The sequence below is a fragment of the Neopelma chrysocephalum genome, unplaced genomic scaffold (assembly GCF_003984885.1).
Source record: "Neopelma chrysocephalum unplaced genomic scaffold, ASM398488v2 Primary Assembly neopelma1_59, whole genome shotgun sequence".
NCBI lineage: Eukaryota > Metazoa > Chordata > Aves > Passeriformes > Pipridae > Neopelma > Neopelma chrysocephalum.
In genome coordinates, this window is record NW_020897714.1 from 12849409 (window position 1) to 13116753 (window position 267345).

The 267345-nt window shown below is 39.4% G+C and overlaps 7 protein-coding genes, 1 long non-coding RNA gene and 1 other non-coding gene across 11 annotated transcripts in view; 6 read left to right on the forward strand and 3 right to left on the reverse strand.

Moving 5' to 3' along the window:
• The first annotated feature begins 14040 nt into the window (after positions 1 to 14040).
• On the forward strand, positions 14041 to 15549 carry SNRPF (small nuclear ribonucleoprotein polypeptide F). Its single transcript, XM_027680839.1, has 4 exons — positions 14041 to 14176; positions 14257 to 14382; positions 14783 to 14847; positions 15433 to 15549. Exons 1-4 carry the CDS (start codon positions 14174 to 14176, stop codon positions 15497 to 15499), a joined length of 261 nt encoding a protein of 86 aa, XP_027536640.1. The 5' UTR covers positions 14041 to 14173; the 3' UTR covers positions 15500 to 15549.
• Positions 15550 to 21888: 6339 nt separating this feature from the next.
• AMDHD1 (amidohydrolase domain containing 1) lies at positions 21889 to 31752 on the forward strand. Its single transcript, XM_027679920.1, has 9 exons — positions 21889 to 22065; positions 22712 to 22818; positions 24373 to 24437; positions 25016 to 25293; positions 28045 to 28270; positions 29263 to 29387; positions 30219 to 30312; positions 30711 to 30871; positions 31307 to 31752. Exons 1-9 carry the CDS (start codon positions 21923 to 21925, stop codon positions 31419 to 31421), a joined length of 1314 nt encoding a protein of 437 aa, XP_027535721.1. The 5' UTR covers positions 21889 to 21922; the 3' UTR covers positions 31422 to 31752.
• Positions 31753 to 33510: 1758 nt separating this feature from the next.
• On the reverse strand, positions 33511 to 47002 carry HAL (histidine ammonia-lyase). Its single transcript, XM_027679921.1, has 20 exons — positions 46626 to 47002; positions 46142 to 46202; positions 45945 to 45972; positions 45574 to 45648; positions 45404 to 45476; positions 45255 to 45321; positions 45033 to 45070; positions 44827 to 44952; positions 43303 to 43442; positions 41768 to 41815; positions 41050 to 41197; positions 40870 to 40965; positions 40696 to 40754; positions 39839 to 39919; positions 38934 to 38999; positions 38669 to 38834; positions 36547 to 36681; positions 35440 to 35548; positions 35270 to 35339; positions 33511 to 34235 (listed from the first exon to the last, which is right to left on the reverse strand). Exons 1-20 carry the CDS (start codon positions 46870 to 46872, stop codon positions 34086 to 34088), a joined length of 1983 nt encoding a protein of 660 aa, XP_027535722.1. The 5' UTR covers positions 46873 to 47002; the 3' UTR covers positions 33511 to 34085.
• Positions 47003 to 49844: 2842 nt separating this feature from the next.
• On the reverse strand, positions 49845 to 65511 carry LTA4H (leukotriene A4 hydrolase). 2 transcript variants are annotated; one of them, XM_027679922.1, is made up of 19 exons: positions 65340 to 65511; positions 64260 to 64390; positions 62066 to 62186; positions 61521 to 61589; positions 60702 to 60806; positions 58390 to 58442; positions 57692 to 57764; positions 57260 to 57400; positions 57024 to 57047; positions 56100 to 56170; positions 55876 to 55987; positions 54803 to 54947; positions 54618 to 54721; positions 54138 to 54208; positions 53537 to 53591; positions 52602 to 52697; positions 52009 to 52091; positions 50660 to 50764; positions 49845 to 50349 (listed from the first exon to the last, which is right to left on the reverse strand). In XM_027679922.1, exons 1-19 carry the CDS (start codon positions 65484 to 65486, stop codon positions 50229 to 50231), a joined length of 1827 nt encoding a protein of 608 aa, XP_027535723.1. In that variant the 5' UTR covers positions 65487 to 65511; the 3' UTR covers positions 49845 to 50228. The 2 variants fall into 2 exon arrangements, with proteins under 2 accessions (XP_027535723.1, XP_027535724.1); XM_027679923.1 differs by lacking the exon at positions 65340 to 65511 and adding an exon at positions 64820 to 65043.
• Positions 65512 to 65553: 42 nt separating this feature from the next.
• LOC113965908 lies at positions 65554 to 83236 on the forward strand. Its single transcript, XR_003533677.1, has 3 exons — positions 65554 to 65802; positions 70765 to 70852; positions 83017 to 83236. It is a non-coding gene; the product is annotated as an uncharacterized LOC113965908 (long non-coding RNA).
• TRNAD-GUC lies at positions 65786 to 65857 on the forward strand. Its single transcript has one exon. It is a non-coding gene; the product is annotated as a tRNA-Asp (tRNA).
• A 24722-nt stretch (positions 83237 to 107958) lies between the features above and the next one.
• ELK3 (ELK3, ETS transcription factor) lies at positions 107959 to 146492 on the forward strand. The gene is made up of 5 exons (XM_027679927.1): positions 107959 to 108408; positions 126183 to 126391; positions 136536 to 137330; positions 142104 to 142226; positions 144885 to 146492. Exons 2-5 carry the CDS (start codon positions 126185 to 126187, stop codon positions 144981 to 144983), a joined length of 1224 nt encoding a protein of 407 aa, XP_027535728.1. The 5' UTR covers positions 107959 to 108408; positions 126183 to 126184; the 3' UTR covers positions 144984 to 146492.
• A 4021-nt stretch (positions 146493 to 150513) lies between these two features.
• On the reverse strand, positions 150514 to 241110 carry CDK17 (cyclin dependent kinase 17). Of its 2 annotated transcripts, XM_027679925.1 has the most exons (18): positions 240657 to 241110; positions 203935 to 204083; positions 199415 to 199453; positions 191649 to 191813; positions 185466 to 185599; positions 168435 to 168560; positions 164447 to 164503; positions 162835 to 162949; positions 162215 to 162309; positions 161521 to 161583; positions 158657 to 158780; positions 157535 to 157655; positions 156906 to 157003; positions 156537 to 156642; positions 155716 to 155758; positions 154612 to 154702; positions 154309 to 154386; positions 150514 to 153889 (listed from the first exon to the last, which is right to left on the reverse strand). In XM_027679925.1, exons 2-18 carry the CDS (start codon positions 204050 to 204052, stop codon positions 153852 to 153854), a joined length of 1611 nt encoding a protein of 536 aa, XP_027535726.1. In that variant the 5' UTR covers positions 204053 to 204083; positions 240657 to 241110; the 3' UTR covers positions 150514 to 153851. The 2 variants fall into 2 exon arrangements, with proteins under 2 accessions (XP_027535726.1, XP_027535727.1); XM_027679926.1 differs by lacking the exon at positions 199415 to 199453 and having other exon boundaries at positions 240657 to 241106.
• Positions 241111 to 263417: 22307 nt separating this feature from the next.
• CFAP54 (cilia and flagella associated protein 54) overlaps positions 263418 to 267345 on the forward strand; it is a 112147-nt gene continuing 108219 nt past the window's right edge. The window contains exon 1 of the mRNA XM_027679928.1: positions 263418 to 263620. Within this exon, the coding sequence (XP_027535729.1) occupies positions 263418 to 263620 (203 nt within the window). The remainder of the gene's footprint in view (positions 263621 to 267345) is intronic.

Here is a 267345-nt window from a genome sequence, read left to right on the forward strand (position 1 = left end):
TTATGTATGTCTGCTGGGCCTCTATTTTCACAAGAGGTCAGTTCCTCTGGATATCTGAAGAGATTGCATGTTTTAGACTGCATCTGAGACCTAAATCAATATATTTGACTTTCTTTTCAACAGTTATAGTTCCTGAAACTGAATGATTTGGCATCAATTTTGCCAGATCATTTTAATTTCCACATTTGTGTTTGAGCAATTTTTCTGCCTGCCACAGATGTCATTGACATGCTCCTGCCTTTCCAGTTCATTACCAAAGCTGTTAAAAACCTTTTGTTGGCCATCAATATGATTTACCACGTGTTGCTGCTTCCCATGACTAAGGTGGGTCTGGAAGATCACCAGCATTCCTGGAATCTCTCTGTGTCTCCACAGTTTAAGTCCTGCCTATCAGATAACCTACTTAGAAGACAGAAACAATAAAACAACACAGTTTTAGACCACTGCTTGTGGATTAATTTTTTCCATTTCCATCCCTTCTGAAACAGAAGTTGCTTCTTTGTGATTTTACATACCCCCAATACTTTAGCAAAAGCAGTAAGCCTTTTCCGACCACAACACTCAAGCACTTTGAGGGCTGTGGTTCAGAAAGTCTTCATTCTTATTTCTAAAGCAGTTGAGCTATGAGAACAGCATACAGTGATAATTCTTTTTATTTATTTACTTATTTATCGCGTGAGTTGTTTTTTGTTTTCTTTTCTGTCACATTAGGTCTTGCTGGCATTTTCTGACTGTCTCCAACCTTGATAAATGGCATTTCTCCGCAGTACAGCTGAAAACTACTCCTAATGAAGCCTAATTTCATGTTTCTGCACTAGAATTTTCAAAACACTCATTAAAATTTCATTGTCTACCAGTATGCAGACACACAAGACCTTATAAATAAATGCTTTTGCTCTTTTTGAGTCCAATGATCAAACCTGAAAACATCAGTTAGAGGACATCTAATTCAGTGTTTCAGTTCGCATAGACAATTCCCTCAGATATCACACAAGATGTAGGTAGTAAAGGTGAAATAAGATTCCACATCTTGCTCCTGTCCCATTATAAGCAAGGGCATCTCTTGCCTGTAGTGATCAATCAACTCCACATTGCTTTTGCTGGGTGCTTTGAGTGAAGATCTTTTCTTTGCGAGCATCACTCTCCAAGCTGGAGGTGAGGTGATTGCATTCCACGATTGCCAGAAAAAAAAAAGGCTCATCATGGACAGCTCTTCATACCCCTCCTACTGAACCAGGATGAGGAACTTCTAGCTGGTGATTTTCATACACAGACAAGTTATATCCAGAGCATTTCTGCCAGACTCAGAAGTTCCTTGTCTATCACCCCAGTGACACAGGGGAGTGGACAGGATCTCACATGTAGTTCTTGACAGGACTAAAAGTCACAGGGCAGTTTAGTGCACCTGGATTTTAAAAGACAAACTGCAGAGAACAGTATAGAGCAATATTTAATGGACTTCCTAGTTCTTTTCTTGGTTTCTTTTCCCATACTGGTACCTCAATTATGAAGTCCTGGTGAAGCCAAAGGAGGAAGAGAAACAGAGCTTCAGAATCAGATCCAGGACCTCAGAGCTGAACTGCTGCCTCGAAGGCGGCCAATGTGTGCACGCCTGAGCCCAGGGCCGCCTCCCATCCCTCTGAGCAGCTGTGGTTTCATTGTAGTATCATACGACCCCCTGCTGGCCTCCTTTTTCACCTCAGCACTTCTGGCATTCCAATTTTTCTGTTTTTTCCCTCCTCGGGAATCTTGAAGGAGCCACCCTCTACAGGTGCTCCTTTACAGGTGCAAGTAACTTTTCTGGAAAAGGATGGCCCTGAAAGGGCCTGACCGGTGTTGCTCAGCATTGTCCTGCTCCCTCTACAGCAGTGGTGACAATCCTGGCAGGAACCAACCATATCTCAGGCTAATGAGTTGTCAGAAACCCGTTCCCGTCCCTCGCCTCCTGGGCAGGTTATTATTATGAGGGCTGTCAGTGGCGGGTGAGGATGGGGCAAGCAATCCATTTCTGCAGCCAGCGGGGAGCTGTGAATCTGTTCACAGGGGATCAGCGGGGTGCTGTGGGAACCGGCCTGCCCTGCAAGCGTCCACCAAGGGCTACCATTCAAGAGAGCTCTGTGGGTTCATGGCGAGCGCAGCGAGTTTGCCTCTAATGTATGCCCTAATGAGTCAGCGGAGGGTGTTCTGCCTGCCTGAATGTCTTTAGTGTGGCAAAGTGGAGTGGACATTCCCATACAATAGTGGGCTTAAATTCAGCTTCTCACCGATGTCTAATTCATGGGCGGAACGGCTTTTGTAATACCTATAGAAGAGAAGTACAGTAGGTCATTTCTCCAACTAATTGGAGTTGACAATCCCATATCTATCCATATCTCAGAGCCATTTGCACGCATTTGGAAAGGGAGGCATTTCGTCTTCACTCACATGGTCAGCCACCGAGAAGAGAAAATAATGTATGTATGCGTTTCTGCTTTAGGCAGTCACAGATTTGCTACAAAAACTAATATATCCTGGCAATGGCTTTTTCACTTCCTTAATGGCAGGTAGAGCATTAAGGGTTATCTTTCTTACCTCCATTCTCCACCTTTTAAAGGATGCTTCCTTTCCCCCACCTACAGTTTGATATCTCTGCAGGGCACTCTTTTCATGACTGTCGGTTGCCCCACAGCACAGAGACTCAATCATGCATGTCTTCTAGGTGCCATCATAACATCAATGGTCAAAATAATACAAAATGTCCCTGCTCTGCAAACGGGAGTTTCACAACTTGCTGAAGGCCACTTGCTGGACCAGTAGTAGGAGTAAGACTGGTTCCCAACCCCACATCTATAACGACAAAGTGCATTAAGGTGTCACATGGTTTAGTTTTTTTCAGCATGACATGAACTTCTGCTATTATCAACACTTTATCCACTGGCTGGTTCAGATACAGCAGTTGTATACCCAGAGAGTATCGATTTTTCCAATTTCATCAAGCATGTAACACCTGAAGAAGAAAACTTCCCAAATTCCTTGTGGAAGCCAAATGAGCACTTTGGAGTGCTGTGCCAGTTAAAATTGGACCTTTATCTTTCTTTGGTAGACCATTTTCTCCTCAAAGACATCAGCCACAGAACTAAGTCCTGTCCCCACCTATATCAGCCTTTGGGAAGAATTAACAGTAGTTTGAGCTAACTTGAGGGATTTAAACTATATATTTTTTTAAATAAAAGTTTGGCTTAGTGCATTTGTCATGCTAGAGCCTTCAGACTTTCTCAGTGCAATCCTCAACTCTGTTAACAGTCTATGATGAAATCATATAACTAAATTAATAGCCTTTTCCATTCACTAAGTGCCACATGGGATCCAAACTGTAGAACATGGTAAAATTGCCTGGTTGGTACTTCATGCTGAGACTGAAGGAGACTGTAACACCACTGGGATGGAGACAAATAAACTTTACACATTAATCCTATTGACTCAGAGGTGATTTGGCTGTTCTTGATTTGACATGGAAGTTTTGTAAGATGCTACAGAGCTAGGAAGCTGTATAAAGCCACACAATAAATTGAAAAAAGATGAGATAAACTGACACTTTATTTTTCTAAATATGTTCATTAAGGATATTAATTTACTTAGGATGAAAAACTTTACTATGCTTTTGCTTTAAAAAAAAATCTGCTGGAACTGTGGGAAATATGCTTTAAAAAAAAACAGTAAATGGAGCACACGTCAGTAAAGACAGCTCAATTTCGTTACGGTGGTGTGATCACAAAAACATTTTCTACCATGCAACTTTTAATTAGTCTCGCAAAAAATTATTCTGCTTCACTTATACAGAGTACAGTAAATGGCTACGTAAATGCATAAGGAATGAAATAAATACGCTTTGTTCAAATGTGGTGACCTTTGGGAGGCAAAGATGATAAGAGAATGAAGTTTCTCTCTGTTTCCCCTTGTATTTATCCTGTGGCAAGTCAATGTTCCTTCATGAAATACAGTAATTATGATAAAAAATAAACCAAAGTGAACTTCTTCACTTCACACTTCAACAATCTTCCAGCCATACAGATGCATTCATGCATGTATGGCTGTCATTTCCAATCCAGACAATTTCTGATAAGCTTTAGCTATTCTGAGGTGCTGCCAGTTTGAGTGACAACCTTGATACCTGCAACTAAACGGTTAATCTGTTCACCATTGTGAATGTAATCAGTGCTCTCACATTTTTCTGATGTCTGAAATAAAAAAATATAGAGTATATGTACATATAATGTCCAACACATAAATAAATATTAATATGCATGGTACTATCTGCACTGTTCTGTGATATCACATATGTGTGCATATATATTTTTGTATATATATATATACATATTAATATTAAATCAGGGAAAATATGGAAAGGAAAACATATTGTTTAGTTTATATAAAATAGGTTTGCCTTTGCTACAAATAAAAAAAAAATTAAGTGATGCTTTTCATTACAACATTTCAGATGCACAGCTCAGGTCTGAGTCATGTGTGCTCTATGACTTTTTAGTATAATTTAGCATCAAGTTCCCATGGAACTCAGGGGCATTCTGCCCTTGAAAGCACAGTCATTACTTCCATCCTGCTGCTATTTAAACACACTTGGGGATGATGTGTACTTCCAAATGTGAAAAAAGCAAAACCAGTGAAGGCAAAGGTTATGTAGGCAAAGGGTATTCAATTTCCCTCATTTGCTAAAGACATTACAGCTCCAATCAGTCTGCTGAGCTTGCACATTTTAGCCCATTATTTGAGACTGGGTCAACTTGGCAACATCAAAAATGTTGTATTTTTCATTTGTATAAGCTATTATATACTCATATATTTGCTCACCATCAGAAACAGTGGTCTGCAGTTGACTACTCAGGGGAAAAAAGTCCAATTTCATGCAAATTTTCAGAATAAACTCCCCGAAATTTTTACAAGACCCAGAAAGAAAACATATTGTATGAATAGTGTATTAGAGGAATGGGATTCCATTATGTATGACCTCAAAGATACCTCACAAAACACAGATTCTTAAGTCTGGTAAATGTCACTCCCCAAACACCACAAAAAGTATAGCTTTATTATAAAGGTAATTGCCAGCATGGGCTGTGGGAAGGTCCCTCCACAGACCTAAATTCAGCTAATTATTAAATGGTGCACAAGTATCATGGCAGTCAGGTTTCTGGCCACTCTTATCTTCTGGATGGGTAAAGTGTTTGCCAGGGTCTTCCAGTAGGAGCTGGTGTCCTGATGCTGAGAGAGAAGCACTGTCACCCTCTGCCACGATCACATTTCTCCTCAGACAGCCCAGCTTAGAGGGGCACAGGAATTGCCATCCACTTCACTCTATTTTAAATTATCTTATCATATACCTAATATAAAGTCATACCTTCATTAAAATTCTTGGGGTCTCAACATGGTAGTATTGTGAATTAAACAAGACTGTTCAGCTGTGAAATTTTTGTCTGTTGCTAAATAAATCTTTAATTGTATCATTTAATCCTCTAGATCTCCTTTCCCTGAAATAGAAAATTATAAGAGCTTCTTCTTGAGCACTTAAGGCAAAACCCCACAAAACCACAGATGAGCAGAAGTGTTTTATGTCCAATTCACAGAAGCATGTAAATCCATAAAGTGTCACAGGAACGAACTAGCCCTTTTCCCCTTAATAATTACATATCTTTTACAGTCTGTCAAAACAAGTAGTCACTTGCCTTACATGAAGCATTATAAGAAAGGAACAACAATATCAGTCCATTGCAACCTACAACTGATCAAACAACCTTAAAGGTCATTTAAGGAATACCACATTTGCCAGAAAATACTCAACCTTGTGTATGGCTATGCTAAATTTTTGCTTGCTGTGTAGCAAAACAAAATGGTACAAAAGTTTCATATCTAAGCTAGCATTTATTATACAAAATCCATATTAAATGCATCTGCTTATTAAGTGAAGTTGGCAATGCTATTATTAAGCTTTCATTGTTTTCCATCCTAAGCTCCTCTTTCTTAGCAGCTTATAACTCTGGCAGACTTTAATTGTTTGTATAAACATTTACAGGAGGTAGAACTCTAGAAAAGCTTTCCTGGAAGCAGGAAATATCTGCTCCAAGCTGATATTCTTCAAGAAAATTTTATCCAAGAAGGTAATTTCCAAGAATGGTGCTTGGTTAAAAAATAGGTTCCTTTCCCCTTATTTTAAAAAAAAGTTTCTTCTTGAAAAACAAAAAAGAGTTTTGGAGCAAAGATTTCAGTGCTGCAGCAAATGGTCTTTGTTGAGGGTACACCTTCTGCTAAGCTTGTGAAACGCGCCCACGGTCTAACCCTTGAACACACCCTAATCCTCAAAATGATCGCAGTTTGCATGTGCTGGTTGGAGCGAGCCAGCTCAGGCACCAGAATATGTTTATTGGCAGAGAAGCAGGCTTTTTTCAATTGTTTTTATTACCCAAACTAGCTAAGTATCTCTATCCTGCATTGCAGTAAACAATACAATCAGGGCACGATCTTCGCTTTCCTTGCCTGGTCAGTACCTACTCTTACAAGTGAGCTTGTCACTGCATTTCTGGGCAGAAGAGTGGATCCTCTATTGACCATCACTGGGTCCTATTTCAAGAACACACACCACTTATCCCCTAGGTCCTTCCCATGACTTGTGGTGTAAATTGCCACAGAGAAGACGCCCTGGAGAAGGAAGGCACCAAATGGATGCAAATGCCTCTGAGACCATGCTATGCTGCCAAGGCCAGCGATGCCAAGCGCAGACAGCAACAGTGGCCATTATAAAAGATGCAAAGAACAGAAAAGGATCCAAAGAGAGCAGTGTGGCAGCGGGGCCAGGTCATCTTGGGCATGCAAGGAGCATCAGGAATTGACAGTGCACCACCAGAAGCACTGAAATTGCTCATAATATCTCTCCCGGGTCTTGGCACCCAAGCAGGGAAGTCCAGGGCACATCAGCTGTCTCCTCAGAAACACCTGCTGGGCAAAGAGAAGCCAGCTCTCATCCTCTGTGTACTTTGGAAAAAACCTAACTGTTGTATAATTGATTTAACAGTTTGCTCAGCAAAATGAAGGCCAAACGAAACGACAATGAACAGCTTTACAGGAGGCAGTTTTAACAAGGGAACAGCACATCAGTCACCTCCTGGCTAGAAATGAACCAGGTAGAGCTGGTCTCTGTGAGCACTGTTGTCATTGACATAATGTAGTGGAAACTTCACTAGCCAAAACTCTAACTTACTTAACTCTTAGAGAATTCTGAAGAAAGGCATTTCTGTGGTGACACACTGCACCCAGCACATACAGCTGGGCACTGGCTCAAGAAGTATGACAGTCAGGGCACTGGTAATTTGGGGATGGTTGGCATAAAACCAGTGTAAACAGCTATAGCCATGGTATCTCCCCTGGATTTGTACCAGATGACGTGTATCGAACCATGGGATTTTCAGTTACTTTCATCCCGAGTATGCTGCAATCTTGTGCTGTCTGCCTTGGGCATTTGGTCCTAATTAACTGACCATCCCCACAGTTATCTCCTGGTCCCTATAATCCTTCTTATCTCGGGCAGGATAAGCCTATGGGGTTCCCAAAGTTTGAGAAAAGCTTGCCCACCTACATGAGCTTGGACTCCTGCTTGTTTCAGGCAGGCAGTGAGATGCTCTGAGGTTCTGGTAGCTGACTAGAAACTATCTGCATGACAGCTTCTCCTCCACTCCGCTCCATGGGGAAGGTGTACACATACATTTGCCTTTATAGCAGACCCTCGGCATTCCTTACCCTGGAGAGGCCCTCACAAAGGGCCACCAGTTTAGCAGAGAGGCAGAAGCCACTGGAAGTTACTGGTCTCAGATGTAGCTGCCTCCAAGATGAGATATGTGCCCTGGGCTCAGGTTCAAGTCAAACAAGAAATGCAGCTGTCACCTCTGGAACATTTTCAGAGCTCGGGGGGTTGGGGATTTTTTCTGTCTGCAGACCCTTCCTGGAAATGAGACTTTCTGGCCCAGCTGCCTCAGGACCAGCACTGGCTCCCCTGGGAGAGGTGCAAATAACCCAGCAGTCTTTGCAGAGGCTCCAACCTCAAATCGCTCTTTCCTTTAGCTATCAGAAAAAAAAGATGTATCTGGCCAAATTAATAAAACCACAGCACATTAAAGCCTCACAGTGTAATAGATGGAGTTCAGGACATATTTGTCCCTACAGCCGCCAATCAGCCTTGATGACTCACAGGTTACTTTGGGACTTGGGCTTCTATTTCTCTGCCTCACCTCTCCAGAATATTGCTTGGGCTCAGACAGAGTTTTCTAAGAAATTCAAGAATCCTGGATCTAGCTCCTTCTTTTAACCCAGTATAATTTCTCTCACTTACTTTCTCCTCTCCAGCTAGTTTCTTACTGCTCTTTCTCTGAAACGGTGAGGGAATCTGTATAATATCTAGTCTCTCCTGATCAGCAACACCCCGGTGACCCATGTACCTGTTGCCTAATAACTCCTTTCTCTTATCTTCCCCCACAAGATTCACTGTTAAAAATTGCATGAGCTGCTCTGTTACAATAGAGTTGCTACCTAATTCAGAAAGCTTCCAACACCAGCCAGACTTACTGAGCTCTGCTCAGACAGATTTCCCAAAACACCAGCTCTTAAAGCACTTCTGTGATTTGGAGCCAGTTATTAGTTTCTATTAAGATGGTTGTGTGAAAGCACAGTTTCCAAATTCCTTCTGCATAATACTTATCTCCCCCTTTTTGACACACACAAGAACACCATTTTATTATTTATACAGATCACTTTGTTTTCCTCAGCAGATAATTTCAATTCCAATTCATTAATGTCAAAGCATAAAAGAAGCAACCGCACATAAAGCAACAAAAGTTTGCCAAACCCAGAAGATAACTGCTGATAATTAAGGAAGTCCCATTATTTCCTGGCAAAGGAGCCTGTGTTTTCAGAGACACATTCTTAAAGGGCCTCTCTTTAGTGTAGCTGCATAATTTGCATGAACACTATTTGCACAAATAAATAAAGGTTTTCAATATGAATAAAAGGAGGCTTTAATGTTCCCATAATTTTTGTACAATACCAATCCCATGCCCCTTCTTGTTCACACAGCCCAGCCTTGTGATGGGTTCATAAATGTATATGCTAACAAAGTCCAGATCTTTTGCCCACTCTAGCAAACCTCTGGGGGAGTGGGCAAAAGATCTGGGCTTTGTTAGCATATACCTGCCCCCACTCACACACCCTCAATCTCATTTCATACTGATATCACTGCAGAAAAAAGACATAGTACTGATGAAACTACACATAAATCTTCTACCCAAGAATAAACCCTCCATTTCTGTCTTCCCAGGCTCACCTCTGCCTCCTGCCCCATGAGTCTTTCACAGCATGGTCTGCTCACTGGGCAAGTCCAGCCCAAACAGACTTTCGCATGTTGTGTTTTGTCACATTACTATTTGCCAGCCATTGCCAGGTACGCAGGGCCAATGGCAAGTCTCTTGGTTTTTATATTTCCCCCATGCTCTTCCCTTCAGCTGTTTCCAAATGTTGTTCAGCAAGACTGGGCATCTATTCTACGCTACAGTCTTATACTGAGATGAAAATTTGGCAGCATGTGGAAAGACACATGTTACTTGGATCAAACCTAAAATAGGCTATCCAGCTTTGTGCTTCCTAGCACTTGGATTGTGTATATCCACCCCTGCAGCACAGCTTGGCTTTGGTTTGGTTGATGAGGGACTCAGAGACAAATTAGACCCCTGTTCTTCTGAAGCCTGATGACATTACCTACCGGTTCCCAGTCACGATCCATGGTGAAGGCCTGTGGTGGATGGTTGTTGCCTCATTCATGGAGATTTGATCAAAGATGATATTATTAAAATGACAAATCATCAGCAGAGAGGAAAGGTGTTTCACTGGTAGAGATCTCTGAGAAAGCACTGCTTGAAGCGAAACTGTTTTGTTCTGGCAAAGCCCCAAAAAGTCAGGATTATACGTCACGTGAGGGCTGTTGACAATCCACATAATACTGCCACAGCACTTCCCCAGTCACCAAGAGGTGATAAATGATATTGGTTTTTTGTGCATACCAAAAAAAAAAGCGTTTCTTATTGAAAAAGATTGTCGCAGGGTATCTTGTCTTGAGGCCTGGTCCGGTGGGGGAAGAAAGACGCACAAGACACACAAGACACACAAGGATAGTGAGACGAGATGTCTGCCTGCTCAGTGCAGCAGGCAGCCTTTATTGAGTTTGCCAACACACAACACAAACATATTCCCACAACAACACCCAGGAATCCAAGCACCTGCACATTATCAAACCGTCTTAACCTTGTACTCCCTGCAACCCAAGGCCATGTCCATGGAAACCATCTAACCAGCTCCACTGCTCCCATGGAACACGGCCTAACTTTTGCACTACCTCAAACTTTAATTGTGGGGCTTCACCCCACAAAAGATTTTTAAATAAGATACTTTCTACAGAAAAATTGTGAGCAAGAGCAAGTTTTCCATTCCAGTATCATTTTTAAAGGCAAGTCTTCCATTATGCCTATTGCTAAAGGAAAAATAAATTTATTTCATGGCAAGATTTGGCCTGAGTTCTAGATCCTCTTCACATTTAAACATCATTGTTACAGCAGCAAAACTCCCCAAGGAGTTTGCACAGATCTTCAAAACCCTTCTAGGTCCGTGAGACTCATAGTCACTGCATCCTCAGGTAGTTACAATAGAGAGCTTGTCAGAAATCAACTCCTAGTCTGCACAAGGCTACTTAACAACTGCTTGTCTTAGATCGAGGTACCATATCACCTAATATTTTCAAGAACCAGACTTGGTCTGGGAATCTGGCAAGGTGAAGGAAGGAGGGTGGTACATCTTCACCCAGCACAGGTTTGTATTGCGAGAGCAGCAAGTTCTTACGAGGCTTTGTCAATTGTGAACCCAACAGAACCGGAAGCTGAGGTTCATCTGCTGCAGAGCAGGACTAACTCCGTGCTGCTACACTGGAGGTCTTTTGATGTAAACCTGTCCTTTGAAGGTACCGTCTCCTAGTGAAGCTTCCTTTTTGTTAACTCGGCTCTGCCCACTCTTAATTCAGGGCTGTGGCTTCATGGCTGCTTTAAGTTCTCTAATTGCAACTGGTGCCCATGACATGGTGTCTTTGGTGTGATGGTGGCAAAGCTGATGCTGTTACTACTCTGGTGGAAATGACTGTGTGGTACCACAAGTAGCTCACTTGATGTGGAATAAGAGTGCAGTGGAGGAAAACCCCATTTACACTGGCATATTGCTAGGAAAAGGCATGGGATGGTCACTAAATGTGCAGCCCAGAAGCTGGAAAATGGGGCAGCTCTGACAGTTTCCTTAATAAATGTGTTTATGGCAGGCAGAAGGCGGTCACTGCAGGGAGTTCCCGTCTCAGCAAACTTGGCTCAATCAGAAAAGACTTCTGGGCAGCTCAGCTTTCTCTCAGCGATGTGAGGGGCTCCCCTCTCTGCCTGGCACTATGGCGACACGGTGTGTTCATGATGTCAGTGAGCAATTGCACTTACACAGATAACACAATCTAACAAATCCCTCCACCAGCAATGCTGCTGCCCTCGGATATTCAGCTGCTTAATGTGTTCCCTTAGGAACAGAGAGTAGGCAGTTGTGCTAAATTCCCACTCCTGAGCTGTAAGAGAAAATCCTCTCCACCCACCCAAAAGCTAAGGTTTGGATTAATCTGTGACAACAACTCTTTCCTGTTCATTTCCTGTTGAGCAGCAGCCTAAATACCCTGACCCAAAGGCAGAAAAGAATGCAAATGATTACTTCCCCTATTACATGGGGAAATACAAAGAGGACAAAAGGTGAATTTCAGCCCTGTGCTGAAGGTCAGGAGACAGGCAGCATAAGAAAATTGTCTCTGAGTCAGGATGATTCAGTCAATAAGGTAAACAGCAAATTCCTCACAAGGGAGAAAGAAAAACACCAGCTATTTTGTTTCCTGATTAACCGAGTTATTCAGTTAACTACATCAGATGTAGTCATGCATTCTATGCTTTCGGTACTCCTTCCTACCCTACCACTACACAAAATTGCTGCAGACCCTGTCTGCAGCTGATGAGATTACTGACACATGACTTCATGTACCAATTATGAAACTAGAAGTCAAGCACTCTTGCTCTCTGACTTCTACACTGATATCTATGATCCTGGGAAATTTGTTTTTATAATTACAGGGCTGGAATATTTACTCACCTATCAGAGGAACAGAGTGTATTAAAAGCTGAATATAATTGCTCCTGTATTTTTTGGTACACAAAAAGTTCTCCCAACATGAGTAGGAGACATTGTGATGAAAATTCGTTCCATATGTAAAAATAAGAAGTGCTGTTTACAGATAACATACCAACCTTGTTATATTGACATTCATAGACACGTTTATCCTTGGCAATTGTCAGAACAGTGCAAAAGTTGCTCCCACTGTATGATTTTACTCAAGACACTCCCTTTAAGCTCATTGCGTTCTGCCACATTATACACGTTACATGAAATCAGCTATTCTCTACTCCAAATGGAATGACGAATTTTGCTATATATACATCATTTTCCATTGTGTTCGTACTTTTCCTACCTAGTCTCAACAGACTTTAGTTACTCTTTCAGCTGGCCCACAGTAAGTCCTGCTACTAGAAAGACAATTAGCCTAATTTTGATGTTGTTTCTATTGCCCATCCACCACACATTAGAAGAAAATCACACTCATTTCTAATGATCATGGAAACAAGTACCTGAGTATTTTCACAAGAAGTTTCACCTCAACATGAGGAGGCACTTCTTTACACTGAGAGTGGCAGAGCACTGGAGCAGGCTGCCCAGGGAGGTTTTGGAGTTTCCCCTCTCTGGAGACCTTCAAAACCCACCTGGACATGTTCCTGTGTCACCTGCTCCAGGTGACCCTGCCTCGGCAGGGGGGTTGGACTGGAGGATCTCCAGAAGTCCCTTCCAACCCTAACAATTTTGTGATTCTGTGAGTGCACTTTTGATATATGCTAGTTAACAGGAATTACAATTCCAGCTGTTTCACTTCTACTCATCCACAACACATGCATGGTGCCACTATGCATGACCTTCTGGAGCTGGGAAAGATAGGCTGTTGAGTCAGCTTTAAACGTGCAGATTTAATTAGGCGATGATGGCTTTGGTTTCAACAGTAGGGCTGTTGAAACAGCTTGACTGACCTTTGGAAGGTAAAGTGCACAAAAAACATAGTAGTTTTGTTACAGAAAGATTAGTTTCTCATTCAGCAAAAAACGACATTAAAGACTAAAGGAATATGCTGTACGCATTGTGGCATTTGATGAATATAGATTAGCAGATGATACAGAGTAGCAGAAAGTATTCGCGTGGATGTGACAAATTAGTAAGTGATATAGACGTTGGTTCAACATGTTTGCCTGTCAAAGGTTAAGAGTTACAAATTTTGCTAGTACAGGGCTGGCGTTTCACGAGTGTGAATAGGCTGATGACCTCCACAGCCAAGAAAAGCTCCGGCAACTTCTTCGCCTGGGAGTGAAATGACACTGATAGACAACTCGCACCTACGTGTCTTATAAACTCTGAGGGTTTCTATCCGTGCGTGTGGAGTCACGAACACGTGCTAGTCCGCAGGTTCATTCTCATACACGGGCTGACGCCACGAAGCTTCCACGGGCTGGCGAGTGCCACGGGAGAGTGTGTCAGAGCTCCCCCGTCCTGCGCCACGGCCACGGCACAGGCCGGGCGCTGCCACCTCGTGGGGATCGGCCTGCGCAGAGGAGCAAAAGGGCTGGCTAAGCCCGCTGTGCCGAGGTGCCCCTAACGGGCAGGACAGGGACGCGGACGAGCACACGGACGAGCACACGGACCCCAGGCGGGTGCTCCCCCCACACGAGGCGCCCGGCGTCTTGCGCCAACCGCGATTGGTTGGGGCCCAGGGTGGCCCGGCATTCTGGCCAATGAGAGAGGCCCGCGGCAGCGCCGAGCCAATGGGCAGCGCCGCCTTTGCCGTGGCGTGTGAGAGGTCGGGGGTGGGAGAGCGGCGCCCCCGGAACGGGAAGCGGGAGGGGAGCTGCTTCCCATTCTATCCCCTGCCGTTCTCCCGCGGAGCGCACGAGGGGTTCCCGCGTGGGCCTGCGCTTCTCCCACCATGGTAAAGGCAGCGGGGGGTGCGCGGCAGGGCGGCGGGAGGGGTGGGAGCCGGGAGGCGCTGACCATGTGCTTCCCCTGCAGAGCCTGCCCCTGAACCCCAAGCCGTTCCTGAACGGGCTGACGGGGAAGCCGGTGATGGTGAAGCTGAAGTGGGGAATGGAGTACAAGGGCTACCTCGTCTCCGTGGACGGCTATATGAACATGCAGGTGAGTGCCGGGGTGTCCCCTGTGAGGTGCCTCGGGCGGGAGTGGCACCAGGGCTCGGCCCTGGGGCGGCGAAATGAGGCCAGTCAGAACAGGTTGCCCGGAGAAGTTGTGGATGCCTCATCCCTGGAAGTGCTCAAGTCCAAGTCGGACGGGGCTTTGAGCAACCTGGTCTAATGAGAGGTGCCCCTGCCCGCAGCAGGGCGGTGGAACGCCGTGATCTTCGGTGTCCCTTCCCGCCCAAACCCTTCTGTGGTGCGGGGACCGGCGGTGCCTCGGCGGGATTGCGGGGCCGCTCGGCTGCCCCGGCCGCTGTAGTGAGCACTGGGCTGGGGCGGGGCCGATGTGTGCTTTGTGAAGCTGCTTTTATTACAGTCTCATTTTTACTCGTTTCCCTCTCAAGCTCGCAAACACAGAGGAATACATAGACGGCGCGTTGTCTGGACACCTGGGTGAAGTTTTGATAAGGTAATTGGGGTATTTGTTTATGGTGGAGGCAGGCTCTTTCTAAATCTTCTTACCACTTGTATTAAAACTTGTACGGGTGGGTGTTGTATTTCTTGTCTAAGAGGCTAAGTGTAGGTCTTACAGTAGGGCTATGAATGTGTGTCTTTTATGTTGAGGTCCCTTCTGAGGGGAGGAAAAATGGAACTTTTGAATATATTTCAAAAAGTATTTACTATCCCTTTTTTGGTGGGTAAAGCTTTAGTTTTCTATGTTGTTGTGTATCTGATGCTCCTTTGGCGTTGTACACTAGTGCGTTGCACCTGGAAACATTTCACATGCTTGGAAGTTAAACTTGATCATAACTGGTAAACCAGAAGTAAAAATTTTTTTGAACAGCATTGTCAACCAGTTACTACTTTTATGAAGGTTCACAATTGTAATGAACTTTGTGGAAAAGCTGTACAAGGCCAACAGCAGCAATTTGTTATGCAGAATTTGGCTGCTGCCAGGCTACACACAAGCAGGAAAATACTTAAAGCATCTTATGTGGGGAAAATGATAACATTTACAGCTAAGAACTAATAGAACTCTTGGTTCTATTTACAGGTGCAATAATGTTTTGTACATCAGAGGTGTGGAAGAAGAGGAAGAAGATGGAGAAATGAGAGAATAGATGTTTTGTACTTCTGGAAATAAACTTTTTTTTTCTTTCTGTTTTTCATACTTTTGTAATAAGGTGTTTACATTTTTCCCATTGTGTTTTAATATGGGGGAAGTTAACCCTTTAAAAGGTCTTTAGTCTTATACTGGTGTCTGAAAAGCTCATGCTGGAGGAGCAACAGGTAATTATTTCATTTTAAAGCTGAAAATATTAAAATGAAAAGCGAGTATTTAAAAAATACCAGTTATCTTCCCATCTGAAACACAGAAAAACGTGGAAGTTCCTATATTTTACAGTATGTATGCAGTGACTATTTAAATACACTTCATCTTTAAACCTGTTTATAAACCATTTGGAAATAGCTGGGAAGACTTCACTGCAGGTGAGATGTAGAGATCTGTTGTACCCCAGTGTCTCTCGGAAATATTCTGCTGCCTTGAGTCACAAAGCTGGAAGTGTGGCTGTATAGTCATTAAGGAAGGACAAATTTGTATCAACTTAGTAGCCAACAGCCACACAAACAAAACTCTTGGCAGCTATAAAGGTCAATAGACTTCAAATTAATAGAGTTAAGACAACAGACTGCAAAATGGGAGTGTGCTTTGTGACTCTCTGCTGAAAAATGGAGATGATACTGTTGTCCTCCTGGGGGGTTCAGAAGTAAGAGAAGACATTCTGTTTAAAAGCTGCCCAGATTGTAGCTGTAGAAAAGAAGCTGCATGTGGAGTGCCGATCTCCAGGCCTACCTGCTGGGCTTGCACGTCCTTTCAGAGACAGCTGGAGTGAACAGTGCTGGATGCTTTGGACTGCATTAGGATATAATACTGGTTGTGTGAATTGGGGGAAAAAAACCAGCCTGTCAGGATAGATCCTGCAGAGAAATACTTCCCTGTTTGTTTCTCATGTTGGAAGTTATCCCTGTAGCTGTGCACGTGTTCCTTTAATATTTGCATCTGTAAATTGCCATAAAGAGTGACAAATCATTTTGGATGTACCTGTGAAGGTCTTTCATTACATAAACCAGGCCCTTCTTTTTGGCAGCTTGAGGGCTTACTTCCCAGCTCTGCTGAAGTACCCTACAATCCCACTGGGAAAGGGAAAAGGGCCATTTAGATTAACATCAGTAGTATCACAAGGCTAGATAAGTACTTTTAAACTGGCAGTGAGCAACAACTAAATGTGTTCTTGGAACAGTTTTGGTGGCAGGAATGAGAAGCAAAAAAGTGTCATATCTGATTTGTGATACAGCACAGCCTGTTAATGACTGTGTGATGCAGAACAGTGTCCTTCCTCTGCTGCCACTGATAGTTACAGTGGTATCAGTATTGGAGGAGAAAAAGCTGTGACTGTCGTCTTAGTATGTTATCATTTCCTTGTCTGGAATGGGCCAGCACTGACCTGAAAGCTGTTCCTCCACATGAGGTGGAAGTGGGGCTGGAGGTGAGTTTGACATGTATGATCTTTGCACTGGATCAGCAGGCAGCACCATTACTGTGACAACTTACCAAGTGTTTTAGTCTTTCAGCTTTTCAGAATAACTGGAAAGGCTTAGCTTATGCTGAACCACTTCTATGTGTATAGATGAATGTGACTGGTTCCTCAACTGAACAGAGGCATACCCGTAGAAATATGTCTGGAGTTGTGCTGTACAGCCAGAATGCTTAATTCCTGTCATGAGGGTAAAGAAAATGGTTTTGCCTTGCAGAGAGCTGAAGTCCTCCTGTGATTCATAGCACTTCCTCTGATTCCCTTCCTATGGGGTGAGAATTCTTCAATGTAGAACACTGCTACTTGTTGGACAAATGCTTGTTTTTGTGCTAGGAAAAATCTTCACACAAGGAAGATCCAGTAGCAGTTTAAAATGAGTAGAAACCTTTTTTAAAAACTGGCAGCACAAAAGAAGCAAGGGAGCATTTTGTCCATGTCCTTAACATGGCAGATACTTCCTAACTTAAAAACAGGCTGCTGATATTCCAGGACAGACCTGTACCCATCATCTGGAAAGCAGCCACATCTTTTCTGTTTGTTTTTGTGAGGGGCTGTTGAGAAATGAATTGAAGTACTGAGACATTTATTATGACCTTTCAAAAGACATACCTAATGTATACTATATCTAGATTAAACGATTATCTAGAAGAAAAAGTGAAAATCTACATTAAGATGAATAATAGGAAAGAAAAGACAAGTCGACTTACCTTTTGCAAAAGCAAGAACCCACTCAGAACTAAGAAAACAAAGATATTTTCTCCTGTAGTCTCTCTCCCTCTTTTAAAGACTGAGATAAGCTGCTTTATAGTCTTGAGTTTTCACTCTTAGCAAAACCATGCTCCTTTCACATAGTTTCAGATTCTTTGGGGATTTTTTGTTATGCATGTTTTTCTGATAGGTACATTCCTTAGACTTCAGACTCAGAAAGACCATTTTATTTTTAGTCCTAAATGGTGTGGAATGAATTGCAGTGCAGGTATAGGTAAGGTACTCTGAATAAATCTAAGTAATTAGAGCTGGTCCTTAGTTCGTATGAAGTAAGCCCCACGAATACAAACAGATTTTTCATCGTTTCTGGAGCAAGTCCGAAAGGGAAAAGAACTGCAAACATTCACTTATCTATATATTAAAGATACAAATAAAAGAGCTCATAATTTTACTTTTTAAATATAAGGTACCTAGAGTAACTAAAAAAAATGCTTTCATGTGATAAAGTTGTTCAAATTGTTTATAGGATAAAAGAAGTTGAAGACAAAGTAGCAGGACACTCCATCAGCAAAAAATTATACCCTGCCAAACCACTTACTTAATACAGTAAAAAGTTACTTAGTCAAAAAGAGCCTGGAAAGTCTTACAGTAAGATATGACACCACATGTAGTTTTGAGCTTATTTTTTGTGTTACTCATTTGAGTATAGGTTGGTTGCTATTTATTTTTTTACTTGGAAACTTTCCCATTCCTAGGAGTACCCAAAAGGAGTACAAAATGTAGCTGAGAAGACCCTAAATCCTTATCATTGCTAAGAGACAAAATGCTGTGAACTCCAATTCTGTATTGTGCAGGTCACTGACTGCAAAGAATGACAAGCTTTGGCCGTAAGGCCAGATGCTGGAATTGTACCGGTTCCTATGTCTGTGACAGGACACAAGTGCACACAAGCTCTCCTTCCCTTAGCTGCAGTTTTTGTGAAAAGGAGACCTAGGCACCTAAGTTGGCAAGGTTCCACTGCTCAGGAAAAAACAAATTGACTCCTCTGAGGCGGATTGCGTTTTTCCCCAAAAAGGTTGACCCCATGTCACCAGGGGGTTATGGAATTTACCAAAGGCAGAATCTGGGAACAGAGGGAGGATTCAGGAAGCTCATCTGAGCAAATGCAATGTTTCTATGGTTTGAGAGATGCAAGGTTTTTCTGCATAGAAAAAAAAATGCAAAGTTCACTTTTACTTTTGCAAAACTATGCAAAAAATATTTGTAAATGTGATGTCAATCTGATATGAGGGAAGCCAAGCGTTCATTACAAATTTGCAATTTAGTTTGGATCTATTCCACATTTGCAAGTCAGTTTCATTCGGGTGATGCAATTTCTATGTTTGATCCTGAGAGTTTAGTGACCTCTGCTGCTTTTGTAAACAGGGAAATAGCACTCAGTAAATTCCACTAGCAATTAACTTTTGTTAAGGCATGCACAGTGTCTCCGTTCAGGACATTTCATCATGCTATGTGTATTATTGTAAAGGACTATTTAGCAGAAGAAAAAACTAACACAAATTTAAGGAAAATTTAGTTAATATTTGGTCTAAGACTCATATTTAACTTTGACCCTTTTTAAAAAATTACATGTTGTTTACAAGAATAAACATTCTAATGTAACTGACAATGTATTTGAAAAGGTATTCTTGAGGAATAAGTGTATCATACTGTCACATAAAGCACCAGTGAGAAGAGATGAAATCTCCTAATAACCTGATACTGAACTTTTTTATTTATCTCTTCTTTCACTGTTTTTTTTTCTACTTCTCATTATTATCATGTACTATTGAAAATGCCACATTTTAAAATTATTTTCAAAAAGCACTTTCACTGGAACATTAAGGTGATTTAAAAGCTCTAAGTTTAGAAATTTAAACTGGGTTCCTCCAGCACCCTACACTCCTCTGTTTACATCCAATGAATTCTGCCAACATTAAAAAAATACAGCCCAGTACTTAGAATCTTTACTTCTTGAATAAAACTAGAATTTCCTGAGGATGCAACCTAGAAACTGCTCCTGTACTAACTTCTCTGAGCAATATTCTTAAAAATAGATCAGGCACAGCATGTCAGAAACCACTGATTGCAGTGGATTAACCTTTTTCTTCATAGGCTGACCTATTGCAGAGAAAAATCTTCACCAGAAAAGAACCAGGGCATACACAAGCACGGCTGTAAGTTTTCTGCAAGCAGAATGTAAGTCTGAAAATGAAATACACTCCTATATTACTAAGCATAAAATCTTCACCTATTCTAAGGATTTAAATTAGGATCTGCCCTTGGCTCTTGGAAAAGCCTAGTGCTCAAAACTGAATTTTATCTTTAAAAGTGTAACAACCCAGGCAGATGTAAAGCTTTACACAGAATTGATCTTTACTTTTTTTCTCCTTTCACCAAAACTAATGTTTTGAGTGACTGGAGTCTGAGATTGGATCACCAGAAATAGAGCTGTGAATGTCACCTTTGCTCTTTGAAATTCTCTCCGGAATTGCTGAAAGAGACAAAAGGCAAAAAATGTATAGATGTGAGAAACTTAAATTTAAGGAGCATTCGGGCCAGCTTCTGTTTGACTTGCAGCCCTTGCTCACAGAAGCGCTGGATGGCCAGGCATGCAATTAAACATGGGGATGCGCAAATACAGGTGGGAATTTAATGTTCACTGCCAGTCCTCAGGGGCAGGAAGAGCAGCTCGTTGTGTATCTACCCTACCATATTTGTAAACACAGGGAAGATGATTTTGCAGTACTTAGATTGCCATAAGGCAGTGCTACATTGTGAAGTCCTTCATTCTAGATGTTTTTATTAGCCTGTCATCCCACTGCGCACAGAGAAGTGACTGCATGCAGGTGGGGAGTACTTTCTTCTGCTCCAGCTGGATCATCTTCTCCCCACTGCTTTTATTGTCAGAACTGATTCAGCAAGTACCAGGCTCCACTGCAGCATGTTGTGTTTCATTCCTGACACAACAGATCTCATTGCACCACTCCTGCTTAAGCACCCCCCACAATGGATTGTCCTTCTGCCCTTGCTGTCATGCTGTTGCAAGGTTCCTCTTTAATTTCTGCTTTCAAACATATTGCAGAACTGCTGGGGAAAATCAGCAGCAACTCCTGAAAGCAGTAAAGCACCCTCTACCAGCTTTCCTGTCAATCTTCTGCATGCCCAGTGAGAGTTTAGGAGGAAGACAAGGGTTATGTTGTGGTGCAGTATTGAGCTGGTGGAGAAGCATCACAAGGTAACACCCAACACATAGTTTTACTCACTTTTCAGTTTTGATATTAAATACAAATTACTGTGCTTTAGCTGCATTTTTCGCCTCATTTGCAAACAAGATTTCACCAGAAAGGTTCATTCAAAGAGCTAACATATACATCTTTTTCTGCTGGACAGGAATATGTATATGCACATGGATGTGTTACAAGCATTTTAAATTGATCCTCTTTCTAAAAGAAAAGGTTTCTAAACAAGATTGTCACTGCCAGAAAGGTGTTTGAGGGACCACTTGTTTAGAAAGACACTCCACTTACCAGCTGGGAATTACTGGAACCCTATAGACTCTATGAATATTTGAAGAGAGAAGAAAACAAAAAAATCCATGTTGATAGTAAATATTTCCATCCCTCATTCTGTAGGGGGCAGCAGAATTTCGATCTTGGAATCGGATAAATTAATAGCTGCCCGGATAAATTAATGTCTGCCTGAACATCTGGCGCGGGAGAGGTGTTATGGTCCCTCAGAAGCTGTTGCTGGAATGCAGGCAAGGTAGTGGGCGCTGGAAAGGTGATGGATGCTGGTGAGATGAGGGAGTCCAGGTAAGGACCATGTGGGCAAACAAACGCTCCCAAATCAGAACCTCCTATTTTTTTTGGCAAAGGGAGATCTCCGGGTGGTACTGTGAGAACTGAGAGCTCTGGGAGGTCCCAGCTGGAAAACCCGGTGCTTCGGAGCTGATCGTGAACCAGAGCGATGCACGGATGTTGTCCCGTTATCCTGAACTGAATCAAGCAAGCATCTCTCCCCTGGAGCAGGCTGCTGCAAAGTTAGGACAGACCAAGCCGGGCGGAGCCAAGGCCGGGTCCGGGGTCGGGCTGAGCGCGACCCGAGGCGGGACAGGGCGGGGGGCAGGAGGGGCTCTGTCCCACCCGCCCCGGGGGACTTTGAGCCGAGCGGCGGCCTCGCCACTCGGTGCCCGCGGCCATGGCGGGCCGGGAGCGGCAGCGGCTCCTGCTGGAGAACGCCCAGCAGCTGGTGCTGGTCTGCGGCCGGGGAGAGCGGTACCTGCGGCGGGACGGCGCCGCCGGCCTGGCCGTGCTGCGGAGCGCCAGCCTGGTGGTGGGGCTGTGAGTGCGGGGCCGGGACGGGGGCGGCAGGGGTGGCTGCGGGAAGGGGTCACTGGGAGCTGCCCTCGCCCCCAGCTCCAGCTTCTGCCCGGCTGTTGGCTCAGCCCACCGGTGGGGTGAGGAGAAGCCCCGTGCAAGGGTGGAAGAGATCCCCCAAGTGCGGTTCAGAGTTCCCGGTACCACCCCCAAGCTCCACTGGCAGAACGTTGCTATTCAACCGAAGATCAGCCTCAAAGAGGCTGATCCCTATGGTTTCTCAGGGAACGTGGCAAGATCCAGCTCCAGGTGATGACAGTTTGATATCCGTGAGGGGAAGAGAACCCTGCAGATAGATACATGCTGGAGGAATGCTGTATATTTACTGACCCACAGGAGAAAAACAGTGTTATCTGTCTGGAATTAGAGGAGTCACAAGGTGTTATCCAGAGGAATCTAAGCAGAGGACATGACAAGCATTACAGCAAACAGCTTGGAACATTTGGCGTTACCTCATTGTTTTCTGTGCATCTGTAAAATGAGCAAACCGCCTCCCCGTGTGCATCTTCAGTCTTGCTCGAGGTCCTGCCTCTGTTATTCCAGGAGCTCTGTCACTGAGCACTTGACTTTTCAACAGGTTTGTACGTTCTTTGTTGTCTCTGGTTTGCAGGGATGGTTGTATCAAAGCTGTGGGCCAGGCAGATGTAATTCGCAATCAGTTTTCAGAAGCAACATTTGAAAGGATAATTGACTGCTCCGGGAAGTGCGTGTTACCAGGTAGGTGTATTTGTTCATAATTATGCTAAGGAAGAGCACTGCCAGCAGGTCAAGGGAGGTAATCCTCCCCCTCCACTCAACCCTGGTGAGGCCACATCTAGAGTGCTGTGTCCAGTTCTGGGCTCCTCAGCACAAGAGAGACATGGAGCTCCTGGAGTGGGTCCAGTGGAGGGCAACAAAGATGATTAGGGGACTGGAGCATCTCTCTTATGAGGAAAGGCTGAGGGAGTTGGGCCTGTTCAGCATTGAGAAGAGATGACTGAGAGGGGACCTCATCAATGTATATGAGTGAGGGTGTCAAAAATATGGAGCCAGGCTCTCCTCGGTGACTCCAAGCAATAGGACAAGAGGCAACAGACAGAAACTGAAGCACAGGAAATTCCACCTGAATATGAGGAAAAACTTCTTTACTGTGCAGGTGACTGTACACTAGAATAGGTTGCCCAGAGAGGTTGTGGAGTCTTCTGTGGAGATGTTCAAGAACCATCTGGATGCAATCCTGTGCCATGTGCTCTAGGATGACCCTGATCAAGCAGGCGGGTTGGACCAGATGACCTACTGTGGCCCCTTACAACTTTACCCATTCTGTGATTCTATGAATGCTATGTGGTGACAAGTACATGCATGTTAAATGTCACTCCATCCTTTTTCTTCTATGTTCACAATGATAGAATCTTGTGCTGGGGACAGAATATCACAGTGTTCCCATCAGGTGTGCTGTAAGGAGAAAATTATGGCACTAGAGGTGATTCTTTTGGGCTTTGTGGTGGAGCTCTGACTTCTTTTTCATCTTTACATGTGTTCCTCTGTATCATAGATCACAACAGTAATGTAGCTGATAGAAGTAAAAGTCACCAAGTGATTTTCAGATTCATCTCTCTTTTCTGCCCATCAGCAATTCAGTCACAAAACTCAGTTTCTCCATCCTGCCCACAGCCAGTTGGAGGCAAAAGGGATTTTAAGTCACATACTCTGCAACTTTACCTGATAAAAACCCCCCAAACCCTGGGCAAGGCTATTGCATGTTAAACTATGCAAGTAGTGTTAGCACGTGAGCTGTTAGACCTCTGGGCACTCAGTAGCGTCAGCTTCACAGTACGTAGAAAAAGCTCCCTCTGTAGTAAGTGGACTGTTGCTAGAGGAAGTGCTAGTGTGCTAAGCCTGGCCTAAGTAGTTTGTCTTCTTTAAAGAGCACAGGCTTAAAATCTAATTAACTCTTTCAATGCTTGAAGTCTACTGAACTCTTTCAAAGTTTGTGATTTATCATTTCTTCCACAGTTTGAAAATGTCATCAAAATAATATGAAAAACTTAGCAACTGATGCATTTAGCTGGAGACATTTTGCATAAGGTGCTGGACCTAAAAAAAAATTGAAAGAAAATTAATAGCCTCTTAAGGAAATCCTAGATATTTGGCTGGATGGATTTTTTTTCTCTAACCAACAGAGACATTATAGGGGAGCTTCCGCTGTCTATTCACTTTCCTTTCATGTTCATAATCCTTTTTCTTACACATTGAAGTAACTCAAGTGTACATTTACTTTGTTTTCTTTAGGCCTGGTAGATGCACATACACATCCAGTGTGGGCTGGTGATAGGGTTCATGAGTTTGCAATGAAGGTAATGGCATAAAATTACACAGCTGGATTTTTCTTTCTCCTTTTTTTTTAAATGTACAACTATTTCTGCTTTCTAATGACTCCCATCTTTCCATTGTAGAAAAATATATGATTTCTGTCAGATAATCTGAGGGAGAAGGGTTGGTTTTGAATAGTGGTAGGCTGATAGAGGAGTGTAACTGCATCCTTTGCAGCCAGCCTTGGTATATTTTTGCATTAATTGAAGCAATATAAAAGTGCTGCCTTCTATTACCATCTAAATATTGATTTTTTTTCACCTTTTTTTCCACATAAATGAATTTTGAGCTAGGATCTGGTTTTCCCCTTGGACTCAGAGGGAAGCAAATCTTCAGAGTAATTCTCTTTGTGTCACTTCTTACTTCATTTCTTCACTTAAATGGAAGGGAGAGAGGAGGGAAAGAGAGGAGAAATTAATGGGGTTTTTTTTCTCCCCTCATTGTCTCTCTCACCGCAAAGAGACCTCAAGGCACTTTACAGAATCCCTTAGATAGAAAATGCACAATTCATAGCTAATTGTATGGGGGGGTTGTTTTTTGTTTTGTTTTTTTTTTCCCTAAGCTGGCAGGTGCATCCTATATGGAGATCCACCAGGCTGGGGGAGGAATCCATTTTACTGTGGAACACACACGGAAAGCCACGGAAGAAGAGCTGTTCAGTACTTTCAAACACCGACTGGAACGTATGCTCCGAGCAGGATCCACATTGGTTGAGTGCAAGAGTGGCTATGGCTTAAACTTGGAAACAGAGCTCAAAATGCTCAGAGTGATTGAACGTGCTAAGAGGTCCATGGATATTGGCATTTCTTCAACGTACTGTGGAGCTCATTCTGTGCCAAAGTAATGGGATTGATTTTGCTTGCTCTTGTTAAGTATTACTGCTTTGCATTGAAAATTGGCTGTTATTTTCAGAAAGGTTTCTTCTGCCCCACTCCTAAAATGCAACATACTTGAAACAAGTCAGTATTTACAGAAGGCTGTCCTAAGTTCTAATTTGAAGGAAGATGGGGGGATATTATTTAATGACTCCTAAATACCAACGAAAGCTTAGCACAGAGCCCCTGCATCCAGCTGCATCCAGCTGATTCTCACATTGGATGTAACACAGATTACTGGGTTTCCTGTGCAGAAAGTTCTTCTTCTTGCATTTGCTGCTATCCTTCAAGCTTAGTCTCTGCCGTGAGACTTTATTTTCGTCAGCTAACAACAAAAAATACTGTATTTAATCCTTATGTACCTCAGTAGACAAAGTTTAATTACACTTCCGTACAATGAAGACTTGCATACATCTTATAGCTATGAGATGAGTAGAAAACTAAACTAAATGTGTTTAATCACAATGATTTTGATAGCTCAAGTAGGCATATCATAAAAAGCCTTTCTAGCTTTGACTTTTTTTTTTCCTTATGAAAATAATATCTTCAGGTTACCAGATTTCAGTGTATGAAAGAATTAATGAGGAGTTTTAGACAGGTAGGTGTATGTGAAACATATATATTTTGACATACTAAGCAGTAGGCTGCTGCAAGACAAGGCATGTGAGATTGAGGCAGGCCTATTATGTGGCAATATTTAAGAGATGTTCATTAAAAGAAAAAAGAATACTCCAAAAAAAGCCCTACCTCTCCCCATTCAAGAAAACATGACCTAGACTTTTTAAAACAATCTAATTATTTTGTATTTGGGGCAGAATGAGAAATTATCTTTTGTTAATTTAACTATTGAAAACGAATCCTGTATCATCTTCAGTAACTGGAAGATTGTTAAGAATAAAGTAACTAAAATCAGCTGAGAGCATCATCTACTTCTTTCAAGAAGTTCCACTAAAATTTGGAGGACTTAATGGGAAAAAAAATTGATATTTTACCCAAAACTATATATATTTCTTAGCCCTTCCTTTCTTCCTCCTCTAAAAAGCCTTGGGAGGATCTCAGTCAAAATCCTGAGAAATAGTCTTTCCCACCAATACTTTAAGCATTTCTACAAACTAGTGGAATAAATAAATTCCAGTGTTTTTACAAACTTACCAACATGTGAGAAAGACAGGTGAACCTTCTCACTCTCTGCATGCTTCTGTCCCCACTGATGAACATCAAGAATAACAAAATATAGACAGTAAGGATACTGTATTTTAAATAAGAAGAAAAGGCAGTTGGGGATTTGAGGAAATTTCCTGAAGGAAATACTGAATTATCTGTATTTTCCAGTTTAGGTCTTCTTAAATCCTCTTCTCTTTTCAATCAAATGTTTGTGTTTGAAATATTTTGCTTGAATTTTATGCTATCCCTCAAAATTTTTCTCTGGCTTGGGTTTTTATTTTGAACAGGAGGAATTATACAATTCTTTCCTGGTCCCTCTAATCATCACTTTGAATCAAATTCATGATTTTGGGGAAGTCTGATTTTTTTATTGTTTTCTTCAGTCGGCAAGGGTTCATTGGGCCCTTTTCATCTTTAGCAAGACATTTCAAAGTGGGTGCCTGAGCAGAAGTCTCTTGCATTAAAACACCAGCAGTTTTGTTTTGCGTTTTTGGGCATTATGTCTTCTAAGGAGTGAAACCTAGACTTAATGTTTCCCTCTGGTTTGTCTTGGCTCTGGCCCTAATCTTTCAGACAAAATTCCTGCAAAGGCTTCTGAGTAAAGGAAGAAAAAGGAGAAGGCTTGGCATGGTCAAAGCCTGAGCAACCTCAATGACTGTGTCAGTGAGGGGTGAATGAAAAAAAGACCAGAAGCACAATTCTGCTCCGATTTATGACTGTACATCCTTGTTTATAAATTCAAGCAGAATTTGGCTTCTTGAATTTATTGTCATTGCATAACTCCCAGTTCAGTCCTGTGTGGCACTCTACAGGGCCAATCTCTGCACATCTTACAGTGCCTGAAAGGAGAATTGAGATGTCTCAGACCTTTAACTGATGTACATCTATCTTAGGATATTAAAATTGCAAAATACTAACTCAACTTCCTGTTCTGGGATTATTTGCTCTTTCAAAAGCATTCACTGATTTCTCCTGGGTTATCTTTGTGTAATAGAGGATTCAAAAGTGGTTCTAACTTTGGCAATTTAAGACTTGGGAGGTCCCTCTGATTTAGAAATAGTTATCTATCCATCACTCTGAATGATATAAAAGGAGAAGAAGTAAATTAAAAATAATTACTAATACTGCACATCCCCTTTGAGCTTTGATACTTGCATAAAAATATTGCATGTATACCATTTAACATATTCAAATACTCATTTACATATTTCAAATAGTTATGTTTTAGAATACAGTATAAGGAGGTCAGAATATATGAATAGGAAAGCAGAAGAATTTGTTTTAAAATATCCCATATCTTGGTTAGCATCCAAGATGCTAACCTTATAAAAAATATACAGTAGTACAGTTTAATATTCTTTGAATGGAAAGCAACTCATGTTTCAGAGCACAGGAATTACAGTGGGTTTACATTTTTTAATCTGAAGTTTTTTTGAGTGATTCATATTTACATTATTTCCTAAGTAATCTAGTAAGTGCATGTATGGCTTGAACATGTGCCAGACTTCAAAGGTGTTACTCATATAGCTCTGTAACATTTTCTTTTCATTAGAGGGAAAACTGCTACTGAAGCCACAGATGACATTATCAGTAACCATCTCCCTAAACTGAAAGAACTCAACCTAAGTGGTGAAATACACGTTAACAATATAGATGTGTTCTGTGAGAAGGGAGTCTTTGATCTGGAGTCTACAAGGAGAATCCTTCAAGCTGGAAAAGATATAGGGTTACAGATTAACTTCCATGGTGATGAACTCCATCCGATGAAATCTGCTGAGGTACTCCTTTCTTACCATTCAGTTAAGCCATTTTTGCTCTTATGAGAGCTGATCTGCGAAAGAATTGCAGCTTTCAAAATTGAGGTTTTCTTTTCTAAGACTTTATAAAATAGACCATTCATAGATATATATTTGTATCAGATGATAGGAAGTGCAGTCCTTGTGCAGCTTTGGAGTTAAGGACATGGGAGGAAATCTCGACCTCTGGGACTAATGTGCATTGGCTAATCAAACATTGACTTTGCTTATCTTCTACATGGGATACGGATGGGGAAGGTGGATATCCATGAACCCAAGAATGACAAAAACATGGTTTCTATGCAACTTGAAAAATACTTTTTCATTAAATGTCCCATTAGCAGCGACAAGTCAAGTGTGCACTGAGCACACTCAGTGGTCTTATTATTCAGACCAGTATGTCTGAGCACACTCAGAGGGATAGTTTAGTCAAGACTACATTCCCAAATATATTGAAAAAGAAAGTCACTTTGAGACCATGTTTTACAATTGTTTAAACATTGCTTCCTTCTTGTGGGGTCTGGTCAAGTTATTCTATGCTGTATTTAAAACAAAACAAAACAAAACAAAACTTGATTGATCATAAAAGCCTTTCTGGCTTCCCCATTGGAGGCAGCAGTTGGACTTTTAGTTCTGCAACTAGTATCAGTTTTGTGAACCATTTTCTAATGTATCCTTTATGAACAGGAGTTGATAATGTTTTTATGCCTGGCTCTCCCATAGTTTGCATGGGTGGCTGTTAAAAACACCACTGAAAGTATGCTTTTGCTCTGTGGATGGCTAAAGCTTCTCCTGCAGTAAATTAACAGATATTTTGCCTCTGTACTCTGTTTGTTCTTTCAAGCATTCTTTATTATTTCTCTTCTAGTAAATTTTACGTTAATAGTGAATTGTCTCCTCTAGTTGTTTGGAAACAACTTTATTTTACTGAATTAATTGAGAATAGTGAGTAATTCTGTTGAAAATTTGCTTAGCTTGGAGCTGAACTAGGAGCCCGGGCTATCAGCCACCTGGAAGAAGTCAGTGATGAAGGTATCACAGCCATGGCAAGAGCTAAGTGTGCTGCTGTCCTTTTACCAACAACTGCCTACATGCTAAGGTAAGGCCACTAGAGAGAAGGAAATCTTTCGTAACAGCAAACCCATATTTGTGGGTTTAGTGTCTTTTAATGCAAAAGCGTAAGCATGTATCCATGCCTTCAGGATCAGTCTGGATCAGTGAAGACAATTACAAGCACATAGATCTGAATGAGCCTCCTTATGTCTTATTTCTGGTGGAAATCCTCAAAAATCTGTGAGACTTCTGAGAAGTCACAGTAGATTTGGAATGGCTTTACAGTGACTATGGCTAAAACTTCCTAGTGAGTGTATTTCATAGTGTCCACCCTTGAAAACACTTACCCAGACTAATTGAGTAGCCAAACAATTTTGAAATGTTTATTCCAGATATTGAAGATATTGAAAAGATCTTTTGCATTATAATTGCTGAGTAAGAAGATCCTCTAATGTATGCAGATTAAATTCACAGACTTAATAATCAGGAAGGGACTATTGCATTGCATGTGCCACTGCTCATATTTGGGAGCCTGTCTTTGAAGCTGTAAGGACTGGAAAATTAGGGTTTTTTGAGAAATGAAGATTTTCACCTTGTAAACTCTGGCTGAGGTCTGGATAAATACCAGAATTTCAGTGTCCTGGAGCCTGATGGTTGATACTGACTGCTGCCACATGCTGTTACCGCAAAAGCAGTGGATCACACTTCCCATTTATGTTGTACATGGGGGATAGGTAGGGATGCAAGAGGATAATTTGGGCTTTCATCTCCAAAACCAATGCATGAAGGTAGCCAAACTGAGTGATGACTTTTGGTTTTGTAAATTGTTGTATAATAACTAACCAAATCGTACTGACAAGTGTCTTTTTCCTGCTAGACTGAAGCAACCTCAAGCTCGAAAAATGTTGGAAGAAGGAGTTATAGTTGCTCTTGGCAGTGATTTTAATCCTAATGCATACTGTTTTTCAATGGTAAGCCACTCCTAATACTTATGACACCGCAAAATTATGAAATTCTTACTAGTAGAACCTGTGTATAGACCTTGGACACTATTAACGGTCTTCATATTCATGAAGAGAGCTGTACGCCCCACATAGGCAGCTGCTCATGCTTGTTTGTGTGTGTTGGCAGTTTTAGCCAGAAATTCTTGCAAATGGAAGGGGTTCCATTCTTTATATGCACTGAGAGGCTTATAAAACAAGCTCTCGAATTCCTGATTTTAGAGTTCTCATTTTGGATTTGGCAAGACTTACCTTATGTGGAACAACTCCCTCTGCTGTGCAAGGAAGAAGGAGAGTGCTTAGGGATTTGAAGCATAAACAGCTTTGTGTTGCTGGTAACTCCCATTTTCCCCTTACTTGTCTACTAGCCTATGGTGATGCATCTGGCCTGTGTAAACATGAAGATGTCAATGAATGAAGCACTGGCAGCTGCCACCATTAATGCGGCTTATGCTCTGGGGAAATCGGACACACATGGCTCCTTAGAGATCGGCAAGCAGGGGGATCTTGTTATCATAAATTCATCAAGGTTTGTTCTTCCATTGCCATTTCAAATGTGCTTTAACATTTGGGACTTTGTTTTTCACCACGTTTGGATAGCAGAGAAATTACCTATGCCTTAAAAAGGGGACACTGCTAGCATTTCAGACCCATTTTCATTCTCCTTAATAATTCCAGTGGAAAATAAAGCCTAAGATTTTGGGGCTGTTATTACAAATAATCCATGCCTAATAACAAATTATCTATTAATGCCTGTTTATTTTGTGGAAGAAATTCTCCCCTGATCTGTATATCAACTCACTGCATTCATGCAGCAAGAGTCAACATGAACGCATGGAATAGTATTTTCCCATTTTGAAGCAAATCTTTTAAAATTTCCAGGTATAATGGGTATGTGACCTGTTTGGGTATGTGACCTGTTTTTATGCAAGTTTGTATATTCTTAAATATTGTGTCTTTTTAGGTGGGAGCACTTGATTTACCAGTTTGGGGGACATGAAACATTGATCAACTACGTCATAGTTAAAGGAAAAGTTGTCTATCAAAATGAGACCTGTGAGACAATGAGCAGTTACTGAGAGAAGACAGTTATTTACTAAGCTACTAAAATCAAATTAGCATGGAGTATTTCAAAGTAAGAGACAAATCAGATTTGTAACTACTAGTAGATTGTTTGCCAGCTCACGTTACTCTTATTCAAATAAACTTTACCAAGCATTACCCCATTGGTACTTCCTCATGTCCATTGTCCTTCTCTCTACTGCAATAAAATAATTTCTAATTGTATCCATCTGAAATAAGACCATTTCCTAAAATGGTTTCCTACACAATTAATCCATAAAAGTATTGTATTTTAAAATAACCCAAACAAACCAGCAATCAATAAATGAAGTTTGGATCCAGGTAAAAGTTATTGGGAAGTGTGATGTTAAGTAACCTGTGACAGAGGGGCCAGGGGCTCAGGCATGCACATTTGGAGTGGCCTTTGGCTATGCTGGAAGGTCACAGCATGCCAAAGCTTTTTCAGTATTTAAGCAGAGGGTCTGGCGTAGGGAGGGTCTATGAATACACATGGACTGAGTCTTTTCTTCAAATTTTCAAATGGATGGTGGCTGCAGAAATAAAAGGGATTTGCTTTCTGAAGGTGAAGTAGTAAAACTACACCTGACCAGCATGAAGAACTTCACATAAAAAATAATTATTGATATAAGCAGGTGACATAACCTGTGATACAGAGCAGAGTGTTTTAGTGAACCAGACCCTAAGGGAAGGACAACAGTGTCAATCTGATTAACAGATATCTGAAAGTCATCACGAACATATATGAGCTTTATTATAATCTTCTGATCTCCCTAAGCCTTGGGCACATCTGTTAACACCTGAAATATATAAGCCATCCCATATAATATCTTTGTTCATGCTTTATTTGAGCCAAGCTAGCCAACTAAATCAGTTTTTAGAACAATGCAATGGAATTCCTGCCACCTGATGTGTTTTCCTGCAAGCAGATGTTGCACCAGATGTGGGTGTGGACCTTTGTTTTTATAAAGCTTGAAAGAACATCTCAAGTATGCAGTCACACAGTCTATTCTGCTCAAGACAGCCTTCATAAATAACATTTATCCAGGGATTTGGTAAGGCTGTCAGGGAAGGAGCACAGGCATTTCTGAAATGCAGTGTGGTGCCGGAGCGGTGCCTCTCAGCTCTGCACAGGCACGGTGATGACATCCACAGTGGCTGGGAGTGAGACATAGGTAACATGGACGTAGGAACTTCTGCCAGCTTTGCTGCTGAAGGAACTGTTAGCCTTAACACAAAGCTGAGAGCAAGTGGTTGATCCTACAAGATATAATAAGCTTGGCTGTTCATTTTCACTCATTTTTAATTAATACCTTATTCTATACAAAATGGAACAGCTTCAGGAGGAGATTGAGATACGCCTGCTACAGAGAGCCTCAAGCTGAAAGGGTAGGGACTTTCTTGGCACATGAGGGAGAGACAGGATGGAGATGCTGCACATCACGTGCAGATAGAAGGACCTGAACTGGGAGCTCATGTGCCATGGGTGCCCTAGTTCCCAGGTCTTCTGGCCGGGTTAGGTGTCTCCCTGGTAGCTTACCAACAGGCATGAGCCCCCTCCTCAGAGCACATTTAACATGGCAGGTCTCAGATGCTCAAAGGTAGCCCCACACTAGTGCTTTGGCCACCCCTTGCAGCATAGCCAATAGCCTGGGAAGATTTCCAGCTCATGCTGAATGGCCCACAGCCAGCTCAGTAGTGCCATGTCATCACTGCACCATGATGTGAAATCTATGTCCTGACTCTTCCCTTGCAAAATAAAGCCTGTGCCAGAGGTCAGTGTTGTGACACAGAGAACAAGTCATAAGCCCTTGGCAGCCAGGCAGATACCTGCTGAGATATGGGAGTGCAGTTCTTGGTGCTATTGCCTCATCAGTGGTTCACATCCACCATTCCTACACCTCCTCCTCCCCCTTTTCTGGCCCCTGTTTCACCTGTCCTCCCTATTTCCAAATTAAGCTTTTGCTTTACATTTTCATCATCACACATGACAGGAAAATAGATTGTTACAGCCTTATGTGAAGCCTCAGTTTATTGACTGCAGATGTGAGCATATGGGTCTTGGAAAACTGCATTCAGTGTAGTCCATCACCAGAATATTTGTTCTGGAGAGATAATCTCCATAGCATATTCTTATGCACTCAGCTTTTCTGATTTGTGAAGCACCTGCTCTAAAAATGCTCCTGTTATACAAGAACCTGTACTTCACATATGATCTGCAAAAGAAAGAAGAATTAAATGTAAAGACAATTTTTCTTGTGGCAAAATGAAGGGGACCACAGCAGTTACACGAAGTGGAAAAAAAAGTGAAAATACTAAATAGGCTGTTTGATATCATTGGCACAGATGAAGAGAAAACAGGCAAAGAGCTGACAAAACAAATACAGGAGGCCCTGCATAAAACATCCACTGGCTTCAGAAGGAGTCTGAATGATTTGTGTTCAGAAGTTCAGGAAATTCAGTCAAAACCGCACTATCAGGACAAAGTTGTCTTTCACATGTCAGGAAAGCAGTGAGCCATTTCTTTAGTATCTGTTTGTACTCCTGAGCTAGACAGTCAAGTCCCCTGTGTCACCTGGAGAAATCACATTGAGTTTGAGCAGAACAGCCACCCTCAGGCAAGGTCTGGAAAGGATCTGCTCTCTACCAGAGGATTACAGCTCTTAAAGTTCATCCTGATGCCCATGGTCATGACTAACATCAGCATTCATTCTCAGCGATCCCAGGGAGAAAGCTGTAGGTGAAATGGGTCTTGATTCAGGGATGTGTTCCCTCCTGTACTTTTCAATGTAAGGTTGAGCCACTTCCCACACCTGTGAAACAAGAAAGTGAAACAGCAGAGTCAGAGGCAAAACAAAAGGTCAGCTAAGACATCAACTCACAAGTTCAGGAAGCCCTGTAGAAAAATTATTGGGGTTGAGGTAGGCAGACCTATGTAGATATACTGTATGTGATCAGCAGAACCAGAGAGGCAGAGCGAGCAAGGTTTAGGGAAGAGTATGTGGATGGAGTTGAGAGAGGATGGGAAAGTATACAGCTTCAAGGGGACAAGGTGAAAGGATTCAAGGCAAAACCACTTTGCCTTGTCTTGTCAGCTGGTTAATGCTCTGTGTGCAATAGTTGGGAGAGAATCACTGTAACTTACAACAAAACCACTTGATCATGAAGGGGTTGGGGATGCAAAACAGAAGCTGGCATGGACAAAGAAAAAGGGGAAGGATGGTTGTTGGGGTTCAAGGCAAAAAAGGAAATGCTCTACAGTTCCCTTTGTCTCTCCTCCCGTAATGCAAGAAAAAAAGGGGGGAGATTTTCTTCTCCCATTGGCTTACTCTTCTCAATTCTTTTGTTATTTTTATTTTACAAACCAATAAAATAGATAGATCCTACAGGTGTACACTTAGCCCAGGTTAACACATATCACCACTGCTATTCCCTCCGCCATGTCCCCTTATTGCTTTGAGACTATGCACAAAGGCCTTCAGGCTAGGGAACAATCACTGCCCCAGGAATGAGGATCACTATCTGGAGAGACTGTTGATACCTCCGGACATCTGTGGGGTTATAGGACCCTGCCCTCAAACAATTCAAAGTTGGACCTATGTCCGGACCCTGACAGATTTAGAAGTGTAAGCTACTTATTACACAGGGCAGGTTTAGGAACTGGTTTCTAAACCTATCCTCCAAAACTAAGAAAAAACAAATCTCAAAACATCTGGTGGGATTGCCCCAGGCAGAGGAGTGCTTTTAGTAAGGCCATGCAGGGCACATAGGGAGGGGTGTTTCCAGAGTAGAGCTGCAGTCTGCTCTTTGGGACAAACTACTGCACATGCCAAAAGCCAGCACTCACCTTCTGCTCCACAAGCAGCCTGTGAGCTGCTTCGATGTCTGGGGCCATGAAGCGATCCTTCATCCAAGGCCTGTAATGAGACACATTGCAAACATTGGCCAAACATTAACCACCACCACCAGCAGCTGCTCCCCAGGCAACCTCTGGGGGAGGCGTTTATCTGATCTTACCTCACCACAGAGCGCACAAGGTCATAGACCTTCTCCAATGGGGTTGTTGTCCTCAGAGGGCGTAGGAATTCAATGCCCTGGCAGGCGGCAAGAAGCTCAATAGCCAGAACTAGGGAATCAGAACAGCAAAAGGGATGTTCGACAGGCACAGCTCAAGGGGAGGTTTCCTGTATAAAGCTACTGCTGGCCTTTGTTCTGGCTAATATGATATGGTTTCAGGCAATGTGAAAAAACAGTGGATCCACACACCCCAGAGAGCCACCCCAGTGACAGGAGTGTTTCATGGATGGTACTGGGAGCAGTATCCAGCATCTCAGCAAGCAGATTTTGGGTCTCTGCTGTACAGGCCTTTCAAGTGTACCAGGAACTTCTGGTCACCAGTCTTAAAACCCTGGGAATCTCTTCCAGGGTGTCTTGAATACTCAAATTAACATCCATCATAAATCAGAAAACCTTTTTAGCACTGAGAAGAGAGAGGCCTGAGCTATACAAGGAAGTTCTCTCTATAAAGCTTGCAAGAGCCCACGTGAAAACACCAGCAAAAATATAGCACTTTGGAAAAGAGTATTCTGTCTGGAGAAGCTGGCACTGTATCTGCGTACCTCACACCCCATTATTATCAGCAATAGCTCCTAATTTTTGTGAGTCAATTCACCCAGCAAATGAGTGAACCAACTGGATCTAGGACACTCAGTTTCTTAGCATGCTGTTGAAACACATGGCTTCCCAAACTCATTTCTTTGCACCCAAAAAATTTATTTCTGTAGAAGTAAGTCTTCAGAGCTTTCAAATGTATAAACTGGGCAAGTGAGTTCAGCATTTGTGTACTGCGTATTACTCTGTTCTCCTACTAACAGCTGACATCTTATCTCTGCACATCATCTGGCAAATAAATAAATAAATCAAAAGCAAGAGAGCTTTTACCTCATTTCCATTAGAAAGATCTAAATGCTTGTACTTAATATGTACTTAACACAGTATTTTTAGACAGTTCTTTTAGATGCATTAACTCCCTTTTTCTTAAAATACATCTAGAATGAATGGCAGTAATATCTTCATCTGGTTACATCCCAGAGGTCTATCTGGAAATCAGCATTTTAATTTTACCTTGTTCCACGTGTTCAATAACTCTCAAAGCTTTTCTTGCAGCCCATCCTCCCATGGACACGTGATCCTCTGTAGCAGCACTAGTTGAGAGGGAATCCACAGAAGAGGGGTGGCACAAGGCTTTGTTCTCAGAAACTGCAAAAAAATCCAGCACAATGAGTGTAGGAGAGAATGGGCAAGAGACAGAAGAAGCAATGGCCAACCTGGAGCACAAAGCCTGTCTACCACTTTGAGTCCAACTATTGCTCCTCTTTCAAGGATGCATCCATATTTTACCTGGACTGAATAATTTGTAATAACCACCTTGATAACCTTTGCCTCTATATTGCAAACAATATCAATCTTCAGATGCAAATATTAGCCAAATATAGAAACACTGCTCACTCTTCCCTCTCCCATCTTCAGGCTTGAGTTGCTCTGGCTCAAAGGCCTGATGGCACTAAAGAAAAAGAGCAGATGGCATAACCAAATACAAGCCTGATCTTGCCTGTTTCTCCAAAGCCTGTAAAGATCACTGGTTCCCTCTTTTTTTTTAGGGTCACAGATATCACCCTTCCCCTGCTTTCAAGAAGACAGCTAGAGATCAGCATCTGGTCTCCTCATTGGAGCTGAGGCACTCAAAGAACTTCCTCTAGAAAGATGCAGGAGTTTGATATGAATCCTCTCCCACCCTCATCTCACAAGACTGCTCACGTCCCTGAGAGTGACAGCATTCCTGCTTTGAAAGCCAGGTGTGAGCCCTGGAGTAAGTCTCTCAAGCTGCACCCCAAAGCAAGGGGAATTTGGCTGCAGGAAGGGCTTTGGGCACTGTTCGATGACAATTTGAGGTTGAGAGTTGCTCTTTAGAAGAGAAAAAATGAAGTCTGCATTCACAGAGCTCTGGCTGCACTCAGGCCTTTTCCTTTTGAAGCCCAGCGGGATGCTGTGTAATGCCCTTGCCAAATTAGTGGCTTCAGAAAAGCAACAAGAGCAATAGAGAGGTGGTGACACAATTGCAAATAGGCTGGAGTGACACAGTCCAGGACCAGAGCCCAGCTGGCACATTCAAGCAGGTGATGGCAGGTCATAGAGAGGCTGCATGTGGCCACTGCAAACGGCTCAGTCCAGCAGCATAGAGCTCTCGGAGAGGGGGCAGAGACACATCCAGTGGCATTGCAAAACATCTGCAAATTTTTTGCAGCTTTATTTATTAATCCTGGCAGTGAAGAAGATTAGCTGGTACACAAACACCCTAGAAACTGGCAGAGTGATTTAAAAAATATTAGTAGTACATCGTTAAAAAAAAGAAAAGGAATTCAAACTTCAGTTTAGATAAAATCCTGTCTATTTTGACCTGGAAAAGAATGTTTTGACCCCTGGACTCCTGGTGTCAGCAGAGACCACAAACACCCCAGAATCTGTCACTCCAGGTTGCAGAAGTGTGCTGTGAAACCTGAAGCCAAGCAACAGCTGAGGCCTGGAGCCACCCTAAACTCTACCCAACCAAAAGGTAAGTTTCCAGCCCTCAAACAAGGGGACCAGATACACTTCCCAAAATAACCTCCAGGCTATTTAGTACATCAATTTAGTTAATTCACTTTTTTCAGCAGGATATTTATCTACTCATTTATCTGACATCCTCTGTTCCTTTGTCTGTTTGCATCTTTTAAAATTTACTGTCTTCTGAGAGCATGTTTACCTTTATATCGGCTCATGCTTTCCTGAACTGTAATATCTCAGCAGCCAGCAGGCTTTTTGTTGCCTTAGTCATGAGTGCTTAATTTCAGTGTGCTCCTCTGATAACTAGCCCTGGGAACTCCAGTCTTCTGAGGACTATGGGGTCTGATACTGATGTACTGACCCGGCCATCAAATGGAGACACTGAGTACTGAGGGCCTTCCACTTTTGGGACAGCTCAGAGCACTTAACCTGCCCAAGGGTCAGTGCAGAACAAGGAAGAAGCCTGAGCTGAAATAATTGCAGCTGCACTCAATGCTCAGACTTTGCACCCAAACAGCACAAAATAGGTGGAGAAGAGACTGAAAACAGGAGCAAGATACCTTTGTATCTACTATTAGATTACATCTGCCCTGATAGAAATTGGTCTGTCTTGCTCTCTCAATGATACTGCTCAAGCACTCACCCAGGGCGGCTGCTGTGCAGTGTGCAATCATGAAGCCTGAGTTCAGACCTCCTTCGGTGACTAAAAATGCAGGCAGTTCACTGAGTGAGGGATTGCAGAGCCTCTCAATTCTTCTTTCACTAATTGCAGCGAGTTCATGCACACCAATTGCCAAATAGTCCAGAGCCTACAAAAGAAGACCTCATTAGACCGGATGACAGAAACAAACAAACAAACCAAAACAGAAATTAAATATTTTTTTTCCTTTCTCCAAATGCTTAATTACCTTTGCAGGGTATTCACCATGAAAATTTCCTCCAGAAATGGTCTCTGCTCTTTCAGCAAACACCATCTTTAAGGAGAAGTTAAGGCACATGCATGAGTGAAATACAGTTTACATGAAAGATATCTGCCAGTAATTGGAATATCTTAACTGAAGAAATGTTTGTGCCAATAGGCTTTTATTTGCAAGCACATTATATTACTTCCGCAATTTCACTTTTCAGGAAATGAAGACTCAATCTCAGTTCTCCAAACTTCTAGTTTCAATTTTGACATGTTTTTTTTTTTCAAATAAGCTACATAAAATGAGGTCTTTGATCGAGGGTGGGGAGGGGTGCAAAGAAACATATCTGTTTGGATGCTAGATTAGTTTTTCAGTTCCTTGACAGATTCTTCATAGATAATATTATGCACAGCATCATTATACTGCTGATAGAAATCCAGCCTTGCTCAGTGCCAGTGCAAGAACTGTGCACAGAGTTTACCAGGCTGAGCCACCGTGGTGCTTACCAATCACGCATCTGTCTATCTTCCCTGACCAAGTGCAAATCTTGCTCTGTAGTTCAGGTTTCACTCATGCTGCACCAACAGATGCTTCATACACCAAGTCACCATCCATTTGGTTGCCAAGTCCCATCTATCCGACATATTCAAAGTGTATGGACTCTCAGACAGGAAACATTTAACACGCACCAAAGCATATGCACACATGGTTTCCTTGCCCCAACACACGCTAGCATACCTCCAATGCAGTCATGGGGAAAGAGAGACAAGCTGCTTTTGGAGCCAATGGCAGTAATTGATCAAAGCCAGCTATGACTTGCCTCCTGTGCAAGTATTTATACAGAAGAAAAGGATAAAAAAGGCCAAGCAGAATTTTACACAGTAATAAAGTTATCAAAAAGATACAGGGTTGTCCGTGGCGCTATTGATTTCAGTTGTCATTATGTCCTTCACGAAAGCAATTGTATCATTTACAACTCCATGGACCTAGAACAAAAGACATTACACCTGAGCTTAGTATCTACAATTAGTTTATCTTCAGGATGCTAACTGAACTGCAGGGACCCTCTTTCCCATCATCCCACTCCACATCCACACATGAAGATAGTCTTGGATTTGCATCACTGTGGGACACTGCCCATCCTGGACACTTGAAAGACTATATTTACTATTATTACGGTAGTTTTGCCAAAAGAATAATCTGAATGTGACATTCTTTACTTGTTTGGGTTGGTTTGCCCTAAATGGAAGATAAGATATTTATTCAGAGGCAGAAGTGTTATTAGGGGAGAAGTAGCCTTACAAGGACCCCACAGAAAACAAAATCTCTCATTAATTAATTAAATTCCATTAATTCCACTGATTTAATAGCTTTGCTCCTGTTAAAACTCACAGGATTGAGTTCTTCCAACATGTTTGATACTACACTCTGTCTGCTTTTGGAAACACCCAGTTCATGGTCTTAACACCAATGCAGAAGAAACTTCCTACAAAACCTGCAAGCATGGAAACCAGCACCTTCCCTCTGCTTCCAACACCTGGCCTCCTCCAGATCTGAACACAGCTTAGTTAGATGCTGCCTGATGCGTGTGTGCATGGGATCAACAAATTACATGTCTCCATTAACACGAACTTGGAAGTGAAGAAGAAACAAAATAAAACCACTTCCTCTAGCAGAGTCAGACAGTACATAACCGACAGTATTTCTGAAGTGGAAACTTCACTGTCTATTGTTGGGAAAGGAGATAAAAGCTAGTTTTTACCTGAGGGCAGCAGCGCATTGTGTATGCATCCTGAACTCGGTCACAGAATCGATGGCTCTCTAGAAGGAACAAGGGAAGCAAAAGACAAATATTTCTTACACAGAAGCATTCTGTCCTGTTGAAGGACCCAGCCTGTTCTGGTAATCTGAGACGGTGAAGGTTAAGGTTGTTCACCTGCTATTTCTGATGGATGATGGTCAGAATCTAGAAGGGATCTGAATCGAAATGCCACCTCAGCCTGCCCTCGATGTGGGCGCACTGCATGGATGTCTAGTAATACAAGTTAGACTGTTAGGTTTTGCCTCTCTTGTCAAGAGCTGTTAAGCAAACAGACAGGGACATGCCAGTACCCACCAGTGTCAAAGGCCCTTGTTGTGCCTTTCAAGACTTCAAGTGTAAGGGCAGCGATGATGTCAGCCTGCCTCGCTATAGCCGCGGCTCTTTCAACCGCCTCACATCCCAGTGAGGTGATCATTTGTGTCCCATTGATGAGGGCCAGGCCCTTCAAAAAAAAGAGCAGATGTTAAGCAAATTCACTGAAGTTATTTCACACGCTGTGACAATTCCCCATCTCTGTGATAATTCTCTTTCTCATTTGAATGAGTGAAAGACCTTTGCTCAGCTTTCTAGACCATCCTGAAATCATAAATGCACAGCTTGATGGTGCATCTTTGCTACATAAACTGTCATTGCTCATGATGCTACTAAGTCACAGTAAACACCTTTGGAACTCCAGCAGTTCCAAACAAGTCAGATACGTGGTTCAATCAGTCATCTGGGCTCTGCTATGGCCAAAGGGCAGATAGGTACCTTGAAGGTGCTTTTTAGTCAGCTGTTTTAGGGTGATATAAAGTGCTTTCTGAAGAGGCCTGTCTGTCTCCACTGACCACAGAGCCAATCTAAATACCAATCTTGGGTCTGACATTTCAAGTGAAGTAGGGTGACACTAGCAGAGGTGAATCCCACTCCCAATAACACTTCATTAATATCCTTCTGAAGTTATTAATGCATAAAGCAACTATTGATTGACTATGCTTGTTTTCCATCAGCTGGCATCATTATACTTTATTACCTCTTTTGGTTTCAAGGTAATTGGTTTCAGTCCATGGGCTTCCAGGACCTGTGAAGGAGTTTAATGACAAGGTAATTAATGAAAAATACTTTTCAGTAATTTGATCACTAAAACTTTTAAATCTTAAATGTTTCCATGAACAGAAATATTAACAAATTCCTTAAGTGATGGGGGGAAAAGAGCTTTACATCATGAACATTTAACGTATTTTTTTCTGATGGGCTAAATAAAGGATAGCATTTTTGGGCTTCCAAACTAGCACTTCATTTCCTAATGCTAGTAAAAAAAGGTAGTAGGAGCACTGAAGTGAGATACTGTCACAGCCCATTAACATCTTCTGTATTTTAGATGACGGAAGAGGGTAATAGGAAAGAAGACTGGAAACATCTTGGGAAGGCAGTTTTGCCTATACCCTGCCTCATAGCAGTTTTGGCTTGGCATAAATTATTCCTTTATAAATGATTCCCTAATCTTTTCTGTGGAAAATCTCTAGTGACAGGAGTCATCCTACTCAGTTTATTCCATACATGACTATTCTATAGGGCAATTGCTCTTGTGGGAAATTCAGAAACTGCATAATCTTGTTTCTGAATAGAATCTCTCAACCTTTCCAACTGAAGAGGTAATGCATCTCAGGGGTGTACAACTGTAACTTCTGGTCCTGAAGGTCCAGGACACACTGGTCTGCTCCGTACCTACTCCTCTGCCTCAGTAGTCCTCAATACTTCTCCAGTCTATAGTGATGTACAGCTATCAATCCATGAATAAGTCTGGTAACAAATATTCATGGATAGGAGTGATAGGTGTAAGTGGCACAAACTACCGTGAAAGACTTCGGAGGGGCCCGTCTTTGACATACTCAACACAAGATCGATTTATTGATGTATTAGTGAGAGAAAAACAGTTGATTAAAAACTAATTCCATTATAACACTTTCATCTTGTGGAGGAGGATAATATAAAGGTTCCTTGTAACCCTAGTTAATTCATCAAAAATGAAATATCCAAACCTGTGTATTTACTTAAAGCCATTATAAAATCAGTAGAAATTTTACTGCTAAATTCCTGCCTCCAATAAATCTCCAGGTACTCTTAGCATCTGATGTTTTGAATTTGAGAAGTGGCCTTGGATTTGTTAGAAAAGCGTTAATGTTCATGGAGCTGAAGATGCAGTAATAGTTCTTTCATAACTGGTATAATTTCCTGTCTCTCTCTCTAGTTCATAAATGACGTCACTGTGGTATTTTGTATTGCAATACTATGGCATTATATTTCTTGAGACTTATTAAGATGCTGCTTATTATATCTGCTCCAGTGACATGTGAGTCAGTTATTGTATTCTCATGGATCCACCTTCCTCAAGGCAGAGGATGAGTTGCTAAAGGCAACCTGGTCCCAATTCAAACTGGTACAGAAACTCTGAAGACTTTTACATGTTATTAATCTGAGCAAAAGCTCTCTTTCTCTCAAAGCTACATGCAATTCAGAAAGTGAGTCACCAAGCAGAAAAAAACCAATCAGGTGCACGAATCTTACGTATTTAGCATCAGCCCAGCCACTCTTTGGGGACCACATCTTTCCCTCTCCAATTAATCCCAGAGCAAGATGAGAGAGGGGGGCCAAGTCTCCACTGGCTCCAACTGTCCCTTTCTCTGGGATATAAGGAAGGCAGGATGCTAGAAAGAAAATAAAAATTACTCCTATTAGAGCTTCCCCTTGATACACTCTTTGGAAAACAGAGAAGCCAGCTCATAAGTGTGGTCACAGTAACATCCTGCAATCATGGACAATGGCACCAACAGGGCTACTCTTGTTGCAGTCTGGGGGACCAGAGCCCAGGGTGATTGCATACAGCCACATAGCCAGGCAGCTACAACATCACTCCTCCCAGCTCTCCATCACAGGGTGACCACCTGGTGCGGACAAAGCTCTCTTTCAATTTCTGACTCCACTAAACACTGGGTTACTCTTAGAAACCATCTTTGAGCTCTCTTCCCCCCATCCTAATCCTTGGGGAACTGAAATGTGTGAAAATGAAAAAACGGAGCCTGGAAAACTCCAGAAAAAGCTGGGAAGGGACCAGTCTGTTCCTCTTCCTTTGCAGAGCTAAACACAGAATTGCAGCTCCTTCACCTGCTGCAGGAGGAGGAGGGTAAAACAGAGGGCAGCACAAAGACTGTATTCTTAGGGGCTCACATAAATGAACATGGCTCTTCTCTCACACATATGGTCTATAGTCTCAGAACAATCTTCCAATCTACAGTTTAGGAAAAGGAGAGAAGGAGAGTTGAACCTAACACTGACTATAGGGAAGGTGCTCTTTGCTCGTCACTGCCATACTGTCATGCCTCACCAGAGGGACCATCAATGGTCATCAGATAACGAAGAGCACAGCCACCCTTCTGGTTTCCCTGCCACAGCACCGGGCAAGGGAGGGAAGGCCACCCAGCTGGAACTGCTGTGACAGTTGTGGCTATGTGAGCTGCTGACTAGCCATGTGCTTCTGTGTGGCTGCCTTGTAGCCCTTGCTTACAAACACCTCTGTAGGTCTCAGGGGGTCTACTCACAAAAACAGGTGCTGCTTAAGCTGCTCTGCTTGACAAACACTAACACATGCAGTTTTCTATATGGTAATAGCCCACTTTCCCCCAAAACCCAGTATCCCTAAAGATGGTGTCACACACATTAGCACCTGACAGGACAGAAGTTAAAGTACTTGAGGTTTTGCAAAAGTGCTTGCCCAGAGTTATGTTCTAAGTCAAGCTTAATCTTGAACTAATTATTATCTGACCTCTCAGAGGCTCATTTTTCAAACTTCTGTCTGTTGCATGCCTTTCTTTCAGCCTTTCCTGTCAATTCATCTCATGCTTCACGTCCTTCAACAGGGAATGGTCTCCAGTTGTGAGCTTGTACAGCCAAGCTCTGGTCCTGATCTCTCAGAACCACCAAGTACAAAGACCAACATCTGTAGCTTGACCCATTGAGTTACACCATTTAACAAAATAGTTAAAAGGAAAAAAAAAAAAGGGAAATCAGGATTTTCTTTAAACATCTTTTTACCATTAAACGCTTCAATAACTTGCTCGAGGGTTTCTAGGGATATTCCACTGTATCCTTTGGCCAGGACATTGATTCTCAATGCCAACAGCATGCGAGATCTCTCGGGGGTCAAAGGTTTCCCCACACCTGAAACAGTAACCCTCTCAGTTACTAACCCGCTACCAACAGAGGCAGAAAAGGGAAGCATCAAGCCAGTCTCTCATTACCTGCAGAATGAGAACGAACCAAGTTCACTTGAAGCTCCCTACAGAAAAAAAACATGTTAAATTCCCCAAAAGTCTCATCAGGTTTTATTTTGCACAAAACAGAAGGAAATACTGAAGCAGTTCTCTCATTAAACCCCACAGTATAAAAGTATAGGGTTGAACTGCTCCCTCTTCTTCCTTTCCTGAGAAGAAAGGACAGAGAAAGCTGCACAGACAACTTACCTCAGCTTACTGTTTGGGATGACAGTCCTGGCAAACTTCCCAAACCCTGTGGTGATTCCATAAACAACTGCAAGAAATGTACTGCTGGTTAAGAAGGGAACCTGATGAAGTTTTCTAAACAATTAATAGTTAGAGGTAAAAATATTTACCTGTCTGTTCCTTTACGATCCTTTCAATCACTTCTCGTGATTGTTTGACTTTAGCTTCAGCTTCAGGTGTGAGCTAAAACATAAGTAGTTTAAATATCAGTTTATTTATCATTATTAATTGTAGAAAAATAAACATGTAATTTTTAGCTGTGTTTGTTCAGAATCTTTACCTTTATCTTGTAGAGTCCCTTTCCTAAGTTGACCAAGTCCTCCGTTGTTAAGCTGTTGCCATCTAAAGAAATATACTACACCAAAAAATCACTTTTTATTTTGGGATATAGATACGTATAAGGTTGTTTAATAATCAGAATAAATAAAAAATACAGCCAAAACTCAGCAACGACAGGAAGCTTCTGCATGCTCATTCATAAGACAGGAACTCGGTAACAAAAACATAATAAACATATTACAATTTAGTTGCCTAGACCCAGCCAATCTAACAGCCCCTGCTCTTCTGAATGCTGCAATGGCTCAACTCTCAGCATGTTCTGGTAAGTAGCAGGATTTATTACTGAGTTATAAAATCATTGGTGATTCCTACCTGTTCTGGTTCTCGGTATTTGCTGTATCTGAAAGTTCCGTAAAGGAAAAAGGGCAGACAAGATTTCATAGGTAGCAACCACTTGATTACAGCTGGAAATATGTTTTAAGAACAAAGGAACTCTAAAAAAATGAGGAATCTAGAGAATTACAAATCTGGAATTGTAAAAAGTTCACAAAGCGCTCAAAAAAGGATACAAATGAACTCCTTCTGGCTGAGATGGTATGAAATCTGGAGACATTATATCTCCTTCTATAACTAGAAGAAATATGCACAATAAACACAAAGAGGATTAAATTGCATTCTTTATATAAGTTGTTATTCATTGCAATATACAGTAGTAAGAATTCTAATTTGCACTTATCGGCCCCAAACATATTTGTATGCTTCTGGGAAAATAACGAGTACGTATTATTTAAGGTATTCCAAAGGCAAAAGCAGAACAGCTTATACTATATGTAACAGCATATACAGATGATGTATATAGAATCCTGTACCTTCTAAACCTTATATAGGTCTGTTTCCAAAAACTAAATATTCTTAAATGATTGGGCATTTTTCCATAAAAACTGTAGACAATATCTCAGGCATAATTTTAGATGAATCTAGATAAAGCCACAGTTTGCTGACTCAGACGCCAACACAGTCACCCTGCAATACATTGCCTAAGGTTTTGCTTACCAACTTCAACAAATTCATTGTCCTCTAGAGCATCTCCCACTGTATCATCAAGATCCAACAAGCCAAGTCCCTTGCACCTTCGAATGTAAAACTTCACTTCTTCCACTGAGGCAAATCCCCCATTGTCAGGTTTGTTTTTCATGTATCGCCTCACAGCTTCTTTTCCCAGCCACGCAATGGTGTTCGTGGAGCTTAGGCACGGCACTGCCAGCCATTCTCCTCGGACATGCACTGTGTATCTCGGCATGCTTTCTCTCCAAAAATTATTCCTTGACTAAGAAGGGCTGCAGTGTGGAGCAGCCTCACATTGAGCATGTGATGGCCTGAAGTGCCTATCTGGAGTCCAGTGTTGCAATCTGATAGAGGCAAAAATCCACCCTCAAAATCCCCACCTTTGTAAATAAGCGAGATCGATGTAATTGGCTGACCTCATCCAATCAAACCAAACCCAGGGAACACACCTTCTCACGGCAAGGCACAACCCCCATTTTTTTCCAAAGATCACATCAGGAATATAGAAATGAAAATCCAGGAGTTGGAGCTATGTACCAAGGTTAGATAAATTCAACTTAGATGCAGTGCAACTGTTCTAAAAACGTAAGGGTTTAAAAAGAGTTAAAGTTAACACCTGGCAGTAAATCTCACTAACAAGAACCTCCATGAGGGACAGGGCTGCAAGAGAGTCACCTAAGATTATGGGTTGCTCATGACTGCTAGGATTGAAAGAAGATTGGATTATACTTTTACATCTCTATCCAGAGCAGGATAAAAGCAGGCAGCAGAGGAAGCAAACCTGCTTTGCTCGGTTCCATGATCAAGTTTGAAAACACAATTTTTTATAGTAAGTGAGGAAAAGATCAATTAATTTCCATTGCTCTTTCCCTTATGCTCTGGAAGAAGTTACTAGAACAGGTAGCAACAAATACTAGGCCATAGCTGCTCACTATCAAGCCCAGTGTTGCTATGTCATGCTTCCTTTGCAAGCAGATGCAAAGAGGAAAAGATGTGGAGGTGCCTGTTACGATGGTGCCAAAATAAAGTTTAGCAATAACCATGTTTGCACAGAAGCTGAAAATACCTTTGTCTTTAAAGGCAAAACAAGTAACACCACTCATAGTCCATGCTACATATACTAGTGTTCCCAGACAAAGGGACTACTTGGGGCTTAATGATTGTAGGGAATGTTAGCTTGGGACCCATGGGTGGGAGCCTATGTGGGAGACACTGCCCCAGCAGCGCAGGGTAATGAGAATAGTGAAAGCCATGCCTGACACAATTTTCTTTTTTCTGGCTCTGACAGCAAGAAACCAGGATTGTCTGGCAGCAGGAACTCCAGGTGCCAAAGCACTATATATGATACACAGGCTTTTATAACAAAATGTAAGTTACCCCAAAACTAGTGACATAAAACTTTTATAAAACACAGGACAGTTTCCATTGCAATCTGATAACTCAAACCTGAGCCTGCTGACACCCAGATACCCCCTCCTCTGACCAGAGCTTTGCCCAAAAGAATCTCCATTCATTCACTAAGGTGATGCTGTAGCAGAAGCCTAATCAGATTTTGGGAGCAAATGAAAGGAACTACACAAATTTCTAAGCTGAAATATAGAAAAATTGTTTTCAGTGAGGTTCTCCTGCAGAAGTTACCACTCATTTAGGGGAGCAGCAAGAGTGAATGGCTCATTACATCCTTAACACAAGAAAGTCTGTAAGTTCTACACACATGAGGAAATTACATTATTTTTGTTCCCCAAGGCCAGTATTTTATTGTGTTTAATAAAAGTTGCATGTCACAACATTCATAGAAAGATTTTAAGCTGATCTTTCAGCCTCAATAACCTACGAGTTAAATTTTCTATAATTTTTATTTAAACTACTTAAAAATATGTGGGATAAATTTGAAGTGAAGCACTCAGCGTGCCTTAAATGAATAAAAGTCAGCAAGGTATGTTCATGCCTTAATTTATCTTAGAGCTGCCTCCACAAAACAACTAATCTCCTGATGAAGTACACTTCATCTATTTGCGTGCTGGTTTTGGCTCCGGAAGAGTTAATTTTCTTTGGAGTAGCTGGTATGGAGCTATGTTTTGGATTTGTGCTGGAAACAGTGTTGATAACACAAGGATGATGTTATTGTTGAGAAGTGCTCACACAGAGCCAAGGCCTTTTCTGCTTCTCACCCCACCCCACCAGTGAGGAGGCTGGAGGTGCACATGGAGCTGGGAGGGGACACAGATGGGACAGCTGACCCCACTGACCAAACGGACATTCCATACCCTGTGGCATCATGTTCAGCATATAAAGCTGAGGAGGGGAGAAATGTTCAGAACGATGGTGTTTGTCTTCCCAAGTCACTGTTATGTGTGATGGAGCCCTGCTTTTCTGGAGATGGCTGAACATCTGCATGGCCATGGGAAACAGTGAATGAATTCCTTGTTTGGCTTTGCTTGTGTGTGCAGCTTTTACTTTACCTATTAAACTGTATTTATCTCAAACCATGAGTTTTCTCATTTTCACTTTTCCAGTCCTCTCCCCCACCCCACTGGGGGGAGTGAGTCAGCGGCTGCATGGTGATTAGTTGCTGGGTGGGGTTAAACTATGACAACTTGAAAGCTTGTAAGGATCAAAACTCAGAACATAAATTAATCAATTGTCAGGTTCTCCCCTCCTAAGTGCTATTATTAAATCCAAGCCTTTTGCCACGACCTATATTTGATATCCTCCTCCCCTAAACCACCACTTTTTGGTTTTGTTTGTTGCTTCTTTGCATGGGGTTATCCCTACGTCAACAGATTTAATTTATACAAACATATCATCTCCAGGGAAAGCAGTCCTTACCAAACTTGTCGCAAAACCCAGCCTTGCCGCAAAACCCAGCCTAGAGATGGCAGCATTTCCCACAGCATCACCTACATCACCACCTTGAACTGCAGCGCTGTAACAAATACAGGAAACACGGCTCTCCCATTGTTTTCGAACTTACTTCTAAGTTGTTATATTAGCATAAGGGGTAGAGCCCAGAACCGGTTAAAAAATGCAAATATTAAAAATATCTAGCTCCCCTGCAATAATAATTTTTGAAAATATACAGTGAGTGGGTTGAAAACCATCTTCATAGTCCTTTTGGACTCAAAAATTTCTCCCACAACAAAACAGTAAATAAAACAAAAGTATTAAATCAAATTTTTGCACAAGAGAGATCAACAGAGAGGCAAGTAGGGAAAGAAAAGATTTATTTTGCAGTCTTTAGATACTTGAAGTTTCAACCATCGTGCTATGGAAAAGAATGCTGTGCACAAAGAGTCATACCATCCACCAATTAATTTTTCATGTTTTTCAACTCTATCACTGACAAATGACTGACAGAACAGTTTCTGTGTGTTCTAAAAATTGCTTGTAACAAAAACATTCTTCCAATTCCAGAGATGTAGCAATTTTGCTGCTTTACTTGGAAATGCAAAATAGAAAGTACTGAATTTGATCTAAAAAATTAATTTTAAGCTACATCAGTACCAAAGCAGCAGAGCATTTAATGGCATAATCAAGTGCGCATATCAACAATTCGGGCAATAAGTCTCTTCCTTCAGCAACAAGAAAATTTCACTGGTCCTGCTTCAAGTCTTTGCCCACAAGCATTGAAGTGACTGGGTGCATAGAGGGTCTATGCTCCAGAAATGTCTTGACAGCCAGATCTTGACTCTTGTCAAAACTGTACAGGTCCCTGTAAAAGAAGGAGGAGGGAGGGGAAGCACCATTACAAAAATCTAGAAAAATAGTACAGCAGGGATTTCCTCAAGGTTTTACTTTTCCCTTGAAAGCCTCTCCTTAAGGTGCATACTGGAATTAAGCTTTCTTCTATGAAAAAAAGTCAGCGAGTGGAAAGCGACTCAGAAGATAAGCTTGGTCACAGTATTCTGAGAATTCTCTATTCTATCACTTAAATGTGTACCATAAATGCATTTCTATCATACATTCCATTATACTAGAAATGCCAACAGCATGAGCTCCTACAATTTGGAGATTACTTTTACCTGAACAAGGGTCGAGTAAACTTCATCCTGCCCTGATCTGTTGCCATTTTTAGAGCCAGAGGAATAGCTTCTTCCCACTTGGACCTGATACAGAGACGCAGCCATCTGGAGATGGGGGGGAAAAGAAAAAATTTGCACTTTTATTTTCATTTGTGGTGGTTGGTTATACTACGATTCTGTTCCCATAAACACTCTGGGGACTGCTCTGTCATCACAGGAGTGAGATTCTAGCTAAGTTCAACATAAAATATTTAGTGTTTGACGAGCATGTTACAAAGGCGAACCTTTCCATAAAACAGGAAAAAAATGCAGCCAAGTTCCTCCAAAATGGTCTGATTATTTTCTGAAGGTATGTGATTTTTTATATTACAATAGTGTCTAGTTGCATCACTCAGAATTAGAGCTGAACTATACAGCCCTTGTCATATTTGACCAAGTGATTAAAAAAACCCCAAAAAACAAACCAGCAAAAAATCCAAACAAAATATCACAAGCTACTGGCATGTGCCTGTTTTGTTTAAAAAAAGAGAAGAAATTCATCTTGTTACAGGAAGTTGGAACTATACTCTATGTTTAAAATACTTAGTTTTTTAAATAAGAAACAAAGAACTCCCCCCAGTTAAGGCAGAACAGTGGTTACTATTTTAAATGTATCCAAGTAGGTAACAGTAGCAAAATATGCAATACTTCAAGATACCTTTTGAGATTACTTATATCCCCATGGGGTACCTTTTTCCAACAAGTGACATGGGTAAACACAATTTGTAAATATAAAATAGAAGAAATTAGGATGCCATGAGAATCAATTTAGCCAGAAGTACTTACTGCTTGTTTAGAAATTTCCCCTTTGACATTTACCTTTTTAATGAGACAAATTTTATATAACAGTAAGCAATAAAATGTGACCAAAAAAATTACAAGTTGTGTTGCAAAAAACATTGGCACATCAGCAGAAAAACTGACTAGGTTAAGTCCTGAAGACCAGGTGCTGACTAAATATTGGAAAGATTGTTCACAGAGAGGCTCACTATTGTTTTATTCAAGACCACCCCCAAAATAAGTTGTCAGGTTCCTTTGCTAGCATGACAGATTAAAATAAAGCACAGCTAATCCACTGTCCACTTTGAGTTCTTCTACCAGACTGTATTTGCCCAATTCACAGTAACAGAACACCACTCTGGTAAGCATGTTCGCACATGTACTTTTAAAAAAAAGCCACAACAACAAAAAACCCAAATCCAAACCCTGCACCAGTTCTGTACAAAGGATGTCTCAGACCATTTATGAAGCAGGACAATTCGTTTTATGAAAGCATTTAATATTAGAAAAGTGCCCACACTAGAACCAACCTGAATCTTATTTCAGAATTGTTTATAGCATTGAAGTCATATACTTCCTGCATGCGTTTGACATGTGACAATGGAAGAGGTGCCTGAAAAAGAAATTGCACAGTCAGAATAAGCCAGAGGAACACTTCAAGCCAGATACTTCAAAAATAAACAGGGTAATCAAGAAGACTGATGCTACAAAGAAACTGAAATCTTACAAATATTTTATTTGTTCCTTTCACCTTTCCACAGTATTAGGGAACAGGCAAAGAATAAATGTCAGCTAACTCCCACATCCAGTACTATCAAAACAATCAAAGTATTTGCATTCCATTTGATTTATAGCTTATTTGCTATAACATCAAATACAGACAAATTCAAGCAACTCATAGTTTTCTTTTTACCTTTCAATCCAAAATACTCCACATGTTGCTTGTTAACTGAAGAGCCAGACATAAATCAGGGAGGCAAGACTGAAGGTTTTAATAACCATGTATGGTGAGAGCAGATTAAGTTAGCAAAACTTAAAAGAACAACTTAATTCCAAAGCACAGTAGGGCTTCTGTGTCTGTTTTTGTGATACCAGAATCAAGTCACCCCAGGTGCACATTTACCTCCAGAAGCAACAGTGCCAGGAACTCAATTAACTGATGAGATGACATTTCCTTCAGGTCTGCTGAGCTGAATGAGCCCAAATCACTTTCTTTTGCCTAAAAGAGAATGGTTACTTAATTTTTAATATGTATTTAAAAAGTACAATAGGGTGTAATTTTCTGTTTTGGCATCCGCACTTACTGTTGAGCCATTTCATATAAAGAAGATATTGATTTGTATCTATGCAGGATGTTACAATAAGGGGAAGGGAGGGATTTAAGCTGCTGTCTGATGTTTGTATTCTTCACTTATTTTCTTTCCACTGATCTTTTTATCTCCACTGTCTTTCTGTTAGTTAAGTGAAAAATCAAATACTTTTTTTTATAAAAAGTAACATTAGGAAGAAAGTTAAAAGATAACATACAAGTACAGTGAAAAGCCACAGAGCTAACAAAAGGAAGGTATGCTGAATTCTCTATTAGTTGTATGTTGTTTATGGTTAAAATTAGGAGAAAATTATGTGGTATTAGTTACTTATTATAACTTATGTATTTCAGCTTTTGATGGGAAATGCATAACTCCACTATAACGTAGTAGAACTATTGCTGATACAATATAATCAGTGATGCAGAGATACCTTGGCATTTGTTTTTAAATCAAGTCATAATGTCAGGGTTTCAAAAAGAATATTCTCAGTTCAGTTACTACATATGTTTAACAAGAAGCTGGCTGTGTGCCTTGTTAAAATATGTACCACACTTCACCAATATAAGTCATAGCTAATCCACAAACTTTGATGAAAGGCTAGTCTAGGAAATGCAGAATCCCTGGTAGCCAAACTATCACCATAAATACACACTCTCTCAGCAAACAATAGATTTCAGAAAAGAAGGGCTCACTTTGTACAACAAAGTTTTACAAGATACAGACACCTCAGCATTCTTTAACTACTCACTTCAATCCATCTTTGGCTCAAGGCAACGCAAGCATTTGCTAGTGTCATATCATACCTGTCAAATATTAAAAACAAAGGATCACACTTTGGAAACAGAAAAAGCACCTGTAATATTTTTTACAAGAATAATTAGAAATTATTCTCAAGTGGTTCCACATTTGTTCATTGTATGCTCCAACTCAATACTGCAACACAATTTACAAAAGATATCACAAAATATATTTCAGTTTTAGTTAGAAGCACTGTGCATACGTGACACTATCCCTTGATCCCACAGACTCCTAAAATGGGTAATACTTCTCAGCATATATGCTCATACATATATTATAGCTTAAAGCTGAAAAGAGAAGACTGTTGTAACAATGTGCCAGAAAAAACAATCTTTCCTGGTAACTTTCAAACCAAAATGAATTTCCACTGGAATAAAAGATTGAAAATGTTAACAGTGACCTTTTTTTCTCCTACATAGTAGTAGGGCATTCTCTAATAAAATGTTTGTAAGAAGACTTTAACCCGGTTTACAAACTGTTTCATGACTGTTTGGAAAGATCACATGCAATCTGAAGAAGGAAAAGATGAACTTCAGAAGAATGCAGCTTACGTAGGCTTCACTGGTGGCATTCCTGGAGCATGAAACCATGAGTTCCAATCAACTTTATCAAGAACATCTACCTACAAAGCAACACAAAATCTTATTAAATTTTAAATGTGAATTACTGGTTTCGTTGTTGTTCTTTTCTGTTTGGTTGGTTTTTTGTTTGGTTGCATTTGTTTTTTGAGAAAAGCACACCCTATGAAATCTAGTTTTAACCTTTTTTTTTTTTTAATTAACATTGCTCCATTTACCCTGGAGAATCCTATACAGATTACTTCAAAACAGAATATTCTCTTCTATGGAAAGAAAAAAAAAAGGCATCATAATGCAGATCTATCTTTACAAGATGCCAGATTACATCATACTAAGATCTTGAAATAAAGAAAAGAAAAATAAAGAACTGGTCTTTAAAGATGATAAATCATGAGCTATACTGTAATTTCACATTAAAAGGTTTCAAGTGATTAGTTTTAAATACTACTCAACCTTATCCTTGAAGTAGGAGTACAAGAACTTCTTCCAGTCCTCTGTTACTATGCTCTTATAAGCAAACTGCTGAACGTAAGCCTTCAAGAAGCCCATGAAGACATCTAACAGTTAAAAAACAAATTGTTTCAATGTTTGAAATTAAAATGGAAAACAATAATATATAAGGTCTGACTAACACTTACCTGGTCCTCCAAGAAGTTGTTCAAGGTAAAAAAGCAAAGCAAAGCCTTTCTCATACGGAACAGATGAATAGGCAACATCAGGATCTACTTCGTCCAGATTAAGGACAAGGTTAGTTACAGGATTTTTATCTCCCAGAGTATTTATCTGTGTCAAAAATACAAGAAGAGATATTCATCTAGGAAAACTAGCACTCTTTCAAATCACTACTAATTCTCTCTATAAACCATCCAAAACTAAGACAGCCTCATTTCAAAGCATTCTTTCTCATTCTTTTTCCTGAAGTTCTGAATCTGCACAAAACATAGTTTACTAAAATTTTTCTTGTTTATCAGTGCCTGATCGTGTAATAAACAGAAAGATGTTACAATCAATCACCGTGTGCTCCAGCTGTCATAACCATAAGCACCTATTAAACTATCTATATTTATTCCTTTATTAATAAACTATTTAACCACCTGATTTAAATGGTTGATATGAAGAAAAAAATATGAGGAGGAAATATTCATAGTAAACCAGGTACACTGCATCACCAAACAGAATGAGAGGGCTGGAAATATCACAGACTGAAAATCTGAAAACTAAGGTTTGACCATGCTACTTAAACACAAAACTAAACAACCCTTTTAGACAGTAACAGATTTGGAATATGCTCAATTTTAACGCAGTACACAGAAAAAAAAAATCAGTTACTTGCATGAGGCATTGGAAATTTGGATGGTCAAGCATGCATATAATTTTGACAAGCTTTCAGCTGCCTACCAGTATGGCAACAGGTAACACTGCAATTTAGCCTCACCCAAAATAATAGAGACTCACCAGGGGAGTCTCTAAAGATGTTAATCCTTACAGGACAGCTTAAAATAGTTTAAAAAGCTTTATCTAATCTGTGTATATTAAGCTATTACCTTGGGAAGCAATCATACACCTTGGAATCAAAGCTGTTCATCATCTAATAAGAAAGTATTAGGAAAGCTGACTCAATTAATTTTATTTGTGGGAAACACAGGAAAACAGCTTTTTAATTTAGATACAGGCTTAAGCATAAAGTTGTGATAACTTTAAAAATATTTACCGTATTCTGCAGTTCTCTCCAACCTCCCAGGGCTTGAAAGTGCCTGAACTGCTCACCAAACAACCGACCACCAATCCTGCGTTCCAAATATACAGTATGACCCTCATTCAGCCTGGAAATACATTGATAAAGTCAGTACTGTAGGATGGCAAAATGAATTTGGTTGGTCTCTTTACAGATTAAATATAAAATATGATATGCATTGCACTGAACATCATACCTACCAAAAATGCTCCCATGTTTTGTTGGTTACCAAGTTTCCTGTCCAGCTATGAGAGATTTCATGAGCAATAACCTAAAACACAGAAAACAGATCTACCATTTAGACTCCTCTGGAAAAGGAACATCAAATCCCAACAGAAAGAATAAAATTCTGATGGGATCTTATTTACTACATTACATTCCAAAAGTCAGCCACCATTCATAGTTCTGTAGACCTATCCATATAAATTTCAAGTAGAGGACTAACTCCCCTAACAAACCTTCTACAGAAATAACTTTGAATGCCCAGCCTGCAAGCCATAGAGCCACACTGATCAACAAAAATCCTCTGGTAGCTTGGTGTAGGTAACTCATTTATGAAATCATATTTCAGAATACAGAATACCAAGTGATGGGCTAGTACTACTTCCCCACTTAAGCAACTTCTGCAGTGCTGTGATTTTCCAAAATATCAAACAGGAAGCCACCCCTGGAAGGCTAATGATGCACAACACATTAAAAAGTATCCATATTTTAGTATTCTTGGTATAAGAAAATCTTTTTTTTGTCTTTAGCAGTACATCAGTCTAGTAGAAAGACATCTGAAATAAAAAAATAGAGCTCTCAACTTTCAAAGAAAAAAACAATTACTCAAATTGTACTCATTACTTTCACTTTATAGTAAATTGTGCATAATATGAGTTCTTGTTCATAGATACACATATAGAGGAAGAAGTTCCCTAGAAACAATTTCAATTGGGCCAATTCAGTTGTTGTTTTTAAACAGGTGTTGTGGTTTAACAGGACGGGAAAAGAGCTACAGAGTAGCTAACCTCAGTCAGCCTCCTATACATACAGGCACCATCTGTCCATTATACAAAATACATACATCTCCAGCTTTCTAGAATTTACTTAGAATGAAAAACAAGAACCTATTTTGGACTTACATTTGACAGAGATCGATCACCTGCCTAGAAAAGAAAAGAAAAAGATACGTTAGTTGTCAGTTCAAGTAAACCTCAAAATAGACCACTTAATGCAGTTTCTAGTATGATCCCTAACTCCAAAGGAGGTAGGAACAGGTCTGTCTAAGAAGATTAATCCAATTTGTACGTTACTATCCACCACTTGATGGGTAAAAGTCAACTTATCCTTAGGCCTTGCTTATCATTGTTATACTTACCAATAGTGTTGGAGTTACAAAAGTGAGACAAGGATTCTCCATACCACCATAAGGAAAAGAAGGTGGTAAGACTAACAAATCATACTGTCCCCATACATAAGGTCCTGCTAAATCTTCTGCTGTTTTCAGCATAGCTTCAGCCTGAAACAAGAATTCATATTAGTTTCTAACATGAATTCTGACTACAAACACTGAACAAATAATAAGCATATTTCATCCTCTGTCACCTTGGTGAGTCCCACATGCAAAGTGAGTACAAGACTGTATCAATATGTATTTGCAGTAATAATTTTGTGCTGCAAACATTTTTGGGAGTGGGAGGTAGAGAAAGAAGAGCTACAGATGAACAAAACAGTTAAACTCAGTTTGTTCCTTTTCCAATACTATGTGAAATAGTTTACAAAACTTCAGTTGTTGTTGTCGATTACCCACCTCAGAAAACTCATAGGCTGATTTATCCACTAGCTCCTTTTCAGCCCACACCAGTGTCCTTGGGCCAATCTTTCTGTTGAAAGTAAAAATAAATGCCAATAAGACACTATGAACCAGAAATAATTCTATGGGAAACCAATACAGAAAACATATGTTTAACTTTGCTCGAGTAACTCATGTTGCAGAAGAAACTTATTAGTCTTTATCTGTTTTTCCTCTCCACTGCTAAAGTAAATCCTTAGAAGACAAAACAAACAACACACATCCACTGTTCAGCACAAAAGAATAGGAAAACCACTTACAGATTTTTAAATGCTGTAAAGCCCTAATATAAATGTATGATTATGGCCTAGATTAACACAACCTTGTGCAGATGAGAAATGAAGCTGAAGCTATACTTATCTGCCTTTTGTACATGACAAGGTTTACCCCGAGAAAGATCTATTTCCTGTGCTAAATTGTAAACCCTTAAGAGCTTTTTCAGTTCCAAACACTTCAGGTGATTTCTCTAACTTACAGCAAAAGTAAAAGGATTATGCAAGAGCAAACCAATATACATGCAGTTTGATACAAACAGGCTAACTGAACCTTTAAGACCTTTTAAAACTAGAAAAAAGACCAAGAAACAAATTTTTTAAAAAGTTAACTCTGAAGATTTATTATAGTTGTTAATATTTATACTGTGCAGATTCACTCACCTGCTTTCTAAAGCTCCAACCACTAAAGCAAACAAGTAGCAAGGTATGGGAACCTAGTGAAGAACATGAAAAAAAGAAGATCTTATTTGTAATGTGAGTTATCAAGACCACTGATTCAGAGAAAAACAAAGATATGTAAATAAAGAAGTTTTCCTCTACAGTTTCCTGCCTTAAAGGGAGGCATTTTTTTTAAAGGCATTCCCCAAATGATATTCCATAGGATGTACTTGCTTCAAAGATGCTTCATGCAAAAGCCACAAAACTGTAAGTATCATCTCTGTTTGAAAAAATATGAATATAAAAATGCTGCTGGTTTGCTTTCTGTTCAAAAGAAAGTCAGTTTTCCGTATTAATTTCAGTTCAATTAAATTTTATAGAAGGAGAAGTTAAGAGACAGACACTGTTCGGATAAAGGGCAGTTTTATCACACAGAAAGATGCAGGAAGAGCATTAATGAAGTAAACAAGAATATTTATGGATATAAAAGATTCAGGAAAAATCAAAATGTATGTATTTGATTTCCATGTTTGTCATTACAACAAACTCTGAGTATTTGTTATTTTTATGAAAAAACTTCAAGCTGGAGTATCTTTACAGAGAAATGTTTTCTCTGAGTGCTCTGGAAAGAAAAGGGGATAATACAGCCATCCCTGTAAGAGTTCCACTTTATCTGATTAACACTGTTAAATAAGTAAGTAATACTTTACATAATAATTAGTTGGAGACAACATTTCAGAAAATTTTATTCCACCATTATCCCCAAACTATTTAAATATAATTTATTAAAATACCCATATCATCACGTGTTTTCATATTCTTGAAAAGAACAAAGTCCACTGACTTATGTAATAGACAAGTTATTAAAAGACTGTCAATATATCCCTATATTTTGATGTCCAATTTGCTATTTTGACATTTTGAAATTCAAATGTCAATGGCTCTTGGGTTGTAAACTCATTTTTACAGAGGCTGGTCTCCACTACACTTCTTACCAGCCTGTCCACACAAGAGCAAAAAAAAGTAGTTCTGCATAAGCTCAGCACACTTACATATCCAAAAGCTCGATGCATTTGCCTCTTTTATCTCAGGAAACACATTTGTCTTTTTTCATTTATATATTTTGTGCTTAATGCAATTTTTTGTTAGAAGGAAAACATGTCTTTTCTAAAAAAATAATGGTTTTCTATACTAGAAAGTGTCACACAATTTCAATTTGACTAAATGTTATTCCTTGTACAGGTTCACCAAACTTATCAACAATGTATTTCTAGATAACATACAGCTCTGGATAACACACAACATCGAAACTTTAAGTACTAGACTGTGAGTGGCAAATGTTTTGGCTCCACAGAGAAGGCAAAACACTGCATTTTGATGAGCTCTCAGAAAAGGTAACTATTTTTCCCTCTCTGCCCTCTTGCCTCCCTCAGGTTTCACAGAGCAACCAAATGAAACCCAAGAGCTGCAGCAGTTCAGAGTAGGCTCCCCTCCTCTCCTCCAATCACACAATTCCATCCCTCCTTGCAGTCATTAAGTCTCTCAATAGTTCAGATCTTCTGTAAAAACAAGTTATATTTCAAACTTATGTTCATTTTATCTGCTTGTTCAGCAAAGGAACTAGAATCACCAAGAGATCCCACAAGCATCAGAACTGTAACCCAAAAACCTGTGAGAATTAAAATGCCAGAAGAGTAAATTGAGACTGCTGCTTTATGAGCAGTGGAATAGTTAAACTAATGATAGCACCACTTAATAGATTTCATCTAGAGAACAGTAACATTTCATTCCCTGAAGATACTTTCCACAGAAGCCAAAGTTTTCACATTAAAAAAAAAATTCAGGATCTCAGCTGTCAGAATTTGCCTAACTTCAAGCTAAAAACTGGTTCCAATGCTGAGCTTCACTGCTCAAATCTTGGTGAGCTTAAAATTTGCAGCATATGTTCTCCAAAACTTACTCCCATGTTATTTGCGTCTGCATTATTTTCCAAGAATCAGTGCAGACAGAAAGGATTTTGACAGGACTAGCTTTGAGTACAGCAAATGTTTTCAATACTTGAATTTGGCTTTTCTGGGAATGCCAAAAAAGACCAGTAAACACCACCAGCACTTACTGGTTGTCTTCTCAGAACAAGATCTGAGGTATCTGAGGTATCTGAAATAGGAGGTATTATGGATCTCCAGATCCATAATACCTCCTATTTCTAGAATAGCAAAGACCCACCATGAGTAGCCACATGATTTCCTGATGACATCATCTCTGAAGTGATTGTGAGCTGCACGAGTCAGGAATAAGACCATGGGAGCACTTACATTCTGACTGAAACAGTATATCTTTCGACTGCTGTCCTCTGGGTCAGGCATCTCTCCATCACGATTAGCGCTCATGAGAGCCACCAGCTCTTTTGGAACGGATATCTGAAAGGTTACCCAACTATAAGCAATGCAGGCAGCACATAGGATTACACAACAGACTAGAAGCAGTGGTAACAAAGTGATAACAAAGAGTAGCCCAGATTGTTCTGTGGTTAAGTCATCTCCGTCAAGTAGAACATAATGCATGTGGAAAATTTTGTCTTGAAGACCGGCAATATTTACTTAAGCCGAAGGATTACTTCCACCAGAAGTTAAAAGTCTCACTTTCTTCAGACAACTGAATTATAATGTCATATTGCACATCTTGCTGTTTAATTCCTTAAAACAATCAAACTATCAAACTGCAAAGATCCCCTAACTACGTAGCAAAATATATACTTAAAGGAATACATAAGAGTAATTTCAAGTATTTTTATGCTACAGCACTCTTTTTTGTCTTACTTCTTGTCATTCTTCTTAATTTTAGGACTTCTTTCTTTCTTACTACTGTATTTCTTTCTTTTGGAAATAGATATGTGTGAATGAAAGGAGTTGATATAATATATATATCAGAAAACAGAAAAGCTAGAGAAGTACTACAGGGAAGATAAACAGTTCTTGGCTCTTACATTATGCTAAAAATCAACATTCTCTGTTTTTATTTTGGGCCATATGCTGGCAGCTACAAAAAAAATCCCCAAAAAATGAGTGAATATGAATTTGCCCATTTCTGCAGTTGTTTTAAGTTAAGACATACATTGACTTAGGTTCATCTACCTCTGCATAGTAGGTTAGTTTCACGGCAGGTGTGTCTTGGCATGGAAAGATGGCTCTGCAGTGGGTAGCCTAGAGAGGGTGAAAAGAAAAAAGTTATAACAGTCTTTCTAATGCAGAGGACTAGAAATAAATCAACTAATATGTTATTGTGGAAATCTATACAGCTCTTCCACAGAATTCATTATCCACAAACCAATACTTCTATCACTTATAGCTGACAGTAGTTTTCATAGTTAAGGCTTTTGTAAAAGAAATAATGGTAGGTAAGACTGATCAGTAGCCACATATATTGATTACAAAGTAGTGTATGTTCTTCAACAACTGGAGAGGGTAAAGCACTTACAGAATTATTAAACTGCAAACATGTAAAAAATCTCATCAGTATCCTGGCATTAAGTGTTTCCCTTTAGGACCTTTGACATGCACAATTAGAAGTTATGGGCTACTGCATCTTCCCTTAGCAGACTTCCTCTCCAGTTCTGTAGAAACCAGAGGAAAATTATAGTGGTATGTAAACAAGCTTAAAAAAAAAAAAAGTACTCAACCTGACACTGGCTGAAGAGAAATGGGTGTTTCTTTCCAGAAGTTTGCTCTGGATTAAACCACTGGAGAGCTGAGGACTTTGGAGAGCTTTCAAAAGAGATTTCAACAATTGCTTCTTGTCCCCTGCGTAATAAAGAACATAGACTGTTTTTACACAAATCCTGATCACACTGAAATACTTCTGCAAAAACTTCTGGAAAATAGGTCTGCAGCACTGTCTCAAAAGCATTAAAAATGAGAACAAGTAGCATACTAAGCACAACTTTTCCCTTCAAATTATGATAGTAAAAATTAGATAGTTTATTTCAATTTTCATGTCAAAACACTTCTATTATTGTTTTTACTAACCATAAACTTTTCCTTTCCTCTCTTCAAGGAGAACATGGACTTTTTCTTTGAACTATTTGGACCAGCTATATATATATAGTTCTGTCACAACTATCTAACATTACACATATATATATAAAAAACCCACTGCAATGCTCAGACAAAAAAGTGCAAAACCTTACATAGGAAAATACAGAATGTGTATTCTGTAAATTAAAAAAATTTAGATTTTGCTACTGATGTTAATGTTCTGTAAGTACGATCCTTAAGCTGAAAAAAAACCCTGCAGATTTTCAGTAATTACTGAAAATCCCTATTAACAGTAGGGTTAAGAAGAAAAATAAAAAATATTCAAATTTTTTTCAGGGTTTCAGAATTTGTGTAAAGTAAAAACTAACAGTTCTGTGAAAGACAGGTATCAGCTTGCTAACAAGAGAACACACACAAACCTGACACATTCATACTCTTATTTATTAAAACCACATCTTAACCACAACACCAAAAGCACACAGATTGTATTCTCAGAAAGTTCCAGGTTATACATGCAACTTTCTGGAATAAACAATCCAACCATAAATCAGAACAAACTTCAGCTAATCAGAGGAGCTGGACATTAGATAAGCTGACCAGGTACACATATCTGGTTTATAACCAGCATTCCAAAGTACATATGCAAAAAGAAAAGAGAAAATACTTCATATTACCATAAAGACACATTGCTTTCTGAACAGTCAGACTGTCAGTTGTAACTCCTACCCTTTCCTATCGCTGTTTTATTGATACTTACATGGGGGACTATATCTCACACAAAATTATAAATTCTTACGATCACAACTCATAACTCTAACTCCCATTTTTTTCTTACAAGGAAATTTAGCACTAAAAAGAAAAAAAAAAGGCATCTGAAAGTCAAACAAAAGAAACAGGCCTATGTTTTTGTGTGGACTGTTTGCTCAAGTACGTAATTTGTACAGTTTCATATCAGATCATAAGTGTTTCCCAGAAGGGACAGCTATTGTACAACATTCCTTTCTCTTTCACATTACGTGTGTTTCTAAATTGCGTTAATTCAAAGTATAACATGAATAAAAAAATTAGAGACCAGATAAGAGTTTTTAGAGGTAGTAACTAGTTCTGAAACCCAAAAAATAAGAAGCAACTTAGTATGTAACTGTATTCAAACAAGGGAACTTTCTCACACAATCACAGCTTTGGCACCATAGAGGGGTAAGATACCATGAAGTTACAATATATAAAGCAAACTACCAAAAAGCATCTTGTAATTTGGCAACAACCTTTAAATTCATGGAATTTAAGAGGTAGACTATGGTTAGTTAATTCTCCATCATGCTGAGAAAACTCAAGTCCCAGTTTTCAGGGACTTAGTGTAGTCAACACAACAAAACTTTTATTATTTGAAAACATACTTCTATCTAATCATAGCAGTAACCCGAAGTTCTACAGAAATGCAGAGTCAGCCCTTGTGTAAAAGAATGGCAAACAGGGGCTGTAACTCCATAGGCACTACACTGTAGCAATTCTGAAAAGACAGAATTCAGGTAGTTGAAGCAGAAATAATATTACTGATGAGAAGCACTGGAAAAATTTTGATACATTACACCTTATTTTGCTACTCAGTTTAGCAAGTAATTTTGTACATGATATATGATCTGGGAGTAGGTAAAAAGACTCCCAAAGTTTTGGCTAATGAAAACCAAATATCAAATTAATCTACACGATCATATCAAATGAATGCAACGCCCTAATTTAAGTCCCTTTGTAAGCTTTACGGAACAACTCTACAGGCAGACAAGCAGCTTATACAGTGCATTTTGGAAACCACCTAAAGGAACAAACAAACGTGTATACCTTCTTAGTTCCTTAGGAAATGTGATTTCCAGGGGGGTCCCCTTGAAACTGTGCTTTTCCCCAAAAGCAAATTGTGCGTCCTGTCCATTTACAGTCACTCTGAATACCTGTACATCTCTTGTATCCAAGACCTGCGATGAAGAAAACATTACATACCTGTTAAATAGTGTAATAATAAATGCAATATTTATTAAATCTTAAACACAAGTCTCTCCAAAGGAACGAGTATTTACTAAGTAAAACCAGAAAAACTGCCTGTGTTGACCACTGGGAACAAGCATATTAAGAGACCAGCACTGAACTGGGAAAACTGGAGGGGAAAGAGGAAAAAAACCAACTTCTGACCATGGAAGCAGAAACAGGAGTTTACTAAGTGAACTACGAAGGTAGCGGGCTTCACAGTACTGCAATGAAGTGTAAAACGATATAAAAGCCTCTGCCAAGGTTTCCATCCTGGAACAAGCCACTGTAAATCCAGGTTTTCACTCAATAGAAGATGATCTAAATAGTGCAGCACTCCCATTTGTAGCTCGAGTGAAGTGTTATTTTTTATTACTTACAGGATTAGGCTTTTTTCTTAAAAAAATAAGTGCCAACCACATAAGAATTTTATGGAGTCAGCATGAGAAAAAGCCCATAAACCTCAAACTTCACATATAAGGAGGAGCTAAAGAGGTTCATACGCTTATTTGCAAAGATAACCGAAAAAGCAGCTGGCATAACGAAACACACAGGTGAAAAAGCCCTAAGTGTAGTTTTGCACTGATTTATTCCCATCTTTTTGGCAACACCCTCTTCGCCGTTTCAACGAGAAAAGACACATTTCTGCCCTTCCTTTGCCCACCGCGCCGGCTCTGGGGGCCAGGCGGGAATCGGAGGCTGCGAGGCGCTGTCAGCAGCCGAGCCCGGGGGTCCGGGGAGGGCCAAGCGGTGGGAGGGAAGGCAGGAAAGAAGGAAGGACCGGGACGCCGGCCGTGGGAGGGGAAGGACGTGGGAGACAGATGAGGGAAGGCGGCACCGGCGCGGGCTCCGCGGGGGTCTCCCCTCACCCCTGAGCCCCCCCCCGCCCCCCGCCGTTACCAGGCAGCGCAGCGCCTCGCGCTCGGCGCGCGCGGTGAGAGCGGCCGTGCCCCGCAGCGCCCGCGCGCCGAAGTCCGCGCGGCAGCGCAGGTGGAGGTGCCGCGTGAGGCAGCACGCGGGCGACGAGAACGAGCTCGGGTCCGCCATCGCTCGCGCGCCGTCTGCCTGCCCCGCGCGCCCGCGAGCAGCGCTGTGGCCGCCCCACCCGCCGCGGGGAGGGAGCGGGGGCGGCCAGCGCGCCGGCCCCTGGGAGGTGTAGTGCCGCTCTCTGCGCGCCGGGCAGGGGCATCGCACCGAGAACTACAGCGACCGTGGTGCAGTGCGGAGGGGGTGGGGCGGGATCGCCGAGCAGCGTGGTTGGCCCGAAGAGACGGCGTCGGCCCACCGCCGGGCCGCGAGCGACCAACACAATGTGGGCACTGCTGCGGCATCAAAGGTTGTACAATTCCTCGTTAGTATAGTGGTAAGTATCCCCGCCTGTCACGCGGGAGACCGGGGTTCGATTCCCCGACGGGGAGGTACGAGTACGTTTTTCTCACTGCATGTACCCCCCAGGCAGAAAGAGATTTTTGGGAAATCAAAGATGTTCTCACGCTGCTATTGGAAGAGCACCACATCTCTGAAACAGAAAGAACAGTGCAAGTCTTGGGGACGTGGCTGCCCGCTTCCCCTGCACCTGGCTGGGGTGACTGCAGGGTCTAGGAAGCTCAGGGAAAGTATTTCCATATTTAAATGGCTCAAACAGCTGAACAGGAGGGTCAAGCCTTTCAAAAACATTCACCCTTTTTCTTAAACCAAAATGGAAAAAAACGAAACCCAGCCTCACCTGATATAGAAACAATGGGAAGAGGGACAGGTCAAGTGGGCACAGCAGAAGAGAGAATGTGGAAGGCCAGAGGCGTTAGGACTGCAGCCCATCATTTTAAGTCTCAAAATGAGAACTTTGGGGACGAGAAAGCCCCGAGGCTGCACTGGACCCTGATCCAAGCCTGTACATCCAGCCAGCAGGCCAGTGCCATCTGCTGCACTAGCCAAGAGTACATTGCAGAACAGCTGTGAGGCTCCAGCATCCCTGCTGGCCTTTACTTAAAGCACTGAAAATGCTTTCTTAGGCACCCTGTTTTTCATAATCTTTCTGCCAAAAGATACTATTTATTTATTTATTTATTCACAGTTCAGCACAAGAATACTAAAAGAGACCTCCCTGTCTGTGGGACGTCAGCAGATACCAAGCAGTAAATGTGATCACCCAAAATTTCTCTTTTTCCGAGTCAGGAAAGAGCACTATGGCCGACTGCACATAAAAGAGGTGAGGCATTAGGACCTGAGAGAGGAGGCCAGGACACCCAGCTGCAAGGAGCGCAGGCTATGTATGCCTGGTGTTCAGAGCAGGAGGCAGGTGGGCCCTGCTCTGACCCTGGGTTTGGGCACTCAGTTTTAATAATACTAATTTGATCCCCTGAGTCAGACACTGAAAGCAAATTGTTCTGTACCATGGGTGACCTTGCATCAGCCACACAAACAGAGTAGCAAGCACTCAAGTGAGGACATACACAAGAAAAATTTTCTCTGTGTAATAAGAGCCAAGAGCCAATTTGACAGCAAAGTCTGGCAACAAAAGGCGATTGCTCTTGACAAAAATGTTGCTGCAAACCATGGGCATATAGTGGCGAATGCAGAAGCTGACCTTTACCATCCTTAGAAATTGGTTCCTGAAACAGTGCGTCTTCAGCCTGTGCACGCACAGCCGTGGGAGTAGCGCACCAGGAGCTGTGGGTAGCTGCAGGCACAGGAGGGATGTAAGGCTTGAGGTATAGTGCAAGACCAAAGGTGCTTTCTGTGGGCTGATGGTAAAGCCCATGGGCCTCCCAAGAGCATCCCACTGCTCTAGCTGTACCTGGATGTAAATCTGAGATGGGAGCGTAAAAAGCATATAAAAAGAGGAGATGTGACATGGAGCGTCATCTGCAGTGACACCTGAGAACTTTGCATAAACTGGCAAGACTAGAGCTACATGCAGACAAGCCCAGATAAACTAAGTCAGGAGGGGAAAGGTGTTTCAGTGGGTCTACTGCTGTGTGTATTAGAGAAAGAAGAAAAAATAACCACAACGTATTTCCTTTTGTGATTTCTGAATTTACTGCCATGCCCACTTCCCTTTCTCAAATCCACATATACATGTCATCAGAAAACCAAGGAAACTTATTTTGTTTAGTAGGCAGTTTATTTCAAAGCAGAGGTCAGATCATAAAATAAGATGCAAGAACCATTTAGTAGTTCATACGTATTGGCGTCCAGTCAAGCAATTTCAGCTGTCATAAAACAATTAGGGATTAGAAAAGCAATTAATTCAAAACAGAAATATGCTGACAGTGTTTTGTAGTCATAAAAAAAGAGTCTTGCAAGCAATTCCATACCTGCTTAGTTGTGGTTCTTGTTTTCAGATTTAGCTTTCAAAGTGCACAGGCAACTGCCCAAGAGGCAAAGTTTTGCTATAGACATACAGTTTCTAAAGTCCTAGGAAGTCATTCTCATTTGTGCCTGGGCAAAGGTGAAAGGATGAGGAACAAGGAGCTCAGGGCATTGAGCAGGGTTTTACAAGGTCAGCCTTTCTCCACCTACACAGTACTTTGTTCTCACCTAAGTCTCATCCAGGTCAGCTCAACCCAACCTCTTTCCCCTCTCCCACAGTACCAAATCCTTCCCATACACCCCTACGGTGCTGTAACACCTCACCTGGCAGTGTGGAGCCAGCACAGCTGGAATACCAACAAGCCCAGACACAGCTGCCTGCACAACTTCAGACTTCCCTGAGAATTCTGGTGTGGTCCAGGATGGATTCCCCATGGATAAAGTCCACAGGAAGCACAAGGTGAGGGATCACTGTCAGCAGGCTTCCTGCAGTCTTTGCAGAAAGGAGGTTTGAATGAGGGCTAACACTAATGAAATCTGGAGGAGCAAACACTTCTGTATTGATAGCAGAAATCTTACCCAGATTTCTTCTTCAAATCCCTATAGAATTATTCACACACAGCTTTAATCTGTATCTCTTTTGATGATTCTAGTCCTTCCACTCGGCTTGCCATCATGTGTGATTTGTTATCCTCAATTTATCAAAATCTCAGGAACAGCCAGTATCATGGCCAGGAGAGAAAGCTGTGGCCAAACCAGCAAGATAAGATTAGGTTGGAAAGTAAATTGCCAGTTGCAACCTTGCTGAATGCATAGGGTGATATCAAAGCAATGCGGAGGGGAGGTGTGGGATGGAGGGTCGGCCTGAGCATGTTAATGGCATCTTGCTAAAGCATCTGTTTTAAGCATGTTCAAGCCCTGGGGACTGTGTAACTCCATATATTCTGTCCTCTGTGTGTTGTATTCATAAGTGCATTTTATATATGATTAACTCTCCCAAACATTTTAATTAACCTTTACCAAGGAGATTTTTGGAAAGCAAAATATTGCTTGCAAATGTTACAAAGTGCTTTATGTCATTAGTAATGATGAAACACAAACTTAGGAGAACTGAGTAGCTTGGAAGTTTTGTATTGGTTACTCTAAGGGCAAGGAAAAGAAGAGAGGCTCCCCTTCTCAAACTTAAAACTATAGCAATAAATTCGTGTTTTAAGTCTAGTTAAAAATAAGTTTTCAGCAATTTTTTTAGGCAGTTTCAACGAGGAAACTAAAAAAGAGCCAGATACTGAAAATATGCTAATTGTGGTCTCACTTGGAAGTAAACTAATCAATAAGTAGGGAGATCAGGTAAAGCAGATTAAAAAATGTCACTATAAATGCTAATCAATGGGTAATAGCAGGAATAGACAATGGCAAATTGTTCACAAGCTTTTTTGCAGGTCAAGACATCCAATGTAAGCGTGATGAACTGACAATTTAGGAGGATACAAGCCCTTTGCTCCACCTTGATTATTCTACAAAGACTCCCAGTCATAAACCTTTTGGCTCATAAGAGAAGAGGGGAATGTGTTTGTCCCTCAGAAGGTTCTGAAGCAACTTACACCAATAGCTGCTGTATGCTGCTGATCCCTACACATAGTGAAACAGCTGATCATATAAATACAAATAGCAACTTAAAAGAATTTAATCTTTATTTGAGAAGTTTTAGCTTGTCATCATTAGTATCCACCAACTGTTGGACCCAAGGACCCCAATGAGCTCTGCAGTCTTCTCTCTCCACTGGGGAGTCTGGTTGCCAGCGGCCCTGACCAGCTCTGTGATGGTGCCAGCCTTGAGTCAGCTCCTGGGAAAAGAGCTGCAGGAGGATGACAGCTGGACCATGGCTGTCCCCAGTTGCTGCCACCATCCCTGCCTTGCTCTTCATGTGCAGGTGCTGTGGGGCTGTGCCCTTGTTGGTGGCAGCATGGCTCCACTGCCCCTGAGGAGCCCCAGTTCTGCAGCTCCCTGGCACACCAACAGTGGCAGAGCGGGATATGGGTCTGGAAACACGGCATGCCATCAAGGAGCTGGCAAATGAATCCTTTCTTTGAAAATTTCCTATGTCTTTACACAGGTCTGAGTCTTCAGGTGCTGCACATTACTGCAGTTCCACTTGGGTCAGTGAAACAATACTAATATAAACCAGATGGGATGTGACCTACCCGCCAATTAGAAAATACTCAGGCCACCATCAGGCATTTGATCCCAATCCATGCTGTGGTTTTATGACTCCTCCGGACTAGCCTGGCATCTGTCCACATTAGCTTATAATAAGGGTAAATTAGATGTCCACTTTTTCTCCAGTAGCTCTTAACATCTGAATACTTCAGCATAATGATTTACAAGGAACTGCTCAGTTTCGTACATGAACGACCATTAGTGGATCCAGTTTCCTGGGATATACAGGGTGGAAAATATTTTAAAGCAATATCTTATTGGTAGTTTATCCTGCATTTATTTTTTAGCAGCTTGAGAATGTCTATTTCTTTCTTTTCCTGAGCAAGACAGCTCCTCAGTCCCGTCTTCCCTGTAGGACCCAACCACTTCATACAATTGTATTTCTATCTGTCAGATAGCCTGTTAAATATAATTTCCATCATCCTTCTTTTCATCTGGAGGGAGCTTGCTTTGTATTTTTTTCAGTTTCCCCTTTCTTCTGATTGTTAAAACACTTTTTGCAGAGGCAGTCTTCCTTTTTTTTAACTTCCATGTTTCTAGACATGCATACAGCTTGCACCACCAGAACAATTAGCCTCAGCTTTTAGGTTATGTTTTTTAGACTGTGTTTAAGGTACTATAGAGACCTGGTCTTCTCAGGTTATTATTATTTCCAAAGTAAAGCACACAAAAATCACGATACACATATGAAAATGTTAACTTGCAACTTAAATAACTAACTTTAAAATTGCCACTTGAATGGGCCATATTTGTATTTCTACACAGATAAGACACAAGTCCTTTTTGTCATTTCTAGGTGTGCAGTGTTTTTTCTTCTCCAGAGGATGTTATTTAACTGTACTCAGTGATCTGGCGACATCAGGGTGTCATCATGACAGGCTCAGGTAAAGATAATTCCTGCCTCAAAACCAAAAACCTAGATGATGCACAGTTAAATCCTCTGTTAATATGATGCTAAATATCTATTACACCACTTACCCTAGTCAGCATTTTGCTTTTTCTCAGATTTTTTTCCTTGTAAATGTTTTGAAATCCCCTGGATGACAACACTTCCTCTTTTTGGTCCTGTTACTCACATTTAGCAGCAGTGTGTTACAGCATACTCCTCCATCTGAGAGCCCTAGTGCACACAAAACTTATTATATAGACAGAATTGTTGTATATGAAGAAATCACCTATGTTTTCTTTGTACGTATGGCTATTATTAGCTTCATAATCTTCTCAGTCATCAATTTTAAAAACATCTGCTCCTGGGTGGTTGGGTCCTTTTTCCATGAGGTACCAAACAAACAAGTTCATACTAACCTTTAAAAATCCAAGAATTAACACTGAAACAAAAGAGATAGTATATATGTTTCACAGAAAGCATGTTCATAAGCACTGCACTTGAGTAGGGTGCAGATGCTCATCTTCTTGCAAAATAAAGAATAAACTCCATGATGACAAAAGGGATGTTTGTTTCCGTTGTTTAATATCTAAAGGTTTTCAAGATGAGATTTCATGTTTGTTTTCATAGGATTCAGCTTTAAGAGATTTTTCACTGGAGATCAATACAAATTGGCCTCTGGATAAACTCAGAGTATTGTTTTAGGGCTAGGACTGTTGAGACATAATTAGTTGTTGATAATTTTCTTAGTAATTTTACTAGTGGCTGGTTAAGTGCTGTGTTTTGTCTTTAGTATGAGAAGAATATTGATAACACCCTGATGTTTTGGTTATTGCTAAGTAATGTTTATCCTAAGTGTAGGGCTCTTTTGGTTTCCCATGCTCTACTAGTGAGCAGGTGCACCAGAAGTGCAAACCAGCAGATAAGGAGGCTACAGCTGTCAGCAGAAGCTGCAACTTGACAGGATAAGAGTGGTGAATGGCCTGCCTGCATGGACACGGAGAAAGAATCCAATAAGGTGTTAGAAGACCTCAGGCCAAAAATCACCATTAGACCAAGAAGGGCATGTGACAAGCTTGTGAGGAGTGGGTGTGTGATATAATTGCCCAGGCATTTATTTGTTCAGAGTCCTTCTCTGAAGTCATCCAGCTCAAACCTGGTGCTGTACCACTCTGTTAAGTCATTTATTTATAAATCTGATGGCTGAAACTCTTCTATGAGAAACCTGTGGTCGAGCCTGAAGGAGGACGAAGTGCACATGAGGAGTGTGTGTGTGAGCGAGGAGTCAAAAGGGGCATTCATTGGCTCACTGTGAAGGGGCTCTGGTCCCAGCAGTGGAAGTCTCAGGTGGTGTGTGTGACTCCTTGAATGCTGCAAGGATGCTGGGGCAGCAACTCCTCATTTAACAGGAGTGCTATTAAATTGCACCTAGATCTGGTGGTGAGTTTCACCAACAGATGCAGAGAAAGGCATCCATCACCTTCTGCTTCCACACCAGGCCATAGCTTCTGGTCAGTTTGATACGCAGTAATTGGGCTACTTTTAAGCTCTTTGTCGGGCATACATCTGTAGATCAGTTGGTTGGACTTCCCTTAGCTAGCCTTGGGGTTTTTTGCACTTAGATTGGCTTCTTGGAGGGAGATGGTGCAGTGCTTTTGCAGATAATTATCTGAATATTTGTCCCTCACATCCAAATTCAGAGCAGGAATGCAAACCAGAGCAAGAACACAGATAGAAACAAAATAACTGTGCAGAAAAATACTATATTGCACAAAGACTTCATAAAAAATCAGAAGTCTCATACATCTCACCTACAGATGTCTTAACAGTGGGAGCAGAGGAGAAATATTTACTAAACAGCAAAAGCTTCTATTACAATTTTGGAAGAAAAACTTAGTCGTGGTTTCCTCTTTTCAGTAAGCATGATAGTATATATAATTTTTGACATTGCGGAGGCAATACTTATTTCTTCTGCCTGGTGTACTACAGTCACATCATCTGCAGCATTCTGTGGTTAATGCAGCACCAACCAATGGAAATTTTTGCAAACCACTTGATATTACATTTCTGCCTCCTCTTATGCGTAGACTTGGAGTGAGATCTGAAGACTACTCATTAGAGCAATGTTTATATTACTATGCATGCTTATGTACTGTTGCCAGTCTCTCCAAATTTCAAAGACTTTGTGTCTGGCACATAAGCATCTCATATTTTTAAGTCTGGATTTGCCTCTGTGACTCTTCTGCTAGGTTTTGCCTGGCAGCAGCATTGGCTTCAACTTGTAGGGGCCAAGCTGGAAAAGTGAGTTATTCTATGCCACTACTTAACACACTCTGCTTTTTCACAATAAGCAATAAAAGAGGTTTACTCAAACAATATCATGGAGGAGAAGAAAAAAAAAAGAGAGAAAGGAAACAAAAGCATTATCAAAAGAATCGAAGAGAAATGATTTCTCTAAAATCACAAAATGATAATGTGAGTCTTCATCACTCTTCAGTGAAGAGCTGTAAGGGTGTGAAGAGAAACTGCTTGTTTGCAGTTTGTTGTCCTCTTTATTTCTCAAACCCAGGTGTGTCTTTCCTTATCCTCGTTTAAGCTACTGGTCAACAGCTGCAACGGCTTGCAATGCTCTTTTTTAGTTGTCTCTGCTATTCCTTTGCCCCAGAGATCTCGGAGCCTTTGCAGGAATACCCACAAAGCCTGCAGTGTTCTGGCCATAAAGGGAAGACTCCCAAAATAGATGTACTAGCACACTTCCCCCTTTGTCTGTAATGGCGATACCACAAGTCTGAGAACAACTGTAGACGCTTACCACAGGCATAGCCAGCTCTTCATAACACAGGCAGTAATTTCCATACTTCTTGCATAGCTGTTTTTGTCATGGATATTTCATAAGGCAGAAGTGTCTTCCCACTTCCCCCCCACTTATTGGATAACATGCAGCTGGTTAAATATGCTATCCAGGTGGCAGTCTCTTCACAAAAAACCTATGGAACATCCCATCCATCCAGGTTTCGACACATATAGAGTTCTCAGTGGAGGCATCCATCTCCTCTTGGCCCACCATGCGCAACCTCAGCCAGATGTTGCTACAGCCCATAGATCAGAGCTGAAAACTCTGGTTGAACAAGAATAGCCTTGGGGTACAGGCAGGGCATGTTAAGAAATACTGCTTGTAACTGTTGGGACTCCTCTGAGGAGCGGGATCCTCTTGTCCTGAGCATGCAGCAGGACACTTGGGCAGATACTGCACAGCCTGGACTGAAGAAGTAGCATAGGTGGCTCTCTTTAGCAAAAGCTGATGTCATTTTGGCTCAAATATTCTCACTAAGAGGAAATAATAAGTCTGAAAGACCTCTTTCAGAAGACATGCTCAAATACATTTATTTTGCAAGTGTCTGACCTCTGGCTGAAGTCCCAGGGAGCCCATTTAGCTGTCTGGGATCTGGTTTCAGGCACTCCAGGGTGGCCAAGGGGTCTGCATCCCCTTTGTAGCTCTGGGAATTGGTATGTGCCAGGACCAGTGGCAAGACCTTCCTTCACCAATGCCCTCTGTGAGCCAGGAGAGCGTCAGCAATGAATGATTTGTAGTTTTGTGAGGAATACAGCACGCACTCCAGCTCCCCAGACTAGCATCTTTCACTAATTAGGTGCCTCATTAGCAATGACTGGGCTGCAGACAGCACCATGTGGGTCTGGCAGCCACCCTCCAAGGGGCTCACAGACCCACTGAGCACTGGCCATCCCCAACTGAGGTGATTCTCCGAAGCACTGCAGATAGACCACAGCTAGTCTTGTGCAGGTATAAGAGCTTAAATCTTTCCCAGTATCCCTTCTGTCCTGCTTTTTAGAAAGCACAGCATAAAGCCTTCTCAACATCATTCCACCCCCAGAATATAAAAAGCACAGTTTCTGCTGGGAATAAACAGATTTCTCTTTTCAGTGGTGGGGCTTTTTGTTTGGTTGGTTTTGGTTTGTATGTGTTTCTTTTTCCCCTGATTTCCCTCATTAACTTACCAGCACACCCTGGAAGGAAAAATTTTACCAGTCTATGGGCTGCCAGAAGGAGGACAAAAATCTGCCTAGCACCTCACAGAAATGAACAAATGAGCAAGCACAGGGCAGGGCAGGGCAGGGCAGGGGAGGGGAGGGGAGGGGAGGGGCGGGGTGGGGCGGGGCAGGGGAGGGGAGGGGAGGGGAGGGGAGAGGAGAGGAGAGGAGAGGAGAGGAGAGGAGAGGAGAGGAGAGGGAGAGGGAGAGGGAGAGGGAGAGGGAGAGGAGCTGGCAGCAAACCTCAAACATGCAAATCCCTGTGCACACAAAGAGGTGCTGGAGGTTAAATCACCCACTGGGGACTAGTGCCCACCAATGGTTGGAAAATCTCACCTATACCTGTTGGTACAGGTGACATTTTCCAGCCATCAGTCCAGCTTATAGGCAATGCAGTGCTTGCCCTTCTTCCACTGCCAATATCCAGCAGGATTCCTCCCACCTCCCCAGTTTTCCTCCAGTTAATCTCTGGAGTACCCTTGAGTGTCTGAGACAGTCCATTGAGGGAAGTCTTGCTTTTAAATAAATACTTCCCACAAAACCCTAAAAAGGAGGAGGCAATATTGCCAGAAAAATACACAAAGTTATGCAAGAGACTCAGCTGGGCATATTTACTTTCATTGCTAAAATGTGTAGCTGGACAATAGCCATGGCAGGCTTCATCCCAAGTAATATAACAGGTTGTATATCTCAGTGAAGACATTGAAGAAAGTTTGGGGAATGTATTTTTAAACATTTTTAAAAAGAAATTTCTATAAAATTGCAAGTGGTCTGGAGAAGATGAACTGGGAATGGTTATTTATTGCTCCTCATAAAAGGAGAGCTAGGAGGCACACATGAAATTTTTGACAAACAGGCATGAAAAAGGAAGGAGTTTTTCATGCAGGTGAGTTAAATGCAGCCATTTGAACTATGAAATTCATTGTCACAGGGTGTCATGGACACTGAGACTATAAACATATTCAAAAGAGTTAAACAATTGTGAAGACTAGATCTAACAGTGACTTTAAAACATTTTTAAGTGGATGCAGCTTCCAGCTCCTGAAATCTACAAAGTCCAGATTTCCATAACGTAGGAGATTATACCAGGGGAAAAAAATTGCTCCGTACTTCATCTTTCACTGTTCCCTTAAACAGGGTGAAATACTGAGTGAAGAGGGCCTTTGATTTGCCCTGCTTCTGGAGTCTTTTAATTGACTGTATTCCTAATTAGATATACTGGTTTTGTCCATGTTTTTATCCCACAAGGTGCTCCTTCAGACTCAGAAGTGTAGTGTCTGGCTGGAAGAACACAGGTCTGCAAAGTGTGGATCTTATTGCAGACACTGACTGGGATTTCAGAGAACATCGTGCACATCTGGGCTCTGTCATGGGCTCTTTGTGTAACTCCCTTTGAAAGCTTTGCTAAATGAGAGTAATTTCCCCTATGTCTATCTTGTGATTTTGACTACAAAGCTTTGTGGGGAAGGCATATGGACTATAGTCAGGACCTCTGCAACCTCTTTGGATACAACCAATTTGAGAAGCAGGAGAACATGGAAAGGAAAGAAACCCCTCTAGCTTCCTCCCCTGATGGGAGGAGGCCATTACCCCCTATTACCATGGGGCCTTCACACTTTGCTAAGTCAGCATTGCTCTCCCAACAGTACAGAAGAGGTTGTCACATCTGAGAAATAAGTCTGCACAGTATCAGACTAAAATGAGCTTGTCAGCAGCAGTTAGTATGACAGAGCACTCATCCCTCAGCAAAAATTACAAATATTTTTAATTCCACATTGTGACTCACATTCTCTTCTTTAGTCACTTGTTGCTAAGTACATATGAGTTACAGAAGGAAAACTGAACCTTGAATTTCCAGAGAATTCTTGGGTTTTTGAAGCTATTGAATTAATTGGCAAGGCATTGCTGGTTGCAGTCTGACAATTCATGCCCCTGCCCTGGCCACTCTGCTTAGGGATCTGGACCTCTCCCAGTCTTCAGGGAATGGGGTCAGGCAGCGACAGCAGAAACCAAAAACTTCCTGGGTTTGCTTGAGATTTTGTTAGGAAGCCAAGCTTGCACAGACCTAAACTGGTTGATCTAGACATTTTAGCCATTGTTTCCAGTTTATGATGAAAGCTTCTGTGTAAAGAGTTATTTAGCTCCATGAAAACTGCATTGAGGATTGCTGGCCAGTCCCGTAATGGTGACCAGTTAACAAATCATGGCCATAATTCCCAAAATCTGTTTTGCCAAGTAGATGATACTTGTGTGTCCCAGGAGTAGTGTTGTTCCAGTGGTTAATCTGCTGTGTAGTAGTCTCTTCTCAGGGGGAAGCTGTTGAGCATTATGGCACATGAGAGAGAAGAGGGAACACATTTTCAGCTGTGAAACAAAATCTGCCATGTTAACCCCATTGCCATTTTGGGCCCCGCAAACCCAGAGACAGTGGTCTGTCGGACAAGCACGGATAGTATGAAGCCAAGCTGCACCACGTGCAGGTACAGTGGCAAAGACATCGGCCCAGTTTGTCCCAGCCAAACAAGTCCTTGGCTCATTGTCCACTGACAACAGGCCAAGGAGCAAGGCAAGCAAGGCACTCTGAAGGCCACGTTGAAGCCTTGTTTTGCAGTGTTGAGGCTGAATCTACACAGAAGTTGAACCTCAATATTAAGAGCCTGAAACCAAACCATTCCAACTATGCCAGGGCTTTCGGGATCTGCTGAGTCTCATCCGGTGCCACTCCTGCTGTCTGCTACAGTAGCTTAGCTTGCTACCCAGGAAAATCCTTTTGTAGGAGTAGGCTGGGAACCCTTAAGAAAGAAAGACTGCATCTGCCATATTAGACAAGAGTTTCTAGATTTACCTCCTCAAAAATCTACTGCTGTAGAGTGGTGACACCTAATGGTAGGGACACAATCCAAGACATGAACACACCAGGGGTGCAAATGAGATAAAAGAACTGTGTCACTCTTCACGAATAGGAAGTCAATGTCAGGATATTTTATCAATTTACACTCTCAACTGTGCATAATTTTGATGCAATATCTCCTTTTCAGCCTAGGCTACCTCAATATAATGTATTTTTAAGATCTGCTCATGGAGACTGCATTTCAAGTTCTGATATTATACTAGCCCTTTCCCCTCCTGTGTTATCCTCTGCTCTGCTAACTCTTTTCATTAAATCCTGCAATTTGTAGCTTGTCTCAGAGCAGCTTGTTCAGATTAAACTTGCCTAGGGGCTAGTTTGAATTGCTCACATGACTTCTCATAAGAAACATTACACACATAGTAAATTCATGAGCCAAAGGTGGCTTGTGTGGGGGGCGCTCTCCATTTCCCTTTGCCCTTTCCAGGTGCTTTTTTCCTCATCTTTCCACATCTTTCCCACATTCTCCTTTGCCTTCCTCCACTGCCTTTCTATGCTTTTGTATGGAAACAAAGAGAATCTTGATACATCAATCCAGTCTGAGTCCATAAATATTCAGGATTTGCAGATAATTGTAATACAATATGCAAACATATCTGAAATGTGGGAAGAGAGCAGAGGGAACCATCCACATATCCAGTGCCTTAATAAAAGAAGGAGGCATTTTTGCCTCTGGTTCTGGAAAGCGCAAAACAAGAATGGTTGTTTCTACTTAAATTTTGCATTGCTCTCAGTGCAGAGAATAGCAGTTTCCTGCAGCCTTACTCTCAGTATGACCCCAGTGTGTCTTCCAGGGCTGAGAGTAGTACTTTGATTACTTGGGTACCTTTTCTGCAAAGAGCAGCCCTGGAGGGTCACAAACACCCACTTAGAGATCTGTTACTCTGCTATGTCAGGAATACAGCCTTCTTCTAATTTTGACTTCCAGCTCTTTGCTGGAAGTTTAGCAGGTGGTCAGTATGCTGGTGCAGGCAGACAGGTTCGTTTGGTTTGGAGTGAGCGCCTATAAAATGAAACCACTCTCAGTATGCCTGAGAATAGTCACAAGCAACTACACTTACCATAGCTACTGTGAGATGAAGAAATGATGTTCAGTATAATTAAATGAAAATAAGTAACTGGGAAGGGAAGAAAAATCCTACTAGTGCCTTTATTGAGGGTAAAAGTGCCTTTATTAAAGGAGGGTAGCTTAAGTTTTTCAAGGAAGATAGTTCGATTTAAGGCTGATTTTAATTTTAATTTTAATTAAAAACATACAAACCATGTTCACTTGAAATGAGATACAATTTATTAGTGAATAAGAGTAAACAAAAATTTAATGCAGATAGGCCAGTAGAACACGTGCTCTCCTGACATGCTTGGTTGTAAAAGCCAACTGGTACGTTGTGTTGCAATATACTCTGAAATTCATTTATTGTTTTTTGTTTATTAGTGATTCTTTATTTGCTACTACACAAAACTATACAGAGAATACCAAATTCTATGCTAATATAAATCATGTTAGAACAAGATCATTTCCATCTCCTGACACCCTGACCAGTCCAGCCTGAGCCAAGACTTCCTGATGATAGTCGAATGATGTAGATGTGGTACTTCCTGGCTATATTTAGTGTTAGATAGTTGAATATTTCATAGAAAAAAGTGATTGAATTTGCAAAGTGGCAGAAAGAATGTTTTAAGAATTTAAGTTTCCAGGTTATACACAAAAGCTGTCTGAGAATTCATGAATGCAGTTGGTATCTATGTGGAAAAATGACAGTATTCAATGAGCCATACATCCTGTTCTGAAATATAGGCAAAAATATTCTTAACATTTTTACAGTGCTATTATTAGATGCCCCTTTAATTCACGTTCATGAATATGTGCAAGTTATTTTACTTAGATTTTTATTTACTACATTGCATAGATTACAGACATACTCCCTGCCACACACACACACACACATACTTTTCCTCACGGACATCTCTCTGGAGAGACACACAATTAAAATTTCCAATCCAGTACATATTGTTGTGTACATTCAAAAGATTTATGTTCTAGTTACATTTTTATTGGTTGTACTGACTTATTTGATGCTGTGTTCTGTATAGAAAAAAATATTTTATATTTTGATGTCCTGATGGTGGCAGTAAGAGATTTTACAACAGAGTTTTCAGGAAAGAATGATCCAGAAGTAAACAGCCTCATTATATCTTCAAGAGGAAAAGCTGCCCAACACATCATAATGTCACTTATTTTTTCTCTCCATTCGAATGCAACTCAAGTGCCACATTCTCATTTACACAAATCAGATAAATAACCAGAAATCATGAGCTCTTCAAGAAGCACTGATAGGAATGAGCAACTGCCTCAAACACATACATTTCTCTCCATAAAGTCTTCTTAAGAGGAGAAAGGAAGAAGTGTAAAGGAAGGGTAAAGACAGACAGGGAACCTCTATCCATGCCCTTCAGATAGGATAACACACCACAGACCAACCATCTCCATGAGCATTTCATTGCCCCTGGCAGAGCATCCATCCTCCTCCTCCTCAGGGGATGAAAGGAGGTTGTATCCATGATGATCAGAGACTGTTGGCTACAGCGGGCAAGCTGTCACCACTCATGTTGTGTAGGAGGCAGGAGCAAATCTACTGTGTTGTAGATAATGCTCTCCTGGTGTTGTCACATGCTTCACAGCTTGCTGCAGACAGGCAGAGTGAAGACAAGCCCTTTTTTCCCCTCTGTCTCCTCTTACTGTGTACTCTGTTCTCCAGCACTGTACCTAACTTTGCTCACTTGATCCCCTGTCCATCGGGGTCATGAGATGGCTGGAACATCCAAAGCCTGGACTGGGTCAGCCCCAGTGCCCAGACTAGGCATTCCCAGCATCACCAGTCCCACTCAGAGATGGGAGAGGAGACACACTGGGTCCTTCACTACCCAGAAGGGGCAGGGTAACTGAGCTGTGCTGATGACCATGGCAGTGTGGGGAGCATAGGTAGCAAGGGGCACCACAGCTGGCCTTGTGGGGGGGGCCTGAGGTCTTGACATGCCACAAGGAGGTGCAAATACTCTCTTGGTTCTGCAGACCTATGGTGCCAATGTGTTCATGACACAAGACAAAAGACAAAAAAATTCAGGGAAGAACACAAGCATGCCACAAAGAAACACAAAATGGGCAGTTGCGCAGTCCCTGCCTCTGCTGCCCTCTTCTGCATTAGGCTTGCAACTGACACAAAACAGGCTAAGCTTGGAGTGATTAATGAGAGACTTAAGCAGCTCAACAAGTCTCACAAATTTTTTGTAATCAAAAATTAAACAACAGTAATTAAAAGTGGTGATAGGGCTTTAAGAGAGATTAAAGATAAAAGAAAAAATCTCTTTCCACTGAACTGCCTTAAAAATTATGTAACAGGAAATGAATGCCTGGCAGTGGAGCAGAATGGATATATTCACTACCCATGTTGCAGAGGTAGACTCTGATGCAGAGATCCTTGGGAAGAGAAGTTGTAAATGCTGATAGCCTGATTCTTATCTTGAACTACCCTGGTGTAAAGGAGGAACCACTCCACAGGAAGCTCAGGAAGTAAAACACTCTGAACTCTAAAACTGATTTGCTCAAGACCTGAATCATCCTGTCTTGTGGCCAGTACAGAATACTGAGCTGAGTTTGATGAAAGTTGGTGTGTCTCTTGTTAAAAAAGTGACCTCACACAAAACTGAGAGGCTACTGAAAATTAAAAAAAAAGAAAAGTAAAACCTTAATAACTGGGAACATGCATCAGCTGTTGTTTCATGGACTGAAATCATAAACCTATATTAAGGCTATCAGAAAAAGAATTTGGAGCATTAAAAATTTATAAAACCTTTTGAGTCCCTAGAAAGATCATTACTAGGCAACATATTGCTGTAGTTCCCGTCACAAGGCACTGAGACAGTACAAACCCAGCTTCTTATCAGCCCAGCTCTCTCCATTCTCACAGTGCAGAAGAGGGAGCCTTCTGAGCACTTCAGTGCCATAAAGTGCCTTTGTGCAAGAAGATCTTTGCCTCTGCAAGAAGCATCGAGTCAGCAGAGGCCTGCTGAGGCACACGGAGTGGGAGGACTGAGGTCTCCAGTTATCAGCATTCCTCGGGTTGAACTGTAGACAGCCTGGTTATTTCTCACACTTGCTAGTCAGTGTAGCTTTGACCTTTCCCTTAATGCGAGTTAGCACTTTCCCCCTCTATTTAACAGGTTGAATCTGACTCAAAATGCATTACGGAAATATTTCAAATGGACAGGTTTCATAAAAATTGTTTAAAATGGTTTAGTATTTCAGAGCCTCAGCTACTGACTTCATTCAGTGTGACTATCCTTTTTATGGTGCATGCAGCTTTCTCATTTACTGCTGGGTGGTTCTGTTGCAAAAACACTCAAGGGGCTCCAAGTCTCCTCAAGGCTTTGCCTTTCTCTTTCAGCCATAACACTGAATGTGACACCTTCTCTGCAATAGCTTCTGTGGTTTTAAATAGGGAAAATAATACACTAACTCTCAGAGGTAATAAGGGGCTCTGATCCTCCTGTTTATGAAGTGCTTTCAGTTTTCAAGAGAAGGTGCTGTAAATGCAAAATATTAATAGTTATTACTCAACGTAAATAAAAGAGAATTTTTATTTTTCAGGTCTCAGAATAAGTGGATCAGTCATGCCAAATATGTGCTGTGTAGTAATAGCTGGGTAAAAGGAAAACCAAGACCCAAGCTGTTGGGATTGCTATCAAATCTATACACAAATGTATTGACAGAGGCCAGCATTAGGGCTAAGGCTCTGCTAAAAGTCAGGTGGGATTTACTAGGCTATTGCTCTCTCAACAAGATATATCACCAAAAGGCTGGTTTATTTCTGTATCGTTATATGCATTGCCTAATGTTGTGTTGGTTGTTTAAACATTTGTGTGCATTCGGGAGCAGCAATTTCATTTCTCTAACAGAAAAATGTTGCAGCTGGCAGTGGCTCTGGGCCAATAATACACAGGATGTTAGAGCAGCCCTGTGTTCAGTGATTCTCTGCTCCAGCAATCTGGATTATGTTTTTGTGAATTTATTTGATCATAGTGCTCATGAAAATTACAAATTAATATCAGTAAGTAGAAGCTAACATGGTGTCAGTGTATCTTGAGTAGTCATTGTCATAGCTCTTCTCAGCTCAGTCCTGACCTGCTGCGCTCCTTCCTTTCTCCAGGTTACACTCCTTTCAAGACTGATGCTGGTGGTGCACCACAGAAACTGCAGATGCTAAGAAAACTGAAGAACTCCACACTTTGTAATTTAAGGCTAGCAAACCCAGTGAAGTTCCTTATAATGAGAGGAATATGAAATAACAATACTTCAGCATTGTAGTAACTGGCCAACAATCAAGAATTTCATTAAAGCCTTGAGCATTTAAAAATACAATTAGCTACATACCTACTTTGCAATGCATTCCTATGTTAGTTTAACTCTCCTCATTCACACAGCTCTGTTGATTGTTTATACTTCAGGCGAATATGATTGTAAGAATTGGTTCCTAGATGAAGGGTGAGCTAGTGATTGAAGACTGATACAAGGTGGCAAAGTGATCCTGTTTAAGACTGCAGTACTAATTCCACACAGACACATGCACACACGTATCACAGCAATCTTTAGTTTTCAACCACTTTAAAAAGTGACTCATTTCTGCACTGGGAAAAATATTAGTCATCATCATGGATTTTGGCAATACTGAAAGAAAAAAAACAACAAAAATTTAACCTCACACAGTATGCTATACACACTACGCATTCACTAAGATGACATCCTAAATATACCTCAGGAGGCATGCAGTGAAGCCATTCACACGAGCAAATCATCCCCTCACAGTGTTTAAGTCCAAATGACACTCATGTAACTATCCTAAGGAAAGCAGTCATTTGTCTGCCAAAGAGCTGTCCATTAGGTTAGAGCAAGAGAGATCAACAGAATCAGCTTTCTCCTGCATTCTCATCATGAGAGCTTGCAGGAAATTAGGTGGAATTTGATGTAAACCATAATACCATACAGCCATTTAATTGCATGGTAATATGACATATAAAGCACTCCCCCAAAGTTCAACCTGCTAGTTCATTTGATTAATTGAACATTTAGCGTTTCCTCCCCTCTCTCCCTACCCTCTGTTCTCTCCTCTCCAAAAGAAAAATTGATCATTCATTATTGGCTCCTGCTATAGGATAATTCCCTCTCCTTTCCAATGCCAGTATCCAAGTATTCTTAGCTATGACAAAAAAACCAAACCAAGAACAAAACAAAAAAAGAAAACCAAACGAACAAAAAGAGGATATTTTTATTGGAAATCACAAGCTGAAAAATGTAATGCTTGCAGAGACCAGTACACTACAAATTTTGACATTAGCCTCCATTCCTGTGACAAGCTAAACAAATCCATCACATCTGAGAACCCCACAGCTGGAGCTCAGGCTCACCTTCACTTAGCAGTTATAGTACCAGTGGGCTTAAAGGACAGGACAGTTGGCTTAATCACATCCACCTTTCCAGCACTTGGGGAGGAAGGCAGTCTGCCAGCACACTCCCAGTTCAGGGCTGTTGCTTGCCTTCTCCTGCCTCAGTGCAAGTCCACTCAGCAGTGTGCCTGGGCAGCAGTACTGGCCTGTTCCCTTCTATGCACTCCTGCTGGCATCCCTCCAGCCTGTTCTACCCTTCATCATGGGTGCCAAGCACTGCTGCTTCATCAGGAACAGCTTTAAATGCTTCAACCCACTCCTGAGAAGTCAGCATCTAGATAGGTCTTCTACTAGGACTGGAAATTTGAAAATAAAATTTTTAGCGAAGTCTGGCTCATTTTTTAATTAGAAGAGTAGACAAGCTAGGAGGAATGAAGATTCATACAGATAGATTTCTGCATACACTTCCCTCTTAGAAATTATGCTCAAATAAATTTTAAGGTTTATATCAGATTTCCAGATGTTTGATAGCTCTAATTGATTGTACACCAATATTTCAGAGCTGGGACTATTAGAAGATTTGACCATATTATTAGATTTTGACCTCACTATTAGAAGATTGCCTTTTAACTCTTGTAAGGGTGGTCATATGGGAATCAAGTGGAAAACAGAAAGCATTGCAAAAATTAATTCAACACCATAATAGTTCTCTGAAAATTGTTTAAGAACATAAGCCCTCTAAGCAATGTCTACCACTTTTGTAACTCAAAATGCTCAGCTAGCAGTAGGCATCTGACCCTGGAGTTGCAAACAAAATATTTCTAAAGTGTGATCTGGGATTTTTCCTCAAACTTCTACCTGCATGGCATTAGAAGTCTCATAAACTGGCAGAAAGTAGAGGACCCCATGCAGAGGAACCATGACGCTGGAGTGCTTGTTCCAGGTGACAAGATGGGATAGCTGTGCAAGGTTCACAGAACACGACACACAAGCTGTATGATTTCACGTGAGAGCACTGGTCCAGTTAGCAAGTAAAGACAGGCTGCTTTATGAAAAAGACATTGCCATGTTGCTGCAGTGGCAGCTTAAAATGTGAACAGCAGCATTGTTTCTTCTTTTCCTTGAAAGACCACAACATGTCCTTGCTGAAATGTAAAAATCTGTTGTAATTTAGTTTTGGCCTCTCTTGGGAGCCTTGAAGCAAGACAAATAAGACTACTCTGTCCACACAAGGCAGAGCAAAAACATGCAGATGACAAGTTGGAAGCTTTTCTTCCTGACCTTAGGGAGGAAGCACCAAACTCCTTTTAGCTTTGCACTGGTTTTCAGTTTTCACAATAGGTCATTCACATCACAAAGTCCTCCTGTGGGAACCCCATCAAGCAGTGCTTCATTCCTTGTGGCTCTGGAGATGGGACAGGAAGCTGTCACCCGTGTCATTGCAGAGGCTGCTGATGGGATAGCCTGTGACACCAGGTCCAGGAAAGCCTCCCCATGATATGGCAAGAGGAATAGCAGCCTCAGGAAAAAAAGACTGTCTGTCCTCCTCCTCCCCTCACTCATAGGACTAAGCTTTGGAATATGTAATGAGAAATTATGGTATATGCCCAAATGCTAGTAAAGGAATGCTGAATTGAATAAATTAAATTTGCCTTTGGTTTCCACCTGCAAACCCTGCAGTTGTTCCTGTCTCTTATGTAGTAAGGAGGAGGATTTAGTCTAGTCCTGGAGATTTCCTCCTACTGGTAATAACATTGCTGCTCCAAGAGTATGCAAATGTTAAAGCCAGGTACTGTCACGGACAGAAAGGAATGGCCTGCTCAAGAAGGACTTTCCTATCTGGATATCTGGAGTTGGACTTTGCATCTGTTGGTGACTGGTTTGATGTGGCTGTACTCAGCAATGAGAGAACTGAGCAAGTCAACTTTGTACTGAAGGAAGTTTTTTCCCAGTGTACAAGTACACCTACAACAAATTGCAGCTACTGGATGAATTGCTAATGCTAAAGATGTTCTGACACTGTGTCCAGAAGTCCAGCTTGCAGGTTATTACAGGGTTGCAATTTTCTCAGCAGCTACAAAATGAAGACGAAATTTTAGCTGTTTTGAACGTGGGATTATTCAGAAGCATCTGGGAGTCTAAATAGGTCAAAGCTCAATAAATACTTAGGTCATATGCAACATTTATCAAGATGGCATCAAGTGATGACAGGTATTATCAAGAATTGGGAGATGAGGCTGAATTTTTATGCTGCATATTCTAGAAAGATTCAGTGATTGCCACCACTCATGCATTGAGTTCAGTCTAAGATAGCCAAATCCTGCCATTTGTCCTCACCCTAGAGCCTCTTGAAGAAGACCTGTACACCCTGGAGACTTCCTGCAGGGTGGGGCTGGATGGAGGTGACCTGGAAGAGGCCATTGACCAGCATTACAAGTGCTGCATCTGCACCATGCTCTGGCTCATAGAAATCCAGCAGTGAGCAAGATGTGCTGGAGCCTGGGTTTGGCTACTGGTAGGCCTCTTGATGGCAAAGCCCTTTCACAGGAAATTGCAAATCAGAAAAGCGAGAGAATTTAGTTGTCTCTGAAGGAGACAGCATTCAATGCTGTCCTTCTGTCTAGGTCCCTTTTTCTGTGCAAACTGTGCATTTTTTTTCCAATGGGTAGAGATGATATCTAATCTTGAGTGGCCTATTGCCATCTTTGTTAGCTTGTTGGAATAAAATTTAGACATCTACAAGGTAATAGCCAATAAATATCACTATCTTTTTCACAGGAATAAAGTACTTAAAAGTAAGAGGAAGATATACATAGATTAAACCAAAGGAATGAATGACTGGAAGCAAAGAAATATTAAAAAAACAGTATGTACCAATGCTCAGATGTGTTGGCTCATTTGTCAGAACCAGTGATTCTCTGATATGAAAATGTCACATTGAAGGGTTTGTAAATCACTTTTTAAAGGGTCTGTTTCTTCCCTGTTATGGTGAACAGAACACAATGTAAACATCACCTCGTGTCAAAAGATTAAAATACATGGTCACTTGAAGAGCTCATCATTTCCTTGTATCATCATCATAGGAGCAATAAAAAGAAAAGATATAGGAGTACAGGTGGATAGAAAAGAAAATGGTTTACACATGTCAAAAAAAGACTGACAAACAATGGGCAAATGCTGAGAAGTAATCAGACCAACAGCTGAGGAGATTGAACTGCCTTCCCACTTGAGATGAAGATCCCACCACAGAGCCAGTGGAGATGCCAACATGGCTGCTACCCTTGACAAATTATCTTAGTGACTCTAGGAATAAAGTTTCAGCTTCCTTCAACTGGCTCACCTACCAGGAGACCACACTGCTGCAGGCACTCACACACACAATTACAGTGTGTGTAACAGGAAAAAATGCTTGTTGAAAAGAGCTCTTGCTGAATTTACACTTCAGCTGGGGCATTTCTTCTGCTGCTGTAAGGAGATGAATTCCTTGTATGCTAGGTTATTATTTTTAATGTTCTTCAGGAGGTTAATTATTCAGTATTAGGAAATATAAACTACTGATCAGGTTTGCAGGTTTGAGTCCTCTTCATAGTGATAATATTCTTTGAAATATGCTGTAGGGAGGTCCTCACCCACTGAATGCTATGTCTAATCTAAAATGGTCTATGCTAACACTTCCTGTAGCTTGAAAACAAAATGAGGAGGGGAAAAAAACAAGACCAAGGGGAGAAACAAGAAAGAAGGAGAAAACCATAGGAGAGATTTGGTTTGTATCGCTAATGAACATTTGAATTGCTATTTTTCCTGACCACTTTTTGAGAAAAAAAAAATTCTCTCCTGCTTATTTTTAATATGTCTTATTGTCTCAGAAACCTATGCTGAGGATTCAGATATCTGTTCTGCAGGACAAATGTTCTATAAAATATAAATGATGATGTCCATGTGGCATCAGAGGTGAAGCCCAAACCTATTAAAATCAATAAAAAACTCCTGGTGTTTTCAATGGGCTTTGAATCAGGCACAAAGTGATGCAGAACTATGGGTCCTCTGCTCCCAGTCCAGGTCTACCACAGGATTCCGAAGTGACCTCACCAACTAATTTATGTTTTATGCCTCAGTTTCCCTGCTTTCTCGAGTCTGCTAAAGTTGCTGCCCAAAGGTATAATCAGGCTTAATGGCTCATATGGTGATTGAAAGATATTAGAAAGTGCTATGCGACTGAAGGTTTTCTTGCTGCCCAGCAAACATTTCCTTTTATGAGTGTTTAAGATACGAGGAGCTGGTGAACGCAAGTGTTAATTACAGGTTCCCATGGATTAGGTTTTCTCTTGTGGGTCTACTTTGAACTTCATTCCCATGTTTATTTAGCTGTGAGTATGTGTGTGCATGGCCCTGCATGTAGCAAAGGGCCAGAAGGGCCGAGCCCCTCCCTGAGGAAGCTCTGACAGAGGATCTGTGCAAATGTGCTTCCTCTTCCTTTCACTCCCCAACCTTAAGGTCAGAGGATCTGGAAAATCCTCCTCCACCCTGTGACTTGATCTGATGATTGTAAGAGAACTGCGGTTCCCCGGTTCCCTGTGCCTTCCGCTCCCCACCCTTCCCTCTCACAGCCCAGTAACCCTTTAAAGCCTTCTCCAGATTGATGCCTATTGATCCTGAGCACTGGGGGAGGGATGTGGGGGAGTTGGCTGCTTGTGTTTTCACTGGCTGAGTGGCTCTGGGTTATCCCAGGTGGAAGGCTGTTTCTGTGACCCTCATGGGCCAAGGGCAACGTGAAAATTAGCTCTTAAAAGTTTTTCAAGGGCATTGCTTCCTGTTCTCAGTCAGATGAGACAAGCCTGGAAAATGCATCCATTATTAACTCAATTGAGAAGAGTTAACTGCTTTTTTATTTACTTCCTTTTTTCATTCTAAATCTCAGATTTTTGGATTCAGGTTTGCCAAGTCAGGAATTCCTGCCTTTGGCTTCCAGCTCCTCTGTGGCATGAGGGACTCTCACAGTGGCTAGTGCTGGTGGCTGGCACAGACAGGAGCATCAGGGCTGCGAGTTTCAGGCCTCCTGTTTTGGGTGGAACACTCCCATCAAGGTACTTTCCCGCAATTGCTGGCACTGTCCTTAAGCACCTGCTTTGAGGACTATTAGAAAAGCCTTCAGGGGCCCCTGGGTGGAAATCACAGGAAAAGGGACAGCTGGCTGGAGCTGTGACTCCACGCCCACAACATTTGCCCAAGATGCCACACAAAACCATGAGCAACCTCTTCCAAGCACCGCTCAGCTCCAACAAAGCAGCACACTTTTACAGCACCTGCCTCTCTGCCAGCAGCGTTTCAGCCCAGGGAAGGTGAAAGCCATGGTGCCCCATGCTATAGCCACCCCTTCTTTTGGGAAACCTTGTGCCTTCTTTGGAATGGAGACTTCTTACAAAAAAAAGCCAAAATAACAATGGCAATTGGAGTTGTTTTCATATGCCTTCTGGCTCCTGAGCCTCTTAGTCATGGTGGGCTTCTCTCTAGCCGTGTCAAAGCCAGAAAGTGACTTTTTGCATCCAGTAGAAGGTACCATTTGCACCAAGAAGAGCTGAGGTGCTGAGACAGGCACACCAGCTGCAGGCAGACAGTGAAAGGGTGAGACCGGGCCACCCACCACCTGTACTACATTTCGAGGTGGAGACTGTCTCCCTCAAGGAGTAGCCATAGGCTTGCTGAGGAGAGCGAGACTGACCCACAGCGCAGTGTGCCTGCCACCCAAAGCCGAATGCTCTTGGGTGCCATGAGGGCTTTGGATAGCAAATACCCCAGCACTAGGCCTTGGCTGAAGTTTTTAATGTAGCACCCAGATTCCCAACAGCTGGAAGGCAGTAGCCACAGCAGACCCAGTCCACCACAAACCATTTGGGCCTTCTCGCCCTCTTCTCTGGATGAGTGGGCTCACATCCCTGCCTGTCTCCAGGAAGAGGCCTTGTGGCAGTGGTGTGATCACAGGCTGCCAGTTCAGGTCACAGGTTCACCTCTGTTGGGCAGCCAGCTGGGGTGACTCTTCCTGCATGCCTACCCTTGTGGGAGCTGAGGATGCTGGAAGGGACACTGGAGATGGGATGACTTGGTGTGCCTCTGTGACAGCCTTTGCAGCTCCTTGGTTCATTTCAGCAAGCAAAGGACCTGCCCTCTCTAGGATGGGACAAGGAAGGTGGCAGTGTCTCACCTGCTGCTCCTATTTGTGGGTGGACAGTCTAACCTTTCCAGAGATGCTAAATGCACTCCCAAACTCTAACAATACACACACAAACCTGATTATTTTGTATTATTCTAAATGATTTTTAGGGAACCATTTGTTAGCATTTGTGGCTTTTGTATACAGTCTGACATTTCTGGTGCCTTGCATAGACTTTATCTCCTTAAAAAGAGCCAAAGGTGCTCCCCAAAGGGCAAATTCAGTGTGTTTCTCCATTTCTCTGTTCAGTCTAGACTGAGCAAACATTTTAGGTTCTATCAGTGTTTGTGGTCTGCAATTAAAAAAGCTGAGACAGATACAGGTTAGTCTAGTTCTTCTGTAGAGTGATTTATTACGGACAGGCAGGCCAGGGGCAACTGATTAAGTACTTTCTAATATTAGCAATGACCCAGGTGAATTATAGAGATGCCTGAGTAGTTATGCCTCTTTGAAAGGCCTTTTAGTAAACATATACATGAATAAAGCATCTTTAGTTTAAAGAACACAAAGTGTCTTGGGTCTTATTCCTCTCCATTTACTCTTCTATAGTGAAGTGAAAGGTGAAACTATACTGGGCTTCAGCTTGGGGAAAACCACAGGTGTTTTTGTCCTGCAACTAACATTTCTGGGTGCCTACACTAGCGTTTGTAGAGGTAATCACAAAATGAGTTATGTGAGGGCCACAGACCTGACTATAAATATATTCACAAATTTCACCTTTCCTGAAGCACCTGTCACAATGTAGTTGTAACCTGGTTAGGGTTCCTGTGATGTCTTGAAGTGAAATGGTAAATAAAATAGTGATAATGATGTTTTCTCCTTTCCTTTTACGCAGTGTTATTGCTGGGGTGTTTTGGTTTAGTGGGTCTAATCAGCAAACTTCCAGAGTTGCTACTGAATGAAAAGGATTTGGAAGAGAGCATGGTTTGTCATTTGTGAATCCCATCTACTTTAAAACAGGGCATGGGTTTCTTGAAATTTTGTAAGAAACATAACTGTGTTTTTTACAATAGTAATGAATTCTGTGCAGTGCAAAAGGTCATATAAAAAGCAGTAGGAGGACAGGATGCTGGGATAAAACACTGAGCAGATTTACTTCCTAAATTAACATATTTTCTCTTTTTATTTTTTTTCTACTCTCCCTGGGACTTTGTGGAATAACAGCATTTTGTGCTAGACAAAGGAAATGAAAGAGCATTAAGTGCAGGTATACTGCAAATGTGGTAGGCAAAATACTGGGACATTTCTAAAGAAAAACAACAAAAGAACCCAACAAGGAATGCAGATTTAAGTGGAAACATGCAATTCAGCTTATCAGGAACTTTACATTTTATCTATTGGTCTATGCATTGGAAAGGTATTAAGGTATATGTAAAAGTTGTCAAATATGGTTAATAACAATGAAGTAATTTAATTTATGAGAAACTCGTGCATCTATCCATGCAAATACAAAGTAGGGTTAGTATGCCTGGTTATAGCTTTCCTGATTCTGAAGAGACTGGACCAAATTCTTCTCTACCACAGTTTCATCACAGTCTTCAGACATTTATTAAGCTCATATTTGCCTGGTATAAGTGCCTGAAAATGTGAACTCCAATAGCACTTCAATCCAACAGAGTATGGAAGTTTGGTTTAATAAATGTAAGGGTCATAAATTCAAATGTCCAAAATGCGTGCAAGAAGTTTTAATTAAAGACTAGTTTTGCGCACTGCAGCAGCTAATGATTTACTTGTACAAGGTGTTTGACACCTATCTATGGCAAGGCATAAATTGTGACATAGACTTTGAAAATCTTGCAAAGTTCACGAGAAATGTCCATACACATTTGTCACTTTGCTTTACTAGCTAGGCCCTTCTGCCTGATCCAAGGTCTCAGGAGGACTCTGCATTCAGCTGCCCTAGGCCAAGAGGATCACTGGGACAGGCTGACGGTAAGACTCATCTGCTTGGTTGTAGGAGTAACTTATCTCACCATCCAGCAGTACTTTTGGGCGGATGCAAGAGGGGGTTAGTGCCATTCCTTGCCTTTCTCTGTCCTTCCACATGCCAAGAAGATGCAAAAAGTGCAGTCCCGGCATCCTTGCCCGTTCTTCTCTTTTAGCCTCCTTCTCCATGGGACTGTTTCTAATTTCTTGCTTTGCTGACACACTTGCTAGGCACACCCATTCACCCTCAGGTTCCTGTGGGATAAAAGGAAGATCAAGTTACCTGTTTTCTATTTCTGGCAAGAGTTTCAGAGCCCTTTCCTGTCCTGAGTCCCCAGGATCCTGAAGGACTCTCCAAGGATAAGCTCTTGCAGAAAAGAGGAAGTAAAGACTCCCATAACAGCAGCATTCCTTCCTCTATCTCCCTGAATCTCTCTGGAATGCAACCTCTGGATTTTCATCTGCAAAATGGAAAAAGATAAGCTTTTCCCTATTTTTGTTTCCCACAGGCACTGGAAGAGGTGGGCTAGGAGGTATAAAAAGGATAAATATAAATATTTAAGGAAAAAAATATTTGAAAAAAAGATTAAAAAAAAGATAAAAAACTGCAAGCCAGAGAATACTATAGGGAACAAAAAGGGAAAAAAGTATTAAATGACAAAGAGTAAAGATGACAAGGCATGAAAAATAAATCATAAGCCCAAGTATTTGCATAGCTGAGGCTTCCACCTCCACAGTAATGTGCACTTCCTAGATTGACAAAACTGTGCAGGAGCATTTTGTCTTCAGAAAAACTAATTTTAACACATAACCTGTTGAAAGGATCACAGAAACCCAGTCTTCTACTAAATGTGCTGGAAAAGCTATTACCAAGTTACAGTTCCAGGGGACAAGGAGAAAAAGTCAATACAGCATGGTGCACTACAACATCCGTCCACATTCTGCCTGGGATTGCTCCCCAAATACCTCCTACAGGGATAATTTAGAACTTTTAACCAGTGCATACAAATTGTATCCTTCTTTGCTTTTTCTTTATCACCTTCCTCCCAACCTTCCTCTTAGTTCTTTGGGTCAAAAGGGCATCACTTCCTGTCTGCCTCCTAAAACCTTCGTCTTTTTTATTTTGAAACAAGAATGAGCTGAAAACTAATTTTATTTTGCAGACAACTGGGTATGAAAACATTTAAAATAAATAGGAACAGAATTTGAAGGATTTTATAAAGGAAAAAAAATTCAAGCAAAGTGGTTCTCTCAGAACACTTGCAAAAAAAGAAACAAATGTGAAAAAAATCTATATGTGAATATAAAATAAAATCCAGACTTATAAATCCTATTTTTTTTGTAAAGCCAGATTTTTTGATATATCCTCAAAATATGGAAACAACATACTTGGAAAAGTGAAAAATAAGGTGCAAATACAGCATCATAGGCCTGAAAAAACCAATGGAAAGAACAAAGTGAATGAGGATTTGCAGAAGCCAAAAAAGTGTTGACAGGACTTGAAGAGAGCAAATAAAATGATCCTACCTAGGAAAAGGTAGTCTCTGCATCGTAGTTGAAAAAAAAATAGAGAAATAACACTTTGAAAGATGATCTGTTATCTTCATCAAGAATTTCTGTGCTAAATTCTGACCCTACAGACACAGTAAATGTAAAGAGTAAATAATAGTAAATAATTTCTGTGGCTGATCATTAAGCTACTTAAAAGGATGTTTGTTTATTTTCTGAAAATCAGTGAGTAAGGCCACTTTGAAGTTTCCGGACAGTAACACTACATACACTCCCTTGCAGTGTGTGTGTTGTGAAAGATTTAGAAAAATTTAAAAGTGAACTGCTAAATATAAAATTCATCCCAATGAATTATATAAGTTAATCAATTTATCATAAACAGCATAAACTGGGGGGTTTTTCCTCACTATTTTGAGGAAGAACATAATAAAAACCACACCTGAAAACCCACACAGAAAAACTGTGGGGTCAGGGTCTTCATCCTTATCTGTTGAACACTTATTCTCTCTAGCAAATTAATCCTCATTCTTGGTGAATTTTGATGTTCAAAATACAGGCTCTCTCAAAAATCCCAAGTATGTATATGACAGAATACAGGGGTTTGGTTGTTACCTGATTTTCTTCTTCACCATTTAAAAACATGTAAGATGTTACGCATGCAGGTACAGACTCTAATTCTTCAATGCATTTAGCTTACAATACGTAAAATGTCAACTGTCAAAATATTGGAAAGAAAATGTGACAACAGTTTTCATTTTGTTTGCAGAAATTTCATTAGTGCCATTGACCAAAAATTAAAAAAAAAGTGTTTTAATTAGGACATCAGTGCAAGGTCTTTATGAAACTTCTTAAGCAATCATGACAGCCAAAACCAAACACTTCAAAACTTTTTTCAGTTCATATCTTACAGACCAATAATTTTAGCAAGCCCTAATGTTGCTAAGGTTGGACCAAGTAATGCACTGTAATCTCATTTGGTTGCACAATCAGTACAGAGCAACCCTGTACATAAGCATCAGTTAGTGAACACGTAGAATATCCATTGGGTGTATAAGCCCAGAAACTGCTACATTTGAGGGTATAACTCCTGATTTAGGGTATTTGTATATATAGTGTTAAATATAGCTGAAAACAGTTTCAATCCTCTCCTCTCCTCGAATGTGCCATTTGCTTTACAGTTCTTCAGAGCAGATATTTTTCATGCTGCATTCAAGGAAGCTGGAGATACTTAATGAAATGTCTTTTGTTTCCTTTTAATCTTTGATATTTTTCTCTTCTAAACCCTGGAAGAATTCCATCCTCAGCTCACAGACAGATGACTCCTTGTCATCTCAAGATGGACGAATTGGTGTAAGACTTGCTTGAAGTCACTTAAATAGCAAATACCTGTTACAGAGTGACAGTGTGATTGATACCTTACCCGCAGAGTTTGCCTACTCCTTTCAAAGCAATTTCATTGAAAAAAACAGATAATGCCAGAAGCCCTAGCTTAAACAACCAGGGCTCTACCTTCTCAAATATATATTTTCCAGACAGACAACCTCCATTTTTCTCCAGATCTAAGAAGACTGACAATGCAAATCACTGCAAGATAATATTCCCCAAAAGATATATAAAACATTCTCACTGTTCATCAAAGATCTTAAAACAGCTAAGTTCTCCATTCCTGAAGCAAAGGACCATTATCAATAGCTGGTCATCACTTCCCAGAACTCTTGCCATGAGACCCAGAACATCTCAGTTCCCTGTTTCTCCCCACTCAACAGTTATGCAGAACTTTGAAGAGAGGTGATAAAACAACAAGCATCTTGGAAAAAAGCCACTATCTCTATTTCCTTATAGTTCCATGGAAATTAAACAATTTTGTGAGCAGAAAAACTCATTGAAAAGGACCAAAATGGTATAATTCCAGATTTGCCTTGTGCCCAGACGTCTCTAAACTGGCAGACCTACCTTAAAAGACACTGGAAAACCTGCGGTGAGGAAAGACAGAGGTGATTCTGGCTGGGAGAAAGACAGGCATCATAGAAGTTGCTGTTTCCTCTACTATACTACACATCCTTGAGGGCATCTGTTTCTAGATGATTAAATTAATCTTCTGCCTGTGACTCATTTTTGTTTCTTCACAAACATAAACTCCCTTTACAGCTGCTCTGCTCAACTAGGGAAAGTATTAGGCCCCAAAGGAAGGTTTTTGCTATGGGAGAGAAATGGAGACTGTGGAACTTGAAGAGGCAGATGCAGCTCTGCACTAAATATGACTTAGACCCTTGATATAATGATGTAGCAGTTGAGTGTATGGGGGTCTTGCAGACCCATGCTAATTGGGGAAGCACAGGGAAGAGGAAGGAAACCCTATCAGCGTCATGGTAAATGCCCAGCTTGGTTACCTCCCACAGGAGACACAAGCCATGATTCTGACTTCACTGTTTTCAGAATTATACAGAGCACTCGTCTTTTTTATGTATTTTTACCTCAATAAAATCCTCATAGAAACACACACATTATTTTTTTAATTTAATCAAATTATGAAACAGTTTTTCTGGAGTGAAGAAATAATTGTTTGGAATCACTTATAATCAGGTTTAAACAAACCAACAAACCTGAAAATGCAGGCTCTTAAATAGCTGTTAAACATTCAAGGTGCTGTTCTTTACTTCCCGTAAAAAGTGTTTCACTAGAGTAGTCGCTGTCCACTTTCGCAGAGCCCAGGTTCCCCTTGTGACACTACCAAGCAATAACTTTGTGATAAAAATCTGCTAACACAAATCGCTTGAAACCAACCACTTATGCATCTCATAAGTACCCTTTTACTAATTCTAGTTTGCATACATAAGGATTTCCACTTGTCCTAAAGGAAGCAATGAGTTTACAGCCTTATGCATGCAGGTAAGTGGGGAAATTAGTTCAGAAAAACACTGGTTCACCATTTCTGCCTGGCTGTGCAACAGGAGAACCCTCTGGAGACTGAAACAAGCTGTTCACTGAGCTACTTGTTTATATTTTCTTTTCCCCTCTATAAAACTCAGCTGAAACTGTCTTATCTAATATAGCTGATCCAAAGTGTAACTAATAAATTAGGGTAAAATACACATTTCTATGAGTCTTCACCTTGTTTTTAGTAAAAGTTTTTCTTGTTAAGATCTCATGTGTAATTTTTCAGTGATGCCCTTGAGGAAAGAAGACTCCTGCAGCCTCTGGGGGAAGGTATTGAACAGTTTGCACTGCTTTTGAGGTTAATCCAGAGAGCAGAACAGAGTTATCTGAACTTTCTGAAATGTGGTTTCATGAGGCTCTGATAGGCAAACCAAGATTATCAAAACAACCAGAAGGACCAAGGAGAAAGACACAATGAAGGAGAAGCAGATTAAAGACTGTAAAGTAATCTATGTTTAACTGGCATAACACTGATCCCCAAGACAGTTCAGTCTTTCTTAATAGCCTCTTGTGTGGGTTGGACAAGAAGAGAGGAATTTGTATCTCTGTGGAGTTGTGCAAAAACCCAAGTTGTTCCAGAAATGAAGAGATAGTGAAGTCTGGCTTCATATGGCTTTACCTATTTTGACGGAGTTTTTTTGGTGTCTAATAAGTGCAAAATCCAATTGACTCTAATCACATGATATCATCATGTGGACTCACTGGTGTCTGTGACTTGTTAAATTCAGTTATACTTCCTCCTGATTGTAGCATTTACAGGGTCTTCTTCCTAAGAGCTAATTTTCACAGAATTTTTATGGAGCTTAAAGTAATGTTATTCTCTGCCCACCATGTAAGTGTGTCGGGGCAATCCCAGACAAACCTACAGGCTGGGCAGAGAAGTGGTTGAAAACAGTCCTGTGGAGAAGGACTTGGGGGTGATGGTTGATGAAAAACTCACCATGAGCCGTCAGTGTGTGCTCGCTGCCCAGAAGGCCAACCAAATCCTGGGCTGCATCCAAAGGAACGTGGACAGCAGGTCGAGGGAGGTGATTCTCCCCCTCTACTCTGCTCTTGTGAGACCCTGCCTGGAGTACTGCGTCCAGCTCTGGTGCCCCTAACATAAGGACGTGGAATTGTTGGAGTAAGTCCAGAGGAGGTCCGTGAAGTTGATAAGGGGACTGGAGCATCACCCCTATGAAGACAGGCTGAGAAAGTTGGGGCTGTTCAGTCTGGAAAAGAGAAGGTTGCATAGCAACCTTCCAGTATCTGAAGGAGGCCCACAGGGAAGCCAGAGAGGGACTCTGTGAGGAACTGTAGTGATAGGACGAGGGGGAATGGCTTCAAACTGAAAGACTGTAAGTTTAGATTAGATGTTAGGAAAAAATTCTTTACTGTGAGAGTGGTGAGGCACTGGAACAGGTTGCCCAGAGAGATTGTCAATGCCACATTGCTAGAAGTGTCCAAGACCAGGTTGGATGGGGCTTTAGGCATCCTGGTCTAGTGGGATGTGTCCCTCTCCATGGCAGGGGGTCTGGAAATACATGATCTTTAAGGTCCCTTCCAAACCAAATCATTTTGTGATTCTATGATTCTAATGTTGGTTGGACCTTTGAGACCATTTGTCAGCTTGGCTGAAATGGGAAGCCTGGGTTACCTGCTATCAGGAAGAACTGACAGATATCATGAAAACACATCAAAATGTGCAAATCCACAGTCACACAGGCATAGGTTCTCTCACTTGCACTCGCAGTGTGTGATCACAAAAGAGTCATGTTTCTAAAAAATGGGCTTAAGCTATTTCTGTCTCTTTGGGATTAGAAAGCCAATATTTATTTCTCAAACACCAACAAGGCTCTGAAATTGTTCATAATTAGCAGAATGAAAATTCAAAGTAACACCAATGATTTCAGTAGTGTTCTGTTAATTTAGACATGAGGGAGCCTGAGTAGAACAGGAATTGGAATCAAATCCATTAACCACAAAAGCAGGATGCTCTAACACAATCATAAATGTTTGCTATATGCAAAACTATAGTTCCCACTGCTAATTGCAATCTTGTGAATTGCTTAGAAAAAAACCTTGCTAATCTACAGTGTCATTGTACTAATTTTAAACATGGGGGTTTTTTAGGGACCATTCCTTGCTACACGTTAGCCTTGTGCTAATTACTTATTATTAAAGACATAATTTTTATAGAAATAAAGTCCAAGCAAGAACATTATAATACAAATAAGTATGATAAATAAAATTAATGTTAAATTGATGTATACTTCAGTTTGGTAATCAGCGAGGGCACAAATTTTGAATCATGAATTTTGCTGGCTACATCCTTACTTTGTTCTTCATGCTAATTATTTCCTATAAGTCAAATTTATTCTGTTTGATTTTTCTATTTAACACAGAAAGAAAGATAACTAAGACAACAAAATATATACATTACCAGAAAAGGTGGAGAGAAAATAAAAGACTGATAATTGTAGGAAACTTACCTCAGCAGATCTCATCCATGCAGAAGTAGGAGTTTTGTTCTGTATTATTTTAAAGGTAAATTTTAAAACATCTACTTACTGTTTGCTGTGTATTTCAACAAATTGTCTGAAACCTTTGCATATTTTTAAAAGTTTCTGCCTTTTTACATTATTTTTTAGCTTGGCAGCCCTGTGGATCATTTATAATTTTACATACACGAACTTCAGTTACAATGAATAATCAGTTTGTTTTCTGATCTTCCCTGTCTACTAGACCACAGAAAATTCTCTTCCATTGTAACCACCATCATGGCTTTTTATTCTTGCTAGGTAAGCACCTCTAAATGATCCAAACGAGAAACATACATATGTACACCTGCATTTATATGTGTGGAGGGTTATGAAACAGGCTTCCAACATACAGAGGAACAGTACAATGGTAAAAGCCTACACTGATTGCTCAGGAACATGGTCCATTAACATTAAGAAGATTTTAAAGTCCTGTTCCTTTATTTTATTGTAAGTATTGACTTTTAGAATTAATTAAGACTGGAACTCAGATCAAAGGCCTTTACTAATTTCCTTATTTATTACTGGGAGTTAAGAAATTCCCCGTACAATTCCCCCAAGGATGCAGACAGAGTCTGGACAGACAGACAAGTGAAAAGTGGGAGCTAATGAATATTGCTGCAATGTCAGACAGGTAAAGCACTCCCCCCTTCCTGTTAATTCAGTCAAAACAATGAAGAGAAAAACCCAACCCACTCTTGTCTTGTTTGGCTTAGACATGAACCCTTGATAAGACTCTGGAAAACAAGAAACTTTGTAATAGGTTTTAGCTACCTTTGGCTGACAAAATCATATGTCATAAAAATGTAAAAATAGCGGTACACTTCTGCAACCAATGTACATTCAACTTGATATGTTTTAGATTACAGAAAAACACTGAGATAAAGAATAATATAACATTTTTACTTGAATATTACATACTTTACATTTCTCTACAGAAAGGATATCCCAGCAGGAAGGAGAAAGGTGGAGCACAATCCCTGTAGCATTTCTTGTTCTGCATTGTACAAAACTTTGTAGGGACACAGGAAGAGGATACGGAAGTTTCTACAGGAAAACAGAGAAAAGTTCAAACATAAACAGCATCCAAAAATTTACCAACACTTTATAACATTTCCTTTTTCTCTTTAAATGTTTAAAGCAAGTTACATTACAACATAGTTTACTATATATTTCTATGTGTATGTATTTTTACAATTACTCTTGCAATAATATCTCAAAGCAATTTTTAACATGAATTGTGCAAGCTATATTAAAGCAATGTATGTGATAATCTATTTGGTACAGCATTCTCCTTTTGACAGAATGAGCAAGTGTTGGACTAACAAGTTTATACTACTCTCTATACAGGACTTCGAAGAAACTTGGTATTTAACCGAAGTCCCCCTGAAGACCATTTCCACAACAGACCCTTGACTGGAACCCACCAAAAAGAAACTTGACATAATCTCAACACCTTTTATACAAGGATGTAAGATCTTGCTTCAGCAAAGCTTAAGAATGTGCTTAAATCTGGTATTGCAGGCAGCTGAAACCAGCATGAGAGGTGTATAGCCAAAGACCTGTCCTCTCACGTGAAGCAGCCATGCTCCACTGGATGGTGCCAATGGTGGGATACATCTGTGTTAGCTGTTACCATAGATTTGTCTGTAAAGGAAACTTCCCTGTCCAACCATCCAGGAGTCGCTCTGGCAGTCACACTCGCACCATCTGAGCTGAGACCAAGGCACCTTTGGAGCTACGCACCCCACACTCACACGGTCAGACCAGGTTTCCTTACCAGCTCAACCAGGTTTCCCATAGACGTCCAGGTTTCTCAGATGTCCTGATACTTAAAATAATTTAATTGTGGTGCAATAACTAAATAAGAAAATAACAGCTTGAGCTGTTGCCTCCAAGGAAGGACCCCAAAAAAAGGAACCCCATGGCTTTTATTCCCTTACAGTCTAAATGCAGGAAAATCTGGGGGTCATTGGCTCCTGCCGTATCTCTGAGTGTCCGGTCCCCTGGCTGGCGCCACAGATCCCCGGGCCCTTTGTTATTCAAAGGGTCGGCAGCCCTTGCCACCCAGAGCTCAACCTGCAGCTCCCGCTGCAGCTAGCAGCTCCCACAGAGCTATCTGCATTAAATGCATTCCTCGACCTGTAGTTGCTTGAATATATTTTGTGTTAAGCACAACGTAAGAGCTCATGGTTAGCTCTTAAGAATTTGCTTAGTAAGTACGGACTTAGGCTTGTGTTATGGCCTTTTGCTGAGTCTGGCTGTAAAGGAGCCTACAGTTTGTATCAAAAATGCTTTCCATGTAAATGTGCCATCCCTTTACGAAACCAGTCAGGAACATGAAACAACAGCCAAGGCAATATTCATACAACCGTAGTTTTGGCTGCACATCATCAATTCTCTTATAACTGCAACTACTACTAGTATGTGATGAAAGGGTATCAGATGGGCTAATGGGTATCAGCTTTTCAACATGATATTTGAGGTACAGGCAGGACAATAGTCATGATCTAATATACAGCAAGCCAGTAAATGAAAGATGTATGAACTGGGAATTTTTGGAGGAACAAGATCGAGTTTGCACTGCAAGCCTATATTATTGAGTTTGTAGAAGGACCAAAATGCTGTCACTTTTAAATGACTTAGACATGAATATGTCTACACTGAAGACCTTCCACACTTGTAATTCAAATGTATGGCAAATAAAATCTAAATAAAATCTCCTTATAGACAGTTGAAAAGTGATTCTACATTTCAGCTGTACAGAAGGCAGAATATGAATCAAAGATGTCTTCTAACTCTAAGCACCTAATTAGGGGGACTGGATTAGCTGGAGACACTTCTCAGAATCCCTGTGTAGTCAGCAGGGAGAAGCGAGCACCTCCAGATCATTTATAACAAGGTCTTAACTCACGTGCCTTGAGTTGTTTTCTGAAATCTCTTTTCATTACAATTCAAGCAAAATGATTGCACATGCACATGTAAGATAAAGGTATTAAGATACATTCATTTTTAAACTTTTTTGTGTAATGTGACTTAGAAAAAGGATTTTCTAGCAAGCAGAAGGCAGGTACAATTATGTTAATAGCAGTCATTTCCCATAAGAAACACATAATCTGTGTACTCTATGGTTTGCACCAATGATGGGTTAAGAGGTTAGTTTTGACTTCAAAAAACCAAAGGTATTTTGAAGATTTGCTTTTCCAAAGTGGCTTTTATATGAGATTTATAATTATGGCTATGAAGTATGAGAACAGGAAGGGCTTTAAGAAAACATCTATCATTTTATTAGAAAATGCACATCACCAAGAACATGCATAATTAACTTTGAAATACAAACACAAAAATACAATAATTGGAACATCCTAATCAAAAACACAGTAATTAGAAGAGAAAAAAATATTGTCATTTGCACCTATCTGAAAATTGCTAAGTAGAGCTGTGTCCCAAAGTGTATGTCATACTGGGAAACATAAAAACGATAAGGGTTGAAGATAAAATCTGTGCAATTTCATTCATCATTTAAAAATTGTAGAATTAGTGTGGGCTGAAGAGAAGTGGCAGTGAGTTGTACTCCATTTGACCAAAAGCATTTGAGAAAAATAAAAACAGTTTAACAGTGTTCAGATGCTATGGTGATGTTTGGCAGTAGAATTACCCTGGATGCATTCTATTTAGAGATTAGATTAGGCTAAAATAGACAGATGGGAGACAGGGGCAAAAAAAAAAAAGACCAATAAAATGCAACTTAAGTTCTAGCTCAGGCCTTTAAGTAATTAGCCTGGAAAAGAAATTGCAGTAGAACAGATTGAAAGATTTAAGAGAAGCCTGGTGACCTCTGAAATAGTTAATCTTTGCAGTTAGATTAGACCTCATGATTATTCAATGGTTCTTGGAATCCTCTTTCCCTGTTTTCATGGGTTGCTGGTTTAGGTGCTCTAGACTCCTTCAACCCACAGTGACACAACATTCCTTAAATGACAAAAAATCATAGGCAGTCACACTGCACACAGGATGTAATTCCTTATAAATCTTTCACTGAGAAGGCAAATGTAATGAAAGTGTACATGCAATGATGCTTTTACTTGAAACACGTTGGGTCATGTGCTTTCTTCCACAACACACAGGGAAAGCAAAACATTCAGGAAAGCAAAATGTGCCAGAGGAAGAGGAGAGTAAAAGCAGTCATTTACCCCAAACACTCCTTCCTGATAAAGCACCACAGCCTTCTGGGGGTGGATAGGGGAGAAAAGGAAAACCTTGGGGTCTCTAAAACATCATTCTCTTAAGACTGAGGGCAGATTTCTAACTGCAACCCAGCAGTAATCCTCAGTCACAGACTGTCACAAGGGACTAGAACATGTTCCCTGAGGGGAAAAAAGGTCCCAGGAAAGACAGAAGAGCCTCCCTCTTCCTTGCCAATGTCCTACATCTGCACACTATGCATGTTTCATGTTGTGAAGAAACACTTAGCCCTTCTGTCTGTAACAGGAAACATTTTAGGTTAAAATTTGCAGAATTTCTTTGTTCCAGAAAATGTGGCATGAGGTTTTGAACCTTTTGATGATGATATGGAATTGTTTTTCCCACTAATCTGAACCAACTTTGACCAAGAGGTTTCTCAAGAGCAAACACAGTTCTGTTGATGTCTTGCCATCATCTCTTCTAAACTTCACAATTTTACTCTAGTCAAGTCATCATGGCTAGGCTTTGCAAACGAAGATTTGGGATTACGCTAGATAGCTCAGCAAAAAGCTCAGGAAGAAATCTTGCTTGTGGGAAACACTGTGCAGTGTGGTCCCTTGAGGTTTAGAGTCAGTGTTACACCCCAGAGGTAGTGCTGTACAGTATTGTACACTGCACTTTTCTTGCCAGTGAAGCTGCCTGTGTGATGAGATACTGAGTACCTGACCACTTTTTGAGTGGTATGGATCCCCAAGGACTTTTTGCAATAATTAGATTGCTGGCTCTAAAGCCCGTGCTTGTCCAGCAACAGGAAAGTGTGAAAGAGAAAAGCCAAACCCGCTAGAGGAACATTCATCAGTATTGATGCAACATTTGCAAGATATTTAAACAACATGTCAGGAAGGGCAGCCAAGAATCCTACACGAATTAGGCTGTCATTCCAACTCAGGTAGTTATTTTCTATTTACCCAGTTTCCAATGTTCCCTAGAAATCCTACTGTAACCTGTTAGGTGGTTATTCAAGGTAGAATTTCTAGAAAGTAAGAGAGAAGAATGGTTACAAGTGATTCTTCCACAGAACCTACTGTGTTAGTTGTCATAAAGGCAGACACAAATCTGAAGCCTCTTTGCTGCAGAGACTGTAATCTAGAAAGAAATAAAAAATGTTTAGAGAGGAGGAAACAGTGTATACATTCATTAAATATATTCACAATTAAAATGTTAAATGAAACAACAATTATTTCCAACTGCTTTCAACTTTGTTCTTGATAATTATGCATGATTATAAGCATCTATGTGCATTTAAGGACAATGGTATACTGCAAAGTGACAGTACAATTATATAATTTAATTTAATAATTTAATTACAGAGGGTCTCAAGGCTCAGAGTGACATTACACTAAAACCTAGACGAACATTGATATGAGTCTCAGCCTGAAGAGCTTTAAACAGAGATCTGGAGGAGAGCAAATCTACCTTTATTTCTCTGTTTCCTCCTTTTAGATTGTTAAATTACAGCCGCACATGAGATTTATGAACAGTTTAAAAATGCAGTAGAAACAATCTGAAGAGACAGACAAAGCCTGGTTTCTTAATTGATGTAATCTAATAAAAATGAGGCAGAATTATAGTCACTATTCTTAGGAATGCTTTGGGGCAATCTTTTCAGCAGAAGGAGAGGTTTATAAATACAGGCTCTTCTACAAACTGCACTGTCCGTAGGTAAACAGGACACAGAGACATCCTGGGTGAGTGTTTGTTCAAGGATTGCCTGAACCCACCAGATGATAACTTCCAGCAGCAGTAACCTGCCTTACTGGTCGAAGGGGAGCTGTCTTAGTTACACTTAGTCCTTTATGAGTGCAACAGCTGTTGTCTGGACCAACTCTGAGCAAGGAACAACAATTTTCAAAGCTAAACCCTCAGATCTTCACAGCTTGAAGGCAGAACTAAGGCTTTACAGTTAACAGTTGCAATGACTATATGTGCTGATGAATCAATGTGAATTGAGACAGAGAAGTTGACTACTGACTCTACTAAAAACATAACTACCATTTTTATGACTATGTCAACAAAGAGGTTTTTCTGAGTGGAATTATTTTTGTAGAAGAAAAAAGCTCCTACGCAATAAAAACATGCAATTTTCCTCATTCACTGTCTTGTATTTTTGCATCAGATAATTCTTAGGGATAACTATAAGTGTAGATTAATTCAGCCAGGCAGATATCGTAGATGAGAGAGTTTCAGCAATCATTCCATAAAGAACAGTGTTTTTATCAAGACAGTTTCCAAAAATAGTTTCCCGATGACATCCATAGTGTTAGGATCAGTAGCCCTGGTCGAAAGTTCCCATTTTCTTCCAGTTCCTGCAGAGCTTTCTGAATTGCTTGTGTTTCCAACACATCCTGGTGGCTTCATTCCATTAAACAAGTTCTGCACTTTTTAATCCAGCTTTCACAGAGTAATATGAAGACACCTCATCCAGTCGTCATCCAACTTCCAGCATGGCAGTTTTATTAAGTTTCTACCTCACTATAACAAAAAAAAGGGCTGCTGCTGTAAAAACAAACAAAAAAAAGTAAAAAAAAAAATCTAGTGCTGTAAACCAAGATACAACATAGGAAATTAAAGAAAAATTTTGTTAATATTTTCAAAGGCATAATGTTATTTACTTTTTTGGTAAAAGAAAATAAGTTGTACTGGTTTTGAGAGTTTGTTCTCTCAGATCTCCACATCAATAACTGGTCAAGGCAACTCTGGAATATCTCTGCTTTGCCTCTTGGTCAAGTGAAAGATAGATATAGAAGATGAATGCCCAACTGTCAGTCCAACATTGCATTTTGGTACTGTAAAAGCTTCTCTGACTGTTTTACTTTTACAAAACTGGGTCTTCAGTTGTAGTTCCCAAACAAAGATCGATTCCTGCATCTCACTGACTTAAACTAAGGCTTACAGCAAAGACTTCATCCACTGTGCCTTTTAATCTAGGAAATGTACTATCTCACATTCAACATTTTAATGCTTCTTTATTTGGGAAACACAAAAAGAGGATTTAGCAGACCTCAGATCTGCATTCTGAAATTCAGAATGACTTCTAAAAGGGAATGATTTAAGAAAAATAACAAAATGACATTATTTGGTGTGCTGGTAACATGTTATTCTTGCTCCCCCATGGCACGTTGGAAGACAAGAAGGAAGAAACTTGAAGGACTTCCACAAGAGACTGAATTTGCTCGTATTCAGCTGTTCAGATGCTATTGACTGGTGCTTAGTGGCCAACTGTGACAATCTCTTTAGCTTCATCAAAACATACTTTTGTTCCCAATGACATTGCAAGCAACAACCCAATAGTGATAAAAAATTATCATAGCTTCTGTGTCATTGCATGTCAAGAACATTCTGAATTGCGGTTATTGTGCTGGGATGATAAATCTTATGACTATGAAAAGAAAAAGCAGTATTGATTTTGAAGCATTATTCATTGAACGTCACTGATGTACTATGCAGACAGAAGTAATGTCACTCATTCTGAGGATTTCCAAATAAAGTTAGAGAAACAGTACAATGTAGACATATGAGACACAAGAAAAGACAAAACTGATGTAAACTCCAAATACTGGAAATGTGTCCCTTTTAGTAAATCCAAACCAACAGTTTAGATCTGTGGTTTACAGCTTGAGGGTCAAAACCTAAATCCCAACCAGCAAACTGTCTCTTGAGCTATGACATGGAGCTGGAAGATAGAGCTAGGATTTTACTATATGTGATAGGACAAGGGGTAATGGTTTTAAACTAAAACAGGACAGTTTCAGACTAGATATAAGGAAGATAGTTTTTACAGTAACAGTGGTGAGGCACTGGCACAGGTTGCCCAGAGTGCTGATAGATGCTCATCCCTGCAAACACTGAAGTTCAGGTTGGACAGGGCTCTGAGCCACCTAATCTAGTTGAAGATGTCCCTGCTTATTGCAAGGAGGTTGGACAGGACAACCTTTAAAAGCCCCTTCCAACCCCAACCATTCTATGATTCTATGATTTGAGTGCCCCGTGACTTTTAATATGTTATTTCCCTCAATTTAAGGTGTTGGCCATGTTGCACTGCTCGTGTAGTTTGCTATCTATGTGAGGTCCAGCTCAGAAGACGGCCAGCGCATCCAGTGAGCTACTGCACCCCACCAACCCCTCAGACCCCAATGACCCCAACCAGATGCTCCCCTCCACCGTGACCTCAGCTCCAGCACGGTGGGACAAAGGCGACTGTCTCTCCAGGGGCCAGCGCCTCGCCGAGGGCGCTCACCATCCTGCGGGATGGTTCGTAAGGGGTTCCGAAGCATCTCTCCGGTGTCCACCGGGGAAATGCGGGTCCGTTTTGTCTCAAGAAACTGGGGCGGCCGGCGGGAAGCTCCTCCCAGGGGTGTAGCACAGGAAGAGGTGGCGGTCGGGGGAGCCGCGGAGCTCCCTGCGAGCCGGCGGAGTTACCGCTGCCCGTGTTACTATGCGTGTGTCTTGTGTTACAGCCATGCTGCACATCGACGGCCAGAGCGAGGGGCGCGGGGAGGAAAAGGCTGTTTACACAGACTGCAAACCGCCCGGGGAATAGTGCGGGAGAGGAAGTGAGCCGGGCCGCTGTCTGACTGCCCCGGCTTCCTGCTCGCTCCCTCACACGGGCAGGCGCTCACACACACACACACACACACACACGCACCGGCCCAAGGGACACAAAAAAGAGAGAGAGAAAAAAGGGAAAAAAATCAGGATCTCATTACTAGAGCAACAGAGCGTCTGCAGAAGACTGTCAGCATGGAGAACCGGGGGATTTTACCCAGCTCCCTCTAAACTACCAGGAGAGAGCGGAAAAGTCCCTCAGCCGCTGGGTAGGTACAAGTGCTGCTGCGCCCGCCCCGGCTCCCGCAAAGTTTCAGGGGGCTGCGGGGAGAGGAAGGGGGGGGGCCGGCGGCTGCTGCGGGGGCCGGCGCCCCGCTCGCTGGTGGGAGCGCGGCGGGGACACCGCGGGGCACACCGCGGGCTGGAGGTGAGCAGCGCCGGGAGCAGCGCGGGGAGGGGGCTCGGAGCCCCGCTCAGAGCCGGGGAGCCCAGGGGTCCTGCCCCGGGGTCGGGCCCGGCCACAGCTGCGGTAACGGGGCAGGGGGCGGCGGTCGGGGGGGCGGGACGCCGGAGGAGGCTCCCGCCGCCTCGGGGGCCCCCTGCCCCAGTGGAAGGTTGCCCCGGGGGCCCTGCCGCCCCCCGGGAGCTGCGGGTGAAGGTGAGAGGACGGAGTGTATGGGGGGCGAGGGGAGGGCCGCAGGAGAAGGGGCCGGGGTGTGAGGAGGGGCAGGCCGGGAGGGGGGCACCGCGGGTCTGGGGGAGCTCCGGCACTCCGCGCCCCTCGGCGGTGCCGGGTCATGCCGTGCCCGGCCGCCGGTGCCGCGGGACTGCTTGTCCCGGCAGCTCCCCGGTAACGGCGGGGGCCGCCAGGGTGCCTGTCACGGCGGCGGGGGCGCCGCGGGGTCCCCGGCGGCGCTGCGAGGCCGACGGGGCCGGGGAGGGCGTGGGGGGAGGGAAGGGAAGGCCCCTGCAGAAACTGCAGAAGGGGCTTTAAAAAGGAAAAAAAAAAAAGTGTCGGGAGAGTTTCTGGCTTGTCTGGAAACAGCAAGACTAATTGCCATGCGCTTCCGGTTTGAAACTGGCAGCAGACAACATCTTGAAAATGAGTCACTGCAGCTCACAAAGAAACTCTGTGGTTTTCTCCCTCTCAGGTTTATGTATTTGCTCCTTTTTACAGTTTCCTTTGTAGTCTTCTGCCTTCTCCCCGGCCCTTCCCCCCCGGCTTTCCTTAGCCACCTCCTGCCCCTAGACCCCCTTGGCCGACGTGGATAGTTTCCACGACCAACTGAAAAGAAAAAAAAACCCCACAAAAAATGTTTGTAAGGGAAGGAAAAAAAAAAAGAGACAGAGAGAAAGGGAGAGAAAGTGGAGAGTTGTTGTTGGATTTGGCTTTACTGAAGGTTAGAGGGACTCTGATGCTGCAGGGGGAAAAAGTTCCCTGAATTTTCCACTGGCTGCAGGAAGAGAGCCCATTTAGTCATGGCTAAGTAATGTCTGCACACACACCAACTAATCTCATTAGGAGTTTCCGTTCCCTAACACAGGAGGGTTTTGTGAAGCCCTGTCAGCCTTTCTAACGTTGCAGTTGAAAGGGAGACAAGTTACATCTTTATTTACTTACGGTTGTAGTGCTAAGACAATTTTATACAATGCAGCATCTTTTCGGTCATGAGGACTCCAACTTCAGAAGTCGATGGTTACATTTAATTTCAAGCAGAAAGTCGTGGTTCATCTCGTATTTTGCTCATATAGACTTTTCAATTATTTTGGATTAATGTAATTTATCCATAAATATTTCCATGGGGTGAAGCACATAAATGGAGTATGCAGAAGGTTGTGTTATGAGAAACATGTTCTATGCATCTGTGACAGTTGTATGTAACTGCAAGATTAAAAGACTTTTGAGCCAAGATACTGAGGTGATGGGCATATTTGAAAAGCGTATTCACTCACGTAGCCTTTCTGTATTGGTGCTTTTACATGTCTAATTTTCAAGTGATTTTGTACGTACCACTTTTAATTTAGTGGTTTGTGTAATTATTTCATGATGATTTATTTTCATAGCTGTCATGAAAGATGTCCATGTTCAGAATTAGAAAGATTTTTGCCATGCCCCACCAAACTTTTCGCAGAAAAAAAAAAAAAGCCTGGAGCAAACAAAGAAAATGGATTCTTGCTTGCAAGTGGGTTTTAGCTAAAGGAAATGTCAATAAATGTGAATAAAATGGCATGTAACAGGAAATAACACTTAGCTACTTAATTGAATTATCATGTGATAGCATTAAACTAGCAAATATTATGCAAAAAAATAGTACTTGCAGTATACCACGTGTTTACTTTTGAGGATCTTCAGTGTTTCCTGTACTTCCTATGTCCAAGCAGCACAGAAAAGTTCTTCATTAACATCACTTTACAGAGGACTTTTATTAGTGGATTAGTGACACAATCTCCAGACACAGATGCCTCTTGATTTTCTAGCCAGGCAGTGAAGAATTTTTAGAATAATGCACAAACCAGAAAATGCCTAATCTGTTTCAATCAAATGTAGTTATCATGAAGCAAGAGAATTTTTTCAGTTTTGTAGGTTTATTTTTTTTGTAAAATTCTGAATTTTAGAGAAAGAGGTGCGTTACTGGGCATAATGATCAAAAGTCTTTTGAACATGTTATGGAACAATTAGTGTGATGTACAACACTAAAACTCTTACTGAAGAGTGTTTCCTAGCTCTTATTATCTCTCTTTGAAATATGGATATTTAATTGTCCACTTACTGCATTAAATATTGCTGGAATTTCAGTGTGCCATCTACTGAATCAGTGTAGATGAAGCACACAGATACATACATACATATATATATGTAGTCTATCCACACAAATTTCATATATTGTGTTCACTCAATTTAAGTATAAAACATCTTAATGTCCTATAGAAAAACAAATGTAGTAATAGTGTAATGGTTGTGTGTTCTGTAAATTTGAAAGACTTAATGAGAAGTAATCTGTAGATGTGTTAAAAAAACAAGTTCCATTTGAAATAGAAAAAAAATCCAAATATCATATAATGCATGCTTGTTTTCACTCAAATAATAAAAAAGTATTAAAGGCGTTTTTACTGTAAGTATGATCTTATTCTTTACCTCTTTTAGTTTACGAAGTATAAAAGTGTATGAGAAGAATATATATTGTCTGTTAAGTGTTCAGATACTATCATCTTTGCTTACATCTTGATTTTTCAAATCACCTCTGTGAGTTGTCCTAAAAAGAAAAAATCTGCATGTTTATATCCTTTCTGATATCACTGACTCTACCTGGATGCAACATCTGAAATAAGCAACACGGTCTCAGGGAAGAAACTCAGCTACAGCTTTCCTTGTAACTGTTTATAATACTATGCACATGGACACTTTAATATATAGAAACAAAAACGTATTTTGTTTTATTCATTAGCAGTTCTCACTGCTTACCAATTCACAGTGGTTCTCTGCTCCTGTTACTTAATGTTACTTTATTAAACTTCAATCATGAAATCAAATGTTTCACTCCAAAGACTGAGGTATTCCCTCTTTGCTGTGCAGAAAGTCCAGTTATGTAAATTTTACCTACTCGTTGTAATGCCCTTCTTGGGTTGAAGGCATTCTTATGACAGAGGTATACTTAGAGGCAGGTGTTATTAATCAAGTGATCACAAATACTGATCAAAAACTGGTTCTGAAGGACTTAGCACAGAATGAAAGTCAATTTGCAGGTTCACCAAGGTGCCTGGAGCTTGTTGCTTGCCCTGAGGCTCATATGTTTAAATGTAGGAAGGTAGGTATACGTAAAATGGACAGAGGTCCATCAGCTGTATAGAAAATACAAATCTTAGCTTTGGAAATGCAATCGCATGACAATATGTTACTTCAGAAGAAAGAAATAGGTGCCAAAATAAACAGACATTTGGCTACTAAGGATAAAGGAGCACAGGATAAGAGTGGAAGCACCAACATGTGGTTATTTGTGATGCATGTGTTTATAAGAAAGTATTTTAGCTAATGTGTCTTGATGACACCATGTAAACTTTGTAAGCTCATGTAGTTACCATTATCTCTGTGAGTGGTTCTCTGTCATAGTGCTAAATAATCTAAGAGAGCGAAGAACTGATAAATTAGCTACTACTTCCCGTAAAGGTATGGCAGGTTGGACTCACTTGTGCAATTGAGGTGATTTATCAGTCCCTGGTTTTCTTCTGGTGGAGGTGGGTCCAATGCGCAGCATGTTGTTGCTAGAATCAATTTTGGAGCTGTGACACTGATTATAGGACAGTTAGCCTGGGCCAGTTTCAAAGAGTACTGTTGGTTTTGAGCTGCTGTCTATCTCTGGTAACCACACCCAATGGTTCATGCCACAGGCTGTCAGTGACGGGCCTGTGAAAGTCCCGGGATTGATTCACCATGGCTTTCTCCTCGATGTTTCCCACAATAGGGAATCTCATAGTCTCGAATCATTAGACAGATGTTTACTTTGCCTGTGGCTTGTTAAATGAATCAACGAGTATCTGGAGGCTGTTGAGAGCTCTTGAAAGACAGAATATGTCTGTTCTCATGTTGAAGTATTTTGTTGAATAATGAATGATTAAAGATTTAGTCACGATTTTGAGGGGAATGTCAAGGTGTAGGCACAGGAAGTCCAGCTCATCGCACCACAAAATACAAGGCTGCATGGATGGAAACAAAGCAAATGAAGCACAAAGTAGCTCTCATCTGTGCACTTCACAAGAAGAAATTCATCTTTGTCCTTAAAACTTCCTTTAAGTCATTGTGGTTTTATATGTCAGTAATTATATCAGTTCAGGTTCTTAAGGGTTTGCTGTTAAGAGTGGATTTTAATTCAAAAGCTCTTTGAAGGAGACATGCTGCTTTTATAAAAGCAAGAACTAAAGAAAACGCCTGCCATAAGCATTGATATGAAAATATTACATAGGCACTACCTGCCAGTTAATAACTGTATAGCCTTTCTGTGTTTCTAATATTGTATGAATACTGTGGCAGTTTTTTGCAGTACTAAAAAAGTACACTGGAGTTGTTGATCTATTTAATCAATGTAATTCATGGGCAGTGTCTCATATTGTGCTGAACAATTAAATATTTAAGTAATATTTTATATTGCGGTTAAGAACATCAGAGGCCAAATTTTGCCATGGCCTAGGCAGGTAATGAAATGATACATTTTTTATTCTTATGGAGTTACAGTTTCCAACACCATGATTTTGGGCTGCTTAAGTAGCATTGCTGTGTTTACCAAGAGTAGCGGGGTTTGTCCTTTTTGTATCAGTGGATCCATAATTATTTCTGAATAGTTGTGCCTACTGTTGTAGTGCTGTGGTGCTTCTGCCTTGCCTTCAGGAGAAAGGTCCATTGACCCCTGCGTGCATGGGCCACGTGTTGAAAACTGCTCACCTGTATGATGACACCTATGAACTTTTAAGATAAATATCAATCAAAATCAATGTAACGAAAGGTTTCTGAAGACTATAACATGATCTGTCTACATCTGAGCAGTTAGATACAGCTCAGGATCTTCAGGAGAATTTCTGTAGGAAGCCGCACACTTACTTTGTTTTGATCTTTTAAAGCACTTAGGCATGTATTTACTTTTGAGTGTCAGCACTTCTGTTAATGCACTGAGACCAACTGCATGCTGAATGTAACTAAGGCATTGGAGTAGCTTTTGCTTGCTCTTGTAAGGGTCCTCCTAGTCTTCCATAGCTTTACTTTACATTTTGCAGTGTCAGGATATACTGTCTGAACAATACTGCTAATTTTGTGGCTTCTCCCAGACCCATTTCAGGAGTCATTTCACACATCTGTGTCTCTGCTTGCCAATTTACTACTCATTATATGAAGATTCAGAATATAACTTCAATGATCTTTGCAAATACTAGTTTACTACATATTAATGTATTTTGGCTCTCGTGCAAAAACCGTCTTAGTTTCTTGAGCTTTAAAGTATACCTTTTTTTTACCTTTTGAATCCTAACTTGAAGATCATTTGAACTACTGTGAGAGGAAAACTTGCGTCTTACACATTGTCTTTTAGTTTTAGCTGTCATTAAATTATGTAATGAATCATTTGTAATTTTTATGATTCTTAACAATTATTCAAAATAAGTAAAAGCTTTCTAGGCACTAACCTAAGAATTAAGTCCATTAATACAATTTTACAAGATGGGTCTTATTCTGAAAACATTAGTGAACCAGCAAAGATGTTGTGTAAGACACGCTTCCACAGTTGTACAAAAAAGAGTAGACTGGGATTATATACTTCATCTTAAGAATCTAAATGTTTTTAATCAAATGTCCTCCTGTAAGTTTCCCATCCTCATTTTGCAACACAGCTGATAGTTCATCTGGAAAACAGATTTCTATTCTGCATCCATTTGCCTCTAATGTGGTGACAGCACCTCTTTACTGTATCTTTCTATATTTCTTCTTTTTTGTTGTTGTTGTTGTTTGGGTTTTTTTATGAAAATTGATTGAATGTATTTCAGTTTAAGCTTTTTGAAAAGGATGCTAATGACTGCTTTTGTTTTTAAATGTTTATATTGTGGTAATGTTTGAGAGGCTCTCGCTGTATCAAGTCACAATACAGCACAAAAATTTTATAGACTGAAGTACCACCATTATCTCTTCCCAGCAATTAACAGTAATTCATGAGAAGAAACAATCTTTAAAAAGCATTTAAAAAGTTAGAACAAATTCCTATTGCAGCTCAGTTAGCAAAATCTGGAGAAAGTTGACTACCTTCAGAGAATTTCTTCCATGCTACACTAACATAGCTGAGATGGGAATGTATGTTCAGATTTTAGATATAGACCTCTGTGAAGTCCAGTGACTCAGAGCAGACTCAGAGCAACTGGCGTGTATGGTTAGTTTAGCAAACTGTGTGTGTAGAATAGTGCTGGTATAGAAAGTATGTTTAGGAAGGACACTGGAGAGTGTCCAAAGCAGGGCAATGAGGCTGGTGAAGGGACTCGAGCACAGGCCCTATGAGGAGAGGCTGAGGGAGCTGGGGCTGTTTAGCCTGGAGAAGAGGAGGCTCAGGGGAGACCTCATCACTCTCTACAACCACCTGAAAGGAGGTTGGAGCCAGGTGGGCGTCGATTTCTTCTCCCAGGCAACCAGCAGTAGGACAAGAGGGCATGGTCTTAAGCTCTGCCAGGGGGAGGTTTAGGTTAGACATTAGAAAGAAATTCTTTACAGAGAGAGTAATCAGACATTAAATACCTGGAAGTATTTAAGAAGAGACTGCATGTGGCACTTAGTGCCATGGTCTAGTTGACCGGGTGGCGTTGGGTCGTGGGTTGGACTCGATGATCTCAGAGGTCTTTTCCAACCTGATTGATTCTGTGATTCTGTAATTCTGTAATCAGAGTGACTGCAGCACTCCTTCAGTACTGCTGCTTCAGTACTGAAATTCGGTGATGAAAACTATTTCAAACAGAGCAGTATCAAGGCTAGATTGATTCCCTGGGAGTAGGGTGCAATAATACTGACTGTGCAATCTCATCCAAGTTGAGGAGAGGGAGCATTTTGTATACAGCAAAGTTTTCTGTAATCATTGAAATAGTGTCCGATTGTCTCTCATCCATAGTTTGCAGCAGCATAGTTTAAGCACACAGGACACAGACAGTACAGGAGAGTAGCAGCCAGATCTTCTGTTGGCTGAAATCTCATGTATTCTATGGTACATTTTGTTGGATATTCCCATGTTTAATGAACGATGTTAGGGGAAATGTGTGGGTGTGACCTGCAGGTTCTTGCTGGTGTAGTAGGCAAGTGAATAATGTCTGAAGGTAAGAATCTTTTAATTGGATTTTCATTTAGCTCAGTGCATGATAAACACACATATCAGAACTTTGATTAGCACTGAGAAAGAAGAATAGCAGACCTTTGAGATTTTTACATGTAACAGTGATTCTTAATTTAGGTTTTTACTATGAGATAATAACAGCATTTAAAGTGGAAAAATACGGACCTTGACTAGTGCTGTGATAAGTTGCTCATTTTTTAGGACTAAAGAACTTATACTCTGGCTCATGCTCCAAGAACTACTGCAGTAGCACTAATGTTTTGTGAACAAACTGTCCAGGTAAAATGACTCTATATATGTAGGTTACCATCCGCTGAACTGTGTTACACCATTTTCGGTGTAATGCTATGACTGACTCCTTGCAACATGGCAATATACAGGTAAGCCTGTATGTTATTTAGTAGTTTAATGGCTCATTTTGCTAATCCAGCAAATTCTGAAAATTCAGCATGCATCATAAGGCAAGCTCTGACTGCCAGTCTAAGCTGTGATGATCTTGCTGTGCTTCAGGTCAGATGAAAATTGCCAGCCCCCTTGGTTTGTCTGAACAGAACTCCGAAGACTCTTTCCTGTCCTTTTGGCCAGGTTCCTTTCTGCTCGCAGTATAAAAAAAGACCTTTGTGTTTATCTAAGTTTTAGTCTAGGAAAAATCAGTGGCAAGGGGAAGATTAGTTTAAACATCTGAATATGAAATGTATTAAAGCAACATTTGAGACAGCAGATAGTATTAATACACCATTTAAAATATTAGGGCCACTAGCATAAGTTACAAAGCATTCAGTCTGCTGTCACAAAATTGAAGATTTTAATATTTCAATGAAAGAAGGGAGTTCAGATAAGGAAAAAGCATTTATATTTGGGAGTAATCATCACTTGATATGTCAAGTAAACTTTCAGAATGGCCACTGTTCCTGGAGGTTGTAACCTCTACCCTCTTTAGCTCTGGGACTGTCAGAAATTTTATACAGGACAGTCAAGTAATCATGACCTGTGTCCTATTGATGCCGACAAAAATGTAAGAGAAAGTCATATGGGAAAAATAAACATATAAGGCTGGCTTTGAAAGCAAGAGTCCCTTGGATTGCAGCATAGCATTTTGCCAGCATGCCACAGATGTGCACCACATGAGCAGACAGAAAGCAGTGCGAAGAGTCTGCATTCATTTTATGTCTGTCCCAAGGTGAACAGTTGGAGCCATTACAGATTTCTGTAGTTTTGTTTACAGCTCACTTTAAAAATAATTTAGCAGGTTATTTTTAAGCCTTTCACAGGGAAGCAAGTAGCCATATTCCCTCCTGCTAAGGGCTTTCACTCCAGTGGGATTAAAATTGTTTCTTGAAGTGCATCCTTACAGAGAATGTGAAAATACTCGTGTTTTAAAGGCGGTGTCATCACACCTCTGCTTGGCAGGCAACCAGTCCTTTGTTGTATTCATTTAAAGGTTGCAGAACTTTCTTCCTTTGGACATCTGCCTCTGGCTTTCTTTGACTTAGTTAAAAAAATTAAAAACTGCAAACATTTTATTACCAAATGTACCTACTGAAAGCATTACTGGACATGTGTGTGAAGGCTTTCTTTTCTGCAGTGGAACTTGATGTTATTCCTTAATATTTTGCTAGATCTTGCTGCTGTCTCTTTTATGTTGCTCTTAACCACAGGAGGCTGTTTATTTTTTTAAATGTGCTGGGCCATAACAGTGGGTATTCTTGCTTGAGAAGGACACCTTGTAGATTTTTACTGTAAATAATCTTTTAAATTAGAATTTAAAGTTAAGAGAAGACTAATATGCAGGAGTGGCAGAGTAGGCATACCTCATGTGGCTCTTTTAAGTACATTGGCCAGCAAAATCCTCTCTCCTTTTTTGGCACATCCTTAAACCAGTCCGGGTTTGTGTGGCAATATTACTGTAATTTTGCAGTAAATTGGAACTTTTGTGCTGGGGCACCCCTGTAGCTTTTTCTAATGTTTCCACTGGGTGGTGCTGCAGGAATTCCTTTTTTTTTTTTCCACTTGAATCTGCATTTCCCAGAAAGACGCATCTAAAATATAATAGGAGGAAGTCCTGATTTAGAAAGTTTTTGCAGTTTCAACACAATGGAAGGACTTGGAGGATGCTCTGACAGGAAATGTCCTGCTTGCTGGATGTGGAAAAATTACCAGCATTCTGTATCATACACATAGTCGGTTCTCTAAAGTGTCCTGGATATGGGTTACACCACTAGTTTGATTTACTACCTTTACCAGAGAAAGTTCTGCATCAAATGAAACGAGGTATATTTACACATTTAGTTGTGAGCTTATTTTTTCAACCGCAATTAAATTAGCAGTAAGATCTCCTTTGATGTGTATTTGAAAACTTTGAGTAAACAAATTGATATTTGTTTTTCCTCCTTTCTGGCAGAATCACTAACTCTTCACCAACCACATCCTATTTATCACCCTTGAAGCATTTCAGTTGAGAAATAAAGTGTTAGGACTGACTCAGCCTTTTGCCTTGTTCATTCAAATGTTTCTGAGCAAACACTTGGGCAGATTTGGCAATTGTCTTTAACCTCTCATGATATATTCATCGTTATACGGATGAATTTTCAGTGAAAAATGTTATGGCTGACTGATTTTTTGATTATTTTAGGAAAGTTTCTTTTCTTGATTGCTACTCTTTTGCTTCTGTAATTAAATGCAAAACCAGTGTGCTTCAATCTTTTATGGAAAGAAAAATTGTCCTAGAGGATTTATAAGCTGTTCAACTTTTCATACAGACTGTAGAACTATGTTTAGAATGTATATAGAGACTACCTTATTCCATATAAACTCTTTGATATTTGTTAATATGGAATGGAATTGTTTTGGTGATTTCCAACATGAGTTTTCTAAAAAACTCACATAACTGTTTATTTTCTAAGTATTAATATAATTTCACGTGCATTTAGTTTAGCAAAAATCTCTATTTCTAGTACTGAGAAATGATGGTTAAAAAAATAATGTCAGAACAGTCACATTCTTGCACATGTTATTGCAGTAGTCCTCTCAAGGGTTAAAATGAACCTGAGACACTTAGAAAAATAAAACCAGAGCTGCTATTACAAACTGGGACAGATGTAGGAGGCCAGGTTTCCTGTGGCCCATTTTCCAGTTTCCTGGCTGCAACCTGCAGAAATAAAGGAAGCTGAATGCTAACGTGAATGAGAAATTTAACAATGCCCCACGTCACGCTGCTCAGAGAAACGTGCCGGACAGAATTAGGATACAAAACCAGTACGTGGACATACAAAAAGTATACACACATTTTCCAGAGTAGTTGAAGTGGTAAAAAGAGGTGTCTGTTACTGAGAAATGCTGCGTGCTTGCAAAAGCACATGTGCTTGTAAAGGAAATGTAAGTGGAGGTGTGTGCCTGCTGTGATGGGGCATACAAAAAGGAGCTGAGTCTTTTGCAGCTGCTTTGGCTACAGAAGGAATCAGCAGTTTCTTCATATGCTAAGGGAAATAAATTTCCCTGCCCTGACTCAGCCTCTTAATCCTTTTCATGTACGTGTCTGATCACCATCTCTCTGTGACTACCTATAGGGCATAATGCTGGCTAACACCTTTTATGTCTTCCTGATTTAATTGATCTCCAGCTGTTTTTTTTTTCAGTCGCTGGGTTCCTCAGATAGTTTGTCCCATTCAGCTGTCCCTCCTCTGCCCTAAGTCCCACGACGTGGTTTGTAGCTCAGACTCCCAGATGTTGTTCCTCTGCAGACTCTCTATAGCAAAAGGGGCTGGTTTTGATCCTAATGCCTGGGGGGATTCCTAGTTTTAGCCCTCAGAATTTGTTCATGTTGATTATCCGGGATCAGCAGTATACCTCTTTATTTTGGAAAGGCTATGGGGGAGCTAGCATAGAGTGTGAGAAAGAATCCAAGTAGGAAACCTGAACTTTGTGTGAGAACAGAACTGTATTACAGCTCTAACATAGTTGTATGGAAGCTAAGGACCTCTGCAGAAGTCTTGAATGCTACAGAGCTGCTTTCCAGCTTTTTGCCCTTTTCATCTAGCTTTTCCTGAGCAAGAGTCCTACAAAACTTAATGCCTCAAAGACTGTCCTTCTTATCTCACAGTTCATGCCAAAAATCTTTCTAATACTGAGCTTTTTATTTAGCTAGATTTGTCTCTGAGCCTCCTGGTTTTCCACTGCCTGGATTTAAGGTGGCCGGCTTATTTGCTTTATTTTACACAGCAGGTTAATGACTGTATTTTTGGACCTTAACGCCACTTTACTGACTGACATTTTTTCATATGGAATTCCATATGTATTGTCTTGGTAAAAACAAATAAAAATTATTGCGGCTCATCAGCACATGTATTCTTGTGTCTTAACTATTTCTAGTGTAACTTGTGTAATGTTTTCATAATGTTTGTTCATGTTGGTAGAGGGCAGTCTCCATGCACTAAAGGGAGAGACAGTGTTTGGCATGTAGGCCCCTTGTTTAAGTGAGGAATTTGGGCACCCCCTTTACAGGAGCATCCTCTCTCAGATGGAACACTTGCTGTGGATATCTCTGTCCTTTTCTGTTATCCTCTTCAGGAGGAGCTTGTGGTGTTGACTTGGCTGCCGCTCCAAGTTTAGGTATTTTTGTTAGTCCCTCAATTTGGTTGAAATAAATAGGGACAGTATTATCAGCACAAATATTCTGCATTGCCTCCTTCTGGCATCAGTCCTGGACTTAAAGTTTGGGGTGTGGAGAGCATGTAGTATCACACTGATCATGCAGTTGGTAGGCTTTATGGGGGGAAGCACACTGGAAGGAATCTAAATTGTTAATGCAGATGGTGTTAGTGTACTGTCTCAGCCGCCTGAGAAATTGATTTTCAGAAAACTCAGTCCTGAAATATTGTTTTGCTGTCTAACACAGCATTTCCAAATATAATTCCTTCTAACTATGCCTGTGATTATTTGCATCAGCGGTGGATCAATGGAATGATCAAAAAGTAAAATTACTAGGCTATCTAGGTCAGGTCAAACTAGCAAATTTTGTTTCATGGCTTAGAAAACATCTTTGGCTGTCAAAGGCATTGTATAAGTATTTAAAAAATGGTAAGATTGCAAAATCAGATATGTCAAAGTTAATGGATTAAAAAATTTACTTTTTTGTCTACATGAATTTTGCTTAGGCTTTCCATGACACAGAATATATGTTTCTAACATTCTGTACCGTTGATGGGTGTCACTATCTAAATAAGGGCCTATATAAAACTATTTTTCTTCTAATCCATGTAATTCAGTGTGTGGTTCCATGTATTATTTATTGCCCCATCTTCAATTCTTGTACTGAGCACAGAAGTAACAGGAATTATTATTATTACCATTTAGTATTAGTAAAGAGTTGAATGAAATGTGGTCACTGTAGGAAATGACCACATCCTAACACCCCTTTCTGTCAAACTAAGGCAAGACACTGAATTCCCTTTGAGTCAGTAAAAATTCAAAAGAATTAGAGAATACATAAATGAAACAATGTTATCTGAAGATTTCCAACTCCTCCCAATCATAATGTATAATGACTTTTAATACAGGTACCAGATTTTTGGTTAAATTTCATGTCTTCTAATACATATGTCATGTGATTCTTTTGCTCCACCACTCAAATGAGGCACAAGTTAAGCCTTAGTACACTGTGGCCATGCTGTCCTCTCAAGAGGATAGTTAATATGTTGTGGAACCCAAAAGGGTGCCTGTAGAGAAAGACAGGTTAATACTTTTATTGACTTAACTGGAAATGAAATGTTTTGCGTCAGTAAAACAATCTTGTCACCACAGAATCTTAGATTTTTTCTGTTGTCACAGGAAGAATGGGAATTGGTCGTAGGCAGGATGGGAGCTTCAGGCAAAGTTTATGAGAGAAGCCCTCCAGCTGAGTCACAGGGTGCAGAAAGGACCCCCTTGCTTTCTAAACTCCTCAGAGAAGAGTCTAGGTATGGCTGGATCCAGTCTCAGCCCCAGACTTTGTCAACAGTTCTAAAGGATTATATAGGTGTAATTAGACCTTTATACTAAATATATTTTTAGAAAAATGAGTTATATATATTATGATACCAGTTAGACAAAAAGATCTTAAATCAGGATTATTTACTACACAGTATAGAAGCTATAACTACTAGTATAGTGCACTATTTTGAAGCAATATTGAAGCGATTATATTAAAGCTGGCAAAAAACAATTATTAAGTTACTCACCCATACCAACAATTGTGGGCAATTCTCTTTTGCTCTGCCTCGAGGAGTAACCTTGAGGGGCATCCCCACTCAAGAGACACACACTCCAAGAAGGAAAACTCTGCCCTTAAAAGGTATGACTGGGCTTTTATAGTACAAAGTGATCAGATGTCTCCGGGCCAGCTGTGTCATCTCAGCAGCTTTAGGTAAGTTATCAGTAGTATCACTTGTTTGTTCCTTTATCGGGTACTTTGTCTGCCACATTTTCACCTCACTATCAAGATGTTTAACTTTGGGATTGATGATACAGTCTGGTTTCAGCATTATTCAACACCAAAAGCAGCATGAAGCACCCCTCTCCATTCACCACTAATAGATTTGCAAACAGAGCATTGTTCTATTTGTTTTACCCCATTCCAGGCAGAGCATCCTGCTATAACTATTCCCCTGCAAATCACATTTTACAGAATGGAAATGAGATGCAAAGATTAACACCAGTTTACACAATTTAAGGAATGTGAGGCTTTACTTCACCATATATGCTTAGCACAAGGCTTGTGTTAAAGGTAGTTACAGCCGTGAATATTCAGTGCAACTCAGACCCCAACGCCTCAAGTTTGGTGCTTAGAAGAGAAGGACCATACAATTAATGATCAGTTGAAAATGTAATTAGCATGATTTGCCTCATGTAGGAATCATACATATAGTTGCTATACCAGCACTATGGGAAGCTTTATGCAGGAACTCGGTGGCAGATGGAGGGATGAAGCACAATGCAGCACTGAGCTGTTTTAATCTCATTTCTGTAGGGGCAGACTTAGGTCATACCCAGTAGAAGATTTATGCATATACCAACTAAGCACATCGATGCTGAATTCTGAGGTACACAGGTCCTTTATAAAGCCCATTCAGAGCCATTCACTTGGAAGAGTTGATGGTAAGGCAAGCAGGGTGGTGAGGAGCTGCCTAAATCTAATTCCACCACAGCCATCTGCCCTAGATCCAGCACCTGAAGTGACCCCCGGAGATTATGTGTGCATCTCAGCTGGCTGAAGAAATGAACCACTTTGAAAAAGGCGGCAGTAACCTTTTATGTAACAACCTGATGGAAGTCATATCTCCTTACTCACCAGGACATGTGATCTGTGGAGTGAGTACTCCAGTAGGATGCTCTCACCCAGGCTTGTGTTGTTCATGTGTTTTACATTATGCCTATGGCTGAGTCACCTTGAGGCCCATGTTCAGTAGATAAAATGGAATCCCAAACTGTTTACATTTTACAAATGATAAGCATCAGAAAACAGGCTCGTAATAGAAAGTGTAGTACAAAGTTAGCCGTAGTTACCCTATGAGTGTTCTTAGGCAGAGGTGAACTGGGATGGAGAAGCTGCAGCAAAATGCTCTTCCCTTTGAGTTCAGTTCCAGCCTAAACTCTCTCAAGAGACACAATTGCTGATCATTTGAAGGAAGGTGTAGTTTAAGATCTGGATGAGAGAGTTGTGTCTCTGAGGCATTATACTGTTTTGGTTAATGATATAGTGCTGAAATTTGTATTGGTGCTTCTATAATTCTCTTCCATCTTTATTTTCCTCAGCTGAAGTTCTACTGACAGGTCTTTGTAGCATGGAACACCTGTACACAATTTAATGAAAATTTGAAGAAAGATACTTATAAGTTATTAATGATTTTCCAGGGCAAAAAAAGTTCCGTTTGTGATTTCTTGTTTAGAAGTGTGGTATGATACAAGCTGAGATTGTGCAGGGTATCACTGCATAATACATGATATACAGAAACTAGGATTATTTTGAAGGAATATAGTTGTATGTAACTACACTTTTTTAGCAAAGTAAATTGCAAAATTTATAAATATTAATTAGAAAGTATGTATATATGATGTGCGTCTTTGTATAGGGACACTTTATTATCTATGAAGTTATAGATAAATCATCTGCGAAAGAGGTTAATACTTGCTCAGATGGTGTAGTTTAAAGGAACTTTTAAAGACTGTAAAGTGAGTAATTTTCAGATATATTTAATTCTAGCTATAGTTTTTTCTTCTTGCCTTACACTATGTGGAAAAGGATTTGTATGAAATTTGTATAATTTGTATTATATTTGAATAGAATTGCAGTGAAGCAAATGCAAACCTTTGAAAGTGCCAAACCATCCATATAGGCAGTTGTGTTTCAAGGATCCATAACAGTCCTGGGAGTCCTCTAATGACCCCTGGAGGTGCTGTGTAGTTACTCTGTCATACAGCTGGGCATCAGGAATAGGTGGTTTTGACCTTGTCATGCAGACGGGATTCTCAGTTAATTAGGGAACTGAGGATTTTGCAGAGATAGTAAAACCATCATTAATTCTGGAAAGCCTTGTTTGGCCAGTTAGTAATTATTTGGACCAAAACACAGCTCCAAATCCTGTTTTTCTGTAAAACTATTGACAGCGTTCTCTAGTATCATTAACCTGTTTTACACTAGTGAAGTTTATGCAGTTTATGTTTCTTTATACTAGTGAACCTTATGCACCGTGATTTCCTTTGTGCTAGGGCAGACCTGGAGAGGCAGCTGTTCCTGCAGCCGCCTGCTGTTTTGTTCCCTATGGTAGATAGTTGGAAGTCTTGTGCCCTCTTGTGGTCCTCACATCCAGGGAAGCGTCAGGCAGCAAGCCTGGCATCCTGTCCATGTCATCTGTTAGGACACAAACAATAATATATTGGTAAACAAAATGAGCAAGGGCATTAAAAATCGTGAGCTTGTCTAGATAAAAATAAAAATATCCATTGTTACATGCAGAGAGGTAGGTTAGGTTATAATTAGCCCCATTAGCACCATAGTCAATTAACCCAGCAATACCAGCAATAAATCTGTGCAACATAACATGTCCAAATTAAGAATCAGAAGAGGCCAAGAAAAAATTATTTGATCCAATGTTAACATGTGAAGGCTAGGAATGTTGAAAGTGGGTGAAAATTTATTTTTGTATTTCTCTAGTTTAAAAGGTCAATTTTAGCTGCATCTTCATTAAAATGAAAAATTGTTATCAGTGATAATGATCCCAGATTTTAAGTTGTGTATATGCCTGTGCTGAGTTTGAATATAGCCAGTCTTCAGTTTATTCTTCTATTGCGGTGCCTGAACAAAACGTTTATTCTAGGAAGGGCTCAGTAGCACAGGCAGTTAGCAGAGAAAAAAAAATATTCAAACAATCTTAGACATGAGACTCAGGCACTGTTAAAAATATTCCTCCAATATAGTTCTCAGTGGTATGTATGATAATAAAAGATCCCTGTTAGAGAGAGGTTCAGGGTAAATATCACTTATTTTACTGTGCTTAAGGGTACTGAACTTTCAGCATTCCTGACAAATAAAGAATATCTTTTGAGCTATTTGAACTGGCAAACAGAAGCAGCAAGAGTAATTTCAGGCCCTGGAAAAAATAAAATAGGCAAAGGCTATATGATACTGGTAAGACAAGTGTGTTTGGTGGGAGGGGGGAATGAGTGTGGTTTCTGGTCCTCTAATCAAAGGCAACTGCTCTGGTCTTCCCTTGTCTGCCCCTTTTTCACAGTGACGTACCTGAACAAGTTCAGTACACTCCCCATGACAATAAAGAGCAGGTTTTCAGTCCCATTTCAGTGGATAGTTACATCAAGTCTTTTTCCCTCTCCCATATGTTCCTTTGAAGTGTGATTGCATACACTGAATGGAAGACACCAACTGGAGATGACCTTGTACCACGTGAACGATGTGGGCAGTGCTTTTCTAAATACTTCCTCTATTTTATGTGTTCCTTCAGAAAATAGCAGTGGGAAAAAATACTGAAAAATGAGTGGAAGACCTGTAGGTTTTGTGGATGTTTGGTTGTAAATTATATAGTAGCTTCCCTTTTCTCAGTTACGTAGGATGACTCCTACACAGAGCTTATTACTGAAACGAGTGTTGGGTGGAACACTTGCTCCCAGATGTTTTTCACACTGTTGCTCTCCTTTGTCCCTTATAGGTATGGAGAGTGCAATCACACTGTGGCAGTTCCTTTTGCAGTTGCTGCTAGACCAGAAACATGAGCACCTGATTTGCTGGACGTCTAATGATGGCGAATTCAAGCTACTCAAGGCAGAAGAAGTGGCTAAGCTGTGGGGACTCAGAAAAAACAAAACTAATATGAATTATGACAAGCTGAGCCGAGCGCTCAGATACTATTATGACAAGGTAAATTTTGTTATTCTCATGCAAACTAAGAAAATTGAAACACTCCCAGTTAATATTTCTCCTCTCAGTGGAAGCTATTCAGAAGTTCCTCTAACTAGTCTTTACAACAGACAACAGTATTGAATGTGATCACAGTGGAGATAAGAGGCTAAAAGATGCACAGGAAAACACTGTACATCCTGTTTCCTGAGGAGGGTTGTTTTGACCTGGGTTTAGACTTACTGATGCTTTTACGTGTTTATGCATTTGGCTGCCCAATATTTTCTGTAGCTTTTGACAACAATAAAATAACTGTTGATAACGGAGAACTGCTTGATTATTAGAGCCTGCATAGGATCTTCTGGAATGGTAGAAAGCAGGGATTTTGCAATGCAGCAGGCAAAATGGCAGCTTTACTGGCAAGTATTGCCTGAGTCAGAAACAAGGAAAAAAACAACCAACCTAACAGCATAGAGGGCGGGGTTGCGTTTTCATGGGACACATTTTTTGGACCATAGAATCTGCTGACCAGTGCTTTAGCTAGTCTTGCCTGAGCTTTTTGGTATATCTTTACTGCAATTGTATTAGCTGGAAATACAATGCTGATACACTTCTACAGTTGTGACAGTGCAGTATTCCCTCAGCAGGATATCATTGTAACTATTCCTCTGGTAATGCTCGGTGTTTCTAAGAGTTTGCAAATTTTCTACTATGTCACTTTAGGACAAAATCTGACTTAGCTTCAACACTAGTCTAAATTACATGTTTCTGTCATTTAATTAGCAGCAATATATATGAAAGAGCACTAATGTGATGTCTTACTGGATGAAGGTGCAGAATTAGAGTAGCAAGCAGGGAAAGGTGGCTGGTGAGATGGTGGGTGTCAGAGCAGTGATATGTTTGGGTTTGTTTCTCAAGGTAGTAGTCTCATGCTGTGCTCATCTCAGCTGAAGACTCTACTTGCTGTAGAATGTTAAATTTACTCTCACTTCAGAACTTATCTTCCAGGTATCTCAAGTTAAAATAGTGAAACGTGCTTTGATATGGGTTTCTTCATCCAATTTTTCTCCCTTGCTAGATCTAATGGATTTTGGCCCTCCTCCACAGATACATCTGTTGGGGTTTGATAGAACCAATAAGACCCTTACTAACTGGCAAGCTGTGGTTTTTTTGTGCACTCTTGGAAGCTGGTTACAGGTAGATAGATAGGCATGCACTTAGTGCAGAGCTGTTAGCTATTGGCAGCTCCATTTTCAACCTCTTTATTTAAAACTGTAATCTGAAATAATAACATATGAACATAGTAATCTGGAATTACTTAGATTGTTCTACTTGCTTCTGAATATCAGACATCATGAGCATGCCCACAATTTAGAAGAGGTCAATAGAGGTTGCTGGTAGCTAGCACCTCTGAAAATAAAATTTCTGCAGTATAGTGGGGTTCATAAGATCACTGTCACTCTCCTTCACTTTCACATTTAGTCCTCGGTCTTATTCTTCAGCATGAAGCAAAGTGACAACAGTACAACAGAGAATGCAAAAATGAGAACAGGGAGTAGCCACGATATGTATTAAATTGCTGTAACAGATACTGAAAGGAAATCTCTCAGATATGTCAAGATACTAGAAGGAAAAAATTATAGAACACAGGTACACAAATCTTGTAGAACACAAATCTTGCATATTCACCCTTCTCAATTTTAGACTCAAGTAAATTCAAGGAGTTTCCAAACTGTTTCTCTAACCTTTTTTGGATGAACATTATATTGCTTTTACTTACCAATATTAATTTTTTTCAGGATTAGTTCCCCTTAAATGGATATTTTTTAAAATATATCTAAATTCTAAATTACTAGGTTTTACTATTTCCTATATTCTTGTAGATTAAAAAGAAAGACTTTTACAGGTTTTGTATACGAAAAAGGAAAACTTCATAGCCATGCTTAGCGGTCTGTTCTCATCTTGATTTTCAGAAAAGGCGGTGATATGAGATTACACAGTGAGTAACACCAGTGTTCAGCACAGTTATGGCATGCTTGCTGCCTGCACAAGGCAGAGGAAACTAGATATTGTTTCTGGACTGAGCTCAGAGTACTGTTGTCATGCATTATTTGTAGTGCACTAATTCTTGAAGGGCACTGTTGGGCTGGGTGTTATGCAGTCAAACACAACAACCAAAATCATGTTGACTGCAAATTAACTATGAACAATTTGATGATCAGGCTTTTCATTACTCACAAGGACTCCTTCTCCTGTATGAATTTTTTAGTTTCAGATTTAGAGCTGTTAGTTTTTTGTCCACTAGAAGTCAGATTTTCCCACTTAACATGTTTCAAAGGTGGCCTGACTGAGGAGGCACAAATTAATTCAGCGAGGACAGTGCAGTGGCTGTTCTGAGCAGTTGGTGGGATGAATTCTCCTTCACTAAGTGCTAAAAAGGCTTCTGCTCAGCATGGGGAAGCTCACTTCATTATATTAGTCCAACCCCTCTGATTATAAACTTGACTGGGATCAATGGAGACAGAGTGCCTGCTGGTGCATGAACAGCATAGCCAGGCAGAGCCAAAATACGCAGTTACTGACTGAAGAGACATTGCTTTAAAACAAAGGACCAGATATTTGTAGCACTTGTCCTTTGAGATCTCTCTGATCTCTTCAAATTAATGGAATATATTGGCTCCTTACTTGAGATTCCCTTGCTTCTTTTAAACCTTAACCTTTTTTTTAACCCCTCTTCTGTTTTCAGCTCCCCCCTCCCAGCACACATGCACCTTTGTCATCTGTTTTGTCTCTGCTCATGTGGCATCTGCCAGAGTGGCTGTACAGTTTCTTCTTTCAGGAAGGATATTGAGGTCCTGGAGCAGGTCCAGAGGAGAGCAACTAGGCTGTTGAAGGGACTCGAGCACAAGTCCTATGAGGAGAGGCTGAGGGAGCTGGGGTTGTTCAGCCTGGAGAAGAGGAGGCTCAGGGGAGACCTCATCACTCTCTACAACTCCCTGAAAGGAGGTTGTAGCCAGGTGGGGGTTGGTCTCTTTTCCCAGGCAACTATCAGCAAGACAAGAGGGCATGGTCTCAAGTTGTGGCAGGGGAGGTTTAGGTTAGATATTAGAAAGAATTTCTTTACAGGGAGGGTAATCAGACATTGGAATGGGCTGCCCAGGGAAGTAGTGGATTCTCCATCCCTGGAGGTTTTTAAGAAGAGATTGGATGTGGCACTTAGTGCCATGGTCTAGCAACCACAGCAGTAGTGGATCAAGGGTTGGACTTGATGATCTTGGAGGTCCCTTCCAACCCAGCTGATTCTATGATTCTATGATTCATCAGGGCTCTGGCTGAGGCAATTGCTTGCGGTTCCTACAGCTGCTTTCTTGGATTGTGCACTCTCTTCTATCTGACAGTTTTATCTAAGTGTGGCACAAGGATTTTGGCCATTTTTCCAGGAGTTCTGCAGCCCAATGGAGGTCATAGCTCCTAGATGTGTTGTGATCAGGGTTTGAACCCCAAACCAAACCTATGGCTATTGCTATTCAAACTGAAGGAGTAACTCCTTTAGTAGAAAACAATGAGTGCTTCTCACTCTCTGTGTGGATATAGTGTGTTGCGTCCTGTAGGTTCCCAGACAGTGGAAAAAGGTGGATTACTGGGAGAGTGCCAAGGGACAGGGCAACTTCTGTGGGTTTTGAAGTGTGAGAGATACTGGCATAAGATAGTAATGAATCCTAGCAGACTGGCAGCGAGTGCTCAGCAGTGGGTTCAGTCCTAAACATTTCCTCTGCCTTCAGTTCAGTCTACACTGCATAGCACAGAAGGGAAGAAGTCGTGAAGGGAAGGAAAGGCTCCTTGACATTCTTTTTTCCCCTGTGCAACAAAAGCAGAAGGGATGGTGAGATGAAAGAGCCTCTCAGACCTTTGTACTCTTCTCCCCAGGACCATTCACCAATTTGTGGGATAAACCAAGAGCAATCTAGACTCTGAGGTAGCTTTAAGGAGCCTTCTGAGATCCTTGTTTCCTCCTTAGCTGTTGGCAGTGATGGATATATTGGCAGCTGGATGTGCTGGGGCAAATGGTTTACACACTGAGCAAATGGGATAAACATTGTGTTGCAGACAGGGGAGTGGCAGCAGGAAAGACAAGAGGCAGAACTCTGGACAAGACTCTGTTTGCCTTGTGGAATTATCGACAGGGACTTCTCTACATATAACCCAAGTGATCTGGCAGCATGTGAGTTTGAGACAAAAGGGCAGTGATTTTTTAGAAATGATGGACACAAGCTGTCCATCCAAGGCACATGGGCTGGACCTTTCTTTCTTGACTGCCCTCTGCTCCTACTGCATACAGCTGACACTGAGCTAATGCTTCATGGTCTGTCTTTGGAATTATTCACCATGGAGAAATAAAAACTGATCACTGGATAAATGGGGGTTTATGAGCTCTGCATTTTGCTTGGGGGGAACACTGGCTTGTTAAAATTCATCATCTGATTCATCTGAACTTAAAAGTAAATTAATTCCAGTACTGGAGAAAAATAACACAACTAGGACAAGTTCCTTAGCCTGGCTTTGAAAACAAGCATGACATGCTGTGGAGGCTGATGGCTAGATTTATGCTAAATTCACATAAAAAGCACTCCAGGAAATGTACAGTATGGCATGTCTTGATTGTAATTTGCTACCATGATTATGGTTGCTAAAGGTTTGTAGATAATCTGAAGATTCCATTTCCTGTTTAATTTGTTACCCAAATTCTGCCCCCTCCCTTATTTCTATTTAATGCATTTCCCCTGTTGCTTCAACAGAACAGCAGAACAGATGACAGATAGTGCTGGCCAAAGGCCTCCTGCACTCTCTCTACCTACAGCTTGTGTCCCTCACGTCACACACTTCTGCTGCTTAGAAATCCCTTTTGATGCTTTTAGGGAATGAAACCTTTCGAAGCCATTCCCACGCAGAGCACTTTAGTTTGATATGTAGAGTAAAATACCTTTATAAGTAGGGTTAGTAAATTTCTTTTTGTTCAAGTTGCCCAGTTACTTTGTTTTTCTGATAGCTTTAATGGCAGATATCTTTTGGAAGTCTCTAAGGGCTTCAGGGCTACTAAAAGTCCCCATGAATATTTCAAGATGAGAACACAAGAGGGAACCTAGTGAGTTTTTCCCATGAGGGTTTTTTATTGAGGGAAGGAGGGCAAATCCAGGAAATTACATGCAGATACCGACTTTAATAGGATGTAGCAGTTATGGAAGTCAAGCCCTCAGAAGTTAGGAAATATAAGAATCACAGTTCCCTAGGTAACCTTAATGTTTGCATGAGTTATGCTGCATCTTTAATTACACAGCCACATACTGTTGTGATGAGCAGCTATTCAATAATTTTGCATCCTCTCTGAACAGTATGTGGCCCCAGGCTTTACTCAGTGAGTGCTATTCAGTCTGTTTCAGTTTTAGTTTCAGTTAATGGCTGCCCACTTGTTTAGATGGATTGGCAGTACCGTGTATTGTATATAAATAATACAGCTGCTTCATGACGGTGCAGGGAACAGAGCTGCTGAGGTGCCCTCAAGATTCAGGGGTGTCCAGCGCATTCGCTCCCCTCCTATAACAGGTCAAACCCAGTATCCTGGTTACTAGTTCCTATTTTTATTGCTCAAGTGTGTGTAGCAGCATGGAAGACTTGTTTTGGGAAGAGGGTCCTTTTCTTGTCTGCTTACAGAACTTCAGGATATAAAGTGATAATGGAAACTATTATTTTGCTTTTGGCAAGGTTTTCTTTTAAGATAACGCAAGGGAAATAGAATCCTGCAAAGAAACAATAGCAGTGTGATGGTGCTAGAGTGCTGGCTTTTCCTTTTGTAGTGGCACAAGTCAGAGGTGTGATGAGGAAATACTTAAAGGAGCATTAGAAAATACCTTTGTGGAAAACCGGAAGGAGCTTCTTTTGAGAGTGATGTGTGGAAGTCAAGAAAGTGCTTGACTGAAATAGCATAAAGGTGGTTATATAGCGATGTCCATATGGAGAGATGGGAGTAAAGAGTAAAGAATTTGATACTCAGTATGAGGTGATGGGTAGAGGAGAAAAACCAAGAACACCTGCCTTGAAAAGAGTCATAAAATTGTTCATGTTTGATGTGAGAGGAAAGGGATGTCCAGTGAACTGCAGTAGAGAGAGCAGAGACCCTGGCCAAAGGTGCTAGCCAGAAAAATGGCCTTTGTCTTCTAGATGGAGGTGGGTGAGGAAAGACCAAAATACAGCTAAACGAGAGCCTTGATCTTCCAAAGGTCAGTATAGGTGCCCAGTGTAGTAGCACCTGTGCCTCCATCAAAAATTTCACAAATCCAGCTTCTACACACATGGTATAATAAGCATAACTGCATAATCTATGATGTTAGCAGAATCTGCCTGCCTGCACATGCTGATATGGGCACACTCCCATCTTTCAGAGCAAACCATGCAGCTACAGGTACCTCCTGCCAGCTAACGTACTTCAGACACTGGAGTGTGACCAGCCCTCTCTCTGGGTAGGGATCCCAATAGCTGGAAGCAACCTGGACAGAGTCCTGTGAGGAATTTGTAGCCTAAGTGTCCCTATATGTGTTGCATCCCTCAGTACCCTTGGAGCTAGGGAACTTGCAACACATCCAAGTGGGAGTTATGAGCAGCAGCTACAGCTGTGGTCTTTCTTCTTTCCTGAGCAGGGATGTTTAGTACTTACAGACAAGTTCATCCTGCTCTGCCATAAATTTTGAGATCTCACGTCACCTCCTAGGAGGAGGGAAAAGTCCCAATCTGGTCTTCCTGCTCCTGAGACCCCTCATTAGTCTGAACTTCAACTAGAAGGTGGATCCCATTTCTCAGCTCAGTTTCCTGAGTGGCTCCTGCCAGCAAACTTGCTAGCTAAGAGCTTTGAGCCAAGCCACTAACATCCTTCAGTCACACTGGTAGTATAGTTACACCTTTGCTCTAAATGGCTCAAACAGGGAGTAGGAGTCAGAGCTGATGAAAATAAAACACAAACACATGATAGATTTCAGGAGGGCTTCCAAAAGTAGTACTGCATAGTCGACACAAATACCACCACAGTATAGTCTGGTTTAAGCTGCAGGGTGAACCAGGCCACTGAGCCTTTGGCATCCAGCTCAGCCAGCTGTTCTATGGAGGACAGGGAGAGACCTATTCATCTAGGTAGTGATTCAGAGCTCTTGGGTGAGGCTGTCTTTGGAGGGGCTCATGAAGCAAGTGCCTGAAATGCTGGGGTGTGAATAAGCCTGAGCTCCCTAACACGGCTGATGCACTGGAGCAAACATTGGGCAGGACTCTACCCAGCTTTCAAAGCACTTTTCATTGGGGTGGCATGGTCATGTTTTCTGTAGTCACTGTTTTGCAGACTGGGGACAGAGGAGAGGAAGTGTAAAGAACAGTCAAGAAGTCAACAGAAGAGGGGTATTCCCTGCTTCCTGCCCTCTCTCTGAGTGTCCAAGAGCCCTGTCTCTTGCTAAGATTTTTTTTTAAGCTGTTGGACTGGAGCCCCTGCTCCTGGCGTGGTCGCCCATTTCTCCTCCCCAGCTGCGCGGCCCCAGCCTTCCCCGGCTCCCAGCAGCCCTGGCCGGCAGCCACTAGCACTCATTGCAAGCCTGCTCATGAGGGAATTTACCTAGAAAATTCAAACAACAACAAAAAAAGGGGCTAAGCGTGCACATATACTGACTCTCCGGCTACCAAGCAAGTGGTCTAGTCTTCCTGCAAATGCAGTCCTTAATATAAGGAAGCATTCTTTGCCCTTTCAAACTGAGGGAGGAAAACCCCTGCTTGTCATGGTGCCTGTCACTGTCTTTTGAGGTTTGAACCATCACAGTTCAGAATGATTCTGACAGATCACTGAGGTGATGGTAGAAATAAGCTGCTTTTTACCTTCACTTCAATTATTTGTCAAAAAAATATAAGAAAGTCAGTGGCATTTCAGAGGCTTCATTAATTTGTGTCCTTATTTTCTCTTGCACATTGATGGAAATTTCCTCTGGCTACACGTTTAAGAGAAGCCTGCAAAGTGCTTGAGGGATCTGCACTTGAATCCTTTTCATCTCCAGCCATCATTAAGTGGGTCTTTGCTGCAGGCTGGTGGAGTCAGAGGAGAGGCACTGCAACCTTCTTAAAATATAACTACATTTAATAATAACAAAGGAAGTATAAACTCACCAGCCTGTTCAGTTGCTTTTTATAGCAATGTTCCCCCATTTCAAGCCTGCATCAGTGTAAAAGTGCCACCCTTAAATACATTTATTCTTTTTCTGCTGGGAGTCACGTTTTCCAAGGAGGATCTCAGTTGCCAGTGCTTGATGTAACAGCAACTCAAAGCTGCCAGGAACAGAGGCGAGGTATTATTTTGAATTAAAAAATATATATTAAAAAAAGAAAACAAAAATCCAGTTGAGGTGTTTCCTTTCATATGTGAGTAGTTTGAAGGTTTTGCCTTTTGAAAAAGAATGCAATACTGAGAGTGCAGAAAATGTGCACCCATCCAATGTTTCACCTAATTAGCAGGAAAAAAAATATCTAGGCCAAGCCCAGAGCCACAGGAAATGAATCTCGTGTAGACCGAGATCCTGTGGGCTAACTATTTGTCCTGAACCTTTGAAGGGGAAAAAAAAGGCATTGCAGCATCTGTCAGGTGGGTAGATATGTGTACAATTCAGCATGGAAGAGGGCAGTTTTGTGCCTTTAGTCTGAGTTTGCTGAATTTAATTCTCTTCCTTGCTACAGATCCCTGTTATTAACTTGGGAAACAACTTTTTCCATTTGTGCCACAGCTCCTGACCTGTGATGCAAAGCCACATCTCAGGGCTCTTTGTAGGATTAGTTTTGTTTTCAAGAAGGTGCCCTGAATGAAATGCCAGGACAGTCAGGACAGATGAATTACAGAGTGCAGTAGCTCAGCTGAAAGACAGAAGAAGTTCTGATACCCAAGTACAGATTATTCTTCCACAAAATCAGCCTTGCTTTTGTGACAAAACAAGGTGTAGTGCAGGCACTACAAGCACCCAGCACTAAGTACTGTCCATATATAAAAAGGGATGATGTTTGTCTTTGAGTCACCTCTGAAAAACCCTTTCAAAAAAATAAAAAAGAGGAAAAAGAAGGAATACAAACTCTCCACCAGGGGCTTCAAGAAGAGAGAAGTTAGCATGGAAATCTCAGGACATATTGCTTCTTGTGTTCTGCAGCACTTGGCTTAGGGTGGTAAATGAAGTGTTCCAGTCCCTTTCCTAGGCCCAGCCTGGTGCCATAAAGTGCCTCTGCGGAGGAGCTCGCATATCCTTGGTGATAGCGAGCACTGTGTTAGAGCAGGCAGCATACCTGGGTTTGCAGGAGGAGAGCTAGGACTGGAAATAAGATCTCAAAGGCAATCAGTTATTTACATAAAGGGGACACTTACAGAAAAAGAAATAGTTGTACAAACCTTTGAGAGTTTTGGGATTTTTTCAATCATTAATTTCAATAATCAGTTTAGACTGATGAAAACCTTCTGCCTGCACCAGTGAGCATCGCGAGCCTAATGCAAGCCTGGAGATAGTGCTGGGGGATACAGCAGGATGCAAATACTTTTCCAGCCCATGCAAGCGCTTGCATTTTTCACAGACCATTGAAAGAAGGTCAGTCACCGTCAGTTTAGTTCAATCCTTCTGCATGGCATAAGGAAGAGAGGGTAAATGACTGGAGCCAGGAGGCTTGAGGTGATTTTGTCCATTATGGATATTCCGAGAGTACTTCATACTCAGGGTGGTTGGTGTCGGTTTCGGGAGGCATAAGTGAAGGAGTTTGTCTTTGTTGTGGAATGCAAATGGTGGCATAGTTCAAGTCTGCAAGGCAGCAGAACTGCTTTTACTGGAAAGAAAATATTCCCAAGCTGCTTCAGAGGAAGCAGAAGTAAAACAGACCACCAGCAGGTTTTTATCACCTAGTGATGGAGATTTTGTTGGACACATGAGGAGCAGGGGGTAGACTCCCTGGCTGAGCAGAGGTATTGGAATGAGCCAAAGGTGATCAGCATTAAGAGCCCCAAGGAATGACCTGCTTAACTTGATGAGGGAGCAGTGCCCCCCTACCCTTGTGTTTGCTATACTGAGTGCCTCTGAAATGCTGATATTTCTAGCATCTTCTTTTGTATTTGCAGAACATCATCAAGAAAGTGATCGGACAAAAATTTGTATACAAGTTTGTCTCCTTTCCTGAGATTTTAAAAATGGATCCACATGCTGTGGAAATCAGCAGAGAGAGCCTTTTGCTGCAGGACAGCGACTGTAAGATGCCTTCTGAGAGCAGGGATCAGCACAAACACAGCTTGTCAGCACTGAAAAGCACGAGCCGTAATGAATATATCCACTCTGGCCTGTACTCCTCTTTCACTATCAACTCTCTGCAGAACCAGCCAGACCCTTACAAGCCAATCAAAACAGAAAAACTGGAGGAGAAGTCAGAAGGAAACATACCAGTCGAAGAAGTTCGGACTGTTATCAGATTTGTGACAAACAAAACAGACAAACAAGTTACGAGGCCTGTGGTGTCATTGCCTTCTACTTCTGAAACAGCAGCTGCCTCTGCTTTCCTCAGCTCTTCAGTATCAGCTAAAATATCTTCCTTAATGCTACCCAACAGTGCCAGCATTTCATCTCCATCATCATCTTCCTCCAGGTCGCCTTCTCTGTCTCCCACCTCACCCCTCCCTACAGAACACAGGAGCTTCTTCCTTGAGTCCAGTTGCCATGACTCAGATTCCCTTGAGCCTCTGAACCTCTCCTCAGGCTCCAAGGCAAAATCTTCATCTCTTCCCCCAAAGGCTAAAAAACCCAAAGGCTTGGAAATTTCTGCCCCACCTATGGTTCTCTCCAGCACCGACATTGGTTCCATCGCCCTCAACAGCCCTGCGCTTCCTTCGGGATCCCTGACTCCAGCTTTCTTCACTGCACAGGTAAGACCTGCTTGTCTCCAGGCATTCACTCCAAGTGGCCAAGAGTGTTAGCTCTATTGGTCTGTCATCATCTGATGGGAAAAAAAAACATATAGGAAAGAGTGAAACACAGCAGTGGTCTGAACAAGGGGTGGAAAGTAGGTTCCTCCTGGGGTTTGTTCCTACATGAGCGTGGGAAAAGCCATCACGGTTGATAGACTGCCTGAAAGGCTAAGGAGATGGGGAACCGTTAGTGAATTGTTTATCAGTTCAAACCAGCCTCCAGGTTTACAAAACAAACAGGAAAAAGCCACAAAGAAAACCACAGGGGTTTTGTAGATCGCAACTTGAGCATGTGCATTATGGGATGCTTGGTTAGATTCCTCTACTAGATGTTGTATCCATTCAAACAGTGTGACCTTTTCGTTAATTTTTGAATACGGAGCAAATGAAGTGGTGTCTTAGACAGGCTCTGAAGCCAGTTTCGATTTCCAAAGTTGTGCAGATCCACAGAGTACTTGCCAGAGCTTCTTTTCAGCACAGACCTACTAAATAACCAGAAGATTATTTGTTCTTTTTAATCACTTATTTCTGGTAATGTCAAGAGCAAGTTCTCATTTTCATGCCAGTCTATGAAAAAAAAATCTAGGAGTTCAGAGCAGAAGAGGAAAATCACATAGATATGACTCAGTGCATTCATTGGTGAGTTTTGTCTTACAGTACCACTGCAAAATTAGACAAAAAATTCCAAGAGTAAAATTATCCCAATTGAGGAACACCCCTTAAGATCCCCAGCCCTAAAATAACGATGCAAATACTAGCATTGAATGTAACAAACCAAACAGCAAATAAATAAATACAAAGGTGTCTTACAAGCCATCACTCACTTCAGGCTGTCTAGGAGACATATTATATGCAGAATCCCATTACCTCATTACCCAGCACCCCTCGGGGGTGTTGGAGGTGTTTGGTGCAGGCAACGTCATGTGCCCGTGTGGCAGAAGCGAGAGCGTCAGCAAGTACTCTCAGCCAGCACAGCACTTGCTCTTATTTTCAGCTGGCTGCAGAGCAAGTTTGTGCAGTTCAGGCTCACCTGTAAACCACCAAGATACAAAGTTGTGTCACCAAGAAAGGCTGTCACCTGTAATTTTTGACATCATAAAGCCTTTAAGTGAAGTTACATTTGGCAGGAAGAACAGAAGTCTGGCAAACCAAAATTGAGGTGCATTGACAAACTCATATAACCTCTAACTGTGGTATAACCACAGTATTTTGCCTGTAGGGAGAAAATCTGACAAATCATATCAGATGCCAACCAGACACAATGCAGCATGAATTATTACAAACCCACTTTAATCTACTGCTGCCCCAAAACACAGTATGAACAGAGATTTATTTCCTCATTTTGTAATTATATCTTTAAACATTCAATTTCCCCATTCATCTATAAACTAGTGTACTTACTGCCCTGAAAGATGTAGAAGGGAATTAGGTAGAGGATTGTGGTGCTCCTTCAATGGGATGACTGCTTAGGCCATGATGACTGTAATACCATGATGCAAGATAACAAGGATAATTTAGACTGGATCTGCTGTTCATCCCATTATCCAAGGAAGAACATGCATCATATCTCAAACATTTTCTGGTTTATCAGATCCTAGTAGGATACACTTGCTGCCATGGGGCAAGTGGAGAACAGGACGTCTGCTCCAGTAGTAATGTAGGTTCAGAGAAGGTCCTGTGGCCTGAGAGGGTATTTCAGATGGCTTTCTACTGCACCTGCTAGTCCTGAGGAATACTCTAGGGTGGAGCCCTGTGAGCACAATCAATTTCAGAACAAAAAAATAGGTTTGAGGGTGTCAGAGCATACAGTACCTTACTTTGGTAGAGAAATGTTAGCTTTCCATTTGGTTAGCTTCAAAGAGAGATATGTAGGTTTTGTTCAGCACTTGCTTCCTTTGCAGATTACTTATACTTGTTACTTTTGTTGTCTCTCCCTTGGCCAATGTGGATATATAATTTTGACTCACACTCTTTCTTCAGGCCTCTGCTTTAGTATTTGTTACATTTACAGCACGCCATTTCCTTAGGGGCAAAGTAGTGTGCCTGCAGCCAGCTCCGTTTTGTATCCACAGACACCACCCAGGCTCCAGCACATGCCTAATGATGTGGGAAGTAATATATGTGTGACAGCACTTGTCTGTTATCTAATAGCTAAAAGTGACAAGATTGTACTTACACACATTGTTTGTCAGAAGTCAGGAGCCATGAGCATCATCACTTAACATAATCCTCTCTGTGCAATGAATTATTTCTATTTAAACTGTTCCTATACTTAGGTTATAATGACATTTTTAAATAGGAACTTCCCAATGGGTTCCATATCTACTACCAGATGTACAGCTGCATGAGGGCAGAAAATGAAGTGACACATCAATTTCCACATGTAATTTAGGGATAGCCTGTCCTGTGTTATTTACACTTATGTTTCCTCTGGTGGTTTTGATGATTGGCTGATGGTGATACTGAGAACAAGCCTGTGAGGCTCTGTGCTCTTTTTGCATTAAATATTAAATGGATTTGGAGGCCTGCTTTGGCTGGCTCTTGGCTCTGGCAGAACTTGCAGACACTAGTGCTCTCCTCATCAGAGGACATGAGCTGTTGCTTAGCACTGCTGTTAGGCATGTTAGCATGCTTCCAGAGATGAACCGAGGGCAACTAAGTTTCAAATATCTCTCTCTGAAGACCTTCTCTGGCTGTATCTAGGTAGGAATAAACATCTCCAACTTTTCCTCATTATTTTCAAAAGACCCTCTCAAGAACAGCATTTTCAGTTCTGATTATCTGCAGTTTCTTAGAGCAAAAGTAAAGAACCGAGGCTGTTCACTGGAGCTCTTGGTACTGTGTCCTTAGTTGAATGTTGATGGGCTTTGCTGCTTACATCTCTGGTTTTAAGGCTAGTAGGCTCTTCTGTAAGTAGATCTGAGTATTTATCCTGACCTAATTCAGTGTGTTGTCAGTCCCGTAAATCTCCATCAATAGCTGCCTGCAATTCAGCACAGGAAAGGGGCTCTTGCTGGTGCTGCTGATTTCCTGCCCCATGAAAGCACCACGGTCATGGGAAGAGAATGACTGTAAGGGGGATGTTCACAGGTGCCTGCTTGTCAAGGTTGTTTTTTCAGGTATCTTGACAGGAGCTGTGACTTGGTGAGATCAAGTTGGAAGTCTTCTCCTTTCCAAGCCTCCACCCACTCTTTGCCCCTTTAGTTGTCATGCAAATATATCCCAACCCTGACTTCACTGGTACTCCTGTGACCACTACACCTGCTGATTTACTGCATCAACACCTTTTGCTTTCCCAGTGATACCACAGGTTTATTACTCCTTGGGACATAAACTGTGGTTTCTTCCATGGGATTTGGTGTTTCTGATCCACCTTCTTCAGCACAAGGAAGGTGGCAGTGTCCTTTCCCTGCATACATTTCTCCACTAACCCTGCTTCTTCTGAGATTCCTTAGAGAAACCATCCCTTTGTATTAAACTGCCTTTCAGACACCTGAATCACTAGAAGGGCTTTAATGTTTGCTGTTCCTTGTCTATCCCTTCTGCTACTGTTAAACTAATTGTTTGACCCTGTTATGAATTCCACTGCAAACACGTCACAGCAGGTCTGTATTCCTGTGCGTTTGCACAGAGCCTCAAACACCACAGCTGATCCCTCAGGTGCTGCTATGCAAATAATGTCTGTCATATTTGAAAATCCACATGACCTGTGGTGCTGACTCACTGCAGAGTCCTGGTAACGGGGTATGATGGTCCTTGGTGTGAGCAGCTGTTAAGTGAGACCCCCAGTTGCAATTGCCACATGTGGGAGTTTATATTTCTGTCCTGGTGGGAAGCTAGCAGGTACTAGAATGCATGGTGTGCTGGTTACTATGGGAAATAATCCCTATCTTCTGTCTTGTCTTCTATGTACATATTTTAAAGTCTGGAAAAATGGGTGTCCCAGTTCAGCAGAGCACTTGTCCTACAGAGCAAAGCACATGCTTATTTGCTAAGTGTGTACTCAAATCCATTAAGTGCTTTGGTAAATAGGACTGATTTTGATAATTGGCATCAAGATTACTGGTGAGATTAACTCATTACACCAAATACTTTTTTCAAAACTGTCACATCACTTCCATGTTCTATTTTGGAATGATAGAAGTTACTCTGTGTACAGAATAATTTGAGTGATTCTTCATTTGAATCAAGATTTGCACGTGCTTTACCTCCCCTCCAATTGTGCTTAGAAATGCTGAGTGTATTCCCAGCAATTCTTGGGCACCATAGCACTGGAATGAGACACCTATGAGTTGGGAAAAGCTTTGGATTCTTAGTTCTTGCTGCTTTGGGTTTTTTCGAGAAGCTGCAGTCAGGTCAAGCAATTGCTGCCCTTCAAAAGGTAAAGACTGACTCTGAAAAAGCCTAGGCAGAGTTGGCAGGCATTGGGGCACACATGGTATTATTCTACACAGCTGCATGAGTGTGGTTCACATAAACAATAACTGCTTCTCCTTAAGCAAACAGAAATTAAATCAATTTGCATATAAAGGATTATTACATGTGCAGGTATCCAGTATTGATGAGACAGGACACGGGGCTGGATGGGCAGCTGCTGCTGACCATGCTGTATGTCTGAATTAACTGGGAAATAGAGCCAGCAGGTGATGTGTAAGACTGTAGGGGTGGTGACTGCTGGATGGAGCTGTAACTCCTGAGCCATGTGTCATGGGGTCTTTTTTTGTCTTGCAGACCCCCAATGGATTATTGCTGACCCCCAGCCCGCTGCTGTCTAGCATTCATTTCTGGAGCAGCCTCAGTCCTGTTGCTCCTCTGAGTCCTGCCAGGCTGCAGGGACCAAACACTCTCTTCCAGGTAGGTCTTTCCAATGCACAGGTTTCATTGCTAAAGGTGCACATGTGGAAGAGACATCAGGGGAACAACTCCTCACACTGGTCTGGAGCTTTTCAAACAGATTAAGAAAATACAGGAGTTAACAGGCACTTTTATGGAGAGGCCTGCCTACTTACCTGTACCTTCTTTAAATCCTTGGCGGCACAGTCAGAACCTACAGGGCAGTGTCCACTGCAGCAAGCACACACATGCTGTGTGAGGGAAACAGAAATAAATGCTGGACCCCAGTAAGAGAAGGTAACTGAGCTCTCAGAGCTTCTGGAAGAGAGTGAAAACCAGTCAGGGACCAGCCAGGAGAGGGGTGGAACACAGCTCTGGGAAAACCAAGAGCAGTTTGGGTCTCACACAGTAAGGTGGGTGTAGGTTTATCCTCTTGTCTTAATTAGCTACTTCTCACTCTAGAAAGACATATTTGTATTTACAGTAAGGGCACTCTGAACCTGAAGGCTTCATTTCCAGTTCCTTTGCAAATTATCCATGTGTCCTCAACCAAGGACATACTGCTGAGCATGACCTCTCTGTAACAGCAAAAAGGCAGCTTTGTGTCCACTCTCTCATGAGTATTGGCAGAGTAAACATCTCAAAAGTTATTGAGTAAACCATGATGGCCACAGCACTCAGCTGCAGCATCTGCTTGAGGCTTAGGAAGAAGATGGTGGGGATGATATTAGCAGTTCCAGCTGTAGCTGCTGCAAAACAGCCGATTCATTACGTCACAGAAGAAATTATGCTGTTCTGCTGATTGGCAAGAAGCACAGGAACCCAGTGGCCATCTGTGCAGCTGAAGAATGCAGGGTCACCCCTGGAATCAACACCTCGACTGCTGTGGAGGGCCAGCACTTACAGAGGAGGAGGATACTGCTAGACAGGGACTCTGTGTTAGTCTCTGAACCTTCAGGGAAACTGACTGCCTGAATCCAAGGCTGGGCTTCAGCTCAAGTGCTCTGCTCAGATACCATCTGCACTGGGGGAGTAAACCTTTCTGCCTCCAGTGGGACAGCTGCACATGGAGCTCAGGGCTCCTTATTTGTGTTTCAGATAAACTCAGTAATTTGTATTGGACCTTAGTTTTGCACACATGATTAAATCAACCAGACAGTTCATCTGAGAGAGAAGTGCCTGCGCCAAGGCCTGGAATGAGCTTGGACAGCTATGGATACACACTGGCCATCTCCTGTGGGAACTGAAAGTGAGGAGTGGCCTTGGCTTTCCCTTCTGAGAGACCCCAAGGGCCTTACAAACGATGTTTGATTCAGGCAAAGGCCACAAGGAGAGGTTGTAGAGCACAAAGATTTATTTAGCAGCAAATTGGAAATGAAAAACACAGCCTGAAGCCCAGCCAGCCCCAGTGAGAACTGGTGGGTCAGCAGTGTGGGTGTCAAGGCAGAGCTCTCCTCAGACTCTTTGCAAAGCCAGCCCACACTCCATGCATCTAGGCAGGGAAGAGCTTGTAATCAAGGTCTGTGTTTTAATGAATCTTGGCAGAAGTCAGGGAAACATTTCCTGAAATTTGGTTTGGTTAAAAGAGAGGCATCAGGCAGTCCTGGCCACACCAGAAGCATGGTGCCAGTCCCTCCTCTGCAGCACATGCTGCTGAGCCTGTGCTGCTCTCTGCCTGATTTTCAACAGAATGGTGGAAGACAGGTATCATTAACTGACATCTTAGTGGAAGAGTAAACTTGTTATGAGCAGATTATGTGCATGTGTAGGGAGTGATTACACCAGAGTTGGCTGTTGAAGGACTGATCTTCCAAGAGGTAAAAATACACCATATGCTTGAAGGTGAGAGCTCTGTTGTTCAGCTCTGCCTCTCTCAAGCTCATGGAGCTGGGCCTTGAGGCCAGATCAGTATTTACCACTGGGATAATTCTCTCCTCATGCTGCAGCAATTTTATTCCACCTACTTGCTTTTTCTCAGGTCAGATGTTAAGAACTAATCAATAAATATCACTGCAGGCAAGTTACAGTCAGGATGCTGTCATGAACTGGGAATATACAGTTTCTGTATTGAATAAGTTTTTTTTTGCATGGTATTTCAGAAGTAGCAGATTAATATAAATAATTTATTCTGCTTCACATGCTGAGTGATTTGGTGTAGCTGTAGTTTCTTAGTGAATACAGAGAGAAATTGTAATTACTTGGGAGTAATTTTCCCCATGCTTTGTATTCCCAATTGTATTTTTTCTGCCCTAAATTTACATCTTGACTTTCACTTTTGCAAAGGTCTTTCTGCATAGTGTTAAAGAAGGGCAGACAAAAAGGATATATTGTAATTAATAGACTGTAGGCTGAAAAACATTTTTGGAAACAGAATGGATGGCAAAGATTTCTCTACAGTGTTCGCTTTCCCAGGGCAATGATAAATGTATTATGTGAACTTTTATATAAAATATAGCCAATAATAGATTTCTATATCCCTGTATATTTACAAATTATTCATGTTTTGTCCTCTATTTTGCATTCCTAATGGCTGATACAGGCATTTGGGATATATATCTTATTGTATAGACATCACAAGCCTTGAAACCATCTGGAGCCAGTTGCTAATGCTAAATCCATGTGCTTCTGGTCTGAATGCTTTGAGACAAAGAGTAATTTTTACCTTTTGGCCTCTTACAGTTTCCAACTCTGCTAAATGGTCACATACCAGTGCCACTCCCCAGTCTGGACAGAGCCTCTTCACCAGTACTGCTTTCTCCAAATGCTCAGAAATCCTGATGATGCCTCATCATGCCAAGGATGTACTGGTGGATTTAACACTTCATTCCTATGGGCTAGTTTTTCCTGTGTTATGAGAAGGACATTGTGAAACCCTTTATTACTTCGGTTTGCACTTTTCATTACATGGATAATCTACTTTTATTATGTTAGCATTTTTCAACAGTGTTTATATATAAAAGTATATATAAATCTGTTATGCATTAAATGAATTATAATTTTTTATATCATAGCTCTCAAGTGTTGAACACTTCTGTTGTTGAAGTCCTTTTCTTAATGTTTTGCAACAATGTATCTAATAGGGATGTGAAGCTTCTTTTTAATCCCTTTTTCTGCATATTATGCATTGTGCTTGTGTAAACTATAACCGGCTGTGCCTTCTTTTGCATAAAGTCATGTAAATGATTTATATATTTTCTAGTATTAAGATAAAAAGTTGAAAGAAAAAAAATAGTATTGAACAGCCCTATGATAGTATTTCAGTATTTTCTCCACGGATAGGCCATATGATGCAGTGTATTAATGTAACTTTGTATTAAGTGCTTTCAAATTGTATAAAAATAGCCTTATAATTTTTGTTTGCTGAAGAAATGAAAAACGTAATCCATGTTACAGTCAGGAGATGTAGTTAGGAGTAACAAAGTCACACTTATGCCCAGGTTCTTCTGGCGAGTTGCAACAGGGAAGAACTGGGCTGTGTATGTTTGAGACATTTCCAGCATTTGAGAATACTTCTGTAGAAAAGGAGACATTGCTCAAAATTTATTTGGCCTATACTTCTTATGAACTGTCAACAGTACAGCTGGAAAGACTGCAGGTAACCTCTGTCCTCCTAGGGAATGAGGATCATTCCTGACAGAGAATTTCCAGGTGCTTTGTTCAGCCCTGCCAAGTGCCTTCTACTACTTACCTGAAAGATTATTGTAGCTACTCAAGCTCAGAAGGTCACATTTCCCCTTCCCCCAAAGCTGGAAAAGTTACAGGTCTGTAAATTAATGCCTGGTCCTTGCAAAGAGGCAGAGACTGTACATGCGGGATGTTTATGTATAAACAGCTGAATTCTGGATGAAAAAACAGCACTGTGTTACTATATATTTGCAACTTGAACTTTCTGGATATGTTCTCTGCCTTGAGGTGATGGCTTAGTCATCTAAATGTCAGGTTAGGATTAGGCCAGACTCCCTGGCACCACAGATTCTAATCTTGGCAGGGCTGATGCAAATCTTCATTTTTCTGAGGTGGCTAAATTGGGTTGAATGCAGCTTTACCATGTAGGTTTTTTAGATGAGACCTTCAAAAACCAAACCAAAATCAGAATCCTGTTTGCGACAGGTCATTAGAGCCTCTACTTTGCTTTCTGGCCAAAAGACCGTTCTTTGAAATGTATGCAGTGAGTTGTCTGCTGATTTTCTGCTTGGATGCATTTCAGTGATGATGTGTGTAGTTAATTGTAAAGTGCTTTTGGATCCTTCAACCTGAAAGGTGCTAAATAAACATTTTATTAATGCAGTTCTGATGTTGAAAAGCCATTTTTGGGGCAGAGGTGGTCTGACAAAAGACAGCAAGAATTTTCCTCAGGCGCCTGGATTGCACAATCAAAAATGACTCCTCAGTTCCACTTGCAGTAATTAACAAGATAAAGTTGCTGTATCTCTATGAAGTACCAGCTGATAAACAGAGCAATTAGATGCAAGACATGAGGAGAATGGACGAAATGCTTGGGAAGTCATTTGCTCCATTCAGCAAATGGTGCAGTTTTAAGAGCTCCAAGCTGCACCACCCCACTGGGTCAAAACCAGAAGATGAACTGACACTAAATTTATGAGTGAGGGCAAATTTCATACAAAGGGAAATCAGAATAGGTTGGAAGAAAGGGCAGATGGGATTGACTAGGCTAGTGGAGATAAATCACAAGGGCTCACAGATCAAACATTTCTCTTCCAATGCATTCCTCCCAGGTACATGGAATATTTTTCAATAACTAAGCTACAGGGAGGCAAATATTTCACACTCTAAAGCCAACTCTTCCCTCATTTTTAAAGAAGCATACATACCTACTTATACCTATAAGGCATGAGCAGCAAATAGAGTTCCACCTTGTACCAGCCCGTACAGCCAACGGGGGAACACAGCATAGAGATGGAGTGTTTCTCACTGTGAGTTCAAAAAGTGAAGGCAGGTACTCCTGAAAACTTAAATATCGAATATCACACTACATAAAACCCAGATAAAGATGACAGTAGGGAGTATGTGACAGAGAAGAGATTCTTAAAAGAAAAATCATCAGAGATTCTTAAAAGAAAAATCATCCAGATTCTCATGATTTTATTTCTTCCAAAGTTTTACTATTAAGAAGGCAGATTCTTTTCTTTTCAAAAGTCTCAACACACCTACACCTTCCCTCCTACTGAGTGACTGTGAATTTCTTTTAAATATAAGAGGAAACAGCTGTTCTGGGAAAAAAAATCCTATTTCAACGAATTATTTTAAAAGGATCTGAGAGAATCCAGTAAAACTTAATGGAAGACACACAGCAACTGGGAAACAGCGCTGTCTTCTTCTCTATTCTTTGAGAAAATAAAAATAGCAAAAGAACACATCTTTTGCTAATTGACTTTTCAATTAAAAAAACAGGTTATCAAAATGAAATCTGCCTTCTAAACTGGTCAATAATGTGGAACAAAAATTTTTCCAATTGGGAAGAATTTATACAAATGAAGTCCAGCCTCTCAAGTCTAACACTTACATAAAACACTAGATGGTTATGCCTTACGCTTTGAAGAAAAAACTCTCTTGGTAATCTTGTACTGAATTTTATTAATGGATATCTTTTTAACTGTAGAGAAAAATCAAATAAATGTTTTTAAAATAAATACTGTGAAAGTGTCAGTATTTCCAGTGGCATGGAGAGCTCCAAGCCAACAATCCTGGGGAATAAACCGGGAGTTATTCTCTCCTCAGTATTCTTAGCAGTAATCACAATTTGATCACAATTGAGGGATTTATTTTAAGATTTACACTTTATTCATGCTTCAGCAATACATCAAATCTTTCCAATATTATATAGGCTGGGTGCACGATTAGGCTGTTGTTGGCTTACCTGTACAGAAAAGCCAAGTATCCACCAGTAGGGTCACAGCTTCAGAGCAGCTTTGTCGAGAGACTGTGCACACCTTCTGCCCTGGCACCAGTAAGTGGCTTCAGTTCTAAAGAAAACTTTCAAGATGGGGAAAACAGTGATGGGTGATAACAAACTATAGAAAAAGATTTGATACACATCGATTATGTCAACAAAGAACAATTTGTTTTGTCTGAATAAAACTAGTCTCATCAGACAGGCACTTGCCTATTTGGAAATACCTACCAAAGAAGTAAATAACTGTCAACAAGATGACTGTTTAAAGGGGAGATGGCCCTTTAAAACAGACTATAGTATGTAACGGAACAAGCCTCTGCATTAAGAGGCTGTGTGATCTTGTGCCTACAGGAAGAATCTTCAGAAGCCATCATGACATCCAAACAAATTTAGAAAAGGCACAGTAAGTACAGGTAGTCTTTTATGTAAGGGCATCACCGTTCGCTTCTGATCTTGTGACTGTATATCCTGTAGGACAAACACAGACAGGTCCCTCAGATCCCTACGGAGTCATCAGAAAATTACAACTTTTGAAATCCTTTTTAGCCCCAAACTGTAACCGCTCTTTCCAATTAATGTGTGAGTGCTCTGCCTACACAGATGGAGTGCAAACCTACTTCTTGAGGGCAAAGAGATTGACAGCACTAGTGAGGAGCAGTATAAATTTATTTAAATGAAAAAAGGAGAATGAACCTCAAGCAAGGACTCTGGAACAATCAGCATCATGGCCTGCCTTGGGTGAGTGGTGGTGGTATTTGTAGAAAAGCATCCTAGAATAGAGGGTGTTAGGATATGTTGATTGTTTTCTGTGAAAGATACCCATCAGCTCATATTCACTCCGTGAGATGCACGAATGAATAAATGTAATTATTAATTATTATTTATTCCTAACATGACTCCAGGCCAGCTCCCTCCTCCTGCAAATTAAGTAAAAGGATGGGAAGAAAGGAAAAAACAGTCTTTGAAAAACAAGCTCAGGGTGTGAAAGAGGAGGGGCAGGTGGCAGCGCAGACGCAGGGCCTGGAGGGAGGTGTTCTGTGACAGTATGTCAGAGAGGAGACAGGGAAGAGCATTCTCCCTGGTTTGCAATATGCAGCAATGCTAATTCCATCAGCAAAGAGATCCTACCGCATCAAATGAAGAAACTTTATAGCTCTCTGGGGAAAAATGTGTTTCAAGGCAGGGCATCTGAGCCAAGTACGACTCACATTTCATTAGGAGGACCATAAAAGCAATGTGCTCAGGCAGGTCTGCTTCTTGAATGAGTTTGGAGGATGCAGCCAGGACTATAAATTAAGAAGTTATTTACCACAACAGCATGTGCACATGTGTGCATTCACAGTTTAAACTGGCTCAAAAATTATAGAACTTAACTCATTTAAGGGATTTTAGAAAACATGCAAAAATTATGGAAAATTGTATGTTTTCCACTGACATCAATCTTCTTCTTTCAGAGAAGCACAGTATTGCCCAGCAAAAATCACACACAAAAGATTAAAAAAACAATCTAGAATATCTAAACTCTCATCCCAGTTCTGAAAAACCGAATTTTCACTGTGGCCAAGAAAAAGAGTATGATTTTTGTGCAACTGAACTCCACAGATGAAATGGGTGCATGGTAGGAATTACAAAGCCCACATACATGCTTGATTTTTATGCTGTTCATAATCACCCCACCTGTATAGCTAGAGCTTACCATGTTCCAACTAGCTACACATTTTCATGGTGCTTTCTTTATGTTTTATAATTTATACATGCTGCCAATCTCCTAAATTGGTATGACATGGATGCTGGTGAGATACACGGATGTTGCTGAACAACACAAAGACCAAATGGGAGCATTAAACCTCTAACAGTCCAAATTCTGGAAAAAAATTAAAACAAAAAACTGTATAAAGTAAGCATTCAAGTTCCTTCCAAAAATTAAGGCATTTCATAGAAATGTTACATTTGTTTTAAAGCCAAAATTTCTTATAGTAAAAAAAGGTACTGAAATGTGCTAAGAATTACTTCAACTCTGCTCATTAGTAACCAGACAAAATGATCATGTTGTCACAGAAAAAGTAAGTTCTGATTTTGCTTCAGTGTCACCATGTGCTATAACAGCCGCACATTTCCATACTCTGATTTGTTTGGATTTCTTTCAAATCTGACCTTAATTCCGAGTATTTCCTAGGTTTATAATACTTAGCTTGGGGATATTTACCACATACCTTTCATATATTTTGTCGGCAATAACTGAATGTATTCTTAACCTTAATTCCATCTTAACATTGCAAAACAGAAACAATGTACCTTTATTACACTGAAAAAACTCATGCACAAACAACAAGCAAGCAGCCCAGAGAATGCTACCTCGCAAGTTTTTCAAATGATTTGCAAATACAAAGTATGTTGATTCTTTAATAATTGTTTATTTTAACTTTTATTGCCCAATTCAGGGATACACTCTGGCTACTTAACGCTGTGGTAAAGCAGCACAAAAATAACACAGCTGTGTTGAGATGCACGTTCCTCTAGAGCATTGCTGAGCAGCTGGTTTGCCCTGCCCTGTCCATCTCCCATCCTGTCCTGTCAATCCCCATCCTCCACCCACCCTCTCTCCCCTTCAAACTCCACCTGTGCGTGCACACACCCACATCGCCACCACCTGCCTCTGTCCTGTCTCCGAGCCCACCTTACTCTGACACGCACCTGCACCCACTCCCTGGCATTCCTACACTGGGGTAGGTGGGATACACCAAGTGCCTTCTAAAAAGAACTACTTAAAATCAGCCACAACTTGCAGGCCATTTCTCATAAACTGATCACTCATCTTCAAGCAAAGGTGGTCATACCAAACATTGAAAGTCACCCATTTTTGGTGACTATCTGCTTGGGTTTTGTCACGCTTGAGGTCTTCTCCCAAAAAGGCCAACACTCCTTACAGTTCTTGGGACAGTGAAACCAAGTCCATAGTACCTGATTCTGCCAGACAGGAGGCAGAACATTGAATTGCACAAGGATGTCAGAGAGATGCCCAGAAACCTCAGACTTGCTGACTACTGCCCCAAATAGGCAGCTGCCACAGAACTGTCTCTGCTGATGCAGGAATTTCAATTAGAGAATTAAGAAAAACCTCCAAGCTGGCTTGACCACAGATGCCATGCTTTTTAAGAAATACATTCTTTAAAGCTACCTCCTAATGAAGAAAACAGATTCACTTGTAGGTCCTTAGAAAAAATTTCTTTATAAACAGAGTGCTTTAATTTTATGGAAGATCTTCGCATCTGCACCTGTAACAAAAAAGCTGAGCTCCTACTTAAAATGGAACATCCTTTTGTTAGCTGCAGCAGATCCCTTTCTAAATTTATTAATGCACTTCATTTTACCAGTTAAACCTTTAAGTCCTTTACTCATTAGTGTCACATTATTACTTGTTCTTTTATGATCTATAAAATATTACTGTTCTAGAAATGCTAAATCCCACATTTATCCACAGTGAACATTTACTCTATATCTTCACTACTTCTGTAAAAAAAGGAGATGTTTTTCTGATACGTCTTTCTTCAACACCATCACATCTACAATGTATTTCCTACAAAGTTAATCAGTATAAAATCTAGATCATATCCATAGCAACTATAAAAAAATATATAACAACTATTTCAGGACAAGGTTTTTTATCAGTGCCATGTCTGCCTCTGACACACACATAAAACTCCCACTCGAATCAGCGGGAGACCTATGCATGTGTCCAAGACATGTATTACGCTCCCAGACCTAGGCAAGACTTCTGACACTGTGTGACATGCAGGACTTGCTCACCAATAATGAGACTGTGGGCCATGCTTCTGATAAGATCCTGAACGGCCTCAGTCATGGATGAGCCACATTACTTTCCACTGCCACTACTTCTGCTTTCCATGAATCAAAGAAGCGGCCAGAGTTCAAACTGACGGCTCCCACAACACACGGATCTACCTAAACATTTCCAACAATGCCCCAAGAACCGCAAGTTCACTTAGTCTGTATTTTTAACAACACAGGGCTTTTCTTATTATAAATTTCAAAACAAAACCAAAGAATTCCACATAATATTTATACTTTCAAAAGTACAATATTAATACAGGTCGGTCAGTTAGAAATAACAGCAGTTTGTTAGGTCTACAAGATTTAACGTAAAACCAGTTTACAAATGCTGAAAAGCAGTAGTGGTCCAATAGTCACCATTACACATGAATTTCTCTCTTCCAGAAAATAAAAAAAAATCCCAATTCAAATTTACCAATATCAATGAAATATTAATAAAACACCCCCAAACATGCCACAATCACTATTCACAAATAAAGTTAAAATGAAATATACAAAAATTCACTTAATACTGTTAAATAACAATAAACTACAAGATTTCCTGAACAGAAATGGTAGGACCCCTGAACGTTTTACAGTGAATGTCAGGAAAAATTAAGTTACCTATGACTATTTTCATGATATACCAGCCAAAGATTTACATGAACATTTCAAAATATACCAATAAAGATTTACAGTCTCTTTAAGATGCACTAAACAAATAGGTTCATAAAGGTGAACACAAATGCTTAAAAATACTGTAACCATCACCAAGGTGTACTTATGATACTCACTGAGATGCATAAGCATAGTAGTAATATGTTTACTATCTCTGGAAAACAGATAACATCTAAGATCTGAAAAACTCCCTAAGTTCCCACTGTAAAAGCTCTGTAGCACAGTGAGTTCTTATCAAGTACAAACTTGCATCTTTCCAGTTGATTTCAAGTGAATAATGCACAAATGGCAGAGCAACAAGGTGGGAAAAATGTGACATTATTCCCATGTTCTTGTAATTAGTTGTCCTGTTCCTCTGTAACGAAAAGTAAGTCAGGGTCCAATGTATATGGATTATCTTTTTACTATCTGTATTTCTAAGTTAAAAATAAGGTAAAAAAGTAATTGTTTCTGCAGGCCCCATATGCACAACAATGTGCAAATATTTTATGCTGGAGTAAGCCTGACAAAATTTATCATCCAGCCTCCATGCTTTAATTTATCAATAACTAACATAGGATCTGAGAGCAAATCATAGTTACTGTTCACTTGTTGGAATCAACTTTCACACCATGTGCTTTTCAAAAATATAATATGCATTATAATTTTTCAACTATTTCAACACATACTTTCAATGTTAAATAAGGAATTAAGTGCCAAGAACTTAGAGCATTAAAGATGGCTCACCTATAGCCAAGCAAAGCTAAGTTTACATTCCAGGAAACACTGCAGTTTAAGAAATAGAAAAAAACCCCGCAGCAGTAGAACATGTTATCAAGAGAAACAGATGCATTCACATATTATAAAGCCATTGCAACTTTTTCAGGCATGGAACTGTTGTGTTAACTATACAGACAGTAGTTATTTAGCAGCAATGATTCCGCAATAAATAATGCACTGTGTTTCTCAGTCCTGCACAAAAATTGCAGCTACAGTTACATCAACAGCTGTAACCTACTGGCTCTAGTGGCAGAGGAGACCTTAAAACCAACTGTACAAAAAATTGTCACACTGTGACAACAAATATAAAAACATAATTTGCAGGTTGGAAATAAAAAGACTCCACTGTGAAGAGGACAGTGTAGACAAACTGCGATTCCAAGTCCACCAACAGAAAGCACTGCCTTTGGATCCGAGTCCTTGATCGACAGGATAGTCTTGGGCTTGACTCTGCACTGCCTATTTTAAAAAAGCATGCTCTGCCTTCTGTTCTTCCCATGTCCTACAACAGAACATGGACCATGGTAAGAAAGCTAAGCATTTGCACAAGAGAAGTACTAAGTTATTATCTACATCTTCATTCTATTTCAAAAGAATATCCTTTGTGCTTAAATCAGTATCAGAATCTTTGGTTTAACTGCACCTAATACATTTTTTTTCACTTTGCCACATTCACACCCACACAGTAATGGTCTGAATCTCCGAGATACTCTCGGACTAACAGTCCCTCTGCCCATCCCTGGCAAAACTCACCTCTTTCTGTGCCTTTAGCTTGCATGTCTCTACAGGAATCTCAGCAAATCATTCTTGATATTTGAGTACATTCATACAAACTAATTTAACAAAACATTTTTCAACTACAAATGCCTCTGGCACAGCATTCTTTTAGCAGATATGAGAAAAAAATTAAGCTTTCCATACCTGTCTCTGGGTAAGTGGAATTTCGAAAGCCAGGGTCTTTTTGCAATTGAATCTCTTTTAGACTGAATATTGAAACACCTGGAATGTAACAAAGAAATTCATTCACATCCAAACACAACTATGTTTTAATAAACAAAATTATATTCTTAATTACATAGTTCAGAATAAAAAAGTTTCCTATTAACAAATATTTAAGTCAATATGTATCAGACTTCTTTAATAGATAGAGTTTTTCCTTATGCAACATACTTGGCTTTAATGCACTATCTTAACAATACTCTGCTACTTTACTATTCATCTTACTTTCAGGCAGAGTGTGTATTCTTGTTCCAAGACTTCTGAAGTATGCGTGTTTCATGGCCTCTTCTGCTGAAATTCTCTTCTTTGATTCATACTATTAATATAAAAGCATACAAGCGTGTTGGTTTCCATTAAAAATCTTTTTTCATCGAGTGATTTCATCAAAGTGAGAAACAGAGTTCTATTTGCTCAGTATTTCCCATAATGCACTAAGACAAATTTGTTTTCATTACTTATACTGCACGAACAAAAATCTAAGATGTTATCCGAATCAGTAGTGCCAACAAGACTGCTAACATAGTCAAAATAACTTTTGTAAATGGATGCAAGTCAAAAATATACTTTACGTATAGATGTTTCAATGCTTAGATGTCTCCTGCTTGGCATACATGCAATTCTGGACAATGATGCAGACACTTAAAATGATGTATACAAATAAGAACAAAGTCCTCGTTTGGACTGTAAGTACTGTTCTAAAACAATGTGTAAATAGAAGAAGACCTGTTGCAGAATTTAAATCACAGGCTGCAAAGCAGAGTAAGTGCACTCCACCTTGGGTAACAAGAATTTTTAACGTTGCGAAGTCACAGTGCTGCGTGTACTCAAAGACTTAGGAGCTGGCCTTCTATCTTGCTTCTGGCTCATTTTTAATACAGATTAAAAGATTAAGCACACATACTTCACTTTTTGAATACAGTTTGCAAATAGAAGAGTTACATCTTAGTAACTCCTTCTTTAGTACTGACTCAGTTCGTTGCTATGGAAATACAGCATTTGTATTTAAAAGTTCTGGTTTAATGCTGTATTTCACAAGAGGTTTAGGTTTTTCAGGGTGTTGTTAACACAGAAAATTCATTTCTTACAAGTAGTAGTATGACAAGAAATCAGTTATGGGGGAAAAAAAAGTAAACATCAGTTTTTTAATTCTCACAGTGCACTGGCTTCCCAAAACTCATTCTTCTCACATCATCCACTACAGACTCACCTACACATTTCTCTTTGAGATAGATCTACCAGATACTATCGCTTCTAATACATTTTGCAAATAATATATTAAAACTCTAAACCTGCACTTTTATAAAAGTAAAGCCACAAAACACATCTTACTTGAAGGAACTTCGCTATCAATTCAATTCCTTCCGTGTCTAGCCTAAAAATAAAAATATTTTTAAAAATTAAAACAGTTATTGAACTATATTTACAAAAGTAAAACTGCTGAGGAACTAACAATTAAATTATATCAAACCTAAAAATTAAATTGAAACATAGAAATGCTTTCACCTACACAACATTTACGTATGTTAAACTGTGTACTTATGAGTACCAGTATGTCAGAACAAGACTATTTGGAAAACACTGGGGATAGACAAATCCTGAGTTTGAATTGTGATTTACTAGGTTGACCTGGATTATTTATTTGAAATTTTTTTATTATTTTTTAAAGCTTAATACTACTCACTTACTAGGAAACAATCTTTTTCTTCAATGTCAACAAAAAATGCTGTAGTCTATATTATAAAGTTTATTTATATTAACTGTACAGATCCTTCAACTCCCTCATTATAGTTTTAACATTATTTCAAAAAACTGCCCAAGGAAACCCAAATGGCCTGGACCATAATAATATAACCAAAAGAGAATCTGGGTTATTTAGGAAATGCTGTGTGAATACTCCTACTATAAAGACATTATTAATTGGAGTTTATAGTTCTATAGGTCATTAAGGAGCTGTGGTTCCTAGAATGAAATTAGACAAAGTAATCACATAGTACCAGGATTCTGCTTTACATTAGCAGCTGCCCACAATAACACAACTAATGCGCAGTTTTACGGAATTCAGTAGCAGACTATACTTGGAAATATGTTCCCATTTACGAATACGCAAAGCCACAGGGATGCATATTTTCTATTTATAAAACACAAAGTACCTTGGTGCATGGTTGATGAGAGGTTGTGGTTTATACTTAGGAAAGTTGTAGTTTCTAAATTCATCACTGGAAGAAATGCCTGGCCATGTTTCTTGACATGGAGTTCCTGCATTTAAAAGCAGCAACAAATTCAGCTTAAAATGTAAACGAACAAACAACTTTGACATGAATAAGCATTTATCTTGTAATTTAAAAAAGAAAAAAAAAATCATTCAATAAGTCTATATTCTGCAAACTCAGCTGTACACTCAGCTGAATAATTTTCCATCACCTTGATTACAATGCAATTTAAATATCATTTTTTATAAAGATCTACAGTTGTCATATAAACATAAAGCATCAACATTACTGCTAAAAGTATTCATTTACCAAGAAGTCTGAAAATTAAGTGCAGTTCATCTTCAACAGTCGAACCAGGAAAAAGAGGCCTTCCTGATGCCATTTCAAAAAATATGCATCCGACACCCCTTTATAAAAACAGGAAAAAGATAAAGCAAAAATAATCCTAAAATTCCAGCTCCTAAAGATTTCTGCAATTTCTCTGCAATTACAACAAATTATTAAATTAGTTGTTAAAAATACTGTTTAGAAAGATGTGTAGCAATAAAAGAGTTGTCAAAGACTGAAGAAAACCTCTGTCATAACTATATTATATCCCCTTCCTTCAGATGTCAAGTTAATCAACTGTATTAAAGTTCATAGTAAAATACCACATTATCATGTCATTAGGAGAATAAGGTTTGTTTTCCCCCCTAACACTGTGGGCCTAATGCTTGCTTACTCCGAGCAATAAAAAGGTACTCTGCATTTTCAGAGAGGAACAGCAGCGCCTTCCCAGTCTACCAATTCTTTCTCTAAGCATCTAACTCAGTTGTAGCCTACAAAAATTTAAAGGATTTGAGTATATGAGTATTTGAATGTTACTATATAACAGCAGAGTTAACATTTTTTCAACTTCACTCAAAACAAAACTTTAAATTAGACAAAGTTATACAAACCACATGTCAATTTGAGTTGAATACTCTGAAGATCCGAGGAGAACATCAGGTGGTCTGTACCATAATGTGACAACTTCATTGGAATAGGTCTTCGTAGGAACAGACTTTGCTCTTGCCAATCCTTGATAAAAAGGGAAATGAAGAGTCATATGCAGCTTGCTGAAATCCTTTTTGCATGAAATTGGCAAAATATTTTTAAGAACTAAATAAACCTTATTATACTTGCTAAATACCTTCCCTTAATGCTCATTTAAAGGCCCTAATAAATACATTTCTACAACTTGTGATTTGTCTTTTGGTATTCACGGCAATCTCAAGGTCAGCATTTTTAAGCACAGAAGATCAGTAAACAGATCAAATTCTGGGCTAATCCTATACATTTTGTTAAATCAACAAAGCACTAGATCAATATGACACCTCCCCACTGCAAAAACCCTTCTGCTCTATTTCTGTTTGAAAATTACACTGCAAAAGGCAGAAGGCAACAAACGAATAATGAAACAGTGGAAACAGACCAAATCAGCGTTGGATCATCAGGGTTCTTCCATCCTAACATTTCAATTTGTCAGTAATATCTTCAATAAAATTCAGGTCTATCATGTTAGATGCAATCTTCTGAGCAACTTTCATTCACACATAAGGGGAACAACCAGTGGTATCATAACTTTTGAAGGATCTTCCAGACACGGAAAGTAACAGGAAAATGTGCATGCCCCACCTACAGTAAATCCCAAAGGAACTGGTGTATCAAGTGACGGAGCAACACCTGACAATTTAGCGTATGACCCTTTCTTTCTCACCTCATGTCACGGTTACCCGGTTTTAGAGTGACTGTGGAGGGTTAGGAGAAGCAACTTAAGCTCCACCTTAAGGATTTGACTAAGTATCAATTTCAAAGGAAGCTGTTAAGACTACTTTCAAACCACAACTCAAGTGACAGTATTATTCATACAGGTATTACTTTGATTACCGATACGCTGTAAAAGACTGACTTTCATTTTCCCTTGGAGAACATCCAAATTCCCTACAGACCCAATGTACTCATTTCTCCTTTATATGGAAAAAAGTGTTTATTTTGCTGAGAGATAAAAATATTTATTACAGAATAATTTCAGGCCATACCAAAGTCTGCAAGCTTCAGTTCTCCTTTCTCATTAATGAGTAGATTTTGAGGCTTCAAATCTCGATGTAACACCTTTCTCCTATGACAGTATGCCAAACCACGAAGAATCTGATATAAAAATAGCTACAAAAGAGAACATTTAGATAAATTAGACAAAGAATGTTAGTCTACAGATTACACAACTGTAACAGCCCTTCTGGGTACTGGAGAGTTAAGTCTCTGTATTGTAAGCAGGACAAAACCACTTCTCAAAAAGTGAGTTACTTTTCCATATGAACACATTCTGAACATCTTCATTATTGTTCAGAGATTTAAAATCCTTTTATGCTAATGCACTGCTTTAGCACTATACTTTACAACAAAGACTTTTAAGAGCAATTTGTTCTGTTTAACTGAAGAGAACCACAGGCCTGTTTATTTTTAAAGTAAGCATTTACTACTGCTCTTCCACACACTGATGTTTTTAAAGGTAACTGTCTCTGACTATATACTCAAGTTCCCTTCTGCCATAGAATCTCTTCTGAAAACGCACCACAGCATCCTTTCTATCCAACTGTGCTAAACTATGTAAAGAATGCTTTGGCATGCTACTGGAAAAATACACTTAGATTCACAAGCTCACAGAGAGATGGGGAAATGAGGATTACTAAAACAGCCCAACTGCCTCTGGCATTTACATTCATCCCCTCACCTTGACACACACAGGCTTATTTGAGTCCTTTGCAACAGCAAGCCGAGCAAGTAGCTCCAGTTATGCATATTAATGCTGCACATACATAGATATTAAAGTAGTAAGGGGTGAAGAAAGGTTTGGCAGCCAAACAAGTTTACTATATCACTGCACTAAGAACTATTCTGCAGTTTCTGTATGTATAAAGGGTCTGATCTTGACCATAAAACTTCTGGGTAGCCATTGCTGGCATTTACCACACAACGGCCCTCAGTCAGCATAGGTGATCAAATATACAATGACAAAATATAGAGCAGTACTGAAAGCAATGTGACAAATTCATCATGGAACAACACCTTTGAGGAAAAACACTAGAATGTTTTTATATGACCATTTTCTAACACATCAGTTTATTTTTGTACCAAGTGACACCACCAAAATCTTTTTCGTAAACTGGGCAAATACACAGCAGGTGTAGTTATATCCATCTGTTCTCAGTCTACTGACATGGGATTTACCTGTTCTCGAAAAACAGGAATTGGGACTGATTTCTTTCTTTGTTTTCTTTTTTTTAAGAGCAGAATGAGGAGCAACAAGTTTTGTTCAATCTACTCATGTCCATACTATTGCAGGGGTAGTCAGTCCCAAGCTATATTAGCAGGACTGCTATGGAAATCGATGGTCATCTTTAGTGTACACCGGGACTGCAAGGATTAGTCAAGAATGAAAATTTCTACAGAAATTGTGAATCTTCACCACCCTTGGCAGGGATCCTTTTGGAAATGCACAGGATGCCATGTATTAGCTCAAAATTTTCATTGAAACTAATACTTGCAGAGATCACACACATCTTCATGTTGTCAAAACACAAAAAAATTAAAATTAGCTGAGGAACATGATGGCAGTGATGACAGGGAGGTCTCTCAAATGTTAATGATGACTCGAACCCCCACAGCTATTGCAAGGTGAGCACCTACAGCTACCACAGTTAAGAAACTGTTCTGTTTTATCAGTGCCAAAAGGTATTAACCATATAAATCTGCTCTTCAAGCACAGCTTAAACCATAGGCAAACAAGGAAAAACAGTTCCTCTGCTTAGCTTGGATTACCACAATCAGATTCTGCTTGTTCTTTAACTGCACTTATTATAGGAGTCAGGTTCCCACTTACAGCTTTCCCTTATATTTTTTAAGCTTCAAGCTTTACTTATTAATTTGTAGATAATTAAAAACACAAATGTAATTATGTTTTTTTGTTGTCTCTCCAAAGTAGAAACAAATTAAAGAATTTCTTTTTGCAGACTCTCAAAGGAAGCAACAGAGTAGGTTAAGGGCAGATGTCTTTCCACAGAGATACTTCCTGTAACGTGACAATAGAATAAAAGAGAAAGCTAACCAAACAGTAACCAGTATCTAGACTGAATGCCAACTCACTTCACTCATTTCAAGACAGCACTGACCTCTGTTTGGAACCTTGTTTATAAAGCCCCAAGTATTAATAAACATAAAGAGTTATTCCAGTTTTCCAAGTCAAAACCTGCTTGTTATGAGAGAGGTAACACTTGAGTTAGTTTCAGCAGGCCAGATTCAAAACTTAGTCACTCGACCAGGCCACAGACATAGTTAAAAGAAACAGGCAATTAAGCCTTAAAGAAAATTACTTCCATTTTCTTACCAATGGAAAGATGAACATAACTCATTCTTAAACATATATTTTTAATTTCTTATTTGTGTGGTAGGCAGTGGCACCCAAAACCCCATTCACAACCAAGGCTACATTTTTCTGTGTATATAGTATGCATATATATAGTATGCATGTGTGCATATATAAATTTTATTTGAGGATATATCAAACTACAGTCTTAATAAATGAGTATAAAACAATGGAAGGACAATAAGAGGCCAAAAGAGTTACGAGTGTATTATTTTTTAGGAATTTTAAAATTTTAATATAACTTCAAAGAGAATGAAAATACATGAAGTTAAATAATCTCTTTTCAATGTTTTAAACACTTAAAAACCATCAAAATCATAAAGACTCCATTTGATGTCAAATGTAGGCCAAAAGATCAAAAAGGAAGTTGTTTCTTTATTTTGTTTTTAAAAAGACTAAACCATATAGCTCCTGATTATTAAATTCTCTGAGATTCTTAGGACAAAGCTGAAGGCAGTTACTGTCACTAAAAACACTCACCTTTACATTGTGCATACTCATGATGTTACCACAGTCGTCCATGTACTGCTTCAGATCCTTGTCCTATCAAAACACCATCATCACTGTTCAGTCAAATTATGGACAACAGATTGCATGAATATTATTTGTTGGTAGAACTAAAATAATACATCAGAAAAGTGAGTTTTCTGCAAAAGATATTCAATGATAGAAATCCCAAACGTCTGGGCACAGAAAATTCTGGCTTTCCACAGGATATAAATACCCATGTTTTTCAGCAAGCTGCATCAGCTCAGGCAACATTATTTGCTACTGCCTTCTCCTCCATCTGTGTGTGGCACAGTATTTTATAAAATTGGTATATTCTCCAATTACACTGGAAGTGAACTACATCATAAGAGAAAAATATCACAGGAACAGTAGTGTGATTACCCTTTTCTACAGTTAATGATTTTGGACAACTAGGCCATTTGCTCAGGTAGACCACAACTACCTGCTATTAATGAAACTCTGAAATGATCACAACAGCATTTACTAATTTACAGCAATTCAAGAACTGAATACACTTTCTTCATTTTCAGCTGAATGATTGTAGATGCAGGAATAAATTAGAACAGTCCCAGTATTTTTAAAAGCAGTACAGAATTTCACTATGTTTCCATTTCTTAGAAATAATAAACTGAATGTAAAGCTCACTAATTGTTTAAGCACTTACCAGGTATTCGAAAACAAGAGTCAAAGACTTGTCTGTGTGCACAATATCGTGTAATGTAACAATATTTGCATGCTTCAGATCTTTTAATAATGACACTGCAAAAAAGAACAGTAAGTAAAAAAAAAACTGCAGAACACACAAGCATTAAGTGCATTTCTAAAAAGTTCAAACATATAGGCTAATTTTTTTTTACTTAAAAAGCTGTTTTTAGGAACATAACACTCTCATAGATTAATTAGAAAGGTATTTAATCAAAGCACCAAACATACACTTGAGTAATAAACTGTAAATATTTTGCAAATTATATGTTTCAGACAGATGTCATTTGATAAAAATGTATTCTGAGTCCCTAGAAGTTACTCACGAATAGTAGTCTAATTCAGTGTCAAATCACCCATTTATAACACTGCATTTGAGATCACAATCATCCTCCATAAAGTAAACAAATCTGAAACACAGCCTCTAAATATGTTTGCACTAAAATTTTCCTGATCTATACTAATATCAATTTCACTAATCTCCCATGTAGCCTATGTATTTCCAAGTGCGGATGGTTCTTTGGTCAAAAAAAAAAATCCAGAAGTATCTGAAATTCCAAGAATTAAAGAAAAAGTTACCACCTTCTCTTATGGCTGTGCATGGTGCTCCTTCTTCATGTTCCAGGCGTATTTCTTTCAGAGCTACCAAGTTCTCTGTCAATTTACTTCTCCCCTTATAAACTGTTGCATAAGTACCCTATAAAATGGAAAAAGAAGGAAACTTTTACAAGTTGTTCCTTCATTGAAACTTTAGTTAAATAAAAAAATATAAACTGGTCTGAGGTTCTAAGAGGTTTCATTTTGGATATGAATAGTTTTTACATTATATTGTTTTGATATTATGTAAAAGTACAGAAGTATTTTTCAAGCACAGGACTGAACTCACAGAAGACACATGGAATGTGTATGCTTAACAGCTCTGGAAATTACATGGAAACCTGTATACCACAGAGCTACCAAAGAAGTCAGATCAGGTAGCGTTAAGTTTACCAAGTTCACTGCTGGGATCATTTACACACCTGAAAGTCTCTGTTAGACCACTGATACCTAGCTTGGGTATCTCTACACTATGCTGCAGATATACTCTTCCACAACCTTAATGAAAAAATATTGGAACAGGCTGCCTAGGGAAGTGGTTGAGTCACTGCCCCTGGAGGTATTTAAAAGATGTGTAGATGACAGATAAAAGACTTAGGGACCTGGTTTAGTGGTGGACCTGGCAGTGCTGAGTAACAGTAAACAGGACTCGATGATCTTAAAGGTCTTTTCCAACCTAAACGATTCTGTGATTCTACAAACTGGTGCCGTCCATTATATTTTTTAAGCAAGTGAGACTATGTACACCCGCAACTATCACTTGATCGCTATTTAATTAACATTCCTCTAGAGAGGGGCATTGTTATGTCATGTCTAGTGATCCATCTAACAAGTACTAGACACAAAATTAGAAAATAAATGTGTTTGGAAATTAAAATGTTGCAAATGGAGGACTGCAACATTCACAGCAGAGATGCTGACCAGCCCTGCCTCCTTCTGCAATGTTCATGCGTCCCTTTCCTGTGCTCCTTGTCCATTTCTGATCCCGTTGGTACAGGACTGACATGACACTTGGCGACCCACCTGCTGTTTCTCTGGAAGTCAGAGGCTGAGCAGAGGTGGAAAGCCTGCTGCCCTCCCGGATGGAAAGGCAAAATCAAAGTGTTCCATACTTCACTTAGCAGCACCTGGCTGGCTGCCCAGCTCAGGCGTGCAGGCTTCTTTACCAGAACACACATAGCTACTGCATGCTCCTTGCAAGCACTGGCCTCTAGTCCATCATGAGTGTTCCCTAACTCCTGGCAGGAGGACACCAGACCTAATTAGTTTTATTATCAACAGAATAATTTCGTCTATACTACAAAAAGCCAGCCTATGTAAGAAGGTCTCAGCTCATTGGCTAATGGAGTCTTGTTCTTCCTCAGCTCTACGACAGTTTTCCTGTTTTTTTTCCTTTTTTTTTTGCTTATTAGATATGCATAGAACATTCGTGTGGTTGTGAAATTATTATACGTGTTGAATATATTTGGTTTACTGAAAAGACAAATTCAACTGCTATTTTGAGGGATATGGAGAATTTCAGTTAACACTTACGCAAAATTTTATATAAGACATTGTCATCAAAGCAGTGATCATTCCAAAAGAAAGCTATACATACCTCTCCAAGCTTTTCTAACTTGATATAGGTTTCCATTTTTCCAAATCCAATTTCTGACTGCAATGAAATAAATGGAAAATTCATGACTAAAACTGAACACTTCATTTATACATCATTTAATGAGCAAGCTAAACGTCATTTCAGAAAATTACCCGATAGTAAACATCACATAACTCTATTATTTTAAAAACAATTTAGCATGTTATGATATAAATGCATCCCAGCATCCAAGTCTAATGCTCAGCTTGTTGGCCAGTCTCCTGTGTATCCTGGAAGGACTACGTCCTGAGTTACACTTAGACCAAATCCTCACTTTAACCTACCTCCTTCTTAGGTCTTCTCCACTCTTCTGATCCGATTACTACTAATGAGGTTGTTATAGCTCAAAGCACAGAAGTCACCTTGAACTAGTCCATTCTTTCTCTTGCTCAGCATAACCATATGCTGCTGCTTCTTTCAAAGTAAATTTATTTGCTATGTTCAAGATCCCAGCTCCAAGTTTCCTCTCCCATTCTGACCTCTCAATGCTTTTCAGACTAAAACTTTGCTAGGAAAATCCCTAAATATAACTCCTCCACAAGCTTCAGCTTTGTCTCAACAATCTACATTTCTTACCTCATAACTCCACATCTTTACTTGGATCTATTCACCTCTTTTTTTTTATCACCAGCTTAGCTCTTCAATGCAAGCCAGAAGACTTTGTCTGCCTATTTAACACCTTTATTTCCGAAGACTGTAAGATCATTGCTCTTTTCCTGTTCAAATTCACTGCTACTCTCATATTTAACATGGTTGTCTCTAATAGTTATTTTCACATAAGACCACAGTCAATTACACCAAAGCTTTCTGTTGTTCTTGCAGTGTAAAGAATGCAGAAAGTAAACATGTAAGCATGTAAATTTTTAAACCAATTTACAACAGGCATATAGCCTGTATCCTGTCAAAACCCAAAACTCATAGGCTTCATGGGATTATGCTTTACTGACAACTGGATATACACTAAGACAAAAAAACCAGGTTTTCTGCCCTAGCATCACCTTTCACTTCCAAGCATAGCCCTCCACTGGCTATTTATTTCCAAGGAACAATCCCTTTATCTTGGACTGACTTTAGCACCCAGGTACACACATCAGAACACACTGATTTGCTCCTAAAAATCTGATGGATATTGAAGTTTTGTATTATTTCATGGTAACACGGTGTAACATAAATACTGATGACTGTATTCAGATTTGACAACAATACAATATGAAGGTAAGAAAAGTTTGATTAATACTTAATTTTCAGAACACATGGAAGAAAATACATCTGAAGTAAGTACAAGATCTTGTCTGTAAACATATTTGACATATCTAAGAGAAAAAAAGGGCATATAATTATGCCAACATAGCATTAAAAGTAATTCTGCTTTATTAAATTATTGCTAGAAATGAAATGTTTTAGAACTGCCTAAGCAGTGATACTTACTTGGGCATCACACACATTTAGGAGCTTGTCAAAGACAAGCTGTTTATCTCAAAATACAAGTAAAGTTGATATCTGGCAAGACTTAGGGATTACAGCTCTAGTGAGATTTTAAACATAACCACTGATACAGGTACAATGTCAGCAAAATAAATATTATGTTTCCAAAGTGCATTTTGACCTACTTAAACAAACATATCTTGAAGTGAGTATTAGATGGTATTAGAATTAAAAAGATAGGCTGCTTAGTTTATAGGAGAAACTAAAGGAGAATTCATAGCCCTTGGTCTTATTATTGCCAGACAGTCTGGAATACAAGAAACCTTGATGATTTCATCAAGACTAAATAAATTCATTATCTTTTTTTATACAATAAAACCATAAAATATTTTCTACATACTGAAGACAGATATTCTCCAAGATCTGCTTTTTTATGTGTTTAAATTTTTGATCACATTTTGGTTGCTTATTATTCCTAAAAAAACCTAATTTTTACATTCCTCAAACTAAGATCAATTTCATTTTTTCCTTCAAAGTAATTTCTGAACTATTTCATTTCTTTTCTGCAATATGCATCTACCTTGACTTACACAGAAACACTGAAGCACTGCATTTTTGGTCTTTGACTTCTAATAACTGGTGCAGAAGTTACACCTATGCCACTGTGCATGCAATACTGTACATGTATGCACAAAATCCAATTACTGTAACAGCTATTTTTTTCTTGTATTTCAAAGAAAAATACCAGACCTAAAGTATAACCAGTCCTCACTTGGTACTTTTTATAGCCTTTTTCCTTTGATTCCTATTAAGCCTTGAAAAGAAACATGCCTTTGAAACAGAGCATAGTACTCATATATTGTAATTAGCAGTCTGCTACCAGGCTTTCAATGACAATTTTGGAATAATGAGTCCTTGAATTTCTCTTTTTTAAAGCTTAGTTTGAAATCATGAAAGGACAATGCAGCAAATGCATGCCTGCATTCCACAGCACTGCTGGCAGGTTTCATTTTGGACTTCTAAGCCCATTAAAAATGAAAGCATTTTTAAAAGGTGAAATGAAACAACCTTGTGACAGCATGCTGATTCCACACACAAACCATATTCATTAGAGGGCACTGTTTTTCTGTCAGTCTTACAGAAGGTACAGAGAACTTTCAGCTACTCTCAGGGCTCAATGTTAAATGAGCAAGGAGACTTAAACATACAGGAAAAGTCCCCCAGCCCTCAAATAGTGGACTCCACTGAAAAGGTTCTACTGAACAGGTATTTCGCCAGTATCCGAAGGATAGGTTTGGGAAAGTCTGTTCCTCAGTTCGATGCTAGATCAGTAACTAAGGGGTGAATGAGCTACAAAATTCTGGCATAAATATTTCAGCTAGCTACATTATTATTACTTCCAGAGCTTTGCTCTAATCTTTTTTTCTTTTAATATTGTTCCTGTAAAAGGTGGCATGCATATTAGAGCTTCGTTAGTCTAGCAAACTAAACTGTATTTTTTTCAGGGTAAAAATACATGAAATCTCAACCACTGCTTTGTTAAAAACATTATTCATTATGAGTAAAGATATTTCAGTTAATGAAACTATTTCACTACACGTACTTTGATATTAATTTTTCAGCAAATAAGCTATTAAATCAAGAAAACATCAATGTGCATTTCAAAAATGTATTTAGTTTTTCTCTGTGAAGAATTTCTCACTAGAGAATTTGCCCAGGAATTCAGTAATAGTCTAGCAACTCTTTAAAAACTCAATTAACATAAGAAAGCTGATAGATCAAAATATGACTGAAATGTAGCAATTTTTTGTAAAAATAAGGCAATAATGGTGCTTTTTGTATTATTTCAGGGATGTGCATATTTTATATGCACAAGTATCCAGCATTTCTAGGACTTACACTTCAATTACAGTATAGAAATACTCATTCTGCCATCTCCAAGAAAAAGACTTATTTTTTAAAGTAACTCAATAATCTAAAAAGATGTATGTGAATTTATTCATTCGTTCTTTTAGGAAATCACATATGCTTTAAAACAACAACAACAAAAATGCAAAACACCCATTATCATCTCAACAGCAATTCTGAGAAAGAAAATTTGTTATCCAATACAAAAAGAACAGTAAGGAGGATCTGTCTTCATATGATGCTGCTTTAGGGCCTTTCTACTATCATATGAAGGCCCCAGCCCTGACCTAAGACTGTGTAGCCTATTTGCTCAAACAGATCATCCCTGCTCTAAAAAGCAAAAGGATTTAAGCAGTTTAAACTCAACTCAGGAGTTGAGTTTAGCCACTGTTTCCATGGGTCAAGACCTTCAATGACAAATGACAGGACCAAGATTGTAAGAGAAAAATGAAATGAAGTTCTTAATTGGATTTTGACAGGTGTATGCTGACGTTCAGGACATAAAAGCCAAGGTGCAAATGAAGCTGAAACATACCCATGGAATACAAGCATGTGGAGTAAATGGATTCCGAAGACCCGAGAGGTTGGTTTAGAAAGGCAGATGCATTACACTTACTAGTGATGCTCTACGAGAACGTCGGCTCATGGGTTGATCAAAGGGCGGGCTGTTGATCTGCAACTTTTCAAGATAGACATCAGGTATCCTGATGTCAGCGGGCAGGGACAAGCGCTTGTTCAAATCCTGCAGCAAAGAATGTTGAAAAGAGAAGGGTCAAATACAATTCAGAATTTTGTCAAACATTTTTTAACACTTGTAGTGTTATTGGTTTTCCAGTATTACTATTTAAAACTGAAAGATTTATACAATTAAAAATAATCTCACAGAAATTGCTTTTAAAAACATATTCTCCTCTAACAATACTTCAACTTGCTTAGATAACAGGTTAGAAAAAACCAAACCCTGTGTAAACTCATTAATCTAACAAGAGGAATGAAATATTAAAATGCAATTAATTACATTGTGGACAAACATATTGAGTTTACTTGGACACTTATACATACCTTGAATACTAGAGACTGAGAATTCAGAGACTTGTAAATACATTTCTTTTCTTATAGCAACTACATTAGAATAACAAGAGATCTCCATGATTCAAAATATATCATCCTCTCTTTCTCTTGACTACTGGAAGTTACAGACTTCCTTCAATTTCCAGTTTTTCCAGTCTTACAAAACAGAACTGCTCCATTATTAGAGCCAACTATAACAAGTATTATTACATTTTTTTCTATTTAAAACTCTTTATTATAGGATCTTTAGAAAATGAAAATGCCATTATATAAAAGCAGTTTTCCCTAAACCAGATTCTGTTTTTCACTAGTAAATTTTTTCAACAACACCACACATTATTTCTAAGACAAGAGGGAAACAAAATCACTTCACATTTCAGCAAATGGGAGGGATAAGATTTCTTTGTGGTGACTGCACATTCTCACTGTTTTTATTTTTAGTTTGGCTTTAATCTCAAACATGCCAGAAAACAAAATACCAAATACTGTCTTAAAATGGTCAGTCACCATGACAGAGATAAAAGGACAACATATCCAAACTCACAAAACATGGGAAGTATTTTTGCAAAACAGCAGGAATTGTTTTTTGGTGAAGGTAGCTTATCCAAGTAAAGAAAATCATGCACAATGTCACAGTATACAATCCACTCCCACAGATTCTACCCTAAAGTTAAGAGGACATCTCTGGAAGCACCACTGTTTTCACACTTTTCTCTAGCACAGGAGGGGAACTCCAGATTTCTGCTGGTGGAGCTCAGATTTAATCAATACTGACCTGAGGGCAGCAAGGCATTCTGTAAGTTACCCTTTTCTATCTTACCAATCACCTCCAGATGGGCATCCTGAGCTAAAATGTTGGCAGCTACATCCCAGTTCAGTTCCCCTCAGGCTTGACCATGTGCTTCTACTCATGTCTTTGCAGCAGCTTTGAACTATTTCAGCATGCTAAATCATCAAGAAACTATCTCAGGCGAAGTGCAAAAGCTTCCTGCCAGCTTTGTGCTCCAAACAGGTTCAGTGTAAGGTCACACAAGCTCACAGCCTGAACACAGGGCAAGAGAGGCAGGGCAAGCCCAGGAAGCCGGCAGCCAAATTGGCTTAGGCTGACAAAAGAACTGGCTCATCAGACTTTTCAAGACTCGAGATCCTGATGAACTACTTGCTAAGCTTTCAGTGATGAGAACGTATTTGAACCATGTATATGCATGACCTGTACACATACCTGGAGCAAAAGCTAAGCAAAAAGTATTGGTTAAAGATACATACTTTGAGAAAAATCTATATAATTTGGCAATTAGTTGAATCTCAGGTAGGACTAAAGTGTTAATATATATCCCCCCACAATGATTTACATATGCTATTCACTATGGTCACTGGATACAGGCAGAAATTTTTAGAGATGCCAGCAAAGCTCCAAATTCTGGCAGATGATCCTCCTTTTCTCCTCTTGCTCCTCACACCTCCTTAGGTACAGAGCACAAAGTCTGTTAGCTTCTGCTTGGCTGCCCAACATCAGCTTCTTTGCATAACTGAAAAAAATAAGTGTCTATTTCTCATTTGGTATAGAATTTAAAAATTTTCTTTAAACAAAAAAGTGCTGTTCACAGACAGTTCTGACCAACATTTTGAAGTTAAATCAAAAGAAAATAAAAGGATAGCTCCGTTTTGGCAGCTTCTAGTTTAAGTTTATTAACTCATTTTCAACTTGAGTATTTCAAATTTTTCAAAACATTGGCAATTTGTAAAACTGCCTGTGTGGTATTCGGGAGAGTGGTGGAACTAACTAATCATAACAGGGGCTAGAAGTATTCCCTACAGTAAGCTGGCATTTTCCACTACAATATTTTCTTTCTTTTTTGCCAGGCTCTGCAAATGCCATTTTTGTAATAAGCAACTAAAATTCAGTGAAGCTAAAGTCATCTGAAAAGAGAAATGCCTCTCTCCTACTGAGGAGGGCTTCAGATCATGAAAAAAATAATTTCATCCCATAATTTACTGCATTCTTCAGAAAATTCTGGTAGCCCTTCAAAACAGTTGAGCACAAAGGAAGGTGTGCCATGTTGACTTAAGGAAAGCAGCTTTGACATCTCACTGCAGAGTAAAACCATGAGACTGCTGGAACAAGACAGGGATGACAGAAGAAGGAGCAGCGTTACTCTACTCCACCTTCCTATTGTAATACTAGATTGACACTGGGCCAAATATCCTGATTTTCTTTTTCTGATGGCTCAAGAACAATTTGGTAAATACCAAGACAGCAGAAGAAAAGAGCACTGAGCTGAATTTTTCAACATAACCTTCTGAACACAGTAGATATCATCATTATCCTATATACTCTGTGGCAAAATAGCTTTCTCCTACTTCTATCCATTAACTCTTATGGCACAGAAAGCTGCTATGTAGTGCTCTCTTCTCACTGTCCCACAGTGCTTGTTTGACAATACTTATTTTAACACAGTGTGTTTCTAGGGATTTTAACGGAGAATGTTTATAGGGACACTGAAATCACAAACCACAACTCAAAGGCCTCATGAAATACTGAGCTGATTGTACCCCAAAGCTTTCAATCTGCATGTTCTCTCCTCTCACAGCACTAATTCTTAGTGCGGCCACAGTGGTGCTTCAAACCTAGCTCCACAGCCTCCAAGAAGCATTTCCGAGCATACAAAGTCGATGGGCATATAGGAGGAAGGAAGTAAAGGTAGCCTTTAGGCTGTGATGGCAATTTGAAAATTATGCCATTAACTGTGCACACTGCCTGCCATCAGTAAACACATAACGCTTCAGATGGAGAGGAAGGGAAACAAGTCTAAGATTCTTTAAGACTTCCTTACTTTGAAGCCCAGCTACCATAAAAAAATAGAGATAATATTTTCAGTACCAGAAAATATTATAATGGGAGATATTTGTAAATCTATTACATAATTCCTGTTCCTTTATTCTCTAAACCTCTGCCTATGCCATTTTTGCAACAGGCAATTGCAATAGCCCCCATGACTTACTTCAGACATCCATATGACATCCTCAGTTCTAAACTGAGCTTAAGCTGTAAACTTACATTTGGTGCTCCACAGTAGGTAATACAGATACTGTTTGAATGTAAATAATTACTACTGCAAAGGCCAAAATCTATTCCAATTTAGGTAAAACCCCCACAAACACTACTCTGCTTTAACCACACAACAACCCTCATATCCCCACCCCCTGCAATGTCTGTCTTTAAAAAAAACTCAAACGCACCACAACCTGAGGGGGAAAGTAAGGAAAAATTTTTTTTCAGAATTGTAATACCTGATTTTAATAAAATTTCTCTACTTACACTTGTAATATAATGGACTATACATGATAGTAATCGTTCTTTTTTCCCCTTAAAAAAAAAGTATTAAGTGCTGGAAGCCTGAATTTTTGTCACGTTGTAAATAAAATCGAAAAACTATCTATTCTCCTTAACTTCTTTGAATTGAAGAAAGGTTCTTTTCTGTGACAAAAACATAATGATTTTATGGAAACTGCAGCAGGTACTTTATAGATTTTTCCTCCTAACGATTTACACTACTATTCTATTTGCAATACTCATGCACATTTGGCTGTGTTGAAATGCCAACCAAGCCAAGACTTCTTTTTTAAAACCATGTATTAAGATTGCTACCTCCCAGCCAGAAACCTTTTATGACACCAATATTTGAAAGATCATAGAATCATAAATAAGAAGTCTTTTTTGTATTATAATTATCCTTTATCTAACTGCCTAAAATAGACAAAATTAAAGAAAGTAATTTAGACTGGAACCCCAGATATCTGAAAAATGGAAATTATTGTTTCTTGTTCCTCTGTACCACCTTAATTCCTCCCAGTTTTTGCAATAATTGAAGCTGCCACCTCTTGGGAAAAGCAAGCAATTATAATTAAATGCTATACAGTAACATGAAAGGGAATTAATTTGATGTGCATGAGAGGAATAAGGATAACATTTCCTAGTGGCTAAACAGAAAAACTGGAAACCGAAATCACATCAGTCTGACACAGTTGAAAAACCCAGTTAATTTAACTGAGATGACATTAAAAGAAAAGTAAAAACCCGACCACACACCCACCAATTTTGAGCCTTAAGTTCAAGATCAGGCAGTCTGCTGACACTTGGGCAACCTGGTCATCTGATGCCAGCACGAGACTTACCCTCCCACTGTGGGCTGACCCCGGTGTACAGTCAAGCCTGCACCCAGAGGAGCACCCACTCCCTGCTCCCGCAAGATGCAGAGAAGACAGAAGGGTGGTGAGGAGATTGTGGGTGTAGGGAATGATAGGGAAAGCAAAAGCTGTGTGCCCAAGCAGAGTGGAAGAAGGAACTGATTCACAGCTTCCCATCAGCATGCAGGTGGTCCATCTGTTTCCCAGAAAGTTGGGCCTCAGTATGCATGGCAGTGGCTCAAGAAGTGGAAGACAAATGTCCTCCCTTCCTCCCCCATTCCTGCAAATGTTCCCCCTTCCTCCCTCCTACTCCCAGCTTTTATTGCTGAGTGCCATGCCAGATGGTACAGAATAGCCCTTCGGCCAGTTTGGGTTGGCTGTCGAGCCCAGGGGAGACCTGTTTCCCTGCTGGTGCTGAACAGCCCTTACGGAGAGGCTGCCCTTGGAGTATGAAGCCTGGAGCTGCGTGTTAGATGCAATTTCCAGCTCCGCTCCCTCACTCTGCTTGCACGGCTATCCCACCACAATCCCGCCATTGCTGCTTTACTAGCAGCAAAACCTGCTCTTCCAAACCCCACAGTTTGCTGCTGTTTTGGTGTGAACCAGGCTGCGGTGCCAGCAACAGTAGGAAACAGTGATTTTTTAAGAATTTCTAATTCTCTTAAATCTCTGCAGAATTCCGTGAAACAATGAAAAAGAGACTTTCTGGACAAAGGACTTCGTCCACACTAATTTCAATGACCAACTGAATGCAATGACCTGTCAGCATCTCTCATAAGAAAAAAAACAAATTAAAACCAAGAAAGCTTTTATAATTGAAACTATTAGGACGCTGTTAAAAATGCAGGCCATTAGATGATCTTGCTACAATGCTGTTAAAAGAATAAGGAAGCATGTAAAATTAATGGCAGGACTGAGTTTTCCCATCCTCTTTAACTTCAGATACTTAAAAGTTTGAGACAGTCAATACTTCAGAGTTAAATGTTCATTTTTAACACTAATTTTGCATCCCTTTATAAATGTTCTAAATTTTTGTTTAATTTTTAAAGGTAGTAAAACAGAGCAACTCTCTATGTTATTTTATACATCTTTTCTTAAACATAACAGGTGTGTAAGTGGTGTACACAGACCCTCAACTATGCAGAGGGAATCTGGGTACATTCCTTTATAACTCTTAAGAAGCAAAGGTTTACTGGAATGAGGAACCTCAGCTTTTAGGGACAGTAAAGTACTTCAGGTAGAACAAACTATCTTTAAAAAAATTAAAATTATATTATTTTCTTGCATGTCACTTAAGATTTGTTTCTCCAAATGAGGTCTAGATATATGAAAAAGCTTTTGTCAATTCATAGCATTTTCTAGTTAATTCCTTTATAGTTATCTTTAGGTTCAACTTGCAACAAAATGTATCAGTGTGGTACTGTAAATGCTGAAATGCCTAAGGTTAACTGTATGTTACTTAATGAGCTATTTTTTGATCCAGTTCCGGACTATACTCTGGAGAGCATATTCAGGTACCATTTGATTTGCCAGGGAAACCAGAATGCTTGTGGCATTTTCCCCCCTCCTTCTAAAACTTAAAAACACATTTTCTATCCTCATAAGCAATGCTTATTCTCAGCTTTGCTTTACTACTGGTATTACTGGCAGAGAAATGCAATCTATTTTTATAATTTGTCTGAAATGAGAATCACATTTGTCCTACCCTGCTTGATGGCAGATAAACATGTAAGCACTTGTGACACTAATATCACTTTGTTTTCTGTGGAGATAAACTACCCTAACTTGTGCTTGTCTTTACCATCTATTTCTAATGCCAGCTACAGCAAATGCTCTCAGAAGAGCTACAGTTCGTGGAGCCTTTTCTTTCATCTGGCTAGCACCCAACTGTGTTGCTGTAACTTGATGTGCATGTTCTGACTACCACTGACTACTTACACTTGGGCACAACTTAAATGCTGTAGGTCCTGTGAGCTGAGGAATTTAACATTATAGAGTAATGTCTTCTAAATTAAAAATGAACAAACAAACAAAAACCAAGACCAAACCCCCCAAACTTAGCCTGCTTTTCACACATACTTTATACTAAAAACCAAAACTCCTAACATTTTTTTATTTCATTACTTATAGTCCTCTTTTGGATGGCCTAAAATACTCTTGCAAATATCAGCTTCTTGACTTGCCACCAATAGTAAACCATTCCCAAGACTTTAATACTAGAATTTTGTTATCACATTCTGTTTTTCACATCTGACTGTCGAACTTCTCCTTTTCTACTTATCCTTTTCTCATCTCCTATTCTCCATAAAAAAAACTTACCAGCTATTCCCCTTTATAGTTTCCTGACTTGACTCATAAAATATTCTTTAGTGTCACAGCATGACACTTTTCAGAAAGTCTCATTCCTGATCAGCAGATCAATTTTCACTTCTCTTAGACCTTGACAAAAAAGTACATTTTTCCACAGGATAAACCTACTTATATTTGTGAAAACAAAAATGTTTACTTTTCACTCTTTTAATCAGATATTATAACAAAAAACTTCTGGATTTGCTTAACTCACCTTTTTTTTTTTTTTGCCAAGATGCACTTACTTCACTAAATTTCACCAAAGTTAAAGAAAGATGTACCTAACACAGGACAGAGAATGTTTGAACTCTACATGTTGAAACTGCTCGAAAAAGAAATAATTTGAAACATTCACACTTTTTAGTCTGTTTTCTGACAACTTGAGTCATTATGTCTTTGACTTACATAGCACATTTACACAATAGATACTAATATTTTTGACAAAACAGAAAAACTACAATCAAAAATAAAACACATAACCAGAAAATTGCCCCAGGGAAGGATTTGTTAAGGTCTTCCTGAACCCATTTTTTACAACACTACAAAAAGCAGAAAAAACAAGGCTACTTTTATTTTGTCCATTATCAAATGTGCCACTTTGCAGACTGCTTCTTTCTTGCTGCAACAATAAGTCTCTTTCAAATCTACTGGGCTACAAATGGCACTGCACTCAAAACTGCAACAAGAGAAGAAAGATTCGTGCCTCTGCCAGTGAAGCAGTAGGATGCAAAAAAAACACAAGAAGGGCAATCCTGTAATACCAAATGACTTGTCAGAAAAACAGGAACGGGAAACCACAATAACATCAGCCACAGTTGACTCTTACTTGAATGTTTCATTTAGCCAACCTAACAGCTGAGTATCTCCAAACCCAGTATTTCCTTATGTGTGGCCAGATGGGTTTGGAGAAGAATGGCCTCTAAGGTGATGATGCAGTGATGTGGTGTAAGAAAGTGAACTATCAGATAACTACTCCTTCAAAACAAAGTGAATAATTATCCACTGATACAAGTTTAGAAGCCAAGAAGGAAGCTGTCTCTGTTTGTCAGTGCATGACAAACTATATTGTCAAGCTACATCATTATATACCAATCCTTATTGCTTTGGCTCTTCAGTTCATTGATAAGTTACATTTCCAGACCAATTGTTACTTTATTATAAGGTAGCAGACAACTTGCTCTCCACCTCTCCCTTAAACTGTACCTTATCTTTTAAGAGTTAATATTGCTAAATTCCAGCTGTAAAATTTTGTTACAGCCTCACGAAGAAAAAAGAATTGTTCTTCTAAGTATACAGCCTGACAGCCAAACAATCCACTACAGATCAAATGAAAATGCTCTCTTGTGTAAGGATTGGTCTGAATTAGCCTTCTCACCAGTTTTAGCAAGGACCAGAGAGACGTATCAGCTGCAACCACAAGCTGTTCACTAGTAACTCACAGTGCTTTTGTTCACCAGAGAATGCTTAATGACATCTACGATGCTACATCATATAACCTTCTATGCAATGCAGTTAAACTTCATTACATGCTTACTGGAAAAAAACCCAAAACAACAACCTTTCCCTCTATTCTTGCCTCACATATTTCAACCAAAAAATGTGTATTAGGTGCTACTTCATGATACATAAAGCAAACAAATTAATTTTAGGACACTTACTTATGCCAGTAAGAATTTAAACATTCTAATATACAACCTTATAAGCATGTACTTATTGCAATATTTTAGCATGCGGAGTTTTTTCTGAAGGTTGCCTTATCAAATTTCAGTGCATTTTTGTCAAATGACAGTTAGCACAGTTGAAGCCAACTGGATCTTCTACGAAACTATGACATACAACAAGACTGCTAGAGGCAAAGCATAGAAAAAAAACTAACCCCAAATCAGAGAACATATTTGTGAAGAACTGTGTTGTTTGGTTACAGCTCTGTAGACCTCTGAGGTGTTGAATCAAAAACACCAGCATACACATCCATCAAAAGAAACCTACAGCATCCTTGCAGGATGCTATTTTAACACCTTTATAAATAGGCCTCAATTACTGTAACCAGAAAGACTATTTTAACAGCTGGGATGAGTTATCTATACCAGTCTTCCTTATATGTGTACAAAACCATCATTCCCCCCTGCAACAGACAGGTTTAGCTATAATTTCATTATGATGGATAAAGTGCCTTCAGTAGAGTGATTTCTATCTGAATACTACATTTTTTCTTTATACTTAAATGTTGTTGTTATTATTTCACTGAAAACATTAAATCACAATTAATCAATTACTATTCTGGTAAACTTGAGGAAAGGGTCATCAAAGAACCTTTTCTTCTGTTAGCAGCAATAATGAAAATATAATCTTAAGACTACCAAGGATCACTGCTACTTCTCGTACCATAAATCCATGCCGGTTTTCAGCCAGTCTATTGAAATGCAACACAATTTAAGAAAGCATCAATCTGGAGCACTGAATCAAGTGGCTTTTTATATTTGGGATAGAATTGACCCCAAATACGAATGCATTAATTAATTAAATCGAGACTTTTTTTTCAATATGCTAATCAAGTACACAAAGCACTTTCAGATATTTATCACAAGATTGAGTCCACAGGCTACTTCAGACCCAGAAGAAATACCACTGACCACAGACAATGCATATTCTCTGCCTCTTCCTCAACATAAACACAGTTGGTCAGATTTGATTTTGAGATGCCAGGAAAAGACAAGGAGCTAAGTGTAATCAGTGAGATATTATTATTAAGAATTCTAAGGTTTAATCTCTATTTTGGGACTAGGTGTCACATTTTTCCAGCACATCTAGTATCATCAACAAGGCAAGGACTTTACTGTAAGTCGTTGAAGAAAGTTATTGCCAATATGTACAGCAGCTATGGCCAAATAAAAATATAAAATAAATAATATAAAAATAAAAAGCACAGAAAACAGGTTAAAGTTAGGGTATCCTTGCTTTAATTTACTTTAGCACCATGAAAAACTTATGAAATGTGCTAAATATCTTTTCAGTAGTATTTGCAACAATTAGTATTTCTGAAGGCACAAAAGTAGAATTACAGGTCAACAGGTTTCTTTCATGTAAGCAGTCAAATATATGAATTCTGAACACTTTCTTTTTCAAAATACTTTTAGCAAGAATTTTCATTTCATGGATATGCTGCTTAGACTAATGACTGGCTGAATAAAAACTGCTCTTTCTCTTTTTTCAAAAAAACACAGGCAGTTTTTTTTATTTACTTTATATCTCCCAGTAGTTTTAGAGGGAAAGACAAACTGTTCAGCACAGAGTATTCAGAAACTGCAATCCAGGAGTTTCTATTCACAACCAATGAAAAAATAAATACATGTGTCATAAAAGCAGTTTTGAAAAATCTGAGAAAGGAGAAATGAAACGCAAATGTGAGACGTTAACTTTCTTTTCATCAAGTGTATAAATACACAGGAAATCTGTGACAGACTATGCCAGAAATAATTAAAAATTATTCTTCTGTGGTTTTTCTTTTGTTTTGTTATTATTTTATTGCATCTCAGAGAGCTTGTAAGGAAGTGAACTTACAGAATATAAGGAAGACTATGAAAAAAAAAAATAATGACAATCCTAAAAAGATCATGTCTGATTTTGTTTGCTTGGCTAAATTATCACCTATCAAGATATCACTCTGTGGCATTAGCCTCAACATAAACCCTGCTGAAATCCAGGGTCTGATGGCTGTTTGACTCAGTGGTAGGTGCTGGGCAGTAATAGAAGCTAATAAAGCAAGCTCTGCCTCATTTACTACTACACGGTCCTGATTTTTAAACACAGATTTCTGTATGTTTTCATCAGTTTCTGTAACATAGTAATAGGAGAAACTGCCCAGAAGAAAAAAGGTAGGATAAATTCATCAGTTTGCCAGACGAATGAGGCAAAGAGGAAGGAAAAAATACCATGAGAAACGAAACAGAACATGCCACTGCAAAAATGCAAACTTGGACCTTTAAAACAATTCTGTGTAATGGTAATTATTAACACTAGCATTCACACCATCAACAAAGTTTCAAGTACCAAACGGAAAGTCCCATGAAGAAACTAGCTAATTCAAAATAAACCAACTTCTTAAATGTGAAAACGGGAAATCTGACCTTCCTGGATAGAAGTGTGGCTGGAGTGCAGGGTATGAAACTGCAACCTATTACTTCTCATCTGATGCATTCCAGTGATTACTAGAGATGTGTTTTACAGATGGCTGAACACATCCAATGTTATACCAGACTACTCCTAAATGGAACTTTAAAGGAAATCCGAGTTATGAAAATGCAAAACCAAAAAAGCATACATTCCCTCCTTATAGAAAGAGTATTGCCTAGTGCAGTAGCTTTTCTAAAGGAAGAAGCATTTGCAAGTGGAATGCAAGAACTTTAGCACCAGGATGACAAAGGTTCCTAACAGAAAGGCAAAAAAAGTATCAATTGCTTATAACAAAGACAGTTACCCTTTAAAAAATCTAGCAAAAAACAGGTTAAAGTCCTCCGTTATCCAAACTGAAATTATTTTTCTTGTTGCAGTGACAGTTTTCTTCTGTAAAAGAAATTAAAGTCTGCTAATCAAACAGATCAAAAGGAGGTCCATCAGTTTCATCAAAACTGTAGTAGTAATTTAGAACAAACATTTGTGGTTTTAGAAGAGGGATTTTGAAATCATCAAGCTTCCTGTGAACTTGAAAGCAGGAGTTTACAAAGATGATAACACATTTTCTAGTGTTACCTTGAAAAAGGTTGAGACAGCTGCCAAGCATAACTGAATGGAGATAATACAGTGACCACTGAAAATCAAAAAAAAGTCTTGATTGTATTTAACTTCAACTTTTTGTCTGTCTAGTACTGAAATCTTCTGGTAGGTGATTACATGCTTAGATTCTCAGAAGAGACAACTGAAGAAAGAGTTATGCATTCTCAGGAGTCGAAGAGAAGGAAGTTAGGCAAAACCCAGTAAATAAGGCAGAAAGAGTTTGCAGCTGCCAGGCACAGAAGAGGGAAGGAAGAAACTTTGCTGAGAGAAGGCATCATGTAGTAATGTCTGCTGGAGATCCATGGGAGCCTCTTGAGGGGCAAGATATGTAGGGCTGAATGCTCAGCCTCTCCTGGATACACTGGCTTCCTGCTTCCAAAACTAATGGAAGGAGAAGATACTGCACTGCCCCAACCAAAAAACCTGTGTCAGTACTGCCATCCAGTCAGCTGTTCAAGCATTTAAGCAATTGAACAGACCCAAGAGTGGCCTGTTAGCACATGTGAATGGGGATCTATAAATCACATTCTAATCTGAAGCCTATGAACAAAATCCTAACACTATGTCAGCTGAAACATCAATTAATTTTGTGGGGTTTTCTCAGGAGAAGGTACACTTACCCAGCTGTACCAACAGCAGATTGAGTAACTAAGACTGTGTCAAGACCCCCAAACCAGTCACAGCCCGGTAAAGAGTGAAGCTAACCAAAAACTTCTTTCTCATCTACACTCTTCCTTTCGGAAGGTGACCAGCACAATGTTCACCTGCTTTACAGCATCGATTCACAGCCTTTGTATTTCTTTCTGTTCAGCTAAAAGCATGACCCTTCAGCTAAACCTCCCAGGGGAGAATTATACCCCATAGCAGTGTGGTAGGAGCAGTCTGACCTGGAACACACTTCTGTCACTAATGTGACAGTCCGATGGATAGGAACTCTTTCTCAGGATAAAGTATCTGGGAAACAGGCTGGTGAACAGTGGGTTATGGCCCTCCGCCAGTTCACATGCTAAGACAGCTTACAGACCTTGGACTTCTGGGAAAGGGAAACAGATGTTTCAATTTGCACAGACTGTTTTTATCCACCACAGCTCTTAATGATGCACTCACTATGCAGTGCATGGGCACAGGGACTCCAGTGAACCCTTACAGCTTGAAACATGAATTTATATTAATGCATTACTGCCCATGTCTTCTTTTCAAGCAAAATCAAAGTGAAAAATGCTTTAAGTTGTAGCTCCATGATCTAGAGAAGTGTTTCTCATTACATGATGAAAGCACATACACTTAAAACAGAGATACACATGTAGTCATTCTTAAGCTGCATTGCTTTTGACACTTGAAAAAATTATTCCATACAACTGTTTTGATAATTTTACTGATTTACTAAGTAATCATTAATATTAGCATGAGAATAGTAGACATTTTAATTGAAACCTAACAGCTGTTTGAAGCCAAACTCCTCACATAATAGATGCTCACACCTACTGTCAGCATGGTTCCTGCCTGAATGAGTGGAAGCAAGGAGAAAAAAAAAAAAAAAAAAAAAGGCAACTGCTTTACCAACAATTTGTACCCTGTGGATTACAGGCAAAATAAACTTTATCTAGGCAACACAGTGAGATTCTGGTATGTTCTCTTTGTTTTCTAAGCACATGATAACAAGAAACAATAATTAAAAAAAAAAAATTTAGAACCTCAACTGCAGTGTTGTCAAATTCAGAAGCAAATGCACACCATCTCCCTGTCTGCAGCAGTCACGCTGGCCTAAATTTTATGTCAAAGGGGGGGGCGGAGGGGGAGGATATGACAAATTGAAAGCTGGTATCTCTATGTATGGAAAGTTTTCACCCCAGCAGACTTCTCACTGCAGAGCAGGACTCTTTCTCATTGCACTATCACCACTTCATATCTAAAATGCTTCATATTTAGGTTACATTGCAGTATGATGACTTCCTATCTAAAGCAGGGCAATTTAAGGTTATGAAATTTCAGCTTTCTATTGCTATGGAGATTCTGCTACAACAAACATGTTTTCCACTTCTCTCTCTATTGTCTATTTTGCATTTCTCTATCTTCCAAGATATTTCCATACAAAAATTTTAGAAACATCAAGTTTTATTTCCCAGCAGAATCTTTCATATACTCTACAGTAGATAATATGTCTGCTCTTTGACAGCATTTTATTTGTAGCTCTGCATTATTTCATTGCAGTGAGGATGGGCACTAAAAATCAAAATGTGTATTCTAATGGAGAAAACATGCCAGGAATATTAATACTCAGTTTTTCTAATTACCACTTTGAGTACAGTATGCATGTTTTCAGCAAGCACTTTAAAAAAGGGTTGAGTTTTTCTTTGATGGACTGATAATTTTCAGAATTCTAGAGGAAGGTCAAGCTAAGCATGAAAAATCTGGTTATATACATGAAGTTCTTACAAGTAAAAAGGACTGTTCCAAGGTTTCAGCTTTACCTGATTCGTTACCTTCAAAACAAATCAGGACTTCTGTCAATTCAGCAGAGAGAAACAAACATATATAACAAAGTAATTATGAACAAAACCATTAAAAATACAGTGAATATTGGCCAAACTAAACACAAAAAAGCACATAGCCATAGTGTGACAGGTACATTCATCTTAATGTGGAGGAACAAGAGTATTGCTTTATCGTGTTTATCCAACTACGTATATTTAATCAAATACATTCTATGATGGATTTCAAGTGGGACTGATGACTTCAGCAGACTACAGCAAAAACACACTGTCACTCATACGCTAATTTACTCCAACATGTATGTATAGCACACAGCTACAACTCAACCTAAATGGCTATAAAGGAAGTATGTTCTTAGGCTACTCAATGATGTCTAGAGATGACAGATCCCCACAAGCCAGCAAAATAAAACTGAAATAACAGAAACTTACTTAACAACAAAGATTGTTTCTTTCTCTTTATATAATCACGTTGATACTATTGAATCAGCCAGCTCCATGGTACAAATCACACAAGGCATGTAGGCATGACTTTTTGCAAGAGGAAACCTTTCTTTGGTCCCCTCAAAGGCCAAGGAAGCAAGCAATCCCGTTCCACAAACAGCAAAACAAGTAAAACTGGGGTTTCTATTGACTTATATCTTGAAACTCAACTCATATATGGATCCTGTGGCATTTAATAAAGTCTGCATCTTTCCTAGCAGTGGATACATTAACAATGTTTCCTGATGCAGAGCTTTTTTTTTTTTCACAGAAATTAATAGAAAATTAGCATCTAAGATTTCTACCCACTTGGCAAAACTGACTAAAAATGACCCACGGGATAAACAGGAGAAGGGAAAGACAGGCAGACGATGTAATCACTTAAGGTCTTTTCACTAAGGAAATCAGAAAGTTGACTGAAAAGATTATTAGTAGAAAGGTATTTTAACCAAAGCTACAAAGATTGTTATAGTTTTCTCCCTCTGGAATGCACAAACAGGTAAAAGTCCCTACTCTCCTACAAAGCACTTCTAAGAAGGAAACTTAAGTCCACCAAAAGTATGTCTCAATGGCAGCATTCTTAAAATTCAGAATTGAGGCTGCTGGCAGACATTAGCATGAAATCTTATGGGAAAAGTCACCATATCAGTACAAAAGGGATTTGAGGGAAACATTGCACTTCTTACAGAATATACATGAACAGCTGCCAAAAAAACATTCCTGCTCTCACTGACTGAGCCAGTCAATAAAGAAATAATGTTAATTTTAACAGTCAGAAACAAGCACTGGAATTTGGAGGAAAACGAGAAAATCAGCACTGCATAAACAAAACTTAGAAGCTTCCCAAAGCCTCTTAAACAGTAATATTTGGTTTGTTACAGAATTAAAGAGGCCAATGAAAAGATGCTTTTATTTGACACCTTATGAAAAACTACACAGAAATTTCCTGAACTTTAGTGAGTCTTCCTGAGTTCTTTTGTAATTTGTTTTAGAGTTCTTGAATTCTAATATAAAAGAGTTTTAATGGTTCTTAGCCCTCTCTGGAAGACTTGACAGATTTCCATTTCAGTTTGTAATTTCATTATGCATCATTAATTTCTGTATTTCTTTCCTGTTTTAAGTGTGCATTTCAAAATGCAGAGGAAACAGACAATGAACAAAAAGTAAATAATCCTTTTAAATAATTTCCTTGATTTTTAGTTTCTCCAGCATGCATTCTGACAATGACTTTTTTCCTTAATTTAAGTATCCCTCATAAACCAATAGGCCCACCTTAGTTCTCCCAAGTAAACTCCAGCAAGCAAACTTGGGAGAATGAAGTCTTTAGATCAAACCCTGAGATTAACTTACAAATTCAGGATTCTGAAGACAAAACCTTCCACGTGCAAGAAATTATATAAATAATCAATACAGCTAATTCACAACATTCTTGGATTCATATCTGCATTACATGCTTGGAGTCTTGGAATTCCAAGCATAACAGAACGCCTCACAAATAAAAAAAGTTTTAGCATGTACACCCCACTGTAACTTATCCAACTCTGTTTCCCAATCCAGTATTTGATATGAGGCTTTGAATGAAGATTTAAAATCTTACAAACTGTGCATATTGCTATGTATACTATAAAGCAGCAACTACAAAATTTTACATGCTTCTGTAACAAAGACATCATTATAACTGTAACTTTTATACACTCAAGAAAAAGGAAGTGTTCTGTTTTAATTCACAAAGGGAAATGACAACAAAGCAAGCACAAGGGTGGCTAGTATTCATAATGAGACTCATAAATAAAGGAAATTATGTGCACAGTTATTCATAAGGTACTTTTCCGCCTTTTGTTTACCATCCTGTAAAGTTCCGTTCATGAAAAAAACAGGAAGAAAGGAAAAGGCTGAAGCAGTCAGGACCACTGCTGCTGTAGCACTAGTTTTGCAAAGATCAGAAAACAGTGTTAAGTAAAAAAAATGTCTAAACCATGTATCTTCTTGAATACATTCAGTGAACTGCACAGAATGTGACAGAATGCTATTCAAATGCTACATTCAAGAAATTCCTCCCAAAAAAACAAGTTTCAAACCATATGTAGATTTTCAAAATTAACAGCTCATAAACAGTGCAAGATAACCATCTTTCTGTGTGACAAATGAGGACATATTTAGTGCAGAATTGAAACTATTTTATGTCAGAACAATTACAGTTAATTGAGAAGACAACCAGTTATAACAAACAATTAAAGCAACCCCCAACTCTCTTGTCAATTTAAATGATCCTTATATGAAAAGTAAATTACCTCCATGGAGATTCGTCTGTGTATCCGGTTTCTGAGACAAACACCTGTGGGAGACTGAACTTCATCAGATGATGTTCCAGAAGCTTGGTCACTTTCCCCATCTGACCCCATTTTCAGATTTTCATGAACAATATCTTAAAAATAATCCAAAGAATTGAAAACAGTTAATCAGCTCTTTTGAAGAGATGGAAAACATTTCAATTGTTACTCCGCTTTGGGTTACATGGCAGAGTCAAAGGCTCATCACAGCCATGGTAGCCTTGATATATACTTTTTATGGCTCAGGAATAATCACAAAATGAACAGGTTTACTTTACAGGACTTCTACTCAGACTTTATCTTTCTTTCTCTTACTTGGACTGCAGCACAATTCAGTTTTCCAAAACGAAAGACAAACATTTCAATACCAATTTTAATTCCCAAAGGCCCTTCCGGCTAAACTCCCTCAGTACCTTTTCTCTTTTAACTGCTCTTGGATATACAACATTACTGAGAATATTTAGCATTTTCAAATCAGAATACCTGATGTTAGTAACCTAAATGTATCTTCAGAAAGCTTTAAAAAAAACCAAAACGGAGAGGTATAGGTGTTATTTTTCAGAAACGACAAATACCGGAACTTCAGTAATAAAATACTCTGGAGTCCAAGTGTGGAGGAATGGGATGTATTATGACTATATAAATAGAGGCCCACAACGTACAAGTGCATTCAGTGGAGGACCTGACATTTAAGAGCAATTAAGTGAAACTTGTGACCTTATGGAGGAATTTACATAACAGACTGCCTGAGTTATGTGATGTTGCAGGATCTTCATGTCAACTGAAATCGGTATTTTTAAAACAATCCTTTGGATTCATCCACACAAAAGAGTTTATTTGTATAATATACATTACTTTTAAGCACCAAAGAATTTTCCAGACTTTGGAAGACACCGTAATGAACAAGAGGAAATCAAGGCGGTGTCATTAATAGCAGAGCGCCAAATGACTTGCAAAAGGACACACATGGGAAATTGGTCACACAAGCAATTCACTATGAGTAATGCTCCATTATTACTTCTGAAATACTTGAACTCAAAATTACTCTAGTGATTAAATACTAGGTGCTTCAAAAACCACTCATTTCCCTGCCCTCTCCTGATCCTTGATATTAAGCATTATCTTGTGCAAGGTAAAAGAGAACCTGAGGAACTAAAAACCTCAACCTCTATCCCTAAAAAAATGCTAATATTAGGAAAACACAGAGATCAATTCAGTCTTACCACCAACACACATGAAAATATTTATCATTTGCAAAGCGTTACAGCAACTAAAAAAAACCCAAAACAAAACAAAAGAGAAACTGCAAGCTTTTTCACTATCAACAAACATTAAAACTGGATTTTCTAGGGGGAAAAAAAGCCATTAGGCCAATGTTTCTTATCAGCACATCTTCACTTGTCTAGTTTGTCTCACATAGAATCATGTAGACTTCAAAGGAACAAATTCTTCTTCAGTACAAAGAATTTCCTTTTACAGAAAACAGAACAGATATAAAAAGAAAAATTAACTCATAAGGCATTAGCAACACATATTTTAACTCAAAATACTGTACTTAAACACAGAAACTAAGCATGCATCGCATGCACAAATCTTTCCAGCAGTGATGTGGATTTATATTGGATTTGATTAAAAATCCACACTGCGTTAGAATTTTCTGTACAAGTCATGCTCAGATTTGGACTGAATAAGAATAATTAACCTGCACTCCTTACATAATAAGAAGCAATCTTTTCTCTTCAAACAAGGTAAATATTCATCAATGCTTCTAAAGGCATAGTTGTTTGAACCACAGGAAAAGATTTCCAGAAAGTGGTTCCTAAAGATCAGCCTTAACTTTAAGCTAAGCAGACAAAATGTGACTCTTTTTTATCAGATCTCTAAGAAATCTTTCTTAACCTCTGTAGTGACTTGACAGCTGTATTTTTAAAAATCTCTAACAAATGGTGGGAAATTATTTTTAGTAATATAAAAGCATAATTGAAAACACTGTTCGCAGCAAAGCTGTTATGACAGTGCTGTTGTATCTGGTAAAGACCACATTCACAGTATCAGTTATTTAATAAATATCCCCTTTTAAATTACAGCTCTCGAGATTCTGTTTGTAAAATGAAGTGTAGCAGCTACTGACAATTGTTCCCCAAGCTATTTATCCTCATATTAGCACAAGCTCATTGATTGGGCCCCAAAGTCTATTTTCTTTATGGAAGCTAGGTAAGAGACAGTTATCGCAGCAATTCCACAAAATAAAACTGACAAAATTAAAGACCGCATTTAAAAAACTGTATTTTAAACCATGGAGCAATTACATAATTTCCTTTTTTAAAAAGACTGACACTTATTAAAAAGTAATTATGGGACTGATACTGTCATACTTTTCATGTTCAATTCACAAAAGCATCCGTATTACGAAGTTACTAGTAAAAAAAAGGGCAGTTCAAAATGCAGTGCACAGAACTACAAAGAGCACTCTAGCTGACAAAGGTAATTCTTCTACTAAGAAGATACCTATGTAACGACACACAACTAAGGACTATTTCAAGAACTAGTAACACAAACCCATACATTTGGGACAGAAAATGTAGCTGCAAGGAGATTCTGCCCTTTACAAATCAGGAATGGGAAGACAAAGTGGTCTGTACCACACAAGTCTAAAAATTCAGTATTTCAGACTTATATAAGATGATGATTTTGAACACTGTTGTGATTTGATTAATTCTGGTAAGTCTGGATAAGCTACATACCCATAACCAAGCGGGCTTAAGCAGGATACTGGCTGTAGCATCCAAAAACGTATCATTAAGCGCATGCCTGAGTTTCCAGTGGGCTAAATACCCAACTGCTCTTATCTGTAAGGGTTTGCAGATGTTTTAATTATTTTCTAAATAGATATAATTTTAAGCTTTTTAAGAATAATTTGACTGTGTCATCATCTAATATAAATTCATCTTTTTATTTTATTCAAGTAAAAAGGCATTAGTAGAGACTAACGTTCATTATTTTAATAGCATAAACCCCAGACTAAGGCATTAACCTAGACATTTTAATAATTTTTACACAGGTGCATGATGACATCTGATTAAGCAATGACGAAAATCATGCAAATATTTCCTTAATTTCACTAAGCTTTTCTATAGATAAGTTCTTCTGCATCAGAGCCTACTTGCAATGGTCTTCTGAGGTTTTAAACATTCAATAATGTATTGAACTGCTTTCACTGAATATCAAAGCCATTCTCTTACACAGGTGTTTATTTCAATGTACTCTACAGATCTTATTAAATATCCAGTATGGCCATGTAATGGCCATAGATGACTGTAGATGACTACAATGTAACAGGGTAACTATGGAAGTACATTTAAAGGAAAAGGCTGTCCTCAATTCAGAAAAGGCTGTCCTCATTTCAGAGAAGTCCTCATTTCAGGGTGTGCAAGGAAAACACCGCAGAAGAAATTAATACAGGGAACCTACAGTGCAGCAAAGGAGAACTCCTCCAAGTGAGCCATAATCAAAGGCACTAATTAGTCAGTACTGAGTCAGACTGTATGATCTTTCCACCTTATTTCAAATTATTACAAAAATAATCACGTGACTTGCATTTTGGATTCCTTCCAAGGCACACTTTTCCAAAGCTTACTTTTCTATGAAGTAACTACATTTTAAGATTAGTTTCACTAATAACAGGATTCAAATTGAGGAAGGCCATAGAAATTGCCTTTGCTGTTAATGTTACCAAACTACAAAAACTGTACGGGAACCTCATTCCTTTCATTTAATAATTATGACAATGAAAACTTCTCCATTACTATATCAGCTCGACTGGCAAAAGCAGGGATTTTACACGTTACCACAACTGCAGGAACTCAAGCACAATGCTCAAAAAGCAAACAAAACTCCAAAACAGTCCTTGACTTTTCAATGAATTATGTTGAAAATCTTATTCAAAAACAAGCAGCCATGAAGACGCACTTGTGGCAGGTTTCAGTTTCATCTGTTTTTCTTAACCAAATAATCATCCTTTAACTGCCATCATTTTTTGATATTTCTAGAATATCTCTCTGACCGCATTTTTCTACCTATGAAATAGAGGAAAAACTGTAAAGAAAAGAGGACAGATGAAGAAAGCAAAGAAAATAACAGTTTCATGTAGCTTAGTATATTTGACTTGTTTCATTTGTGATGTCATTATCCCAACAGGCAAAACCTCAGCTTCCTGCTGAGCAATAACCATTCTAACATGGCAGGAACAAAAGGAGCAGAAAGAGTAATTATGCTTGCATATACTTGTACTTGTGTTTTCTACCACTGTATAGCATGTAAAAGTAGCTTACATTTTCATCAAATAAGGAGTAAAAAATTGGCATCATCATATCCAAAGCAAAAAGAGGTTTTTTAACATACACAAAAAGAACCTGGTCCAGTGAAAGGTGTCCCTGCTCATGGCAACCTCCAGGGAGGTTGGAACTAGGTGATCTTTCAACCCAAACCATTCTGTGATTCTATGATACATTCTGTGCACCTATTCCATACTACTTCAACAAAATTACAAACTGTACAGCAATCTGTAGCTATTTAAAACATGTTATTATAACACTTTGTACAGACTAACATATTCAAATCACGCATGCTATTTAAACAATGGTTCACCTATAAAATGTGATCATCTGAGAAAAATAAAACTAATGTCATTCTTCCACAATACTTACATATTAGTATATTTTTCAAATGAAAAAAAAAGCTTTGGAGAAAACTGAAGGATCGTTAAACGAAAACAAAAACTGTTATGGGACATTCACTTCAGAGTTGGTCTCGATGATCCTTGCGGATCCCTTCCAACTCAGAATATTCTGTGATTCTGTGTATGAATTTTCCTTTTGCAAAGCTCATTTGAAGTTTGTGAAGAGGAAGTGAAATTCTGGAGAGGAATAAGTCACCAGTGTAAATTTACACTGGTAAATTTACCGTCTCTCAAAATGTTAAGAGAATGATGGTAAAGTCAACACACAAGTACAAGAGTACAAGCATCTCTGTACCCAAAAACATCTCTGCTGTTCCTGTACACAGTTTATATTTATCTAGTTTGACAAATTTAAGTACACAATAATTTTTTTAAACTTTGTCTTCCTGTTAGATTCTTGGCAAGTTAACTAAAGACTGGCTTGGAAAAAATGAAAAAAAAATACTGTGTACAGTACTTGAGTGAAATCAGGAATTGATATAGCAGTCAAACTGTGCACACTAATACCCATTTTCTTGTGTGATAACAGCTGCTATAGTCAATTCAAGAGGACAGTTTGAAGAAGACAGATTCAGTTTGAATGGTAGCACAAGCAGTAAAAAGGCATGTTTTTGAAAATGATGAGTGATATTACAGCAGAGGAGGGTATAAGTGGTTTGACTACTATCTTGAAGATTCATAGCTTAATCTTGAAGATCAGTTTATCACACACTTCTAAAGGAGGGCAGAAGATTGAAAAAATCATAAAATTCTAATTAAGCTGTGACTTGCTCTCATTTTCTAGAATCAATTAATTAAGCATAATTTAAAATAACATAAAAGCAGGGTAAAGTATTAATGGTGACTGGAGGCAGCAACATGACAAATTACTTGTAGAAGAGAAAATATTTCACAACTTTTTTGCTCTACAGAAGCACAAATATACCTCGGGAGCACAACAAAAAGATAATTATAGTTGAGTAGTCTTAATTTGTCATTGAAAAAACATTTTTTCCTTATAATAATGTGAAGTAATACACCAGTTTTTTTTAAATTCCACATATAGGACGATTATTCTCTGTTTTTAACATATAACATTTATTATACTTCTTGCCAATGCTTAATTGAGATGGACATACGGGTTCCTTGCAAAGCATTTAGAAAGAATATTTTGTAACTTTTGTAACATTGCAACTTGTCAAAAATTCATGAGTGATTTCTGTGTGTTCTTCTGATTGCTTTCTTCCTGAAAATCTTAGGAGACACTCAGTGCCTCAAAAACAAAATTCTCAAACAATTGCAGAAAAAATTACTGCATACCCAGAGATTTATTAAAGCATTAGAATAAGCATATCTCTTGCTAAGAATCAATACAAACATTACTTTTCACAGAAAACTTCATTTAAACAAACAATGTAGGAAATTACCTAATCTGCTCCCATTTCTGGGCATTGCCATGAAGGAGCCGAGGCTGCCCCCTATGACGCTATGTGGTCTCCGTAAAGGGGGCTTCTTGAAAGATCCTGTGTATTGGTGCAGAAACGAGTGCATGCTGTGAGATGTTGGAGGCCTGCCATTCTTCACAATAGGCTCTACAATTCACAAGGATCAAAATATTCATTGCCACAAGCAAGTAGGAGTGTCAGGAACATGCCAGAAGGAAAAAAAAGAAAAAGAAAAAAACCAGTTACTAAACAAGAAATCACCAGTCTGGTAAGATTATCTTTCATGCTAACAGTAGACCATCATACTACTGCCATTTCTCTATTAACAAATGAGTACAAAACATGGCATTAAGTATTATGCAAATTTAATTTTACTAAATTCTGTCACTCTGATGCTGGATGAGTAAATGCGCTGAATGTACACTCTTAGAACTTCAAGAAAATTGGAACACTGTAATTATTTTCTACTGTTTTACTGCACAATGTTTAATCTTTACTATAATTTAAACAGAACAGCTGTTAGATCAACTATGATGAGCAAATTCAACTGCAAGCCTTTGCAAACATTCTCCCTCTCAAAATTCTCGCGTGTCACTAGTAGCAAGGTCTTGCTATTGGGCGCCCTTAGAAGTAAACATACCTGTCTATACCTACCAGAGCTGTCATGTCATAATTAAAGTTATTAACTTACAGGATATCAGAAAAACTAAGTGTTCAATTTGTTATTTTGCCTTTCTACTGGATTGTACTTCAGACAGTTCATAGTACTTAATACTTAAAACCAGGATTTTGAGATTTTTGTAAAAGTTATTGTTACTGATAAACATTTTCTAAAAAGATAAAATGTTATAAATTTTAAAATCTTATTTACAAGTGTGCACAGAAATAGAGTGTTCATGTCCTCTCAGTAACCTGACTGTGCACACACGGACTAGCACTCAAAGGATCGACATGGTACTAGAAGCAGACTAACTGTAAAAACACAAGAGGATTTTTCTACCCCAAGAAGAAGCAGAACAGATGTCAGCTTGCATTGACTGTCACAAAACTGGACTTATCAGAACTGCCAATGAAGTCATTCATACAAGAAAATAAAGGAGAAATACTCTCACTTCAGAAAAAGAGATCAGAGTCATTTGGCAGCTACATGCAAGCACTGTCCCTGTACTAGGGTAAAGACCAGAAGATATGCCCAAAAAACACTTGTGATTCAATTAATTTTATTTTCCCATCATTTGATTCTTATTAACATTACAGATTTGTGTCGTTTGGTACTATTTGAAGACAGAAAACGCAGCAGCCACGCATTGAGCAACCTCAGCACGAGTAGTGCTACTGAACGGAGCAGCACCCACCAAGATGTTACTGGAGCCAGTGCTCCCAGAGTGTACCACAGACAGGATCTTCTCAGAACTCCACTTGTGCCTACTGGGACAGGGAGTAGTCTGGGATGCCATTTCATCACCCCAACTTATATTCCCACATGCAGGGATCCCAAAATCTTGCTTTCCCTTCCAAAATAAAGTAAGAAGAATAATATAGCTAGGAGAAAATTTTGTATGGAAAGCAGAATTTCAACGGTGAAGGAAAATAACAGCAAGAAATACCTACTATTCTAATAAAAGCAGGATCCTGATGGGAACCCACTCTCTCCCCACATATACAAAAACCTTGTGGATATATTACTATGACTAGTCTGAAGCAAAGAGATAGAAGTACACGGAACTATCCAAGGACAGGGCAGTGACTTTAAGAAATAATTATGCAACAGATTTTTGCAAATAAACACGTATAACACAGTGAGACAAAAAAAACCCCAAACACAAAAAAATCAAAAAGAAACACCAAGAAAAGACTAACTCAGCTGCTGCAGAAAAAAAAAAAAATTAAAAACCTGGGAAAAAAACATGCTGCAGGCAGAAAACCGAATGTGAAACGACATGTCAACACTGTTATAAACCTGCCTGCATCCTTCAGTTACCATCCTTCATAAATACAGCTTCAAAGTGAGTGAACACGATGAAAAATTCACCACACATCCATGTATATCCTCATGAAGTATAATCAGGGTCTTCAAAATTCTGCACATCTCTGTCCCAAATGCTTATTTACGTTTCTAATACTTTGCATCATCTCTTTTGACCTAAGCATGGTATAAGCTTCCTTCTTGTGTTCCTTCAACAGCATGTTTATCCGAGGGCAGCAGGCAGCAAATTCCTCATAATTTTTTTAATAGAATCTATTACTTATTCCACGTGACACTGTAAAAGTTAAATGCATATACTACATACATCTATAAACTGCTTCCTATAATTTTATCTCTGTGATTATAGGTTTGATTTGCCTTTAAAAAAATGGTTCCCTATATAAAACTCACAAACATTCCTTATCTTAGTGTCACTGTACTAAGTAACCACTCAAAGGCTTAGCTGACATGACGGAGGTGTCTCCAGCAGCACAGTAGGTATTTTCATGCTGCTATTGCTTTAATATTCAGCCACAGTCAAAATGAATGATGGAAATTAAAAGGAGAGTAAAAAAACACCAGAAAATTCACGGTGCAAGTGTATGGATCTACTTGCATTTTGGTATTGTGCACAGTTCTGGTCTTCCTCTCTCATACAAATTAAACCAGCAGAAGTATGATACAACGCACAGACTTGGTGGAGGACTGAATAGGGCCCTTAGGAATCAGCTGCATCCACCACCTCCTTCAGCACAAGAGGGAGGGTAGTGAAAGAGCCAGCTGTGGCAGGTTGCAAACGGCACACAAAATGATTCTTCACACCACGCAGTCTGTGGTGTTTCCTCACCACAGGATGCTACAACTATCAGAACTTACAAGGCTCAAGTGGAGACCGAACAAGAAATCTGCTCAGAGTTACTAACCACACAGAGACTTGCCTAGTTCAGGAAGGCTCTGAACTAGAAACCAGTACAGTTCTCTGGGGAAATGATGTTATATTTTGAGCTCTAATCTTAGACTTGCCCTCAAATGTCATCCTCAGAGACTGGAGAACAGACAGGTAGAACTCCAGCTGTCCTTACAGCACGAGACTTCTGCAGCACCTGGGCAGTTCACTCGTGTTGGCTCTTACTGCCACAATCATTCCAGCAAGGGTCTTGTTATTTATCTCTAGCTCTCTTTCCTTACCCTGCTCTATAATTTGTAATTCCAAACTTATGGAAAGAAGCTGAAGCAGAGACTTCTCAGTGGTTCTTTTTAAACTGTATTTCGTTGGTTGTTATTATATTCTCTTCTTATTTTGGCTAAAAAATCATGCGATCTTTGACTCATCTTTCAAGAAATGCCATTTCAACTCTTACATTTCTTATGCAGACTACTAAACTATCACACAAATCCAGTCTTGAAGTGTGGAAAAAGTTAACATTCTCAATGAGAATATAAATTATGTATCATAAATTATGTAAGTATTATACTGATGTACAGGATGACCACATGTATTTATTTTCAAAGTCCCTGAACGTTTTTTACAAAAAAAAAATTTTATATCTATATAAACACATTAATTTTATATCTATAAAAACATACACACCCCTTTTTTAATGCCATGTTCACGTTATCTTGTTGAAGTGTGCACCTTCAGCAAGGCTGAAGATTGGGCAATGCATGGTGATTATGCAGTGTTGTATTACTCGATTTTCAAGTCTGGTGAATGCTGAGCTGACCGTTTATTTCATTTGGATAATTGTCTTGTATTTCTCACTTTCTATCACTCAAACTTCCGTTACTATTAGCATGACCCAAAATAAATACAACAGCACTATCCAAAGACAACACTGTATAAAATACAACCAAGCCTGGCTTACTAACGTTGTAAGAGTTGCTACATCATGTTACTGATTTGTTTCAGAATATATACCTATACTTTAAGAAAATATAGTACCCAGTAAGGTACCACTGCTTTGCTAAGTTTGAAATAATGCCAACACTAATGCTAACAAACATACAAACCCAGAAAATAACTCAAATGAGACACTGAAATCTTTCAGTTATGAAATTACATAAATTTATGTTTTAACATAAGTGGAACTGTCTTTTGAATCAAGTAAAACATTGGTGTGTATAACTAACTAAGTAGCCTGTCTGAGGAATTAGCTAAAACCAAGTATTTAATAAAGATTTTTCCTTTAACTGCAATTTAAATTAACCACAAGGCCTGACCTGAAATTACTCCTGAGTTAAGCAATTTTTCAATAAATCCATGATGTTTCTTTTCCTTGTCCATCTATAAGAACAAAGACCTACACTACCACTTTCTTTCCTGTGCTGGATTTACTTAACTGGATTTACTTAATCTGAGCTCCAGAGAGCCTGCAGAATTGCCTGTCATTTCTTGGCAAGGCCTCAGCAACTGACATACTGTCACACATCAGTCAGCTGGTGGATTAAAGAAAGAGTTTTCATTAGGAATGTAAATGCATTTTAAAACACATTTTATGAATATATAATATCACATATTCAACTACCTCTTTCTTTTTTTATGTCCCATGAGTATCTCTATTATGTGACAAAAAGACCAAGCTGTTTTTCAGATTTCACTGCCTAAATTTTGGAATGATATTTGCTTCAGCTAGCTTTAATAAAGAACCAAAATCACCTGTCATATAGCACGACATTATCCCTTAAATCAAACATCTCTGACAGAGCTGATTAAGTCTGCAAAAAAATATTTTATTCCATGACTGTTATCCATTCTGGACATGGAAACCATACAATACATAAATATGTATTTTAACTTCATACAAATAAAGCACACAAGTGGAGTTTTTTCTAATCAAAATAAGTTATACTGGAGACATAGAATTTGATTGCTGATTTGGGTACAGAATGGGGACTGAACCCAGGTATGTTCCGTATTCTAAGTAAGGATGAACTTTGGGCGACAGCAAGCCTGCCACAATTCACTGCCTAAAACATAGCTCAAGGTTCTCCTCCCACAGAAAAAAAGTGTAATTTTGATTTAGGTTTTAGAACTAGATCACCATGGGGTACACAGAGCGAGTGCTGGCAGAAAGGGGGGGGCAGAACCTCACTCACCACTCTTAGCTGCAACGTGACTCTGGACTGGTTCAACCATAACAAAATCTTAGTAAACGTCTCGAGAACCCGCTACTGGTTTTTATAGGTCAGGATTCTACGCAGTTTCTTTTCCACCCACCTTGACCTCACCCTTGCTCCAGAAAACTTCCAAGGCTGTTTTTTTTTAATTTTCCATTTTGATAGAGAATGAAAAGGTGTGAAAAATCTACATTTGTGAAACTAAATATTCATTCTCTAAACAGCCCTGCATTCATGAAGCTTGTGATGCATTATGACAACCGTTTAAGATTATTTATATAGGCCTCTCAAATGCCACTGTCATATAGCTTTGGCAGTAGATTTTGGCATAATCTACTACACATTCACTTAACTGATCTGAATGTATGCTCTGTTAATAATTACTCAATTTTTACATGTGTCTCAGCAATAAAAACTGTTGGGTTTTTTTTACTGGAAATATAAAATATTTTGAACAAAATGTTGAAGAAGCTGTTGTCAAGAAGCTCTTTATTTCTTCAGAAAGTGTAGAATGTAAGCAGGTGAATTTCTGACATTTTAGAGCTGGCATGTTGCACTGTACAATACTTAATTATACTGCTATAAGGCAGTCAGACCCACTCAGTAAAATTACTTGATTGCAGGTGACAGCTCCCATATAAGATATATTTAAATAACTCAAAGCAGCAATACGTTTTCTATATATGTACTCTCAAGGAGCTGGATGAGGAACACTACAAAATACCGTGTATTTATACATTATTTTATGGGGTTGTTTCCTTGGACTCCAATATGTGATACCCAGGAAAACATTAAGTCACTCTAAAAACAGAGCAACCACTCAATATCACTTAAAATAGTATTTATTCATTAAATAATAAGATGAAACCTCTGAACTATTGACTAATAAAATATTAAAAACTTAGCAAAACCTCAAAGGATTCCTCCCATTGCTCAAAGTTATCCATTTGAGCACAGCAGTCATGTCCAGAGCAAATATTCTTCACTTGGACGACACAGGGCAAAAAATATTTGGCAGCACATGTGAAGAAATATGCTGACAGAAACCCAGAGAAACATGGTCTTCAACCTTCGATGAGAAATGAAGTACATCAATTACTAAAATGGCACTGTAATGTCCTGTAAACTTTATTTTTTAATTTGAGACAAAAAGGGCAGACATTTTTCCAAGGCTTCTGTTTAAACTACAAAACCAAGAGATAATACACAAGGCAAGGAATGAGATCAAGCCATCTAAAAAAAAAACACTAAAAAAAGCCTTTCAGAGTTGACTTCACATGCAGTGAGGTTTTGCCTCTGGTCTGGATACCAGGACAAAGATTACAATCAAGTGAAATATATTCAAAGCCAAAAACCTGCCTTTGAGATTTACGTATTTCATAGTGTTTAGAAGATAATTCTCAGGCAGTATTTTCACACATCAGAATCTGCACTGGAACACAGGCATGGTAGTTCTGTACCTCAAATCATATAAGCATAGCAAACCATCAGTTTAAAATCGTAACTGCAGAAAGCATCACACTACACCAAATCCTTCAGAAAACTGTTTTAGCTACAATTTAAATCAATGTGAGTCAGCATCATAGCCAAGATACAAGCATCCCTGGCCTCTATCCTTGCATCCACACACACAACTACCCTGTAACTCCCAATGCAAACATCTGTGAGACCACGCTGCCAACCAAATCAGGAAACAGAGGATCCGGCTCCTTTTTGCCCTACTTTCAGAAATAAATTGTGTTGGCTAGTCATGTGTGGTTTACTTTTCTGTACTTAGAAACTCCATCTGAGCACCATTTGAGAACAAATCTCTACATATATATCAGTGAGCCTACGCTAACAGAAATTTGGTGTATTTAGAGAGTCCACTTCTGCATCTAAACATCATGTTCTCCTGCCAAACCTGTATTCTACTTGTGAAGGAGAACAATTTTGAGTGGACAAGACCTACACATAGCCCTCCAAGACTACGAGTTTCTGCAGCATGCTTTCAGGCACTGAATTTTCATGCTCATTTCACTTTATAAGCACTTCCACACATGAACAGAGCCTCTAGGTTTTGTGGGAAGAAACAAAACAGAAAGGGAAGAAAGAACACTATGTTGTGCAGTGTACGTGGGATGGAAAAACTACACTGAACAGTAATAATAAAAATGGATGCATACCATAGCACATAAGGGTACATACAGACTAAAATAAAAACACTGTCAGTATGGTGTAAGGGACAGTACAAGGTGCAGTGTTTAGCTGTGACAACTGCCAGTGACTTGCAGTAATCTGCAGCTCTCCAGTGAGCTCTAGCAATTCTGGGGATTTCTTCCCTCCCCCCTCCCCCCCATTTTTATACTGATACGTTCCTCCAACATCAACAGAAAAAATGTACTGATTTATTACCAGTAAGCATTTCTATGCTTATATTTTCAATTCAAGAACATTGTCTTGAAAATATGTTGCAACACACTGTTTTACTTCCATGCTCAAGAAATCACACAAAGCAGATGGAATGGGAGTTTCTCAGCTCTGTTAATGAGATGACATGATTACAGCTACAAAGGCATTTGGATGTTCCGAGACAGTATCGCAATGTGTCAATTTTTATAAACATTCACCCCTCTTATCAGAGTATTAACTAGTCATTAATGCCTTAAACCTAAAAAACACTTACGCACTTTACCGTAGCTGATCCTTCCATTATTACTCACACCTGTAAAATTACAAAAAAATTATGCAAGTGTTCGTGAGAATGGATCCTATGATCACATCACCGAGTTAAAACAGACTAAATGGGGATAAATATTATTCTACAAATTCATATAGCCATTTCTATCAGAACCTCACTTGTTTCATTTATTGTGTGTGTGTGTATTTATCTATATATAAAAACAAAATTTGACAAAATAGAATGCTTTCCAAGTTACTTACATATAAATGTAAGAGCTGTGGACATATTTTGGAACACGTCTTGCAATTGTTATTAAAAGCCTGCTTGGAGTTTGTGATAAAGCAATTCATAACATTAGACAATACAGCCACATTTTCTGCTTTTATTAGAGACCATATGTATTTAAAGTATTTGCATAAATTTTACACTGAATTAGGCTTAAAATATGCGTGATTTGGATATTACTTCTAGCCAAATTATATTAGTATGTCATTGGTAAAGAAAAATTTCAGGAGCAAATTTACTCATCAACTTCTACAAATTACCATTTGGTATTTTTAATATTAATCTGAATACATATATTAAGGTAGAACCTAGAATTAAAAAAGCAAGCCGGCACATTGTTAGTATGCTGAATGAAAATATGGCAGAATGAAAAGTAAACAACAAATCCACCTAATTGATTTTATATGTTGAAACATCAGAGACCATGAAAAGCTTTTGTACTTAGCTAAAAGGCTAGCCCGAAGTATACTTTATACAGTCCACAGTTCATAAGGCTTCAGATGTATTATTATGCATTTCACCGGTCACTTTATTTTTATGGTTTATGCATACGATTTGGCAATGCTTCCTCACCCAGAAGCCAATTACGATGAACATAATTTGTAAGGAAGATTTAATTATATATAGGTTTCTGGTCACTAAATAATTTGATGGTGTTCAAAAAACCCCAAAACTAATGGTTATTCTACATTCAGTGCAATAGCTCTGTGCTACTGCAATGAACAATGTGGGTTGATCCCTGCTAATCCCATTTTGCTGCTCATGGATGAGTGATGCATACTGAGACTGTACTGACATCACATGATGAAGGAGGCTGCATATGAAATGAGATTGCATACAAAAGGTTAGCTGATTCAGTGGTATCAATGTCCTGCAAAGAAATGAAAAGTTATGTATCTATTTTTATGTCTGTGAACTACAAATGGGACAATTTGTTCTGCATTAGGAGTACTGTTCTTTCACTCTTGAAACAACCCACTCAAAGCTGGAGCTAATGACAAGGTGGGCCTCTGGATGGGACCAACAGTTATTTGAAATCACAGACAATTGTTTGGGAGAAGAAACATTTGACAGGGAACTGAACAACACAGGTTATTGCAAAAGGGTGATCATGAGGAAAGGTCCCTGGTACTACGTACAAGTGATCTACACCTGGAATGACAGCACTCAACTGGAACTTTATTTTAAAGATTTTACGGGATATGTATGTGAAAATCAGATGGACATGAGCGCGGATTCTAGGTCAGCACAGATGTGATTTTCTATGGACATAGTCTCTACAATCTCTACAGTCCATTAACACAGCTGTTTCCTAGGAAGGAAAAAAGCTAGCATGTATAAAATTATAACCTTCAGTGAACACAGCCATCAGCATGGAATGACAGGAGACAAGATGAGCAATTTGCTAGAAAGAAAAAAAATAAAACAAAATTGGATAACAACACTGGAACGAAATGCTGCTGTAAAGGTCTTTAGTGTTCAGCATCTAGCCTTGACTTCTGGCATAAAATGCACAGTTGTAATGCCCTTCAACTCTCACTTCTCAAGTTGATGATGTACTAATGCTTGAAAATAAAGCATATATGAAGAACCACTTTCTGAAGGCTATTTGTATCCCTGGCTTTGATTCTCTCTAGATCAAGATATTGGCATGCGTTTTAAAGTTTTTAAACTGTGCTTTTAAAGTTTCTTTAAGAGCAGATTCAAAGCCTGTAAACTGGGCACATTTGGGTTTCTCTGTTCCACAAGGTAAAGGAGCTGTTTGTTCCTAAAAGCAGAACTAAGGAGACGGTTACTCCTGCCTTCTGAGACCCGCACCGTCGCAGTAAAGGATGCACTTTCAAGATCTTAATGCAGCTATCACTTTATAAAATATTCCTCAAGAGACTACATCCTCTCATGTGTCCCAGCAGGATATTTAGAGTTAGTACAGGCTTCTTACCACTCTGATTTTATAAGATGCCAAGGCAAACCATCCTCATTTAAGCAATCCTTTGTAAGCAATTTTTTTAAATGCCCACTGAAGGATTTTTTTCCAGGCTATGTTCTCTACCAAACTTGTCTTTCACCAGAAGAGAGAACTCATTACTTGACTGTTTTTCCAGCACTTTTCATTGCCCAAACCCTACTCTTTCCAAAATACCTTCATCTGTGGGAAAGTTAGAGCTTCCTTTAGAAAAGCAGCACTAGCAAGCATTTTCCAACCCTACTTTCTAAGAAAAGAAGGGCTGGAAAGGAAAAACAAAGGAAAATAAAAATCCATAATGTAGTATCCTGTTCATCTCTGCAAGATCAAAGATAGGACAGATACTAATAAATGCATTCTGTAAGAATCCAAAAAAAGGTAGCAAGTGTCAGTAAAACTTTTTTTAGTGACAGAAAATGATGAATAAAGATTACACACAGCAAAAGTACAGTTTATATTTCTTCTTCTTTCGAGAGGACCAACACCACCTCGAATGCATCCAAAAAGACTCTACTAAGGCATCAACAACATTCTGCATGTATAAGCATAGCATGTAATGTATCACAATATTAGCATATGAGGTTCCTTTTGGCCAGTTAAATAACATGGAAAGCAAAATAAAAGGAGTGCTAAAAGCTAAATAAAAAGTTTGCAATTAGAAACATTTTCTTGAATTGTATTTTTATCACTTTAAGTATCTGCTGAGAAGTTGCTTGTCACAGTTTGGCAACAAGTATGCAGAAGACATCTAAGTATTGCTGTTTGGGATAATTCTCAGATAAATATTACAAGTCACAAATGGATTCACACATGATTTAAGATGGCATAAGCTCACACTTCCGTAAACGAGTTATTGTGTTCGCTGTCCCTTGCGCTGACAGCCAGGACATGGTCCAGTTTAAAGTAAAATGCTTTTATTCTTCCTGAATTCAGTTTTCAAATGAATCAATTCAGCAACCCAGTCCACTACATTCACTGATGCTGGTAACAATTTTTCATGCTCATTTCTTAGTGTGAAAATAGTTTTCCTAGCACTTATTTACACAATGAAATCAATCTTGCAGAAGTATATACAGGTCTGAAGACAATATGCATCATTAACTAAGGTGAATACAAATAAAATCATGAGGGACAACTCAGTGTCTCAGAAAGGACTTAGTAGATATCAGTGCAAAAATACTGTAATTGTTGCTTCAGAGTAGACCTGTTTTATCAACATGTAAAAAGTTGTAATAAACCTTGTTTCCCAAAATACTGGGCATGGCCTATGACAAAAACAGGACAAAAGCATGAATATACCAGGGATTAAGGGCAAAAAATGGTAAATACAACTTCCAAAACCTTGGTATGCAACTTATCTAGAATGGGGTTTTAAATGTCTAAAAGGCAAATTCCATTGCCTCTACCTCTGCTCAAATTTCCTGGCTCTGTCAGTTTTCAGTGGGAAAATTCAGAATTATTCATTGCTGTGAAGTGGGGGAAAAATAAAATCCAGACCACTTGATAATTGAGAAAAATCTTAGATGTCAGCAGAGTAAAAAATAACACTAGTCAGCACTGAAGATGAAATATGACTTAAATGCTTCAGCCCAGGAAACAGAACAAGCAACAAAACCTCTTCCAGTTATTATTACTGCAGATTGCATTCAAAAGCTGTATCATTAATGTGGACTTTACAGCAGCTAGTATGTTTATGGGATCAGCCAAAGACTTATGTAAGATAACCAACTTGCCCCTGTGTATCCTGAATGTTTCTAGTCACCCTGATATTGGTGAAGAGAAGTACGACTGAGAGAAGTGAAGAGATGACAGAATTCAGACTGGTGCCCTGCACCACCAATGGGAAGGTAAACAGTTTTATGTATAATACTTAAGCAATTAGTATCAATCATATTACTAAATAATGATTTTGAGAAAAGACTCAATTTGAAGCCATATGAGCTGATATGAGACCCAGTAAATTCATACAATGGGTTTGTTTAGTGAAAGAGCATCTGTGAGCCTTGCTGCACATGACATAAAAAGATAAATTTAGGTAGCTTTTGATAAATAGCTGTTTTGATATTTTTGATAAATATTGATATTTTTTGATATTTTGATAAATATCAACTTGTTGAAATAACCAGGGCAGTTGAATATAAGATAAACCAAAAGAAATGGTTAGGAAGGAAGTCCCTGCAGCTGTGAAAACTAAAATAAACCCCAGCAACACTCACTTGAGTGGGGCCTGACAAAATTCTTACATTTTCTACAAAGTGAAAGACATGCTTACCGTTATCTTTGCTGCTGTTTTCTTCAATTGTCATTTGTTCTGCCAGCTCAGACAGTGATTCATCAATGGTCTGGCTTCCCCGCAAGGTTAAGGAAAGTCTCCTCTTAAATTTTTTCATTCTATCGATATTAAGTCTGGCTTAAGGAAGCCTGAAAACAAAAATAAACAACAAAAAGTGAGAAAAAATTATTTAAGCAGAAAATGAAATTTAATTGCCCGACATAAAAATGCAGGAAGGCTTACAGAAAATTTAGGCAATATCCAAGTTATCCTTAAAACAATATCCTTAAAGAAAGATTACTCTATTGGATGGAAGAAGAATGTCTTGAGAGGCAGATGCCCACATGCTTTTGCAATTTTTATTTCTTTTGGGGAAAATGAGAATCTTTGTGTTTTTTAAAAGAAGCAAAACAGCTAATCTGATTGCTAGTTTTACAATCTGATAATAAAACAAACAGTCATCTGAAAACTTGATGAGTGTGTGCTCCATCGCCTTCTCCACAGCCTCTTCCACCAAATCCACTGAGCAGAAGGAGGCTGTAACCTTCTCTTTTTAAGCCCATTTGTTTATGATGATAACTTACTGAACTTCTCTATATTTTGCCCTTTTCACAAAAGGAGGAAGGGGACAACACTGAAAGCCTTAAACACAAAAGCCAATTCTCAAACCTGATTCCACCAACGGAAATAAGACAGCCAGGGCCTGACAATGTTGACTAAAACAGGTATTTCTCTAAAGCTGAGCAGTAAGACTAAACTGGGAACAAAGCAGAAGGCACTTTCTCCATCGAAAGTGGTAAACTAACAAGCTGTAATAACAAAGGTCCAGGTCAATAAACATGTTGTCACAAGTCTAAGCTGGTAAGCGAACTTTGTGGTGTGCCATATGTTTGCCCTTGCATGACAAGAGGCACGAGTCCTTCCTCAGTCTACATGGACAATTCACCCTTGATGTTATTTCACAGTAACTTGTTCATCTGCTCACAACCTCCAAGATTCACATGTGCAGTGTCCGACAAAAGCAGAGCATAGTTTTAAGTCTGAGCTTATACATTTTTCCCCTCCATCAGCTTCTTTGCACTACAAAATGCATAATTCACATACAAAATCAAATTTTCCTCGATGTTCTCCTTTAAACAGAGAAATGCAAGAAGTAGTATGCCACAAATCTACGTTTATTATATTGACAGCATTCCCTTAAGTATACAAATTTCAACTGTGGAACCTACTCTTTGTGTAGATGCTCCATAATAAAAAGGAAAACAAATTGGTGGAACAAACCTGGAAGTGGCTGCAGGTGGTAGGAGAATGCATACATAGACTAAACTATCACAAGACTAGATTGCTTAGGACAGAAAAAAACACATTAGGGATAGATAAAAGAAGACCTTTGGGATATGAGCTCCAAAGTCTGAGATGAACAGTAAAATCATTCGCAAAGCAACAGCTGCATCCAAGGGGAAAGAGGTGGATTACAAAACAGGGTAACATCTCAGACAACCACAGTTAGTATAAGCAGAAATAGTGGGGTACCGGGTACAGAAATATAGGAAATAAAATATACCGATGGAGATACAGTTAAGACAGCAGTTTCTAAACTGCCCCTTTAATGCACTACTGTATGTGCAATAAAGCCATGCCTTAGTATAACTAATTTTGCTCAAAAGCAGGATATGCTTATTGTTAAAAAACTGTATTCAGAAAACATTCCAAGGGGAACATTTAATTCTCCTGTTCAGGACCAGCTTTAAAGACTTTACTTGAAACAGTTTTATTTCTGCATCTAACTTTTCAAAAACAATGGCTCCTGTTGCTCTTAAAAACCCAGTTTTGTAAAATATTTGGAAGGACACAGCATTTATATGTCGTTTTCTCAATTCTCCCACAATTTGCTTTGAAACCTGCATTTTCCTACATGTATTATTCTCAAAAAGATACATGCAATTTTTAGCTATGTAATACCCTAAAGCTACTTGACAGCACAACAATTTCTTTCCAATTTTCCACTTGGGCAGTAACCAAAAAACCAGGTGCCTTTATAGGGAAACAGGCTGTTCCTGGATTTTGATTCTGCAAGTATTTAAGCTTACACAATTTTTTAATTAAAAAGAAGGCCTACTGCTGAAGAATATTACATATAAATTAACAGATGGGTGGATTAGAAAATCTAAGAGACATTCTAAATCTCAAGCTAATAAAAAAGCAAGTATTTTGCTAACTATAGTTACAACATTTCTCCTGTTAAAGGAAGGTTTTGTGGAGCAGCTAGGATTCTGAATAAGTTCACAGCTGGATTTTCCAAGATTTTAACAGCAAAAAAGAATAAGGAGTGGGAATGTACATGTGAGTGAATGCTTTCTTCTACTGAAATGTAATTCTGTTTTTTTAAAGGAAAAGATGCTCACAGAAATGAAAGCAAATTTTCCTCCCTTAAAGCATCAGTATTCTTGCTAATTCAGATTTGTAAAGGAGAGGGGGGAAAAAAGAATGGAAGGAAAAGTGACTAGTATCGAGCACTTGGAAACGTCCTATCTTTTTGACTTCTTCATTCTCACAGCCTAAGTTGTAGAGCCTGCTAAGTCTTGGTAGTTTGAGACCAGACATCAGTGAACGGAGCTTTGAAAATGTCACCTATACAATCCAAAGCTGGCACTGTTTCTCTAAAATGACAGCAATTTTGCAGAAAAGTCCCTTTTAATTCAGTTTAACAAAACTGATGGGAAATTGTCTGACACTCATTTTCACCAATTCATAGCAGATGCATACTTACCTCCTTTTAACAGTAAATCTAATTTAAATCCAAACTGGAGTTACTTGATTAGTAACAGACATGTAATAGCAATGATTAGATGTAGTAAGACTCATGATGTTTCTCCAAATTCTTAAAAATTGTGAGAAGAATACACTGTTATTTTTATATTTAGTTTTAGAATAGAACTCACAGTTTGACTATTCTATTCTGTAAATTTATCTACTCTGAATACATAATATGCAAATAAAATATTTTAGATGTCATAGCAGATAGATGCATACACTTGAATGCAACTAAGGCAAATTCTAGTCTTCTGCAGAGAGAATGAGGACAAGCAATCTCATATGATACTACCTGATACAACCTACAAAAGCTGGCAAAGACATATTTGTTCAATCCTTATACTGATATGATATGAAATGAAGGAAGCAACAATGTATTAAAGGAACTGCTGCTTCTTACAAAAGATCTGCAGTATAACCCTGAAAAATCAGTCTTTTTGTCTTTGAAAGCAACATAAGTTAATCCTTGGAAAAAAATGCTAAAATTTACATTTTTGTTTTCCAACACTGTCATTAACTCAGTTCACTTCAACAGTCTTAAACCCCTGTTTTGAACCCAAAGTCTCTAAATGTGATCTTTATAATACAGTTCTGAAAACAAACTCCAGTTTTAAAATCATCCAGGTTAAGATCAGATTTAAACCTGTGGGTTCTGGCTCACTTTCTCTGAATCAGACCAATCCTTCCCACAATGCCTGTAGTAGAGCACTTCACATTCAGCACACACAGATGTTCACAACACCCTGGCTATACAGCAGACAGACATTAAAGCATTTTGATTCCAAAAGAAGTAACTCAACCAGATGCCGCACTCATATATTCACCAAAAATCAGAGATCTTAGACTGCCAATGGCTAAAATCCTCAAAAAACCCTACCACTTCCTTCAATCTCCCAGACCCTTGGTACCTTGATAATGAAAAAAGGAATGCATAAGACCTTCATACACAATTAACACGTGTGCTTAATCCCTGTAAGTTTAAAAAAATTCAGCTAAAATGTTCAAAAATAATTAAGTTATTTAACAGCTTAAATTTTAGTCAGTTTATTTCAGGAGGGTCGCAAACACCAAGACTACTAAGATTTCGCTGATTCAAAGCCCATTGAAGTCAAAGGGAACCTGTCCTTCAACTTAACAAGCTTTGCATCAGTCTAAGTGCTGACTCTTCTGCTTCCAGAAGTTATATTGCATTAAGATACATCTACATAGAAATCAAGCATTTAAAAAGTACTTTTTAACTTAGATACACACTGAAGTTGCTATTTGACTGCTTTTACAAGCTGCTTTACAAGGCAACAGGTGTTTTCCAAACAACTAAAGGCAGTTCTTGTTCCAGAAAACTCAGCTGTAAGATGACAGCTGAAGTGAGGAGGAAAGGAGAGGATAAGAAACCCTACCTAACACCATGAGCAACAGCATGGATGCATCATGGCCCCTAAGGAGGTTAGCAAACTAAAGCCACAGGCAGAAGACATCAAAGAAAGCAGGTAACAGCACTCCATATGAACTCCTTGTGTCAGAAAGAGTGGTCTGAAAAGCTTAAAGTGCTGCAAATGATATCAATTAAAAACAGGAACAGGAAACACCTGTCAAGGAAAAAAGAATTCTAAAAAGAAAACCAGCTTTCCATCAAGTAATTTATATTTAATAAACTGTTCTTGATCTACCTGAATTAGAAAAACAAAACTATTGATCACATCAGCATGTTGCACATCAAATACAGAGCAAACTATTAATTACACTAATGAGAAATATATAGATAATTTATCCAAGATCATGAACCATCAGTTTAAACGCTCATAAAATTCACATATAGTACAGACACACTTCCTTACAATCACAATTCGACTCTACAAGAATGGATTATAAATACACCATCTTAGTCATTGCATCTGTTCTTTGTATTTGTTTCAACTTACATTTGTTCACTTCAATGAAAAAAATTTTCTACTGCATTTTTCTACCTCTAGTCTTTAGAAACAATACCAGACTCACCAATTAGACTCTCTTGTCAGGAACACAGCTACTTAAAAAGTTATTAGCTTTATGCTGCATTGGGTCAAAGAACTGACACTGTACAGATAAACATCTGACAAACAAGGCCTTTGTTACTGATGAAAGAAAAATAACTGTGAAGTCAAATACCACAGCTTAGTTTGACCTCCCAAATGCAAAAAGGGGAAAAGGACCCTCAGAGCCTTTTTCTTATAAATAACACAATATCCAATATGGAACTAAACTTTTGAGGTGAAGTTCCTTTTTATGTACTTACAGAATCACAGCCAAACAATTACTCACCATTGGAGGTAGAAAGATACAAAGGTTAACTTCTTATCTTGAGGACAGTTTTACTAGGTAATGTAGGCAAAGAGGCTCCTCACAAAGGGAATGAGAGCATCTATATTCAGCTCCTGATCTAGATCATCAACTGGAAGAACCATTGCAAACAGAGGAAATATATGGAAATTACCCTGTTCTAATTTAATTTAGCCTGTGAATACTGTATCTTCACCTCCCCAATCCCTTTGCCTTTAAAGAGTAGCGAAGGACAGAAATTAATAGAAGGAGTTTTGGCTTCTTTTTAATTAATCCTTTAAGTTAAAAAGCATACTGATCACTACTATAGGCATATTTAACTACTGGTCTAGAATTTAAAAGAACGAAAAAAATCAACAAAACCACCAAATCTGCCAACAGGGTCAAATCTTGCAGTCCTTTTTTCATATTCTATGCTTCTTTCTCTGGACTCAAAAAACTTTACTCAGGTAATCACTGCAAGTCTACATTCTTTACAATATAGACATGTATTCTCTACCACACAGATTCAAGTCATATCAAACACCACAATCACCAGAGATATACTATTTGATAGATCTCCCTAGCTTAGATAGATTGTACTGATTAATAACTCCATGCTAATTATCAAAGGCTCTGTTCTCTCAAGTGCCAAGTGAAAAAAACACAGTATGAGTCTGGTTAAATTGGCTGACATTTAAGCCAACAAAACAAATGAGCTGACTGGCAAAGCTTCTTGCACTTGCTGTCAGATCCATAAACTGAAAGTCCTTTTTCTATTGAAGGGAAAGGCAAAAACTATTATTCATGGATATAGCATAAATACAACCAGAGAGCCACAGAACTTTAGATCCTGGAAGATAAGTGAGCAGTGGAAAAGCAATATCTGTGATTTTATGAGCTTTCATTAGTAAGTATTAAGCCTTAATGCAGCATTCAGGAAAAAAATATTATTAAAAAAAGAAGCTGTGCACACAAAGCTTGCTATTCCCTAATACTGAGATTATTTTAGTAACATACTCATAACGTTGCAGCCATCACTTCTAGTACAATTTTCCTCAGTCTTGCAAACCAGCAAGTTTTCGGAAGAAAATTGAGCGGAAGACCTCTTCTGGGTTCTAGAAGACAATGTTGGTTCTAAGACTGAAAAGCATCTGCAATCTTTTGTGAGCCTGAGCAATTTTGCCAAAAAAAGGCATGATTTTCAAGGCTTGCCTTCCCCCCCCCCATTACAATTCAGGCATCAAATCAAAGAATCTCATACTGAAGATCCTTCTCCCAAACTCCAGTAGCTCTCAGCCCAGCACCACCTGTACCATAAGCATCTGAACTCCCACAACCAGAGTCTTCCACATTTGCTTCTTGTTGTGCTAACAAGAAAGTTTTATTTACAACACGAGACCTAAGGCAATGACAAGTTTTCAACTTACTTCAATATTCTTGAATCGAGGATCGAGACACAACAAAGACACTAGAACAATGTAAACCAAAAAATCCTAAAGAGACACCTGATTTGGATAAATAATTACTGTTCCTGAAGTAACAGACAGACAGATACAATACCTTGGCTACAACTAAGAAAGCAACTACTGACAGAAACAACAGCCTAAACAGGTTTCTTATAGTCAGGTTGAGCACATTTAATACCTCCACTGAGGTATTTCAAAGGTAATTCCAAAGGAGCAGTAAATAAACTTATTCTTGCAATAAACAATGTTTGAACTGTGGTTCAAAAATTTGTTTGAATTCATGAATGTCTTGTACTTAAACTTATAAACTGCTCTGATTTAACGATTTTTTTTAAACTTGCAAATTATTGTAGTTTCTTCCCTCCTCCAATCTTGTAATTGGTACAACTTCAGAGATTCCTCAGTAACAGAAAATCTCTGAACAATAAGTCAATTACAATTTTTTCCTGCTGTATTGATTCTTACATAGCAGTCAAGATATCTCAGCATGGCACCAATTTGTTCTGTTATAACATTCAGACAAATGTTGCTACATCTGTCTGAAGTGTTCATGCTGCCATTTAATGGTCAACTGAATATGCACACATGGATCATTTCAGTATCCACTGCCAAGGATACTAAACAGGGAAGGCACTATTCCTAATGCAAATTATTATCTAGCTGACAACCTGGGAAAGAAAGAAGAGTTTTAACATATGTTTGCCAAGTGGCTTCGCAAATAGCTATGTTGGCAACAAAAAGGTGGTGGCAATATGCCCTACAAGGCAGAGAGGAAAGCATGAGCCTGCTTAAGCCAATTTAATACCTCCACAGAAGCAGAGTACTGATCACTACTGCAAATCAAATCCAAGGTAAGACTGTCCTCACAAGGAGCACTATGACAGAACTGCTGTGTACCAGAAAAGTAGCCTAAAAAAACCGCAGTTTTGCCTTAAGCTTTTTTACCTTAGCTAAACAAAAACTGAGATCTGAAATAAAACTAATCTGTGAACAAAATAAAGAACAACAGCAAATGCTGTTGAGGAAAGATGACATGGGAAAACAAGAACAAATGCCTATGAAACAGAATGAAACACAAATGTCTTCATTCTCTGCAGTAGGTTCAGCCCCTTACGATTCCCACCACACAATAACTACATGCAAATGCCTCTTTTTCTGTCTCTATACTTCTCCTGCATCAACATCCTGCTCCCATATTACGTCTGAACAGCTGACAGCCTTACAACAGGTATTCTTCAGGGTTCAAGGAGCCAGGGGAAAAAAAGTTACATCTTCATTTAAATATACAAAATAAAGCAACTGCCATGCATCAAGCTGTTGGCTTAAAAAACAAGAACCCTACATGGAGACTAACACATACAGAGACTAAAGATCACTTGATGCTCCTTTTCTTTGCCTGTCCAGGTAATTCTTCCCTGTGTGTCTTTCACAATCTTACATATTGGTCTTCCTCCAGGTAACTGAGGCTATTCAGACAAGGGTTCCCAAATTCTGAAACTAAGCAGAACAACTAAATTACAGCTACGTAATCTGGGCGACTCAGCTATCAGTGTGAGAAGCCACTCCCTCCCAGACTGAGCAAACAGTCTAGCACATCAAAGGACACTTACTAAAACATCACATTACCTTCTCTTACTATAAACAATTCTCTACCTGAAGGTATCCAAACAAGTTTTCTGGACCTTGAACAGAGACCAGCTGAAGATTAAGAAACAACAACAGGTTATACAGAACTGAGACAGTGACGGGACTTCAGCTTGACTCAGTAAAGAGGAGACAAATGGCAACAATTAAAAAAGGAAAAAATATGTATTTGTAAGTGAATGTCAGATCAGTAAGACAGCATTAGTATATAGGAAACCTCAGAAAGTAACAACTATTAATGTCAGTCAATACCATTACACCAGATACAAAGAATTAGCAAACAAAACCTGAAAGACAAGTAGGCTCCAAATTTCTTTTAAACAGAATTTAAAAAAGGTAAAATAACTGTGACTAATACCAGGCAAGCAACACTGATACTGTCAACAAAAGCAGGTCCACACACATGGCAAATCAGTATTTCTCTATGATCCTGCAAGCTACAGTTTAAAGGCTGAGTAAGGACAGACAGATATTTAATTACAAAATCTCTGTAAAGTAGCAGTGAAAGAATCACACAGTGTGTACAGAGGACTGGTCTGAAACAGGTATTTGTGTTGGGCAGACCCATTTGCTTTCTTTTGTTTCTTGAGCAAGAAGAAAAGAAGTGACATTTTGTATTTGTCTTCAAAATAATTTCTTCTGATTTATAAACACCAGCATTCTTCTGCTGTTAAAGCCTAATGCTTACAGAGTCTCATCCTGGCAAGGACTAACATTGGACCAAACCCTTCCACAGCAAACTAATTCCCATTCTGGATGTTAATCACATTGCAGATGCTGATATTGCTATTGCTGTCAGTGACCTGGATAAAGCTGCCAAACTGTAAGATTTGTTTAACAAACAGAAAATGTTTTATGAAAAGGTAAATTTAAATTGCTGCCTCTACAGAGACTCAAATTCCCTAAAGAAACTTACTTCAGCATCATTTAATATCATAGTCTAATACACATCTGTATTGAAAGTAAGTTTGTCACTTGGAGAAGTACTGAAGCAGTTTTGCTGTAAAATTCCAAGGGAGGAAAAAAGAGCCCTAACTGTTATTATAACGTCACTAGATGAGGTAACTCTCAAACAGTCCAGCTTAGCTACAATCATAGAATGGTATGGGTTGGAGAGGGTGCTCAAAGGTCATCCAGTCCAACCTCCCTGCAATAAGCAGAGACATCGTCAACTAGACCAGGCTGCTCCAGAGTCCTGTCCAGCCTGACTGCCCGTATTTCCTGGGATGGGGCATCTACCACCTCCCTGGGCAAACTGTTCCAGTGTTCTACCACTCGTTGCAAAAAATTTCTTCCTTTCATCTAGTCTAAATCTACTTTCTTTTAGTTTAAAACCGTTACCCCTTGTCCTATCACAACAGGCCAAACTGAGTTGCTCAAGGATATATAAGACCCCTGCTCCTCTACAACAGAAGAGATGTCCAAGCTCTTCTAATCACTTCCTCCCTCCTCCGTTACATTCAGTAACTTGGTTCCCATAATGCTTTTCTTTCTGGAATCTATGTGCTGGGATAAAGAGACACAGAGAAAATTCATGATAAAGCAGCACTAACATTCAAATCTAATATGCCAAGTTTAAGGGCAACAGATGTTATCTTTGTAGTTTTTTTTTTCTCAGCTATTTTGTTCTTTGTTTCTTAACCTTCTTTGGAAAACCCTGGGTTGTTTTTTTCCCTGTATTCAACCTTTGATGTACAAAGTCCAATTCATGTCATCTGCCATCTCACAGAGTAGAAGATTATGTTTTGACTGATATAACAGAAGGCCTATTTCTTTAAAATTTTAGAATATGGTATTCTCCTACCAAACTACTGTTTCCACGTCAAGTACTTGAGCTGATCTTCAAATACACAGTTCAAAAGCCTTGGAAAACTTTTCCCAAAATATTCTTTAAAACAATATTTAAAACAATATTACATGCATTCTAAGGGAAGTATATATTTGTTTTACCACCCAGGTACGCTCCCTTTCAACATTCCCAAGCATGCTGGAGAGTAACCAGAAGAATCCTCCCACTTATATTTATTTCCTTTTGATAACTACGATCTATCAGCCTGAAATTAAACAGTCCAAGAAGCTTCTAGTTTTCACTTGCAGTACTTGTAATTCAGATTTATAGCTTTGCTTTCTCTAAAATTAGTCTGCATTTCTGCTTAATAAAAGGGAACCCAAGAGAACACCTTCAAAAGGACCAGGGATCTATGTCTCATCAGTAATTTGTAGAAGCACAAAATAATCAAGTACTATCACACTGAAATTTTAGTTGTGCATCTTGAATACAGTTTCAGCACAACATCTGGTAAACAGATATATCTTTGAAGTAAAGAAAATGAGCTATTAGATTTTTTTATTAAGAAAAACAAACTACACTTGCTTTTAGAGAAGGTTTTTTAAAATTAAATAACCAAAACCCCCCAACATGTAAGGTTCTCCTTTCACAGTTATTTCACTCTTACATTCTGATGAAAACATCAGAATAAAAATCTGCCAGACTGTTGCCATGTTTATCTCCCTGTCTTCTATGTTTTTAGTACACCTTTATAACACGACTTAAAAATTAAACTTCTCATCAGCTGAATGATAAAACAGAATGGCAGAGGCTTTCACTATTACTATTTACTTCAGTAAACCACAGATTTATTTCACATAGAGACAAGATACACATACACAATTAGACAAATTTATGCTTCTGTTCAGTAACTAAATAATGTAAATACAGTAAGATAATGAACATTTACAAAAATTGTTTCAGAAATTCAGAGAAATTATTTTGAGAGCAGCCCTGAGGAGAAGGACTTGGTGGTGCTGGGGGACAAGAACTCAGGGTGTCTCATCAACACGCACTCGCAGCCCAGGGAGTATCCTGAGATGCATCGAAAACAGCGTGGCCAGGAGGCCAAGGGAGGGGATTTTCCCCCTCTACTCTGCTCTTGCGAGACCCCCACCTGGAGTGCTGCATCCAGCTCTACAGCCCCTAACACAAGAAAGATGTGGACATGTTTGAACAAGTCCAGAGGAGGCCACCAGGATGATTAGAGGGCTGGAGCAACTCTCCTACATGGAAAGTCAGAGAGCTGGGGTTGTTCAACCCAGAGAAGAGAAGGCTCTGGAGAGGCCTTATAGCACCTTCCCGTACCTAAAGGGATCCTACAAGAGAGCTGGAGAGAGACTTTTAACAATGGCACGTAGCAATGGGACAAGGGGGAATGGCCTTATAGCTGAAGGAAGGCAGATTTAGATTAGATATTAGGAAAAAACTTTTTACTGTGAGGGTGGTGAGGCAGTGGAACAGGTTGCCCAGAGAAGCTGTGGACCCCCATCCCAGGAAGCGTTTAAGGCCAGATTGGATGGGGTCTTGAGCAATTTGGTCTAGTGAAAGGTGTTCCTGCCCATGGTAGGGGTGTTGGAATGAGATGATCTTTAAGGTCCTTCCAACCAAAACCATTCTACGATCCTATAGCTTTGGATCTTCACAACTTAGCTATCTCTACTGTTGGAAGCAGGGTCCAAAATGGAGCCATTTATCATGAATAAAGATAAAACAGACATAAATTGTTATGTGGTTATGAAATATTTCCTTTCTGAATTCACTATCATTATTGAGAAAAGAGCTGTAGGAGAATCCTGATGGTAGCAAATGTGCTAGGCATAAAGTGCTTCTGCCTGGCTAAAATTGTAATAGAAGCATATTCACTTCTGCCTCATACAAAAAACATGGAACAAACTCAGGTTAATGAAAGCAAAGGTGGTTTTCGAGAATAAAGACCGAATTTGCTAAATTAAAGAGGGTTTGTTAAAAAAAAATTCAGAGAAACAACAAGTAAAAATATGTATTATCTTGGTATACTGTTACTGAAACCAAACAACACAGAAAAAATTGAGAGCAAAATCTTTGAGGGTGGCAAGCAACCAGGTAAACATACAAGAACTGCACAGATTATAATGATCAAAACACACTCCTAAACTCGCTGTGATTTTCACTTTAACTGTTCAACCTCTACTTTGTTTTCCGCATTATAATTTATATAAAAGCTATTTCAATTGCCTGTTCAGCTTATCAGTCTTCAATTACATTAAAGCATACAAGCTACTGAAGAGAAATTATGTACGATCACCCTGCAGTCTTAGGGAAAAGAAAAAAGAAATCAGCTATTTTCAGTTAGTATCCTAACTATATTTAAACATTTGTTAAAAAAGACTGTGAAGCACTACATACAAGCTTGCTCTTGTTAAGAGAAGTTACTCTGGAACCTACAATTTAAAAGGTTGCAACAAAATAAGTTTTAAGTTTAAACATATATTGATGCTTCCATGAGATAGCAGCTAGAGCCACTGGAGAATGAAGCTTGAGCAAGGAAATGCAATGGGCAACGAATGACAGGCACAAACTATGAAATTACAAGAGGAGAAACTGAAGAAGACAGGAGACTCACAAGGCATTGAAAAGAAGTGAGAGAAAGGACTGGAGTAAGCTGCATGCAACAAGTTTTCTCACCAATAAAAAGGAAAAACGATGACAAGAGATTTGAGCTACATTTCAAGACAGTAAACTGAGTATTATGCTGCCTAATTACTACATCAAAAGCCCACACATTCACACAATGCAAAGTAGCAGAATTCTCCAGCTTTTCTGCACAAATCTGTTCAAAACACTGTAAGTATAACTCTGTTCCAAACCTACACTAAACAGAGGATCAACTGTTGTACAACAGCCACCAGAAAGCTGAAAAGCAGCATTGTTACATGTTCTGATCAAGTCAACAGAAGTGTTATTATTTGCTTACACTTAATCTGGACCGAGTTTGCACTGATGAGTGATCCTGCAGTGAGACTAATGAACAAATCTGCTATTGCTAGAGGTGCAGCTGAGATCTGCAGTACAGGAGCTTGCACAGAGATGGTTGTAGTGACAGCCTGCCAGAGTAAAACAGCAATCAGAAAGCCCTACAGCCCCCTAAGCAATCTTATTCCAGGCATCAAAGAAACAAGGGTTTTCAAGAAGTCCAATTACAGGCTGATGTTCTTACTTAGTATTTTGTTTAAAAAATCTTTTCCACCATTACCTGATTAAGTAAAATTTTTCTCCTTTTTTTTTTTAATTTCTATTGTTGGTCTAATTACTCTCCCACTGAAGACATTAAAACTTCCATCAACTTCCAGGAGAACCATCAGACCAACATAAGACACCTCAGAGACTAAAAACCTTGCTTTAAATTTCATTTGTGAATGGAAGTTTTCAAAAATTTACATCAGCTCAAGAAGGTTTATAGTAAAATATGAAATTTTCTATTTTCCAAACCTGTGCTTTCCCAATTCTCAAGTGTTTTCAAGAAAAAAGTACTAGAACCATTCCTAAGCTTAAAAACCAAGACCATCTCGAAACTAAGGCTCTGTCTTGCATAGGAACAAAAACTGAAGTGTTCAGTCAAGATACCATTCTCCTCTTTACTCAATGTCATGATTTTTACTTTTTACTTAACTTCGCGAAATTAGTCAGATATCTATAATGTGTCTAGTTTCAAGTGGTTGTTCCTTCAGAAACAGGTTGTTCCTTCCTAAGAAGGACACACAAGAGTAAAGGACAAAGTTTGGGCTACTTTGTAGTTGTGCAGTCTTCTTACAAGAATAACTCAAGAAAGGTTGAAGATACATCATCACTTTTACTCTATCACAAAATATATTAATGATCTGCCACGTCCAGTTAGTGAGCCCTTAAGTGCTTATGGCAAGTTTTAATCTTGAAAAGAGATTGAGACAGAAGATCTCCAGAGCTTCAAAGATCTCTGGTTTCCTTTACTGTACACAGGAAGCCTTAAGTCAATGCAGTGTTACTATCTAAAAATCATTTGAACATTTAGTCAAAGGAATAGTAAGTACAGATACCACAGAAATTATCTAATTCCTCCGAGACACAAACGCAAGCTTTATTTTGGTACTCTCTTCACTTATCCCATCCTCAAAAAAAGGTGGGAAGACCAAAAGTGTGAAGAAACCAGAAGTCAGGCCATGAGAAAATGAAGAATAAAGTCGAAGAACAAGAACAGATTTATCAAAAGTTCTCAAAACCCAAAAAGGAATTTTGTTTTATTCAGAAATAAGGTGATATTCAAAATGTCTCTTTAAGAGAATTGTAACTCATCCCCCTGCAGGTAAATCAATAACAATTTCTTTCTTTTTCAGAAACAGCAAAAGACAGATGCTGTGATTTACGTGAAGATGCTAGCACAAAAACAAATGACAGGTCTTACACAGAGTAAGAAATAGAGCAGTACACAAACCTCTTTCTTACAATGTCTAAATAAAATTTTCAATGTGTGCTGCAAATAAATTTACTGGTTTTGTTGAATCAGACATATTTTAAAGGAAAGGCAAAACACTTGAAAGTTATTCAGTTTTAATATCATGTGTTCTACTCTCTTAAACTGTTTGCTCTAAAAAATGAATTGTTCTAGTCTGTTTTTAAAACTAGACTTTCTTGCCTGTAAAATTAAAGTACTCCTTTCGACTCTGAAGTAGATCACTAGCCAGCCATTACTCTGCCATCTGTGTTCAGCTCCTTAGCTTAGATGGCCAATTTAAATTTCATGCAGCTGAAACTATTCAAGTAAAAATACTGAAGTGCGTTATTATTTCTAATTATCTTGTACCCTGCACAACAGTTCCTTAAATTTGAAATAACTTAAGAAAAAAAGAAAAGTTAAGAGAAATATGTGACTCAGCCAATTTGACAGGAACGTTTGATATTTTACATAATTCAGCATTATCACAATGCATATTTTTATCTGGTTTTGAAGCAATTACAACTAAAAAGCTATTAACCTGCGATAAATTTTTGTTTGAATCCATAAAATATGATGAATACACTAACAGTCATGTAATAGCGAATTCCTTAAGCCTAAATATTAATGATGGAATTGATTTCTTGGGAGCAAAAAAGATTCTTTTTCACTATGAAAAGTAATACACTACAGCTAAAGGCTATGTGGCCATCACTGTTGATTTATCTGCTCATTTTCTCAATGCTGTACATTTTATAAAACTGTTTTAACTTCAGTCAACAGCAACAAGACTGCTCGGAAATAAATGCATTATTACTGAAGGTACACTTACTCAAAACATTTGCAGTATTTGATTATATATAAGAGCAAATATGTCTAAAGAATAGATGGAAAAATATACAGCAATACAGACACTTAAACAGCTACTTGATGCTTTTTTCCCTAAAGGTGAATAGTCTCACTATTTTGCCACAAATGGATTAATTTAACAAGAAAAATATTAATACAAAAAAAATCATAACTTCTTTCACTGTACTTGCATGGCTACTGTTGAAAAGCATGCAATCAAAAACAGTATTTCTGGAAAGAAAATAATGTAAACAATGAATCTATATACTAATCTTCAAAGAGGGATGTGCTCTAGACAACTGTATGTAGCAATCTTCAGTTCTCCGTAGGGATCATTTAAGTCATAGACAAATTGGGATTCAATGCTAGGATGAAAGTTTTCAAGGAACTGAAACATGCAACATGTTCAGAATAGTTACACATCAAAATCAAACAAGTAATGGTGTAAAGTGGTCAGTAAATCAATACTACAGAAACATTTTTCCCCCACAGATTTCAGGACAGTTTACCTGGCTACAAATTCAACTACTAGTCTGATATCAAAGCATAAAATATTAATGTTGTTTTCTAATCCATTTTTCCATCTTTTTCCCTCATTATTTAAGCTACAATTAGTTTATCATACGTAATAGCATAAAGAAATATCAAAGCCATATTTAGAATTATAGACCAGGTCATTCTATGATTCTATGGTAAGATTCTATGAATCACAGAATGCTTTGGGTTGGAAGGGACCTTAAAGATCATCTCATTCCAACCCCTCTGCAGTGGGCAGGGACACCTCCCACTAGACCAGGTTGCTCAAAGCCCCATCCACCCTGGCTTTGAACACTTCCTGGGATGGGGCAGCCACAACTTCTCTGGGCAACCTGTTCCAGTGCCTCACCACCCTTAAAGAATTTCTTCCTAGTATCTTATCTAAACCTAAAGTCTTTCAGTTTGAATCAATTCCCCCTTGTCCTATTACTACAACCCCTTGGAAAAAGTCTCTTTCCATCTTTCTTGTCATCTCCCTTCAGGTAGCCTTCACCCCGCAGCCTTCTCTTCTCCACACTGAAAAATCCCAATTCTCTCAGCCTTTTCTCACTGGAGAGGTGCTCCATCCCCCTCATCACCTTGATGGCCCTCCTCTGGACTCACTCCAACAGGTCTGTGTCCTTCCTGTGCTTGGGACTCCAGGGCTGGATGCAGCACTCCAGGGCTGGATGCAGCACTCCAGTGGGATCACATCAGAGTACAGCAGATGGGCAGAATCCCCTCCCTTGACCCACTGGCTACACTGCTTTTGATGTGGCTGAGGTTCACATCTTGCTGTTCTAACAATGGAAGAAATAAGTGTGTTTTACAGTTGCTTCTGGTCTGATTCAGATTCCATTATGATGGACACAACTCAGAGAAGCATTTTCAGAATGTTGAGTATGCCTTGGAGGTAGTCGGATTTTTTTGTGCGCCTCTCTTTTTCTCTCATTTTTTAACTTGTTTAATAAAAGCATTAAAAAAGGAAATTGTGAAAGCTCTTGCAAAATGCATGCAAGTTGAACCTGGCTCTGAAGTAAAAACTACAACAAAAAAAACCCCCAGTAAATAACCCTCAAACCTTTCAAATAAAATGAAAAAGAACACTGACGATGGATTTAGTAGTCTTTCAGCCCTCCATGACCTCAACAGAATCAAAATTCTCATGCTTAAGACAGTCTTGCTTTTTAACTGCATGTGTTTACAGGACCATATGAGTGCCTTTACAAAATCCACAGCACTAAGCCAGCATCATTTAAAAATACTCTCCTTACGTAAGAGTACTTTCATATGCATTTCTGCTCTTTAGCCTACTCTTCCTTGTGTGTCAAAGCTTATTTCTGATTGCACTAGATAGGCGACGGATTAAGTTCTCCCATACTACTGAAGGTAACCTTTCTGGATGTAAAGAAATAGATATAGTCAAATAAACAAAGCTACAAAGAAGATTTGAAATCTAAAGAACAAAATAATGATCTGACAGAGGCTTCTACTGAAAGTATCAGAAATGAGCTACTCTAAGGCTAAAATATTGACAAATTTTTTTAGTAGTGATTTTTTCCCCTCTTCTAGCTTTGATTTTAAAAATTTCTGCTTCCAAGCTAGCCTAAAGTTTGTTTAAACATCAGCTACAATATTTATTATAAATAAAAATATCCAAAATTACACATTTACAATGAGAAATTGCCAAAAAATTGAAAGAATTTCACAGATCTAATTTTAGTGTTGAGAGATGCTGAGTGAATTACGTAGGAAATCCTACCCTTTTCAGGATACGTAAGAAATCTTATCATTTTTCTTAAGTTCCCAAACTTGAGTCAAATAAATTATTGTGAAGAAAAGCTGAAAAAATGAACAGTACAGATATATGCAATCAAGTCCTTTGAAAAAAATAAAGATCACATCTGATTTAGTTTTTCTGGCTAAAATCTGTAACTTCCACCTTGTTAGCAAATTTGAAATATTGAATCCATTTCTTTATCAACCATCAAAACATTCAGCCCAAGTACTGATCCCCAAGAACCAATAATTATCCATCCGATAGACTGGAAAAATCAGCAGAAATGTTATACCTTAACCTTAAAAATATTAGAAGTCATCTGAATTTAAACAAATACACTTCATACTCTTGACACTTAAAAAAAAAAGAGAAAAATTCGATTAATCTTTTTCCCCTCTCCATTTTTGCTAAGTATTACTTGTCTTTTCTATATGAACTTATATCTCAATCTTGCCGTTAGATTGACAATATGAAAGTCAACTAGAGCTAACAGTCATTATACTTGTGGATACGTGGTGTCTAGAGAAAGGGAAAATAATCAAGCTATTAAACAAATAAAGAAGAAAAAAGGCAAAATTGACTGCCTGAAAACCAACTACCTGACATTCCAGATGCGCAAAAAAAAAAAAAAAGAAGGTTTGGTCTACAGGCAAGAAGTTGCAAGCCATTTTCTTGTTCAGAAGAATGAAGTGTCAGCAATGCCACACAACCAGTTTTATAACATAACTCATACTGATGATTCAAATGGAGATCATGACCATTTAAGCTCATGACCACTTATAACCTTCTCTGAACACATAAGGATGTTTTAAGCTGTCTATCCCCACAAGAAAAGCGTCTACTAGCGTGATAACAGTGGACAGAAAAGAATATCAAAAGGATTGTCAAATATTATTTCTCATATAATATTTTGATATTGCATATTTCAGTACCAACTGTGGAATATTTTAATTTTAGATTTGAAAACTTGTAATATGATAGCAGGTGATGACAATCCAACAAAATACATTTTCCAAACAAGCTCTTGCTTTGCACAGCCTCAGCAAACATCTCAACTTAGCATGACATGTCATAATAGACTGTATTTTCAAATTGTATAGCAAATTCTTAGGGTGAGGGGGAAATAAACATTCACTGATCACTTGCTGGCACAGACCCAGAAACAGATTAACTTTGAAAAAACACTGACTCCAGTCCCTGAAAGTTGAAGCTAAACAGAACATGGAAAAGTGAAAGGTTTTTAACCTGCAGGGAATAAAAACCTTCAAGTCATGGAGGGAGGTGACTGGAAGACTTCATAGAAAGTTTTATAACATTTTTTGCAACCATTTCCAGTGAAAGACTTCTGTCAGTAGCAATATGCAAACCAATTACTTTATAGCCAGCTCAGGTATCACTGCTGCTGTGACTGCAGTACAGACAGAAAATAATGAAAATTATATGCAACCCACCACAAGCTATTTCCTCTCATGCTTTTGTTTAGAGTGTTGCCACCTATACTGTCCTCATAATATGCTGAAGCACAAACAGAATTATAAGCCTGACAGTTTAGGATTTTAGCGAGTTTTAGAAATGCCTTGGCCTCCTGAGGTGAAGCAACCAAGGTACCAGGTGCTTCTGAATTGCAGTAGCTTTCCACTATGCCTTAATCACATGTGTAACATCAATACATGCAAGTCAGTCCAAATACAAGCAGATGACCTACGTGGAAATATCCTTTGCACAGCAACATCAGTGTTGCTTGGCCCCCTAAAGATACCATTTATCTCAAATCTAAAGAACAAATTGCTGTCTTACAGGATCAGTGATTAATCTGGCCTATTTCCTGGGTGTAGGAGGAATTCCTACCCCTGCTGGCAAAAGAGATGTTAGGATGTAGCCATTACTAATGAACTAGTAAGACAAGCTTCTCATTATACAGCAAGAATTTAAGAGAACCTCCATAAGGAGAGAAATACACACACTTCGCTTTAGTGGCAGTAAGGATAAAAATACATTTTGGACTCCCCACGAGCTGTAACTATATTGTCAGTGATGCTTCTGCCATCACATATCTCACATGCTGGAAATCTGGATAAGAAAGTACAAATGCTGTACGGGTATTCAGAGCATGTTTTCCAGACTCATACCAATTAGTTCCTTCCCTTCTGTTCCCTATCACTTGAATAAAAACATTGGGAAAGATCCAAATAATGACATTTTGACAGCAAAAAAGCAAAGACAGTCAAACATTACTGAGGCAAATCTGAAACCAGCCAAGCATAGAGGTAACTCTTCTCTCAACATCTAATTCACCATTACATGCTTCCATGAACTCTAATCAGGTCCTTAACAAAGATGATATGTTTCCCACATGCAACATAAATTCAGTAGGTACAGATCAACTACATTTTGAAGAATTAATGTGTACCTGCAGTAAGCCTGAAGAACTTCATTAAGTATTAGGGACTAGGAAAAGAAATACTAAACATGCAAACATAACTACATGGAGCTTGCAGGCCTACACAGATACAAGATCTCAGACTCATGTAGAGAACAGGACTCATGCTGACACATTTATACTGCACCTGATAAACTGATGCCTGAAGAGCAGCTTCTCCCTTCAACAGGGAACAAATTACTATATGTGCACAGTTAACTTCTGAGCTGAAGTAACTAAACATACGACTACCTGACAACCTGTTTGAAAAAGCTATAAATTTTGAATTTGAAAAAATTTAAAATTATAATGAAATTTACTACGTATCCCAAATTAGATATCAGAGGAAAGAAAATCGCAGAGCTCACATGCTAAATGTCAGTAACACACACACATACAGTCAGGGTGCCCTAGGAATGAGACTGACTAGTCTGTTAGAGCTGCCCTTTTTTCCACATCCATGTTCCGCACTTCTTGATCACTTTAACAAGACTTCAAAATAAAATTCTCTATCATTCCACTAGAGAATCTATCATCTACAGGGTTAATAAAATTACTGTTGATTTGTTTTTCAAATGTATGTTCATCATTAAATTTGCATGTTAAACATTCAAATATGATTTACAACGCAAACAAAAGTTGGGACCAACTCTTCTTAAGCCTGTTCTTGCTACACATACTTTCTGCATACTGTGGAAATCTGTTACAACAGAGTTACATAAACAAGGTATCCTGCTTCCTTCCAGACTAGATTAGTTCTTGCTTACCATTGAAACATGACAGAGTTAGAAAGAAGCACAAAAGTCAAGCAGAAAATACTTCCAGTTGATTACAAACTCCAATATAAAGTAAATTAACATTTTAAAGGCTCATGAGTATCCCAGCAAGATGATATAAAATATCAAAATACAGTAGGTCAAACTAAACCCTTATTTGGTAGAAGAAAGACAACTTTTGAGATAAAAAAACCCCAAATTGGAATCTAAGCTACATACAAGTGGCATCCCAATGCAGTTGGTACATGCATAGACCAAGTTAATTTTTTAAGTCAAATCTGACAATTTATAAACACTTGAAATACACTCTGTATCTAGTATCAACTCTTTAAAATACACATTATTATATTTTCTTCACAGTAACACAGAACCAACTGAACATTAAAAAAAGGGGGGGGGGGAGGCAAAGAATCAAAACACATACTGCCTTTCATACTAGCAAGACACGCAACACTAAACTTTCCATTCTCAGGTATAACAAAAACACATCCCATTGTAAATACCATGCTGAACCCCTTGTACTCAAACACTGAGTCTTCACAATGAAATAAAAGCAAGAATAAGGATCAGAGTCTTTCTACTACTATCAAAAGAGAATTTCTCTATCTACAGCTCAACAGACTTCTGGAACTTAATTTCTGCCCCAGTTCATGTTTTGTAAACCACCAGCAAAAATTCTCACTAAGCACAATAAGCTCAAAAAGCAGCTTGTTTTGATATGACTTACAGGATTGACAGAATTTGTTTCACAATTTATTATGATGCCCAAGAAATTGTTCAAAATATTTTAATTATGTATTATACTAGGTGACATTTAGTAAAACAAGATGAGGTTATGAGGTGTAAGTATAGAATGTTTCTTATTAATTAGTCTTGTAATGAGCAGGTTTCATGTGACCACTTAATTTATAACCAGTGTCAAAAGTATCCTCTGTGAGAATTACCTAATTTAATCACCAAGTCAACTAGAAGACCTAACCATCTCCCTCCGTTATAAGTAAGTAGTACACTGCACTTACTGTACAGAGCATCGTGGAGGACAAATTGCAAACATGCAATTTTTTTGAATGTACAAGTCTGATTATCAGCAGTTCCGCACACGAATGCTTAGGTCAACAAGCATATAGAGCAGAGAGCTTCACAGCAAATAACTGACCTAATAGAAAGAGATGGGTAACCATGAACTCCTCGAAATGCCTTTAAATTAAGCTACCACCCAGAGAGAAAACCACTGTGTATTTACCACCCTATGGTGGGAATCCTTCTTTGGTGAAGTCTGCAGGGCAGGAAAGCTGTCCTGGAGCATCAGACAATGGAAAAGGCCATCTTTCTACTCCAGTCTTATGACCACCATATTAAAGGAAAATAGTGTGGAGACAAGACTAAAGCAATGACCCACGGCCATCTCCAGTTAACCTTTTCAAAACTTTGTTTTCAGCCTCGTCCACAGTACAGCAGGGGAAAAAACATTGACTCAACTCGGTTCAGCCTCGGAACAGCCTTGTACTAAAAAACAAATACACACACACACTCTTGCCCAGACTTTATACATAAAGACATCTACCAGTGCCATCAAAGCAGGCTTACAATCACTTTTTCTGCTGGATCTGTAGAATAGCAGGGTATAGTGCCAGGCATAAATCCTCAGTTCAAGAAACCTTTTTATAGTATCACAACAAAGTTTTTGTTTGTGCTTCACATTACAGCTTTGATGAACTAAACCCCTAAGTCAGAGTAACACAGAGATTTACTAGCTTTTGTATGGACAGGTAGAGCTAACTAAGAAAATACTTTACCACAACAGGATCCTGTCCATACTGGTATATAATCTAGTCAGTAAAGACCTTTGGAGGTAACAGTAAATACACATTCATTTCAAAACTTTCCTACTCTTGAACCTATCCTTAAAACAAGTATGATGCAAACAGATGAATATCCTGCAAATATTCATTCCCCTGTAGCTTACACTATTCCCTACCTAGTCTCTTTGTTAGAGACAGAAACCTTTATCTTGGTACCAACATTACATTTTAACTGAGTGTATGTCTGCCAGCTAGGAAGACCAAATGACCAAGTCAGTGAGAATACAGACAGGAACAAGAACTCAGGAATTTACCAAATATCCCTAGTAGAAAGGATTAATGCAACAATTTAAGGTGCTTTTCTGAGCTTTAAAGCTAATTTTATCATTGCAGAATGCACCCACTAGAGCCACCAAAAGGGAAGCGATGGTGGCCAGGTCACTGTTCATGGCACAGCCAGGCTATGAAGAGCCCATTTCCTGCCATGCCCTGACTCATTCAGCCTTACACCCTCCAGGACAGGAATGCCACTCCCAGATATCTGTACACCTAGAGAGGCATAAAGTCTTGTAAAAAAACAAAGGAAAACAACTTTATGCCTTTTTTTTTTAATTCATATTATTTATGTTGATCTGATTGTATAAATAAAAACACCTAGAAAATACTGCTATTTTCATTAAATGATTCTAAATTACAGTGCATCACTTTGATAAACAGTACATCACATGGTAAAAATTAGGTTAATTTCAGCACTGTACACCACTTTATACAAGGAAAGTTCCCTAGTCCTTTAAAATAAACAATTAGCTTTGAATAATTACAAAGAGCTTTTTAAAAGCAACTACCTCTTTAACCCAACTAAATGATTAATAACTGCTGTTTTGAGCCTGGATGTCTACATTTGAGAGAGTTTCACTATCAAAAAAGAACAGTACTTTTAATTTATTTAGTGCTTGTATTAAACTTCTACTTTAGCATGACACTGACTTGAATATTCTTTATTCACACAGTGGATTATTTCAAAAAGTGGTCCATGCAGTTGAGAATGTAAACACGTAGATATTGCTGATGACAGCATTTAGAATTGTCTTAGGAGAATTCATTTACTCTCTCAAGTGCTGCTAGACAATTCTGCGTAATGAGCAGTGAAAATACTGAATAAAGTATTTATGATTTACACAGTATAAATCATATTCTGATATGCCAGACATGCATTTATATCATGCCCAACGTGCATTAACTAATCATGAAGTGTGCAACAAAAGTAACTGTGGCTGCCTTTTTTTACATCTCATTTCCTATATACAAATTTCACCCAGGCATAAAATTGCTATTTCAATCTCCTCCTTTGTGAATGCTTCACTATAGGAATACCTGAAACTTTTGTTGCATCTTTCAAGTAAAAACAGTTCCAAATACATCATAAGTAGGATTTTCAATAGACCAAACTCTAAAAATAGGTCACATTTGTTAAAGTTACTTTGAGATCCCTTAAGCAAAATATGCAAAGGCCTACTAATGCTTATTATAATCCTAAATACCTTCTGTTTTCTACAAGGTCAGAATGTTCTTCTATCCATCAGGTGCCTTTCTATTAATTTATTTAACATTTAAGATAGATCATGTTTTCTATTTCTAGTTGTTTGAATTTCAGAGTTATACAGAACACCATTTTAAAAATTCAACATAAAAAATCCCTTCAATATAATAGATAGGCAGTCTCTAAGTAGTGTCTGAAAATGACAAAGAACTAACTAATTCTACAATCTTCTACTGTTTTCAAACATAGCTTTCCCAGATCAGAAGCTACAAGTTTCCATCTTTATTATAATACAAATTCTTACAGGTAATCTCATGGAATTATTTGAGTAAATAAATTTCTGCACAATGTATGTAGGAAAAAACCCAGAATACAGTATGGAAAACCTGAGTTGAGAACAAGGTTCTATGACTAACTTTGCCTCTCAGTGATCTAAGATGGTTGAAGTAACATCAAAAATTTCAGATTTGACATCTGATCAACACAGCAGACAAAAGCATATTCTAAGGGGTCTAAAGAACTCTAAAATTAAACATTTAACATTCAAATTCAAATATTAGTCATTTCTAGTAGAAGTCAAATTACTAAGAAAAGACAAGGACAAAAAAAGAGGTAAGCTGTAAAGATTTAGGTATATAAAAGTATATAAAAATATAGCTTGCCTCTTCTGATGTTCCTTACCAACATTTTTAAGGAAACACAGCACTTCCCAAAATATTGCTAGACAAAAAAAACCCTAACAAAACTGTACTAGAAATTAAAGAGAAAAGCTGCTTTTTGCCTTTCAGAACTTGAAACCTTAATAACAGAATTACCAGTATTTAACTTGCATACACTTAAAGCTCCAAGGTACTAAATAAAGAGTAGTACAAGGCACTTCATAGCATAATTGTGAGCCCAGCACTCCATTCATGGGTACAGAGGTGCAGATGCGAACAGTGTTCTGGTAAAGGGCTGGTCAATGTGTCAGAGCCATGGATAAGATTAAATAAGTATCACGACAAGACAATTCATAAGGACACATGAAACATTTCTTAGTCTCAATTCAAACTTTGTGTCATAAAAGTTTAGATGCTGCAGAGCATGGGTTTGACATCAATCAATACCACCAATTCAGTAATCACCTCTAGCTTTTTTACATCGTGTTATTCAATCTACAGCATTTCATGATTGGAATTTAAAAAAAATAAAAAAGAAAAAAGAATACCTGGATACATTCCTATGGCCTACTTGAGTTCAAAACATTTAATTATCCTTAGAACACATAATCAGCATATATCATGAATAATACCGTATGCAGCATCTCTCAAAGAAAACCTGTAAGGATCTAAGAGCAAATTTACATATGTTGTTTTTCATTACATAAACACAGATGTCTGACTTCTTAGATCTAAATACTATTGATAGCACGGATGGCAAAGCTTTAAGACAACTCCTAGGTCTTCCTCTGGCTTAAAAACCACCACTGAAAAAAAAAAGAAAAAAACCCACAACAACAACAACAAAACACCACAAAAAACCCCAAACCAACCAAACAAAAAACAAACAAAAAACAACCCAAAACCAACAACCAACCAACCAAACAAAACCCAAAGGCCCCCTCCAACCCCTCCCCAAAAATAAAAAACAACCAACCAAAAGAAAACTCCAAAGCCCCCACCCTACCAGGTTCCCAATATTTCACAAGAACATGCTCCAGTAATATCTGTTTCTGGATGAGCGCACAGCAATACCATGCCCTACTGTAAAGCTCACATTTGGCCCCGGTTATGCACTCCTCTCCCCACCTCAGTCTGTCCCCTCTGCTACCCAACAAAACCACAGCTAACCCTAAGGTTTGGTTCAAAAATACAGCAGAGCTACTCATCCAGAGAGGGGAAAGGGACATTATTAAACATAAAAATGCATCTCTATGCTGTAAAACAGAGTGCAGCTCCTCTGTATTTCAGACTGCTTAAACAAAAAGCTTCCTAGACTTTATGATAAAGAGCCATGATAACTCAATCCAACTGGAATATTACTACCTAGCAGAAAAGCTAGGCTTGTATACACTGTGGAAGGAGCTTTGACAGGAGTTAAACAAGATAATAGGACCACCATAAATGTCTCCCACTTCTGCACAAAGTGGTACATGTTATTTTTCCAAAGCCTCTTACGACCACAGAGAAGCAAACATTATAATTAGAACGTAACACAAATAATGTGGCAACCACCACAAATAACTTGGGAAGGATATAAACCCACATAATTTTCTTTATCCTTTTTAAACCTCTGAATACAAGAGAAAAAAAAAATCTATTATGTTACTAGGATCCACTAACAGTTAAATATATTACCTTTGGGGTGTGGCTCTTCTCATAAAAGTGACTATACAGAAAAGGAATTTTCTTTGTCAACAATTTTGCTTCCTGTGCTTTATCAGACGTTTGAGGCTTTTTTCCTCCTTCAGTGACAAAGACCTTTGTGTTTTGTTTTTTTTTAACAGTCTACTACTGGAAGCTCTGTATACCAAATGCAGTTAAGAGAGAATACTCCCTATGGAAGACAGTCAACAGGGCTGCTTTCCAAATCTGTATTTCAGACCTGGTAGGAAGCAGTGAGGTTACACGTGTTAGTTCTATCTGACATACGACTGGAAGAGGCCCTGTGCAATTACCTAGACTGAGACATAAAGTATTAATGTAGATTAAATAATCCAGGTTAGATTCATTTACATTGGTATAAAAGACTGAAAGCGAGATAACATCTAGCCATAGAAAAAGGAAAGCTAGCCTATTTTGTTAGTATAAAGGTGGCTTATTAGTATTTGATAGATCTTTGCTTCTCCTTTAGTTGTTTCTTAGAAATATTTACTAGAATTTACTAAGTTTTCCGACACTATTGGGGTATTATCTCTGTTAATAGGCCTCTGCAGACAATCCTGTTAAGGCTGACTTTCAAAACATCCTCAGTACTCACACCCTGAAGATCAGAATCTTAAAGAAGCCTCAAGTCAAGCAACCAAAAATTGACAGAATCCATTCCTACATACTTCTTTAGGTAGTGATGCACTTCTTTTCATGAGAACTGGCAATGTCACTACACAAAGCCTCTCACAGCTATATCCTAAAATAACATCTTCAACAGGTTATCTAAACTAGCATAGAACTTGGTAAATAATGTCAATCAACTCAAGAAAATAATTCTCAATATTCAAGTAAAATAAAGACTTTGCATCCTATCTTCCAAGCAAAATCAAAAAAACAAACTGTGAATTAAGATATAATTTCAGTTACCAAGAGCAGATTTGTCAATCCAATCATGTAAAGGATGTAAATTTACCGTTAGCTTAATACAGTGTTATATTGTTAAAAAGTCAATAAGGAACATCAACTGCAGGAGTAGTACATGCCCAAATCTTCACTAGGCTTACTTTATCACAGAGCACATATATTCTAAGAACCAGGTTCTCATACTACAAAAAAAACCACACCAGAGAGTTATTATTTTGCAACCCTGGATTCTGAAATTGCCACAAAATATAAAATGAACACAAATCATTCAGGAACCTATTTGAACATTAAAATGTACTATCACGAATACTCACATGACTAGAATTTTAATTCATGTTAAGCATTTTCCAGCAGAAGTGAAGAATAAAGAAAGTCTGCAGGTTTTATTGCATACATATTAAAAGATCCAAATGCATAAATTGCAGGGGGGGAGGACACTATTCATCTTTAGGCACCTGAGGCACTTAGTAGAAAGTTTCATACCAGTTCTAGAGTCAATTTACAGTTTCCCACCACTAGTGAAAAAATGCCTGACTCCATCCCCCAGCCACCCTCTCTTCCTTCTTCACCATCGACTGTGTAATGCCTGCCCTCTCTCTTCCCTCCAGTACTTTGCAGATGGTTGTGGAAACCTCTTCCACTTACCGATGCAACAAAAATTATTCTGAAGTAAGCACCTAATTCAGCTCAAACCGTAACGCTGCAATATAAAAACAATGGCTGTGATGGGCTCCCTCAAAGGTAAATGTGGAAAGAGAGACGGCTCTATATTAAGATCTTTGGATTACCCTCTGAACCTGTTTCTCTCTACTGATTACAGAGATATGCATTTAAGAAAAAAACCCAGGTTTTAGCTACCCACTCCTAGAAACAGATCATTAAGAAGAATATAGGTATTTTGTTAAGACACAGCTACAGGTGAAAATGATCACTGGCTATCCCTTCATCCCCAAAATAACTTTTAACAATGACAAACAACTAATGACTTAAATCCTTCAACTAATGTCTGCCTCTTCCACTATCAGAAATATTCACAAATATCAGGAAACCAAAACTCCTATTATGTAAAACCACCAGAAAAAAAGAGAACAAGCCCATTTTAAAGGATGCAGGTTCAGAACTCTTAGTTAACAGCACTCAACACTTCATACATAAATTAAAACAAAAAACATTTTAAAATGCAGTAACTAAGCTTACTACCAAAGCATATCAAATTCATACCTTCAGAACTCATAATCTACTTTGCTCCTAAAGTACTAAAATTGCATAATTCAAGAAGAAAAGCATTTAACTACTGAGCAAACCAATTATGTTGTTTCTCCTGTGCTGTCCAGAATAAAAAAAAATAAAATAAAAAAGAGTATGCTTAATAACGAAAAGCTGCCTTCTTGCCTTCTGCCTAAATACATTTTAAAGCTGTTTTTTTGGCTCATGGATCAAACACCTTGTTTTTGAGAATTATACTGAGATGTATCAGAAACAAGCCTCCAAAAAACATTTAGGTTGACTGTATTCCCTGATAAACAACCCAGAATTACAAGCGGCAGGTTTAAAAATACTGTGACTTGTGCATATGGGAACACTGTAAGCTGTTTATCTTGTTTAATCCTGAAGGTAAACAGCATAAGCTTCAAAATATTTTGCTTCTTTGCCTACTGAATCACATTGACAAAGGTAATGAAACATTATGGAGAATCTTAAATTTTTGGAATTGCCTCTGAAATTGCTTTACCTGAGTATTTGTACAGGACATTTTTCTCACTCTTTAAGAACACCCAGTGTAAATTTCAGTGTTTTACATCCAAACTGCAGCTTCAATGAAGCCAAAGACCTCATCTGGTCTCTCCAGAGATGATCAATTTTTTAGAAAAAAAAACAAGGGCCCTGCACAACTCCACTACTGGGCTCCTCTAAAATATGAATACTATAATTATTAAGTGATTTTTCATTGTTGCATGTTCCAAAATTTTTCAAACACCTTCTGTAGCTCAATTTCAGCTTATGTAGTTAAGTTTTTAAATATTATTTGTAAGAATAAATATAACTTTTAGTTTCCTCCAGCACTAACATTTCCCACAACAAAATTCCTATTGCCTTTCATAACTTTCACTTCAAAGATGTATTCATATTAAAAATTAGGAATATATCTTGTAAGATTTATCAGTAATTATTTCCCCACTGTCCCTTCTTACTGCGTACCAAAGTAAGCTTCTAAGCTGCTGTTTTCCACATAATTTTTAAAAGACTTTAGTAGAGAATATATGATTGATATATTTAGCAGCTGAGCACCTCCTTTCCTATCTGTACACAGGAAGTTTCCCCTCCCATCTGCTCAGGATATTTAAAAAAAATAAATAATTAGAAACTGCTGTTTTTCCATTGATTCTGCAGAAAGTGACTATTATTTACATGTAAACACAAAAGTAAAGTTGAACCCAAATATCTCTTGTAACCTCCTTCGTTCCCCGATAGTCACAAGACACCTGCTGGTACAAAGGCAGGGGTGTGGGGATGAGAGAGTAGCCAGCAAAGGGGAAAACCACCACAGCTTTGAGCAATAGTGCCAAAGTTATTAGAGGTTGAACTGTTTGTGGAGCAACGAAGTCATTCACAGGCAGCACCAGCCCAAGCTTAGTCTCCCATAGTCATATACGAAGACTTTAGTTTTATATTTAGCTTTCAGAGCAAACATAAATAAAGTGAATTATGAAATAGCTTCACACTCTACAAGGAGAAGCTTAAACAATTTAGTAACATATTTATGACACAGCTTTAAGACTGAATGGTGGTTAAGAAGGAAACAAGCCCCCTCCATATGTAAATACTCTACCTCTGTTTATGACAACCAGATCCTGACAAAGAAAGAAACAACAGCGGAAGCTGTGATCATAATAAACTAAGGACAGACTGAAAAAAGGCTTTTTCAATTTTCTCCAGTTAAACATAAATATGGCCACATCTTTTTTGGCCTACACAGAACACTTACAAATTCTACATTCAGAAATTTAACTTTGCTCCAAGACATACAGAAAACTGATGGAAATATAACATGCAATCTATTATTTCATACCTGTTTTTCCTCCTCTTGCATATCATTACTTCTATTACTATATTTTCAAAATAAAAGGTTTCCCTACAACCCACACACTGAATGCAGATCAACATTTAATATCTGTTCCATATTATACATTAAAAACTATTCCAAACCTTTACAAAATAAATTCCCAAACTAAAAGGTAATATTAATAACTGCTTATATGTGATTCAATCACAAAATATAACTAATTTATTTTAAAAGTTAGCACACTGTATTCAGTCTTTTAAAGCCTGATATAAAATACCACATCAAGTAAACAACCAGGAAACTGCCATTTTACCAAGCATCCACCCTGTGCTAATTACCCGTTCTGCAGTATCTATTGTTTTTGCAGTTTTCTGTGAGCTACAAAAATGATCAGCAATTTTCCCTGACTTTCACTTCATTAGTGGCAATGCCCAGCAGCCGGCACTGAGCAGGTTTCCCCCGCGCTCCTTCGTGAAGGTACTTTGACGATGAGGAGCCCTCATCACACACATTTACGTAACAGTAACTATTTATAGTTAACCACTTGATTCATATTATCCACCAGATTTTAAACCATTTCATATGTAGACACTTGATCTATCATTCTAGTTCCTTATAATCAGAATGCCATGTAACAGCAAAGTAAGAAGTTTCAGAGAAGCCTGTCTGAAATATCAACAACATACCAAACAAATTTTTTAATCTTATCAAGAGAACCAGAAGTTAATTTAACAAGATCAGTCCTCTATAAATATATGTTGAGCAACAGCTGTTTTCTTTACTTAAACTCCTGCTCTGTCAATATCCATTACTGTGCATATTACTAACTTTTAAAACCACTGAAAGAAACCTTACATTGTGCAAAAATGACACAATTTCTCAGTGTTCTGAGACATACTAATATAACCAGCATTACCATTCCAGAAAATGCCCTACCAACTTTTACAATTCTTACCACACAACTTCAGTGGCAGCTGTTTAAAACCTTCAGGTTCTCTAAGGAAGTCTCAGAGAACCACATATGACTATCAGCTGGTTTACTTATGAATACAGCACTATTTAATGAACATCAACCTATTCTAAGAACATCAAATGCTAACATTTTCTTTACATTTCTAAAAGGCTAATGGCTTTGTTAGAATTCAATTTCCTCCTAAAATACACCTTGCCTTATTGGAATAGCTGGCCATTGAATGGGTTTTCCTCATCACAGCCTTTGGCCTCTCTTATCAATCATATTAACTGATCTCAATTTCTTCATACTTTTGTAAACTGGCTTCTTTACATTTTTTGTAAACTGACCTACAGGAGACTGTAACTTTTTGACCCAGTTTTCTCTCAATTACAGGACAATGGGTTTGCTGATGACTAATAATGATGCTGATGACTACTAATTCTCAGTAATCCATATTTCAAAAAGATATTTATTTCAGTGAACACTAATTAGTACGCATTACTGTAAACCTCATTAAATGTTAACTTTAATGACTGCTGTATAAAGACATATCGCACATACCTGAACAACACGTAAACAAACAAAGATACTTCCGTATAGTTTAAGAATAGGAAGTCAGAAATACTCGGGAAGGGAAATTTCTGAAAGACTATGCAGGTTATGGCAGTTGACTATGATATTACTGTACCAGTACAGCTATGTGCCTGCAAAATGCTCTAATCCACCAAGCAAAGAAAAGAATGTCATGATTCTGACAACTTAAACGCAAACTGAAAGCATGCAAGTATCCTTAGTGAAGCTGACAAAATGCACATGTTAAAAATCAGAGACCATCGTGCAACTCTACCAAACCTTTGGAAAAAACAGCAGTCAAGAGAAAGGAGTGCAATTACGAGGTACAGATTATAATTAAATGAAACACGATTAGAGGGCAGAAAGTAACATTCACTTATGCAAGATACCTGACAAGTTCAACCTAAAATCAAAGACAGGTAAGAACTGTAGCTAGGAGTGCAACTGGAAGACATGTCATTTCTTTGTTCTGGTATAATAACATAGCCCTGATCAACGTAATATATGCAAAACAAGTTGCTCAGAGAAGATAAATTTAAAAAAAAATAGGGAAAAAAGATCAGAATCAAAACCTAGGATAAAACTGTCCTTCAGCTTACTGCATTTTCAAGGTATTACTGAAATAAGCAAGCAGAAAATTGTCCTGAAATTCAGAGAAGCCTTTGAGTGTTTAGTTAAAAATGTTATAAAGTGGATACTTTTCAAGACTTTAGTCTTCTTAAAATCATTAAGCTTAATTCCGTCCTACCACATGAAAAATTGAACGTGACTTGACAGTTATTTCTTCTGCTGCTGCACTGAGGAGGATGCTGCCACATTTCTTTTTTCTCCAGCATTCATGCTTATGCATACCACACCAGATAAACTGATGTTTCCTAGTGAATGACATTTCTAATCCTTTAAAAACAGGCACTAGACTACAAAAGCCCAAATATGCCAGTAAAGCAGAATTACAGTGATGTCCAGTATCAATGAGTCTATAGTATTTTATAATACACCCAAATATAGGGTTTAATGATCTCCAAGGATGTGGCAAAAGCCAGGACTGATGTATCAAAAGCCAATCCAATGCACATTACCTGATCTATGTATCCATTACAGTTATTGTTTTCCATATAACTGGATCACAGAACTAAAGAATTATTTTTTTTCTCTCTTCCAAACGTTCTTGTCAGCAATATAGTCCAAGTTCCAGTTTTGTTTATTCCCTGTGACATCAGTGGTTAATCACTAGAGGTTTAAACTGCTGTTTGTAGATGTTCTAATTAGCCAGTTCTACTAAACTCTGGAGTTGACATCACTGCTAAAAGGAATCCAGGAAACCAACAACTCTGGAAGGATTGCCAATCCATCAAGTCAGTTAAAAGTGTGTATATATGGATTTGTATTCAATACAGAACTATAAAAAAAGGATTTGTCCAAACAAGCATTAACTTTCACTCTTCAGATAGAAGCTGTTAAAAGGGCATCACAACTCTTCACAAAATCCACAGGAAAAAGAAAACATCCCACATCATTAGCAGGTATTTCTGGAGGAAGCCCTGTTCTTTCTTGCTTTGTGGGGAAAAATGTTACTAGGGCCCAGAAGGTATACACAGAGGATATAAAATATTTTAAAAGTTTATTAAAAAGCCTTCTAGGCCTAGACTTGTTTTTTAAAAGTAAAATTTTGGCTAGTGATCAACATATTTAAATAGAAAATACTTTTACTTCTAACATCCAAGTCTCTATATCAACATGTGAACAAGCACCAAAAAAAAAATATTTAGTTTTTATACTCAGAAGGAAAGCCATTGCTATAATTACATGCACTGCAAAAAAAGGACAGTGCTCACTAGCAATAGACTGGCTTAGTTTGTTCTTTAGATGTGAAGGCTAACTGTCAAGTAAACATTTGGCATTTTAAAAGCATTTTTACATGCTAAAGTTGTGCAGTAGTGTATTATATCAAATTCTGAAGTGCCACTGATCACAGTTCTGCCCAGCTGCCTCAACAGCTATTCAGAGCTTGCTTCAAAAATAAAAAAAGTAAGCATTAAAAGTATGCAGCTAACAACTTAAGATATCTGTAACTTAAGAACTTTAAGCAACATTTAGTGAATCTATGCTAGAAAAGCTTTATTATTATTGAGCTAGATTTTTAGACGTGATCTTGTCCATTTTCACATCCTACCAGATAATGCATTCAATAAGGACACAACTAGTATATACATGTTTTTAGAATACAGCTGATTAGCTTCCTTGGACAACAAATAAAAGCTGATTAGTATGTGAAATATCAAGAGCTTCCATTAACATGAAAAGAGGGTAAAGACCAAATTCATGGAAAGATTTTAATGTAGACTGTTCACCGAATCGGACTCCAATGAAGCCTTTCCCAACTGCACTTTTTAGGTGTAAATACTCAAATGTACTACTCTGAACCAAAACTTACTAAGAGGAGGGAAGCATTCTGTTTTTTTCCCTAGCAGCAGGTAGTCATTTAAGAAATTCAAATATTTTCTATGTTAGTAGGCCATTCAAAATTTCTGCCATTTTAATGTAAGAGCTCCAGATCGTAACAGTAACACAGGCATATAGAACATGTTAACATCCCTGTCATAAGCTGTATCATATTTTCACGCTGCAGTGCTAGGCAGAAACTGAAGCCAGAGCCATTCAGGGGAAATACACAGCCCTGATCTGTTTCTCAACCTGAATTATATTTGTAATTATAGATCAAGTATTTCACTACACCTTAGTTGCATTTTACATATTAAAAAGATCAATTAATGCACATCCTTAGCCAAACTTAAAATAAATGACTCGCCACTTTTAAACTATAATTTGCTTCAGACAACACAGGCTCTAATTTGCAAACTCTCTGGTGTGGATGTAGACAGAACCCACCTCCTGATTTGTGTAGAGCTCTATCCCAGGTAAACACAGGGTTACACCACAATATGCAAAATAAAGGTATGAACTTCACTGCATCAACCTTCCTACAGATTTTTCTAAGTCAGAGTCATTATTGTTAAAGCAGTATTTAAATAATGCCACCAAAAAAAAAGATGCTTTCATCTTTCCAATTTATGTGTCCCTTTTAATGCCAAGTTAATATTATAATGGTTTATCTATGTTGGAGAAGTAAATTCAGTTTGTTTTTCAAGCACAAGCAATTTTTAAGGAAATTTTTCACTATGCATTTCAAACATGCAATTTGACATTTTTGTATCTGTTACTTCTGTGTTAATTATTCAAAACAAGCCTTCCTCATGTCACTTATTGAAGTGCAGATATAAATAACAAGAGCTGTGTACAAGAACACAGAATTCTTACAACAAAGCAATATGGCAATTTCTTTAACATCTTAAGCACATAAAGTACTCAATCATCTATTTCATTTTAACCCAGTTCTAATAAGAAAACAAAGCTGAATGCCGTACTAAGTCTCCTTTCATAAATATTTTCTTCTGCCCTACATCTTCCCAGTATTTAAACTTTGGTGATCTAGTTTCCAGTTCAATTAATACAATTAAAAAAGAAGGGGGGGAAGAGAAGAAATGGAAGAATGTCCAACCAGGCTTCTCCTTATATCTATGCCGTGATAGCTACAAGAAAGTTGCTACTGATCTTCTATAAAAAGAATATAAGTTAATCACCAAGATTAAAAAAAATTAAAAAAAGGAAATGGATGCTTTTTAAATTACTGATGGACTATGATTTAACTCATCCCCGTTTCGCTCATAACACACATAATATTGTTAACCTCTATTAGTAAAGTGTCAAATACGGCAATGAGTTTAACAAAACTCCAGGCAGCTCCCAAAATTGTTGCAGAAATTACAAAGGGGATCAAGGTCAGCAATCTTCTAACGCAACAGCGAATCCATTCCTGTGAACATGGTATACTGGCACTGGTGGGCATAAAAAATTTCCATGAAATATAAAATAAACGTAATTCCACCAGATTTTCCCCCGTCCTTTAGAGAGAACCATTTTGCTCTCACTAGTCTCAAGCCATTACATATCTGAGAAAGGAAGGGGAGGGAGGAGTTCACAGAAGTTCAGGGTCAGCCAGTGTTCACGTATCCTGTCATCTTCGAACTCAAAGCTCAGGGCACAAAAACTCCTATACCACGCACTGAAACCTATATATTTTGGGTGTGCGTGTGGGGGGAAACCTGCAATAGGAGCGAATGTGTCATACGTGCGGAGGCTGGGAGGAGAAGAGCTGTCAGGAGAACGCTGCCTCGCTTGAAGCAGTGGAGGCGGTGGGAAAGGACGGTGACGAACGCAGGCTCACCAAAAAATTCCGGCGGTGCTCACGGGCTCTCAGCCCCGGCTCACCCCTCCGGCCCGGCTTCCCTGGGCTCCCCTCGCAGAGGGCTCAGCCTCCCGCAGCTGCCCCCCGGCCCCCGCGGAGTCGCTCCCAGCGGCCACCGGGCAGCGGAAATCCCCGACAGCCCGGCCCGACCCTGGCCGGGGGCGCCGAGCGGCCCTGCCCGTCCCCGAGGGCTCCCGGGCGGCCTCCGGCCCTCCCGCGGGGCGCTCCCCCACCGCTGCCCCCGCTCCTCCGGGGCCGCGCTGTCACCTCACCCCCGCCACGTCCCGCGCACCGCAGGCCGAGAGCCGACAGCCCCCGCGAGCCGGACCCGCACCCCGGGGCCGGGAGACAATGAGCAGCCACCACTCACCAGCAGCGCCGGAGCTCCGCGGGTCCGGGGGCGGTTCCTCTCCCCCTTCTCCTTCCCCTTCTCCTCCGCCCAGAAGCGGTATCTGGCCGCCGGGAGCCGAACCCCTCCGTCCCCTGGCTGTCGTGAGAGCCTTCTCCGCCGCCGGCCGCGCTCCCTCCCCGAGGAAAGTCACTTTATTCCCCGCTCCAACATGGCTGCTCCCCCCGCCGCCGCAGCAGCCTTCGCCTCGCCGCGGCTCCCCGCGGCTCCCCGCCGCCGTCGCCGGAGAGCGGCCGCAGGCCGTGGTCGGGAGCCTCGCGGCCGGCCGCTGACGGTGCCGAGAGCGTCAGCCGAGCCGGGCCGCGGAGGTGTGCGAAGAAGGGGCGAGCCGGGCTGGGCTGCGCGTCCCCGCTGCGGGCTGACGCCTCCGCCCGCTCGCACTGAGCCAGCCGCGCCGGCTCCGGGCGCAGGAGGGGCCGGGGACGCCCGGGCGCCGGCGACACCTGGCGGCGGCCCCGGCTGAGCCGGCGGCGGCGCGGCGAGCGCGGGGGTCAGGGCGGAGCGCAGGGCCCGCGCCGCGGGGAATGCCTCGGGCGGGGAGTGGGGGCTGCCGCAGCGCTTCACTGGGCCGCCCTCCCCACTGCGGGGGAGCCCGGCCGAGCCGGGCCTGGCTGAGCCGAGCGGTGCGCTGCTGCTGTTCCCTGCTCCTCAGCGGCCCTGCGCGGCCGCCTCCTCTTGCGGGAGGAGGTGGGTCTCCTCGGCAGAGGCTCCCGGGAAGCCGCCCCGAGGCCCTGCCCGCTGGTGGCCGACCGAGGGGTCTCCCCGAGCGGTTTCGGGGAGGGCAGGGTGGGAAAGGGGCGTTTGCTCATTTCAGTTTTTTTCCGGTTTCTGGCAGCGTTTCTTCTTCGGTTTGTGGGGCGATTTAGCTCATCTCTGAGGCATCCCCCTGCTCCCCCCTTCCCACGGCTGAGACATCAGTAACTGAAGGGAAGTCGTGTGGCTTTTTAGATCGATTTCTAACTCATGATTTTCCATATTTATTCTTGCGGTACTTTATTTCCTTTGTCTCCTGCATTCATGGTTCCTGTACCATCCCTCTTGTCTGCTTTGTGATCGCTCTGCCAGCACCAAATACGCTGCCTTCCTGTGCTTTGACTCTTTTTCCCTTCAAAGTGATCCATATGTTTCCTCACTGCTCAACCCTTTCCACCCCTACATTTCTTATGCTCTGTGTTAATGAACAAAACCTAAACGGTAGTCTTGAGGTCCAGCTATTCTGCACTATCTGTTGTTTTCACATTTCCACCACACAAAGAGCAAGATTTATTAGGAAGGCCAAATCTGAAGTGATTTTAGTGACACGGGTTTGAACTCCAAGTACCGGATCATAGGTACACTTAGGCCGGAATTTGGCAAATTGTTTATTTTTTTTCATTTTGGACATCTGCTGATCCTCACTGTCTGCCTGCTCTCTTACTTTTTCAGCTCAAGTTCAGTGTCACGGGGCCTTTGCCCACCCTCGTGGATATCAGGGTTACTGACTGAATATGCCAGGTCATGTCACAGGCTCTGAGCTCACTCACAGGCCTTACAGGTCTTCGCTTCACCACACTGCTGTGAGTGCTGAGGGAGGCTGAAGCTTCTTCGTTCTGCAGGTAGATCTGCACTATGCTGTCTAGGTGGAGACCAGCATATATATTAATTTGCAGCAGCAGCAAGCTCCTGATCTTGAGGAACTCCATGTGCAGCTTATGCTAGCCAGTCCTTCTCCACAGTAGGGCCAAGTGGGAGCTGCCTTCACAGCAGCAGTGCCAGCTGAAAATTCCCCTGCTTCCAGCTCTGTTGACCCTTCCAGCAGCACAAGCAAACCAAAACACAGACGAGTATGTTTCCCAGTAAACAGAAGTCATTTGCTCTTGCCTAAAAAAGGAGTGCAAGCATGAAACCACTTCTTACATGCACAGAAGTTCACTTTGTTCATACTGATGTAGGCCTCTAGTGAAATTGGTTTAGGATAAAAAAGAAGTAAATATGACTCAGAAACACACTTGCTGTTTCTACAGACAAAACATGACTACCAAGGTATTTCTGAATGTTTTCAAGATGTAGGATAGCTACCTTACATTTGCAAAACTTGTGGGATTTTTAATAACACAGGGAAAGCAGACACTAAAGCTTTGAACTTCCTGGTAATGCAAAGATACTCCTTACGGATCTCCTTTAAAGCTCAGGAGCTACCAGTTCTAGCTAGACCTACCAGTTTTCCTAATCTTTGAATGCTAACCAGATGATGTGTGTTTTGTTTTATCTTATTCAATTTTGGATAAGTAATATAATTATAAATGATAGTGTGCAAGTTTGTTACTATATACATGATTTGTGAAACAAGTTCGTGAGACAGCACAGCAATGAGTGCATTTATTGCAGCACATCCAAGTAAATGGTGTTCCATATATGAGGTACAGAGAGAAAGTGGAAGTTTATGAAGCCATGTTTTTAAGTATTAAATATATCAGTAAAATATGCTTGTTTTACTTGATGCATATTCATGTTTGCTGTTGATATTTCTGTTATGACAGGAAAAGTAATTATAGCAAACAAAAGAAGAAACTAAAAAAAAGAGCTGTTAGGATGAGTAACCCAAGAAATAAGGGGTCAACACTGATTGCAGTGTAATCAGAGTATTTTAAGGTTTTCCACTTGTAATGGGGAGAATAATTAGCTAAGAGAGGAGAGTTTGTAACAGTATAACACTTGATATCCATTTGGTCATTGTATCTGCCACTACTTCATGTCCTCAGACAAAGATTTTCACATCTGGACAAAAGACAGTACATAAGCAAGACAGAGTGACAGACATAAGTTTGAAATGTAGGCACTGATTTTGATTAATTTATCCCATAGGCCTGCTTTTATAACTATATCTATTGATTTGTTTTATTATTTAGTAGATTATGTAGCAATCAATCATATTTCCATCTAGCTAACCATGATTATTAATATTTTAAACTAGTTTTAAGATGGATTGGCTGGTGAGTGCAATAGGTCTGCTCTCTAAGCCAGTGAGAATGGAATACACCCAGGTTACATGCAATGAATTATTGCCACTGGACAATCTGATGAAATCTACATCAGCCATTAGAATATAAATCCAGCAGCAGGAATACGGTGCTGTCAGGGGACCGAGATTTCCTGCTTTGAAAATGAACATACTGGCTTTACCTCTGCATTTATTGAACAAAAGTATGTAGTTTTTCTGTGACAGTAAAAGTATAGGAGTTAAATCAGTGGAGTTCACATAATGGCAGATGGAAACCTTACAGAAACGTATGCATTTTTCACACAATGTATGTGGAAAGCAGTTACTTTCCTGCCAAAAGCCAAGCTCAGGATTCTGTGTCACAGCATCAGGAGTCAGCAACCTCACAATCAGCCAGCAGTGTGGGAAAGCATTGTGCTAAACTACAAGGGATGTGTTCATTTGCAGGGGAAAGACTGAAAGTCTTGGCAGGTTATTAAAAGAGGAAATTATTTTCAAATACAATATTCTGTTTTGAAATGCAATTGTTTTTTTCTATTGGATGCCAAAAATTTCTGAAGAATGCAATATCCTCTAACTAATTGTATCTGTGCTCCGAGAAAAGAAACAGAGCTATTGTTCTCCTCACAGCAGGAGCTATTTTTATATTAGTCTGTGTAGCACTCCTTTGTGTAATGATTGTCTTCTACCTACGCAAACTTCAATCCATTTAAAATAATCAAATTAAGATAGTTTCTTGCTTTCTTATACCGAGTTGGTATTCATATAGAGTGTTTTCTAGGTTACTTGGATTTGGTACAAGGCCTTTAGGCTAAAAAAAGTAAAATTCTCTTACCTCAGTCAAAGACCAAACCCCTTCCTCTTTGAATGAATGGAAGCAGGAAGTAGCAACGAGAAGGAGGTCACCCTTGCAAGAAACAAAAGTTTCTTCTGCTAACAAGACCTGTAGCCATTTCTACCATGATTTCAGTAACTGATAACTGGTCATTGACTTAGTTGCACTTTAATTGAGTTGCACTGTATACTTCACATAGAAAGAGGGAAAGCTACTATTTGTTCTTGTAAACCTTGCTTTTTGCCAAGCAGGAAAGTGTTCTCAAAGTGCAAATAGTGGGATGTTCATTATCTGCACTTGAGATTTTCATTTGTGTAGTAATACAGGTGTTTGGAGACTGATCAACTGCTGGAGAAATTACCATTACTGGAAGGTCTGTGTCATCCTATCCATATTCCCTATCTCTATTTTGTTATTTATTAGCATATAATTATTTGTAATAAATGACATGACATACATATGACATATCACTGTCACTGTTTTCTTCCTTTATGTTGCTTAACCTTTTAGTTCCCTTATATAACTTCACAATATCCTATCAGGAATGCTACTTAAATATTGTTTCTCATTTCCTTACACCTTGTATTTCTAAGTTTTGAAGAATATTTATCATTCTTGAAGATAATAATTTTTGTATCTTTACAATAACTGAGTTGATGCTTTTATTTATATCTGGCATTTCTGGGACTTGAATTTTCAAAATGTCTACCAGTTGTGGGATCTTTAGCATTGCTTTAATGGAAAATCTAGTTTCATTGCTTGCTTTTTTTCTCCAGTTGGAGATTCCTCTGGCTAACGTAAATGAAGTCTTTCTATTGACTTCCGCAAGAATCAGCTTAATCCTTATAGAAGGAAGTTAATAGCATGGAGAGAGACTTTTTGTACAGTTTTGCCTGGGTTTGCAAACAAGCACTAGGCACTCCTTTATTTCTCTACTGTTCTGAAAGGCAGGACATCCTGCAAAACACAAGATATTAGGCCTACCTCAACCCAGTGCAATTATCACACTCAGATAGGAAATGGTTAGGTATTTTCTGTAGATTGTCTATAAATAAGGTTTGTGCTGTAGATGATAGGTCATTATTAAACTCAAGCCTAGTGAAAGAAAGATTTTTTATATATTTTTTTGTTTACATTTTGTGTTGGAGACTAAAACTGGTGAAAAGATTTTGAGCAAAACAATGAAGATCTGCAGGTAATGAAAATGGTCACTTGTGTATGCACAGCTCTGCTGCTTCTCCTTTTCAAGTACCATTCATGGATACACTTCTCCCTTTATGAAGTGTCCAGGGAAGAGACTCCTATTCTTCTCCTCTGTTTCTTTCATGCAGGTTCAGTGTCTCAGACAGAATAGCAAGCATCTCTCTTTCTTCTTCATTGCAAGTAAATTGCTTCATAGAAATTTGCATTATTCACTGAATTGATTAGAAATGCCATCAGTGAGTCTCAGAACATTTGTACCATTGCCAATTCAAAATACTTAGTGAATTTGAAATTTAAGTACTAAATACACAGAGACTCCTGCAGTTACAAGACTATAGGTGTCAAACTTCTTTTTTCCTTATTGTAATGGTTGCTCTATCCAGAGTGTTTTAGGACTTAAGGAAAGTGCTTTCAGTCATGACTTTCCTTTAATCCTGCTACATAAAACTTAAGTTTGTTGTAGGAAAGGTGGTATCTGTTCCAGCGAAGATGAAACCAAATCACTCCCAAATTAATCTTTTTTAGGCTGGACAGGAAGGTGTAGAGAGTCATGGGAATAAAAGAAGTGGGACCGGAGCTAAAATCTGATGTAGAGAATATGAAGACTATGAGAAAAGGTACATGAAAATGGAACCAGTGTGCGTAGTGAATGGAGATAAAACGAGGTGTAGAAAATCTTGGGACAGAATTAAGTGGAATGAGGGAAACATGGGCTACTTCAGTGAGGACTGAGTACTGCACACATTGTTCTGTGTGCCACAAGAAAAGGGCATACAATATATTGTTATTGTGCAGAGAATTCCTTATGTATTCTAGAGATCACTGTGCATGCTCAAATCAATTACATTTTGGAGTTTTTTGTGCATGGGAAGCTGGCTGTCAGACTGCTTTCAAATTTACAATGATAGCTTTGGAGATGTCAGTGGTAAATAGCCTTTGCAAAACAAGCACTAAGGTAAGAGAAGGAGGAGAGCTGGGATGGATGAAAGAGAATGCAAAAGAGAAGATATGGAAAAAGGATGCAGGAAATTAGGAAGTAAGTAGATGTAGGGCTTCATCTGGCAGTCTAGGCCAAAGGCCTTTACTGTCTTACAATCTTATCAACACTAACTATGCAGGGGAGATAGGTAGAACTAAGATGTTACTTTTTAATGCATTACTGCCCCAGCTAGTTGCCCTACCCTTCTCCTGCAAGCTATTGCACCCTGAGGGAGAGGAGACGGCAACCATACCTATTTCCCTGTATAGTGTGGCAATTAGCTTTAACCACCAGTGAGGACATTGAGGCAGGTGAGTCAGATGCCTGTAGTTTCTTCTGCCACACCTCCTACAGGGATGGCACCCTCTGGCACATGGGAGGGACAAAGCGTTGAGGTCTGTAATTTTTTTTAAATCGGCACAGCCAGATCAGTCAGGCTTCTCTTAACTAATTTTTGCTGTCCTATGAATCCTCCTGCTTTAGGCAGCCATGTGTATATTCATATGTTGGTGCTAGATTTGGAAGACTCCAACCACGCGAGAGAGAAAAAAGGATGGCATAAAACCACAAGGATATAGATGGCAGCTTCTATCTGCTCATGGAAAGAAATGCTGCCTCGTAGGTGCCAGTGAGAAACTTTACATACCTACATATGCATTTAGGATTGATTAAACTGATATGTAACCTATAGAATATTTCTGACACTGAAAATACCAAAGTGCATCTTCAAATGAGATTAATAATTTTTACAGATGTAAAGATTAAAACAAAGAGGTCACTCATAAATTTCAATTGATTTAATTGTGAAATTCCTCACTGATTTTTTTTTGTGTAGCTTTTTACTTTGCCAAATCGTTGATTGATCAAGTAAACTGTTCTTTAAGTCAAGAACAGCATTTTTCAAGGTCTGTTTCAGCACAGAATAAAATAATTAGAGCTATAAACAAAAAAGAAGCAGGAATGCCACAAACCCCCACATATCTATTACTTGTCATCTGTAGAGTCTAGCTGTTACCACAGAAGCATGTTAAAATTAAATGCTGAGCTTTATTTAACATACTTATTTGTTCTCTCTTCCTTTGCCTTCACTGTTCTTATTTCAAAGCTCTTTTATTCACTTCACAACATGGCATATTCATGGTCATGCAGATACTCATAATCCGCAGTAAATTGCTGTACAATTATACTTACCTTTTAAAAACAAAGAAATATTCAGTTGGAGCTTGTGTAGCCACTACATAGGTGGCTATTACAGTTAGTTAACTATTTTGCAGGACCGATAATAATTTATATCAGTTTATAGACAATACAGAATTTTGGATAAATGTCTACTAGAAATTAAAAAGAAAAATAATAAAAAAGAAGAGGCAACTATGTATGTGAAAGTCTACATTAGTGTGATTTCATATCACTAGCATTCTCATGGAATATTTTGTTTTGAAAAATTAATTTATCTTTTTTATAATTCATCAAAATAGTTTATTTTGCCCACCAATAAGCTCTCCATAGAAACAGGCGTATCTTAGTAACATACCAAGAATAGAGTTCAAGGAATACACTGCATCTGTGTATACTGCCCTTAAAGAGACATTTGTAGTTGTTACAAGGGAATGGGAGAGTTGTCTTTCTGCAATTGTAGCAGGCACAGCACTGCAATACAACATGTCTCGGTGCTTCCTAGGTTGATCTTACTCATGAGATGCAGGTCGCTTTTACCCACATTATTCCTTGCTCTTCATAGGAGCATATCAGCAAAGATGTCAAACTGCTGTCCCTTACAGCTGGTGTTTTATTTTTTGGTTTTGTTTTAATTGGATGCTAGCTGATGAACTACATAAACACTTATTGCTTTTGGCCCTTGTCAGCTGAATTAAAACTGTTTTGACTACTGCCCCGGATTTTTTTCCATCCCAGTCTTTCTAACATAAAAAAATCTTGAAAATTGTATCACTGGTGTCACCTCTTTTGGATCTGTAGTTGCTCTGTAGGGCATTACTTTTCCACCATATCGATCCAGCTGGGTGACTTCAGGTGACCCTAGCTTTACCAGCTCTGTCACAGTTTTGCTTCTCTCCTTTTTGCTCTTCCACGTTTGCTGTAGCATACCTGTTTGTCCTCTGGCATCTTTGTTCTCTCTGTTCCCTCACTATGCTGAAGTGATCCAAGGGAACGGTTACGATGACATTTGAGCTTCTCTGCAGCACTGTGTCGATATTTGCACTGAGCTGATTATTAGCAAGTTGAGTATATGACTACACTGTAAAATCTACATCGTTTAACCAGTGCTTCAGGGGAAAAGAAGCAGGAAGTAGTGTGGTGTAGGGACTATGTGTCCCTTACATGTACCTTACATGGTTGGTGGGGCCATGCCATTACTTTGTCCAGGTAGAAAGGGATGAAGCATGCTTTTCAGCTGATTCTTGCACTGCTTTGTAGTTGTTATTTGCTTCATATTGCCTGCCTTGGCTAGTATTTTTCTCTGATTCAAAGTAATCCGGGGTGGGTAGGGTAGAGGATGTCCTAATCCCAGCCCTCCACAGAAGCTTTTAAGATGTCAAGCAACAGAACATCTCATCCTCGGTTTTGATTAAGGAAAAGAGTGGTTATCAGCTTTGGTCTCAGGCTCAGACTAACTGAGGGAATGAAGACAGAGGCATGATATCTCTTGTCTCAGCACACAGTTATTAAAAGAACATGTCTGGAGGCAAAGAAGAGGCCCAGGAAGCCGGAGAAACCAGACAGATTTAACAAATTTTCTTACCCACCGCGTAGGGAGAATGAGGCAGAGAGAAAGCATCTTGCTGAAACATGGTTTTAAAGCTTTTGTATTTGTGTAGTTAATCTAAATTTGCAGCACTAGCAAGTGAGCTATTTCAGAATAAGAGACACATTTCTCTCAGTTCTCTTTGTCTACGGCATTTCCATGCTCAGGTCTCATGCAGCTGTTGGTCCTCACTCTACAGCCTGCACCATCTTTCAGCAGTTCACTTCCTTTACCTTCCACACAGATGGTAATGGGGGAGGCCAGGGACCTTTTCCCACGTGAGAATGGACGTGGGAAAAGGAATAAGACAGAGCACCAATAGAAGAGCAGGAAGGCCTGCAGTGATACTGAAGGGTGGTCTATGCAGAGGGAACAGATTCAGCCTAAAGCAGCTAATCTCCTCTCCTAGGCCCAGCAGAACCAACAGATTGCTGCCTCAGCAGCTGTCAAAGGCTGTTTCTACAGTAGTAATTTGTTTCAAAGCAATAGTGCATTGTCTCCACTTACCATGTGGTGTTTCAGTTCTCCAAGTGGTTTAGGTGCATACAAACTAAATTCCTTAAGGAGGAAACAAAAACAGCAGCTCTGCTTCAAATCTGCTCCACCCTAGTGCTAATAGGGACAAGAGGTTCCAAAATAGTGTGTGAGCTGCATCGTCTCAAGGTCCTCTAGCACATACCTAACACTTTTCTTCTCAGAAAGCTTTGAAACATGTATAGTGGAGGTGTTTGGCTCTGGTGACCAGGCTAAATATAATCCAGAAAAAAATCCCAAAACACATACCATGGAAAAATGAGGTGCCTTAGTATCAACTGTTTTGTTCTACCAATCCATTCCTTATGTGCTGGATTACTTTCTCAAGAAAATACTTCCTACTTTGCCTCTACCTTGAGCTGGCTTTGGGAAATGCCAAATCTAACCTAAAAATGTACCTAGAATGTACTTGTATCTGATCAGGGGGATGCCCACACAGTTTAATTGCATATGTTAGTTCTTTAATCACTAAAAACAGCTCTTCAATCACTATTAAAGAGCTGATGTTGCTCATCTTAACTTGAATGGAAGAGATACGGCAAAACCTGCCAGCAATCACAATACTGGGTATGCTGGTACCGTAGCCAAGGATACAGGGAGAGCTGTGGAACTGTACCCTAGGATGGGTAAAGGCACTCAGGCTGACAACGGCACTTGGTAAGATGCCTACTCACCAAGAAAAAAAGGACAGATATAGCTAAGTGAATAACTGTGACAACATTCTCTCCTAAATGGAAGCTACTGTTGTGTCTGCTACGAGGGTAGAAGAAACCAAACAATTGTTTAAGTCAGAATGATGAATAGATGTAACAGTCTATATTTACTAATATAATTACAAAATTATGTAAATTCTTAAATGTTGTATTTCTTTTTTTCCACTTTTCCTGTGATTTCCATTTATTTAGGAGCTTCTTTATTTGCATAGCTCAGTGGCAGCACTGATCTAAGCTTTTGGAAGTACCCAGTCCGCTCTGCTGCTATTGTCACAGTCAAGATTTGGTTACAGCTGCTCCCAGGAGCCATAATGTGCCACAGTCCCTCACATATCCTACAGTGAATTGAAAACATGTTCTAACAAAATGTTATGAAAGGACATGCAAGATTACAAAGACCTTTCTTTTTCATATGGAAAATTCTAGTGTTCTTTAGGAAGCTGTAATTTGTACAGTTTAATCTTTTTTTCTTACTATGTCAGATAAACCTAGACATTCTGCTCTCAGATGATAGCACATTTGGAGATCTGAGAGATACAGGGAGCTGCTGGAACATATTGCAGAAGCCTAAAGCACTTAGCAACAGAGAGAGTGTGGGATGCAGCGACAGAAGCCGGAATGTGGAAACAAGTGACATTGAGGCGGCTGTTTCAGAAAGAAGAGCTTTTACTTTGTTTATAATTTCAGTAATTCCAAAGAACTTTGCAGTGTGGGAGGTCACTGCAGTCTCTGACTCTGCACATATTCTTCTCCGTGTGACTGCTTTTCAAACGCCTAAGCTAATTATTACCCAAGAGTGCTGGATGTATTAATTTCCTTTTGTATTTCCTGTTTCTCTCAGAAACTAGAGAAGTAAAATTAAGATATATGTTTTGCTTCAGTTTATCCTGTTAAAACATACTCATGTGGCATGCACTGTGAGGAGTTTTTAAAATGATAATGTCTTCTGGAGGGATACAAGTATTCACCATGATGATTTTTAGTGCTTTGCAATACAACAGCCTGATAGTGTGCACTGATGGTGGATGTCAAAGAACTACAACAGAGAAGACACCTGAGGTGCTGACAAGGATAAATTGAATTGAGATAAAATAAAAACGTCTCCAACATCAGAGTGACTTTTAGAAGGGGATTCAGAAATCACTGTGTTTCTAAGTTCTGCAGGTCCTATTGAGGTGGTAAGAATCTGGAGAACTTTACTCACCAATTACTGGAGACTGTTTTACTGAATAAATATGCGTCTGCAAATGCAAAAATCTCCTTTCCCCTGAACAGTTATTGTGCACATTAAATGGAAGGGCTGCACAGCTCTAGGGTTGAAACAAAGGCCTTAGGCTATATAGGACACTTAAAGAATTTGGAAACTTTACCATAAATTTTGTATTTTGTATTTAATGAGGGTTGGGCTAGCCATTAGCTTGCATTTTCTTTTTCCTCTCTGTAAATGTCTCTTGTGGTTTGCATTATTCAGTAATCTAATTGGGTCTTGGCCTCCAATCGGGAGGTCTGGAGACACACCATCTATAACGCTGCTGCTTCCTTTGAGAAAGCACGCAGGATCACTCTTGAGGAGAAAAGACAACGCAGAAAGAATCGTGCCTTGCAGAATATACCACCTAAGGAGTCTTTCTGCTGTGCCTTTTGCAACCGGACGTGCCTGTCTCGTATTGGCCTCTTTAGCCACCAACGTGCTTGTAACAAATGTGGGCAGAGCCCTTCCCAAATCTTCGTTTGCGAAGCCTAGCCATGAAAAAATTGTGTCTACTTTTGAGGTATTACCTATTGAAAATAACAGTCAAAGGAAATGATAGAGATGTAAATTATGAGGTGCTACAGAAATGCACAGAACAGAAAAAAAAAGGGAATAAATTCATATACAGTAATGATGCCCGAGGAACTATTAGTATTGAAATCTAACAAATTTATCTACTCACTGAATAGTACACTGTAGAATAGCTTCAGGCTGCTGTTGATACTCTTTAAGTTCACAGGTGACCTGTCATTGGGTAACTGGCCTTTTAAAGGGAATTGGATTCAGCCTAACTACTGATCAACTCTTTACTTCCCAAATGCTGCAATAATTTCAGTTATTAAAGTGCTGTAACCACCTTACACTAGATGGCAAAATTAAAAAAAAAAGTAAAATAAAATGAAATGAAATTAAAAAAGGACACAAAATGCAGTCACCAGACCAAAGCTGGGTAATAAACTTATTACCAAAAAAGTTAATGAGTACAGAGACATCCTGACTTCCCTAGGCTGTAAGAGATGTGTAGTGTAGGCATTATCAAATCGTTCAGCCTACAACAGGGTGAACCTGAAAAGTCATCCCATGACACTTACAAAGAGCAACATCTTCAAGCCTTCCAAAACACATGGGGACCTCTTACAGCTCACTAATGCAGAGAAGATCATTTTGGTCTGAACCTCCCTAGGTCCCTTTGCTTAGGAACAACACTGAAAATATGTTCCACCATTTGTAGCCTCAGGGCAAAACACTTTTCCTTGAGGACATTTCCCACAGCTAGCTCCCTCTCTGCAAACTTCTCAGGGACTAAGCGCCAGACTGTCTCTCTACATTTCAGTGTCTCACTTCCATATTAATAGCTACAGAGCCCCAGAGAGGAAGTATCACCTGTTGAAGAGGTTTAAAGACCTGAAATTCCAGCACCATTGCTAAAACATATGCCTTGACCTACTCCCACTAAATGTTTTTCCTTTCTTCCTGCTTTCTTCTTCTATTGCTCTCAGCTACTGCCTTTCTCTTGCTATAAGGAAGACCATTATCTCTTTATCTCAGATCTCTGCTGTACCCAGCATACATAACTGGCACCATCATCCCTGAATTTTCTGACTCTGAAAGTGTAAGTCTGAGGCTTGAGGGAGCTCCACCTGCTGCGTGATCTGCCTGACCCCCTCACCTTACCATTCAGCACTCCCACTTTCTGACTTCTACTCCAGGTGCTTCTCTGAAGAACACCTCAGATAATGGAAATTGTAGGCCTTTTCAAAAAGAAAAAAAGAAAAAGAAAAACAAACAAACAACAACAACAACCACCACCAAAAAACCCAACCCAAAACTTAAAAAAACCCAACCCAAACCAAACAAAAACCCCCAGCAAATGAACCAATCAAAGAAACCTAAAACAAAAACCAAAACCCACCTCAGGAATTAAGACCCTTTTCCCCAGAAAATGAGCCTGGAACTCCCATTTTCCCCTTTTAATGCCTGAAGGCAGCCAGCATCACTATCATGCTTGTAGCTGGAGCTAGAGAGTAGTCAGTGTTGCTGTTATCAAAGGGAAGTTCGCCCAATTTTAGATCTGAGAAATAAAGGCTAGGGACTGCCTTTACAAATTCATCCTGTTCTTTGCCCAAAAATCCTGGCCACAGCAAACATATACAAAAGTGAAAGTATCTCTTTCAGGAAGGATTCTGAAAAAGGTATTATTTTTTATTTTTCATGTATTTCCTACTTCTGTCTAGAGTGTCTCTTACTATTCCCCTGAGCAGCCTCTGGAGGTGTACTTCAGAGACCTACTTCCAGCAGCGTTCAAGGCATGATTTCTTTTCTCTTAAGGGAAGACTGTCCTCCTGAGAATACCAAAAGAAAATATTAAAAGAAAATACCATTCACATGCTCTTTTCCATCCTCTACAACTACAACAGAAGTTGTACTACCATCTACTACACTTCCTTCTCCCTGTATGCCAGATGCCACATCTTACAGAGCCCTTGAGCTTTCCAAATCAAATCGCAGTTATCTGCATCCCATTATCAAGTCTCTCCCATTTTGTCATCTCCATACTTTTATTTACCAGATCCTTCACTGCGCACCTGTTGTACTATGAACACTGGCCATTAAATGTGCACCCACACTATGCAAAGTAGCACCCGAGCATAACTACACAACATGATCCCAGATACACTGACTTCAGAGACAGACTGTTCTGGTACGTCCTTCTGCTGTAATTACATTGTTTTGGTATTTCCACACAGTTCAGCACTATGCCAAGTGGCTAAGCCTGATTAGAGCTGGCTTAGATACTGCATCTGATGTCAGATCAGAACTGGCAACAGAGTCATCTGACCTCTCACTGAAATGGGGATTTGGCATCATGGCACTGGTCCACTCATTTCCTTTTCTTCTTACACTTCCTGAAAACATACCTGAATACTCTTCCTGAGTGATTAGGATCTGTGAACTACAGATCATATAAATGCTGAAAAGTTACAGAGGAGAAGCACATTCCTTGGAGTGTGCATATTGCTGAGTGAGGGCTAGGTGGGTATTGTTGCGATAGCTGAACCAACAGCAGGAGCATTATTATAGTAGGATAAACATTCTCCTCAGACATGCTTCTTAGTAAGTGTTTTAAGGAAATTATTATGGGTTCTCTGCTGTTATGCAGCATGAAGAGGGCAGGCTCTCTAGTCTCTCAGTCCCTTCAAATGATGGCAGTGAAACAGTGTGGACAGAGCTGTCACACTGAGTCTTTGAGACTGATCTGCTGCCTACCAACTGAGCTGCCCAGACACAGTGGTCTCTGGCTTAGAGACAGCATTTATATGTAGATGGTCTATTGAGAGTAGCCTAGAAAAAATGGAGGCTCTTAGGAAAGTACATGATGCATTAGAGTTTGTTATTTTAAAGAAATAAATCAAAGATATCAAGAAAAGGACATTGTAATTCCAGAGCTGGAGAGCACTTTTTGTAGAAGAGCTTAATGAAGTGGTCCTTTTTTCTTAACTTAACCATGAGACAAACTACAGGCCAGGGGCATAGGCCCTATTTGTAAACTTTAACCTTGAAAACTGATACGATACCAATGCACTGACATGTTTTGTTAGGTATTTATAATCACTGCAGTTTTGTCCTCTGTGTTAATGGCACTGAGGAGACACTGAAAATCTTCTCTTTAGCTCTTTAAGACAAACAGAAGATGTAGTTCTTTCACAAGTAAAAAACGCTTAACTTACGGCATAAAGTTTGTAAGCATTTCCCTCTCCTCTCTCTGCAAAGAAAAGTAGAGGTAGCAGTGGTGTCTTAGAAGGCTGTGTTCAAGTAGAGGTATTTTAAAAAACAACTCTCCTGAAATGGCATCATTGTTTTTCATCTTGCTTCAAAAAAATTTTGTTTCCCAGTTAGCAAAGTAGTCTGTGGCTGTATTAACAAGGAAAACAGTGTAATCAGAGCAGCTCTGTACTGTGAAACTAGTTCCAGGGACCAAACATTCACATAATGCACATTTGGGGGGTTTTACTTTGAACTTGTTCTAGTCTATTCCTAGAAACTGAATCGCGAGTACCAGTTGGAAGATGTTGGATTTGCTCGTGGAGTGCACATTTCAGCTTAGGTCTGTTCAGAGGAGTCCAACTCATGCACTCACGATCATTCTGTAACATACAACAAGTGCAGAACTGTGAGTACTTCAGAAGTGTACTCTTGATCACAACCAAATTGCTAATGTAGATGCATCTCAGACCTAAAAATTATAATGGATTTTTTTTATTCATGTTTGCTACCTAGTGATTATTTTTCTGATGTTAAAATTGTATTTGAATTACCTTTATGCTAACTCAGATGGATGTATAATGCTTTACTTCAGGGAAGCTCTGTCGGCCTTCTTTAAGGAACCATTCTGTCAGTCTTATAATGGAATTATACAGATACAACATAACAAAATTTGCTTCTTTAAGGATAATTTATTAAGCAACTCTTTTGCTAAGAATAGAGAAGAATAATATAATCTAGCTCATTTACTTTGATTGTACAAAGGCAAATACCATGTTTTTGTCTCAAAATGTAATAAATGTGCCAGAGTATATGAAGTAGATCCATTGAGTAAAGAAAAACCAAAAACTAATATATCCATACCTAATAGAGGAAGAGCCATTTAGCATTTTAGCAAAATTTTCAAAACTTGCTAGCAAAATTTCATCTACATTTGTGAGGCCAAGGTCTAACTACTTTTTATTATTGCATCAATTAAACATGGTAAAGTGCTGATAGCAATTCCTGTTTTTTTTCTAAAGTGTCATCATGTAGAGAAAAGGCAATAGTTCAATTTTGCTAATTTGAAATTCTGAGGGATAGAAGGGTAAAGCTTACAATTTTATTTTTATTTAATCTTTTTGCATGTATGTAAAATGCAAAACAACTACTTGTTCTTAAACATTAATTTTCTTAAAATTCTAAAATATTAAGATAAAAGCTCACAATTACAAAATTACATATATCATTATTAGAAATAATATATATCAAAAGCTCAGAATGGTTTACATTAATAGAAAGAAAAAACTAGACATATAATTACATAGCAAATTTTAAAAAGTATTATTGAAAAATATGAAAAATCAAAATAACTATGTGAAAACAAAGGTATTCTTTCTACTTCCTTGAATAAGCAATGCTTCATAATCAACAAATAGCTACTCTTCCACTTTGTGTCATTTTCTACTGCTGACTTCCAGGCTGCTAAATCTCCTAGTTCAAGGTCAGGCTATTGCCCCAAACAATTTCTGTCAGCTGCTTGAAAAAAACCTCAATCAGCAGATACTTTGACCTTGGAGTGAAATATTCTTGTGAGTGCGAAACTATAAGAATGGAAAATGGAAGTAACGATGCCAAAAAGTTTCAAAATTCATACTGTGACGCAGTAAGAAACAGCCTGAACAGAAATGCATTGATCTAAAAATACTGAAGGGCATCACCAGGTTATTTTAGGCGACCCTTTGTTTGTTGCCAATAGATAATTCCTAGAAGAGTCTATTTTGATCCTGTGAGTACTCCCAGACCAAATGCACAGCAGAGAAAGTGTTATGATAAGGATGCATTTGGCTACTCAGGAGTTATATATACAAACAATAGTGTTATTTTCCCAAGAAGATTTCTATTTACAGCATTTACAGCAGCTCAGAATTATAAACAGCAAATGTGCATCAGGAGAGAATATGAATAAAAATGCATTGTCATATTTGGCTTCAAGAGAATTTGGGAAGATCTTCAGAACTAATTTATTTCTTGGAATAGGTCATAGTTTCATTTAAAGTTTGTCTTGAGAATATTTATGAAATGAAGGTAATACATTAAAAGAAAAAGTCACCATTTTTTCCAAAAGATAATCTTGTTATTAGATGCCTACCTAGCAATCAGCTGAATGTAGTTAAAATAGAAATAATTTCCACAGTCCTTCTCTGCCACTCCTTTGTTCACATTCCATAGAAAATAGAACCATCTTGCCTGTCTCTCTGCTCAATAAATTGGATGTTGTCTTTAGCTCAGGCCTCTCTCTAGGATTTTATATAGATAGCTAAGTGTTCTACTTTTTTAGTGTGTTTCTAAGATGCAGTTTCCATGCATATTACTAAAAATCTTGTTCAGACTTTCCCCTTTTCATGATTGAAAGGGCTTTTTCGCAAGAGTTCTTTACTGTTGCTCTAACTAGCCTTAGGCATAGCTTCTTCATTAGAAGAACCCTTACAGTTTCCTGAGATTTGAGGCAAAATCTTTGAGTGAGACAAAAACTTTCCTCCATGGTCTGTCTAGTGAACTGAAATTAGTACATCCTTAGACAAAATATTTGCAAGTTCCTGGAAGTCTTTACAAAATAAACTATACCAAATGATGTCTACTTGAGTAGAATTTACTTGTAAACTGGAAAATACTTGTAAACTGGAAAAGTGTCTTAAACAAATACAGAAAATAACATAAATTGTAGGCAAACTCTCTCATTGAAGCAATATTTCCATTTTTGTAAAGTCACTAATGGACTTTGATATATCCAACAGTTACCTTTGGTACTTAAGTCCATAAAGCAGATTTTAGAATCGATTGTGTTTCAATTTAAATCTCTGACAAACTCAGGCAGCTATATAAAAACCCTGCTGCATCTCTCTTCCCAAAGACTGGTTAACCCACTCAATGCATAACAATACAACCTGAGTGGGTGAGTCAAATCTCACAGATTGTTCACACAAGTATTACACACTCCTACAACTTTCTTTATGTGTGTGAGGGGGGGATTCAACTGAAGGAGGTCACTTCTCCCAGATAACATATTTTCTGCAAGTCAACTGAGATTCATTTATATGCCTAAGAATATTTCCCTAATGATAAAAAGAAACTGAGAAAACTTTTTTGTGAGCATTCACATTCACATTAAAAAAACCCCCACTTTTATATTATAACCTTGAAAGCTGACACTTCATCTTTAGAGTTTGGCACTGAAACCTTTCATATGATACCATCAAAACAAAGTGACAACTGTCACCCCAAACTCAAACGCAGCTCCAGAAGAACCTGGCGCTTGCACAGTTCTCAGTCATTGCAGTTCTTTCTCGTGTTGATCACTCTTTTATCTTCCTCTTACAACATTGATGAATTAGATCAGAAAAGAAGCTAACAACCGTTTTCAAGTAAAAACGTAGCATTTTCCTTCTCCTAGCATTCACTTGCATTAAAACTGTCCCAGATCTGCTTTCAACATATCTTAAAAGACCACCAATTGCTTGTCAATAGACTCACACGTCTCAGCTGCTTTGTTAATCTGTGTTCCATATGTCAAAGACCATTCCATTGTCTGACAAATTTTGTATACTGCTCACTGACAGGAACAGTATTGGACTATTTTACAAATATGCATCACTGTCTCAGTAAAGGACTGGAATCGCTGGTTTTTTTGAAAAGTTATCTGTATTGTGTTCTAAATAAGCCATTTCCACCATCTTTTCACATTTCTCTACCTTTGCAATCAGACATGTATCTTAATTCAGGACATGTTTCTTCCTGGTACAGCAAAAAATACACAAATGCTGTCAAAACATGACAGTATATCTCTCATCTCCTTACTAACTCTTCCATTAAAAGGTAGCAGGTAGCCCTTAGATAAGGCTAGGAATTCACAAATTCTGATTGAATGTAAAGGCAGACTTAAGTAAGGCATCTGAGTCTAAAGACACTATCAGCTGCCACAAGCAGCATTACCAAACAGCCCTAAAGCATGAAGGCGGGAAGGAAATGATGACAGTATAATCTCTCATAGGTGCCCATAAAAGCCCTGTATTCCCATATCTGTCTCATTAGCTGTAGGTATAGACAAGTGCCACAGGCTGCAATAGCAATAAACATGCAGGTCTGCTGCATGTCTCTGCTTCCTCTACAGTTAGTTATTTAAAAGGTACATTGATTCCAATGTGTGTTTTGCCTCTTGTAAGCTCAGTACAAATTCTCCCTTCGTCACATTTATAAAGTGCCAGTACTCCTGGCATTCAGCAACTTAGTTCATCTCTTTCAGCTATCTGACGGCTTTTTAATGACCTTTATCAGGTAACTTAGAGCTACTATTTTGTAACATATCTAATTCCCCTATACCATCTGAATAGCAAATGCTATACTGTCATATAAGACATTGTGTTTCCTTGACCTTCTTTTCCTTGACTAACTCACAAACTGAATTTCTCTGTAAGAATCAGCACACATCTGCCACTGCTTCTTTCTCTAGATTTACTTCTATTTTTTAAATCCAACAATGCACTCCTACTCAAAGGGGGGATTCCCTACTGAAAGTGGATTCGCACTGGCACTTAGGAACAGGCAGGCATACTGCAAGTACAGTAAATGCAGATCCCAGTTCTTAATATGCTAGTACATAAATATGTTAAGCATTATTTTAAAGTGTCATGTCTTCATTAGCCTAATAGCCTGAAGATGCTAAGTGATGGCCCAGAACCACTTCTACTCAGACTATTTTTCCTGAAAGCATCAAGGAAGAGATGACATAAATGTGGCTCTTTCAAGTCTCTGAGGACTGTCATGTTGCCCTGCAGAAGTCTGGTAATACAGCATCCATGACCACCTCTTATCTCTGAATATCAAACAGCAAAATCTATAGGCACCATAATTCAGGTGTACCTTTCCTACAAGCACCTAGGAAGGGATCTGAACATGCATCTCAGAATTATTCATAGGAAACAGACGTCTACTGATGCACTAAATAGGGCTCAGCAGACATTACCTCAGCTCCTGTGCCTAGATATCACTGGACACCCTTCCTGCCCAGCTCTGCTGTGATCATACAGTGTTTCCCCCCTTTGTCTGCTCTTAGTAACCACTGCTGTTCACACAAGTGGAACATGAGAAGTAAGCAGGCAGCTTGATGAGTTAACAGCAAAGTTTTTCCCCTTTCCAACTCAAGCATACTCGTGGTCCTATAGCCATGAGAGCAGACACTTCCAATATGGGGTTTTACTAAGTTAACTCTTTGTGGGTTCTTCTGTTTCTGAGGCAGCTTTCTCCTATCTGACCTGGTGGTGTTAAATCACAGGTTGCTATAACCTCTCAGCTTGGTTCAATGGATTTACCTAAATTCCACTTATTGGGAGTCTCTCTGTGCCAATGCTCCATAATCTCACTTACTTTCTCCCTAATGTTACTGTAATTCAAATTACTATCTAAATGTTCACCTACCAATGATGAATAAATCATTAGCCTTCCAATCAACAGATCATGTTTTTTTAGGGTGCAGGGATGTATGTAATTCAAAAAATTGCTATGAATTTTCCAAGTCTAAACTTAAGTTTTTGAGGAAATTATCCTCTCTGTTACAACTTCAGTAGCCATCAGTCTCTTATTGTTTTGCACACACCAGGTTCTTCTCTGTAAAGATCAGATTATACAAGCTGAATGCTTCTGAAGAATCTATACTCTTTCCAAAGTTAAAACGTTCTATTTATTTACCTAAAAGCCTTTTTGTCTTTGGGACCCACTGAATGTCCGACCCATTAAATGGAGGCTCTTTGAAGTGTAAATTTGAGTCTTTCCCAGCACAGTAAAATAGGAATCAATATTGTAAGCATCCGGAATTGAAATGACACACACACTATAGTGTTTGCTGCGGTGTAGTTCCTTGCTATGATCCACCCTGGGTGCTGAGAGGGTCAGAACTGCCCTCCTTACACTAAACCTCTACGTAGCATGGAATGCACACTTGCACCCTGTCGAGCTCACACGTGAATTTTAGACTGAACACTCCATGTGTGACCAGCTACGCCCTGGGTAACCTCACAGTGGTTAAAGCTTTATCTTTACATAGTTCTGTAATCTCTCCCTTTGGAGAACGGCTATACTCCCTCTCTCTGTTTTCTTTGACTCAGTTTGTTTCTATGGCTGAAACACTAATCCGAATTGCAAATATTACACTCATGCCATCATCTGCTAGCAAAATATTAGAGACATGCAAAGTTTTACTGAGCAGTCTCGTTTCCAGTATCTCAAGTTCCCCTTGAAGCTTCTGGCACTGCTGGTTTGTGAAGCGCGGTCTCTGCAATTCGTGAATGTGAAGATCAGCCCTTTGGGATGCAGCACCACCTAGTGAGGCAAACTAGCTCAGAACTTCATAGGGACTTGAAACGGATGCCACCAGCAGTACTCACGGTGGCACAAGCTGCCTTTCACAAGAGGCCGGTGTTTATTAGTCATCTGGAATCCATCATAGGGAGCTCTTTGGTTAGCATGGCAAAGCACGGGCAAAATCTTTAAATGTAGCAGTAACTGCTCTCCAAGCCAAGTTCTCATATTTCATTTGTCCTGTAAAATTTGCTTCTGTACCCAGTGATTTTTAAATCCCTGCATCAACACTTTTTTGCTGTATCTTTTCATTGCAGGCTTCGTTTTCTACTACCTCCACAGAAATGTGAGGAACCCATTTCCTCTTGCATTCAGCCTAAATTGCTCCCACCTAAATGGCATAGCCATTGTCACTGGAATTGACTTCATGCATACGAATTGCCTGTAATGATTCCTTCTAACATCTTCCCATAGTCGCACAATACCTGTTGGGCGTGGATCCACACAACTCCCAGCAGGTGGGATACAATACAAAATCAGTGTGTAAAATGAGTCAGACGCGTTAGTCATAAGTTAATTAAAATTTCTGCATCTTACCCATAATATGTAGATGATTCCCATATCGTTTATTTGGCCTCGCTAATGCAGTATTTTCTGATTCCAATCATTCATCATACTGATGCTGTATCTCTCCAGTTGTTCGAAGGGTAGTTCCTTTACTGTCATCTATGAATTCCTTGGATGAGTTTTTCAAGTACTTCTTTGCCTTATTCCTCTCTGTTGATCGTTTTCCATTCAATGTCAAGAAACTGCCTCCAGTTGGCCCTGGCTACCGGGACTCACATTTCTAAGCATTCACTTTCATGTTTTCAATTAAGCTGTCCCTTATGCTCATCGTGATGACGGACATGGCAACGGAGCCGGTTTCCTTCACATCCCTCCAAACCTCTTTACCATGTGTCTGTAATGAACTTCAAAACACATAGGTTGCTATGGCCACCTTCTAGATCATAAATATGGCTGTTATTTCCTAGCTTGCCACCTTCTTTTTGTTTAATAGCCAAATATAACCATTAAGAGGGTAAGCACACTTTCATCTTTTTTCCATAGCCGTGCAGTAGGCAGGCTCAGTGGCACAATCAGTCAGTTCAAAGTGACATCCCTGGTGAAATACGATGTTGTGACCCTTGAGGATGGTTCTATTCAGGAGTAAGAGCTGGACTCGCTGATTCCTGTGGGTCCCTTCCAGCTCAGCATATTCTGTGATTCTGTCCCTCCCGGCCTGTCCGGCAGTGGCCCCTCGGGGCCGCTGCCCGCGGCCGTTGCCCGGCGACGGCTGCGCGTCCCCGCCGTGGCCGGGCCGAGCCATGGCGGACCCCGCCGCGCCGCCGCTCCGCGCCGCCGGCCCGCGGCCCCCGCCCGCCGCTTCCTTCCGGGCCGCGCCGCGGGGCAACCCGGCGGTGAACAGCTTCGAGGCCGAGCTGCGGGGTGCCCTGGGCCTCCTGCGGTGGCTGGGAGGCGCGGGGGCGGGGGAGGCCAAGCCGTCGCAGCACGACCTGCACCGCCGCGGGTAGGGCTGCGCCGCCGCCCTTTGTTCCCGCGTCGCCGCCCGCTCCGGGAGCCGCTTGCCATTCCCCCTTCCCCAGCCTCAAACCCCCTTCCTCGGCTGCACCCCTCTGCTCTCTTGCTCCAGTCCAGTCCCCTCGGCCGCCCCACGGGGCTTTCCACGCCGTCTCCCCGCGACTCTCGGGCTGCCCTTCCCGGCCCCCTCGCCTCTTCCGGGGTTCCCCCTTACGCTGCATCCCACGGGCTGGGCAGCACCTTCCCTCATGCTCGCCCTGGACTGGGAGCTAGCCAGGAGTTTGTTCACCCGGTCAGCTTTACCAGCGCTGAGCCAAAGCACCGGTAATCCGTTTCCTTTTTTTCTTCTTTTTTTTTTTCATTTTTTAAAACCCCTTCAAAATCTGAAGACAGCCCCTTTTTTCAGAACTTCCTAGAAGTCAATGCTTTAGGGAAAAAGCACAAGGTGTTGTGGAAGTTGGCAGCCACCACTGTTGGCTCCATCAGAGTTGCCTGAACTTGCTGGTAGGAAAATCCCTTCATAGTGCTGGAGCAATTGGCAGAGCACCAGTGTGTGAGGCTGCATGCGAGGGTGAACACTTGTGGGCACGTACATGCCTTTAAAAGATACACTTGCAGTAGGGCTACACGAGGGTAACACCACACAGCTCTTTTTGTGCATATGTCTCTGTCTGCGTGGGTATATTTTTATACACATATGTGCGGGCAGAGCATATGGCGAGTATAATAGTGCATATTTGTTTGCCTGCATACATGCATATCTGTGGGTATGCATAAATCTAGATTTTGTACTGCAGTTAAGATAGAGCAACTGGAATGGGTGTATGATTCATAGTGCTTGCATATGTCTTTTACAGACTGTGCATTTCTCATGTAGCATTTAGGTACATTGTGATATAAGAGCTCAACTGGTTCTTTTAAGATGAATAGTTAATTTTCTATTGTTATCCAAACAGTGCTCTATTCTAAATTTACAAGTCTTTAACACAAAACCCACAAATTTCTCAGGATATCAAAAGTTCCTTCAAAAAGAGCACAGGAATTAGGTTACAGGGCGGTTACCTTGTCACTTAGGTGCAGCTTCTACCCTTGCATATTTCAGTCGGTAGTTTTCCTGGATGTAGTCCACAAATGACCCTTCTCTAAAGGATCTGTTTACATTTTCAGAAGGTACTCAGATTCTGCAGCCTGGCATGTGTCTGAACTGGAGATCTTAATTTTCTAAGGTATCTGGATTACTAATTTATTCATTGTCAGATCTAGGCCTAAGGTGTATCATGCAGGTATCAGTCTCCAGGTGTTTTGAATCTCAGTATCTTTTCATATTGCTTCAGCAGCTGATTTCAGTGTTTTGCAACTTTGAAGGCTTTCTGTAGTTCCAGGCCTTTTTGTTTTTGCTTTGGCTGATCTGTATTATTATTTTAAAAGTTATCCTCTCTAGGCCTCCTTTGCTTCTTCAGACACCACCAAAATTGCCAATAATGAATCTTCTATGCATTCTTTGTATCTTTGGCTGGGAGATGGGCATGCTGAGTCTTCCACTTTGCAATGGATTGCCAAATTATCAGTTTTTGTAAACAGGGTCTCCAGGCCTTTCTTTACTTTACCCTCTCAAATATTTTGACCTAAGTAGACTCTGTCTTATTCAAACTGGTATTTTGTGAATGTGACCCATGACCGTGTATAACTCAGTTGGCAGGAGAGCATTTTCACATCTGAAGAAATCTACAGTGTCCGTCATGGAGAGGAGAACTAATGCTACCAAGGTCTTGATCCCAGAAGACACTAGTGGTGATGATCCCTACCAAAATTCCTGGGCACTGAGAATGTTGTGTGACATGAAGCTCCCAGTAGCTCTGCATCCTCAGGTGTTCTTCATTTGTATAGGGACAGAGGTAGAAGACTGGAATTCTGGTGAATAGCATATGTTCAGGCAGCTAGCAAAGTCATAACTATTTATTTGTTTTTGTGAAATTTCAGGGTTGTTTCTCCCTAGCCTTTCATTGTTTGATAACTCAAAATTGGAGCATGTGCTGCTTGCAGAACCAGCCTTACTCTTGTTGTTCCTAAAAACTTCTTAAGGTAATGGCTATTACAGATGCTTTCCTAAATGCTCTAAATACTTCATGCTGTGTCATTTGTCAGTCTACTTCTCCTGGTCTGGGTTGAGATCAAAGTGTTCTTGTTATTCAAGGAGCAAGAAAACCAGCTTCCACATGGCGAGTATGTTCAGTTTTGAAAAATAAAATTATCAACTTCATTCCTCCAATGCTTTCAGCCTTTGGTGTTGATAGGTCAACAGTAAGGCCATAATTTAGGCACTTGCAATGTTCTAATGTAAAACAAAAATTACTGAGGACCTGCCCTGGAATCACAAATCTTTTCAACCAGGAGTAGCAATCAACAGTAATTTTTCCTCAACTAAACAGGAAGTTGTTTTACCCCATTTCTCATGGCAGCAGGGCCATAAAGACATTACCTTGAACTATGGATTTTATCTCATGTTGTATGGCTTAGCCACCCTTATTTATTTATCAGTATCAGAGAATCCTTTACGACTTGTAGTAAAGATTTTAGCCATGAGGGCCTTACCCTGTGCACACTATTATGGGTGAACTGTAGGGACATTTTTTCTGTTTTTCATAGAATGGCTGGGAATAAGGAAATTTCACCTCTGAGCTCCAACAGCTCAGTGTTTTTTTAAGAATTCACTTGCTTAACTTGTTACTCTGATGTCCTACAGCCTGTTTAAAGGAAAGGCCGATGAGCTGTTTGGGAAATGTCTCACTCCCCTCCTTTGTCTGTGTCAAAGAAACATTGTGTCACGAACTCGTTTCCCCTATTCTTCCCAATGAAGTTGAAAAGTCTGGTCAGATATGTCACTACTTTGCCAAAGTAGTTTCTTACAGATTTGTTGCTCGTTTATTACATCTAAGAATCTCCTATGTTAATATGAGCATTTGAAACAAAAAACAAAGATGACCTTCACTGGGGACTTTCCAGCTGATGAGTCTAATAGAAATGTATCAGTCTCACCTTTCCAGAGCTTTATCCACAGTCATTCTTACTATCCTTTTTCCCCCTTCTTCCCACCCTTCTCTTCACCCCCATAATATCCATCAAATCTCTCTTTTCCTAAGCTTGTTCCTTTGATAGTTCAAGGGAACTCTGCTCAGATGCCTGACAGATTCCTTTGCTTTGGAGCCTCTTTGCGGATACTAACTAGTGTGGAATACTTCTCTCAGTATGAGAAGTCAGTAACCACCCAGCCCGTTAATTGTTATGGGTGGACCAGGAGGGACTCAGTCCCATTTGGAAGATGCCCTTCATTAGACTGGGCTATGGTTTCCTTCAAAACAATTCACCTTTAAAATGCCTTAGAACATTTTATTCAGATTGTTGCTTTTGGCCTAGTTTGTGCTGTTACTGCATTTTTCCTTTAGGATACACCTCTAGAATGTCCTACTTATTTCTCTGCTGCTTACTTTCAAGAACTGAAAATTGTGCTGAGGTGATACTTTTAGGGAAAAAAAAGATTATGATTGTTGCAATTCTTTGTTGTAAAGATCATTTTGACAAGCTTCTTATAAAGCCATCTGTTTCACCTTGAAATGTGAAGGTGGTTTGCAGCTTTCTGTGTGGAAAAGATGTTACTTATTGTGCTTTTTTTTATTGGGAGTGTTCTTACAAGCTGAAATGAGGAGCTGTATGAGA

Coding starts and splice junctions, on each gene's coding strand:
- SNRPF (XM_027680839.1), top strand. Junction 14,383..14,782: donor ACGGCTATATGAACATGCAG/GTGAGTGCCGGG, acceptor TTCCCTCTCAAG/CTCGCAAACACAGAGGAATA. Junction 14,848..15,432: donor CTGGGTGAAGTTTTGATAAG/GTAATTGGGGTA, acceptor TTCTATTTACAG/GTGCAATAATGTTTTGTACA.
- AMDHD1 (XM_027679920.1), top strand. CDS start 21,923: ATGGCGGGCCGGGAGCGGCAGCGGCTCCTGCTGGAGAACGCCCAGCAG. Junction 22,066..22,711: donor GCCAGCCTGGTGGTGGGGCT/GTGAGTGCGGGG, acceptor TCTGGTTTGCAG/GGATGGTTGTATCAAAGCTG. Junction 22,819..24,372: donor CGGGAAGTGCGTGTTACCAG/GTAGGTGTATTT, acceptor TGTTTTCTTTAG/GCCTGGTAGATGCACATACA.
- HAL (XM_027679921.1), bottom strand. CDS start 46,872: ATGCCGAGATACACAGTGCATGTCCGAGGAGAATGGCTGGCAGTGCCG. Junction 46,203..46,625: donor CAATGAATTTGTTGAAGTTG/GTAAGCAAAACC, acceptor TATTTCTTCTAG/TTATAGAAGGAGATATAATG. Junction 40,755..40,869: donor TCATCCATCAGAAATAGCAG/GTGAACAACCTT, acceptor TGTTCCTTCTAG/AGAGCCATCGATTCTGTGAC.
- LTA4H (XM_027679922.1), bottom strand. CDS start 65,486: ATGGCGGACCCGAGCTCGTTCTCGTCGCCCGCGTGCTGCCTCACGCGG. Junction 62,187..64,259: donor TTTCCTAAGGAACTAAGAAG/GTATACACGTTT, acceptor TTTATTACGCAG/GGGACAAGAAGCAATTGTTG. Junction 61,590..62,065: donor TTCTCTTCAGCCAGTGTCAG/GTTGAGTACTTT, acceptor CACCCTCTCTAG/GCTACCCACTGCAGAGCCAT.
- ELK3 (XM_027679927.1), top strand. CDS start 126,185: ATGGAGAGTGCAATCACACTGTGGCAGTTCCTTTTGCAGTTGCTGCTA. Junction 137,331..142,103: donor CAGCTTTCTTCACTGCACAG/GTAAGACCTGCT, acceptor TTTGTCTTGCAG/ACCCCCAATGGATTATTGCT. Junction 142,227..144,884: donor GACCAAACACTCTCTTCCAG/GTAGGTCTTTCC, acceptor GGCCTCTTACAG/TTTCCAACTCTGCTAAATGG.
- CDK17 (XM_027679925.1), bottom strand. CDS start 204,052: ATGAAAAAATTTAAGAGGAGACTTTCCTTAACCTTGCGGGGAAGCCAG. Junction 162,950..164,446: donor AGTTAGAAAAGCTTGGAGAG/GTATGTATAGCT, acceptor TCCATTTTATAG/GGTACTTATGCAACAGTTTA. Junction 155,759..156,536: donor CTCATCAACCATGCACCAAG/GTACTTTGTGTT, acceptor TTTTATTTTTAG/GCTAGACACGGAAGGAATTG.